General features: G+C 38.1%; 1 protein-coding gene across 15 annotated transcripts; it reads left to right on the top strand.

Annotated features, from left to right (window-relative positions):
- Positions 1–15,086: 15,086 nt before the first annotated feature.
- Positions 15,087–224,510, top strand: ablim2 (actin binding LIM protein family, member 2). Of its 15 annotated transcripts, XR_007934926.1 has the most exons (24): positions 15,090–15,293; positions 28,096–28,239; positions 60,909–61,092; positions 78,005–78,117; positions 83,171–83,297; positions 98,896–98,989; positions 107,527–107,614; positions 111,871–111,929; positions 112,698–112,736; positions 116,491–116,568; positions 119,655–119,801; positions 122,788–122,820; positions 128,644–128,761; positions 129,465–129,575; positions 130,642–130,698; positions 142,164–142,271; positions 146,560–146,613; positions 155,133–155,185; positions 156,217–156,322; positions 157,958–158,016; positions 180,394–180,448; positions 183,027–183,111; positions 183,200–183,280; positions 219,478–224,510. XR_007934926.1 is itself a non-coding variant. In XM_028801896.2 (23 exons), the coding sequence occupies exons 1-23, from the start codon at positions 15,278–15,280 to the stop codon at positions 219,589–219,591; spliced, it is 2,007 nt and encodes a 668-aa protein (XP_028657729.1). In that variant the 5' UTR covers positions 15,091–15,277; the 3' UTR covers positions 219,592–224,510. The 15 variants fall into 15 exon arrangements, 1 of the variants encoding a protein (XP_028657729.1); XR_007934927.1 differs by lacking the exon at positions 122,788–122,820 and having other exon boundaries at positions 15,089–15,293; XR_007934929.1 differs by lacking the exon at positions 130,642–130,698.
- Positions 224,511–243,793: the final 19,283 nt, after the last annotated feature.

The following is a 243,793-nucleotide window of genomic DNA, read 5'->3' as shown; positions in this document are numbered from 1 at the left end:
TCGATACACCTTTGGCAGCAATTACAGCCTCAAGTCTTTTTGAATATGATGCCACAAGCTTGGCACACCTATCCTTGGCCAGTTTCGCCCATTCCTCTTTGCAGTACCTCTCAAGCTCCATCAGGTTGGATGGGAAGCGTCGGTGCACAGCCATTTTAAGATCTCGCCAGAGATGTTCAATCGGATTCAAGTCGGGGCTCTGGCTGGGCCACTCAAGGACATTCACAGAGTTGTCCTGAAGCCACTCCTTTGATATCTTGGCTGTGTGCTTAGGGTCGTTGTCCTGCTGAAAGATGAGCCGTCGCCCCAGTCTGAGGTCAAGTGCACTCTGGAATAGGTTTTCATCCAGGATGTCTCTGTACATTGTTGCAGTCATCTTTCCCTTTATCCTGACTAGTCTCCCAGTCCCTGCCGCTGAAAAACATCCCCACAGCATGATGCTGCCACCACCATGCTTCACTGTAGGGATGGTATTGGCCTGGTGATGAGCGGTGCCTGGTTTCCTCCAAACGTGACGCCTGGCATTCACACCAAAGAGTTCAATCTTTGTGTCATCAGACCAGAGAATTTTCTTTCTCATGGTCTGAGAGTCCTTCAGGTTCCTTTTGGCAAACTCCAGGCGGGCTGCCATGTGCCTTTTACTAAGGAGTGGCTTCTGTCTGGCCACTCTACCATACAGGCCTGATTGGTGGATTGCTGCAGAGATGGTTGTCCTTCTGGAAGGTTCTCCACTCTCCACAGAGGACCTCTGGAGCTCTGACAGAGTGACCATCGGGTTCTTGGTCACCTCCCTGACTAAGGCCCTTTTCCCCCGATTGCTCAGTTTAGATGGCCGGTCAGCTCTAGGAAGAGTCCTAGTGGTTTTGAACTTCTTCCACTTATGGATGATGGAGGCCACTGTGCTCATTGGGACCTTCAAAGCAGCAGAAATGTTTCTGTAATCTTCCCCAGATTTGTGCCTCGAGACAATCCTGTCTCGGAGGTCTACAGACAATTCCTTTGACTTCATGCTTGGTTTGTGCTCTGACATGAACTGTCAACTGTGGGACCTTATATAGACAGGTGTGTGCCTTTCCAAATCATGTCCAATCAACTGAATTTACCACAGGTGGACTCCAATTAAGCTGCAGAAACATCTCAAGGATGATCAGGGGAAACAGGATGCATATGAGCTCATTTTGAGCTTCATGGCAAAGGCTGTGAATACTTATGTACATGTGCTTTCTCAATTTTTTTATTTTTAATAAATTTGCGAAAATCTCAAGTAAACTTTTTTCACATTGTCATTATGGGGTGTTGTGTGTATAATTCTGAGGAAAAAAATGAATTTAATCCATTTTGGAATAAGGCTGTAACATAACAAAATGTGGAAAAAGTGATGCGCTGTGAATACTTTCCGGATGCACTGTAATTGCAAGCATCCACTTTTTATAACAATACTTATTTACTGACCACCAAAACAACACCCTGATTTCATTACGGAAAAGAATGAGCTGCTCTCATCTTTCTGTACAACATCATCAAATGTACTGATTCTTGGAGATCTGAACATTCATGTGGACACTTCCTCTAATTATTCTGCTGCCCAGCTCTTAGAGCTCCTGGACTGCCTAAATCTGAGGCAACTTATCGAGGTCCCCACTCACAACAAGGGCCATACCCTAGATTTAGTCATTACTGACTCAGTCCTCATCTCTGACCTCCAAGTACTTCATCTGGGTGTTTCTGATCACAAAATTGTCTCAATGGATTTACCCACAAATTCACAATACTCTAAATCACAGCGCTGTATCCGCTTCAAGAACCTGAAAAAAGTAAATTTGACTGATTTAAATGCTGACATTAAGAACTTCTCCATTGCTCCCCACCTTTCTTCTGTCAGTGAATTAGTCGATTATTACAACAATGGGCTTTTTTTCTCCTTGAGACCCATGCCCCAGTTAAATCATGAGTGGTCTCTTTTGTAAAATCTGCCCCGTGGTTTACAAGTGAGCTTTGACAGATGAAAACAGCTGGGCGAGCCCTCGAGCAGCGTTTTCTTGCAACCAGTTCAACGGCCCACAAATTAGCTTATCGGGAACACCAAAAAAAACTACTCCAGGGCACTGACCACTGCCAGATCTCAATACTATTGAAATTTAATCAACAACAGTCCTAGAAATTCCAAACAACATTTTTCCATGATAAATCATTTACTCAATCCTCACACCTACGCCTGTAATAATTTCACAGAGGAGCAGTGCCATAATTTTATTGAATATTTCACCTCTAAAGTGGACATCATCCGCTCCTCATTGTCTGCCTCTAGCCCTCCATTGCTGGATGTTTCTACATCAAAACCAATGGGCTGCCTTTCCCAGTTCCTCTGTACCACAGTTAAAGAAGTTGAGGGCATCATACAGAGGATGAGACCTTCAACGTGTTCATTGGACCCTTTTCCTACTCCTCTGGTAAAAGCTAATGTATCCGATTTAAGCCCTCTTATTACTAATATCATTAATCACTCTCTCCAGAGCGGCTTAGTCCCACTGGCCTTGAAAACTGCAAAAATTAGATCTCATTTTAATGTCTGTAGTACTAGGGTGTTGTACCGTATTAGCCATTATGGATTTAGAGAAAAGCCAAGCAAAATGACACCTTTTATTGGCTAACTAAAAAGATTACAATATGCAAGCTTTTGAGGCAACTCATCTTGCCTGAAGAAGGGGCCTGAGTTGCCTCGAAAGCTTGCATATTGTAATCTTTTTAGTTAGCCAATAAAAGGTGTCATTTTGCTTGGCTTTTCTCTACCTCATTTTAAAAAATCCTCTTTGGATCCTGAAGTGATAGCAAACTATCGTCCGATCTCCAACCTTACATTTCTGTCTAAGGTTTTGGAAAAGGTTGTTTTGGTTCAGCTTCAGGATCACCTCAAAAAATTCAATCTGTTTGAAAAATTTCAATATGGTTTCTGAACTACTCACAGTACAGAGACAGCCCTGGTCAGAGTCACCAATGACCTCCTGATGGCTGCTGACCAGGGCTCTCCATCACTCCTTATCCTCCTGGACCTTACAGCTGCATTTGATATGGTAGATCATAATATTCTCCTTCCATCATCTTCACTATACAGTTGGACTTTCTGGCATTGCTTTGGAGTGGTTTGAGTCCTATCTTACAGATAGGGCTGAGTATGTGGCCTTGGGGATGCTAAATCTCATACCCAAACTGTCATCTGTGGGTTCCCACAAGGATCAGTCTTTGGGCCAACCCTCTTTAATACCTATATGCTCCTCCTGGGTCACATCATCACATCATCCGCAAGCATGGAGTCTCATCTTACACTTCCATCAACTTTTTCCTCTTGCTTGGATGAGATTGAGGCCTGGATGTCCACGAACTTCCTCAAGCTGAACAGCACCAAAACTGAAGCTCTTTTAATTGACACCCCCATCAACTTCATTCCTCTGTAAATTGTATTTCCTTTTCTGATCGTACCATTGCCCTCTCCCCTTCTGTTACAAATCTGGGTGTCAAGTTAGACTCCCATCTGTCATTTGATACACATATCCATCACCTTTATAAAATTGCATTCCTTCATCTCCGAAACATAACCAAACTTCAACCCTACCTCTCCCTCTGTGATGCTGAAAAGCTGGTTCATGCCTTTGTCTCATCCTGACTGGACTATTGTAATGCACTCCTCATCAGGATACCCAACAAGAGCCTTCAAAAGCTACAACAAATTCAACATAGTGCTGCTAGAATCCTGATGAGGGTGCGGAAATATGAACACATTTCACAAATCCTTCGATCACTTCATTGGCTCCCTATCCATCTCCATATCGAATACAAACTCTGTTTACTCGCCAGTGTATCCATGGAAATGCTTCACAATATCTTAAAGAACTCCTTATACTAAAATCCACTACATGAAACCTCAGTTTTACAAATACCTACTGCCTTTGCCCCCCTGTGACCAAACTTCATACAATGGGTGACCGAGCCTTTGCAGCCGCTGCTCCATGGCTCTGGAATGCCCTACCAGAGAGCCTGAGAACACAGCAGATTGTGGGCTGTTTTAAAAAACAGCTAAAGACTTTTCTATTGTGATATTTGCCTGGACACCATCAGTCAGAGACCACATCTTTATCCAAATCTTGTCTTTATTTTACTTTTCCCACAACACAACACAGTCCCGCACAACTCACAGTGCCTCTAGCCCCAGTCACCCTTCTCCAGGGCTTTCTCTCTCCTCGTCCCTGGGCCACCTGTCCTCTCTCTCCAGGAGCTTCGTTCTGCTCCTGCTCCCGACTCCAGCTCATTGATAGGAGGGAGGCGGCCCCATTTATCCTCACCCGGATGAGCTCCAGGTGCTCTACCTGACATCACGTCCTGGTGTGGCGGAAGCGTCAGGAGAGCACCCGGAAGCACTCCGGGTGATCCTGGAAGGATCGTCCTCCATGGGTGTGGCGGAAGTAAATAAGTCCTGGGCTCCATGAGGTTCGGGGTGCCCCCTGGCGATGGATACGGGCCTCCATGGACTTGAGCCTCCCTGCTTCCCTTCCGTGGCCCTCTTCTGCTCCAGGGTGTTTGCCCCCTCGTGGCTCGGAGGACAAATATGCCACCTCTCGGTCCCTCCAGGCGTCCTAGCCGGGTCTGACCCCCAGCCATGTACGACACTATTTAGGAACGCATATTAACAAGAATGCCATAATTATTGTTGTTAAATCTGTGTTTTTATCTTGCCTTGACTTTGTTTAATCTTTTTATGTTGCACTTTGAGATTTACTGCTAATGTAAAATGCCCCTATAAATAAAATGCATATTTGGATTCTCTTCTGTTGTTGTTCTAGTTAATTAGATTCTCCTTCCATATTTCAAAAATAAATGCATTAGGTTAAAAAACACGTCTGAATTGTCCAGCTATGGGTGTATAGGAGTGAATGAGCCCAATTATGGACTGACACTCCGTTCAGGGCTGGTTCCTGTCTTGTTGACATTGCTTCTGGAATAGGCTTTGTCACCCTTTGACACGTAATGTGGTTCAAATTGGTTCAGTAAAATGGATAATTACGTCCTGCTGAAATGTGGTTTTGTGTTAGGATATAAAGTGCTTGATGAAAATGTTATTCATTATTTATAAATTTGGCAAGGAGATCGAATGACATCTGTTGGCTCTATTGTGTCAGCTGTCCAAAAATTTACAGAATGACAAGGCATAATGGAACACAAAAATATCAGTGATTATTGTTTTCTCAAGCAAATTATATACATTTTGATAGCCCTTAACAGCCAATTTAAAGGGATCAATACAGAACTGAATTAATCTCACTAGCTGTCAGCATGACTTATTAATGTACTGTTAGACTTGCAATGAAACTGCTTTCATAAATATTCGAAACATGTTTCCATTAAACGCTAGCGTTTATATCTTTAATTTCAAATCAAATCATCCTGGATTAAAAGTTGTATACCAAAAATGTTTTACTTATTTTACTCCAGAATAAAACACAGTAAGGAGCAAAACCTCTTTCAGATGCTTGTGATAGATACACTCTCTAATCCATCAATAAGCTTTGTGTCAAAATGTTGTCATTACCCTGTTACTATCAAGTAACCAATCATCTGTTGCTAGCACTTCTGAAAGTGCCTGTCATCAGTTATCTTGTCTGCTTTTTTATCTTTCTATAGTTAGTTTCATGTTGCATGTCTTTTCACTATTGTAAAGAAGATACTTTTATCATCCAAGGACTGAGATGTTTTTTTGTCACACAGTCTTCAAAACTTCACTGTTGTGCTGTTGTATAGAACAGTTACTGCCAAAATAAATGACAAATGTTTGTTGCTTAAGTTTTTTTTCTTTTTGTTTTGTTATTTCTTTATTTAAAAAAGAACATGACCCCAATGAAAATTGCCTTCTCAATTACCTTCTTGACTTTGATGGTCAAAGCCAAATTTCCCCCAGAAACAAATAAAGTTCTATCTATCTATCTATCTATCTATCTATCTATCTATCTATCTATCTATCTATCTATCTATCTATCTATCTATCTATCTATCTATCTATCTATCTATCTATCTATCTATCTATCTATCTATCTATCTATCTATCTATCTATCTATCTATCTATCTATCTATCTATCTATCTATCTATCTATCTATCTATCTATCTATCTATCTATCTATCTATCTATCTATCTATCTATCTATCTATCTATCTATCTATCAGTCATTTTTTATTCCAAGACAGTTGTTTTTTTGGTTTCTTTGTGTGCTAGACTATTGACCCACCAGAGTGAATATTTGTTAAAAATGGATTTGTTGCCTGAATATCCATAGATAACAAAAATGTCAGTGAAATGTAAACTGTACATAATGTAGCTGTGAGGTTGTTTTAGTGCAGTGTAAAGCATGAAGTGCAGTTTTATTCATTGTACTCATAATAGTGAACAGACTCATGCTCCTTTTCTCTTCCTTTCATTTCTAGATATGTTAAGCACCATTTTCTTTTCTTTGCTTGTATTTTTTTACTTTTATGCTTAAGAAGATTACTTAAGTGAGCTGCAGTTTCAGAGATTTACATAAGCTACTGATATGAAGGCGAGTTCCCTGCCACTCACAACTCTACTGGTGCCTCAGTAACTCGTTTAAGGGAATGATTTTGCCAGAAATGAGTAGTAGAAGTGTATAATATAAAAAATGGAATTCCACTTAACTTTTCTCAAGATAAATATACAATAAGTCAACTACTAATTGAGGTCTAATAGAATATTTCCCTTTTTAGGATAGATAATTCTGAAAATTAACCATGCTTTTAAATGGGACATTTTCAGATGCCAAAAATGTGTACAGCATGCTGTATTTGAGATATCTTAACAAAAATACAACTTTACTGACCACATTTCCCTCAAGAATAAGTGTACCAAGTTTGTTTTGTTTTTTTAATATATATATTTTATTACATTTTTGAAAGCCAGAACATTACAATGGCAGGCTACTCAATCAAACATATAGTCAGTGGCGTACCTAGGGGTGGGCGGAGGGGGCGGTCTTCCCCGGGCGGCACATTTTTGGCGGCGGCATTATTGGCCAAAAGGCTCAAAACACTTCACGTGTAAGCAGCAGGGTTCAGAAAAATATCACTCATGAATGAATTCGCTGATTTTCATCCACAAATGCTTCAAAAATTATTTTCAGACGGTCCTTGAAATTTATGAGGCAATAACAAAAATAAACAGAAACATTAGATAGATAGATAGATAGATAGATACTTTATTAATCCCAAGGGGAAATTCACAAATTCATTACACCGATAATAATTTCTAGGAAGATAAAGAAGTAATTCACAATGTATAATTTCGTTTTGTTAACAATCTGAATGCGTTCTTGCTCATCCCCACCTGTCACTTGTACACCACACCAGTTCTGGTTTTCGCAGCGTACTTATATTAAACTAATAATGATGGACAACCGTGTGAATATTCACTAGTAGATGTTTAGTTCCTGGATACTTTGGTTATATTGACCCTCTGGACTTTGTTACTTATTTGTTATTTAGGTTTGTCTACCTGACCTGTTTATACTTAAAAAATGTTTAAAATGTTGGAAGCCTTTGTGCTCAAATAAATAATGTTAAAAATTTTTATACTTAAGTCAAGAAAACATCTCTGTGATATGGAGGTTGGGTGAACTAATAATATTTGATAAAAAGATTTTTGATAAATGACCTGGCTGTTTCTTATATTGTACCTTTATAAACCTGCAGCTGGTTTGGTATAATCGGATGGTTTTGTGATTTACTGGTCAAAAAATAGGTAAAGGTCTATGCCCAAAAGGTATTTTAGAGCCAAAAAATAAAACCATTATTATTATTATCTGTTATACAGGTATACATTATCTGTTCAAAAATACAGAAGCTATGGTAATTAACTAGCCCAGAGACCTTGCTAGACATGTAAAACGCACCAACATGGAATTGTTTAGAATATTCAAAATCTTGGATGGTGATTACTATTTTCTATTTACTATATTTTTACTATTTATAATCGTGATACGGTGATATCACACACCACACCCACATGGTGTCAAGTGTTTGTGGTAACCATAAACAATATGAACCCCACCATGAAAAAGAAGCACAAAATTGCAGTAATAATAGTAATAATAATAATAACAATAATAAAAACAAGTAAACCCACAAAATGCCACTGAAATCATATTTCTAATAGCCACACAATACTCGTGACAAATCCAGCATGGCTATGAGCTTATTTTGTTTTCTGCAATTTTATTTGATTAAAAGTCTTTATTAGTATTGTATTGAAGAACAAAGTTAATTTTCTCACAAGCCCCTGTCATGTCACGTACACTTATACACTTTCCACCCATAATGTCGCACCAAATGAGAATTGTACTACTATTGTGATATGAAATATCCTTGGTAAAACAAAAGTAAATACAATTTTATACTTGCTAATTTTTGCAATATTGTGGCAATCTATGGTTACGGTATATAGTATGGTTATTCGTTTATTTTGAAATATCTAATACTGAGATTTTTTTTCATTCTTTTGAAAAGAGCATCTCTATACATATCGTATCAAAGAACAAGGTTAACTAAACCCTGCATTTCTACCCTTCTGCCCCACACCTCTCATGTGTGAATTTACTGTATATCTGGCCATACGTCCCATATACAATTTCTCTGTCCAGTCTTTCCACACACAGTTTGACCGTGGCCTCACATCCTACCTTCACTTGCATGGTATTTGCGATTACATAGCCTTTTGGCCTGTCTGGTGAAATTTAAACAGGCTGCTGACATTCAGTTTTGGCTCCTATATTGATTACTCTGGTTCCATGGAGTCTTTGTCATCTCTGGCTTTCAGCTTTGTTTCATTTTGTGTTTATAATTAATTATATCTTTGTGACTGTGATAGTATTTGTGATTGTACTGTCTACTTTGTTTTTGATCTGCTGCCAGCTTCCATTGTCTGCTCCAACTAATTTTCTTTCTGTCCTGTAACCACGGCTATTCAAGTCAAACCCTTCCTGCAATTTCACTGTCCGTTACATCAGTTGTTTAGGTATTGTGTAATCCTCAGCCATATCAGAAGCTGTGCACTTACAGTGATAGAAAACTGGATAGAAGGATTGAAAAGGACAAGAAATTTAGCTTTGGGCACTGCTGTGTTGATAACATTGTATTAGCCACCTTTTGGTGTCCTTCAAAAATGTCAGGAGAGTCTCATAATGAAAAAGAAAAAAAATGTGCACAAAATATTTTTTATTAAGTAATAAACATAATAAAGTAAGGAATCAAAGCTGTTTTTTTCTCAAAGTTAGTCAAACATTTAGCTTGTGGTAGTGTACTTTACCTTCAAGCATTTTCTCATTTGACATTTTGGAAATGTCATATCCAGAAATCAAAGATATAAATATATAATTTCAATAACAAAACAAGCAGTACTGTATACTGCAGACAAGGTGATTTCCCACTGTCTTGTTAGTAGAACGCAGATGGAAATTTTTTAGTAGGAAAAAGCCTGAAGATCTTTAACAGAAGGAGAGCAAAATATTAAGTCTGGGAAGATAGGTCTTTGTTAACTAACAGTTAACTTTCCTTTGAAAAATACGTCTAAAACTTAGGTAACTTAGCTAACTTTTAATCAAAAAGTGTCACCAGATGGTACACTTACAGTACATTTTGTTTTGTCTAGAGCCAGAAATGTTAATGTCAGATTTAAATGGGGACGGGGCACGATCTAGATGACATTAGTAAGTCCTAGGAGAAAGACATTGTGTCTGTATGTTCTAGACAAGTACCAAAAAATTGTACCTGGCTTGTCCTTTGTAGTTAAGAGGCAGCATGGCAGTGGTACTAAAGAGCAAACTGAGCCTAGTGGCTTGATAATTTTACAAATAATCACTTGGCTCTGAAAGTAACTCTTAAGCAAGACAATAAACTCATTTTTTTTGTATGGTTGCCATCACATATGAAACCTTGGTTCACACAACGCTGATAGATTCGCATTCTGTTCTGCCACAGAGAAATGGCAGTCCACAAAAACATCACAACTTGGAAATGAGATTAAATAAAGTCAAAAAAGTGCCAAAGTCAAAACCCAGAATTAGAACTCAAAACACCATAATCAAAAACACAAGCAAGAATTATAAATCCCTAATGTTAAGAGATAAGGTTACCAGAGATTATTGTAAGTGAAACAAAACAACCTGTGAGATAATAATATGAGAAATAATTTGAAGACAAGCCAGGCAGGGTCAAAACTAGAAGATAAAACATATACACGCAAAGAAGCTAAAAACTGAAATCAATGAGGAGATCAACAGAAAACTTGCCCTTGGCCTACTTGATAAGCAGACTAACTAGTGCTAGAGATTTGAATCTTTTATCCAACTAAGGAATAATGCTACATGGATTTGTCACCATATTTATAGTGTAGCTTGGGTCACATGATGTGATTCAGGTTTGCATAAATAAATGTTATGAAAATAAAATAAATCATAAAAGTATATCCTTAAGCCCATAACAACAACATAGTCCATTGAACCTTCTTATCTCATCTGTGTAGATAATTCACACTTATTTTGCATAATACAAAGTGCCTGCGATGGTGTGGTTTTGCTGCTTCTCTGTAATGCTTTAAAGAAAGTCTTTATTTTCACTCCTTCAGTAATCATAGTTTTCAACCTGGCAAAGAAGAGTAGTGTTGTTAAATTATGTTTAAATATTTATATATCATACTAATAAACCTAATTTATTAAATAGATCTGATAAAAACACCATACAAAGACAAGAAATAAATAGCAAGTATATTCTGAAAAATGCACACATTCTTTCCACTTAACAGCAGTACATCAGTCCAGGTAGGCTAATCTGTGACTTTGTTGTAAAGGTTTGTAGGCCTGCAGAAGATTATTTTCTCTATATATTAATAATATTAATGTATTCTCTATATATTAATATTTAAAAGACTGTGGAAGTAGATATTGTAGTCATAAGGTGCTTTAATTATCCAAATATAAACTGTATTAAATTTACAAATAGCTGAGTAACAGCGCAAGAGTTTTTAGATGTAATTAGTCACTGTTCTTCGACAAAATTGTTAAAACATCAATGAGATGGGAAGCCTGCCTTGACTTAGTATTTTGTAGTAAGTAAGATAGAATTCAGGATGTGGCAGTGATTGAACCATTATGGTCAAGTGAGCATAGTACAGGGAAATTCACTCGAAAGAGGCCCTGAATATTCTCTTGTAACTCCCATTAGGATGAAGCAATCTGAACCAAAAAAATAACGCTATATACCTTGACATATGTGTGATTGATTGTATTACATGCGATGCTGGAAGTGGTTTCTGTTTTCTGCCAGACACATTTCTACATGGTGCTCCATGTTCCTTAACGTATTGGTAAGCGTCTCAGGGGGAATAGCACTAATTTCACGTTAGATGTTTTCCTTCATATCTTCCACAGTGCGAGGCTTGTTCTGATAGACTTTTCCTTTGAGCATAACCCAAAGGAAGAAGTCTGGTGGTGTCAGATCCAGCGACCGGGTTGGCCAAAGCCCCTTTGAAATTACCCTGTTGTCGAAGAAGGGCTCAATTTCTGCCGTGCTCCTTGCTGATGTGTGACATGTTGTTCCATCTTGCTGGAAGTTACCTTCAGTTAATTCACAATCATCCAGTTGATTCTGATATGGCTTAAATGAATTGGTGACCCAATAGGTTCACACCATGAAGACGCACTGCTCAATACTGTATACCACAATCCTAATGAAAAGCTGAGTGACTGAGTGAAGGGGGTACGGGCAGTATGGACCCAGAAGTTGCAAACGGAGGTTAAACGTCGCAACGGCTGTCTGGCGCCTACCTCATTACTCCGACGTAGGGGCATCCTGGCTTGTTCGAAGCTCCATATAAAAAAAAATATATGACCTCCCAGCAGTAACAGAAACTATTAGGGAGGTGCTTAGTAATTTGGTAATTGTAGAGGGAGAAGTAATTCCTAAATTAAATATCCTGAAATCTAACAAATCACCAGGATTAGGTAACATTTATTCTAGAGTGCTTAAGGAGGTTTGGGAATTGCATTTATACATTAAATGATTGACTTATATTAGTCGAAAGTCACTGTACACTTGGAAAACTCCAAGTAGATCCGAGGCAGAGGGCAGATGCAAGTAACAATAGGCCAGTAACTATAATATAAATCACATGTAAATTAATGAAAGGAATTAAGATTGAACGTCATACAGTATGTAAAAAACAGAGTGTAAGTGAGCATTCAGCATGGGTTCTAATTGGGGGGGTCATGTTTTAGTAATATACTAAAATTCTATGAGAAGCACATCATCAGAGAGATGCATATGATATTATTTATATTGTTATCTTGAATTTCAGAAGGGATAGATAGATAGATAGATAGATAGATAGATAGATAGATAGATAGATAGATAGATAGTTTTCTTCCCCCAAGGGGAAATTAAAAATAAGATCCCACATGAGACAATGGGTGTCAAGCTAAAAGAAATAGGAATTCAGAGCAGAGTTTGTAGATGGGTGAAAAACTGGCTAAAACACAGGAAACATAGGGTTATTGTTACAATAACCATTATTAGACTCAGGCTTTGTTAAAAGTGGTGTCCTTGGGGATATTTGCATCCCCACTCACAGTGTGGATATGTCTTCTTTCTCTCAAGGGAAAGTGGGCCCCAGTGGTAAAAGTGACGACCTTGGAAAAACCTTTCCACATGAAAAATATTTCCTCATTTAGATGAAAGAACCACACAATCTATAGATTCAATATGACATGCCCATATAGGCATAGAGACGCTTGCAGACAAATGTATATGGGAAATGGACAAATGGCATTAGGTCAGGTTAGGTTAGCCTAGACTTTTTATTCTGTGTTGCAGTTACTTGCAAGTTATTTTGGTGTATGAAAAAATACCACTTTAATTTCATCTAAATAAATTATTGCCTTACAGCTCCATTTGTATCAGTATGGTTTCATTATATGTTCTTTCTGCAGTGAGTGGTGCCTGTTTTTGTTTTCTTTTTCAATTCTGTGTGCTTTCCTGATTTTGCCTTTTATTTTCACTTCTTCATAATAAACTAAGGTTCATCATTTGCAAAGTTTACACTTTAAAGGTCATCGTCTTTTCTTTTGAGAGAATTGGTAAGCAATATATGCATTGTGATTCTATTATTAGAAAGTATAAAATTAGGATCTTCTGTAGTAGACTCTTTGATTTGCACATTTTCATAGTGTGAAAACAAAATGAGCTGTGAATTGATGTGTAAGAAATACATTTATGTGACCCTATACTTTTTGCTTTGCCCCTGTTGCTGAACAATTTGTAAGTATGTTTAGTTACATTTAAGTCTGAACATTTACTTTAGGCTAGTAAGGGGTGGGGGGCATTTCAGGATTATAAAAAATAAAGTGTGAGAGACCACTCAGGCCTGGCTTTAGATGAAAACTAATGTGAAGATCTTGAAAAGTCACTTGAGCAAAAGAAGATTTCTTCTACCTGCATTGACTAAAGGGATTGCTTTTTATTTATCTGTTCAAAGGACAGAATGTCTGGACTTGAGGGGTTGACTTTCAGTGAGTAAACTAACCATAATAAATGAAGTCTGTTGTATTGGTACACTGATCCATATTCAACAGACTGTGGACAACAAGAACTAGTAATGATGAAGTTCAGTGAAGTAAAGAGAGCCTGTTACATGATGAAACCGTATGATCAGAACACTCAGTTAAACAAAAAGATGTTCCTTTAAATTTGACTAGCTCAATTGATTCCTTAAAAATGTGGTATTAATAACACCACTAAAGTTCATATTCCAATTCATTGGGAGGACATAAGCTCTGGATAAACAAATTAGACAACACATATAGTCTTGTAATTTGCATTAAAAAACTGTTAATGTCAGCAGCAAAACCTACTCAGTTGGGCCCCTGAGCAAAGCCCATAACCTGAAAATTACTCCAGAGGTGCTTATATGATGGCTGACCCTGCACTCGGCTTCCCCAAAGGTCATGCGAAAAGACAGTTTCTCCTCAGGGCTTAACAAAGTACTATTTATCTAAAGTATATCCAAAATCATTGAGCAGAAGACTTAATGTGGTTAGTATAGTGGTTATTTGGACAATTATATATTTTTTAATTGAGCTATCGATTCAAATAACACAAAGTAAAAGGGAAATTCATTTATCACTTATCATTTTACTCTACATTTAAATTGTGGACAGACAGGGACCAGATTTTCAGAATCTGAATCTCAGTGTTGCACTAAAAATGAAAGCACCCTGAGTCTTTGGAACAGTAAGCAGGATGGTTTCATAGGCTGTTAAATCTGACACAAGATATGTAAAGGATGACTGGCATGGGCAAGTACATATTTTGACTTTATAAGATTAAGGCCATGTAGTATTACACTTTATATATTAAATGACACTTAATGATTTATTGGATTCAAGTTAGTAGTACAGTTGTTTCTGTATTTCTGTGTCTAGAACTTGGCATATAAAATGACTTTTTCAGGGTCACACACCCAGAAGACTCTGTGGTTTATGGTCCTGCACCAGTCCAGCACCATAGGTGCTAGGCCACTTTGCTGTAGGGATATAAAATGATATACAGTACAAATATTAAGTAAAATAATGCAGTCAAGCCAGATGGACCTATCCTTCAAGATCATTTACTGTATGTAAGAATGATCTTGATATTAGAAGCACAGATTGAAATGAGAATCAAAATACTTGAAATTGTTAATCAGTTGAAATATAAAATAAACTGCATATCTGCGCAGTTCTTGCTTTCCTTTGTTGATTACTACATTAAATTTAAGTAGGGATTTGAAGAGTGTATCCCCTTTCAGTCATTACTGCCTGTTTGTATTCAGGAGCTAGCCTTTTTTTCGCTTTGCTGTGCTGTGCTGGTGTACACACCCTAAGATGTCAGAATTCATTTAGGACTTGAAGGTTCTATTTATAATAGATAGCAGTAATCGCTGAGCTATAGCTCAGGCTGTTTGTGCCCAAGAGCTGCTAGAGTCATATGACCCTGCACTCATTCCTCAACTACCAGGAATAATCTCTAGTGACAAGCAGAGTGCTACAGCAGTTTTGCTCATCTTTCTAAAGCACTCTTACACTCACTGCTTCGTTAACTGAAGGATGTACTTTGCTGCAGAATCACACTTAGATGTTGGATAAAACAAAGAATCATTGCACCAGCAAAGGAAAGCACTTGAACAAGTTGTGATGCCTGAAGAAAACGGTACTTCATTCTGTTTTTTTCCAAACCTGAGAAAGCATGCTATATGCTGTAGAATACCCAGCACCGTCTTATGGTTTTGTTAAAGTCTCAGGGCTGACTATTTTTAAATGCATTTTTAAAGATGTGGAGAATGTAGAAATGTGGTTATTTTATTCTGTGTTTAAGTAATTATTTATATGTATTTAACCCTCCTTTATCTTTCTCTCTGTCTTTCTGTCTCTCTATCTCTAATGTAACTGTGTAGGTATATAGATAATGATATGCATAGTATACATATAATATTTCTATAGTTAGACTACAGTTGTTTAAAATGTATTTGTGTGGATGCCATGTAACATCTTAGAGATGCTAAATGTATTATAAAAAGCAATTTTCATTAAGGCTTATTCTACTAAAAGTCTTTTAGAAAACTATACAAGGTGAAATGCATAGTTGACTAAAATATTTAATAGGCATGACTGTCAAGGCAGTTTACCTGATTATGTAGATGCATAGCCTTTTTGTAATTTATATATGTCATATGTAGCATTTATTTTATACAGTACATTAAAGATAATAAATTCAACTGCTTTAAATGCCATCTAGGATTAAAACTGTTTTCAAAGTTGCACATTATAATGCTTATTAGTAAATTTTCCCAGCAGTAGTAGCAAACAGTTAATAGCTGTAGCAATGTCAATTTAATGGAATTTGATTTAGTAAAGCTCATACAAATAAGACATCAATACACAAGCAGACAGCCTTAAGATAACAGTATTCAACATTACAATTTATAAACAACTAATTGAAAAACACATGTAATACAAATGTAATATTTAGCATTTATCAGCTTATTGCACATGATTCTCAAGATCAATATTTTCAGTTTATACTTCCTATAGCTTGTGGATAAATACTGTTATGAAATCTGATAGTTCGGGTCTTCATTGAGCTACGACGTTTCCCAGACGAAAGAACAATAAGCAGAAGGTTAGCAGGGTGGAACTGGTCAGAAAAGTTGTTGTTGCATCTTTAAACCATATAAATACTGTTACCTTTTTATTCTTTAAAGTGAGAATATGTTTCTTTATGAGGATTTTCATTTCTGATTTGCAATGTCAGTTGGCAATGCTGACCAATAATGTGGAATTATAACGTTGACTCTCAAATGTATGAATTATGTATGCTTTGATGCAGTAAAAGAGGTTTTATAGTGACTATCATGACTGTTATCTTGTATTAAGTAAACGGAAGGTACAGCAGGCATGTGTAGCTGCTTGCTGCATGAGCTAAACAAGGGACCTTTCCAGTGTATGCTAGATTTTTGCTCTCTGACTTCCAGTAACCCACAGATGTTGACTTAAAATAAAAATAGGTCTATATGAACCTTAAATATGTTTTTATTATTATTATTAGTAGTAGTAGTAGTAATAGTAGTAGTAGTAGTAGTACACTTTTTAAAAACAATAGGAATTAAGAATTCCTCACTTCTAAAGAAACATCATAAGACATCACAGCTTGTATATCACATTCTATTCACTGAAACATGAATTGGAGAGCTTGTATAGTTGTAAAATCTGCATGCACTCATTCCGGGTGCAGACTGGCGAGTTAGTCCTATACTACAAATGAATTGCTATAAATTTCCTTCACATCTCTGAGTAAATAATCTTCTAACAGAAAGTGTTTATCTCCCAGTCTCCTCTGCTTTTCTGCTTATTTCTATTAAATAGTATCCACTGCAGAAAGCCTTGTATACCAGCATTCTCTGCAGAGCTGCACTGATCACAATGTAAGTTAATTATGTTATTGTGTGACCAAGAGCTTGACAGCAGTGAAAAACACTAAATAGATTGTAAAACACTGGAGTGCACAGTTTCTGAACTTCTCCTATGCTATATCATATTAGAAGAATACTGAGAAGGGTGGTTCACATGTGCTTAATTAAATATAGCATCATCGAAAAATGCTTCAACAGACTTATAAAAAGAACTTCCTGTCATGATATATTGGGTCTGGCAACAAGGATTTTATTAACTAAGACATGTTTTTTATTAGCAGCTTTAACATTGTGTAAAAGATTATAACCCATGCTTCTTAAGAGGTGTATCATAGTCTTGGAGTTATGGTAATATTTTAAATTTTGCAGCAACATTGTCCAGTGGAAAGCATTTATTAACATTGCTAATTAATTTGAATATGTGGCATTTGTTGCTGCCTTTTGTATTTTTCCCAGTATTTTTGATAGTGTTTCTTCATAGCCCAGGTTATCTTGTGTTTCTTGCTCTGTGTCCTTGCAGCTTTTGTTACCTTCACATGCACACTGTCATGCCAAGTCATTCTTGGTGTTTTTATATCAATCACAAATTTTAATACACAAATCTTTACTTAAGATCACCAAGGTGGCGCAGTGGTTAATGCTGTTGCCTTGTGGATCCTTTGTTCTTTGTTTGAATTCCACGCCCTGTCCCTCCGTGTGTGGACTTTGCATTTTCTATCCAAGTTTGTGTGAGTTTTTGTATGGACACCACAGTGTTTCTTTCAGATCCCCAAAGACATGCGTGTGAGGTTTATCGAGTCATTCTTGTCACGTGTACAGAGCAGAGTAAAATTCTTACTTACTTTTCAGAATATAGTTAATTGGTGATTCAAAATTTGCTGCGTGGGAGTGTGTGCATGTATGACAGAATGGGGCCACATCTAGTGTTGGTTTATGTGTTGTGCTCAGTGCTGACAGGGTCGGCTGTAGCTCCCTCAATGTTGAACTGGATTGTGCAGGTCTGAGAAATGTATTTTATCTTTTGGTCATTTGTTTATATTACTGAATCTTGCAGTGAAGTGGTACATTACACTACTTTTTTGTCTTCTAATTATAAAAGCCTACACATTTGTGAATAGTTTTGCCTTTCAAATTTCACAAGTTTTTAAGTCCGCTTTAAACATCCATCCATCCATCCATCCATCCATTGTCCAACCCGCTGAATCTGACCACAGGGTCACGGGGGTCTGCTGGAGCCAATCCCAGCCAACACAGGGCACAAGGCAGGAACCAATCCCGGGCAGGGTGCCAACCCACCGCAGCACTTTAAACATGGTGAACTTAATGCTCATGACCTTCAGCTACGTTTCATTTTAAAGGTATTTTTTTCTAGGTCACCACTTTTCATTGGATTAAAACATCAATGTATCTTTCCATTATCCATTTAGAAAACTGTGTTTTCCAGTTCATTATCATGGAGGGCAAGAGCCTATCCCAGCAACACTGGGTACAAGGCAGGAACCCAAAGTGGGAGGGCTACTGCCAGTCCATTGCAGAGCACAAGCACAGTCACTCATGCTGGGGCAATTTAGAGTTGCCAATTAAGATGACATACACCCATATTTGAGTTGGAGTTACAAAACAAGGACTCAAACATATCTGTCCCAGTTAGTGACCTAACCATTTGATGCACAAGACTTTTTACCGGACGCTTCTGTTTAACTTGAATGGTCAAAAAAACAAACAAAATTATATCTGAAGTATCATTGCACTTAAGTACAGCTATTGAGCAATTTAAATTGAAGGTAGAAAGAACAGGATCATTTGATTCAACAACTTGCCAATGCCAAGAAACAAAACTTTTTAAATGTTTAAGAAACATGTAGAAAGCAGATAAAGATACCTAAAAATCCATTATTTTTATTATATATCCATCCATCCATCCATTTTCCAACCCGCTGAATCCGAACACAGGGTCACGGGGGTCTGCTGGAGCCAATCCCAGCTAACACAGGGCGCAAGGCAGGGAACCAATCCCGGGCAGGGCGCCAACCCACCGCAGGACACACATTATAGTATTTTATTACCAGAATGCTCTTGTGAGAATAGGAACAAATTTGTCTGTGTACTTATTATAGAAAATATGTTTCCACTTTTTTGCTTTTTACGGTATGAACTGACATAGTAGCACAGTGGCAGTGCTGCTGCCTCTCAATAAGTAGACTGCGGTTCCTGTCCTGGGTACTCCCTATGTAGAGTTTGCATGTTTTTCCCGTGTCCACTGGGGTTTGCGTCAGCTCCTTCCATAGTCCAAAGACATGCAGGTTTGGTGAATTGGCAATGGCTAATTGGCTTGTGTGTGATTTCACCCTGTTATGGACTGCCATAATGTCCAGGTGTTGCTCCTGCCTTGTGCCCAGTGCTTGCTGGGATAGGCTGTGGCAGGCCCATGAGCCTGCCCTGGATAAGCAGTTTAAGAAGATGGATGGATGTTGCGCCATTATGGTAAGAATGTTATGCTTTTTTCCCTCCACAATTAAGATGATATGTGCATGTAAAAATGGTGGGAACAACATTTTTTCTTATCAAGGTCAATACTTCATTAATATAGTGGGTTGAAAAAGTATTCAACCCCCTAGATAATTTTTTAATTTCCTGTAATATTTTTCTTTGAAAATGCATCTTTAGTTTCACACTGTTACATATAAATGAGGGCCTCTTGGACAATAAATTTTCACTAAAAAATCCTGAAAATCAAATTATGCTGCAACGATAAAGAACATATCAGTGAAATCTGCTGTTGAATAAGTATTCAACCCCTAATAGCTTGGAGACTGTATGATTGTTAACAATCCAATAAGGGTAATGAAAACAGGTGTAAACAATCAAGCAATTAATCCTCTAGCTTGTTGACTGGTCTATAAGTGATTATTTAGGCCAGTTCGTAGGAACATACAACAGAGAAACCAGTACAAGCGGCTTATTTGGTGAAACCTCAAAAACTGACAAAAATGAAGACAAGGGAATTTTCTAATGACTTGAGAATCACTGTGATTAAGAAGTTTAAAGATGGCAATGGTGCCAAGAAGATTGCCAAACTCCTTAGCCTCAGTGTGTCCACTGTGAAGGCCATAACTGGAAGCATAGTGTACCGGCCTAGGTCAGACTGCCTTGTTAAAATAACAAAGAAAATGTCAAGAAAACTAGTCAGAGAAGTAAGAGAAAATCCAAAGGTGACTCTCAGTGACCTGCAAAACTCAGTATGCGTAGCTGGAGTGGATGTGCACAAGACTACAATTTTGAAGGTTTTGCACAGAGAGGAGCTGTATGGCAGAGCTGCCAGAAAAAAGCCACTACTAAAAAAATGTCATCTGAAAGCTTGATTAGAATTCGCTAACAGACATCTTGACAAGAGTCCTACATTCTGGAGTCATGTACTTTGGTCAGATGAGACCAATTTTTAACTTTTTGGCTTCACCACAAAGGCGTTTGTTTGGTGGATGAAAGGGACTGCCATTGATCCAACAAACACCATACCTAACCATCAAGCATTGTGGGGGGAGCATCATGCTTTGGGGCTGCTTCTCTAGGCCAGGCACTGGGTCCCTTATCCGTATTGAAGGAAGAATGAATAGTAAGAAATATATCCAGATTTTGGAAGCAAACCTTCAAACATCAGCCATGAAACTGGGACTCTAACGACGCTACCACTTTCAGCAGGACAATGACGTGAAACACTCTACAAATGCAACCAAAGCATGGATTGTCAAAAAGATGATTCATTTGTTTAGTTCACCAAACTCTAAATGTTTCACAATATGTACACAGAGAAATAAAAGTTCAGTACATTTGTGATTTTTATAGGTTGTAATGATGTAAGATGGAAATACGGTGGCTTTCCAGAGGGGGTTGAGTACTTCTTCAACCCACTGTTATTTGCTAACATGCACACAATGTGCAACATGCAACATCATTACCTTTGTTTTGCATAAAACTTTATTGTCAGAACTTTATGTATAAGATTCTACCAGTTTTAAGTAAAAAAACCAAAACTTCACATTCTCAAACTCACTTTCATGAATGTGAATGGACGATTGATAAAATACATTTTTTATACAATTAGATAGTGGTGTAAAATGTGGTAAAATAAATCTTCCTAATATATCATTATTTTTCTAATTCTTTCAGTTAGGAATTTTTGGGATATTTGGCACATTTTTCTATTGTTTTCAAGGGAATCAGTTTGATTGCTGTCTGTTTCTTCAATTTACTTCATGTACTCTTATGAAAAGTATAAGAAACTCTCTTTTGCATTGTGATTTGTGGTGGTAAGTAACTTCAGGAGGTCCTTTGAATCTAGCATGTGTTCAAGCTGCCTTGTGACATTTAGTGGATTTGCTGAGACGTTTGTCTAAGTTTTATGTATGAAAACTTAAAAGCTGCGGTGGTTTGGCACCCTGCCCGGGATTGGTTCCTGCCTTGTGCCCTGTGTTGGCTGGGATTGGCTCCAGCAGACCCCCGTGACCCTGTGTTCGGATTCAGCGGGTTGGATAATGGATGGATGGAAAACTTAAAAGTGAATGAAGTATGTCATCAATGTAGCTATGAATTGATGCTTTGATATTTTGCTTTCATATTTTTACTAAATTATTTGTTTTATTTAATTGCAAACTTTTAAATATTTGAATAAAAATTACAAGTGTTACAGTGAATAAGAAGTCACTTGGGTATAATGGGCTGACAAGTAATGTTTTAAGGCATGGCACTGAAAATCCTGAAGAAATACGGTGCCTACACATAACATGAACAGTGAGAGATTGTACAGGGTAATTACTGTATACACAACAAAGCATAGAAACTGTTTCAAGCCTCTTTATTATTATTATTGTTGTATAGTTGGACGACACTTCTGTTCAAGGCAGCTTGCCTTAGGATACTTTTCAGGCCCACAAGCAGATTAGGTGACTTGCTTCAGGTTCAATGAGACTGAGGCATTAAATGAACTGGCAAGTCTTTGAATTAAAGTCCAGTGAATTAGTGAATACATCATAATGCAAAACGTCAGGGACACACAATAGGTAATACATATAATTACAAATATGTATATAACATTTATTGTTGTAAGAGGAGTGATTTCTTTGTATAGATTAGAGCAGAATTGTTAATAATATAGTGTATGTCTTTTTGTATCATGTTTCGCTAGTACAGTATTCCAACTATCTCAACACATTTCAAATTTAAACTGAATAACTGAGGACACCCCTTAAAATGCATCAATGAAAGTGGTTCACACAACAGATATTTAAAGCAGCCAAAAAATGAAATGCCCAAAGCAAACCAAATTCTATTTTCTGATACCCCCCACACACACCCTTTGTGTTGTGAGTTTGTTTGGTTGCTTTCCAATTTGTTTATTTTTTAATATTTAATTGCTCACAGTGTCACCAGTTCATGAAATTATTAACAGATTGCTATGCCACAAAGCTTGCCACCACATGCACACATGCGCACATCAATATGCATCATCATTTAATAACAGATGGCAAGCAAGGCTTGCTGGTCCAATATTTTTGTGTGCAAAGGGCTGACTCTTTCAGCTCTGTGTAAACAATGTAACATTGTGAAACCCCCTCAATGTAATTCAGGGTTACCTGCACCTGTCCTGTGAGCACTGGTTCCAAGACAGGAAACAGCATGTTGTAGGCCCTGCTCACTCAAACAGGTCCAATATGGAATTGACAATCAACTTAACCAGCAAATTTGTGAGGATGTAGGGGAAATAAACACACAAAGACAGAGAAATGTGCAAATCCTGTGCCACCAAGAATGAGACATGGGATTTAACATCAGGATGCTAAGTCCATGAGGCAGTAGCATTCCCCACTGTCCGACCATATTGAGGAAAAACGTTTACAGTTTAATTGTACTTTTCTTTTTGTCACTTAAATATTTATCATCAAGCAACACGCAAAATATTTCTGTTTCAGAGAAAGTAGTGCTTCTGACAATTTGATCTTCCCTTAAGTCTGTCATTTATTAGTGTTAGCTTTCATTTTTTCGTTAGTTTTGTTTAGTGAATTAAACACAGAAAGACAACTGTTAAATATAAAAAGAACAAAAAAATAAGGTAACCTATACCTCACACCACCCCTCTATTCATACACACATTTTCAATCCAACCCACCCCATCACAACCAAAGCTGGGTGGGTGTAGGGGACATGAGTAATAGATCCCCATAAAAGGTGAGAGGAAATGACAAACTGCTCATAAGGACAAGACAATACAAACCAACAGTGGAAAAAAGTCTCATCCCAGAGCAACATACATCCACGATTTGAACAAACAAGCTGAAGCAGTCCAACATTCAGTGCTGGTGTCCTATTGATCTGCAAAGCAGGTAACTCAAGATGGATTCGATTGTAGAATTAGGATTGTCAGTTTTCTCTTGAAGCAAACTCTAGAACCTTCCAGTGAGACATGAGAAGAAGCTTAGCTTAGCTTATTTTCTTTTTTCCAAATCCCATTATCAAACGTCATAATTTTCAGAGTTGCTTAGAATGGAGTCTGGTTCATGAAATAATAGCAATACCCATTAACAGTTTGGATGAAAAGTCACAGTAATAATATTGTTGAAATGTTATGAGCTGTACTGCTTTGTTGTACAGCTCTCACGGTATACAGTTTTCAAAGATGTAGGGACTGAAGGCTGATGTGAATGGTTGTTCTGTCTCCAGAACACAAATTTGTGAAACAGTGCCTAAATGCGCAGATGTCATGGGTTCCTTAGAGAAGAAGATAAACGGTAATCTGCAATCATAATCTTTCAACAGTTTATTATGTGATATTCAATGCTGTATCTACAGTAGCTATGAATCAATTATTCATTTATAGTGAAGTTCTAAGTTTAGACTTCCTAGCCATTTGCCTGTGGCTTTGTTTCGTATTTATGTTAACCCTTGATCCTCCTCCTCTCTTCTAGGTAGCATTTGTTCTGCCATTTAGGAAATAAAAAACTGAACAAAAATAAGTACATGTCAGACCAGAGTGCTAGCAGTATAGCTGGGCTGTAGCACAGGCAAAGGCCGCCTGTTTTTTTAAACCCAAACCACCCTGCTTCAAGAAGAAGTTGGAAAATAGGGACCAAGAACAGTTCATAACCTTGAATACAGCAAAAGTCAAAACCAGAGGGTCAAGAGAACCAGTACCAAAAAACACTAGGCAAAAGTCATAGTTAAAAAGGCTTGCTATAATTCTTAAACTGAAGGACACTAAAGGAGGAAAGTACACTGGGAACTATTAATAACAAATTCAGGTGTCAGTGAGCATGTGGTGCTGGCTTTTAAAGCATCATCAAAATGATGTCATGTAATGTGCCTTTTGGGGGCTGTGGCCCAGCAACTGGGGCCTTCATCTTAGTAACTGCTACTCAAAGTGGCACCATGGTAAAGCACATACATAATGATAATAATCATTGACATGTATGTCTAGAGACAATAACTTCTAAAAATAACTATACAAGGACATTTCCTGATGTCTCAAACTGTTGAAAATGTCAAAGTGACATAGAAACAAAATATGTGTGGAGCAAGAAAAAATAATTTTGTCTGAATTATAATAGCTTTTCCTTTCTTGTGCAGTGACTGACATGCTCACAACTGTTTATTTAGCAAGTGAGAGTCCTTGGTATTTATTTAAAGGTTGGTTGATATACCTATAAAGGGTATTGGAAGACTTCCGTGACGTTACACAAGCTGTAGAGAACCAAATGTTGGCTGTGAACTGTACAGATTATTTATTTTGTATTAAAGTTGTAGGAAATTATTATTTGAGGGCCATTTTACATTCAATGCCATTTTTAAAGAAAGCAAACATATCTGTTGCTCTTTTCTCTCTTGCAATTCATAGGCGACCATTCTGTGTCTTCTGCAAAAATGCTCGTCCTTTCTTTCTTATACCATCAAACCAAATCACAAAGGTAACAAAACTCATGGACAGGTTGTTCTGTGCAAGCATGTTTCAGCAAGTACAAATGTGTATAGTCATTTTGTCTGGTTTTGGGACCATCTTATCTGTTAGGGGTCACAAGTTGTAGAAGAAACTTAAAACATTGACTGTCATTAATATAAAACATAAACAATAACTGTCCAAGGACAGACCCCTGAGGTACTCCACTGACGACCTCATTCCACATAGAGCATTCTCCTCTTAACTGTACACTTTGTCTCATGCTAGTTAACCAACTTGAGATCCGGTTTTGTAAGTTACCTCTGATGCCTACAGCTTCTAGTTGACATTTGGAGAGCAACCAGTGTCGCACCTCTGCTGTTTGCAGAAGAATTTGTTGTCAGTGTGATGCAGTTGGTGATTAAGGACACAATAAAACCAGGAGATGATTACGCAGCCAAAACAAATGGTCAGGACAAGCAAAGGGTTAAAATGTGGGGGGGCAAACCAAACTGAGTAGACAGAAACCAAAAGGGCATCAGAAAATTGAAGGTTTAAGACAGAATGAGGTAGTCACCAAAACACAGATTCCTAACACTAGGACCTAGGGCCTACTTGGAAATAAAGCTAACTATCACTTCGATGTTTTGGGGGTTATTGTATCCATCTAGGGATACAACAGTGTGCAATCACCGCCATATTAATACTGTCACATTTGATGATATCATCAATGCGATAATTGTGGTCATTTTGGTCATTCAAATACAAACTAATCCATCCATCCATTATCCAACCCGCTATATCCTAACTACATGGTCACAGGGGTCTGCTGGAGCCAATCCCTGCCAACACAGGGCACAAGGCAGGAAACAAACCCCGGGCAGGGTGCCAACCCACCACAGGGCACACACACACACACACACACACACACACACACCAGCACACACTAGGGACAATTTAGAATCGCCAGTGCACCTAACCTGCATGTCTTTGGACTGTGGGAGGAAACCCATGCAGACACGGGGAGAACATGCAAACTCCACGCCACCGTGTTGCCCAATACAAACTAATATTGAAGTGAAATTTACACACATAAAATCCACAAAACAGACAAAAATATTTGTATACAACAGAGATAAAAGCAGTAACCTTGCATCCAGTTCTACTGGGAAAGGCCTAATCTCCCCCTTAACCTTTCTTGGAAGAAGTGGTTTCTGAATATATTTTTAGGTCATATTTTTATTTTTCATTGGTTTGTACTTGTTTTTTCAATTTTGTTTCACTCTTTGTCTTCATAAGCACTTTAAACAGTAAATATTTTTGTATTGTTTTGTAGAATGGCTGTATAAAGTAATGGGCTATTATTAATGTTCAGTCTCTTGTACTTAAAAAGTTTTTTTTATAATTAAAAGAACAAAAAAATTTTGCTGACCTTTATAATCTATATAATGAAATGCTAAGAGGTCTAATTTCAATGCTGAGTTTGCCTACTTACACTCAGAGTTCTAAATGCTATTTTATTTGTAAACCTTATTATCTGAAATTGCGTAGAAACCTATCATAATTTGAACTGTATTAATGTTACTGTTTCTTAATACAATATAATATAATATAATATAATATTCATGGCGTGGATGTATAGGTGGTCCACTCCTACAAGTATTTGGGGGTCCACATTAATGACAGGTTGGACTGGTTTCTGAACACAGCAAAAGTATATAAGAAAGTGCAGAGGAGGCTTTTTCCTCAGGAGACTGCATTCTTTAATGTGACATCCTTCACATGTTCTATAACTCTGTGATGGCCAGTGCTACACTGTAGTATGCTGGGCTTTTAACATTACTTCAGGAGAGGCCCACCAACCATCTAGTTAGTTAAAAGGCCTAGCTTAGTTATAGGCCGCACTCCGGAACCTCTGGAGGCAGTAGCGAAGTAGAGAATTAAATTAAAACTGAGTGCCATTACGAGCAATTCTGAACATTCTCCCTCTGACACACTAACAATGAGGACTTTCAGCAGCAGAAGTGTGTCAAGAAACACTACTGGTGCTCCTTTACACCAACAGCAACACGCCTGCATAATGCCTCCCTCTGACTGTGACAGCTGAGTCAGAAGTTTTCATTCTTTTTAATTTTTGTGCTTTATAGTCATTCTGGTGTGTGTTCAGACCAATTTATATTTATTTATTTATTTAAACCTCTGGGGACAAATAATGTTCTATCTATCTATCTATCTATCTATCTATCTATCTATCTATCTATCTATCTATCTATCTATCTATCTATCTATCTATCTATCTATCTATCTATCTATCTATCTATCTATCTATCTATCTATCTATCTATCTATCTATCTATCTATCTATCTATCTAAAAATATGCTGCAAACAGTACACTTTTGATATTCTTCCTCCATTTAGCTGTGACTGTGCACCAGGACAGATTTAGCAGGGGGATACTGCATTTACATGGGTAGGTCAATGCGTGATTACAGTGTTAAAAAAGCCCCCATTATTTTCGATTCACAACAAACACCTGAGAGTACGTAAGCAGCAGATTACAGCAGACAGAGATTCATCCTGCACAGGGAAGTGGTGCAAACCAAATCCAGGTTATATTGACCAAACACATGTAAGGTGGTAATGGTAGTCATGGTAGTTTTCATTTGCTTTTTCATTATTTGTTGCAAGTTAATTTGTAATTTCATGCCATCATTTGTCTTTATTATGGGCTACTTACTTCGTGAAATCCATAAAACTAATGTAATTGTCAATCCATCTATCCACTCATGCCAATTTTGATTTTAAAAGAGAAAAAAATACCACAAAGACGTCTGGGATCTACTTCAAAACATGAAACATTTTACTTTAAGTGGGCGTGCTGATTTGTACCCTAATTATGATCCAATATTCCCAGAGTGATTGGGCTCTATTTATTAAGAGAAGGCAGACCTGGAATTGTAAATCAGAGGAAACGACTCTCAGCTCTCCGTTTGGTGGTAGGCCAAGAGATGTATCAGAGCTTAAGAAAGTACCACTGGTACTGAAATTGGTAATCTCAATTTAACTACATTCCAGTGTCTAATATACTAACCTATAGATTGTGCTTGTTTTTTTACAGTATTTCAGCAGCAAGCTGTACACAGCCCCCTTGAGAAGCAGCAGGGGACCTCAATATTGTGCCACAACTGTGGGAATGCCTGCAGAGGAGAAGTCCTTCGTGTGCAGAACAAGTACTTCCATATTAAGTGCTTTGTCTGCAAAGGTAATATATTTGTGTCTGTAATATGTGTTCTGTCTTTGCTTTGAGTCTTGAACATTGAGCTCAACAATACATATTTTATGTTGAAAGAAATGAAAGCATTACAGTGAATAGCAAAAATTAGAATATGAACTATGCAGGGAAGGTGTACATAGTATGTTATTCTCAAAAATAGACTAAAATATTGAATTTTTCTTATATAAATGTCTCATGGACACTTCACCTATGTTGTTGACATTGCAGAGTCTGCACATGTTATCCATGTTTCTGTGGCCTTTCATCAAGGGTACTCCAGTTTTCTTTTCACAAACTCAAAAAGGTTAACTGAAATGTCCTAAATTGGCTTCATGTGAATGTGACTGTGTGCACGAGTGGGCCCTGTGAGGGACTGGTGCCCCATACATGACTGGTAACTGTTTTATGGCTGGGATCAGATATGGGTTTCCCACAACCCTGAACTGGCTTCGGTGGGTTTGAGAATGTTATATTCTTATGTTAAATTATGAAGAAAATCAAAAACACATTCACAGCATTGTGCATAAACAGTAATTTAATTGCTGTGTAATTATCAAGGTACTTCATTTTACAAGGTATTGTGCCAAAAATAACATAATAATAAATCAGATTCTTCCAGATTCAATAAAGGTGTTGCTCTTCTCTCCTGTTTCACATTATAACAGCTTGCATAAAACTTGATCTGTGTTAATTTGAAATATTTTTGTTTAAATCTTTTTTATTGATGGCTATCATATGCATTCCTGCCATAGGCATGTATTACATGGAATAACAACAACCTATCATTTTATATTTTTGTTCATTCTTTCCTTCTTAATATAAACAGATAAATTGTTGTTTCCTTTCCAGCACTGCCAAAGTGAACAAACCATATTAATATAAACCTAAAGGCTTCTAGGGCTACCTGCTGGGTTATGAACTTACTGAGAGAGTAAGGATAGCTAAAGTGATTTAATAAATAAAGTTTTGAAGCTGAGGGAAGTGGTTTTGGATTATTCTGTAGTGGAAAATTTCAAATAGCAGCCAAACGTTTGTCTTTATTAAGACATTTTTCCAGGAGTAAACTTTAAATAACATGCTACAAGATTAGGTTGCAATAGAAAAATCATAATTCAGTTTTTAGTCCTCCTATAATTTGGTAAAACTAAAGGTAAAAATGCAATAAAGTCTCAGTAATCCCTATACTCTGCTCAGTTCTGAAGTATTATGATAATGAAGTAGATGCATTTTATTTAACTTTACAGATATTCTATACAACTACTATTTAAAAAAAAAAGATTTATTTGAACATGAATAGCAAGTTAGCTATCGCAACCTGGGGTTGACTATAAAAGTTGTTGCTGTGTTTTCTGCTGCACCCAATGGCTGGTATTTTAATTTAACTGGTGACTCTATATAAACAGTATACAGTATGTGATGAACTGAACTTCTTTCAATTTCAGGCAAAAGTAAACAAGATATAAAATTTAGCAACATATGCCTTTACAGGAGCAAAACTGGAGCTGACGTAGATAGATAAAAATGTGTCTTGTGCAACATTTAATTTGTAGATAAGTGAGCAGCATATCAATAAGATTAAAAGAAACTCTTCACGTGCTATCTCTTATATTAAATGACTTGGTCCTTTTTCTGATCATCACATGAATGTCCTATATTCATTAACTAATGATGCTGCAGAACAGAATTAAACGAAGGCCATCATAATAAAGCAATTTTCAGTGTATTGTCATCAAAAGATAATGGGATAATGTATTCTTCACAACATCAAGTCAGATCATAAGCAGAATTGTTGTCTCCTAGCCTCGACCATTTACTTAATCTTTAGTAATTACTGTTTAATTAAATAATGGGTTGACCTTTTGTGTTAATTAAGTATACAAACATTTTAGAATGGTTCATAGGCTACCTTGTAATATTACGTTTTGTATTTTACTATATGATTACTATTGTATAATTTATTGCTAATCTGTACCAAATAATGTGCTGGCTTCTTCCGTTAAGTTGTTATTTTGGTCCAGTGTTTTGGTTTTCTTCATTATACTGGTTTAAGGAGTTGTTTCCCTTGAGATCTCTGAAGACTGAGGACATACCTACTGACTAGAAATAGAGAAATGTCAATTTTGAAAGGAAAGAACGGACAGATAACAAAGTGCCCCTGTTTATTGCTGAGAAGGAGAGAAATACTGTAGATGTGCTAGCACACTGCCAGCCAGGTTTATGGTGTAAGCACACAAGTCCAGTCCCCATCGGTCAGAAGACAAATAAGTGGTGGGAAAGGATCCTGTTATAGTGGCGACTTGGTGGAACTGACAGAAGGTCTCGGGTGGGTGGTGTTCAGTTGTGATCATTTTTCCTTCTTCATATTGTAATCTAGGAACTAGACTGCTAGTTTCCACTTTGTTACCCTATATTTGGTTGTATTTAGCTTTGATATTATAACATTGTGTTGATGACATTACCACAGTGCAAGTACTGAGAAAAGTGCTATATAAATGTAATGAATTATTATAATTATTATTAGATTTCTAATTACTGTTTTTCATGGGCACTGTTGCTTTATGGTCATTTTTGATGGCTGTAGCCTTGCTGTTCTTGGATATGATGTGCATTGGCAATAACATGATTGGATGGCACTTTGACATGTGATATTGTTATGCATCCTCTATTGAAGTGGCTGGCATGCCAACCATAATATTTGTGTATTGGATTCATTTTAAAAACAAACTTATGACCATATCTAGTGTTCGGATCATTTCACAAATTATTTTGACTTTTAGTTTGGTTTTGTATGTTAAGTTTGATGAACATTCTCTGATGGCTCTTTTTTGTTTCCAATTCTCTCCTTTATTATTAACCCTGATTTTTGCCTGCTTCTTTCTGATCCTTCCACATGATTACCAATTGCAGTCTGTCATGTCTGTTTTCAGGTGTGTTCTTTCAGTCTTTTATTAGGGGAGAGAAAGCTGAAAGGCATTTCCAAGACGTCCTCGGTGATAGGGCTCTCTGTTCTGTTTTGATTTAATTTCCTGGCCACTACATTTGGCTTGATCTCAGAACGATCATAACTTGCCAGGTCAGTGTCTCAGAAACAGATAAACATGTAATTTCTCTGGCCTTGTCTGGTGTCTGCTGTGTTCCCCTTAATTTTGCCCCCCAGATACAGCCAAAAGGATACACTCCAAATAAAAAATATCACATATATTAAATAGAAAATAGCTGCGCCACTCTTGGTAATTATAGACGATATAGCTTTTTGTAATTTATATCACAGATAAATTGATTGGGAGCATCTGTAAAAATAAAAAAGATGGAAGAACAGCTGTCTAGCACTGATGGGTTACCTGCATGTTTAGAGAGGGAAGATCCTGTTTTACTAATATGCTAACCTTTTTGAGGGTCCATAAAATATGTTTATCAGTAAAATTAGTATATATTTTAAATGGCACCACTGTTGCTTTTAAGTTATGAAAAAATATTTGGTTAAAAATATAATAAGTTGATTAGATTTGAAAAATGACACTAAATTACGTAAGTGGATTATGAAATTAGATTGCCTTAGTAAATTCAGATTTTGCTTCATGTTCCAAGGGGGAAATTAACTTTAACCTAAATAATTGTGATGGAAAATTGTTAGATATATTTAAACAATGGCTAGTGTTGGCAGTGTACAAAACAGTTTTAAAAAGCTAATTAATTGGACAGACAAAGGAGATACCTATTCAGAGCAAGGCCCTCTTTGGCCAGTGTTCCAGCTGCTGCCATCTTACATTCACTTTGCAGTCGCTTTTATCCAAAGTGACTTACAAAATGGATCAAACATAATCAAGTAACATCAGCCTGGTGACCGGTTTGAAACAAGGATTACAGAACAATGCTACAGAATGGATCAAGAGTTTTAAACCAGACAAATTACTCTTATCTTAGCTGTTTAGAACCTAGCATTAAAATGATTACCAATTAGAAAGATATTCACAGAAAAAGAGAGACTTCAAACACTTCTTATACGCTGATTGAGTCAGTTGGATGAAGAAGAGCAGCTTGTTCCACTAGCTACATGTAAAAAGAGTCTAGATTACGATTTGATGCCACACAGAGGCGGTATCAAAGTGAATTATTCATTACCAGACCTGAGTGGGTGAGAAAGAGCACAAGAACTTATTAATGCCTTCATATACATGGGAGCTGATCCACTGAGTTCTCTGTAGGCAAGCATCAAGAATAATATGTCATCTTGATATGAAATTGCTTTTCCAAGAAAACTGTAATGCCTTTAACTCTTCTGCAAGGGTAAATGTTATATGTTAGGAAATATGTCTTTATATAGTAAGCTGTAAAGATATGAAAAAGGTTATGCAGTAGATTTTTTAAAAAGCTATCTTGGACACCTTCAGCTCTTGAAGGTGTTTTAAAAATGATGCATAGATAGAAATTGTCAAGCATTGGTACATGATGTTAATCTGAGTTGTTTGTTCTCACCAAAATTTTCATATGTTGTTATGCTAGATATTATCTTTTTCAATACTGCACATCTGTTCTGGGTCCATTCAGTTCCACAACACCAAAGAACTGCACAAAACAGAACAGACGGCTTTACTCTGGTAAATGTTTTATCTTGTCAATGCACACTTTTCCTGAACTGGTAATGTGTAGTGTCGCATCTAATAGCTGTGAGATGCAAGGACATTTCATTATTATTTTTTCAAGTAAATCATAAACACACTAAAAAGAGAACAATGAATCTGGAGATTTTGTTGTATGGCATAAAAACAGTTTATGTATTGTGGAAACCAGGGGCGCTCCAGCTGCCCCAACCCTGACACAGATAGGCAGAGACATGAATTCAGCACAGCACAGCACAGTATTTCCTCACGGGAAGTGTGTCTCCCTCGCACCGCTCAACAGCACAGTACACCAAGTACCAGATATACAGTCCCATCTTCTTGCTTTCTTCTCCCTTTGTCATTCTGCCTCCGCTCCTCCTCTGGCAAGCTCTGTCCTCTTCCACCTGACTCTGGCTCCCTAAATGGAGTGAGGCGGCTCCTTTTAATCAGGCCCTGAGAGTGTTCCAGATGGCTCATTAATCAGACATGGAATCACTCCCAGTTGTGGTGAAAGCCCAAAGTAGGGATGTGCAGCTCCCCCTGGTGGCTCCCACGGAACCCAACAGAGCTGTGCCAAACTCAAACTCCCAGTGTGCCCTGCACTAATCCATGGTGCCGCAGCTGCCCAGGAGGGCTGCCCTCTAGTGTCCTGGAGGAGATAGTGCCTTGGAGATGCTGTCTCTCCCAATCCTTCTATCCAGCTGGCATCCTGGCCGGGTAATGGCTATGGTCACCCATCACAGTATTAATACTAGTGCATTATCCATAAATTTCAAACTGCCATTCAGCTCTGCTACTTAGCATTTTCTTCTGTGTTCATGTTTTAGCGGACAATTTCAAGTTCAAGCACTTTATTGTCATTGTGTAACACAATGAAATTAGTTTTTGTGACAGCCCCGAGGTGCATTTAAAGAAAAGTCAAATAATTCCAAATATGTCATATACAGCGTTAAGTGATCAAGTAACCAGAGCAAATTATTATTATTGCTCAAAGTACAGCAGCATAAATTGTTATTGCACCTATTAATGTACATAGTAACATAGTACATTACATATAGTAGTAATAGAACATTACATATTCTACAGTATACTGTATTACATTAGTATATTGTACATTACCAATATAGTTTATTGCACATGTTCAATTAAAAATGGTCTCAGACTGAGAAGATTCAGAGTTCAGAAAGTTTATGGCAGATGGGAAAAAGCTATTTTTTAGTCTGTTTGTGCGTACACGGACTGACCTAAAGTGTCTTCCTGACAGGAGGAGCTCAAACAAAGAATTTCCAGGGTGAGTTTTGTCCTTGAAAATGTTTTTGGCCCTTCTCACACAGAGAATCTTATACAAGAGTTCGAGTGATGGCAGTTCAGTCCCTATAATGGCCTCTGCTGTTTTTACTACCCGCTGCAGGGCTTCTTTAGTAGCCTTGGTGCAACTGTTGTACCTGCAGGCCATCATGCAGTTAGTTAAAATGCTCTCTATAGTGCATCTATAGAAATTAACCAGCAGCTTCAGGGGGAGGTCAGCTCTCCTTAGCTTCCTGAGAAAACAGAGGCATTGTTGTGCTTTGCCTAGTATACCCAAGTTGTTGTCAGCCCAGGACAGGTCCTCTGAGATGGTGACTCCTAGAAACTTAAAGCTGGAAACTCTCTCCACAGCATCTGCATTGATTGTTATCAGACTGTGATTGGTCTTTTTAGTGGTCCTAAAGTCCAGAATAACTTCTTTGGTCTTTTTGGTATTTAAGACCAGGTTGTTGGTGTTGCACCATGCTGTCAGATTCTGAACCTCTTCCCTATATGCAGCTTCATTGTTGTCTGTTACAAGCCTAATGACAGTTGTATCATCTGCAAATTTAACAATAATGTTTGATTGGTGGATGGGTTGACAGTCATGGGTGAAGAGTGCATAGAGAAGGGGACTTAGTACACATCCTTGCGGCACACCAGTGCTCAGGGTTAGGGTGGAGGATGTGTGTTTGCCCATCCTGACAGACTGGGGGCAGTTGGTGAGAAAATCCAGTAACCAGTTGCATATGGACGGAGCAAGTCCTAGTGCATAGAGTTTTTGGATCAGCTGGTTAGGTATGATATTATTAAATGCAGAGCTGTAGTCAATGAAGAGCATCCTAACATAGGCGTTCGGCTTTTCCAGGTGTGATAGGGCAGCATGTAGAGCCACACAGATGGCATCCTCAGTTGATCTGTTTGACTGATAGGCAAACTGGTGTTGGTCTAGATCAGCTGGGATGGAGGCTTTGATGTGGGTGATTACCAGTCATTCAAAGCACTTTGCGATGACAGGGGTGAGTGCGACTGGTCGATAGTCATTAAGACAGGTTATCCTCGGTTTTTTGGGAACAGGTACAATGGTTGTGGATTTCAGGCACAAGGGGACTACACCTGAGGAGAGAGAGAGGTTGAATATGTCTGTAAATACCTCCGCTAATTGGTCAGAGCAGGCCTGGAGCACACGTCCTTGCACATTATCAGGACCTGTTGCCTTCCTTGTATTGATGTTTTCGAGTGCCCGCCGCACATCATGTATGTGTACGACCAAAGGCTGTGAGTCTCCGTTTAGCTCGAAGCTGACTGGAGGCTGGTTATTGTCCTTGTCAAACTGTGCAAAGAAACTGTTAAGTTCCTCTGCTAGGTTGGCATTGTTATTGGCCAGTGTGTCTTGTATGTCATTTTTTTTTTGTAATCCGTGATTAATCGGATGCTTTGCCACATCCACTGTGAGTCTGAGTTACTGTCAAAGTCCTCCTCAGTCCGTTGTTTGTACATTAGTTTAGCAGACTTGATGCCCTTCTTGAGGTTAGCTGTGGAAGCTCCATAGGCTGAGGTGTCTCCTAATTTAAAGGCTTTGTCCCCTTCCCTGAGCAGCTGTTTGACTTCACTATTCATCCGTTTCTCATTTGGGTAGACCTTAATCCTTTTGTTGACAGTGACATTGTCCACACAGTAATTAATATATGACAGCACAGATGAAGTTTATGTCTCTAAGTCTGTCTGATGAGAAAATATATTCCAGTCTGTTTGTTCAAAGCAGTCCTGGAGTTGACAAATGGCCTTTTCAGGCCAAACTTTAACAGTCTTGCTAATTGGATTAGTACTGCTGATAAGGGCTTTGTGCGCTGGAACAAGAGACAAAGAGATATGATCAGATTTGCTGAGGTGGGGGCGTGGAATGACCTTATAGGTGTCTTTTATGTTTGACAATGCTGTACAGTAGTTTTAAATGTTCCTGAAATCAAAAAAATTGCTAAAATGAACAAAGTCCCAAAATGTCAAGGGGTGTCAGCATAAAATACAGCTTATTCTCATCTACAATTCAACAGTTATCCTAGTAATGCTGCACTGGAAATTGATAGAAGAATAGATGGAAGTGGTATAATTAACTATCAGCTAAATATGTTTGATAGATTCTACTATTTGGGACATTATGACACTATGATCTCTGAGTATTTATTAAAGTGGAAGTGATTTCAAATTCTGTGGTGGGTTGGCACCCTGCTCGGGATTGGTTCCTGCCTTGTGCCCTGTGTTGGCTGGGATTGGCTCCAGCAGACCCCCGTGACCCTGTGTTCGGATTCAGCGGGTTGGAAAATGGATGGATGGATGATTTCAAGTTGTTGAATTTGTAGCAGATGTAGAGTCCATATTCCAGGCACGCTTTTTTGATGTTTGACAGACCTTTGTATCTTCATACTGTAACAGAGTATCCATTTCTCTCAAAAGCAAGTATCTGAGATCACAGTTGATTAAAATAAACGGCTCCACAGAACTGTTGGGTGACAACTAGGGATTTATCTGTGTTTCTTCAGAAAAGATAGGTTTGAGAGACAAAAAGGGGTATCTTTGTCAATGTTATATTTGTGGATATAATCACACACCTGTTCTGGCACAAGAAAGGAATGAAAACGACCTGCAATGTAAAAGTGACACAACACCCCATAATATCCAGTGCCTATAGTATTTACAACCAGATCTCATTAACCATATAATTTTGCTGCTACATCTGTGACCTCAACCACATTGCTGAAGTTTTGCAGACGGCACCACAGAGTCAATAAACTGTATATGTTTGTGCAGCTCACCTGCTGTTTTTAAGGAATGCATACCCTCTGCATATTAGTGAAATGCTTTTACACAAAAGAAAGATTTTGTACTGTTTAGAATCACACTGCGGTAACTGTCTCCTTCACAGGCAACAACTTCAGCTACATCACACATAGTCAGAGTGTTGTGAATTTTCAACAGAGGTTTCTACCAAAAGCTGTCTCCAGAGTGGAAAGAGGTTTTCCTAAATTAAGATGTTTTTGATTTAAGCATCCATTGATTGCTTAATGCAGCTGTTACTTCCTGAATCTCCTACGTGAATGTTTGTGTCTTCTTGGCTAGTGTAGTAATATTCCAGCTCCTGAGATCATTGCCAGATCTAGTCTGTCCAAATTTAATTGTCTCAAAGCCTGTCCCTTACTTTCAACACACTTAATTCTCACTTCTTGGATGACGAATACACTTGAGGTCCTACTTGGCTTAATTCTGACTGGCCTGGCCAAGGTATGTACTGTATATAATGCAACATTTACCTGACTGGAAACATGAACCTAAGAGTTAGCTCCTGGGATTTGAATGATTTGTTTAGTTTTTATTGTTGGTCTGTACTTGGACATTGCTTAGCCACTCCTATTTGACCAGTTTGCCAAGGGTAATCATACCAAAGGCTCTGACAAAAGGAGCCCTGTGATAAGCAACCCCGTGCACTTTTGAAAGGTTGCAAACCTAATATTTGAGTCTCTGTTTAAGGCCTGGTTATTCTCTAAACTTATAGGTATGCTGAGATTAATGTACAGTATAATTGTAATGTGTAATTTTGGTAAATCCTTTTTGTGAAACCTCTGGGGTTTTTTTTGTTCTAAATCTTTGTCCTAAAGATGTAACATGTTTTTTGGTTGTTATTTTATGCTTTCTCCGAGTGAATACCTGTTACATGTTGAGTGAATTCTTTCTATGGCTTTTCATTTAAAAATATTTTTGATGGAGAAATATACAGTGATTAGGTATAGTTTAACATTGTCACTGAGAAATGTGTTATTGCTTTCCTGCTGTATTTATATAGTTAAATATATTTATGAATAGAAGCTCTTAAGATTCTTTCGAACAGGAAGGGATAGATGGCTTTGGATGTAGGCCTTTGCTCGGCTGTGCTAAAACTTCACTTCCTAGTGAGATTGTGTTTTCTCTGAGGGATTCTTGATTCCATTAAATGTTTTGTGTACACAAGCAGTTGCTAAGAGACAGCCATTTTTGAATTCCATTTATATTCCTATCGCTCCAGAAAAGTTTCTATTGTAAAGCAGAGTGAACTCTGCCAATGCCACACTTCTTTGGAAATAATAGACAATGAGTTTTAGATTATAGGTTTTTTTATCTACCGGTACAACAAAGAAAATTGGATTTACAGGGGTACTGTCTTCTCACTCTGGCAACTATTCCTTCACTTGGCAAATGAATTTCTGTTCTTTTGTTGTGTTATCTTAAGAAGGAGCACACATTCTGAAAATGTGTATTGGGTTGATTCTTAGCTTGGTGGTGGATTAACATAGGATAGACAAAGAAAAAGTAGATTATCCCTCCATTTCCAAAACACATTTAATGCAATTCAAGGTCATGCAGAATCAGAATCTATCCTTTCAGAGACCTAATACGCCTATATAATGAAGTTAACCAGCAGCCTTTTTCTATTCATACAGTAGTTGCTCCAAAAAGGGTGCATGTCTGGAACAAAGCTTATAACTCTTTTTTCTTGATAAAATTCTTTTGAATTTTCTTCTAAATAAATTGACTTGTACTGCAGGAAAGAAATTAAGACTTGCTATGTCTGCTTCTTCCATTTTTTGATTTTTAGGGATTCCATTCATTGTTAAATTAATTATAAAAAAATATGCACTAGTATTCAAAGATAATAAGTTAGCATTTATGGGTCCTTTTGGTGGGTACCAGTATATAAATCCAGTTGTCCTTCTTTTTATAAATATGCCTGGCACTACTGTTGGCCACATGGCACTTGCTGTCTGTTTGGCTCCAGTTCCTCATTCACACCCTTGTCAGTGCACAGATCTTTTACAGAGGCTAAGATTACCTGACATATTCAGAGTAGATGCCAAAGATTGCTAAGAATATAAGTGTTCTAAAACATTCTGTGCCTGAATTAAAAGCAATATGAATGAAGCCTCTTTTCAGTCCCAGTGGCCGCTGTGGCTGCCCATACTTCATTTGTGATATTTTGTACTGTAGTTAGTACCTTTCCAACCCATACCTATTCTTATAAACATGCTTAATGGCCCATTCTTATATCCCTTTTGTTCATTTGCTCTTTTGAATGTATTGGGTTGAATCTTATGATCTAATTAGGTTTAGGTTTAGGCTTAGGTTTCTTTATTTAGTCATGTTTACACAAGAAAACATGAAATTTGCCTTCTCAGTTGCATCTAATAACAGGTAACAGACAGAATGAAATAAAACAGACAAATAGAAATAAGAAAGGTTAAGGTAAGGCAGTTAGATAAAACATATTTACACCAAAAAAAAAAGGTTACAGGATATATATCAAAACCTTAAACATTATCTCCGATATTTCTTATTGAAAAGTCGTATGGCACAAGGAAGAAAGGAGTTTCTGGAGCGATTTGTGTGAGTTTTCAAAGCAACTATCCTTCCTGATTTACTGAAGTTTAGTTTTGCATGTAATGGATGTCTGTCATCAGTTGAGATGATTTCCAGTTTCTTTAGCATTGCCCTCTGACACACACTAGTCAAATCATCTACATCAGCCCCAATAACTTTAGCTGCATACTTCGTAATCTACTGGAGCTTTTTTGAGTTTTGGTTTGTCAGACTATTAAACCAGGCAATGAAACTGAAAGTGATCACAGACTGGAACATACTGCGATAGAAGGACCACATGAGGTCCTTGTCTACTTTAAATAGTTTGAGTTTATGGAGGAGAAATAAGCGCTGGTTGCATTTAGAAAATATTTTTTTTGTATTTGTATTCCAGTTAAGATTGTTATCTAGGTAAGTTCCTAAGTATTTATATTCATTCACCATTTAGGTGAGCATACAGATTTCTGTCTCTTAAAATCAAATATCATTTCTTTGGTCTATTGTATATAATTAAAATATTGTTTCTGTAATTCACATAATAAAAAGTGATCTGCTAATTGTTTTCCCTGTGTATCAATGATGCCCTAACTGAGGTGGTTCAAACCCAGCTGATCATAGTATATTCTTTCTATACTGTATTCTACATGTTGCTAAATATGTAACAAGTCCAGCTAAACTGTTCAGCACACACTCACAAATACCTTTGGTTACCAAAGAAAAAAAAAGTGTCATAGCCTTCATATTTTTGTATGTTCTTGCTTACTACATGGGATTTTCTATTAATATTTAATTTTTGACTTTTTAAAGTTTTATTATGTATTTATTGATGTACTTTTACCACCATTTTGTTTGGTATTTTCATAGCAACCATACCCATTTTTGTGATTTTTTTTCATGTTTTTCAGCCAAAAACACATATAAAAATTACTTATATACCATAAGTAAAAAACTAAAGAAAAGTTGTTTATTATGTTTTTAATGACAGAACAAATGAGAAACAAAATGTTCACCTTAATAAACAAATGCTGTGGTCAGATGGCCAGTAGAAGAGCAAAACAAAAACTTTAGCTGGCTGAATGCTGCGGTGTTGCTACCACCTGCCTGAGAGCAGCATTACATGTGATCCTATCATGTTGCCTTTATTTAAGATAGTGGTGCTGTTTCTCAGGTATCCAAACTTAGGGATAAACCATAAAATATATATATTTTTTAACAATGGTGATTATTTTAGCCACGGAAAGGAAATCATCTTGGGACTACTTTTGTTCTTTTTGACTTTTTGTTATAAGACTTCTCATGTGCCGCCATTTATAGTAACATCTTTGATTCCTGGTCCACCTGAATAATAGAATGTTCACTGGCTATTTTTAATCAGCCTTGTATGAGAGTGAGTGTGTGTGGCAGTGGACCATACATTACTCAGGCTCTCGGTAAAGGTTGTTTTCTGGCTTGTGCCCAGTGCCACTGTCTCTGGCTGCCATGGACCTGAGCTGAATTTAGTGGGTTTGAGAATGTTGTATTATGCTTTAAAAATGGATGACTGGAAGCTATCAATTATGCAGAGCATTGTGGAATCTGGAATAACCAAGTCATGCTCTTGATCAGAAATCTTAAAGGCTTTTGAAAAATCAGTAGTTAGCCTCGGCAAGCTTGATGGAGTGAATGTTATCTTCTGAATTGTACACCTTCTTATGTTCTTAATTGTACAGGTAAGATTATGTGGGTTTCTACTATCTTCTGCGGCGTACCTCATCAGCTTTCTGTTTGGCTCTCTGCTTTGAAAAAGGTTCATTAGCTGACAAAAAGTTGACAAGGGTAACAAGGATAGCAGAATGCCATTTAGCAGGGAAACAGCTTCAGATGGTCTGGACAAAGAAAAAAAAATCAATGTATTAATTGGAGCGCAGGTGCACACGCAAGGTATTTTATGGGGGCTTGGGCAATAGGGAGAGTGTGTACACTTTATGAAAGTAGTGCTCAAGAACTAAATGTCCTTAGAATGCCAGAAGCTGAAAGAGGCCAAAGGACATTAATTCAGGTGATGTCCCCCTGCTGACTTGTAAAGAATAATTTTGGTATTTATTTAAGTTGTAGTTATGATTTTACAATTATGGTATTTATTAATTTGCAACATAACATTGTGTTCTAAAGTGAAGCATTTTTTTAATAAATTAAAAAAAAAAAACCTACCCTTCTCTTGTGTTTTGTAATGCAGGCAAAGAATACCAGAATACCAATGTGAAAACAAAAGCATTGCAACTTACCGAATATGTTAATTACTCAAGCCAAGAGCGACACTGAGTATTGATCTCAGTTTTAACAGTGCACACATATTTCAAAACAGTGTTATTTAAGTAAGGGAAACAAAAACAAAAAGCAAAACATTTATGTGAGGTCAGCAGTTTTAAAAGTAGATCAGCCGTGTGCATCACTTTTTCTTCACGGTTCCCTTTAGGAACAGTGGCATGGTTTCACCTTGAAGACATTAATGTGAACTGCTGTCTCTGTTCTGTAAAGAACTAGATAATAATCACTGGAAAAAGTCACACTTAATTTCACCCAGTCTTTCACTACATGGAAATTTATTCCTGCCCCTCAGAAAGAATGTTTATTATTTCACAAACATATTGCCAACTAGGCAGTGGCCTAGGCAGTGTGGTAGGGCACGGCTGTCATTCAACCCTCAATGTGTCCAGAAATGCATGAAGTTTGCATATTCTTACCTTGTGCTTATATATTGATTGGTATCGGTGAGTGTCGTTGAGTTTACTCACCCAAAGACGTTGTCTTCAGTTGTTTTAATATCATTTTTGCAAGAAAAACAACTTAGAACATGTTGTAAAATTCGATAATTAGTTTGTGGCGCTTGAATCTGTTTCATCTTGGACTGACTCTATTGCACACTCTGACCTTTTCATTTTCTCACTTCTTTTTTATCGTGTGTAAACATAATACGTTGTGGAAAGTAATGTTGAGTATTGTTTGGGCCTGTGAGTTTACCCTGAGCTCATATCAATGTGCGGGTAGTCTTGGCTCTTTCAAACTAAGGCTTTTATAAATAATGCAATGCAGTGTAAACACTTTATCCAGATTGATGAATATGTGTACAAAATACAATGAAACTCTTAACTGCCCCACTTGTGACTCTTGCTCTATAGACTTTATAAAATAACAACACGGAATATAATAGGTGAAAAGTAGTCTCCATTTACGAAATATAATAATATAATTTCAGCATGTATTTGTCTATTCTTACAAGCCATGGCAGAACATAATTGTAGAAGAAACCAAACTGCAAATACACAACTAGCTTAATATACAGCGTGAAACTTCAATTTGGCAAATTAGTGGAGGGTGGTGGTAAAAATTTCACCCATAATGCCTACTGTCAGCAGACAAGTGAACAAGAAGTTATCCTTACTTCAAGAAATAATACAAAGAAACCAGTCATAAAATGTATTATTTTCAGTTTACTTTTGTTGTCATAAGCATGCTTCAGAAGGCACGTTGCTTTAATTTAAAACCTTTCCTGGATGTATTCGGTACGTTTTAGGCTTTTGTTTTAATGTTGGACCCTTGTGTTCTTTACCTCTCTTTATAAAGCACAAGATCAGACTAGGTGTTTCTAAAAATTTAATAAAAATGCTTCACTTTAGAGTGGAATTTTACATGGCAAATGTAGACAGTCCTAGAACTTGGCAGTGCTAGAGTTGTGATAAACCTAGCTAGAATTCTGAAGGAAACTGGAGGAGAACATGAAAGTCACACTAGAGATGGATGAGGTCTTCCTGTTTATAAAGATGACAAGCATCTCAAAAGCAATTTTTGTTGCCTGGGCCTTTAGATTTTATGTATCACTTAGAAGTATAGTAGATTCTGGAGTCATCATTTGATCTTGAGGCCTAATGGCCCAATACATATATAGGAAAGTCCATGACCCAGGAGGTGTACCCTGGGTGGCTAGCTCTCTGTGGGTGACAAATTGAGGCTAGCTAGAGTCAGCAGATAAATTGGAGCGATCACTCACTCGTGGGTGTGAAAGAATCACAGAGAGCAAAACAGAGATGGGCGTTAAAAGGAGAATGTTTTTGTGTGGTATACAGAAAAGCCTGCTTTTTCAGGCCCAGAAAAGCAAATAAACTTTTGGGTTGATTATTCTTCTTTTCAAGTGATTCTTTGAGTTGTCTCTTTTTATCCATTACTATGTTTACAATTTAATAAAAGTATTATTTTTGTAAGTCTTGGGTATTATTTTATTCTAGTATTGAGTCCCTCCTATGAGGTGCCCCTTTGACTTCATATAAACTATCTTTCTCCTCCTGTTTCATCCCAATGTTGCGATATTTGCTTGGCTTGGCACTGACCCTGTTTTTACTAACAGTTCTTTGATTGTCTCACTTCTTTTATTTTAACTTCCTTTGAATTATTCTGTTGTCCTCAGTTTTCTGTATTTTGGCATTCTGAAATAGAATATTGGGCAATTTGTTTTTTGTTCTATAACTACATTTTTATTTAAATTTTCACCTTGTTTGCTCAGTTTAGTTCAACTTTTGCTTATAATGTGACAAAATGCCTACTTTAGATAATGAAAGGAAATTTTATAGTTGTAGGGTATTATATTTTGCATAGGTCCTAGTCATATTTATATGTAGAGGTAAATACTCAAGTTCTTTTGAAAACCACCTGTCCTCTAAGAGAGGGTCATTAACACATACTGGTACATCTTTTGTTTTATATTCTTTATTGGAATGACATGTTTGTGTAATGAATTTCCTGCCTTGCTGTACTGATACATTTTTTTAGCTGATTATTGGTGGTGTGCTGGTGGGAGGTGTATTGACACATAAGTTACTTTTGCTACTTTGGTACTTGGTGTTCTCTGTCAAGTTTGTATATTCTCTTCATGGTTATTGGTCTTCTACAGTTTCTTTCATTATTCCAGAGTCATTTGATCTGCTTGAATAATAAGTTTGTGCTTCAGTGTTTTTATGTATGTACAAACATATTTTTCTTACCCAGCACCCAAAAATGTTGATTGTTTGTAAAACTATTAGTATGAGCAGAGGTGGGTACAGTAGCCAAAAATTGTACTCAAATACGAGTAGTGTTACTTCAAAATAATATTACTCAAGTAGAAGTAAAAAGTAGTCATCCAAAAAATTACTCAAGTAAGAGTAAAAACGTATTTGGTGAAAAAACTACTCAAGTACTGAGTAACTGTTTGAACATAATAAATGATTTATTTTTTAGAAATGTTGTAATAAGACAGACAAAAATATAAAATAATGTGCAAATTCTTTTATTTCCAAATAATAAAATAAAAAATGAGTAAAAATAAATAACATCTTTGCAAAATAAAGATGTAAAAATAACACAAAGTTCCAAATCTCAGTTTTTCACAACAAAGCTTTTGAAGCCAATACCTACAGTAGGTAACATGTACAGTATGTTTGAATGGTGCAAACTACTTACAGTGACAAGATATACTGACTGTACACTGACAGTATAATACTGCATATTCACTTGCCCTCCAAATAGCACAGCTGATAGAAAATAACATTAGAACAAGGCAGCTTGTGCACGTACAAGAAGTCTCACTTTACCTTGACTGGCCAGTCGCGGATAGTTGACACAGTTGACACAGTCACTGTATAATAGATGTAGGATGCTCTGTTTAAAAAAATTAAAAATTGAGACAGCAATTAACATAAACAAGTGTCCTTATAACTGTTCTTATTTTTAAGTTCTGTAAGACATACACTGTCAGATAGACCATTGAATAATGCACAGACAGAGAAGTTACTAGATAGATAAACTGGGAAGGCATTGTATAATAGAAGACATAAAACTGTCAGGAGAAAAAAAAAACAGCTAGAGGGATAGATAGATAGATAGATAGATAGATAGATAGATAGATAGATAGATAGATAGATAGATAGATAGATAGATAGATAGATAGATAGATGTGAAAGGCACTATATGACAGGTGCTGCACAAAGGCAAGCAGGCAGCGAGAGTACATTCACATGTGAAAGGCACAGATAAACTGATAGATAGGGAAGGCACTTATATAATAGGCAGACAGAGAAGGCACTAGACAGATGCATAACAGTATTAGCTATATAGTAGTTTTGTTTTATATACAGTAATCCCTCCTCCATTGCGGGGGTTGCGTTCCAGAACCCCCCGTGAAAGGTGAAAATCCACGAAGTAGAAACCATATATTCATATGGTCCTTTTTATATACTTTAAGCCCTTATAAACTCTCCCACACTATTATAAACATTTCCCGCACAATTATACAGCATAAACCCTTTGTATTCTCTTAGATATTAGGTAAGATTCGTTGAAATTATGTATGTAAACACAGTTTATATACAGTAAAACCTAAATATTATTTTAAAGATATCGAGCGTCTCCGATATCACATATGTTACAGCCATTACGACAGACAGGCCACCAGCAATAAATACGTACAATGCAAGAAAAATTGTATACAGTAAAATATGTGTACAGTGACACTAAACTATGTACATGTAATAAGTACTGTACGTAGATAATTAATTATGGTCACTCACCAACAATGACACTTGTCCTATAACGATGAGTTTAATTTTACTGCACAACAAAGGAGAGCGTTACAGCTCTTCTAAAGGAGCCTCTTCAGGCAACTGTGTAGCACCGCCGTTGTTCTCCTTCCAGCACTCTTCAATCCAAATCCCTAAAGCAGATTCCATCCAGACTACTGCCTTATTACGTCCACTTGCAACTCGTTTTGCGCCCTGCTTAAAGGACACTGCGGCCGTAGATCTTACATGCTTTTCCTCCTTTTTAAATAAAAAGAATTGTGGACTCATTGATGCCGCAATGGTGTCCTGCAGTGGTGTAGCTGTTCCCTTCTTTCAACATATCCAAAACTTTTACCTTTTCTGCAATCATTTGCATCTTCTGTTGGCGCTTGGACACGGCCCCTGAAGCAGTAGCACATTAATGCTGAATGAGTGAGATGAGACTTCCTGGTTAATGCAGCACTCCGTCGCTGAGTCAATCAGCACACGGGAACTTAACTGTGTGCTCTGATTAGGTAGCTTCTCAGTCATCCGCCAATAGCGTCCCTTGTATGAAATCAACAGGGCAAACCAACTGAGGAAGCATGTACCAGAAGTAAAAAGACCCATTGTCCGCAGAAACCCGCGAAGCAGCGAAAAATCCGCGTTGTATATTTAGATATGCTTACATATAAAATCCGCGATAGAGTGAAGCCGCGAAAGTCGAAGCACGATATAGCGAGGGATTACTGTATAATGTATATGTATTTTACAACTCGGAGAATTATGTCAAAAAGAAATACATTAAATCATATATCAATCGACACACACTGCACGCAGGCAAGCGGGTAGTAAGAGTGGAGATAGATGTGAAAGACGCCAGATAGATTGTATACAACAGGCAAAAATAGCGACCACTTGATAACAGTATTAGCTATAATCAATGAAAGCATGAATTAATCAACAGAAATGACCATGTGATCTACATTTTAAACTTAAAGATATACTTAAGAAAGAAAAAAGAAAAACGCTCCAGCACGTCAACTAAGGCAGACACTGCAGGCAGGCAGGCAGAGCAGCGAAAAGTGCAAAACAGCGCCCCCCGAAATGGAAGTGGCAGAAAATAGATTGCATCGGTAGTGGTTTAGAACTACCATAGAGAATGAATGGGAAACGGTTTAGGGAGTTTTAGCTAAAGAATACTCGGCGGCCACGCGGGTTCTGCTGTCCATGTTTGGAATACTGCGTATATAATGGAAAAAAAGTAACGATTCGAGTGTTGCCCAATGTAGCGGAGTAAGAGTAGCGTTTCTTCTTCACAAATATACTCAAGTAAAAGTAAAAAAGTATGGTGCAGTAAAACTACTTTTAGAAGTACAATTTTAAAAAAAAGTTACTCAAGTAAATGTAACAGAGTAAATGTAACTCGTTACTACCCACCTCTGAATATGAGTGACTCAAAGGCCATAATAATGGATTTACAAATAAAACTATCTGGACAGTTACAGTTACAGTGGCAATCAATCTACCAAAACAAATACAATACAGTTTACAATACAGTTTATTTTTGTATAGCCCAAAATCACACAGGAAGTGCCGCAATGGGCTTTAACAGGCCCTGCCTCTTGACAGCCCCCCAGCCTTGACTCTCTAAGAAGACAAGGAAAAACTCCCAAAAAAAACCTAGTAGGGAAAAATGGAAGAAACCTTGGGAAAGGCAGTTCAAAGAGAGACCCCTTTCCAGGTAGGTTGGGCGTGCAGTGGGTGTCAAAAGAAGGGGGTCAATACAATACAATGCAGTACACAGGACAGAACAATTTCTCAATATAGTAAGAAATAAAAAATATAAATTTTAGAAGTACAGAGCAGAATTTAACAGTAGATGATATATCCCATAATAAGATTTGGATTTGTATAGAGTCCTGGAGACCTCATCCTTCAAGCTGCCTCCCCCATTTGGCCATTCCACGGCTGAAACAGTGCTGGGCCAGCCAATCCGATGAAAGGACCCCTCTTTCCCACGATCCTCCATCTGGGATGACTTTTCCTTAGGCAGGCAAAACAACTTGGCAGGTGGGCCATGGCACCAAGTGCCACATTTGAGTACAGAGAAGAAAAACAGAATAAGTGAGGGTTAGTATACAATTCTAACTATCATGTTACTTATGTTTAAGTGCTAATGACTAACAACAGAGATGCAGTCTGTACAGTTAATCAGCAGCTCTAGTCAGGATATGCTAAACTGAAGTAGTGAGTCTTCAGCCGGGATTTAAAAGCTGAGACCGAAGGGGCATCTCTTATAGTAGCAGGCAGACCATTCCACAGTTTAGGGGCCCTGTAACTAAAAGCTCGACCTCCCACTGTTATTTTATTAATCCTTGGAATCATAAGCAGACCGGCATCTTGAGATCTTAATGTGCGCTCTGGTTTGTAAGTCATGATAAGTTCAGACAAGTAAGCCGGACCTCGACCATTTAATGCTTTATATGTTAAAAGAAGGATTTTGAAATCTGCCCTAAACTTAACCGGGAGCCAGTGTAAGGATTTAAGAACTGGAGTTATGTGTTCGTATTTTCTTGTTCTTGTAATAATTCTCGCAGCCGCATTTTGGATTAACTGGAGGCTGTATAAAGAACAGTTTGAACATCCAGTGAACACCGCATTGCAGTAGTCAATCCTACTAGAGATAAATGCATGAATTAGTTTCTCAGAATCCTGTTTATTTAAAAAGCGCCTTAATTTCCTAACATTTTTAAGATGGAAGAAACATGTTTTGGACAACTTTATAATATGCGCTTTAAATGACATGCTAGAGTCAAAGATAACTCCTAGATTGCGGGCTGATTCAGTAAAATTGACTGGGATTTCCACTGAGTTAAATGATGACAAAATATTGTTGTGAATAGTGAAATGGCCTTTCTGCCTTTAGTGACCCTGAATTGGATATAAAGAGGTCTGATAATGTTATGTTCTGTGCTCTATTAATTTTTTATTTTATTATCTGATTGCTAAAAAAAACATATTTTTGTTGATAAGATCAACAGAATCACTAGATGCGATTTAAAATTTAGTGGATAAATTCTGATGAGTTCACTCATCTCTTTGTACTGAATAGTAAAGCATGGTAAAGCTTTTAACAAGTAATTGGTGCTTGTTTGTGTCATGCATTGAGGCCAAGCGAATGACAGACTAAACAAAAGGTATATCAGGAAGAATTTGAATTTAAGGAAAAGAAACCCAACAACATCCATCCATCCATCCATTATCCAACCCTCTATATCCTAACTACAGGGTCACGGGGGTCTGCTGGAGCCAAAACCCAACAACAGCATTGTCTAATCTTCAGTTTCAGTAATTACTCATATAATGTCATCACATATATTATAATCTTTTCTAATCACAGACCTGTAACAGAATATATATGCATCGTCCCAAATAACTGTTACCTTACACCCGACAAAGCCCATCAGTTATATATATGCAGTCTATACAGTATACACATGCCTTCCACCAGCGGAAGATGAGGCTGTTGTACACCTAGCCAGTTTTTTTTTATTATATTTATACTATACTGAGTTTGCTTAACTCTTTTCATGGCTTTAATTTTCCTCTATTAAATTACTGTTGAGGGGTGTGGAGTTATTGAATAAACTTAACCCCAGAACGATTTTGTAAGTTCAAGTCTGACTCTGACTCAGGCTCCTATTTTACTATATATTAAATTTCAATTTGTACCTTTGATAGAAGACATTACTATTCTGTAATTGGTAATTATTAATTAATGTTATAAATTATGATACACTTTATCTCACAGAGTATACCATGAATGAGGGTGCTAACGAGTGAAAATGTGTGTTTGGGGTATGCATTGGAACTGGGATCCAGTGAGGCTCATCACAAAAATTCGGAAGTTAGCATTTAGAAATGCCAAATGATTGCTTTCCAACGAAGAAGTAATTAAGTGTGAGTGCCAGTGTTACTACAGACAAAAATCTAATTTTTTAGGCCTATAGTCAGTATAAAAAAGAATGGAAGTCTATAATATAAATTCATATTTAAACTAAGCACTTGTACATAAATTATACATAGACTATATCAAACAGAATGCTATACTAATGTCTCTCCACATAAGGATTAATATGAACAATACAGCTTGCATATTCAACATAAAACACACAAGGAACAGATTAATCCCAATAGCATACAATGTATCAAAGGAAATTACCAAACAAAATACAGAGATTACAATCTAAAGTCACTTTGCGCCCAACTTCAGCATCACTGTGGGGTATCCCTCTTTAGCAACAGACAAGAGTCTGCTATCTTATGTATTAGATTGTGTTTGTATTACTTTCTGAGACCTTTGGCTTTTTCCAACTCAAACTCAACAGCTTATTGTTTATTTTTTGTAAATAAATTCCATCATCTCCAGCCTGGATGTGAGCTTTTGCTTCCATCTGGCACCAATGGTTTCATTTGAAGGCCCTCACTGAGATCCCAGTAACTTGTGTGCTCAATTGTTGAGATATATGTATGACTGAAAAGGAATCAGCCATGTCTGTTCAAAGCAAAACATATTAAGCACAGGTTTCTAGTTTACATTTCTTGTTTATAGTATCAGACATTAGTAGTTTTAGAATCCTTACACATTGATTTATCATTACTAATCACTTAAGTTAATTGCAGGCATTTATGCATCACATTCATACTTAAATGTCAGACAGCTGGAGTATACTGCAAAGGGAAATGAATAAATTAATTTTACATAATCCTCTTAGTCTGTTATTCAGGTGTTATTATTCCTGAGCAGCTACCATCTAAAATACTGCCTTATAAAGACTTGTGCTAGTTTTCTTTAACACTTTAAAATCATTGAGTATATGCTTGAGGTGTCCATTCATCCATCCATTGCCCGTGTCTGCTTATCCAGTTTAAGGTTGGAGCCCATCCCAGCTGCATTAGCAACAACCAGTGAAGCAACCCTGGATGGTGTGAACGTCCATTGCAGAGCACACCTTCACTCACTCCTAATACATGGGATGTGAGAGGACATTGGAGTACAGACAGAAAGGGGAACAGACAGTACAAACTACACTGTCCTAGATGTATGAGGCAGTAGCATAAGCCACTTTCAGAAAATATTTTAGCTTCCTTAGGAACCAGTCTGTTGTTGAAGATAAAAAGACAAATTCTTCATAGCTCAAAGGCTGGGTGTCTAAAGAAAGTGGGTGAATGCTTATGAGACAAGGGGTTTGTTTAGGATGGTGCATGAAAATATAGCATGCTGTCAGTTTTATTAGTAGTGAAAGAATAACAAATGTTACATTTGAAATGTTTTTATATTATTTTATTAGTGTGACGTAATTGTATTAAAGAATGTTATTGACTATTATATAGTATTTTAATATATTTAAAGTACCCCATAACATGCTCATGAAAACATATCTCCACCTGTCTGTTGTGATAAACACTGCATCACTTTGTTAGGACTTCTGTCATATGATCTGCAGTGTTTGCAGCAACCCCTGGGATATACATAGAGGGCTTTCTTGGTTGCAATGCATTGTTCACAAAACCAGAAGTACAACACTTTTATTCACCAACTCATTCACAGTGGGATATTATTCCACAGATGCCTCACTTGTTAACTTGGAAGTAATCTTTTCAAACATACAGTTCCAAATGAAACTCTAGCGATAAGGCCTGCTAGTCTGTCTGAAACCAAGACAAAACCCCCTTTAATGCACAGGGATGCATCACCTTTTATGAAGAAAAGCAGGGTAAAATTGCATATACTGTAAGTGTCCAGATTTATGAAGTGAAAATTACTGAGAGTCAGTAGTTTAGACAAAATCCTTTGGGCCTTTCATCCTAAAATGAAGAGTGCATCTGGACAAGAGCCAAAAGATAACCGAGAATATTGTAAATTTTAATTAATTTTTTGGTGTCCCATACAGTGTGAAATGAAAGAAAGCAGTTATGCCATTTTTTTGTCCAACCTCAATCCTGTGCAAGAATACAGCTGCTTACAGTAAATCATTTTACTTTTACATCTTGATACTGGGAATCAACTGGTTACTCTAACACAGTGCCTTTCTTGTTATTTATAATACTGTACTGTATAGTGAAATAAATTAAGAAAAAGTAAAAAGTGACCAGAACATGCAGATAGTTAACAGATGGTACACAGCATTATCTTTGATCTTTAATTATGTTTTTGTGTAATTTATTGTTATTGGTTATAATATAGAAGTGACCAAAAGAACGAGATCGCGAATACAAGCGGCTGAAATGAGTTTCCTCCGCAGGGTGTCTGGGCTCTCCCTTAAAGATAGGGTGAGAAGCTCAGTCATCCGGGAGGGGCTCAGAGTAGAGCCGCTGCTCCTCCGCATCGAGAGGAGTCAGATGAGGTGGCTCGTGCATCTGATCAGGATGCCTCCTGGACGCCTCCCTAGTGAGGTGTTCCGGGCATGTCTAACCGGGAGGAGGCCCCGGGGAAGACCCAGGACACACTGGAGGGACTATGTCTCCCGGCTGGCCTTGGGATTCTCCCGGAAGAGCTAGAAGAAGTGGCTGGGGAGAGGGAAGTCTGGGCATCTCTGCTCAAGCTGCTGCTCCTGCGACCCGACCTCGGATAAGCAGAAGAGGATGGATGGATGGATGGTTATAATATACAGCATTATCTTTGCACTGCTGATTCAAAGCTTTCTGACACTGGTTTAAAATACTGTCTATGTGGCATTTATGCCTTCTCCTCATGTTTTTTAGACTTTTTCTCCAGGTCCTATCACATCCAAAAGGTATAATATGCCTGATAAGCCTATTGGCCAAGTGTGTTTATATGTGATTGTGGCTTCTAGTGGACTGACAAGCACCCTATCCTAGACTGGTTTGTACATTACATTCAGTGCTGCCAGGATAGCCTCCATGTCCTCATAGCCCAAAACATGGAACAAGTTTCAAAAATGAAAAGATGCATGGCATTGTCCAGTATGTCATAAATGGGTTAGTTTTGAAAGTTCATCATTACAGTAGCAACACAACAGACAGATATTTTATTGGGCAGGTAAATCATTTGACCCAGTGGTAGTTTTTGCATGAATACTAAAAATATTTTTTAGCGTATTAATAAATTTAAAAACTACTGTGTATATAATACAATGTTGACTGACTCATTCGCGTAGTCACTCGGTCACTCACTCCTCAATAAAAGCACCAGTTCCCATTTATTAAAAAGCTGAAATTTGGCATTATGGTACATCTAGGGCAGTAGGTGTCCACTAAGACAATATTTTGGGGTAAAAACCGCAACTAAGTATCCCATAATCTCTAAAACACTTTGAGTGATTTGATTGAAATTAGTTGGTGTTACAGAAAAAAGAGACATGTTTTTTTATTTGTCGACACATTTATTTATCAGTATTTATAAATTTTGTGCTAATGTTCATGCTTTACGCTGCTCTCACAGGAGGCTTTATGTAGAAGTGACTTTAGGGCCACACGAACAGCACTACACATTAACCAATAGGATGGATGGAAGACCGAAGATGGACATGACCAGATCATGTTGTGAAATGGAAAAAGAGAGTATGGTGAAGCTGAAGAAGCATACAAAGCTAAATGTTTAGCAAGCACTGTTTTTTGTGGTCTTGGATTGTGGCACTTAAATTTCTAATTGGAAAGCCATGGAAACTGAGCTGTGATTTTCGAAACTACCGCTCTGCACTCCCCGCTGTTCATGTTAACACATCAGGGTAACACAGGGTACTGGCACTTATGTATATCCACTTCAAGCACTGCTTTTCATATACATTCACATCTGTGGACTTTAAAGGGGGACAACATTCAACTGATGAAAACATCAAAAAGAAATACTGTACTTGAGTGAACAATGTAAACAAATGAAAATCCTAAACATCTATTTAATTATATACTCAAATTTTACATTATTCCTACTGGTCACCTGTTTCAATTCAAAGGAATACACTTTCCTGTAAAATTGTGTTTTGCATTGACCATCAACAAAATCCAAGTCACTTAGAAAAGCAGAAGAAAGCAGGAATTGATCTAATGCAGGAATGTTTTACTTATGGACAATTATGTGTAGCATGTACTAAAGTAAGCAGCTCCATTGGCTACTGTTATTATTTCTTATTATTTGACTGATGCCTTTGTCCCAGGCGACCTACAGCATTTAAGATACAATTGGTTACAGCCTTTATTTTCTCAGTTGGGGCACAGGCAGGTGAAGTGACTTGCTTATGGTCTCATAATGTCATTAGCACAATTTGAACCCATGACCTCTGACTTTGGAGTCTTAGGTCCAGTCTTAACTACTACAACACACTGCTTCCCAATAATATTGGTCCCCGGTAAAAAAAAAAAAAAATACAAATATTGTATACAGAAAAGCACTTACTTACATAGTTACATAGATACACCGATTAACTGATGACACTATAACTGAGGCCCAATGCCTTACAATATTTCTCAGGCGAAGCTGGGTAACACAGCTAGTATGTGTGTATTTGGCTGTTTTTAGTCAATTATTTATGTCCCTCTAGCTGCATTATTTTTTTAAAGAACTGTTTTTGAAATAACCTTTATTTATTACCTTGGTAATATTGTAAAAATGTTTTTTAGAGCTTTCCTAAGACCAATGCGAAGTTTGGTTAACATCATGAGACACTGCAGGTGGTGGGTAGAAGAGTGAATTGTTCCAATAAATAAAAATGTAAAATGCTGCACTTCATTACCACAGTACTACATGAGGTTTGTTGTTCATGGAATGTGAACCAGCTGGTAGACTATAAATATCCTGACTGAAAGCAATCCATGTAATATGATGAAGACCCCCAAATTTAAATATCCAGTGAAATTGTAACCGCTCCTCTTGCTGATTAGAATACTGACTAACATTAACACTCCTATTGAGTGTTTTTTTCCTTTCCATGCAAGAAATTAAATTACATAAAACATTGAATACACATTAAATAAGTACAAGAATATGTGAAACATTTTAAAATTTTTGTTACTTTTTTCTTGTGCCCCCCCCCCCAAGAAAATGCATGAATTTTGCATATTTTTAATATATCATATTTAAAAACTAGAAGACGTTTTAACAAATAACAGTTTTAGTCATAATACAGTCTGCCCTCTATATCTGCAGGTTCCATCAACCACATATCAAAAATACTTGGAAAAAAAATTCCAGAATGATCCAAAAACCAACGCTTGAATTTGCTGTGTGCCTACCATTACATTGTATCCACGTGAATTAAATTTTGTGTAAGGTGAGGGTTTTAAAGTAATCAACAGAAGTTGGGACACCTGTGCAAATTGTTTGCTTCAACTTGCAAGGCTTAATTTACTTTACTTGCTGCAGAACGTCTGTAGATTGTAACCTATTAGTTGTTCCCTGAAGAAGGTCCATTTGTAATATTCTGAAATTTCCTCTTTTTCCAGTTTTTGCTAACCTAAACTTTAAATATAAACCTCTGATGGTTTACTGCTTGCCCTTTCACCATTTTAGGTCTTTCATTGCATTTCAACTGATAAAATTTGAATTAAAACTGGGAAAACTGAGGTGTTGTAAAACTTTTGACCAGATGTGTATAATTTATTTAAGGGCTGCAATGGGATCCTCTTTAGAGTTCCTATCACTGTGAAGTATGACTGGGTGCGAGGTGCCTTATGCAACCATTTACTTCCAGTACTGAAATTAGCATAATGCTGGTATAGTACCATTTTCCAAATCGGGTTTTTCTGTACTTTTTCAGTACCAGCTGTAAGTGTCCAGTAGGATGGACAGGCATCCCAACCTGGATGAAGGAGGATATCTTGCCTGGCTGGGAAGTCCTAATGAAAGGTTGGCCAGATTGCAAACAGTACACAAGTGGGACGTGTTATAATTCTTGTTCTTGCTGGGGTGCTGGAAAAAAGAATGGACTTATGAGAGATTGAAGCTGGGACCAGTTCATCCCCCAATTTAATAGGTTGGGAGTGTTCCTCACAAGCAGTCCTAGTTTGGACACCTACAGGGCTACATGGGAATTGGAGTCCAGAAATGTAGCCCTGTAGGGATCTTTGGGTGACAATAGAGGGTGCTGCTGGGGGGGAGGTTGACCTCCCTAATTTACATATGACCCAGAAGTGCTTCCAACAAGCCACAGCATGCCACTGGAAGTACTCCTATTTCCAGCTTCCAGTTCGAGAGGCAGTGGGTGACACTCACTGGAGGAGAGAAGGAATGAGAGAGCGAGCACTTAAAGTCTGTATATTGGCTGTGTTAATTATTATAATTGAGCTGGGTGGATTAAAAATCCTTTATTTGAACCCAGAGTTGTGTTGGGTCTTGTATGTGTAGGGTTTGGGGACCAAGTCTCGCCCCCTACTGTTCACACAGCATAGCGTACGACACTAGCAGGTACACCATGGTATGTTCAATTGTGGGCCTTACCTGTTGGTTCTCTTTTTATTTTGTTATTTCTACTTTATTTGCAATGTTCTGTGTTTAATGTCTCCTATTAGTATTGTGTTTTTCTGTGTCTGTTAATAATGCACGTAAGTTTTGGGATAATTCACCAACTTAGGTAACTTAGAACACAGCACCTGAGAGCTACAAAATCCTGTATCTACCCCTCATTCGTAGGAGAGCCATTAACTTACAGTTCAGTGTATTTGGTTTAGGTTTTTGAAAAACTTCAACCATTTAGTTATTCCCCGTCTTGGATTTTGACTGGCTGCTGTATTACTGTTTGAATTTAGGATTTTTGGAGTGTCAGAGTTTTTATTTATACCTTCTATATTCTTCTATTTTTTGTTGAATGTCCTCTTTATATGCCTCCACCTTTTAGAAAAAATGTTCTTTTTTAAATTAATATTGGTTTTGCATTTCGATTTTTTGCTTTAAAGTAATGCTTTTTTCCATTTTGATTCTTTAATTAATACATTTCTTCAGTTGAATTTCTTCAAGTACTGGGGTGTTGTGTTGTGTTAGCCATTATGAATACAGCGAGAAGTCAAGCAAAATGACACCTTTTATTGGCTAACTAAAAAGATTACAATATGCAAGTTTTCATGGCAACTCAGGACCCTTCTTCAGGCAAGATGTCTTTGTGCAGCCAGTATATTTAAAATAGTTTCCCCTCTTACTTTAGTGGCAAGTTCTACCTGCCCTATGACATTTGCTACAGGATTTATCTTATCTTTGGCTGTCTTTTAAACTGTCATTAAACAATTGGGTTCAGAAAATGCTTTTTCGGATGGATGGGTAGATGGATAGATGGGTCCATGGGTACATTTTTCATTTTCTTTTTGAACAGAAAGAATAGGAAATGACTAGGCCTGGAATGTACATTTTATTTTCTTAGTGCTGTGTGCTTTGTTATTAAAATAGTACCAAGCTTGCCAAATAAAACACAAAGACAAATTGCATTCATGTCAGTCTAGCAAAGTTTTCAAAACCACAATGTGGTCAGTAATTAAAACTTAAAAAGTGATTTGTTCTCTTCTGTTTGTACAGGAAATGATAGCAGCTTGTCCCGTGATAACATGTGTAGTATCTTTGAGCTTTCTGGCAGCACTTCTTGTTACATGACATTGTATTGTGTGCAGAACACATTTATAAGCAGGCTACTCTGGAAAATATGTCTAACATTTCCTGATAAACATTCCTTTATTATTGTGTGAAAGTAATGCCATATAGTAAACTTTGACATTTTTACAGAGCCCTGTGTGAATTGTAATTTGTTTTAAAGATGATAGGGTGTTGTCTTTTACAGAGCACGCTTTTAAAAGATTACATCACCTCCGATTACAGGGAGCATTGTTATTCATCAAAAGTCCATCTGCTTTCACTTTGGATTCTCTGTGAAATGTAATGCTTGTACTAGCTGTGACCTCCGTATCCCTAAGTGCCCATAAATGGTCCTATTCATCTTGTACTAAGGGGTCAGGCAGATGGGTGTTTTGGGGCAATAGGGCATAGAGAGAGCACAACACATGAAGAGAAGGACTTAGAAGGACCATCAACAAATAATGACAAGATGCTTAGTACAAATAATTATCAGAGCATTACTTATCACAAGTAAATGGAATAGAGTTATCTGCTGTCTTTAACTCCCTTATAAGCACAACAAACATGAAATAGGATACCTTTGAACAGATAAAAGGGTATATAACATAAACGGTGAGGCTCCTTTTATGGGCTTGGAGGTGTGAGTGGTAGTAAAATCTGACTCTTCAGTGGTTACCGATTATTTATGGCCATCTAGGACATTGGGTTACACAGATTTTATTTGTTCTTTTCTATTTCAGTTTTCACCCTTCATCCAAATTATTTGCAAGTTAGGTTAATTGGAGACTCTAAATTGGTTTATTATATGTGGTTGTGAGTGTGGATGTTCTGTATGATGGACTAGTACCATATTGTTTAATATTTTGTGTCTTTATGGATAAGAGTTCAGTAAACTAATTAATTGGTGGCTCTTTACTCCTGTGTTAGTTCTTTTCAGACATACAGTATATTGCTTTTGTTCCCGAAATTTTGCTTATCCATGAACTAAACTTGCCTTACTGAGATTTTATTGTAGCATGGGAGCACATTGTGTGACACATATTATTGTTGCACTTTCATGAGGCTGATCCTCCAATTAGCTGTGAACCACCCAATCAGAAGTGGTGAACCAGCTGAGGGTAGGGAAGGCTGCAGGGATCTGTGTTATCCGGGGTGAACTTCTCCAGTCTGGTGGTAAGGCTGTCCGTCTGGCGTTGCATGCAATCTTTGCTTCCATTTGAGAGACTGGCATCATCCCAACTGACTGGAAAACATGACTTGTTGTCCCTATCTGGAAAGAGAAGAGTGATCGCCTGGATTGCAGCAACTACAGGGGGAATATTGCTCTCTCTGCCGAGTAAGTTCCTTGCTAGGGTCATCCTCACCTACCAGAGACCAGAGGACTCTGGTTTTACACCTAAGAAATCTACCATCAACCGCATCCTGGCACTGAGGGTTCTCATGGAGAGCAAACATGAATATCGGCAGAGTTTCTTTGCAGCCTTTGTCGATTTTCATAAAATGACATCCTGAGACTTTGCGGGATCCCCTCAAAGTTGCTGGATATCATGGCTGGCCTGTACACTGGTACTGTGAGTGCTGTGCAGAGTGGAGGCAGAACCTCTGCATTTTCCCAGTTGATTCTGGGGTTCTGTTCAGGGCTTACATGGACTGGGTAAAGGGCAAGATCATGGGGTCCAGCGGCTGTGGGACATCTGTTGGTAAAGAAAGATTCACTGATCTTGACTTTGCTGATGATGCTGTGATCTTCGCGGAGTCAATGGAGGCTCTGATCGGGGCTCTCAGGAGACTGAGCGAGGAGCCTGAATATCTGGGCTTGTGTGTATCCTGGATAAAAACCAAGATCCAGGCCTTTAATAACTTCTTAGGCACAGCCATCAGCAGTGTGTCTGTCTGCGGAGAGAGTTTCAACCTTGTCAATAGGTTTACTTACCTTGGCAGCGACATTCATTTCCCCGAATGACTCTTCCTATGAAGTCAGTAGAAGGAATGGGAGACAATGGGGAGTCATGAGGTCACTGGAAAGGGGTGCGTGGCGCTCTCGGTATCTATGTAAAAGGATGAAGGTCCAAGGCTTACAATCCTGGTGCTTCCTGTCTTGATATACGGTTGCGAGACATGGACGTTATCCAGTGACCTGAGAGGAAGACTGGACTTCTTTGGTACTGTGTCTCTTCTGAGAATCCTTGGGTACCGTTGGTTTGACTTTGTATCGAATGACCGGTTGCTCACGGAGGTCCAAATGAGGTACATCACCTGCATTGTGAGGGAGTGTCAGTTACGGCATTACGGCCATGTGGTGTGATTCCCTGAGGGTAATCCAGCTTGACCTGTTCAAGAGGACGCCTACATAATTACCTGGCTGCTGCAGGTAGATGTTCATTTCTGGATAGTGGGACTGGACCGCGTGTGTGCCTGAGGGGGTTGCCAACCAGGATCCTGACCTTACCTGAGTGCTTCTTGATCATTTGCCCACATTACTTCATTGCTTACTGCTAAACTGTCCACTGTCACTGGAAAACTACCAGCAATGACAAAAACTATAATAGTTTGAATTTTACCTACATCCATACCCTTTCCTATAAAATAAATCTAATGGCAAAACTCTCTGGTCTTCATCCCAGAACATTCATATGTCCATCATTGCATATACTGAATCTGCTAGGGTCCTGGAGGGCTATGCTTATCTCATACAAATGGGTTTAAAATCCAAAACCCATCTGAGAGTATACTCTCACACACACTGGAATAATTTACAGTCAAATGTCAATCCTGCATGAGTGGCTTCTGAATGTGAAATTGAAACTGGATTACCTAGATAAAAAACAAACTAACAAAGGGAGAGCCTTGTCTCCAGGAGTTGAAAGGTAGCAGCAGTAACCAATGCATCTTGTTCCAAGATGGAGATCTTAAATCATGTTTTATGTGTTATAGGACACACAATTTTGATAGTAGATGTTTTAAATGGACACAAGAAACCATGGTTGTTTGATATAATTGCCTATAGCTCTATTTAAGACCTAATGATGCTTTAACCAATGTCCTGTAGTGAAAGCCTATGGCACCCTCAATGCAACTGTGGAGGAAGTTAACTCTTCAGCATTTCATGGCCAGCAATTACAGTTGGCTTCAGGTTTTTGCAGGCAATCTTTGGCTCAGAGGTTCCAGGAAATGTTTTCCATTTTCTTTCCCTTACCGTTATCTCAGATTTTAAAAGTACATACTAATGCTAATTTTCATTGGTATTTCTCTTTTCAGTTTGTGGATGTGACTTGGGCCAGGGAGGCTTTTTTGTTCGACAAGGAGAATATATTTGTACATTGGACTATCAAAGACTTTACGGAACACGATGTTTCAGCTGTGAAGAATTTATTGAAGGGGAGGTTGTTTCAGCTCTGGGGAAGACTTATCATCCACGATGCTTTGTTTGCGCTGTTTGCCGGTAAGAATAAAAGCTAACAAACTAATGTTCCAGATTTTAAATGTATATACTTACTAATATACTTACTAATTGCAAAAATATATTTGTAGAGCATAGACTCTATGCTTTGCTTTTCTTCTTTCCATTTATGGTCACACTGTTTTGGAGATGTACCAATACATTGGTTAGTACAGTGGTCCAGAAGTGCAAGGGGCAGAAAATAAAAGTGAGGTGACTCAAGCAAAATCCAGTGGCAGCATTAAGAGGTGACATGCACAAAATTGGATGCATGACAGCACTAAGAGTTTGGGTGTATAAAGTCAGAGGGACTGCAGCATTAAGAGGTGACATGCTAATTCCGAGGCGAGGTAACATTAACACTCCTTTATTCATCTTGTCAGACTGCACGTTCTTCTTAACAGAAGATACTTCTGAGATTAAAATACACTTATTGTATGGTAGATCTGATGAACACACAAATCCAGTCTAATCAATTTTGGTTTGTATCAATCAGCCAACAAAGTAAGAGCAATGAAAATAAATTCTGAAACATACTTACAGTATATAACACAATTATTGATTACATATCCATCCAATTAATATGAAAAAAGGGTAAGATTAATTTTTTATCTCTGTATGCCACTACTGTCAGCAGACTTCTACTCAGGAATGACTCACAGTTTTATCACCAACGTCTATCCTTCTTTTGTTTTGAGTTCATACCTTATAGTCTGTACTGATTTGGCCACATTTCACATGTCAACATTGCCAGCACTCCAGTATTGTGCGCGCCACCTTTAATGCTGCCATATTTCTGATTTCACTCATGTTACCTTTAATGCTGACAATCTCTCATTTTGTGTGCCACAATTTAATGCTGCCACCAGTCTAATTTTGTGCATTTAGAACCTCTTAATGCTGCTACCGCTTGCATTTTGCATGTGCTGTTTTCATTTTCTGCTTGTAGCACTTGGGGCCACCATAGTCGAGGAGTGTGGGTAGTTAATGTGCCATCAATCTATCAGCTATAAATGGAAAGTTTTGTTAAAAATGGGAGCCATGTGCATGCATGCTACTTGAAAGTAATCAAGTGAAAATAAATCAAGATGATAATAGCTGTCTTTCATTACTTGACCTTGGTTTTCTAGCTGTCTCTTCTCTTTCTTTTTCCATCTCCCTCTCTCTTGCAGAGAAAAGCCAAGCAAAATGACCACTTTTATTGGCTAACTAAAAAGATTACAATATGCAAGCTTTCGAGGCAACTCAGGCCCCTTCTTCAGGCAAGATGTAACCGCTCTCTTGCTAAATACAAAGCAACATACTGGTTGAACACTCTGTATATGGCTCACCAACTGAAACATTTAAAGTCTGCATCACTAACATAATTGTTAGTGTGAAAGAAAACAAAAGCACAAGCATGATGAAACTCAAAGATTAAATGTCTTTAAACAAAATATAATCAGGACCTGTAAAGATGCAGGATCATTTGAAGCAAAGTAGCAATATAAATTCTATCTTCAGATATTTTGCTTGCAGTTAAATGTTACATATAGAGCACACATTAGTAGCATTTCTGTAAAAACCCATAGATCAATGTATGTAAGAGATGTCGGCAAGTCACATTTGTAATTATGTGTTAAGGTTTTGCTGTAAGAGTTGGGGTAGTTGGGGAGCAAATTACATGCCAAGCTGATTACAGTCTCAGTAGATGGTACTCTGTAGTTCACAGATATTTCTATAGCAAATAACATTAAAATGTAGTGCTGAAGAAAACTGAGGGCTTCATAATTTAGTTAGGTAGATATGCATAAATGATGCATAAAATTCTCTACCAATCAGACTTTCCCTGTAACATGTAGTACTACCCTAAACACCCTACCCTTTCACAGCCTGTTGAATGTGTTTTGTGTTGTTTTATTTATTATCTATTTTTCTACTTATTATTTTATGCTATTTAGTATTTCCTGTTAACTTTCAGGACTGTGGAATGGTTACACCATTGTAAAGTAAATGTGATGATTATGTGTAAATGTGTGTAGTGCAGATTCTTGTGTTTTAGTGCAGACATAGCTACTGTTTGTATGGAGTTTGCACATTCTCTCCATGTTTACAGTACTATACCACTGGCCACTGCCTTAATAACATTACAGCCAGATATCTTGCTAATGTCTAATGCAACATGCTAGAATTAAATTAAATAACAAAATAGAATTAAAAAGCCATCCAGCTATCAATTTTCTGAATCCTCTATATCCAATACAGGTAGAGTATAATGTAATAAGAGAGAATTTAGAGGTGTACCATTAATGTCTTTGACCTCTTAAAAATATAGTATTACATTGCTTATAACTTTAGACATATGAGAACTGGCAATTATTATGGTCAGCTTTTCTGCAATCTTCCCATGGTCATCTCTGTCATTGTTTTATTAAAACGTTTTTATTATAGTCAAATCCACTTTATCTGAATATCTTTGAAACAAAATTTCTGTTTAGCTGTCCTTCACACATAGGTGTGTTTTTCTCACCATAAGTTAGGTTTTTGGCATCTAATTTCAGCTAGTGTCCTTCCTAAGTGGCAGCTGAGGTAGCTTGGTGGCAGTGCAGTGCTGCAATGTGACCTGTCGACAGAGAAAAAGAATGCTTCAGATTGGGATAGGTTAGCACATTTCCCGTTTTTCATTCTGGGAGTTCAGCTTTGGTTAAAGTCCACTATGTTGAGCTTTTTTTTTTTAAATCAAGCCTTTATCTCACTGTTTCTGTCATGGCCTCAAACCACTTTGGATGGGGCCATATCATCTGTGAATTTATTTATTGTAATTAACACCACTGCCATCACAATCTGCCAGCACTTTTACTCTTTCATATTTGAAAGCTGTACTGTGCTAACAAACTCAGGTCATCATAACTACATGGCTAAGTCACATCTCATAATGAATTGGGATCGCCAATCACATTTAGTCTAAATGCAAAATGTTTTTATATATATCAAAATTGAATTGGCTTCTGTGTATGTTTGTTCCAACATTACTTAAAATGACTTTACATAATTTCATTTAAATTGGACAAGAACTTGGATATAAGACGCTTATGCTGTCTTGATGCTCAGCAGGGAGAGCTTGGTAAATCTGATATTGTCGAGTTTCTGTTGTCCAGCATTAAATCCCTTCTTTATTGTACCAGAGACTAACTTTAAAGCTGATTGGCTGTCTGGAGTTGCATGGAAATAGAATGAGTGGAGACAACCTTAATGGGATGTGATAAAGGAGAATCCATAGTTATAATGCAGATTCCTTTCATCCCATCAAATGACCCCTTTTATTTCGAATGCCTGAAATTCCCTGTGAGTTTATGTTTTTCAGTAATTCTTGCTCAGATTAGTGAAAAGTAACATTTATGGAAATGTTTTGAAATAATTCCCAGGCAACAGTAGGAAACACAGTTTTTATACTCAGCAGGTTCCCCAAAACTCCAAGACATCTGCCCTGCTAAAGAGCTTGAGCCTCAAAACAAACTCTAGAGGCAGATTTCACAGCCTACAGAGGCCCTACAAAAAGGGATGAAGACTTTTAAATTAAAAACCCAGAATTTGGAGAGGGGTGTGACGGTGGAGATTGCTCCATGCTCATCATGAAATCTCTTACCGGTTTCCAGGTTCAGAGACAAAAATCCACTTTTTTTTCCTTCCGATTGGAAAAGTCGTTGATGACATCTTCGTAGTCTAATCTGGATGCAGTGTCTTTTTCTATAGATAGGAGAAGCCAACCCAGCGACTAATGGGCTATACCTATTTTAGGAATGGATTATACTGGTGACCCTTTTCGGGCGATGAAGGTGGACTACGGAATGTTTTCAAAGACGTACGTGTGTGGAATTTGAACTTGAAGAGGGATTTTAAAAGGGTTCCTCTTAGAAGCATCTCAAATATATATATACTGGAGAATATAACTTGATAAATCTGCTAGAATGGGACACATGGACCTCAAAAGCAGTGCCCGCTTAGGCGCAGGGCCTGAGGTGGTCGCCCCACTTGCCACTCACAAACACTTCTCTTGAATGCTATTGCCAGATGATTAAACGGATAGCCATAGCTGCTGTAAATCATCCTCTAGAACCACTCCTCCCAGTTTGTAAGTGTCTTAATGTGGCCAACTCTAATAGTATCATTTGTAAAAAAACTCTCTTCTCTAACCTTCGAAAGAATACAGACAATTACAGACATCTGCTCCTCCTGTTGCTGGCGTAGCATCCTAAATACACGGTGTAGATCTTCCCCTGGTGTTTTTTATTGCTTCTATATCCTTTCCAGGGAAAGCCACAGGACTGGCCACTCTCACTGCCTGAATGACTTCCAAAGCTTGCCCTTTAAGACTTTTAATCAACCTTCTCCGCTTCTCTATATCAGAGCAGTCACCCTCTAACACCAAAGCCTTGCTTTGCTTGCCCAGACATTCAAACTTTTTTCATCTGTAGGCAAGGGGCTGACATCAGAGAAAATATACTCACACACAAGCACTCAGGGTTACTTTGACTGGACATGTCACACATGCACAGAACTTGTGCATCCTCTATCCCTTCACCAGTAAGTAGCTACCACCCTCTCTAATATAGTCACCAGTTTCCAAGCATTCTCCCCACCATCATGTAATTAATACTTCAGGTGGAACAGCTGTTGGAGCAATCTCATATTGTCATTCAGAAAGCTCCATTAAACTATTCTGTTGAGGACTGTACATTTTGCTCCTTACCTGGACACATCCTAAAACTTTACTACCTTGCAGTGCTTCCTCAATGTATGCTATCTTTGTGTCTTCCGTCGCAATAGTTAACACTACAACATGGGCACAGTCTATGCCTTCTCTCTTGCACTAGTTGCGCAAGTCAACTGATGAAACATTATTTGCTAGTACATCAACCGTGCTTACACAAAGGAAGTCAAATGTATAAACTTTGAAAAGTATTATACCCCCTCATAAACAATGCAAATTACACAATTTACAGATTTTACAAGCAATCTCACAAAATATATGCATCAAATAGCAAACAATTTCAAATGAATGCAAATGTTACCCCAAAGCTATGCTAGTGGTGGCACCATGTGTAACCCCTGCACCCCTTTTTTGAAGTACAGTTTGTAGGGCCCAGAGTTCTTTTATCATTCACTTTCCCATCCCTATGTAATTTACAGTATTTGACCTCTAGTTAACCAACACATTTGTTCCAATTCCGTCCCTGTTACCATCCTACTCAGACTGGGATAGATCAGTCGGGGAGGCAGTTAAGTGAAGACCCCCTCTTAGTCAGCTTTCGCCTTCTCAAATTGAAAACTTGGCTGTCTGATGATTAAAGATAGAGATTTTCAGAATGATTTTGTGCAGGTTTAAGATAATGTTACCTTTATATTTTTAATAAATATGAAAAATTTAGTTGCTCAGCTGTTACTGGACTTCAGCTGTAATGTTTGACTCCCAGGATAATCTTGCAGGACTTCAGTGAATGCTTTCATTAGTGAAGTGTTTACTTCAATGAAAGAATCCTGTGAAATGAAGACATACATTATATGTAATTAATTATAGACACAACGGTAAAGTTTGTTAAATTATTACAATTATGTACCATTAGCTAAACTTATAAAAGAGGTTGGATCCTATGCTTGAAGACGATGCAGATCCCCTGCAACCTTGAATTGGATTGAGTGGGTTTGATAATGGAAAATGGATGGACCATTAGTTGACATACCAGGCTTGAAGTTACAAATATTTTTCCTGTACTTGTACTTACAAGGTTGGGGCTAAATAAAAGTGTACGATATTAGTAGTAAACTCAATTTAAGGAGTAAACAGTTTTTATAATTAAAGGGTGGAGTTCCCAGATGTTATTTTGGACAGTATCAAGCTACATATGTGGTCCAGACTGTCGTCTTCTTTTGCCTGTATGGAGTTTAACACTTGAATTCCTTGTGCTGTCTTTTGAGAACTGAAGCCTCATGTCCTAATACTTTTTTTTCATTCAGACTGTTATGAACTTTCTTTTGGAAGTGTTTTTTGTAATGTTTATTTTGTTATTGTTATTTATTATGTTGCTGTCCATTCTTATTATAATTTACTGTTATATTAATGCCATTATTGTGATGTTACTTTGTTTATTGTTTTTTGCGGTTTCTTCCATTTGTGGACAATTTTCTCATGGCAGTCGCCATATTGTTTATGGTTGCTATGTCTGTTTCTAAGCACATGGCTTGACTTCATGTAATGTCATCATGAACACCCTATAAAAGATAGTGGCGCACATTATCCAATGTCCACGCTTTTGGATTAACAAAAGAATAATCAAACTCTTCACAAATTTATTTTAAGCAGGGAGAGAAAATTCTAGTTCGGCTTGGGATTTGTCATGATTTGGCTTTTGAAGACCAACAAATCCATTGGTTAACACTATGAAAAAAGTCATAATGCCAGGCCACCTTAAATTCCTTTGCACCTCTTCATCAGCATCATTGTTTTGCAAATGTGTCAATCACCAACTGCAGCAGGCAGCCTGCTCACTCATCCTTCACAGATGCTGCTGAAGTCAATTCAAACGCTGACAAATTGAATGATTTTTTTTCTTTGTTTATATTTCTTGAATAAAAACACGTGTATGTTTAATATTTGGACTAAAGTCTGCATACATTATACAATTTTATTTCTATAACATGTAAAAAGTTTCTGTTTTAGTTATGTGTTCATCATTTCTTGCCTTGCATTTCCTGTCACCCTACATTTACCCAGATCATTGTAGACACAGAACACACATGAAATGCATGTATTCCAAATAACAATATATTATTTACCCTATACAACTCCATACACCTCACACCCAGATAAACAGATTTGAGATGGGAGAGCTTTGGTGGAGGAATGGGATAGCAGGCTGCTTGCTGCTTGAGTTGATCGACACATTTGCAAAACAAAGACGCTGGTGACGAGGTGTAAAGGAATTTAAGGTGGCCTTTTTCGTAGGCTTCAGTGATTCTAGTGTTAAATCTTTTTTTTATTTAAAAATATTTTTAATGATATTGCAAATTAATTATATTCTCCCATGGTGCCGTATTGTTTTCTTATGGGTGCTGCCAGTTTTGTTGACAGGCAGGACAATAGATTTCAGATTCCTCCTAAAGGAAAAAAAACTTTAGTGATCATTCTTATTAATGTCTTTGAGGTTACAAATTCTTCTTCTGTTCTTTTATTTTTTTAACTTCTGCTTGATTTGGCTCCCTTTTTGGTTTTGAAATCCTGCATTGAATCCAGACTTTTATCTTTGATTCACATCCTGAGTTTATTTATTTATTTCAAGCTTTCTTAGTTTTGACCGTTTGAAATGTTAACTTGGCTTTGCAACTTCTCCCAATTCCCTTTTCATGTAATACTGCAGACAAGACAGGATTCTTTTTCATATTACACATTTTTCACATTTGAACTTTGTTTTTTGCATTGTGTACTGGCTTCAAATGTCTTTCTAGTTTCTAGGTCTTATCCTTGTTTTCTGGTGATTCTTTGGCTTACTCCATAATTGCAACACCTTCTTTTTGCTTAATTTTTCTGCCCTTTGTGGCAAGACACTTTCCATCATGCCCATAATTTGGATGCAATGTACGGTATACCAGACCTGTTGACTATCTTTTGACCCACACTTTGAAAGCATATAATGGGCACCATAGTATACTAGTGGCAGAAGACCACATTTTTAAAGTAAACATCATTGATGTAACCTATACTGAAAAAATCAGAGGTTTTTTTTTTAATTATGAGCTCTAAATATTTAATCGATCCATCTTGGTGTCTTCTGTTGGCTATAATCTGTACTAGGTTAAATAATTAACACTTTTGTTATTCAGTACAATACAGATGTATTGTTGGGTAGAGCGGCAGCTCAAATTCATTTGTTTAATGGATAATAGGGAGACAAAATGGATGTGCATGACAGTTTATTATCATGGTTCTCGTCTTGGGTCACTTTAGCACCACTAAGAAGAAATGGTTGAAAATTGTAAACAGATGATTTTGCTGTCTAAGATGTTTAGGCCTCTTTTTCCAGAATAACGTCTATGATTAGAAGAGAGATTGTACAATTAGTACAAATTTCTCCTACAGCAACTATTGAGTAAGATGTGGAAGTAAAAATGCCACAAATCTTTACAACATAACCTGGTAGCTTGGTTTACATTATCTTTGGTGAGTTTCCTTCTACTTAATTTTATTGAACAGGTGGGAGTGACTCCAGTTTCCGTCCACATTCCAAAACATGTCAGTAAGTTGGTATGCAACACTAAATTTACCATGTGCTCATGTGCGAGTATGCCCTGTGATGGACAGTTGCTTTTTGTTGGATTTTGCCTTTTTTTAAAATAAATTCCACCTTAGTGTAAAATTATAGGCAGTTTGGCATACAATTATAATTACAACTTATTTTTGTATAGTGCTCTGTGAACAATTCTTGGGTAAAATACAAGTATACATTATACTAATTGCCCATCACAACCCAGACTATTTTGGGCCCCTAATCCTCCCCTGTCTCTAATTGGCTATCTCTGTAACTCCTATACAACCTATTAGCTAATGAGTGGTGAACATACTGGTGCAGTAATTGCTGCCATTGCAGCATCCAGGTGGATGTTAATCATTGGTGTTGGATGAAGTGGTTCCCCTCTGTCTAAGTACTTTGAGTAGCGAGAAAAGTAATATAAATGTAATTAATTAATTAATTCAATATTTATTATTAATATTACTATTAATATTATTTAATTAACATAAATGGAAACAAGCAATATCTGTCCATTAACTAACTGATAAACTATAACTAGTTGACAACGGAGGAGATTAAAATTGTAAAGGTGAAACTCAAAACCAAAGCCAGACACAGTCACAGTCCTGGGGCCTCATGTATAAACAGTGCGTACGCACAGAAATGTTGCGTAAGAACGTTTCCACATTCAAATCACGATGTATAAAACCTACACTTGGCATAAAGCCACGCACTTTTCTACGGTACCTCATACCCTGTCGTACGCAAGTTCTCCGGTAGGTTTTGCAGACTGGCGGCACCCAGCGTCAAAGCAGTGCTACTGTTCCTGTGTGGTTACACGCTTGGGACGTGGATTTCTCCAGCGTGAGAGCCCTGGTCGTTGGGGAATCCCAAGTCACTGTTTGGCGGGGCCCACCGTAGCCAGGGATCGGTAAGGCGAACCGAACAGTTGGACAGTGGAGAGAAGGCCAGCTGCTGAGAGGGCGACTCTCCTGTTGCAGGGCCTAGAAGGGTGAAGCAGGGGAGCCGCCAGAGGAGAGGAGACACCGGGCTTGTTGTTGTTGTTTTTTAAAAAAGGAATGCTTCCTGCATTATTTTAACCTTGTTGTTTTTAAGAAGAGATTTTTCTAATGGATTTTAACCTCCACCGTTTCACGTTTGTTTTAATGGATTATTTATTTATTTAATGACTCTTTTTGGAAGGCACTTTATTTAATTTGAACACTGTTCTTGTTTTGGATTGATTGATTGTGTTTTAAATAAAAGCACTTGACACTTTTGCACCATCCCCTTGCTATGTTGTTGCCTCACTGCTTAGCTCATTGGTAACATTACTGACGGTGTTGGGTTAAGGGCTTTCGAACAGAAGAAGGGAGCATGCACAAACCCGCATCGTCACAATCCCCCTCTATGTAATCTTGGTACTGGGCTAGGTTAGGAGCACACACTGATACAGCACATTACCACACCCATCACACGACAAACCAACTCAGGATTAGGACCCGAGTGTAGCCATGCAATGGGTGACACCTAAGCACCCCACTAGTTCAGATGGAGTGGACCAATGTGAGTTTTTTTATGGTGGCAGGAATGCCAATTCTGCCACCAACTTTCAAGTTTTTCCCTGCAGGTTGGAGGGCCTACATGCAGGGCTGAATGCACATCATACCCAGAACGGTGTAATTGCAGGTTAAGGGCCTTGCTCAAGGGCACAGCAGAGCAGAGTCCCTTTTGGCATTTACGGGATTCGAACTGGCAACCTTCCAATTGCCAGTTCAGATTCCTAGCCTCAGAGCCACCACTATGCCCAGTACTGGGCTAGACACAATTAAATTTTGACATTTTCTTCTAGCTTTGGTGTCTAAAGATATGAAATTTCTCCTTAATACCTCAGATTGCTGTAAATAAATATTGCTAGTGCCAATGTGCTAGAATAAGGTAGACACTTCATTGTTGGCCATAAAGTCCAATTTAACCTCTATGTCAGATACCTTTACCCTGGGAGGCATTTAACTTTAACTGCTGGATTAATATAGTTTGGAATTCTAATATTCCGCACTATGGAGTTACCAGTTATTAGCACTGTATTGTTCTCAGCATTAACAGATGTGCTGCTGAGCAATAAGTATGTGTTCTGAGCCTGAACTGGTGACCTGGGTGCCATGGGATTAAACTTTGACTTCTTAGATCTCCATTTCACTGTTACCAACTCCTTCCTGTGGCTGAATTAGAGCTGCTGATTTTGGCTACACACCTACTATGGTGAGGCCTGGAGAGACTGAAGCCAAATCAGAAATGGCAGAATTGCCTAAACAAATGGAGTTAGTCCACTATCGGGTTCCTAATGCTGTCCTCTAAAGCACACATTTTCCCAATCAACTCCAAGTTAACTAAGCATTTTTGGCAGGTGAACCTATCTGTATTGTCGGCCAGAAAACCAGAACATACTGAATGACACATGTGAGATATGGCCGGCCATTCATCTCGGCCAATACCCCCAGGCCGCCAGATGGAGCCCTCCTTGCAGCATAGAGGTTCCCCGAATGCCAGCAGGGAATCATGGACAGTGGAGTTATAATGCAGAGCCCTGCTGGATACCATGGGGACCGCCAGGAGTCGCTGCAGGGAGGCCCAGGGATTTATAATTTCCGTATAGCCCGGAAGTATTTCCAAGTCACGGGAACGGAAGAAATGATATACTTCCGGGCTGATGAAGAAAAGAGAGTTTTTGTTTGACCTGGAAGTGATGGGAAATCACATGGACTGAGGGCTTAGAAGCACTTCCGGGTCATGGACTATAAAAGGATTGTGGGAGATTCCAGACGTGGAGCTGAGCTGGGTGGAAGGGTGACAACGCGTCTGGGAGTGTGGAGGATTATTGTAGTGATTAGTATTGTGTATTATATGAGTATTGTGGAGAGGAGGGTGCTTTGTGCACGTATTTGTTCAAATAAATTAAATTATTGGACTTTTACCTGATGTCTGATGTCTGGTCTGAGGGTTCAAGGGAGCGAGAGCGACCTAATCTGTCACAGTTGGCATAGTCGGCAGGATGTCTCAGAGGAAAAGGAAGAACCGGCCTTCCTCCTCCAATTCTTCCTACAAAATGAGACGTGAGCCCGTGAGCTCACGTAGTGTGACAAGCTGCCCTCTGCAGGGGCAGAGGGAAACCTGGAGGTCAGCAAGGACGACAAAAATAAGGGCACGTCCAATAAGTAACCCGATGATGGGGAAAGGAAGAAACTGGAGCGGGTGCCGGAAAAAGGGGGGAGCGTTGGCCCTTTCCTAGAGCGGAAAATGCCAGACAGTGGCATCAGGGCAATGGCTCTGCCCCTGTATCAATTTTCATTTTTATAGGACCGGACCCTGGACACCAGTTTATCTACCCTCACGGGACTGGACGCTTCGACCGACGAGTCTTCGCTGGCGGTGGGGCAGTGTCACAGGCGGCTGGGGTTCTGACCCGGCCAGGACACCTAAAGGGACCGGAAGGTGACCTTTATGTCTTCTGGGTCATGAAGGGGCAACCGCCCTGGACTAGGAAAGGACCACGGGAGAGGATGAAAGACTTTCCAATTCGTTGGGACCCGTGACTTAAGCCTCGTAGGACCCGGAGAACTGTTACTTCCGCCACACCAGGCAAGATAGCGGATGAATCTGCCAGGGACGCCCGGAGTGCTTCTGGTGCAAAGGGCAGCACTTCCGCCACACCAGGAAGTGCTGCCGGGAGGTCGTCACCAGCCACCTGGAGCACATCCGGGCGGGAATAAAAGGCGCCGCCTTCCTACAGTCTGGGAGCTAGAGTCGGGAGTAGGAGCAGGACGAAGCTCCCAGGAGGAGACAGGCGGTCAAGGACTATGATAGAGAAGTCTAATTGTGGTGATTTATTTGCTGAATACTGTGTGTGCTGTTTGGGACTGTGTCCTGCTGTTTATTTGAGCTTAAATAAACGTGTGATTTTATAAAGATGTGGTTTCGGACTGGTGGTGTCTGGGTAAGTCTCACACACAACATATAAACGTTCCCACAATGAGCAGATAGCAAATTGAGTTCATCTTTGTCCTTACTAATTAAGTTTTGGTGAGAAAACACAAGTCAGATTTTGTGCTTATTTACCTTTGATGTTAGGTATTTCTCTTACTCCAAATAATCATTTCCCAAATTCCTCAAAATCACTGAAATTAGCATAGAAGAAAATCTCTAGATTCATTACTCTGGAAGTGAAAAGCAAAGAGCTCCATGATATAGTTTGTTCAATGGATGGTTTTGACTCCCATTTAGTAAACCATATTTTTTCTGAATTTAAATAATACATTTTACCCCTGCGCTGTTGTAAACTAGGGGCTGGTATAGGATTTCCCATTTAGAAAAAAATAGGTTGTAATCTCTAGCAATATAACAGCAAGGCAGGTATTTTAGACTGGTTATCGAAAACCTGGTGTGTTCTATCAAGAACAACTCTAAATAAGTGGATGAGGAATGAAACATCAAATGTGCCTGACAGCCATCCATTCATTGTAGAGCCCATTTATTTCATTCAGGGATTGTTTGTAGAAATTGACGTCCACTAGGGCCTGAGTTCAGGGCAAAGGCACAACTTGTGGCCCAGAAAGTCTTGCACATGGTTACATTGCAAGTCAGGTGTAGCCCTGGGTATGTTGTAAGTTGGAGGTTTTGATATATATAAAGTTTTTTATTGGAATGAAATGAGTCCATGTCAAGTGAACACTGAGGATGATTGTATTCTTTAGGGAGCAGATTTCATTCATTCATTTCAGTTCCTTGATCAAGTTGTTTTATTAGCATTTAAATGATAGAAGTCTGAATGTTAGATAAATGGAGATAAGATTTAAAATTGTAGTATATTTCAGTAAATAAAATATCTAATGTCCATGCAATAAAAACATGTTTTGTAGCAAGTTCTGTTTCTCTGAGAGATGTTCAACAAGTTAAATTTTGATCACTCTTCTATATTTATCACTGATCTTTTCTGCAAACTTTGAAAGTCTTTCTATTATGCTGTTTTTCTTGGAAATATATGAAATCACTTATAATAATATTCTTAAGTTGTAATGTTTTACTTGGTTTCTGTACATCCTCACATAAATACAGCGCCTAATCCGATAGACCTCTGCCTCTCCTAAAGTAAATGAATTCTTTTGTGTGCTCTGATCCTCCCAGGTGACAGAAATATGCAAATGCAACTGTGTCTTTATTAAATTCTTGTAGAAATGTACTCAGTTTGTTTTTAAGATATACAAAAGCATACTAGTCTGTATAGCACTGAGCCTTGGTTTAGTAACAATTGATAACTTACAATTGAAGGTTGGATAGAGCTAGGTCAGGGGGGATTCCCAGGTCATCCGTCTCTCTTTCTCATGCTAAAGGATGAGAAATATGAAGGTTCATCCATCAATTCAAGATCTCCGGTCCTAGCACCTGGTGTTGGGGCCTTAACAAGTTTGAACCTCTTTATGCTTTGTACACCTTTGGGTCTATACATGTATTGTATAAGTAAAGAAAACAGTATTACAATAGTTCAGCAATGACACAGAATCATCTCTTCCTTTCTGTCTTCAAAATGATATACCTCTTTTCATATTTTATTGGGTTTTGATTTACTATTTTCTATCAGAAATGTACAGAACCTCCCACTTCCTTAGTTACTTTGTTCTCTAAAATGCTATTCTATTCCTGGGCTGATGTAATACTTTTCTTTAACTCATACAGCATATCACAAAGATACCAATTTATTTTCATAACATGTTCTTGTTCCTATCTCAATTTACACTTATATTTATCAAATTATTTTAGGCTTGCTATTATTTTAACAAGTATATCAATGTTTAAATAATCAGCTATTACTTCAAAGCATAAAACTTGAACAATAAAACATCCTGGTTCAAAAGTTCATTTTGTACTGCAGAACATACAAAAGGAAATGCTTTTGTGGTTTTAACTGAACTCCTTGTCCTCATGTTCAGCTAGTTATTTTATTTGCAAAGCATCCATCTTAGCAGTCATGTCTTTAAATGACAGTATTATTAATTTACGAGTAATTATCTGAATTCTTCCAGACTATTTCTAACCTGATTCTGTTCTTAAGACAAGCTTTTGCTGGTGGGCCAGGGTGGCCTGTTTTCTTGACATCTTGTTTAAAGATTTATTTTTTGTCATTCAATAGTTGACTGATATTTTTTTCTGCTTTACATTATGCTTTAATTATTCTGAAGATTCAAACCTAGGCCCAGCCTGTTGACAGTATGAAGTTTTCGCATTCTCCCATGTTTTCATGGGTAAACTCATTTTTCCCCCTATATCCTAAAGCAGGGGTGGGCAGATTCAGTCCTGGAGGGCCGCAGTGGTTGCAGGTTTTTTCTCCAACCCAGTTGCTTAATTAAAAACCAATCCTTGTCAATTATTTAATTTCATGGCTTGCTAGCGCTTTAACTCTGCTATGTCAGGCCATTCTCATATCCTAGATTTGTTTTCCTTTCTAAGGATATCATCCAAATGATTTGAAGTCTAAAACAGACGAGTTATTCTCAGTGCTTCACTTTTTTCTCTTCATTTTCCTTCCAAGTATTTAATTAAACCAAATAGTGCATGAGAAATACACACAGGTGTAAATGGTAACAAGCTAAATGGAGAACTACTGGTTTCTTTTGTCATTTGCATGTTATTGCTAATAAGGAGCCATTAAAAACTAAGAAAACAGCTGTTTAAGACTAAACTAAGCAATAAGGGTTCAAAATCTTAATGAGCGAAACAACTAAAGTGAAGCAGAAGTGTTACTTGAGCAATGAGTGCTTCTTATTAAGCAACTAGGTTGGAACAAAAACCTGCAGCCACTGCGGCCCTCCAGGACTGAATCTGCCCACCCCTGTCCTAAAGTCATGCATGTGAGGTTAATCTTGGCTTAGGCCCAGTGAGTTTGATTGATAGCATGAGCATGTCTTCTGATACAACAGCACTTGTCCAAGTCTGGTCATGGGGCTGCTATACCCATGACTCTTAGCTGAATAGACGTACTTCTTTATTACTGTATACCCTGCTGTCTTTATGTTATGTTGATTTGCATTGCTCTCCAGTTAAGCATTTTTTTTTGTGAAAGGTGATTTAAAAAAAAAACTTGGTTGGCTGATATGTCTGCCTCACCATAACCCTAATGAAGTCACTTAAATGATATGTGCTGTAATCTGATATAGTCATGGATTCATGGAGAGTGATTGTGACACTCTTCAATGATTGGGCTTAAGATAAGAGATAAAACTCAGTCATCTGTATTTAAGTTTAAAAGCAAGCAGGCTTACACCATCAATTATAAGCAATCAAATTGTTTTGACTTGCTGTGCCTGGTAAAACAAAGGTTTTGTATATCTAACCACTTTCTAAAAACATTACAGGCTGTTCCCATCGATGCTGCCTATTTTGCTGTTCTCCCCAGATTGCTTCTTCTTGCCAATGTCCATTTCCCAATGCTGCTACCTTGAACCCTGTACATTGGTCCCATACATAAAACTGAAGCGGTAAAGGTTGTACTTTGAAGTACACCTAGGCCGTTGACACCAGGTGGAGTTAAAGTCTAGACCTTTCATAGCTGAAAACCACTGTGGATTTTACAAGATTCTCAAAGAAATTCCTTGCAAATGAAGCTTTCATATTCAGTTCCAATGTGCAGATCTATGTATTGTAAAAGCCTGTAAAACGAATCCTCTTTTTTTTTGGAAAAAATCTCCATATGCCTAGTAATCGTTCAGCATGTTACATGTTGTCAAGGTGTGTTTCATACTAATTTGAATACATTCACTGCCATTTCATTGACAGTATCACTAACGGGCGTCATATCACTAACCTTCCCTAATAGAAGAACAGATGTACAGCTGTAAAATCCTAACTTTTTTGAGTGATCTCACTAGTGTGCTTATAAAGGGATAGACATCCACATCCCAGCACAGGTTGTCCATCAGTGATGTTTCCCTGTTTCTTATATCTCCCTCCTGAGCCCTGCGGTCAACCATGAAGAAGCTAAAAGCAAGCCATTCCTGGATTATGTCTTTTGTGACAAACATCCATCCATCCATCCATCCATTTTCTAACCCGCTGAATCCGAACACAGGGTCACGGGGGTCTGCTGGAGCCAATCCCAGCCAACACAGGGCACAAGGCAGGAAACAATCCCGGGCAGGGTGCCAACCCACACACAAACACCAAGCCCAATTTAGAATCACCAATCCACCTAACCTGCATGTTTTTGGACTGTGGGAGGAAACCCACGCAGACACGGGGAGAACATGCAAACTCCACGCAGGGAGGACCCGGGAAGCGAACCCTGGTCTCCTAACTGCGAGGCAGCAGTGCTACCACTGCGCCACCGTGCAGCTGAATACAAATAAAAATGTTTAGTTTCATGCAGCTTGCATGTTCTCCCCATCTTTTCATAATTTTCTCTTAGGGAATTTATTTTCCTTACACTGTCCAATAAACTTTTTACTTTTGGGGTATGTTCTTTCCATGTATGTGTTAATTCTAGCGTTTCATCCTCCCTTGATGGCAGTAATTGCCATTTTAAAACTTTTTCTAGTTTTATTGACTTGCTTTTAGTTTGAAAAAGATAGCTATTTTAATGTTCAATTCTTCATTCTTTTCAGGCAGCCGTTTCCTCCTGGAGATCGAGTAACCTTTAATGGGAAAGAATGCATTTGCCAAAAATGTACACCGCCTGTACCCCCTGGTGGCCCTGCCCCTCTTCAGGCAGTCCGAAGTAAGTAACCATTGTTTATTCATTTTAATGAAATGGAAGTGTGCATGTTTTGCAAACCTTTCTCTAAAATACAATATGCTTGCACAGCATATTGCTCTAAGCATTATGGGAAAAAAAATCAATGTTTTTCAGATTTCAATCACCAAACTTTAAGCACAGACATTAAAACTGGAATATATCAATATCAGTTACTTTCCTTATAATTTAAAATAATAGAAAATAATGCATCTAAGATAAAGATATCAATAAATATTGTCAAGACCCTGCAAAAACCTTTTGTAGCTAATATTTTTATCTAATGTCAGAATATTTTACAAAGAAAGTATTCAGCTTTACACCTGTTCCTCATTTCACCAACTCATTCTAATATTGTAATATGCCAGGTGTTTTTTTGTATTTGTTTCTGAGTCATTGATTTCTTTACCCAGAGTACTGAAGAAAATAAAACAAAGAACTAGGGCACCTGCTGAAAGACATATTTTAATGGCTGTGTGATAGTATGGTTGAGTAAAAGGACTGCAAGATCCAGGAATATATGTCAGGGCGCCAATATGGTCATCCCTGATTTATCAAACAAAGGAAAATAAAGAAAAAATTGCCACTGAGGCTATAAACATAATAGAAAAGTCCAAAACAAAAAGAAAAGACGTCAGGCTAGGTATTTCATTCTCTTGGGTCACCGGATAGGAGCTCCATTCTGTGGTACATTCTGTTCAAAATGGAGCACCTCATTCCAGTGGCTGCCAGGATTTATAGTCGGGAGGACAAAAGGGATGGAGTCAATTGCCCACACTGGCCATTTTGTCATTGCTGCAAATGAAATAGAAGTGGAGAAGGTTAGTGCCAGCACCCTCTCTTGACCCAAGTAGTACATACCTCAGATGAACCTGGAGAGTGATGTGTGACAACAGGCTATGCTACAAATGTGTAGGCACTTCCAGTTAAACTAGACCAGTGGTTCTCAAACATAGTCCAGCGGACATTCTGTTGCCCCAAGTTTTGGTTCCAGTCATCATCTGCTTTTCATTGGATTCCTAGCCTAATAAAGTAAAATTTTATTTCTCAGTTTCAATGTTTTGTCATCAATGTTGAAATTATAAAACTAAGCTTGGTACATTTTTATTAGAATGTATCAAGCATTTGTGTATGTTACTTGGGGTTAATTTAGTGCCTTTTTTAACTTGGTTTTGAACATTAACATTGTCATAATGATTTACATTCTGCTTTTTCAGGTGTTCTAGCTATTTAATCCATTATTTACTGATAACCACATTAGCAGATCTGATGCTGAAGCAGTTGCAGCCTTTCAGTGTCATTTGCCCGGGTGTTTCATTTTATTATGAATAGAATAGAACTAAAAGCAAATTATTAGGAGAACAATGAAAGAGATTTAAACATTTAAAACTATGAAGAAATATAAATGTCTTATGAATGTAAAGATCCCAGTGCAGTGTTTTTCTGAATGCAGAATATGAGAAGAGAAAAAAAGACCAGCTAATTAAATGAGATCAGTTAGAAGTCAAATGACTGACTGACTGTGAAGTTGGTTGGGACAAAAACCAGCAGCTACATGGGGTCCCCAGAACTGAAATTGAAAATCACTTGGCAAGACTGTAAATTTATATATATATATATATATATATATATATATATATATATATATATATATATATATATATATATATATATATATATATATATAAAAAGTCCCTAAATCAGGTACAAATATTGTGGCCAAAATGTTTATCAAGCTTACATAATGTAGCTGATGCATTTTTAGGGTTAAATTGTAAGTACCACCTGTCATCCCACCTTCTTGTGTCGACAGTGTGTTGTATGCAGTGCTGCCCATGGAACAACGCGGCAAGGTGCCAGGAACTTACACCTGCTGTTGTCTCTTTTCATATGAACAGCTGCCTCTTATGATACAGACTTAACTTGCCATTGTTAGGTATCTGTTGTTGAAAGAAAGGGCTTACTTACATTATGTGATGCTTATATTTAAAATTGTGCAGAGTGAATATACTTATATTTTGCTGGTTTTACAATCAGTGCTAATGAATCTGTAATATGATATGTATGACAGTACTGAAAAACTGTTTACATTTTTGATTTTTTATAAAGATAATATAACACAAATTTGTATGCAATACATTTTTAAATTGATATGCAAATAAGTTAATGAAAATGTAATTTTCTAATTATCATTACAAATACTTGTTTTTTGGTATTTTAAATACATTTGAAGTGTATGATAAACTAATTGACAGTGCAGGAAAATCCACCAATCCATTGATTTTTTTCATCCTGCTTTATCCAATTTTTGTTGTGCCATTTGCAAGTATCCAAAGAAGCTTGGCTGGATTGCAGCGTCAACTTGCTTCATCTGCTTGTTTAGTTCCAGCCTTCCTCTCTGAATAGTTTGCTGGCGATACAGGTTGAGAACAACTGCACAGGCGTGTTAAAATAAGGTGGGAAACTTGTGTGTTTCCAAGAAACTTCAATGAGAGTCGATATCTAAGAGTTCTGAAAAAATTATTATTAAAAAACAGAGGACTAAACCATAAACAAAGTCAGGAGTCGTTAACAAAAGCATGAGATTATTACCAGAGCCAAAACTCCAAAACTGAACTGAGTAGTGGAATGCTGTAAATCCATCCATCCATCCATTTTCTAACCCGCTGAATCCGAACACAGGGTCATGGGGGTCTGCTGGAGCCAATCCCAGCCAACACAGGGCACAAGGCAGGAAACAATCCTGGGCAGGGTGCCAACCCACCGCAGGACACACACAAACACACAGTAGGGCCAATTTAGAATCGCCAATCCACCTAATCTGCATGTCTTTGGACTTTGGGAGGAAACCGGAGCGCCCGGAGGAAACCCACACAGACACGGGGAGAACATGCAAACTCCACGCAGGGAGGGCCCGGGAAGCGAACCCGGGTCTCCTAACTGCGAGGCAGCAGCGCTACCACTGCACCACTGTGCCGCCCATGCTGTAAATCATTAACCAGAAAACCAGACACTTAGAGCACAATGCTAAGGTTTTTCCAGGTTTTTCCAGTTCATATTCTAGGAGAAAGAGCTTGTGTTCTGTGCTGAGTTTTATAGCAGAGCCTTCATGATATGAAGCTTAGTGACTCTTTAGAGGCAGCCCTTAGAAACACTGCAGCACGTCCTAGTAACTTACTAACAAAATGCTGAAAATACAAAATGGTGGCGTGACAAAAATAAAATCAGACAATAAAATGATTGATGTTTTTTAAATGATTTATACCAAACACATACATGGTATATATAACAACAAAAGAGATTATAAAGAGTTTAGGCACTTTGGTGATCCCCATATAATTAATAGCACATAAAAGTGCCTTTTTAGACTGCCTCAAAATGGTGGTGGAGCTGGTGTTCAGGCTGGAGAACAGGGACAGGTTCAAGCAGTCTGGAAACAGAACTGACATCATCGGTGGTGCAGCTGTTAATCATTTGTTCTGCAGAGGGAGGAAGAGAAAAGGCTTTAAGCAACAACGCCAACCCCTGACTCGAAGTGTAACTACCTTTAGATGAGAACAGAAGTGGTCTTCCATGCGCATTTGTGTAACAGTAGTTTATATTCAGTGAAGCTTATGCATTCAAAAAATTCATAACATATGTGCAGCAAAAATATTTCTGAAGCAACAAAAATTTATAGCGAAGTGATCCATTTCTTAACAATTTCAAGGCCATATGAAGCTAGTGCCTCTTTTAGCAGCATTAACAACATGGTAGAAAGCAGTTTTATGTCGAGACACTGTGAGAATCAGTTACATGGTTTACTTTATCATCCTTTGTATTTATACATACTTTCTTTTTATTTTATCTCAGTGTATAACTCACTTTTAATTTTGGGTCAGAATGACGGCTCAGTTTACAACTAGAATGGCAGAAGGAGGTATCTAGGGAATTGCATACCATATGAATAAACACCGTTAGGAAAATAAAGCATTTATCACACGTACGATCAAAACTTCTAGGATGAGCTGTTTATCATTATAGTAGTTAGCCAAACACCCTACCTGGTGTTTTTGGCATCGATGTTGGCAGACAGAACCATGGACCTTAACATCGACGATGACATCGTTGCATCAGCCCGACTTCGGAGACAGATTGCCTAAAAGACAAGCACTCTATCTCTGGTTTCTTTCGCTCTCCCACACAGAGGCCTCCACTGGTGTTAATTCTTCAGCTTCCATATCTTTACAGAAATTATTTTTTAAGCAGACTTTGGAAAAATGATGTGTTTATGGCTTTACATTCAGACTTACCTATAATTCATTATCATTTATTTCATGTGTATTGTTTGCTGTTATTAATCATTTACTGTATACTGGTATGATAACTACTGTTTTACTTTGCCCTGACGTGGGCTGGTGCCCTGCCCAGTGCCCTGTGCTGGCTGGGACTGGCTCCGGCAGACCCCTGTGACCCTGCATTGGGATATAGCGGGTTGGACAATGACTGACTGACTGACTGATTTACTTTAAATTTCAAAATTATATCAGGAATTGTTGGGTGTTTAAGGCAACTACGTGGTGAGGGCAGATTGCCACTTCTTTCACATAGTGGTATCAGCTGAGGACGTATACATCCAATACTGAGCAATACATGAAAGATGGATATAGTTAAGGAAGATCAGCCTCAGGTGTCTAGGGAACACTTGTCTCTGGTCTGTTCAAGCCAAAGCTAATGAGTTCATATGTGGAGCACAGAGCACTGAAATTTGGTGCTTAAGTGGTTACTATACATTGGTCTTTCTGTGTGAGTGTGTGTTAAGCTTAGGGTGTGCAAGAGTAGGCCAACCTAAAACATCCCCATGGTAATACAATAGTAGTCGTCTGCATTGGTACTTTAATGAAAATAAATGTTTATAGTTACTCAAGACTAACAGTTCAGTGACACAATAATAGGAACAAAATATCAGTACTAAATCAATTGAGGAAGGAGTAAACCTCACATGAATATATATATATATATATATATATATATTACAGTTGTCTTTGTTCTCCTTCAGATTGTTGTGGCTGTGGAAAGGAATTTCAAAATGAACAGTCCTTATTAGCTCTGGATAAACACTGGCATCTTGGATGTTTTAAGTGTCGGGTTTGCAACAAGGTCCTGAATGCAGAATATATCAGCAAGTAGGTATATTTCATTTATGCCTTATTTTGGAAGGATTACTTTTGTTATGTTTATTAATTTCCTGAATAAACATAGAACTTGTGTGGAAGATTTTAGATTTGCTTACTGACATTACAGACGAAATTTTAATGTGACTTGATGTATGTAAGGGTATACATCATGTTATTAATCTCAGTATCAGTCATTTCATGTGAAAACTATTATAACTTTCCTAACATTTTTACCCTACATTTGTCTTAATGTTCATTACACATTTGCCTACTGCAAAAGTCAGTTTCACTGATTTTTCATTTATATATGTATATCATAAATGGTCAATATTATATACTTAACGATTATACTATGAAGAAGAGAATTTTGCTGATATTTTGGTAACTTCTTTTAATAATAATAATAATAATGTTTTATTTATGTAGCGCCTTTCATACACTCAAGGACACTTTACAATTCAATACACACATTAATAAGACAGTAGAAATTACATACATGAAAAAGAATAATACTCATTGAAAAGATGTGTTCTTAACAGAGGTTTGAAATTAATAATAGATTTTTCCTCATGAAGGCTGAGAGGGAGAGCATTCCAAATTTTAGGGGCTATCACTCTGAAAGCTCTGCCATCCATAGTTACTAGCCTGTATTTAGGTACAGTGAGTAACTTAGTGTCCGATGATCGTAATGCACAGGCAGGAGTGTAAGGAAGCAGCAGCTCTGACAGATAATGAGGGGCTAACCCATGAAGGGTTTTAAAGGTGAGAAGAATAATTTTATATTTGATTGAATTTTTATATTTTACCTTGTACAAGGTAGCTTAAATGCAGATATTTAAAAAATGGCCTATATACTGAAATAAACATCTCATATGATTCACTGTAATAAATATTAAAAGCAGTATATATATATTGTGAGGTTCAAATGAGGGAGAGGAGGACCAGAGAAAAATTAGGGTACCAACCTGGCCATCCTAAGTCTAAAACATTGAACAAAAATGACCATGCAGTAGTATAACAAAAATAGGGAGCTATAGATGCCTTTTTAGCATCTGCAACTTCTCAAAACTATCAGCTCTCTCAAGAGGGTCTGGATCAGGGAACTCTGTCATGTGGCACCGTGTTCCTCAGACTGAGACACCATTTTCCAGGAGCCTTCGAAATTATGTTATTGATCCTGGAAGAGGCATGGTTTAGTTGAATATGGGCCTGGCTAAGGTGCCCTCATTCTGTGGTACCTTGCATGACAATATATATGTATTTTTGCTTTGAATTTAACAAAGTTATGGGCTTAGGCTTATTTTCTTATGGTTAAAATTGTGTAGTGGAATTTTGTGGAAAAATAGAATTATTAATTGTTTTAAGCTGGTTATTTTAACATTCATTATTTTGTACTCTTTTTAAGAGGTTATAGAATTAAAATGTAAATATTCAACATTACCAGAATAACCATTAGCCCCAGTAGGAAACAGAAAGACAAAGATTTTGGTTTGGGAATAGAATCACTTTTCTTTATTGAAGTAAGAATTTAGAATGTATGAATCCATCCTACCATTTTAGGCATCAGTTTTCCAAGTCCAGTTAATGTGGAGCAAGCAGTGTGGGGGAATTCAGGACCCTAAACTGCAGCAGTATCTACTTTGGGACACAGAGAAACACAGTCATATGTTCACGTTCAGGTGTGTGGGAAGTTTAAGCAATTGGTGGAAGTCCAAACAAAAACCGTGAGCAAAAGCAATTAGTGACTGAATCAGTACTTAGGTACTGTGCCGAATTGGTCACATCAATGAATAGACTGGAATAATTTTTTTTTGATAGATAGATAGATAGATAGATACTTTATTAATCCCAAGGGGAAATTCACATACTCCAGCAGCAGCATACTGATAAAGAAACAATATTAAATTAAAGAGTAATAAAAATGCAGGTAAAAACAGACAATAACTTTGAATAATGTTAACGTTTACCCCCCTGGGTGGAACTGAAGAGTCGCATAGTTTGGGGGAGGAACGATCTTCTCAGTCTGTCAGTGGAGCAGGACAGTGACAACAGTCTGTCGCTGAAGCTGCTCCTCTGTCTGGAGATGATATTGTTTAGTGGATGTAGTTGATTCTCCATAATTGATAGGAGCCTGCTTAGTGCCCGTCGCTCTGCCACAGATGTCAAACTGTCCAGCTCCGTGCCTACAATAGAGCCTGCTTTCGGTTGTAGGTGGTTTGAGTCACACCATTTAACAAAATCCTTGATGAGGTTTCTATACTCCTCCTCCTGCCCACTCCTGATGCAGTCGATGATAGCAGTGTCGTCAGCACGTGGCAGGACTCCCGAGTTTTATTGGAAGTCCGATGTATATAGGCTGAACAGGACCGGAGAAAGTACAGTCCCCTGCGGCGCTCCTGTGTTGCTGACCACAATGTGAGACCTGCAGTTCCCAAGACGCACATACTGAGATCTGTTTGTAAGATAGTCCACGATCCATGCCATCAGGTATGAATTTACTCCCATCTCTGTCAGCTTGTCCCTAAGGAGAAGAGGTTGGATAGTGTTGAAGGCGCTAGTGGGAGAGTGATCGGTGTAGTATATAGATGATGGCATCCTCCGTTCCCACCCTCTCCTGGTATGCGAACTGCAGAGGGTCGAGGGCGTGGCATACCTGTGGCCTCAGGTGGTGAAGCAGCAGCCGCTCCATGGTCTTTATCACGTGACGTCAGAGCGACAGGCCGAAAGTTGTTTATCTCACTAGGACGTGATACCTTTGGGACTGGGGTGATACAAGATGTTTTCCAAAGCCTCGGGACTCTCCCCTGTTCCAGGCTCAGGTTGAAGATGCGCTGTAGAGGACTCCCAAGCTCTGATGCACAGACCTTCAGCAGTCGTGGCGATACTACATCTGGACCCGCTGCTTTGCTGGCACGTATTAACCTTAATACTGGCAAAATACTCATCAGAAATGACTGCAAGGCCTTAATTATACCTGTGTCAGAGTAGCTTCTTTGGGTATTTGCCTCAAACCATTTTTGATGAGCTGCTTCCTGTACATGTGCTGCAGTAACTTCTTTGGGCATTTGGCTGACTTATTGTGACTGGTGGACCTCCCTCGTTCTGTCATCATTTTAAAATGACACTTTTCTGCTCTTTCTAGTGTTTCATTTATTCTTACTAGCTGGTACATTGCTCTCATCATTTAAGCTTTAGACTTTGAATATTGTGGGCTGGAGCTCCTGATAAACACTACATTCAGCATATTAAAATAAATGAATTAATTAAATACTGTCCATATGTAAAGGATCTTAACACAGGGAAAGACAGACATACACTGTTTGTTGTGCACTGCTCTTGTGAAACATAGCTCTCTTTTGTCCCATTATTTCTATATTTTTCAAACCCTCTCAGGTAATGTCTGACACTTAGTTCATGATAAAGTTATATTGAAATTTTTTCCAAATATTTATGAAACTGCTTCTGTGAAAAGGAAAGAAGGAGTAACATATTTTGTGCAATCAGGTGCAATAACATATTCCTTTGACATCAGTAATATGTTTGAAATAATAAATACTAGTAAGGGAAGACTGCACACATACAGACACAACACAGCAAATTATATAATCATACTAATATGATTAGTATTGTGAAAAGTAACAGCATACACCTGTGGATCAAGTGCTCTTTGCACTAGGTGTAGTAGCAATACCAATATTCAGATTATTCCTGTATCAGATTTTTCCTCTGTGATATTTCGTGTCACAGCATAGTGTAAAAATTCTAACACAGCCCTCATTGCAGAACTGCTTAATCTTTGTAGTATTTTATGTTTTCCAGAATGAACTGCTGATTTCAGCAGTATACACAACGTGTCAATGGGATGTACAGTGGGTCTGGACTTTACAGTAACTACACCAATTAAAAAGTACATTTAGTTTTCTTCCACTTACCACCAATCTGATTTAGCTTTGCTGGTGTTTTGGGGTCATTGTCTTGCTGCATTATCCAGCTGCACTTCATCTTCAGATCACAGATTATGCCTTGTCATTCTCTTCAAGCATTCCTTGGTTAATCAGTAGAGTTCATTGTTTCTTTTAACAATGGCTCTGATTCAGCAGTAATTGCCCAAAACCATGATATTGCCACCACCATGGTTGACCACTGATTTAAGTTTTCCTCTTTTTTCAGTACTAGGGTGTTAGCCATTATGAATGTAGAGAAAAGCTACGCAAAATGACACCTTTTATTGGCTACTAAAAAAATTACAATATGCAAGCTTTCGAGGCAACTCAGGCCCCTTCTTCAGGCAAGATTTTCGAGGCAACTTTACAAGATTGCATCTTGCCTGAAGAAGGGGCCTGAGTTGCCTCGAAAGCTTGCATTTGTAATCTATTTAGTTAGCCAATAAAGGTGTCATTTCACCCTATGTTTTCCTGTATCAATCTATGGCTAACATGGTACAACACTCTACTTCTTTAATTCCTTCTTTAAGTTCTTTTGGTTGTTCTACCACTAGTGGTGGACTCATGAGCTGTGATGACAGCCACTGCAATATATACTGTAGGTCTGCAGATCCTAGATTTTGTTCTTGGGATCATTTAGGTTCATTGAAGTATGTATTTCTTGCTCTTGGAAAGATTTTGGCTCACTTGAGTAAAGCCCCAGTCTTAGCTAGGTAAGCAATGCTCTAATTAGAGTGAAACTGTTTTACTCAAAATTGGAGTAAAATACAGAAATTCAATATTGAATCAAAGTCTGTCAATCAGGCAGGGAAGTAAACTCCAAACCAGAAACATACTTTTTTGTAAAAACAAATAATTAAAAAACATCAGTCTCAAATTTTTTATGTAAAGATCTGGCTGGCTAGCTGTACGTACCAACCAGTCAAACAAAATGGCATGTGTTACATAACATGTTGCAATCTAAACAATATCTAACCAAATTTAAATTTAAAATTATGCAGTATAACTGCAAAAGAGATAGCAGAGATTCTACTTCTTGGCACTGCAGCAATAACAAAATATTAAAAAGCCAAGCAGTGTAAAAAATACTGTGAACTGTCTTTACATGGAAGTGCCCTTTGTCACTGTTTCAGTGTAATGTATGACTTCATTTCATTGGATTTTCAATCTGTCTAGAGGAAAAACAAATGAGGTAATTGATCTAATGGGATATTGGCAGACATCCATTTTACCATTTCCTATAATTCAAAAGCTGTTGAGGGGGCGGCACGGTGGCGCAGTGGGTAGCACTGCTGCCTCGCAGTTGGGAGACCTGGGGACCCGGGTTCACTTCCCGGGTCCTCCCTGCGTGGAGTTTGCATGTTCTCCCCGTGTCTGCGTGGGTTTCCTCCGGGCACTCCGGTTTCCTCCCACAAGACATGCAGGTTAGGTGGATTGGCGATTCTAAATTGGCCCTAGTGTGTGCTTGGTGTGTGTTTGTGTGTGTCCTGTGGTGGGTTGGCACCCTGCCCGGGATTGGTTCATGCCTTGTGCCCTGTGTTGGCTGGGATTGGCTCCAGCAGACCCCCGTGACCCTGTGTTTGGATTCAGCGGGTTGGAAAATGGATGGATGGATAATTTTGGAATGCATTACAAAAAAATTTTTTGCCAATTTTAGAAGAATAATAATGTTGACTGTTCAGTTTGTTTTTGATTACATAAGGTTTTGCATGGGGAGAATCCAAACTTCATCTCAATGTGAAATATAAGTCAGTCTTAAAGGGCTCCTGTCAGCTGAAGGGGAGAGTCTTGTTATTGAAAAAGAGGGTGGAACCATAAGGTCAAATTGTTTCCTTTTATGTGTATATAAAGGCTTCTCTTCATCAATGGACAGAAGGCTTCAGTGATAGTATTAGTAAAGAAGCTGCAGTATCTGTCCAACAAGATCTATAGGCTATAATGTATAATGTGTGAAGACAAGATGCAATATCCCAGTATTGTGTATGACATCCAAAATAATGGGATGATGACTGAAGGCATTTGATATTTTCAGTTCATCTTTGCACAATTTAATTGTATTACATATCCAAATATGCACAAAATTTAAATATGAGTATGACAGCCCTTATTTGTAGTGTGTTGGAGTGCTTGATTTTAATGTGGCAATGCTTGTGAATTTCATGTCTCATATCAAGCTGTTTCTACACATTAACATTATAAAAACCAAAATGAACCGACTCTCTAAAAATAAACACAGATGGACCATATGGTCTGGGAATCTCTTTAGCCATTGTAACAAAATGAGAAAAAAGGCAGAGGAGGTGCAGGGCCCAAAGTTGGACCCAGCAGGACATTGCAAAAAAATGGCAAACTTGTATATTTTGTATATTTTCCTCTTTTTCACCCCCGATAGCCCCAACTGATGGCAAACAGATCCCCAGTAGAAGTTAATGATAAACCAGTAGACTGCGTGTGGGGGTAGGAAGTCACTGTCACTGGCTGATTGAGTGCATGTGGGATGGTAATCCTGTCTTGGCAAGTCCAACTCAGCTGACAGCACGTCATACGTCTCTCAACACCCTGATGCTGTAACTCTTAACACCTAAATTACTAACTCTATACTACCACTAACTCTAAAGATATAAGATTCCAGCAAGAAAAACAAAGGGTTATCCACACATGAATGAAGTACAGAGCAAATAAACATTTACTTAGCATTTACCATACCCTAACCCAAGCTCACGGCTGTATCATCTACAGATTATAAAGATTCACTGTTTCACTGTCACTATAATTTACTAGGGTGGCCACACGTCCAGGTGACAGATACAGCCCCTATTTCAGGCTGTGTGACCTGCTAAATAACTAAAGAATATCAAAATGTTTTAACAGGCAGCCCATCTAGTAAAACATTTCTGTGCCAAAACAAACATCCTCACCATATATTTATAACAGCGCATACGAAACAGCAAAAGGGACCCCTTCATACTCCAGATAAAGTTCAGTGTAATATATGCATAATAGCACAGTCAAAACTCATATGGGGGAAGCTTGAATAGGAACTTGTGTTAAATTGAACAGAATCACAAGTACCAAGAAGCAGACCAAAACAGACAGTACTGTCATGTATTTGTTTCCACTTTAGGCACTGTGTAGACATACGTGCTACACAAGTGTCACAGCTTGGGACTTTAAAAATATAGTCATACTATAATTTTCTATCAGAGTGCCACATTCACCTGATATCCATAATGGTCAGTCACTATAATAAAGTTTTTCCTTTTCACTTCTGTTTTTCCGTAATTTTTGTCATAACTGAATAGCTTTGGCAAGTCCCTTTTCATGAAAATTACTATGGCTATATACAGTATGCTCAAGCAATGAAGGAACTAATTATTATGTATGTATATATGTATATACAGTATGTATATATTTATTTATTTATGTTTAGGTTTTGTTAGTTGCCAGCTGCAAATTGTTACAGTGTGAATGTGGAATGTGTGTGTGTGTGTCTGCGTGTATTTGTGTGTGTGAAAGACACCACTTTGGTGCACTACAGTCCTGCTCAGGCCTGTTTTCAGACTTTTGTCCAAACCCGGTAAGACAGACTTTGGCCCCTGCAATGCTGAAATGGATAGAGAAGGTTATAGAACTGACCTACTGAACTCAGTCCATTGAAGGCTAAAGTGACTACACAGCCCTTGAACACACCTGAATGTTACCCCACACTTACACTTTCTTACTTGTTAATCTGTGGCAAAACACTGAAGGACCATGCAGGACTGATTTTTTTAATCACATGCATTCTTTGTTTCTACTTCTCTCTGCTTAATTACAAAATCAATTTGTGTGCTGCTTGCAGCGCTAAAATTACATTCCAGGCCACAGGACTCCCTCTGGAATGCAGGCCTTTTCTGTAAAAAAATTCTTTGCCTATTAATGCTCGTCATGTTCATGAAAACCAGAAAGGACAATCTTATACCTAAAATACTACACTAGACATCAATTAATGCGTTCCCCAGTAAGAAGAAAAAATCTTTTAGAATGTGTATCCTGCAGGCCATTTTCTTTATTGAGCAACAGATTCTATCCAGAGCTCTAGAAATTAGATTAGAGAACATGCTTCACTATATAGCATAACAAGTCTGTCTATAAAAAATAGGACATGATCATAAATTTGTCAATTTCAAACGTAAAAAAAGGGCATTGACAAGAAGAAAAAGCAAAAAAAAAAAAAACCAGCAGTTCTGTAGAGATCTAAGGGATCTTGGGGAGTATGCCTCTGGTATTGGGTGGCTGTCATAAACTGGGTGCTCCAAAAGCACACAAGTCCCATAAATACTTAAAAAAAATTGCCTTCTGGGGGTGATGATTACTGTCCAAACCCATACTAGATACAAAAGGGCTTACAAAAATCTTTATAAAATAAAAGATTAATTTTAACAAAAGCCCCTCCTTGAACTGTCACCTTATCGTGGTGGAGGGGTTTGCGTGTCCCAATGATCCTAGGAGCTCTGTTGTCCGGGGCTTTATGCCCCTGGTAGGGCCACCCAAGGCAAACTGGTCCTAGGTGAGGGATGAGACAAAGAGCGGTTCAACAAACCTTCAATGATGAATCAAACCTTTGGACGTTTTCCCTTGCCCGGACGCGGGTTACCGGGGCCCCCCTCTGGAGCCAAGCCTGGAGGTGAGGCTCGATGGCGAGCGCCTGGTTGCCGGGCCTGCACCCATGGGGCTCGGCCGGGCACAGCCCGAAGAGGTAATGTGGGTCCCCCTTCCCATGGGCTCACCACCTATGGGAGGGGCCAAGGAGGTCGGGTGCAGTGTGAGTTGGGTGGTGGCCGAAGGCGGGGACTTTGGTGGTCTGATCCTCGGCTACAGAAACTGGCTCTTGGGACGTGGAATGTCACCTCTCTGAAGGGGAAGGAGCCTGAACTAGTGCGTGAGGTCGAGAGGTTCCGACTAGATATAGTCGGGCTCACCTTGACGCACAGCTTGGACTCTGGAACCAATCTCCTTGAGAGGGGCTGGACTCTCTACCACTCTGGAGTTGCCCCCAGTGACAGGGTGTGGGCATACTTATTGCCTCCCGACTTGGAGCCTTTTCATTGGGATTTACGTGGACAAGAGGGTAGCCTCCCTCCGCCTTCGGGTGGGGGGACGGGTCCTAAATGTTGTTTGTGCGTATGCGCCGAACAGCAGTTTGGAGTACCCACCCTTTTTGGAGTCCCTGGAGGAGGTGCTAGAGGGCATACCTTCTGGAGACTCCCTCATTCTGCTGGGAGACTTCAATGCTCACGTGGGCAAGGACAGTGAGACCTGGAAGGGTGTGATTGGGAGGAATGGCCCCCCAATCTGAACCCGAGCGGTGTTTTGTTATTGGACTTCTGTGCTCATCACGGATTGTCCATAACGAACACCATATTCAAGCATAGGGATGTTCATATGTGCACTTGGCACCAGGATACCCTAGGCCTCAGTTCGATGATCGACTTTGTGGTCATGTCATCGGACCTGCGGCCACAAGTCTTGGACACTCGGGTGAAGAGAGGGGCGGAGCTGTCAACTGATCACCACCTGGTGGTGAGTGGGCTTCGATGGTGGGGGAGGATGCCAGTCAGGCCTGGTAAGCCCAAACGTGTTGTGAAGGTCTGCTGGGAACATCTGGTAGAGTCCCCTGTCAGAAGTAGCTTCAACTCCCACCTCCGGCAGAACTTCGACCACATCCCGAGGGAGGTGGATGACATTGAGTCAGAACGGGCCATGTTCCGTGCCTCTATTGTTGAGGCGGCTGACTGGAGCTGTGGCCGTAAGGTGGTCTGTGCCTGTCGTGGCGGCAATCCCCGAACCCGTTGGTGGACACCGGCGGTGAGGGATGCCGTCAAGCTGAAGAAGGAGTCCTACAGGACCTTTTTGTCCTGTGGGACTCTGGAGGCAGCTGATAGGTACAGGCAGGCCAAGCAGAATGCGGCTTTGGTGGTTGCTGAGTCAAAAACTCGGGCGTGGGAGGAATTTGGGGAGACCATGGAGAACAACTTTTGGACGGCTTCGAGGAGATTCTGTTCCACCATCCGGCGTCTCAGGAGGGGGAAGCAGTGCAGTGTCAACACTGTATATGGTGTGGATGGTGCGCTGCTGACCTCGACTTGGGACGTTGTGGGTCGGTGGGGAGAGTACTTCGAAGACCTCCTCAATCCCACTAACATGCCTTCCAATGAGGAAGCAGAGCCTGGGGACTCGGAGGTGGGCTCCCCCATCTCTGGGACTGAGGTCACCGAGGTGGTCAAAAAACTCCTTGGTGGAAGGGCCACAGGGGTGGATGAGATACGCCCGGAGTTCCTCAAGGCTCTGGATATTGTAGGACTGGCCTGGCTGACACGCCTCTGCAACATCGCATGGACATCAGGGACAGTGCCTCTGGATTGGCAGACTGGGGTGGTGCTCCCCCTCTTTAAGAAGGGGGACTGGAGGGTGTGTTCCAACTACAGAGGGATCACACTCCTCAGCCTCCCTGGAAAGTCTATTCGGGGGTCCTGGAGAGGAGGGTCCGTCGGATAGTCAAACCTCAGATTCAGGAGGAACAGTGTGGTTTTCGTCCTGGTCGTGGAACAGTGGACCAGCTCTACACCCTTAGCAGGGTCTTGGAGGGTGCATGGGAGTTTGCCCAACCAGTCTACATGTGTTTTGTGGACTTGGAAAAGGCGTTTGACTGTGTCCCTCAGGGAATCCTGTGGGGGGTACTCCAAGAGTATGGGGTACTGGACCCCCTGATAAGGGCTGTTCGGTCCCTGTGCGATCGGTGTCAGAGCTTGGTCCGCATTTCCTGCAGTAAGTCGAACCCATTTCCAGTGAGAGTTGGACTCCGCCAGGGCTGCCCTTTGTCACTGATTCAATGTTCATAACTTTTATGGACAGAATTACTAGGCACAGCCGGGGCGTTGAGGGGGTCCGGTTTGGTGGACTCAGGATTGGGTCACTGTTTTGTCTTGGTAGATTACTCTACTTTCCCCTATTGTATTATTAATATGTGGCCTTTGTCAGAATGCCTAAACTCACAGACTTACCACTGTTTATAAGGTATTATTATATATAACTTATCCCCACCTTCCCTTCTGTGTCTATAACCTCAGGCAATTAGATGTAGTAAAAAGACAAACAGGAGTTAAGTTACACATAAAACAATGTATTATTGGTAATATTCATAAATAATAACAAAATGCAAAGTACATTTGAATATTGGCAACCATACAACCATACAGCTGTGCTCTTCATTGTGTTGTCTTCATCATCACAGGTTAGCAAGAGAGATGCTTCTTTCAGATGTTGGTTAGTAACAGAGAGATTGTGAGGTTAAACACATACATTTATAGATGTTCTGTCCAACCCCTACAGCCAATAGGACATCATGGTACTTAAAGGCCTCTGAGACAAGCCAACTCCAAACAGCCATACCTCAGACCAATGGGGAAATAGAACATCTTAACACCTGCCCCCAAACCATATGTTAAAGTACACCTTAGCCTACTTGCGGGGCGGGTAGAAATAACTTTAGCAAAGAAACACTCGCCAAACTGGTTTAAGACACATCCCCCAAAACCTGTCGTAAGATTCAAACAGACCCATTCCAAAAGGGGGGGGGGGGGGGCTTAAACACTAAATCACATTGCTTTGCCTAAATTACAAATAAAGACATACAAAATATTCATCAAGTTATATGTAAAATCTCACATCACAACAGTCACTGCTTTTTGCAGATGATGTTGCCCTGTTTGCTTCATCAGGCTGTGATCTTCAGCTCTCTGGATCGGTTCGCAGCTGAGTGTGAAGCAGCTGGGATGGGAATCAGCACCTCCAAATCCGAGACAGTGGTCCTCAGCCGAAAAAGGGTGGAATGCCCTCTCAGGGTTGCGAGCGAGATCCTGCCCCAAGTGGAGGAGTTCAAGTATCTCGAGATCTTGTTCACGAGTGAGGGAAGAATAAAGCGGGAGATCGACAGGTGGATCGGTGCGGCATCCGCAGTGATGCGGGCTCTGCATCGGTCTGTCTTGGTGAAAAAGGAGCTGAGCCGCAAGGCAAAGCTCTCAATTTACCAGTCAATCTATGTTCCTACCCTCACCTATGGACATGAGCTATGGGTAGTGACCGAAAGAATGAGATCGCAAATACAAGCGGCTGAAATGAGTTTCCTCCGTAGGGTGTCTGGGCTTTCCCTTAAAGATAGGGTGAGAAGCTCAGTCATCCGGGATGGGCTCAGAGTAGAGCCGCTGCTCCTCCACATTGAGAGGAGTCAGATGAGGTGGCTCGGGCATCTGATCAGGATGCCTCCAGGACGACTCCCTGGTGAGGTGTTCCGGGCACGTCTAACTGGGAGGAGGCCCCGGGGAAGACCCAGGACACGCTGGAGGGACTATGTCTCTCGGCTGGCCTGGGAACGCAAGGCAATTCACAGCAAATACAGAATCCCAAGGAAACGTCGAAAGCAGAGCAGAGGTTCAGAGACCCAGGAAATCACAATAAGCACAAAGCAAAACAGAAGTAAACACTCCACTCCTTAGCGCATTGAAAATGAACCACCAGGAACTATGGGAGACCCTCCAGATATATAGGACGGAGGGCATTTCTTGGCAGTGATTGTGGCAGGTGGCCTCAGCTCTTGGGGGATCACTCCCAAAACACACAGAACATAACCAAGGCATTTTATAGTAACAGACAAAAAGAAACAATAATGCACATACTAAGCAAAAGAAACTTTAACATAAATAAATGGCACAAAAATGGACAAAACAGATAAGAAACACGACTTTGAACACCAGCAAGGGGAGAAGTGAAGGCTGAAACATGATATTGGCAAGTAAAGGTAATTATAAGACTATCTAAGGAATCAGAAAAAAAAATGGCACTGTAGTGAGTAATGACTGTAAATTCATTATCCTTGCAGAAGGAAATCCTGCCCTAATTCCTCTCTAATGCTTTTTTCTGCACACCAGTGGCCGCTGATTACTAGCAACTTAGAAGAATCCTTAGTCCTAAACTCGCTCAGAATTTGGTACCAGTACAGGAGGTATTCATATATTCCCACCACCTTTTAATGACACACATGGAAGGTGATTGATGTGGGAGCTACTGTATATTTCACTGTCTGAACAGCCGATCCTGAAATATATTCATCACACTTTTTTAACACCATGCAAATTATAGACTTTGATAGAACAAGCCTGCTGATGTCCCTAACTTTTTTTCATTGTCTATTGTCAAAACTGTACTGTCTATCAATGATGAAAACATTATTTCTTCAGAAGCATACTCCCATAGAAAAGCAGTGTGTACTGGAGCTTTCAACTGAAATATTAAAAAAAAAATGGACATCTACAGTTAGGTCCATAAATATTTGGACAGAGACAACTTTTTTCTAATTTTGGTTCTGTACATTACCACAATGAATTTTAAATGAAACAACACAGATGCAGTTGAAGTGCAGACTTTCAGCTTCAATTCAGTGGGGTGAACAAAACGATTGCATAAAAATGTGAGGCAACTAAAGCATTTTTTTAACACAATCCCTTCATTTCAGGGGCTCAAAAGTAATTGGACAATTGAAATAACTGGAAATAAAATGTTCATTTCTAATACTTGGTTGAAAACCCTTTGCTGGCAATGACAACCTGAAGTCTTGAACTCATGGACATCACCAGATGCTGGGTTTCCTCCTTTTTAATGCTCTGCCAGGCCTTTACTGCAGCAGCTTTCAGTTGCTGTTTGTTTGTGGGCCTTTCTGTCTGAAGTTTAGTCTTCAACAAGTGAAATGCATGCTCAATTGGGTTAAGATCAGGTGACTGACTTGGCCATTCAAGAATTTTCCACTTCTTTGCTTTAATAAATTCCTGGGTTGCTTTGGCTGTATGTTTTGGGTCATTGTCCATCTGTATCATGAAACGCCGCCCAATCAATTTGACTGCATTTCGCTGGATTTGAGCAGACAGTATGTCTCTGAACACCTCAGAATTCATTCAGCTGCTTCTGTCCTGTGTCACATCATCAATAAACACTAGTGTCCCAGTGCCACTGGCAGCCATGCACGCCCAAGCCATCACACTGCCTCCACCGTGTTTTACAGATGATGTGGTATGCTTTGGATAATGAGCTGTTCCACGCCTTCTCCATACTTTTTTCTTGCCATCATTCTGGTAGAGGTTGATCTCAGTTTCATCTGTCCAAAGAATGTTTTTCCAGAACTGTGCTCGCTTTTTTAGATGTTCTTTAGCAAAGTCCAATCTAGCCTTTCTATTCTTGAGGCTTATGAGTGGCTTGCACCTTGCAGTGCACCCTCTGTATTTACTTTCATGCAGTCTTCTCTTTATGGTAGACTTGGATATCGATACGCCTACCCCCTGGAGAGTGTTGTTCACTTGGTTGGCTGTTGTGAAGGGGTTTCTCTTCACCATGGAAATGATTCTGCGATCATCCACCACTGTTGTCTTCCATAGATGTCCAGGTCTTTTTGCGTTACTGAGTTCACCAGTGCTTGCTTTCTTTCTCAGGATGTACCAAACTGTAGATTTTGCCACTCATAATATTGTAGCAATTTCTCAGATGGGTTTTTTCTGTTTTCGCAGCTTAAGGATGGCTTCTTTCACCTGCATGGAGAGCTCCTTTGACCGCATGTTGTCTGTTCACAGCAAAATCTTCCACATGCAAGCACCACACCTCAGATCAACTCCAGGCCTTTTATCTGCTTAATTGATAATGACAGAACGACGGACTTGCCCACACCTGCCCATGAAATAGCCTTTGAGTCAATTGTCCAATTACTTTTGAGCCCCGGAAATGAAGGGATTGTGTTAAAAAAATGCTTTAGTTGCCTCACATTTTTATGCAATCGTTTTGTTCACCCCACTGAATTAAAGCTGAAAGTCTGCACTTCAACTGCATCTGAGTTGTTTCATTTAAAATTCATTGTGGTAATGTACAGAACCAAAATTAGAAAAAAGTTGTCTCTGTCCAAATATTTATGGACCTAACTGTAAGAATTGATAAAACATACTCCTCATGAATCTGTGCGAGAATCAAAATTGTGCTTTATACACACTTACTCTGACATCCAAAATGTACTAAAGCCAAGTGTGTAATTGTGAGTGCTTGCATCAAGCATCTGTGTCTTGTGGGCCACATGTTTTTCATAATATCCCAGGCCAAGACCTTATTGGAATTGATTTTTTGCTTATCTTTTGGATAGTTTCAGGTTCCCAATAGTCCCTAACTCTCTAACAGTACCGTCAGTGCAATATTGGTGAAACTTTACTATCGAATAACCTATTTGTTGTGGTAACTTTCAATGCATCACTAACTTATCACCTTACTATACCTTGCTTAAAAGGAAGAATTCTGAACCACCTACTGTAGCACTGTGGGGAAAAGGACTTGCTTCAAATTGAGAAAAATCAAATAACCAAGACCTCTTTAGAATATTGCAGACATTTATTAATTTTGTTGCCTTTTTTTTCCATTCTAAATGGGTGGGGAGGGGATGTTGGATCTTTGTTGAATGCACTGCATGGGTGATTTATTTGTAATTAATTCATTGTAATGTCATATATAAAACTACTACAACTTTTTAAATGGAGAGTTTAATTAAAAACAATTATTCATATTTTGTGCCTCTTCCTGTTTCTCCCTACATTTGTAAGGGATGGGATTCCATACTGTGAAACTGACTACCATGCTATCTTTGGCATTCAATGTGAACACTGCAAGAAGTATATTACTGGGAAAGTACTAGAGGTAAGTCTTAGGAGATAAAACACGCAAGAATTAATAGTTGTTTAACATGATGATTTTTTTTTGATTATCACTTTTATTAAGGATAGTACATTTGACACAGTGCATATTAGTTTCATGCTCTGTTTATTTCAGTGCGTGTGAAAGTTTAGTGTTTACTTTTGAAATTTGGTTATGATAATTTTTTATATATCATTACCTATTGAGATTCAAGATTAGTGCATGCTTCATTGATACTCAATTTATGAAAAATGAATTGATATTCATGGACATCAGCTATGGTGAGAATAAACTCTGTTTTAGCTGGTGCTATAAATGGATTAATTCAGTTGAAATTATACAGTAATACAATGAAAGACTGGACCCTGCCTGTGATAAGAGTCTTCAATCATCTGCTTCATTTTTGTCAGATGTTTTGTTCTTATCCTCAGCTCATAACTTACTTACTTAAATGAACCTGCCAGTACCCCTTGGTCATGTCAAGTATGGTCAAATATTCCACCTGTCCAAACCTCTCAAGGAGGTCGTCCACTTGAGGCATAGGATAAACATCAAATTGGGAGACCTGATTAAGTCAATGGAAGTCATTGCAAAACCTCCAACTTCCTTCAGGCTTAGTAACCAAGACTATTGGACTGGACCAGGGACTATAACTCTCCTCTATGATTCCTAAGTCCAGCATGTGCTTGATTTCAAGCTCTACTTCAGCCTTCTTTGCCTCGGGAAGATGATAGGGGCACTCTCGGACTATAACCCCGGGTTCGGTCAGAATGTCGTGGGCGATCAGAGCAGTCCTTCCGGGTTTTTCGTCTACCACCTCCGGAACAGACGAGATAACTGCTTCGAGCTCTCGCCTGTGCTGGGGATTCAAGTTAGAGCCAAAGTTAAGTGTGTTGGTCTGAGCAAAGAATGAGCGGGGCTGTCCGGAGGGGGATTGGGGTCCCTTTCTTTCCACGGTTTCAGCAGATTCACATGATAAATCTGCTTGCTTGGCCGACGATTGGGCTGTTTTACCAAATAGTTGATGAGCCCTTTCCTCTACTTAACTTCGTATGGTCCCTGCCAATGGGTAAATAGTTTAGAATGGGAGGTGGGAACCAACACCATGACCCTATCCCCCAGTTGGAACTCCCAAAGCGTCGTGCCACGGTCATAATAGCAGGCCTGTGCTGTTTGCGCCTCCTCCATGTGACTTTTTAGTATAGGTCGAATTTTCTCAAATCTATCCCGTAACTGCACGATATTCCCCAAAACATTAGTTGAGGGAAGAGCCTCTCCTTCCCAACCTTCTTTCAAAATGTCCAGTATACCCCGGGGTTGTCGTCCATATAATAATTCAAATGGTGAGAACCCCGTTGAGGCTTGAGGGACTTCCGTGTAGGCAAAGAGTACGTGGGGGAGGAGTTGATCCTAATTCCTTCCGTCCCCGCTGACCACCTTGCAATGCATCTGTTTGAGAGTCTGATTAAACCTCTCCACTAGACCGTTGGTTTGAGGATGATATACCGTGGTTCTCAAGTTCTTTATCTTGAGTAACTTGGCCGTTTCCCAGAACGTCTCTGAGGTAAACGCCGTTCCCTGGTCTTCCTAAAGGACTTCTTTAGGGATGCCACCTCGCGCAAAGACGCCTACCAGTTCCCGTGTGATGGCTTTGGAAGTAGCTGAGCACAATGGAACAGCTTCTGGATACTGGGTCGCATAATCCACAAGGACTAATATATACTTATGTCCAAGGGCTCCAGGGGTCCCAGTATATCGACCCCTATTCTTTTGAACGGGACATCAATCAAGGGAAGGGGAACGAGAGGAGCACGGTCCCTCTTAGGAATTTGCCACAGCTGACACTCTGGACAAGAGATACAGAAGCGGTGAACCTCCTCGTTAATTCCCAGCCAGTAAAATCAGAGCTTGATACGCTGTAATGTTTTTTTGGTGCCCAGGTGGTCTCCTAGGAGGTGGGCATGCACTAACTCACAAACCTGCCACCAGAAGGTTCGTGGAATCAGCAGCAACTTCCGTACCTCCCCCCAGTGTTCACTGACCCGATATAATAAATCATTCTCAATAACAACCATTGACTAGTATGACTGCATTCTTTGCAAATTTAAGGGAATCATTATTCCATTGTTCCCTTGTAAACGAGGCATGCGTTTGTCTAAACTGAAAACTTAGTTCTGAGAGAGGGTCTGATCTGACCTGAAGGGGCGGGGAGTCATCCCTCTCCGCCAAGACGCGGAATGATGACGTAACTGTCTGTGACGGTTCCGGGAACTTCCCAATCCTCCTCTTGGCCTTCCATATCTCTCCCCACTGGCTGAGTACACAGTGTGGAGACAAACTGCGACAGATTATTCCCGTCTTTTATTAGGCCTAAATTAGGTTTTGGGGACACCAGTACTTCACCGCTTTTACTATCAGACCAGTCCCGCCCAAAAATCACAGTGAAAGGTGGATTTGGGAGGACCGCTACGATGAGTTTTTTAACTGATCCTCCTTGGCTGATGAAACATCGGGGGGATTTATAGAATCGGACATCTCTGGGTACACAGGTTATACTGGTCTTTACTTTCAACCACTGTCGTGTCAGTACATACTGGCGATCAACAATGGAAATGATTCTGCCGGAATCGAAGAGGGCTTCCACCTTAAATTCATTAACAACGACCACTCCCATATGAGCCATTGACAGGGGGTTTGAAAGTGCACACATTTACCCACCCCCCCATTTGCATTCTGCCTTGCTTCCAGGTTGAGGGTAGCACCCACAGAGTCGGGGACTTCGGTGCAAACTCCAGTTTTTGCCAAGAGGGCAGATTAAGAGGGACGTAATCTCCGTAGCATCTGATAAAGGACCGTTCTGCTCTGCCAAATTGCGAGGCCGTACTAGATGTTTCCACAAGCTTAATGAGCTCGTTCATAGCAGTAAATTCTCCCCAGACTGCTGGGCTGGGTGAAATGGGCGGGAAGGAAACACGACTCCGGTACTCTCCCACCTGGTCATGATTCAGGTCCGGTCCCATTCTCTTCAGGGTTTCTTTAATCCTGCCGGCTATGCCACTGTCACAAGAATGACAAAAAGACATTGCAAAGGTTTGGGGAAGCCACCCGTATAAAATTTCCTGGCTGCAAAAATGATTAGCACGAACAGACATGTTCACACAAGTGAGTCCAAAACAGAACTGATATACTAGAAGCAAGATGGCAGATTTAAAGGCCAGTAAAGGAAGTGATGTCATCAGGTCCAGAACCAAAAGTGACGTCGTTGGCTGCCCCAGAAACAGGCGGGATTTCCTGAGAATGGTCCGCGTGCTCACATGGTGATAGAATGAAATACAATTTAAATATGCTATGAAAGAAGATGCATTGTTTATAGATATTGTCATTTTCAGTAGCTGTATTCACATTGTTTTATTCAACAGCATGCATATAGTTTGGTAGACAAGGGACAATTTTAGAATTTGTATCCCATCTTAAAACCGCCTTTTTGTACGGTGTTATTATACTACAATGCTTAAATACTACATCTGGAGAGCACATACTGTACATGTCAGAAGCCTGATGGCATGCCTGCCACTCCAGCATACTAATGCTGTGACCTTAGGAAAGTTTTTTTATTCATTGCATGCATATTTCATCAAATTACAACCACATTAACCCCAAAAATACAGTAAGGTGCAGTAATTATTGATTTATTTTGGTCTTTGTTGATATTAGTATATTTGTTTGTTGGTGGTTACTAGATTAGATTAGAATAGTTTAGATTATAGTTTCAAATTTTTAATTCAGACAGGGTTTAATTTTCCACAGTCCCTTGAAAAAATATTGGTATAAACCTTGAATTTGGTTATACAGCAATATGTGACGGCTTTCTACTTATTAATGCTTACTGACATTTTTGTAAACCATATGCAGTGTTCTGAATATACTTTGATGTGTTCTGCTCATGGCTGATTTGACAAGAGATTATGCTAGTGTAATGCATAATGTGGAGAGTGAACAGGCTGTTGTCAGTGTAGGACCGACTAAATTTTAAATATCTAAATTTTAAGCTCCTCAACATAAATCCTCATGTTTATTTACTTTTATGTAAAGCAGTGAATGTTTATCTTGCATTTAGATTTTTTTTTTTAATTTCTACTTTCAGCTGTTTCTTTTCTGAAGATAAAATATGTATGCATTAATGATTTGTTTCACTTTTCATTATTTTTGTACTGACCTTGTGAATACAGTAGGTAAAATTCACATCATACTTAATGTGGGTGAAGTTGACAGTTTCTTACTGCTTTCAGAAACAAAAAGTTTACTTAGGTGTTATCTTAATCATAGTTGGCTTTTTTACTGAAATATATTCATTAATAAATATAATATCTGTAGTAGTAGTAGTGGTAGTACTGTAATGTGTATAGAGTACAGTGAAATTCTTAGTTGAATGTCAAACTAATATGCAACACAATACCACTCACCAGCAACATAACTAAAATGAAAGTATTAGAAAATACAATTTGGTGTACCAGATGTACTCCTTAATGTGTATATGCAACAGTGTAATAAACACAGAATTGCAAAACAGAAAGAATTCTACTAAACAAGAGAATTAGAGTCGCAGGATGAAATTAATGATGACGTTACAAAGAGATGAGCCTGAGAAGAGATGAACCTGAATGAAGGCACCAAAGCACACATATGAGTTTGCTTTTAATAGTATTTAGCAGCAGTTAGCAAACATCCGGACCCAGTTTACAGTGGAAATATGGCTTCCAATAAATAACATGCTTCCATTAATGCTGATCACTTTAAACTTATAATCGTTAGCTTGAGCTCCTTCACCATGGGAGCCTACATTAAATAGTTGGTGCATAGAAGTCTGCATTTGAAAACTGCTGTTTGTCCATTGCAGCTTAAGGTCCTTTAATAGTTTCTTGCATTAAAAAAAAAAAAAACGGGTTACAAACGTCCAAATATTAGATGTTAATTCTATGTTGAAACTGATCCGAGCCTGACCCCTAGTGTCAGGACCTGTTCATTTTTGGTTTATTTTCAGGGTTCAATCATGGAAGCCAGAAAAAAACAAAAAACAAAACAAAACAAAACAAAGTACAGGGTAAGCCCAAAAGTGAATATGTATGTATGTAGTATGCATCAGTATGTCAGTAATCCATATACCCCCAGCTACAAAGTAGATACTCTTTACATGTTAATCAGTTCTTAAAGGAAACTACTGGAGAAAAACTCAAAAGAATAAATAGCAGCCACATGTCCCAGAACACACTAATGAGCCAAAATCCTCGGCAAGCCTGTCATTCATAGGGCTGCAGTACCTGAGCCTGGTCATGGGCTCGAGTCCAGAACAAAGATGTTTTTTCTTTTGTCTCAGACATGTCTTGGACTTAAGAGTATTTATACTCGGACTTGACATAGGCTGTTGGTCTCGTGAAATATGTGTTTTGAGACCAGTTGCCTACTTTAAAATTTATAGTTTTAGTTTTTGTCTTTGCTCATGAGTCATGTTAGTGTCAAGTTTCCAATAGTACAGTACTAAGCTCGCTGTGCTTAATTTCAACATGGATTTTCACTCGTTATTTTTGTTCTTACCAGTTAGTGTCATGTTTGAAAATATCCTGATTAGTTCTATTTTCATTTTTTAGTATGACTACTAATTTCCTTTTATTTGTAATAATTTCTTGTTGTTTGTGGGTGCCATTACCAAGGATATCTAGGAGTCTGACTGTTTGAAAACAAGAGGGACTTGGCACAGCTTGGCAAGGGACTTTCATTTGTTTAGTGTCCTGATGTATTTTATCAAACTTTTGAGGATTCAACTGTACTGACTCCTGCTCATTAGAAGGCCGGTCTCTTGCTGTGTCTGTAAAAGCACAACAGCTTGATCTGTTGCTACAACTGAAGCAACCTTTTTTGTTTCAGATAAACATAGCCACTGTAGTCATGGTTTTGTTTGACTGAAAATGCCTTTTCTTCTCAGGATTTGCATATTACAAACAAACAAGGCTAGATGCATTCAAAAACATTTTGGCTAACAAGGTATGAAGTATTGTAGATTTTCCATCTTTGTGCAGATTATTTGTTGTGCTTTTTAAAAGAAAGTAATAATCGATAATTTCTGTCACCTCACCAGACTTTAGTTAGAAGACAACTGCAAAGTCTGCAGCTGGAAGCTTGTATGTGTACAATGCAACAGCTGAAAAATGTATTTTTTAATGTTAACTTTTTGTTTTCACGTTTTCAGATTAAAAGGAAAGAGTCAAGATGTTTGTCCATAATCTAATAGATAAGTGAGGCGTTTTTCTAGTTTTCAATATTGCATTTAAAAATTAAAATGAAAGAAGTAATGTCCTCCTGTTTCTCAAGTGCAACAATGGACTTACGTGCTACTTTAACGGACGCTAGTGAGTAGTATTGGCATTTTATGACAAAGGTGTACACACACCTACTACCTACAAACAGAATAATTCATAAAACAAATTAGATAGATAGATAGATAGATAGATAGATAGATAGATAGATAGAGAGATAGATAGATAGATAGATAGATAGATAGATAGATAGATACTTTATTAATCCCAAGGGGAAATTCACATACTGCAGCAGCAGCATACTGATACAAAAACAATATTAAAGTAAAGAGTAATAAAAATGCAGGTGAAAACAGACAATAACTTTGAATAATGTTACCGTTTACCCCCCCCCCCCCCCAGGTGGAACTGAAGAGTCGCATAATTTGGGGGAGGAACGATCTCCTCAGTCTGTCAGTGGAGCAGGACAGTAACAGCAGTCTGTCGCTGAAGCTGCTCTTCTGTCTGGAGATGACATTGTTTAGTGGATGCAGTGGATTAGATCATAGGAACTGAATTAATGAGAAGAGCTTCGTGGAGAAAGTACCAAACTCTTGGAAAAGCCAAATTCTCGATAAAGTTAGGTTAAACAGTTTCAGCCTTTTAAGCGACTATTGAATTGGTTTATGTGCCAACATGAGCAGCGTACAGATTGTTGTTGCTGGTTCATCATGCTGGAAAGATGAGGTGAATCTATGTGATATTTTAGAATTACACCTGATGTTGAGCAGGTTATGGAAATGGGAAGTTTCAGTTTAGCTTAATGGGACTTCACTTCAGCACAACTCAATTCATGAGGCCAGGGATTACATATTATTACATATTTTTAGATTGTGCTGAGTACAGTGCCAGTTGAAAACCATACTTGAAATGAATATTGTGGCCTAATTTCATCCTATAGTGTTGTTTCACTTTATTTTTGATTGTAATACATAAAATTGCAACATAATCATCTGAAGAAAACCATCTTTTGAGTCTCACACATCATGATATAAAAATACTAGTCTCTAATAATCTCTGAAATTGGAAGCATGATCATTGTTTTTTGTTTGGGATGAGAGCTACATGTTCACTACTATATTTCAGTGTCTCAGTGACTGGTCAGATCCTTTTCCATGCTTTAATTCATTGTCTAAAGTAGATTTGCAGATGTATAGCGTAGCTGAGAATCTTTTACACCATCAGAGAATTGGCATGTTTGAACTAGTTAAATTTTAGTTAAGACTCTGTCTTGGACTTGGTCTCGTTATCATTTGGAATCGGTCTTGACTTGGTCTCAACTCCTGTTTGGATTCGGTTTTGAATTGATTTCAACTAGTTGTAGTCTTGGACTTGTTTTGGACTCAGGAAAGGTGGTCTTACGACAGCACTACTCATTCAACAGTAATCTTCCCTGCTCCTTATTTCAAATGACCATTCACAAGCATACCTAAAGGTGTCAAAGAATTACACTTTTAAGATTGTGTACTATAACAAAATGTTAATGACACAGCATTGATCGGATCAACCTATGCATTTCAGATAAACATAAAAAGATTAGCAAAATGTAGAAAAAGAATTTACTTGAAACATTGAAAGCGTTATCTGTTTGTTGAATTCTGTCCAAATCTCCCAATTTTTGCAGGGATTTTTACCGTAATAACATTTTGCTTTAAATACCGTAAGGCATTTATAAAATCATAAACATTGCAGATAATCATCAAGTGCCCTTGCTGCCTTACGGGACCAACTTTTTTAATACATTATCTTTTTTTTTAATTCTTAAACCTGTTTAATCTAATTCAGAGTTGCAAGTACCAGCAAGGCAAGAATTAGATATTGCGACAAAGCCACAGTAGGTGGAGAAAAGATCTTGCTAAAATGAGGAGAACATGCAAACTCCACACAGGCACTGATTGAACGTAGCATTAGGACTCAGGATAGCAGATGTATGATAGAAGCACTAACAAATGTGATGTCTGTATATCTCTTCACCATTTATGTTAAGGTTTCTACATTTGCCTTTTCTTTACTTCAAACGTGAAACCTTTTAAATGAGGTCTCAAGAAGAAATAGGAGAATCTGAAGTAGACTGGATGAGCTTCATTGTGAATAGCTGCACAATTACTTATACATTTATTTAATGGAAAATGTCTAAATCACAGTTGAAATTATCAATGTATTTTCTTTCTTTCTTTACTTTCTCAACAGGCTGGTGACAAACATTATCACCCCACCTGTGCTAGATGTGCCAAATGTGACCTGATGTTCAAAGAAGGAGAAGAGATGTATCTTCAAGGTAATGGGCAAAACAGACTATTTGCTACAAAAAGAGCTATGATTCATTCTGCAAGTAAGCTGAAGCTATTACCATAAAAACATGGTTCGAAATATGCAGCTTTTCAATGACTGCTACTGTCTTGTAGGCTTGAGATTGTCCAGAGACATGTTAGCTTGATTAGCAACGCAAAACTACTGTTATATGTAAGCAGACGTGTATGCATTTCTGTAGACTGACTTACCATCCACCACAGGTTTTTCCATTGTTTCTGCCATTGCAAAAATAGGAACACATAGCTCTAAGAGACCCAGACAAAGAAAGGTGAGTAAGATGAATGCATGTGGGTCTGGTCACGTTCCAAGAGTTATCATCTCAAAACATTCATTCACTTTCAACCAGTCAGCTTTAAATTTAGCCTGTGATATCATAAACAGGGGATTTATGGTACTTAGAAGACAATTTAACACTTTACATAATGGACTAAAAAATCTGGTTACTTTAGAAAAGTGACCATAACAGAATTTTTCATGTGCTCATTTTTTATTTGAAATGGAAGATTTGTCATGCCTTTTCATGCACATTTTGTTTTATGATGTGAAAAGATGAGTACAAAGCAATTTGAGTAAATGTGTATTACAGTTCCTAAATCAACGATGCCCATTTGTTAAACTCTGCAATGCTGGTTGTTAAACCCAGCAAATCAGATCATCTGTTTGGCTACTACAATAATTCTTTTGCCAGTTATGATGACAATTGTGGGTGATGTTAATCCTATGCATATATTAGAAGAGAATATGCACACAATGTTGATCACATACTGTGTGACTACATAAATTTATTTTCAGTTCTTAGTTAATGAAAGTCAGTTTTGTTCAAGGGGAGGTCTCAGCAGACAGCACACAGCACTGGACTTTCCTCCATGGAATGTGCATGTGCTCAGCCTGATCTGTAGAAAACATGAAGCAACAAAGAGCTCTTGTTAGGGAATGGCAAGGGATGGGCTTCCTGTGCTGTATAGTTTCAGCTGAAAAAGCACAATGTTGTTTTCGTGCATCTATGTTATTATTGATGGACCCCTTGCATGTATGTACAAGTAAAAAATATGTAGCATTTCAATTTTTTTTAAAAGGCACTGTGCTCCAGTGCAGTGATATAAATGGGGGACACAGAGTATACTTGATTTAACTGGTGTTCTGCTGATTCCCTACGTTATAGAGATGCTGATATAGCACAGGGAAATATGGAAGTGTAAACGGGGACAAAACACTTAACATATAATGACAGATTATTTTGCTTCTCAGTTCATTTGTTTCCTTTAACACCAGAATGGAGTGTTGAATGACCAAATTAATTTACAGATAGTGCTCTTATATTTAGCTTCTCTATTGAGTTGGTTGTTGACTAGTGACCTTCTGAGTCCTGTCCACATGTTTTATGAAATATGGACAGAGGTTTTACATTATTCAAAACCTTAAAATGAGTACCGTGTGACATATGTTTCTTTGACCTAACCATAAACACACTTGTAAAATGATAAAGCAGAAAACAGAGTTAATTAAGAGTCAGGGTTCCACGGATAACCCTATTTAATGTCCAAGCAAAAAAAAAAAAAATGTTTTCAAAAATGAGCAGATTGCCATTAGTCATGTTTACATGGCTCTTCAGTCTTATAAGAGAAGGCTTCCTTCCGGTAGGTGGTCCTTGCAGTTACGACCAACTGATGCTGGACTCCCTGTGCCATTCAGATTTGTAGCAAAATAGACAGAAGAGGTGGGGCTGATGAATCGAACATCAGTAATCCTTTGGAAAGTTCTCCTCCGTTTTATGGAAAACTGAAATATTGTTAGTGACTTTTTCACACTCAAATCCTTCCCCATAAGAATTTGAGATGGACCCAAAAATGTGTAATGTACCCAATGCCCACATGCTTGACAGATTTTACCTTTACTATAGATAACTTTAACAAGTGTGCCATGAAGGATAAAAAGGTGTCCCAGTTAATATGTTAACCTTTGAACAAGTAACTGCTGTTCCATTATTGATTTGTCAGGCATCTTTGAATATGACCTTGTACTCTGTTGTTTGCAAGAGGTTAGAAATTCAACAGCAAATAGAGTGGTGGGGTGTGTGTGTGTTGGGGGGAGGGTGCTAATCCTAGCATAGAGATATGAAATCAAAGTGCAGATTATTTCTGTTGGTATCAAAGGTGTGTTATCCATGTGTGCCCCATCTGTTCAGTGCAGATCAAGACATTCTCACATCCCTGTTCCCAGAAAAAAGTATATATTCAAATGTAATTTAGTTTTTAATTAAAAAGATAGTAATAAAAATAATCACTAGTTTTTAATTAAAAAGATAGTAATAAAAATAATCACTGCATAATAAAAATGAAAATAGTTTTTATTTAGATAGAAATTATTAGTGTAGAGTGTTCATGCTATATAGCAAAATGAGAATTTTGAAGAATCTTGTGATTTGGTGATTGTTAACCTAGGAGTAATCATAAACAGGCACTTCTGATTGGAAAGATATTAATTCAGTCATTGACAAAATGTTAATTAGGCTAATGATCAAATTTATCTGTGGAAATATAAATTCATATTCACTTTACTTTGGAATAGTTTAATATACAGCAATGTCTGTAGTTAGTTGAGGTCTGATGGATAGGCTTCCAACATAATGTCTACTGTATGCTTTCTGCTTTGTATGCATGCGGTACAGTATGTATTTGTACTTGATATATGTAGCAGGGTCCATATAAGCCACGACAACACATGCAGAACAGGCTGATTAGCCTCTTACTCTGTGTGCAGTACCGCATATATAACAATGTGCAGTAAAACCTCGAATATCCATCAGGGGTATTGACCGAGGCCGTGACGGATAAGCTACTTTAAAAATGATATACAGTAGATTAGTTTAGCAAATAGACATATTTATTTACAAAACAAAACTATAGTAACAAACTATAATATCGTTTTAACAAAATTAATTAATTCATATAATATTGTAATGAGCATAATAAGAAAATACAACTCAGAGTCTTTGTTCCATAACCAACGGTGCCCTGTCTTATACGCCATTATCCTGGTTACAGAGCAAACCTCCAAAACAATAAAAGAAAGCTTTCCCTACCAATCATTTTATCTCCTGCCACTTACATTCTTTTTTTCTCTATATCACAAACACTCCTGCTTATTATCTCCTGACTCCCTACTCAAAACCTCCTTACACCACACCTTCCTTTTTCTCCTAACTTCTGTCACTCATCTCCTAACAGAAGTGTCCACCTCTTACAGAACAGATGCCCTTCACCAAGTCCCATCACTAACAGCACTCTTTCTGCTCCCATACAGCAAATCACCAGCTGTCTGCAGATCACAATATATTAACAAAACATAATACCTGTATAGCAGAATTTAAAAAGAAAATTACAATATAGAAGAACATTAACATTAATACAGAATGACATTACCATCAGTGGTTTCCATTTTCAGCACATTTTTCAATTTTGTTGGCATCACTGTTCTTCCTACTCCATAAATTGAAGCAATACTTGAAACACTGCCGCCATTTTATAAATGTTTAATAATTTCAATTTTTGTTACAATTCCAACACAGTTATCTGCCATAACAATGTATAGTAGAATAATTATAACAAAAGAGAAAAGTTACGAAACACTATTAAAACTGAAGGTACGTAACTGACACTATGGTACTGGGGAAGACCAATACATGCTAACACAAGGGTAAGTTGTTCCATATAGGCGTCCTACACGGCAGTAGTAGCACAGTAATAGGTAGGCGCTGGCGGTTTATGGAGACTGACGGTTAATCGAGTGATGGATAATTGAGATTTTACTGTATTTAAATATGCAAGGGACGTTCAAAACGTTTCCACACTTTTTTTTAACTCTTTATTAAGAATTTCAAACACAAATTACATCACTTTTCTTTATAGTCACCTTCGTTTGCAATGCAGTTTTCCCAGCGACATACCAGCTTTTTAATGCCCAATTACTATTTCTCCCACCTTCACCATTTCCAATGAAAATATAAAAGTGCAGAAACATTTTGAACATCCCTCGTATTTTTTAGCAAATATGATGTCTACAGTATATAATATTAACAACACTGTAATTATGTTTAAAAGGTTTAACTTTCTTAAAGTTATAAGTTATTCTCATGTTACCTTTAATAAAAACAAACATTCTTTAAAAATTGCAGATCATATTACTCTTTCCTAATTATCTGATGCATATTTTCTAATTTAGGTTCTACTATTTGGCATCCTTTATGTAGACAGTCTGCAAAAAGTGAAGAAAAACATAAGGTGAGATAATTTTTCTACATTTTCATTTGGGGATAAATGTGCAGCAGCATAAAATGCAGTAAATGTCCTTTAGATGTTATCTCTTTTCATTCTTGATTCAGGTAAAATGTATCAGATTTTCTCTTACAGCTTCAGAGTAGATGAATACACACTCACAAACTAGAAAATTGTTTTATTCATTATGGACGAAAAACTGTAGCTCAGCCATTTTTGTGCAGAAAGTAAAGGCCGCTGTATAATTTTACATAAATGTAGTCAGTAAATATGAAACCACACAGCAAATTAAATGTAAATATGAAAATGATTTAATACAATAATTTAGGCAATTTTGTAGTTTAAAGTAGGAGTTTATTATATAACATATACTTTAATGGCAGTTACATCCAGATGTCCAAACAAAACATGAAAATATTTTATGTAGCTTAGAAAAGAGTGCAACCACCTGACACAAACCCTGAAATGGATTAAATGGGTTTCTGACTGTTATGTTATGCTGAATGGAGTGCCACAATCTAATTTAAAACGTGTCTACTGAGTTTAAATAATATTATTGGGTTGTTATGTTATTCTTATTTGTTTGATTTGATTATGTTATTTGATTGTGTTCAGTTGTATTTTTTTTGTTTTCAAATAAAAAGAAAAAAAAGGTTGCTCTATTTAATATATTTCCTCATTGACAGTCAAACTTGTAGTTTTATTAAACTATACATCAGAATGTTAGAGTCAGTACAGAAATTTGTAATGCAATTTTTAACCAACTTCTTCTAGAAGCAGGTGCGGATACACTTCAGTGATGATATCTCACAGGTTTGTAAGTGTGGCTCTCTGCATGGATGCCATTCTGCCTAATAATGCTATGCATATGCTTTAAGGGCTTAGAATACCTGGCAGAATTAAAAAGCTACCTAATCAGCTGTTAACCATGTAGTTTTTTCTTGCTACCCTTAGTCCATTTTAATTCACTCCCTGATCAATTTAGGTAGTATTAATCTTACACCTGGGAAAAATATTTAAGGACAACCACTATAACCCATGAAAGAACACTTCTTAAGTTATTTTTAGGGAGTGAAAATTGTTGCTGTTGCTCTGCCCTGTTTATTGTTGTGATAAGGCAAGAATTAGGAGATGATAACTGACTTGCTAGCTTATCTGTAATGCTGTATTCAATTTGTAAGGGACGCCTGGCAGATCAGCCCGACCGGGACGCCCCAAGGATGGAAGGATGGGAGAAGGCAGCTACATTTGGACACTGCCTCCTCCAAAGCTCTAGATGGCAGCTTCCCTACAGCTTACTGGTGTGCCAGATTCCCACAGGGCATCATGGACTTTAGAGTTTGGTATCGCAGCCCTGCTGGGTACCGTGGGCAGTGACAGGGGATGCTATGAGAAGCCCTTGGGACTCTTATTTCCTACATAGCCTGGAAATACTAAAGTACTATTAAGTCATGAGGACGGGAGTCCAGAAGTACTTCCGGGCTAATGAGAAACTCAAGTTCTCCCTCTGACCCGGAAGTGCTGGCAAGTCATGTGGACGGAAGCACTTCTGGGTTGGACCATATATAAAGGACTGCTGAAAATTCAGCAAGGGAGCCAGAATCGGGTGGTTGATGGACGAAGCTTGCTGGGAGGTGTGGAGGGGAAGAGAATTATAATTATTGTGTTATTTGATTCTGTTATGGTGGCTGTGGTACGTAGGGAGCACTGTGCAAGAATTAAACAAAAATAATTTTTAGTGCTTTCATCTGGTGTCCTGAGTGTCTGTTTGTTGGCTTTAAAGGGGCAACAGCAACCCCTAGCGGTCACATATCGAATTTAATATTAATGTAATGCTTTAACCTTTTCTATTAATCTTAGTTTATGCATAATTAACTAAAGCTAGTTAAACTATCTCTTGCATTTTATTAACATGGGTTAGCAGATATAAAATGTAAGCTGTTAACAGTGAACTTAATGTGGAAAAACATTACTTTTATCTTTTGGTTAAATAACCAGGAGTTCAAAAGTACTTCTTTCCCTTCCAAACTACCATCTGCCCATTTGCTGGACCGACCTTTTCCAAAAGAATAAGAATACAACAAGAATTACAAGAATTTGGAGAGGAAATGCAAACTCTATATATACAGTGTCTAATGAACTGGCCATAATATCTACTATGCCAGCTGAGCCATGGTGATTATGATTTTGGATGTGATGGTTCATAATTGTATCAAAGCTGTTTTCACAGCCACTGAATATCATAAGTAGTCACCTGAGTGTTCTCCAACATGAAAACATTTCATGTGTGACTTAAAGTGATTAAATATTTTTGGGTAAACTGAAGCAAGCTATCTTTATGTCACTAGTGGAAGATGTGCATTAGATTCAGTTGAATCATTTATTTGAAACTTTGTTCTTTTAATTATATTTCCTGATATGATTGACATGGTAGATTTATATCAGTTCAGAGGATTTTTTGCCCTAGGGAGCCCAAGCCTAATAAATTTATAATCACATAGACATGATTAGCTTGTATTGCATGCACACGTTCTACTTATGCCTTTCTTCTCTTGAACACTTATGCATGAGTGATGGACAGTGCTAACAGGATTATTTTCAAAGGGTTTAGAAAGAGCACTGTAATGACTACATTAATTAGAGCAACTCATCAATAACTGGAATCACTGTAGCCTCTGGTGTGTACCCCTGTTATGATTAACTCATGGGAGTGACCCACTTTTTCACCTACTAAGAAAACCATCATGCATTTAATGACAGTATACAGTCATGTGTAAAAGAAAGTACATCCTTTTTCAGTTCTATGGCTAACATATCAAAAATGGCTAATAATCACATACATCTCAGAAAGTCCAAAAATTAGACTGACACAAATGATATTGCATTTTCACATAACTATATGGTATAGTAAATGAAATATCTCGAGTATACATCAAGAGAGGAATTGCAGGTTTGATACAATGGAGTTTGCACATTCTCCCAGTGCCTGTTTGAGTTTTCTCTGGGTCCTCTGCTTTTCTTTCCACACCCCAGACATGTTAGGTTTAAGTACTTAATAGTACCTCATCCATCACCTCATCTGTCTTATTAACAAAGTCTGGTCTTCCAGACTTGAGCACTTCAGAAACTGATAAATTACAGTTTTCTGTCGGAATTGATTAAACTATGCAGTATGTGCCTATGCAGATTACGAGCATGACTGCTTTCTCCATCTCTCTGTCTCTCTCTCTATAATGAAGAGGTATTTGACTGCCAAAGGGATATCAGGGAAAAGTTATGGGGGTGCATGGGCATAAAAGAGGTCTAGTCAGGCCTATTTTGAAACCTACTTGGTGATGAGAAGTCTTCTTCAAGTGTCATTGGGGTATGTGAACACCGGTTCTCCAGCTCCTCAACCCAACACAGACAGACGCAAGGCAAAAGTCTAGCAAAACACACTGGCTTTATTTCAGTGGGAAACGCTTTTTCCCACCTGCACAGCACAGTTACAAAGGCACAATGAAGCACAATAATGAAAGCAGCATATATAAATGCCTTTATTTTCTTGTCTCTGTATCTTACTGTCCTTCCTCCTCCACTACTCCTCTAGCAAGCTTTGTCCGTCTTCCTCTTGACTCTGGCTTGTCCATTTGAAGCAGGCAGGTCCTTTTATCTTCCACCTGGGAGTGCTTCCAGTCTCCCATACACGTGGTCTGAAAGCACTTCCGGATGAGACAGAAACCCCATCAAATAGGGCTCCCCAACCTCTGCAGCAACCCTTGGTGGCACCCATGGAACCCAACAGGTTTAACAAATCCATGTCCCATGCTGCCCTGTGGGAATCCGAGACAATGTTGCAATCCTGGGGGGCTGCCATCTAGCACTTCAGGGGAGATAATGCCCTGTGCTTGATCTTTCTCCTGGTCCTTCGATCTCTTGGGCATCCCATCTGTTCCTTACAGGTGATAAAGCTAACAATGACAGTGAGCATTGTATGCGGGCCTGAAGGGAAGTAAATAGTTTGATTAAAAACATGATAGTTTCATGAAGGAAGTAATCACGATGCATTTGTTCATTCATATTTATGTATTGTTTTTTTTGGTTTCTTCCGTTTGTAAATGAGAACTTATTATATTTGTCTCACTTTTGATAATATACACTGTAATATCCATTATTTTCACTGCTCAAGGAACTATCATTCCAAATGGCAATTTCAGTAGTGTATGAGCACATACATATTTCAAACACCATGATTTTCTTTATACTTAATGAACTCCTTGGCAGTACTGTGGTGTCACTGTAAGCACTGCAATCCCACTCTCAGCTAGATCACATTCTGTATGGAGTTCACAAGTTCATGTCGGACTCTTCTGGGATTTTTATTGTTCTCTCAAAATTCAACCACAGACTTTTATTGTGACTGGTTATTGTGGTCCCCATATGCACTAGCTTGTTTTGTGGGTTCCTTGCATGTTACTGACATCCCATCTATTGCAGGCTCCCTTTAGACGCCATCTTCTAATGACCGCAAATTTGATAGATTAAGACCTCTTATGTATAAATATTACATTTTTATTCGCCTTTGCAGGTAACAAGAACTTCTTCTGAAAGTATCACTTCTGTGCCAGCATCAAACACTTCAGGATCTCCAAGCCGGATCATTTATGTGAGTACAGTGAGAAGCATTTTCCTTAACTGAAGCCATAAAACCATGTGCAAACTGTATGACTATGGCAGTGGAAGGGGTTACACTGGCATCAACAACAACAATAACAACAACAATTCATTTCTTGTATAGCCCAAAATCAGATAAGGAATGCCTCAATGGACTTTAACAAGCCCAATGTTTTGACAGCCCCAAGTATTGACTTCTTAAAAGAAAAGAAAAAACTCTCCCAAAAAAACTTTATAGTAAAAAAATGCGCCAGGTAACCAATCTCTGGTCTTTTTATATAAAGGCAAAAACACAGAACACCTTCTGTGCATCAAATCACTTTTCTTTCAGACTACCAATTGGTATTCCATCATGTAACAAGCTTTTTCATGGTTATTTATGACCCTGCTCTTAAACAATTTACTTTAGTAGAATCTTTTTGTAGATGTTTTTTTCTTTGGTAATCCTGACAAAGGTAAATATTACTTTACAGAGGAGATGGAAAAGTGTAGTTTAATAGATTGTATTATGTCTGATCAGTTATCCAGGATCCTCACAGGTGGCGCAGTGGTAGTGCTGCTGCTTTGCAGTAAGGAGTTTGTGGGTTCCCTTCCCGGTTCTTCCCTGTGTGGATAGCGCTTTGAGTACTGAGAAAAGCGCTATATAAATGTAATGAATTATTATTATTATTGTCTAAGGCACTTTCAATTGTTTAGCTAGCTTTAGCTTATATTAAATAACAATGGCATATATTTAATATTTCATATGAGTGTTCCTCAATAACTTTCATACATTCCGAAACTGAGTTCACTTTCTCTTCCAAGCTCACTAATTCATAAATGGTTACTACCTAAACATTTTTCTGGGGTACATGGTAGTCTAACCTGTAAAGCCTCTGCATCGGAAAATTCACAATCTTTCAATTCAAAATTTCTTGTTATTTCTGCAAAAGGCCTTTTCACTCCCTTTGCACTTTATTCATTCCCACCAAAGATGGATCCTAACTCCGCAAGTCACTGGACCTGACAAGATATTGGGCTCCCTCCTGCAACCCCTGCCACCAGCCAAGACCAAAATTAAAAGCATGTTGAATAAAAAAGGTGTGTTATTCAGCCAAGTGCTGTCGTGGCGAAAAATTGTCACCAAAAGGCTTTTACCTGAAATGAAGGCTATTAGGACTCAGAGGATAGGCAAACAGAGTTTATAGCTTTATTGCAATAAAACAACAATAATAACACGGACTCAACCCAATACAGCCAAATTGGACTGAGTGCTGCACAGGCCAAGAATCACAGTTTATAGTTATTTCTTATCTTCCTGACCTCGCTCAAATTAGCTCATTCTGCACCTGTCCAGCCGGTACCTTGAGTTCTCATGGGAACCATTATTATCTCCTAATTTCCTTCTGCAGCTGGCCACCGGTATTTTTACTGTCCATTGTTCATTTTTATTTTCTGTTTTTGCCAATTTTGGTTGGTCTCGGCCGGGCAGATGTTCTTTCTTCCATTTTTGGGCTTTCTCTTATCACTTCCCCTTCCTTGGCTTTCAAGCTACTGTATACTTGGTGGCTTAAAGCTAAGCTTTAATTAAAAAGAAATATGACATGTGCTTTTATTTAATTATCTGCTTGACAGGCCTGACTTGCATTAATATCTGCACTAAGGTTAATGCTCATATATTTTTCTATATTTATTTATGCTAATACATGAATACACTAATTTTATTTTCCACACATTACATCATCTTGACCGCGTTGTAACAATGCATTTGCTGTTTCTGCTGACTCACTATTCCAGCTGGTTTCTCACGTGCCAACCCTGACCATTTTGTTGTATTCCTTGTTTTCTGGCCTTCCAACAACAGGTGTTCATACCCCCCCTTATTTTGCCCTCGATAGTTTTTGTGCATCATTCTCTTCCTGCTCTATCTTTCTAAGTTTCCCAATATTGGTAATTTTGCTTCAAGCTTAACTAAAAAATGCAATATGACTAATGTCTTTATTTAACTATTTGCTTGACATATCTTATTTGCTTGTCATGTCTAATTTATGCTAAATCTAATGCTGCAGAAGCTGTTAATTACTTTTATGTTTATTTATGCTAATACATAAATTTTACTTTCCATAGTGCCAATATTTATTTGTATTCATTAGACATTAAATACAATATTATAACTTCATTCTACTAGGTGAGCAGGCAGCATATACTACACAATATACACAACAGTAATTTATGTTAAGATCAGTGTGCCTCACGTGAAAAGCTAGTGACAGGGGAAAAACAAAGTAATCTATGCATGCTATGTATTTAATAGTAAAATGCAAATACAGTAAAACCTTGTGAAAACACAATAACACAAATTACAAAATAATGCAATTGAACTCAGACTGCTTCGGTAAAGCTGAGTGGTTCTGAATTTTGCTGACATGCTGAAGCTACTGACATGTTCAAACTGTGCTCAGAATATACAGTACTGCCGCTGACAGTGAGGTATATAACTTAATAGCTGTTATCAGGTCGAAATACAGTAGAAAATGTAAATATAAAAGAAATTTAGAATAATAATTAATAAATCAGTTGTGCTACCATATAGTGGAAAGCCCCATATAGTTTATGGTGCTGCGAGTTTACAAGGTCACAGAAAGACCTCTGGAATGGCAATATCACCTAAAAATTGAACTTTCAGGGGACCCAAGAGCCTTACCACTGCACCTGGGTTCAACTTCCAAGACTCCATTGATTTAATTGTCACTTGGACCCTCCTGACCAGTGAGCCACTGGGAATGGGCATGTGAGGCCAGTGCAGGGATCCATGTATGATTCCTACCCTCACTAGATCAACAGTGTGCCAGTATATCCTTACATTATGCAGACTTTCCTGTGAAAGGAGAATCTCTAAGAAGGGCCTTGTTGTATGAATGCTAGTTTAAAGTCATGAGGGTTGGGAGTCAATCCCAGCAGCCTTTGAGCACAAGACAGAGAACGTCCCTAAATGAAGGTCCAGTCTGTTTCAGGACTGTATTTTCACCACTGTATTATTTGGTTGGAATGAAAAGCTTTCCTGTGTAATTTTGCCTATTCTTTTTCTTCTGTTTCTAGGCTAAACTTGGTGATGAACTTCTTGACTACAGGGATCTGGCTGCCCTTCCTAAAACAAAGGCCATTTATAATATTGATCGTCCAGATTTGCTCACCTACTCTCCATATATCACTTACCCATCTGATGACAGGCAGAGCTTCGGGGAGGTACTAGACTTTAAAAAATTGCATTTGGAAGGCAAATGAAAAAAAAAGATAATCAAAATGTGCTGTAACTTAGTTCAAGATAATGTTTAAAGGTTTGCAGTTATATTTTGTCTAGTAAACTTTTAGCAGACCAGATGTTCTGTTAATGTGTTTTCAAATGACATTTCTTTATTAATGTAATGCTAACTTATCTCACAAAGTGTGTTTCTCTGTGAATAATCATGTTATTTTATGAATACTGACAAATTCAAGCAATAGTTTAGGAAATTAGGATGTATTGTTGTTTTAGGATAGTGGCATAAATGCCTCTGCTTAGTCATAAACATTATATGTAAGTTGTAGTAAGATTCAAAATAAAAGATATTTTCTATCTTGCACAATCAACAATAAACACATAACACATTTACTTGTACCGTAGTACTGTACTTATGTACAGTAGTAGTGTTTTCATGTGAACAGTGAAATTCTTATATGATAAGCAGGAATGTATTAAAATGTGTAACTTTATCTTATTGAGTAGAAAATGCAATGAATCACAACCCGGTGCGTCACAGAACAAAATAAACATGACATTACAGTATTAAATATATAAATTATTACAATAAAAATTAAAAATAACAAATGTAAAATAAATGAGATGATTTGTCTTCTTGGAAATACCTTGAGGATTTCACAGAATATTGTAAGTTAGTTTCTTAGTAAATATCTGTTTATGCTGAAATTAATTTAATGGATTCTTCATTTGCTAACATTAATTGATTACCAGTTGCAAGTGTAAAATTGGGACGTAATGACTTGATTATGAGTACAAATGTGTGACTGCAGGTGGATACAGTTTTGTCTTAGTAATGTAGATAGCTACAGGCATGTACATTTACATTACCATTTATTTATTTAGCAGACACTTTTATCCAAAGGGACTTACAAAAGAGCCAAACTAGGCATACATTTAAAAATGCTGTAAAGAGCTTATAAATACTAATGACTGAATGTACAATTCATTTATGCTTCTATTTGTAGGTGTATGTTGCATTTGAACTGTATGATATTTTCCTCCACATGTCAAACTTGTGAATACGTTAAGTTGAGAGAAGACTGTAAACTGGCCCTGTATGAGTGAATGTGGATGTGAGTGTGAACCAAGTGAAATGGTTGACTTATCCAGGCGTGGTTTTTCACCTATCACTGTTGGGCAGAATTTAGTCTTTCTATATCATTGAATTGGATAACTAAATGCAGTGCATGAACTGTACAGTATGTAAAATGCAAAGATTCAGACTCACTTACTGACACACTAACCAAGAAAAGCACTGTTTCCCATTCAGTTAAAAAGCTGAAATTTGCCCCAAAATTAACCAACATATGTTTTTGTTTATACTTTTTATCAGTATTTATTATTATTAAGCTAACAGACATGTTCTGCAGTGTTCTTTAAGCAAACAAAGAACACAACAGAAGAGATTAACAGGCCACGTGAATAGCACCACCACCCAATAGGGTGAACGTATGACTGAAGAAGGGGGGGCATCCTGGACAGGAAAAAAGAGATGTGTTTACATTGTGAAATGAAAAGAGAAAGTTTGGTTGAGGCTCAAGGAAGTTGCAAGCACTGCTTTTTGCTGTTGACTCTCGACACTCTTATGTGCATGCTGATTCTCATCGTGCTTATCCATTCTGCTCTGATGGCCTCCAACCCTGGGTCCCAGCATTGAAAACTACAAGGAGGACTGACCACCTAGCTTGTCTGTCCCGAAGCTTAAATTGCACAATACCTCAGCATCAGTCTTAGAGCGCAACACTTGAATTTCTAATGGAGAAGTCACAGAAATTGTGTCACAATGTAACAAAGCTACTGCTCTGTGTTCCTTGCGCTTCACATTAATACATAAGTGTAACGCACAGAGTACCAGCATTTATGTATATCCACTTCAAGCACTGTTTTGCATATATATTCACATATGCGGACTTTACAGAGAGATTACATGCATCTGATGAAAACATGAAAAGAAATACTCTACTTGAGTGAACACACAAGCAAATGAAAACCATATATTTCTAAAAATCATAAGAGACACCTTTTATTGGCTAACTAGAAAGATTACAATATGCAAGCTTTCGAGGCAACTCAGGCCCCTTCTTCAGGCAGATCTTGCCTGAAGAAGGGGCCTGAGTTGCCTCGAAAGCTTGCATATTGTAATCTTTCTAGTTAGCCAATAAAAGGTGTCATTTTGCTTGGCTTTTCTCTACATTCATAATGGCTAACACGGTACAACACCCTAGTACTAAAAATCATAATAATAATATACTTAAATTTCTCATTGTTGCTACTGATTAGCTTTTTCAATTCAAAAGCGTAAACTTTGCTGTAAAATTATGTTTTGCAATAACTGTGAGCAAAAGCCAAGTCACCAAGAAAAACCGGAAAAAACAGGAATTGATTCAAATGCAAAATGTTTTACTCATGGGCAATTGTGTATAGCATGTTCAAGAGTAAGCAGCTCCAGTGACCTAATCATATTATTATTACTTGTGTTTTGACTGACACCTTTATCCAGTGCGATGTACAACATTTATTATACAATTGGTTTCATTTCTCTTGTTTTCCAAATTGCAGCACAGGCAGGTGAAGTGACTTGCTCATGGTCAGACATTGTCAGAAGCAAGTCTACAGTAGACTCTGCTCAAGCCTTAGTCCAAAGTTGCTGTGTTAGCTCTCTGAACTTGGATTTTTTTTTGTTTTTGCCTGAGGTGTAGATCATTGACCAATTTATTGATATCTAAGTATCTTCAAATTAAATCAGTTTCTTCTCCAAAATTAAAACAGGTGTAAAAAATGAATTAGTGTAAGTTTGCTTCAATCTAACTAACACTAAAGAAAATTAGACTGACCTCAGCCTCAAACAAGTGATACAGTCTGATTACTAATTTTTGTTTCTTTTCTCTTTGTTTGTTTGTTTTCTACTTGCAATATTTTTATATTTTTCAGTCACCCCAGCTGCTTTCTCCAACACCTACAGAGGTAAACTTTTCTTCTTGTAATTCTTGTAGTTCCAGCTGGTTAATTGCTAGTATGAGAATCAGATTGCTTTTGTTGAAAGCAAGATTTATTTATTAAACAATACTTTTCTTTCACTGCCAGCACCTTGTGTAACAAAGACAGTCCTGTAGGCTGTTTTAATTTTTAACTCCACACAATTCCAGTCTAAACTGAATGCTCATTTTATTATATATTTAACTTCATAAAAAATACACTTTAATACTTCTTGTACTGAAATACTGCATATTTCAGCTTTAATTGTAATTTTAATAAGAGTGACTGTTATTTAACCTGAAAACTTGGGTGAAAAATGAGTTGCACAAAAGCAGCGGACCTCCTTATTTATTCCAGACCAAAAAAATAGTTTAATCCATTCTAATGTCTTCAAATAGGCGCCTAGGATGTTTGCTTCAAATAGGCGCCTAGGATGTTTGCTTGAGCCAGTTCACAGACTTGCCGTTGGGAGGTGCAGGGAAGTAGCAGCAGTGTCTTCACCTCACTGTATTGTTCCACTACACAATACAATAAATCATTTTTTAATGCAAAGTGTGAACCGGATGGCATGGGATGAGACATGGGTTGGCCATTAACCTGAACAACTGCATTCTTGGCAAACTTTAGGGAATCATCATTCCACTGCTTCCCTTTAAAAGAAGCCAGACTTTGCCCAAATTGAAAATATAAATTAGATGGAGGATTAGTGGTGACCTTAATAGATGTGGTGATGAGCTATGATGGCTCGACTTATATCTCTGTAGAGGTGTCAGAACGAGTCAACACCATGCCGCCAATGTCATACTGGTTAGCCATGTCTCCAATGTGTAACTGGTTGGAAACACAGCGTGGAGACAGTTTGAGACGGATGTTCCCCATCTATAATAAGGCCCAGTGGTTTTTTGGAATAGTTTGTGCTTCTCTGCTTTTACTTTGCGACCATTCTCGACCCATTATAACAGGGTAGGATGGATTGTGCATAATAGCCACCTTGATTATACAAGTAACCCACTAATAGATAATTATACAAGAGGTGGTACCAACAATTTTCTTAGTGAATGCAGGTTAGACTTGTTGTACCTATTTCCCACAGTTGTGGGAGCACAACATTGTGAGCAACAAAATGTTACTGGCAGAATCTATCATTGCAGTGACTTTATGCCTGTTAATAACAACCACGAAGTGTAGGGAAGGGTCAAAGGATTGGCGGTAAAACAATACCTCTCTCCTTGCGCCCAGCTACAATCCATTGGCTCACTGAAGCAGGAGCATGATGGTGTGGTGTGACCCATTTCCTCACATTTGTATCAAGCGGAGGAGAGGTGCAGGTTTCTTTTTGGGTCTAACCGATGATTCTGTCTTGCGGCAGGTAAGCTTAGGTATGGCGACACATCTCATCCAGAGCTCGTGGCAATCAGCAAGCTGTTCCAAGCACTTGACTATCAAGGCCACTTGATATGGCACTATGGCTGCAATGAGGCTGTCCATACTTTGAACATCAAGTCATCACACCGGCCAGGGATGGCATTTAGGAGAAAGTCGCAAGCCATGACCCTGACAATTTTCATAGAATCATTTCCCCTCAGCTTTAACCAACACCCAACTCTGCCCCATAAATTGAAAGCCTGGGAGTAGGTTGGCTGCTCTTGGTCAAATTACCACTCCTTACAAGCCTTACCTACCGGTCCAGACTTATCCCATACCTCAGCAGTACCTCGGTTTTAAGTTAGGTATGGTCCACAGCGGCCTGCACCTCGAGGTCGTAATAAGGCTGTTGAGCTGGCTCCCTCAGGAATTCGCCAGTATGTGTGCCCATTCTGCTTGGTCCCAATGATGACATGCAGAGGTGTGCTCAAATGTAAGGGAATAAGTCTCAACATCGTCATCAAGAATGTAAAAGCAACAATACCTGGGACGGTTCCATCTGTTGCTCCCGGTGGATAGCCCTACGTGCTTGAATATGTACCTCCTCCTAGGCAAGTTGAATCAGTTGCTCTCCCACCTGGATTCAGAGTGCCTGCAACTCCGCTGCCATGGCCTGAAAAGTTCTTACAACATCCTGGGACTCGTTCAGCTTACAAATCTTTATTAATCTTGCCGACTATGCCAGTGTGGAAGAGGAGAAGACAAAGATAAAAATTTCGGGTGAGACTGTGACCCTGTATATTGTAAAGGCAAAAATAATAATGCAGTTTTTCAACAAAAAACGTCCCTAAGGACGTGAGTCTCAGATAAAACTATCCAAGATTGTGACACTTTCGGTTAAATGACAGCCAGGAAGGCAGATGCGGGTCCAGGTGGACGTACACCAGAAGTGACGTCAGAGGTGGTGAGGTGGTCAGTCATCCAGTCTGTAGAGGGAGGAAGAGAAGAGGCATTCGAATACAGTGGCACCCTGTGGATTGGCAAGGAATTACCACCACCAGAGCCTTTAAGCTCTCCCCAAGGCACATGTGTGTGATAGTGGATCGATAGGGTATAGGGTGAATGAGGAATACATATAGTCTGAAGACCTGTCTCCTGCTAATAGTAAGTTAATAGTAAACTGTGCAGAGTATTGGTTTTAATGCCACTGTCACAATTGGAAAGTAAATTATCTACAATGATCTTTTTAAAGTCTTCTTCCTAGTGTTTGTCTCGTGTTCACCCGCAAGGTCCACTTTTCGACACAGAGTGATGTTGACTTGTGCATATCATCGCTCAACTGATCAAGCCAGCATTTCTTTATATGCCTGCATGGCTGCTTGTTCTGTGGGTGGAAGTAACCAACCGGTTGTTGCTGCGGATCACGTTGCTATACCATCGCAGGTGCACTTTGTGTGTGTTTACAGCAATTGTGCACTGATCGGTGTCCTTGTCAAAATTGCTTAATTACCTGTAATTATTTCAAAATTGATGTTCAAAATGATTTAATATCAGATCTTAAATTATTACCTTTAATTAGCCAAGTTTGACCAGGGCATGAGTGTTTAAATTCACGTAAAGCTTTAAAAAGTAATTTCTCTGATGATATGGAAATTGACATAATGTTTTAGAAAGAGAATGTAGTTAAGTAAAGATTATGCTTGGGTGTGTTAATAAAAGGTTTTGGTAAATTATAATCAAATAATATTCTAACCCATATCACTACAAATGTAGCACAATTGCAGAGGCTAAGACCCCATTTCCTTGCACAGACTGCATTAAGCAATGCAAACCTCCAGATGAAGTCTGTAGGATTCGTGAACTTACAAGCAAATAAAGAAAAATAGAGGTTTCATGGAAAAGCTATGACATAATCTAATGCAGTCATTATTACTGATTATCCAGCAATTGTTGCCTGTTAGCCTGCATGTTTCATGTGCTTTTTTGTACTGTTATTTTCCTTGATCATACTGTGAAAGAAGCTGAAAGACCAATGACCAAAAGAGGAAATTGAGACCAATGACCTGAGAACTATAAATAAATAAATAAATAAATAAATAAATAAATAAAGCTGACCTAGTGAATTGACAAATGGGGCTGCAACTCAAACATTTGTAAGTGGGATGATGAGACCCTGGAAAGCTCCTGTAATGTCCATGCACCATTGCACTGCACCTTATTAAGAAACCAGCACCATGTCAAAAATTCAAACAAATTGGAAACAAATTGGCATAACATTCAGAGACATTCTGTTACCTAATTAACTCTTTTGAAAATTGGAGCATTTTAAAATTTTGTTTATTTACAAAGACAGAGATATCACAGTTTTGTTTATTAAATATTTTTATCCTTATATCTATTCCAACTGAAGAAAGTACCTGATTGAGAGTTAAAGCTGATATTGAAGTCTGCCTGTATGTCCGCAAACAAATAATGCGACGGTACAACTTGTACTGGGGTTTGAATTTGCCACCAGGTGTGTCTATCAGATGTTTAAAAAAGGAAAACACACAAAAGATATAAGAAAAAAATAACCTCTGTCATGGAAAATTTGAAACAGTAAATTAATCAGTAACTGAGGTCACACAGAGAGTTTCTCTGTTTAAAGACGTTTAAAATCCACCTATGCTTTTTAAATTTGTGTTTTTGTAATTTCAAAAATTCTGCAGGCAGTACACTGTATTCAAGATATCTTAACCATAACTGAACCTTTCCCACAATTTCATGAAGAATACGTGCAACAAATTTCAATGAAAACATTCTACACTAGCTAGGTTGTTTCATGCAAATGGACAATCAGACATTATGACAACTGTAGGCGGAGAAATGCACTTAAAAAGCGGAATTACACACAGCCTAATGAGAAACTGAACAGGCTGACTGACTCGCTTACTGACACACTTAGGCAAAACATAATTATGTGGGTGAATATAGTAGGGAAGATCTTCTGTAACGATGTTCTATGGATTTCACCATTAAAAAACAACTCATCAGGACACAGAGACTTGAAGAAGTGGTTATGTAGGACTAAAAGGTTTTACTAGCTTTTTGTTGTCCCTTCAACATTGTAAGTAACCATTCCTAGAAGGAACACCACAGTCCACTGTAGAGCTTACTCATACACACACATGCACAAAGGGCCAATTTAGAATTACCTGTTAACCAAAAACAGACCTTTTGTGGATGTACTAGGAAAAGTGCAGTACTAGGAGAAAAAAACACATAGACATTGGGAGAATGTGCAAACTGCAACACAGTTAATAACTGGGTGTTGCATTTGAACTCAGAGCTCCTGGTCCATGATGTATCTGCACTAAGCACCACATAACTGTGACAGCCCATCAGTAAACCATGTGCTGTACCTTGAACTTTGAAAAGAATTTATTATTAGATGTTAGGACACACATTAGAGTTGCAACAGCCAGGTGGTTTTATTGATAATAATTGGTAGAAATATAGTGAATTGTGATATTAATTTGTTGCCTAATTTTTATTTACATTTATTACCTACTTGCAAAAAGTAATGTAAATCACATTTTGAGATAATGGTATAGGTGGAGGATGTAAATACTGTGCAGGCTTGAAGACCAAAGAACTCAAATATCTGTAGTTATTTCACTTTCACATCTGGTAAGAAATCTGTGTCTTTGTAAGATCTGTGAAAATGAGCCTGCTTGGAAAATCATGGGAGCACAATTACGGTATGGAAGCACCTAAAAAGAAATCTCATCACAGTAATTGTGATATCTCCCACATTTGGAAATAATTTTCCCAGTTTTACTTTTTTCTGTTTCTTCTGGCAGCTCATGCCTTTACATGAGTGCAGAATCTGAGTCATCAACAATAACCATAACTTCTTCCACACTGGTTTTGTTTTGATGATAATGACAGTAAGCATTTGATACCATACTGCAAGGAAAAAGAAGCTTGATATGCATAAGACTCAGTTCATTTTGCTGTTGTTCCTGTGCTGTAGTGGATAAAATCTAACAATTCATTATAGTCAACTTTTGTCAAAACACTTAACAGTTGTTTTGGCCTTATGGTCATTGATGCCGACTTTTGTCGACAAAAGCCTAGAAAGTGTTAAACTACACCTTATAGTTAGCAATAAGAATTGTATTTTTTGGGAAAACGTAATTTTAGGGTGTACAAGCTAGAACTATTCTTATGAAGGAGAGCATTGTAAATGGAATAATACATTTTCAGTTTTGAATACGATACTTATACTTTCAGTTGAAATATTTATCAACTTACTAATTGATAAGCGTAATAGTCAACAGTTGCAGACCTACAACAGATCATTTCTGTTTTACAGATTCTTTTTTATGTGGGCTATAAATAGGCAGCTATTTTTCATCATCCCACAGAAATCTAATTCATTGTCTGTTTTGACTGTCTTTCTAGGGTGATCAAGGTGACAAATCACCACGGCAGCAACGAGCTTCCAGCCCAAGCTCAACAAGCTCTTTGGGATACGGAAGGTATACACCAACACGTTCACCTCAGAACTATAGCAGACCAGGTACTTTGCAACATATCATTTTACACATTACTCTCAGATGGTAGAGCAAACCAGTCAGGATTTGTTCACAGTTTATTTCACTTTGTAAATACTGTACATAGTGTATTTGATAACAAATTAATAGGTAGGCCATAGCAAAGATAATGTTACTGTCAAAGTACAAACACAGAGACAAGTGATCATTCCTGCAAGGATTTCATGCTTTTCAGTCCAAGTCCTGCTTCTGATTTCTCAGTGTTCAGTGGCTACATATAATAATATGTGCTGTACTCTTTAGACAGTTCCTTTACTGTTAGCTTTATTATATGTCTTTCATTATCTGTGGCTTGTGACAGAATTTGGCTACAGTAAACTTTAGCATTAGGCAAATTTAATTACAGTGGTAGATCAACAATTTTTGCACTTTTTGAAATAAGCTATAAAGTAACTGAAACAGACTGTAGAAATCTTTCTAAATGTTACATTTTTGCAGATGTTTGCTGTGAAGCCTAATGATTTACTTTTTTATGTGAATTTGAGCGGTGGCTTTATTAATGCCCTAATAGTAGTACCACAGTATGCAGGTGTTAGCAATATGACTGAACTTATCAAAATAGCACTTCATGGAGTCACCTGCCTCTAAGAGGTCACCACATAAATGCATTGTGTTTCATATCTCACTGACTCTTTCTTCTTTTCCTCAATCATTCCTTATTTTGCTCAGAACTGCCCTCTACTGGCACCTGTTCAGTAAGCTCTGGCAACTACAGCTCACTTCCTCTCTATACCAGCAACATTTCTACGTTTCGACATAACTATGTCCCATACTTTAAAGGTAAACCTTGGATGTGTCAGTCCCGCTATAACCATCAGGTGACAGAGCTTTAGAATAGAAATTGTGCTGTGGTTAAAGGCTTCATGCAAGCATGCAAATGTTTCCTACGTTAAAGCTGACTGGCCTCAGCCTGCATTTATAGAACAAATGTTTTAGAGAACGCTTTTTAAAACTTGCATTTGTGCTGTAAGGACAATGCTTAAGGATTCTCAATAGATTCGACAAAAACAACAGAGATTTATGAGTGATTTCAGCGGCTAATGCCATTGTATAGATGGAAATAAAGTATATATTTCAGCAGCACAGTGACAGGGAGTATTATGCAGAAATTCACATTCTGAAATTATTGTACACATGAAGAGGAGGAAGCAGCAGGACCTTAATTTAAAGTGTGGTGCCCTTCCAATGTATCTGTCTTTTCAAAGGAAGGGCAAGCATGTTTATTCATACAAACAAGAGCTTCAGTATATTTATTCGTTTGTACAGTATATTTCCCATCTACAGAGCACTTGTTAGACTATAACAAATTGCCCCGTAAGATGAGGCTTGGCCATTGTAATGGACAATGTGCAGACAGATGGCACCATCCTATTATGAGTCAAAAAAATATTGAACTATTAAGTACCAAATAATTATTTTGTTGTGTTTTACTGTAAATGAAGTAGACAGTATTTTCTCCATGAGATTCAGGCTGGTGTGGTATGGCATTTCAGCTTCAAAATGCCTCTGTGGCAGGCTAGAATGCTAGCATACCAAAATAAGAAAAAAACAGCAAGCATCCTATTTAAAATGCAAAATTACAGTAAGTCAAAGATTTTTCTTGGAAATGTGTATGTAATTTAATGTAATTTTATATATTGTTTGGCTTTTTCCTTGTTAAGTACATACTGGGACAAGGGATATGGGATACATTGAGAGTTTGTTCTTAAAAATGTTTTTAAAATGGAAGAATAGCTCAAGTTGTAAATTAGAAGTTAAAGCTAAGCTAACAGGAAATCCCAGACTCTTTTTTATTGTCCTGCTAGTTTGGCATGGCTACTGACCTCAGTGTGGTTCATTCTGGCAGGCGGCAAGCAGGATCCGAATGAAACTAAGATGCAGTTCCTCAGTTTGCCAAATTACGGTAAAGCGTAAGGGAAACATTGGTGGGCTGGTAGTTAACTTAATAGAGCACAGAATTTGGCAGTCTGCAACCAGTTGTATCTAATATGTTTCCTAGATGGTTTATTGCATGTTAATGCTATAATCCTCTGCATGTGGGTGCTTGTAGCCTGTGTGTTTTTATTGAAAAATGAAATACCCAAATGTTTTGGTTGTTTTTTTTCATTTTGGCTTTTTTGTGCTTTGCTGTATTGTTTGTATGGAAACTAGAAACTTTCCACATTGTTCAGATGTGTTTTGTTACATTGAAAAATGCACATTTGGTGGCTTACATTTCCTTGATGTAATTACCTTGATTGTTCTTTGTAGTCATTTTTTTACATAAGATTTTATATGTTTGAAGACAAAAAGAAACTCAGTAATGAGTCAAAGGCATTTGTTAATTGTTATTGGTAATTTATTTGCATTTTGTCATTTTGGAAAAAGTCCATAATGTTGCTAGGCAGTGTATATTTGTGGTGAATTATTAATTAACCTTCACTAGTACTATTGACATTGAGGTATTCATTTTGCTTTAGTAACTCAGTCAAAACTTGCATTTAGGGACAAATTAAGGGTGTTATCATGCAAAATAAATTTGAGTAAGGGGAATAAGTAATTTTTGCTTATACATACGGTATAACTTTCCAGGAATTAGATGCTAAAAAGCGGAATAAGCACTCCATAAGAGCTGCACTAAGGTGGTCACTTTCAGTAACTGGAAGGTGAGTGTGAAATAAATAACTCCGTTTATATGGAATGGATAAAGGATACTGGTAAAATTAGAGGCCATTGTGACTTTTAGTGCCCAAACTCTCAATGACTTGTTAGCCTGTAGCATTCTTAGCTTCTGATACAATCCACCAGTGATGAGGTACCATTGGGGATGTTTATTGACTACAGCAATAAGATGATGCAATGCTTTTTGCCATGTTGCCTATCTTAACCCTAGCCAGTTATAACAGACACATTGGTTGTGGCACCAATAGTTCTTTAGAGAGACTGCAGCTTAAATGGGCACTTTGTATATTGTGTATGCTATTCTGTGTGTTATACTTGCCGTTCTTTCTTTCTTTCTTTCTTTCTTTCTTTCTTTCTTTCTTTCTTTCTTTCTTTCTTTCTTTCTTTCTTTCTTTCTTTCTGTCTGTCTGTCTGTCTGTCTGTCTGTCTGTCTGTCTGTCTGCTCTGAATATTTGATTCTGAAATGGATTTATAGTCATTCATGTCTAGGGTTCACTTTGTCTGTCTGTGACCTTCATAAGTGTAACAAATAATTCATGCAGTTTTAAGTATTTTTAAATTTGCTGGGAATTTTACAAATATAATTGAAATACAGAGTCAGCTGTGCTAGAAAGAGAACTGGGTCTATTTAGATAGCTGTTTGTTTTCTAAAATGATTATTTCTTTCTGTTTAAGTTAGCTTTGCCTGTATTATCTTTACTTTGATTTAGTATTCAGCTGACATTGTTTTGGTTGGAAACAATTCTCTAATTTTTTTTAAAACACCTACTTTAGGCATAATTCAGCAATCTGTAACAGTAATATCTCATGGGTGATTATCTTTTGTTATATATTTATCATTAAAAATGATTTCTGTAGCCAGCATTTATGTGTGTTTATGTCATGTGTGTAAATATCATTCTTCTCTAAATTCCCAACTTCAATTATTACAGCATCCCTAATAGCAAAATTTTTTTTAAATGTTCTGGTGTACTAGGGTTGATTTTTATTCAGCCAGCCCTCTGCATATAAAAAGAGATAAACCCTTGTTTTATTTTTATTTTTTTAAACCCTATTTAAAGCTGAAAGGATTGTTTGGTGCACTAAGACACTGTCGGTTTTGCCAAAGACACTGTTTACAAAGGCAAGCTCAAAGTCAGTTGCAGTCATAAATAAGCCAGTGTGCTCAGCTCAGTGGTGTCCTTTTAAAGCAGTGCAGAGTGGAAGTGGCAGAGGATCGGATTGTACTAGCAGTTACCTGGTGTCACAAATCTACTTCCAGTTCAGTAAGCTCACAACTGTGGAGGAAGCAAACAAACACCTTGCATGGCAACCATTTGTGATTCCTTTTACTTGGTCCCCATGGGCATATATGAATAATCACGCACTTTATGCTCTGCAACACCATTTCAAACACAGCAACATGGAACCAGAAAAGGCTCAACAAACAACTGTAGAAGACATCATTTTCAGATTATGATAATTAGTATTATACTGTATTTTCAGGTTCCTGTATCAGAAGTACATAATCTTCTTTGTGCTATGGGACATTATGGCAGGGTAAAACATAGACACAATTAAATTAATTAATCATTTTTACTTTTGCCTTGTTTCTTGTCTAGTCTTCAGTAAGTGTAGTTACCTTTTTCATTTTTTGGGTGATGCAGTAAGGCTTCATTTTTATTATACCTGTTGATAGATATCTGTTGGGAGAACAGTAGTGGCCATACTGTTCACATTTATTTGACATGTTACTTTTCAAGTATTCACATTACATTATTTTCAAAAGAAAAATGGTCATGTGAGAGGTCTGATAACTCATAACCCTTTAGTACTCAATAGTCTGCGCAACTATTTATTCTACAGATATTTTGCAATCATCGTTTGAGAAAACTGGAATTAACTGACACAGGAAAGCAAAAAATGTATACAGTGTAGATCAGTGATCATTTTGAGTAGTGAGAAAAGCGCTATATGACTGTAAAGAATTATTATTATTATTAGTAGTAGTAGCAGTAGTAGTAGCGTAGCCAGAAATTTGTTGGTTGGTGTGCATATTAGAAATTAGGTGGACAAATAAAGTTTCACCTGGATAAGACGGCTTAGAGAATGTGACCATCAGCAGCCGAATGAGGGGGATCCTCTAATAAAAACCCTGCACACAATGTTGGATGATGCATGCATACAAATTCAAAGACCCAGCCATTAAAAATAAAAATCTGTTCTTCTTGGCTATTATAGGAAGAAAACTAAACATATGGCCTATGTGCAAAAAATAAAACAAACAAAAATAAATAACATTTAACTGGCATGATAGCACCCACAATATAGACAACAATAATAACCTACGGTAAACAACACTATCAGGTGAATGTTTTTCTCTCTCTCGAGCTCTCGCTCAGTTCTACCTTCTTAACCTGTATGACTATAACAAATAGTAGGCCTATAACTAATGCATACTAAGGGAATAAAACACACAATGTATAAAAATAAAAGACAGACATGTTTTTAATTATACAGGATGGTGTTTAGTACTACAGTACCCTATGAATTATGTAAACATGTACAGCTACAACATCATCAGATCAGCTATAAATATAATAATGTCAGTATCATGATATAGTGAAAGTAATTCTCAGGGGATTTCAGAAATTCCATTTATTGTCAACATTATGACAAAAAAACACAATATTGTGGACATGTCTGCCACTGTCATCATTATTTTTCCTTCTTAATATTCGACCAGTTGCTAAGACACACAAGTTGTTCACATTTTCTGATGCTGGAGTAGATCTTTTTGTGTACAATATGAAAAAGAAAAAAGACAGCTGCACAATGCAGCATTGAACAAGAGCATCAAGGACTGATTTTGAAATGCTTTCAAGAATAATAAACCACCTACCTGAATCACAACACCCCAAGTCTATTTTCAGGCTGTATGCAAAAAAAATGCTTGATTGTATTTATTAATATTTAGTTTTGTTTTATTAAATAAATAACATTACTTAGCACAGCATTGAATTGCTTTTGTGATTACTTGTCGTGGGTATTTTAAATGTTAATAGCTGCAGCAGCTGTAGAATGCCTAGTAAAAGAAGGCCCTTTTTTACCGAAGCAGCTGTTGTTACATTATAGGTTTAAGCATCACAGCATTCTCAGCCCTTTTGATGCAAGGTTTGGAGAAGTGATCACTTACAGAAGCTAACCCAAAAAGCAGCATTAAAAACTCAGGAATCTAAAAATCTCAGAAACTGATTTCCTTGCAAATAACACACACACATAGTCCTGCCCTTTCTGTATTCATAGTTAGCTTAATAACGTGACAATTTATTGTCACTTCAATAATTCCAAAAACAATAACACTATAATCCATAAGTGGATGTTTGGAAGCTCAAAACTCACCTGCACGGTTCCAGTAGTTTCTCTAGCCAGGTTTATCGAACTCTGTGGATGTTGGCATGGCCAGCTCATCATTGCAGTGTGTGCATACGACATGTTTTTACACAGAGAGCTGTCTGAAATGCTTGTTTTAAAATTAAGGTTTCCATCAAGAAGTGTCAAAGGTGTCTCTGCCATTGCTTACACCCAGTAATGCTCACTCATCTGTAATTACATAACATTAGCGGCGGGTGTGAACTGTGAACAACTGACATGAACATGACATAGTGCATTGGCAGTTGTTTAATCACACTAGAGTAACATAAACCTAAAATAATACTAATTCGCTACCAATAAATGTGGGAGTGTCTGGGGCACACAGAGTTGTTTCCCCGGGAAAAATCTGAAAGCAACCGATTAAAGGGCAGCCTCAGGACACTTGCTTGCCAAAAGATCAAAGACTTACATACAGTCTCATTTGGCTGGTGTTCTTCACTCCGGAAATATAGGTATTCACACAGAATTTTCTTTTTCACATAGAAATTAAACAAATATAAGTCTGAACCAACTTTTAACTGATATTGACATGCACTGACACCAGGCTCGCTGTGCAAATAAACACGTTTATTTCATGATTATTTCTCATTACCTAATTAATTTAAGTAGACTTTTTAAAATATTTTGGAGTGTGGTGCCCCAGCACCCCACATTACAAACCGCCACTGGAAGTGATATTGTATTGTGACATTGTCCCTCAAAACATTCTGTAACATTCACTTTCTAGCCATATCTCTAACAGTAGTAGTAGAAGTATAAATATTGTCACAGTACACCTACAGTTAGGTCCATAAATATTTGGACAGAGACAGCTTTTTTCTAATGACCCAAAACATACAGCCAAAGCAACCCAGGAGTTTATTAAAGCAAAGAAGTGGAAAATTCTTGAATGGCCAAGTCAGTCACCTGATCTTAACCCAATTGAGCGTGCATTTCACTTGTTGAAGACTAAACTTCAGACAGAAAGGCCCACCAACAAACAGCAACTGAAAGCTGCTGCAGTAAAGGCCTGGCAGAGCATTCAAAAGGAGGAACCCCAGCATCTGGTGATGTTCATGACTTCAAGACTTCAGGCTGTCATTGCCAGCAAAGGGTTTTCAACCAAGTATTAGAAATGAACATTTTATTTCCAGTTATTTCATTTGTCCAATTACTTTTGAGCCCCTGAAATGAAAGGATTGTGTTAATAAATGCTTTAGTTGCCTCACATTTTTATGCAATCGTTTTGTTCACCCCACTGAATTAAAGCTGAAAGTCTGCACTTCAACTGCATCTGAGTTGTTTCATTTAAAATTCATTGTGGTAATGTACAGAACCAAAATTAGAAAAAAGTTTCTGTCCAAATATTTATGGACCTAACTGTATATTCTTAATTGCATGTTTGACCAGTATGCAACACATTCCCACTCTCTCGCACCATAATCATAAGAACGCCTTAAAATGCAATACAACAATTAAATTATTAGAAACCAAAGTTGTTTAAATAGTACATAACAGATAAAAGTGTCTGTGATAGTGTTGGTTGTTCAAATGTTTGGGCAGATTTACGTTATAAACCCATGTGAAAGGTGTGCTCTTTCCTAAAAGTCTTCTTATCAATGATTTTTGATATGCACTCTGCATTCTGAATAGGCTATTTATGAGCCATAATGTCAGCTGTAGTTCTTATATCCTCTTTCTGTTCTGGAGTTGATAGTGAAAGGGCATTTCAGCTTCATAAGTATCATGTATCTGTTTTCTGATCTACCAAATGTATGTGTTTTTCACAATTCCATAGAAACATGGGTGTTATTAATGCCTCCATGACCATGAAATGTGCAGTATTACAAAACTGCTCCTTGTAATGCTGGCTTCCTATTGAGGCAATGCAATTAAAAGCAACCAGGCCACCCTGTTTACCTGCTAATATAAAAACAAAAATGAACAAGTGCTTAGTAGAGCTAAGATTAACAAAAAGGTACAAAATACTGTTAATTCTTAGCCTAAGTTGTTGTGAGCTCTGTTGTGCGGGTTGATCATCTAAACGAGACACCTCCTTCCAAGACCACCCTGCCTTTATAGCTTGTGGACCAGAAGGGGTGGGGTCAGTTGCTCTCACTGGGTGTCTTCTTAGAGCTGTGAGTGGAAAAGGAGAGAAGGTAGTTAGTGATTGTGCCCCTGGTGTCCTGAGGTGGTAGTGCTCACTTTTAACAAGCCTGGAATGCGACCCTCTGAAGCTCATGCATGAAAAGATAAACAGATAACTGAAATCTATGCTGGCAGCATTGGGCTCAAGGTAACAACAAGCACTGGAAAGAGGCACTTGTGCAACACAAGGCACACTCTTACTCATTCAGAGCAGATTAGTTAAGAATCGGGAATGTGGAAAGAAGCCATAGCAACTCATAAAGACACATATGGAGAACTGGCATATTCTAAGCAGACACTGACTGGGTGTGAATTTGTACCAAATATATAGTCTACTTTCCACGTTCATTGTTTTAAGGGGATCACAGTAACTGCATCATCAGGTTTTAGTCTCTAGTTGTAATATATACTGTTTAAATAGTACAATTTTATAAAATTAGGCAGGCAGTGTTGAGTAGGGATTAAGATTTGTTAATTCAGTCACTGATTTCATGGGTTCAAATCCTACTACTGACTCTGACCTTGAGCAAGTCACTTCACCTGCCTGTGCTCCTATTAGAAAAACAAAAAAATGTAATCAAGCATTGTTAATTACCTTGAATAAAGGTGTTATCCATATAAGTCTCTCTATTATATTAAAAAAAAAATTTCTGTCGTGTCTGCATTATTCAGACTTGACCACTTCCCTTCACGGTGCTCGCCCCATCATTACTCCTCCTATGCACATCCTCTCTCAGTACCACCCTGTGACACTCTCAGTGGTAACTCACCCTTCAATGCAGTTGGTTATAATGGCAAGGCAGAAAAGCAAATTATCTTTTCAAGAACATCGAGTTTTACATTGTTATAGAAAAAGAGCGACTGATAATCAATGTCGAAAAAAAGAAAATAAACAATAAAGAGCTGCATATAATAAAAATCAAGAACAAAGAGAATCATCCAGTAAACGCAAAAGAGAAAAATATTCCAAACAATATGCAAACAGAAATGCATAAAAGCAATGTTTATAGAATAGAAGTTAGAGGATAAAGTAATTCATAATATTGTTTTGATGAGGCATTAATTTAATTTTTTATTTACTTTTTATTACATTTTATTATGTTTTACTTCTACTTTTACTTTGTTACTTTTACTTTTTATGTTTTATTAGTCATTGGTATTTAAAATAGACAGTTGTAGTAAAATACTTAAGTAACAGATTTTCCATCTATAACAACTAAGGACCAAACCGTATTCCTCTTGCGCCCCGCATATTCTTCTATATACCATCTCTTTAAATATAATTGCTTTCTTTAACGGAAGAGTGCCCCGACAACCTTTGAGTGGCCCAGCCGTGAGATAGCAGGCGCCTGTCACCCAGGGGGCTGGAGAGCGAAGCAAGCAGGGGGCAGAGCCCCCTAGTAAATGTAAAATTAAAAACATTAAATTTTGAAAATAGGTTTAAGCCTTGAACAAACACAGTGTCTGTCTTTCTTACACAAGTATTCAGTGAAGTATTATAATTTGCAGGTAAAAATAAAAAAGTATTTCTTTCGATCAGAACTTGAAGAATTTCCTGGAAGTGTAGGTATTGTTTAAATACTATGCATTGTATAGAAAAAGGTAATCTGATCTGACTTTTACTAAAGACACTGCAGAGAAATCAACTCCAACTCAATCCTTAATTACTGCTCTGTCCCAGCAGTCTGCTGCATGGCAGGCGTTGTTAAGTCTTCTATCAGTTACTTTCCTGTTTTTCATGCTTACATCATTTTATTCTGAATGCTCCTGAATGTTTCTTATGTACCAAATTATTGAGTGTAGTATGTTGATTATGTCTCTGAAGATGCATGCATGAACAGCTAGTTATGAAAGTATAACAAATAACATGTGGTGCAGTTTGACATTCTTCAATGATGTGCTTAGGTAATGTATATAAACAGAAGTTTATAATAATTGAACATTAACTTGTACTAAGTGGGAAGCTCAGTATGGTAATTCGTATGAATGCTTTTGATTGATAAGTTATTCACATGTAGAACTGGAAGTTTCATTCTGGAGCATGATACAGTAGGTACTTGCAATTTCTAGTCATTTGTAGCCCTGTTAGCTATTAAAGAGTCCAGGAAGAACAACGTATAATCATTGACAGAGCAGAACTGTTATCACAAGAAACTAAACTGGTAAAAAGGTGTACCTTTATATGATAAAAAATATATTGATATAAGTTTCGTAATGATCTGCTAATATGCAGCCTTTTTAGGATGTCATTATTATAATGTTGCTTTGTTCATTCATTTTTTTTACATTTGTTTAATATTCTTCCCCATAACTTTATATTAAAATTATATTGAGCTGGTGAAATGTATCCTGCAAATGGTAGCATGCAATCCAAACTTCAGAAGACTGCTGACCTTGACTAATTGCTTTGAAGGGCTTTAACATGTTTGGAACAAATCAGAGCTTTACTTACTCATGTGAATGTTTTGGTTGCGCTTAACATTTTTTTTCAGCCTAGACTGTTATTGTAACATACATTATAATGGCCTTTTTATTTCAACTTTTGTTAAAAAAATACATAGCAAGATGCAAAAAGCTAGCCATGCAAAAGCAACAACTTGATAATCTAGCCAGACCCCATGTTATAGCCCCATTGTCAATACTTTTTTAGTTGCATTTCTCTGTTCTAATACATTAATTAAAATTCATATACTATATCTGAAGCATATAAGTGACTCCAAGCAAAGCCATTAACACATTATTCAAATGGGGGAAAAGTAAAAACACTCATTGAGAAAGACACCTGTGACCTTGGAATGAAGTTTAGAAAATGGAAGAATGGATACTTACCAGTAATCTTTATGTCTTATTCATGCTTTGACACTAAACCTATTGGCTTGACAACAAATGTTTTTAAATCTCAGAAAGAAACAATAATATGTGCACTGTAGAATTCTAGTTTGTTAAAGAAAAAGTGAGCCAGTATCAGAACATATAGGTTTCACTACATGAAATGACCCCTGTTAGTCAAAGGCACAAAAAGAGTAAGAGTTGTCTCTTTCTGAATTCCTATTGATCAGACTCAACCAGTCCTACCACTTCATACAAAAGTTTTTTTTCCTCTGTGGTCTCAAGATATAGGGAGATAAAAAAAAATGTGCTTGGTTTTCCAACTGTCTTCACAGCATATTCCGGGATTAAGAAAATGTTGACCACAAGGCCTCATATCAGTAACAGTAAATGAAGACAAGGAAATGAGTCAGTTGTACTGAGTGCTATCCTTGCCTGGAGGCATGTTGGCGTGGAATAAACATCTACTACAGTGTTGTATTTGCCACGTGGAATATTAAAGTCAGAGGCGTTAATCATTTTCCTTAAATTTCCTTGATTTATTTTAAGTTGAAATAGAGTGGGAGTGCAACAAATAGATAAAACTTTGTCTAAAATGTTTCAAGCCCAACATCATCCACTCTGTAAAACAGAAATTTAGTGTGCCCTCTGTGAAACACTGGCCCCCTCCCTGACCCTCGATAGATAGATAGATAGATAGATAGATAGATAGATAGATAGATAGATAGATAGATAGATAGATAGATAGATAGATTATTAATCACAAGGGGAAATTCACATATATGCAGTTTAAACCCATTTCTGCCTAGTGGGGTGGCTTGTCTTCTTGCACAAACCTTAAATACTCCCTGTCTCTCTCTCCTGTCCCACTCCTTCCAGATGGGGACTATGTGACCAACTGTCAGTTCTGGCAGACATCTTCTTAAAATGACAACATTTCCAGTTATTCCTAAATTTGCCCCATCTACTGCTCCCTATTGGCCATTAGCTAATCCCCTTCTGTACCAAACTTGCATAGTCTTTTGCTGTCTCGCTCAAAGCAGAGACCCAAGATCCCTGCCATCTGCTGCTTCGCAAACCTTCTGTCTTCCTGGAGAAATTCCACCTCCCAGCTGTCACTCATGATTTCTTTCCCTTACAGTATACAGTATATATAATGCCATGGACAGGTAATTGAATAATTGAAAAATATTTGCTATCTCTTGTCCCTACCTGTACTTTCAGAGCCTTTCCTCTGTGTTCATGTGTGTCTGAAACTCTGTCACTATTTTTGAGGTGGCTTTCTCGCCACCAGTCTGGTTTTATACTTTCCATCTTTGAAGGCAACTATCTCAGTATGTGCCTTTCTTTCTCCGTGTGTGTTACACACTTGAACTTCCTATTTCGTTGTGTCACTAAAGCCAAACTGACCAATCACACTAAAGCCATACTGGCTAATTAGATTGCTCCGGGGCCTGGGCATACAGACCTTGGTGTTTTATTATATAGTAGATATTTATATAAAGTATTCATATAAAGTCCTAGTCCTTACTCCTGGTTTGGTCACTACCTCTGTTAGGCTTCAACATTCTCATAGTGTCTGTGTGGGTTTTTCCTTCAAATACTCTGATTTTACCCCTACATTCCAAAGATGTGTGTGTTAGGTTGGTTACTGACTCTTGGTGAGGGTATGTGCATGACGTCTCCCCATGGTGCCACCTCATAGATTGTTGGTTTCTACCTTGTGCCTAATGCATTTCTCACTTGTGAATGCACCCAGAGAATATTATATTAAGCCAATTCAGAATCATTAATCTAACGTGAAAATATAGGAAGCAACCTGAATACACTTGGGAAAAAATTATGGATTAAAGGAAATTATACAAACTTTACACAGACAGCAAATGGGGGAGAGTTGAATGCAGGCCACAGGAGCCATGAAGCAGCAGGTTAAAAAATGAATGAATGAATAAATTAATTAATTAATTAATGACAATGAACATAATTGTTATTTTCTAATTATTTGTGTATCCAAACAGAGTTGTCATTTTCTTAATACAACAGATTACTGATAGTTTCATAATATTCCTCTCACTATTACTAGTTACCAATATTGAACACATATATGAAGCGTTATTTACACTGACTACACAATTGGGTTTCTGTGCAGTACTTAAACATTTTTGCTAAAGTGGTTACATTGACCAAATTCTCTACCCGTCACTGTTCAATGTGATATCTTTTAAGAAGAAGGCTAGATTAACAAGTCATGCAATAGTTAAGCTTTAGATGCTTGTAACTCTTCTACTTTGCTTTCCATTTTCTTTGTATCTACTTTCTTTGCTTTTCCCTTTGGAGGCAGTGAAAGTGGCCGGAGCACCCCCAGCTTATCAGCATATTCAGACAGCAAATCTCCCTCCTCCTCCTCCTCCTATGTCCAAGCACCCAGGCACTTCCATGTTCCAGGTAGGATTTCATAACATTGGCCTTTTTGCTGTTTTTTTTTTTGTGCTCTGTCATATTCCTCTGCTTCAGCTAATAAAGCTTCCTCATTCGATAGAGACAGCTTGATTTTGTTTCTCAGGCTAAAAACTTGTTGAAAATAAAAGAAATGGTATATTTAGAATTTAAGGTGATAACAGTTTCTTTAACATGGTAAGTTTGCTACATGGCTGTTCCTTTTCTACATAATTACTGTTTGTGTTCATGGTGTCAAGAAACCACACAAAAGACAGTTTTATCAAGAATGTGTCACTTTAGCCTCCTAAGGTTCTTTTTTATTGTTGGACAAGTTAATCCTGTAAATGCCTAATTTATCTTTCTGAGCTTACTAATACTACATGTATACCATGCAATACTCAACCTCTACAATCCTTAATAAGGGCTGGCTACCTTTGGAAAAGTTTCAACACTATACCTCTGATTACCTCAAAACTGGTTGAGATGAATCTTGCTCATAGTTTCCCTCCTGTCCAAGGGCTGAATATTTCCTAACAGGGACTGGGTACTCTCATAAGGTTTTAACACTATTAACCTCTTTAGACCTGGGTTAGGATTCTACAGACCCTCATCTTATGGAACCTCCATCCCTCTAGTGATTGCGAGTGTCAACAAACAGCAAGACAGTTTCAATGAAATAATAACCAACTTTACTTCAATCTATATGTACGTTTATTTTTAGAGAAACCGGACATACAGTATCAAACACTAGAAGTTAAAACAGATCAAAACAAATTACCTGAATGATTCAAATCAAAGTCTATAATGCAAGCTTTGAGTCAGATAGTTTGTTTGGCTATTTAGCTGTTGTACTTTTTGTCTTCTTAATAGTTGAATCAGCCAAAATTGAATGACCAATAATTTCCAATGGACTTCTTACTTGTTGGCAAAATTTATTCTAGGGAAATATGATAACATGTTGACTAAAAAGGTCCGAAGCTCATATCCTCTTACAACCATACAGACACACCGATAAATTTTTTTGAGCTTACAGCTCTTACCGTCTACTAGTTATAATGCTATAGTGATATTTGCTTTTATTATTTGCTAATATCCCAATTTCCTTCAGTCGTATTTGCATGCATGCCAATATCCCATTCCTCTTGAAAAACACTTATTCATTCCTATGAGCCATCATCATGTGCCCTTTGACCCTACTTTCTGTCCAAAAAAGGCACTAGCCTGTTAAAATCCTGCATAAATACACACAAATTGCACAGCTGTATTCACTTAAAAGCTGTATCTTATCTAAATAATCCTAATATTCATACAAATTAAACATTACAAGTCTTATTTAACAAACTGTTAAAAGCACAATTTTTTTCACGCCAATATACAGAATTTAAAAAGGGCTGGAGTACCAGGCTGGTAATCCCATTTACTGCCCTCAGGCAATAAGAAAACGGAAAAAAGGTTAGTGTGAGAGGCAAGTCTGCTATGTCATTTTCACTGAAGCCAATAGTCAACTGACTCCATTTTGATTGAGGCTCAGTTTATAAAGGATGGCGACCTGAAGAGAAGGGGATGAGGTGTGTTCACTGGCTATGGACTAGGTCCAGATCTTCCAGGCTAGAGGCAGAAGAGACAAATTGGTAAGCCACAGTGTAACGTCAAAATCCTTTCCCCGTGTCCCCTTTAAATTGGTCGGCATAAGGTTTGTATTATAGTCACACATTTGACAATGATTAAACAATAACTTGAGGGAGTACTGTTTATTGAAACAAAGCATTTAAACAAGAAAATCAACAAAACTTAAACCTAGTAGGAAAATTCATTTTCATTTTAGAGATTCCTGGCCAAATGTGTCCTTGATTGAAGAAATAAAAATGGATTTGCTTTGCTTTATTTAATTTGAGTTTTGATTTAAAACAAGTGTTTCAGTGTCAACATTTCTTCAAAAAAGAAAATGTTTTTGTTCATAATCAAAGTGTACTACTGTGGTCTTTTTTGTTTTTTTCTATGTAAACAATGGAAATTTAAATTTGTTAACTAAGACAGTAAATGTGACATCAAGTGAGAAATATCTCGATTGTATTACAAAATTAAAAAAACATGAGTCACTATAATTTTTAAATGTTAAATTAATCTTTATTTCAAGTAACACATAATTGTAATTTGCATCATACAAGCATAAACTAAATGTTATTTAAAGGCAGTATGGTTTCGATCACCCATTCCGACTTGCTGTATGAGCAAAGTTTTTAAACGTTGTAAGTTACGTCCCTATATCTAAAGTACTATCATTATACAAATAAAAGTAAAAGCAGAAGCACACTAAAGGGTTTTATTTCTGTCATGCACATAAAGTAAATTTGGTGTTAGCATTCATTGTCCATATTTGTTACAAATAAATGCGATTACCACTCAAGAAATACATCAGAACACTAGTTTATTAAATACTAGCCATCCACCGCAGCTTTGCCCGTGTATTAGTGAAACAGGACAGTGAGGAGGGCCCCGCCCAGCTCTCTACTCCTGACGTCACTCTTCACCCTCCCCTCGGCCCGCAGCCTCTGTCTCAGATTAGGGCGAATATATCGCTCCTGCAAGCGAACTATGATTCTTAGTGCAATGAGAGAAGTTGCAAAGTCAACCGGAATGTTCAAGCAGATTATAGAAAAATAAAAGATCTAAATCCATTAAGTAGTTCTCTCATTCACTAACTAATCGGAGTTAAGGTTATGCCCCAAGGCAAAGGCTTGAGTGAGGAGGGCACTGCCCCCCTCCCCGCAGCCCAATGAGTCTCTTTCAGATTTGCGCTAATAAATTGGAACCGCAAGCGAACTGTGATACTTAGCGCGATCAGAAAGTCGCAAAATCAATGGACTGTTCAAGCAAATTATAGCAAAAAACCCAATCTAAATCCGTTAAGTAGTTCTCTCGTGAAAAACAGACAGACATACAAAAGGGTTTAAAAAACTATAAGAAATTTCATGCTTGGACCATGAAATTTTTACAACCGTTTCTTAGCGAGCACCTATGGGCCAAGGGTAACCTACATTCCAAATTTCAAGTTCCAAGTCCTCATGGTTTGGGGGATTTCGTGATGAGTGAGTCTGTGGTATTTGGCTTTTATATATATAGATTAACAAATACTGTATATTAAAATAACTCAGGAAGTAGATTGGATTCATAACAAGTATTGTTTCAAAGCCATAAGGCAAGATGTATGTGTACAATTTCACGTAAATCATGCAGACCAAGTAAGTTTTACGATCTTAAGAAAGAATCCCATTCATTTGTTTCGTAGTTGCTGAATAAATAGAAAGCCAGCTGCAAACATACACAGCCACTAACTGTTTACGTGAGGTGAGCAATTTCCACTGCTGATTTCCAGAACTTTGCATATAAACAGTGCCTCATTATATCAGACAGAGCCAACCAACTGTGGGTAGTGTAGTCATGTTTAGCGCTGCCATTTTATAGGATACTAGTCATTTAGCCCGTTACAATAACGGGTGCTAGAACAGTAGTGCATAAACAGTAGTGCAGTAATATCGTGCATCGCACCGTGCCCCGCGCATGCGCACTTCACCAGAAGACACCCACACACTGACACCTGGACGCACATTGGGATTTTATATATATAGATGCTATGGCCTTTTTCAGTTGATTGGACATATTTGTGCAGCAGATGTAATTTCTGATTTAAAATAGTTCAGAATCATACTAAATCAAAATGTGTGTTCTGTAACATGCACAAATCGGTTTCGGCGTATTTTTTCATTTTACGTCTTTAAAATAGGTCAAACTCAAGTTGTTTTTAGTTAAAATATGATAATTTGGATACCATCTTTATTAGTTAATGTACATTTTAAATATGCAAGTAATAATGGAAAAGATTTATCACTAATATATTAGTCACTGAGTTCAAATTCTCAATACCAACTACGGAAATGTCAATAATTTTAAGGAGGAATTATTTGTGGTTCCTAAAAATCTCATCAAAAGAATCACCTTGTGTGTGACCCAGTATAAAGTGTATGTTTGTTTTGTTGTCATTACAAAAAGCATAAAGATCCCATGTATACTTTTTACTTTGTAATATATTGTTTATAAAAGTGAAATAACAACTCAAAACTATGTATTTGTAAGAAGATGTTAGAACAATATCATGGTCAGCAACAAGTACTATTGTGCTGCCTTTAATAAAGGTTATCAGATCACCTATTAATATACAGTGTCACAACTTTGTATCAAAGGAAAATAATTCTTAATTTTCTTTATTTCTGTTTCCTTTTCCTTCTATCTTTAGATACTAGGAGTAAAGATAATATATATAGAAAGCCCCCTATCTACAAACAGCATGGTACAGTCTTCTCTTTAACTTGTTTCTGCATGTATTTGCATGTTTCCATTTTTCCATCAACCATCGTTTAACAATCATGTACTCATACTGGTCGGTTATGTATCATTGTGTTTATTCTTTATTTGTTAAAGAAAACATTTTTATTATCTTTTATGTGCTGGTACTTTTTGTTGTGTTATATGTTATGAGAAAAATTGCTGTGAGGAAAATCTGTGGAAATAAATATTTTTTGATTATGTACATGCTTGCTGTTACCTGAAATAGAAATGGAATATTTTAGTTTAATATCCAGTAAAGCACTTTCTTTTTTTTTTTGTAATTACGCTAGAATTTCTAACTTCATCTTAAAACTATTGACTACTTTATCAGTTAACAAGGCAGCAAAGGTAATAATGAATTAAGAAATCGAATAGTTCCTAAAGCATTAGGCAAATGAGAATTCATATGGTGTAGTAAATTACCTCAAGTGGGTACACTGCTGAAATAATCATTTGAGCTGTCCACTAGAGCTGATTTAGTTCATTGCTATTGCACACTCATTCAGGAAGCCTATAAAATATGTTTCAAATGTCAGTGGTTATTTGCCCTAATACTGTGCAAAATATTAACATGTCAAAGATATTCATCTTATACTAAATTATAAATTCAGAAGAATCTTTTGATGTACAGAGGCAACATAATGGACCAAAACATGATGCATGATGTCATTCATACTTGTGCTCAAAGGTTGCTTTGTGGCTATTTACAGAAAAAGCTAATTTGAAACTAAAGGCTAAAATCAAATCTAAATAATTTGTTCTGTTCAAAATTGTCCTCAAAATTCTTGTTTGCCTGTTCTTAATACTTTGTAGACATGAGCATAATACAATATTTTTCACTGTGTTTTGGCAGAGTACATATTCACAATCTATTAACAGTTAGATTTAATTTTAGTAGGGCACATTAGCAGATGTGGCATAGCCTAAGTAGGATAAATTGGGATAAGCATTTGAGTATGGAGGCAGTTGAGAAGATGTGGGGCAGGTTCATTCAACAAGTTCATTCCAAAATTTTGAAGCAGTATGAAATTACAGAAAATTCAAGAGGAATAAAGAAAGAGCTAAAATGAAATTAGAAAGGAAAAGAAAATATTGTTCAAGGGATGTAACTCTTAAAAATTCCAGCATTAACCATAAGACATATGATAGCTGTTGTTAAAAAAGACATTAGGAAGGGTAAAAGACATTTGGAGAGAACTATGGCAGGAATGGCAAAAGATAACTCAAAGATACTCTTTCAATATTTTAATTGTAAAAGAATGGTCAAGGGTAAGGTGAACAGTATTAAGAACAGTAAAGGTGAACTAGAATATACTGTGCAGACAGTGAAATAGAAAATGATTTGAACTAAAATTGTATTAAAGTTTACATGTGTGAAGAAGTTGGTAACCTCCCAAAAGTAAAAATTCTACTAAGGATGTACTTAGTGACATGGAAATTGTAGAGGCAGAAGTACTGCTTAGATTAAATAGGCTAAAATGTAACAATTCAACAAGACCAGATAACATGTATCCACATGTGCTTAGGGAAGTTACTAAATACATCTATAAATCATAAATGCGTATTTTTCAAAAATCTCTGCACATTAAGGAAATTCATCAAGACTGGAGGCTGCCAAATAGTATCCTCTTATAAATAAGGATGATTAAGCTGATCCAAGTAACTGTTGGCCAGGTACGCTTAACATGCATCACAGGTAAATTACTGAAAGTAATTATTAAGGAAATGATTGAGCAACACATGTCTAGGACAGGAGTGTTAGCAAACACTCATCTTGGGTTCAGGTCGTGTTTTTCTAATGTGCATGGAACCCCATGAGGAAGCAACAAAAGCAAATGATAAGAGAAATTCTTATGGTATCATTTATCTTAATTTTCAGAAGGCATTCGATAAGGTACCACATGAAAGGTTAGTAATCAAAAAAAAGAAGTGGAAATTCAGGGTGTGGTGAGCAGTTGGGTACAGAGTTGGCTCAGAAATGGGAAATGGAGTGTGGGATATTTTCAGAATTAGGTGATGTTAAAAGTAATGTCTCTTATTAATCACTTCCGAGGGTACTGCTTTTTTTTAAATAAATATGATGATTTAGACAAGGATATAATCATTGAGCTGGTTAAGTTCGCAGATGATGCCAAACTAGATGGAAGACAGTGTAGAATTAGATGGATTGTTAGAGAGGGACTTGAACAGCATACTGGCTTGGGCAGATTTGTGGCAGATGAAATTTAATGTAAGCAAATGGTAAGGTATTATGCATAGGAATAGAAATTCTGGTGCTTGAAAGTACTTCTTATGAGAAGGACCTATGAGTCATAGTGGACTCATCACTACATCCAGACAATGTACTGAAGTGATCAAGAAAGCTAAAAGAATATTACACTTAGGGGTGTGTGTGATATTGGCAAAAAATTATATCTTGGTATTAAAAACGTGCTTATAAAAGTCTTATTGATCTAGCTTGGGCTTCATAATAGGATATTAATTGTAGCTTACTAATGAGATTAATGGCAACAACAGTTAAGCAAAACAGGTCTTATTGATTTACTTAAAACTAAAGTAAAATAACACAAAGCATTAATTAACAAAGCATTAATTAATTTCAAAATGGCCTACAGGATTTACACAAACAATTAACAAAACTGTTATAATGAGAGCATTTTAATCAGACACTTAACCTTAATGTAAACAAGATATGCATCCAAACATAATAAAATACTAATCATAATTGAACTAAAGGGCATGAACATTACAGTCTGGATAAACATAAACTGCTCTGCTGCAAGGTGAATTGTGCAGCATACAACAAAATCAAAAATTTTACATACTGAACTTTAGTGTAAAAATCCAGATACTGCACAGGAAATAAAACTATAGCATTTGTAAACAGGTTCTGTAATTTTGCACAAAGGTATCAGAAAAAGTAAAACAATTGTAAAATTTTATTGAGGAAACTTCAAGTTGTATGACAGAAACACCAGTCTGTAAACAGCATCTGGCTTCAGAGCAGTACAGTTACATGTTACAACATTTTCTCCTGTGCTGAAAGCCCTCTCAGAAGGGCTACTTGTGGCACGGATGCACAGATACTTTTTTCCAAGTTTACCCAATTTGGGGAAATGTACCCTAGGTTCTTGTCTATAAGCCGGACTCATGTATAAGCCGGAGACCAAAAATCATACGAATTTTTAAAATAAAATCATATCATAGATAAGCCGGACTCATGGATAAGCCGAACGTACTATAATCTATAACTAATAGAAGGGAGGGAGGTCAGTGGTCTCACTCGCACCCATTTAATTTCTTTAAGGGGGGAGAGAGTGTGAGATATTGGCGTCTCTCTCACTCCCCACATGGCGCGGTTGGAGCGGCTGCAGCGCATTCTTTCTGCTCTGGGCGTCGCCGAGTCAACACGCGCGCGTAGCGGTCATTTAAATTGTGATTTTATATGTAAGCATATTTAAATATATATCGCGAATTTTTTGCTGGTTCGCGGATTTCTGCGGACAATGGGTCTTTTAATTTCTGGTACATGCTTCCTCAGTTGGTTTGCCCAGTTGATTTCATACAAGGGACGCTATTGGCAGGTGGCTGAGAAGCTAGATTGCTTACTTTTCTCTCACTCTTGCGCTGCCTATTTGTGATCCTGACATATGGGGATTGAGCAGGGGGGCTGTTCGCACACCTAGACGATACGGACGCTCGTCTAAAAATGCTGAAAGATTATCTTCACGTTGCTATCTTTTGTAAAGCTGATTCCTGAAAAGACATGCTGCACAGTGCTTCGCATACTTAAAAGCTCGAAGGGCACGTATTGATTTTTGACTGAAAAACAAACTCTGTCTCTGTCTCTCTCTCTCTCTCTCTTCCTGCTCCTGACGGAGGGGGTGTGAGCTGCCACCTTCAACAGCTTTGTGCCGCGGTGCTTCGCATACTTAAAAGCCAAACAGCACCACTGATTTGTTTGCTAGAGATTGTTTTCTCTATCTATGTGACATTCTGTGCTCCTGACACACATACCTTTGAAGAGGAAGATATGTTTGCATTCTTTTAATTGTGAGACAGAGCTGTCATCTCTGTCATGTCATGGAGCACAGTTTAAACTTTTGAAAAAGAGACAAATGTTTGTTTGCAGTGTTTGAATAACGTTCCTGTCTCTCTACAACCTCCTGTGTTTCTGCGCAAATCTGTGACCCAAGCATGACAATATAAAAATAACCATATAAACATATGGTTTCTACTTCGCGGATTTTCTTATTTCGTGGGTGGCTCTGGAACGCAACCCCCGCGATGGATGTATAAGCCGGACTTATGTATAAGCCGATATTCTATTTTTTCATTTTCACAACTTTTTTCCTTAGATAAGCCGCGGCTTATAGACAAGAACTTAGGGTACTTGTGTTTTCTACCACTCAAGTGGATTTACATCACTGTCCACGTCATGTATCATCAAGTTGCTCTAGATCTCTTTTTCATTGACAGTGTGCAGAGACTCGCCTTCTCTGAATTCCTATGTTTTTTTAAATAGCTGCTAAAGTATATTTTTTTGCTCCCTCCCTTGTGTCATCACCTGCTCCAACTTATGCAGCCATATGGGTGGATGGAGAGGGTCGAGGAGGCAAATGTTTTAAATAGTGAAAGAAAAAATGTGCTTTGGAGTCAAGGACTCTCAGCCAAGATGGCTTGCAAAATAAACGTACCTGATAGGCATATGCTTCTTATAAAAATAGAAATAATCTGTTCGAACGAATTATGTAATTAGTTTGAATGGATTAATAATTCACCTACACCTTCAGGACTCTGTACTAGATCAATTTTACTTCACAGATGGTGAAACAAGTTGTTGTCGAGCTGTCTTTAACAGCAAATGATTTTCAACATAGTTTGCAAATTGCTGTCTTGTAAGCAACATCAGTCTTTTCAAAGCAAAACCACCTCCACATGAGTGTGGATGATCCACATCTTGCAATTAAATCTAATGACGTAGATTGCATGGCTGTTTATCCCCTGGCACTGTTTGCTCCCTCACTTTTAGGCAGCTGTGCTAGCTTCACTTGTGGACGCTAACTGTACACACACACACAGTAGTCTATCCTTTTAGGTTACATGAGACAGTGAATGTGAAGACTCTCATGGTGTGTTTTTCATTATTTTTTTGCAAACTGAGTGACATACTCGATAATTTTAGCTTGCACATTGTTACAACAACAATTAAGTTATTATCGTAGACAATACATATAACAAACTCCTAATTATGCTATATACTATATATAATGCCCCAGAAAGGCTTCACCTGGAATATTGTGTGCTCAGATTTGGTCTCCATATTACAAAAAGACAGTGCTAGAAAAGGTCCAGAGGGAGAGACTAGGCTGATTTTGGAACTATGAGTTATGAGGTACGAGGAAAGATTAATGGAGGTAAACCATTCTAGTTTGGGCAAATGGAGATTAAAATATGATATGATTTAAGTGTTTAAAATTCTGAAAGGAATTAGTACAGTGGATCACAGTTGTTTCTTTAAAATAAATTCCGCAACAAGAACATATGTACATGGTTGTAAACTTCTTAAGGGCAGATTTTGCACTAATGTTGGACAGTTTTTCTCCATGCAGAGAACCATAGATATATAGAATAAATTACCAAGTAGTGTGGTGGACAGGAATACTTTAGGGGACTTGAGATCTTGACTTGAGGTTATTTTGGACAATCTAGTTGAATAGGATGGACAAGCTTGTTGGGTTGAATAGTCTGTTCATGTTACACATTTTCTAATGTTCTAATGTTAATTTGGTGCCATGTCTTTCTGTGTGTGGTGCATCTTCCTTTGTGTGTGTACTTGTGATTCTGTGGCATGCATAACTTGAAAATGGATCAACTAATTATGATCAAAATGTAGCACGTTTATTACTAAAAGTCATTGATTTTTAACAAAATTGGTTCAGAAGAATGGGAATGTTATATTTTTTCAGCAAATATGAGTGTACAAGTTAACTTTGAAAATGATGTTTAAAAAGATTTTTTTTGAAAATTAAGATATACATTTTCAGGATTTTCTTCCTAACCAGTAAACTGCATTTAATTCTTTCAAATGAGCAATGATGTTGGTTTGCTATTTATAATGGACAAAATGCACAGACATGCTGCCAATGAGTGATCAGACTATGCATAAAGTTATGCAACTCTGTGCATCAGAAGTTTTATCTTGTACTTTTTTTGATATTCTCATCAGTTATTATGACCTCAACTTATTTTCTTCAGATGAAATATTTTTAGAGGAACTATTTACTTTATAAAAAAGGTGTTATTTTTATCATTTAATTGTTTACTACAATATTACCCATAGGGTTCTGAATCACAGGTTGCCAATGTATTTTATTTAGGATGACATAAATTTTAAAGTCAGCACAGAAGTTTTAACAACTCACTTGTAAAACAGTTAGAACCTAAATAAAAAAGATATGAGGAAACTAAAAAGAAAAAATGACTTTAAATATGTCTATCCATTTTCCAACCTGCTGAATCCAAACACAGGGGTCTGCTGGAGCCAATCCCAGCCAACACAGGGCGCAAGGCAGGAACCAATCCCAGGCAGGGCACCAACCCACCACAGGCCACACACCAGGGACAATTTAGAATCGCCAATCCACCTAACATGCATGTCTTTGGACTGTGGGAGGAAACCCACGCAGACACGGGGAGAACATGCAAACTCCATGCAGGGAGGACCCAGGAAGCGAACCCAGGTCTCCTAACTGCGAGGCAGCAGCGCTACCACTGTGCCACCGTGCCGCCCATACTTTAAATATGTCCCTCATCAATATCACTTGAGTTCTGCATTTTGTCATTCTGTTTGATATGTTTGAAACCAGAGCTTTGCCTTTGCAAATGACAAAAGTAAACTAAAGTGTAATCTTATGATTAAGCAAATACATAACTAATGAAAGAAACAGAAGCTATAAGTTATTGGGGCAGATACAGTGGAGACTCTTTTATGCTCTTAGCAGAAATAAGGTTTAATTTTTCCCAATGCTAAATCAGTTCTCTCTTACTTCACAATTTCTAATGCACGTACTGTATTACATTTTAAAGTGCTGTGTGACTTTCAAACCTACTGAAAATGTTTGTACCTAGTCAGTTTTTTCCTTGGTGTACTACATCATGACTTGTGTGCTATTTATTTTTATATAATATTTGCTACACAAGCCACATAGCCTTCCTTTTCACATAAATTCATGATTATTTTAGTCTATAAGTCAGTAATTTCACTACTGGAAATAAAAGAGAATGATTTGCTTATCTAGAAAGATTAATATTATGCCTTATTATGCTTACTTCTATTAGTATACTGTGTGAAGCCTAACCCGACACACCAGACACAGAGGCACAAGTTCCAGCACTATGCAGGTTTTATTTAAAGCTCTCAGGGTAAAACGCCACACGGTTCCTTTCTCTCTTTGTCTCTTCTAACTCCTTCCTCCCTTAATCTTCGTCCTCCACCTCCAAATCTGGCCGAAGAATGGTGGGGACTGGCCCCTTTTTATAGGGCACCCACAAGTGTTCCAGTTGTTCAATGATCTCCTTTTCGGCTGCACTTCCGGGTCCGACTTCAGCCCTGCAGAATAGGGCTAACCCATTCTCCATACGCCCCCTGGTGGTGGCCACAGGCCCCATCAGTGTTGAGCTTCCCTGCTCTGTGGCACTGTCACAAGCCAGGGGGGCTGCCCTGTGTCATCCTGGTATTGCCCTGTGCAAGTTCCTTCCCTTACAGAAGTGTCCCGGCCAGGTAAGAATCCTGCCTGCCCATTACAACTGTAAATCACATTTGGTATAGAAAATAAAAATAAATAAAGAAAACTTTTTTCACATAACAAGACATTACAAATCTAAACAGCAGAATAATTTGTATGATACACTACACACATTGAAGTTTGAATTTGTTCAATACTCCAGCTAGCTTCAGCATTGGCCAAGAAGTCTTCCTCTTTGATAAACATGTTTAGATTGAAGGGCAATTGCTCACTGAAGTGATATACTACCAAAGAGTGCAAATGGTCAGAATGTACTTCCTGCATAGGGTTGATGGCTCACACTCAGTGGCAGTTTGAGGGGCTCAACAATAACAGATGACCTCTGAGAAGGACCACTGCTTCTCCAGATAGGAAGAAGCCCATTAAGGTGGTTTGTACATACATTTGGAATGCCACCTAGTCTTGGAATATGTACAAGACATGGCTCACTAGGACAACAGATGGACGTGCTGGATGGAATATATCTCTGTCCAGACAGCCTCTGTATATTTCTCGGGTATGATTGGCAGCTGGGAATGGGAAGTCAGTTCAGTAAAAATCAAGAGTGTTGCTATCACAGTGATTCATCAGGAAGAGACAAATTCAAAATGAATGAAATGAATGAAGCATGGTTATGTGATTATTAAAGGATCACATGAATTTATTTGCATAATACTGTTGATAATATCTACAGTGACAAGGACATCGTGGCAAGAAGGTGACGATTTGGATCTGGACGGCAGAAAGGTAGGTGTGACTTATAGTGAATATTTAATAATGAGAATACAATACACATATGAGCTTATTGATTTGAAAGTATCTGAAGTCCATGTATGACACGGAGAGACTTCACACTGCATATCCCTAACTCTATTAAAGAAGCGTTAGTAATTCTAATTAAAATAATTGCATGAGCTTAGTTGTATCATGTTCATGAGTATAGAAACACACAAATAGTCTCAGCCATACCAGAGCCATCTTTGAGTCCGGCATCTCTTCAAACAAAGTCATTTTACATATGTAAGCAAGCAATGCTTTTTAAAGTGCTTGTCTATTTTTTGACATTGCTTATTCCATAACAGGCTCATGGGGAGCAGGGTTCGATGAAAGCCACACCTGGCACAATGCAGGAAAACCTGTAAATCATAGCGCTTATTCTTTTACGTATCCATCCTTCAATTTAGTGTTCACAATTATTGTAACACTTAAATTCTTGATATGAAGACTGAAAATGAAGTGCTTTGGGAAAACCTATGCAGACATAGGAAGAAGACGCAAACTTCATACACTTAGTGACCAGGGTGGCAAAAGATTTAACTAAATGATTTTGGGGTTACGTGTAAATCTTTAGCACAATTTACCAACTGCTGTTAAACACATTACGGAAGTCATAGATTGTGGCATATGATGACACTCAGATTATTTAAGAAAACTGTTTAAAGAGTGTTACATATTTGAGCTGTGTTGTGTGTAAAGAACTTAGCAAGAAAAACTGTGAGCATGAAGACAAGAACATAATTGAAATCTCCTACTCTGATGAACAAATACACGTGGACTCAAGTGTTTCATGTTAACTATTGGTGACTGAAATAACCTTCTTTCTGGAATATTATACTTCCACAAGTATATGTAACAAAAATTACAACAGTGGTTATATAATACTTTTTAACATAGTTGTTCAAGTTTCCAAGTCAACATTTGTTGACATATTAAGAAAACATACACTAAAAGCATTGAAAACATTTTACTATATTGTCACATCAATGTTACAATTTTAGATGAAAACAAGCTGGCTTATCCTAAAGAGTGAAATGGATGCTAAAAGTGAGGAATTAGACCCCAGAACATCAACTCATAGTCTGCCTACTGACACAGCAGAGTCACGTAAGTACAACATGCTGCTGTATGCAATAATGTAGAGTATGAGAGTCAATCAAATATGGCTATTAAAGTATAGAGTTGCTGTGCATTATTGGTAAGGAAAGAGCTGACATGTACAAGAAGCTTGTCAGGAGAAACTGATTAGGAACATAGTGTGAAATATAGGGGGCTGGGGGTTCCAGTTCCTCTGAATAAGGTATAAGCTCACCAAAGCTATAGTGATGGGTGGGGCAGGGGCAGTGGGTGTCTCAAGTGTTTTCATTGTAGGTTACATTTCTGTCTCAGTTACACTGTGCATTCATTGACTATCAAGCCAGTCAAACTGGCATGCACGTCTTTTTGAAGATTTTCATAAGTCATCCTTGGTCAAGTGTTTTCGGTCCACAGAAAAATGCTATGTCATTTTTGACATTTATTATTGTCTGTTTATGTTTCCCAAGAAATGACAAAGTCAGAAAGACAATGCAAAGACTTACTTGCTAGGTTTGGTTTTGTAGAAAGGTCTAGACTGAGCACTCTGACTGGCACTGCTAATGTTACATCAGCAATGCCCTACAGACGATGTACAGAGCAACACACTAATGCCATTATGACTACAGTATGCATTGATCTACTATCGTATATCGTGTTATGAGCCAGCATTGGGGAAAGAATGGATGTCATGAAACTCACTGTAAAAAGCCTTCATCTGTATGAAGAAAGCATGTATTTAAATGAAGAGCAGATTATTTGCTGAAGTAACCATGCACATGCAGTGCTACAGAAAAAAAGAATGTATGAATCACAACATATTGAGATCACATTTACAAAGTAAAGAACTTCCCCCAATAAAATAACTTGAAAGTAACACTAATTCATTCCAGAAAGTGTGGTTTCTTTCATAGCTTCTCTACACCACCATAACATACTTTTTGTTATGACACCAACCACTGACCCTCAAAATGGTCTGGTGTAAGTATTTCTAGATGCCAGTTCCCACCATGTCTAGGCAGATATTATTAACCAGCTAGACTGGTGGTTAGCATTCCACCTTATATGTAAAGCAAGATATGATTTTATTGTAGGTCATACAGATGGCATTGATACAAAAAATAAACTATTCAAAATAAATAAATAAATGCAGTTTACACTTTCAGACCCTTTAGTCAGATGTATAAATTATAATATTTGTTCAGTATCCAGGAGCCTCATGTATAACACCTTATGTAGAATTCCCATTAAAACATGGCATATGGACAAAACTAGAAATATGTGTACGCACAAAAAAATTAAGATGCTTAAAACTGCATAAGCAAAGTTATATGCAATTTCCCTTTATAAATCCCAGTCAAAATGAATTTTAATGCACATGCACGAACCTAAAGCCCCACCCCGACTCCTTCAAAGTAGAGTCACTTTTGCCATTTATGGGAATCAAACCAGCAACCTTCCAATTGCCAGTGCAGTTTCCTAGCCTCAGAACCACTACTCTGCCTGAGTTTTACAGACTAAACTAAATATAGACACAAGATATTTATTAAATAAACATTACAAAGTGATTATCTCTCTCTAGTTGCTATTGGTGGTGTTGTGAATTTGTTACAAACCTTATGTAATTGTGTGAAAATATACAATTAATGTTTTTTTTGTTCATCACAGGATTTTCCTACACAAAGTCAGCTTCTCTTCCAGGCTATGGTCGGAATGGCATCAATAAGGTATGTTTTTAAATAAATCCCTTTTCTTAAATGCAAAAAGGAAGACTTTGGAAACATCATATATCTGGATTACAGTTTGCAAACAGAAATGCTTTATTATATCTAAAATGACTGCTTTAAAAATGTTAGACAAGAGTACTTGATTTCAAATATATAAAAATTCCTTAAATATTGTAATTTCCTAGCCTTAGAATGTAGGGAAATGTCATGTTTTTTGTGACTAAAAGAACTACACAAATAAATTAAAATATGTAGAAAATGCTTTATCAAGGTTTTTCATAGAAATATTTTATCTCACAGAACAAGTTTCATTCAAGATCTTATTGGTTTAGGTTTAGGTGTCTGATGAATTCATAACTGTATCAAGATCAGTTCAGGTAGTGTGTTACTCAAGGACAGACATGCTGCTTTTAGTGACAGTGTTGATACTTTCAAGGTAACAGACATTTTACAGCAAAAACACAGAAAAAACTGAGCTTATTCCAAGAAGATTAAATCTTCAGTTTGACATTCAAATCCTGTCCTACCTACCCTGCAGCCATTTTTCACAATTCCTCGTAGTTTGAATCTTACTTTTTAGACAAACTTTATAAAGTGTACCTTGAGGTATACCTAAAATACATCTTTTTTAACATTTTTTTATCTCAAAGGCAAAATTTTTCTTATCTCTTGTCTGGATTGCATTACTGTTTCTATTTAAACTTCATCTTCATACCTGTTATACTGTGGAAGGTAGCAGAAAAACCAGGATGGGGAAAGGAGAAGAAGTCAGAAAAGAACAGTGGGGTCAAAACCATAAGACCAAATATTTCTTTCATTAAAACAATAGTGAAACCCAGAAAAATCTAAGTCAAGAGATAAAAGCCTGAATCAAAAACCAAATACAAAATATTGAATTTTTTAACAAGCATTTTGTTGAGAAAATAGTTTGTTATCTGCAATCTCAGATATAGAGACACATCAGCTTACTGACTTATAAACCCATCGCATCACACCATTATGGCCAAATCCTCTGAGGACATGAGTCTAAGAACTGTGAGAAGTATGCTAAAAATGTGTGGTACAAAAATGGTGGCATTCAAAATTAATAAAATGGAGTTGATAATGACCCAGAATAAATTTACAAAGCTTTTACACATGTTACCTTAAAAAACTCATATTTATTATGGATTCCTTGATCCAAAAATAATAACATGCAGTATATTACTTTACTCTAACTTAAGCAAGAGTCCTAATGCCAAATATTATAAGCTTCGTCACTTCTTTTATTTTGGTACTCGTGAGAATGCAATATTCCTATTTCTCAAGCACTGTTTTCACTCGCATTCATTTGTATTCTAATCCTTTACACTGCAGAGACCATCGTATAAAGAATGTGCTAAAACACAGCAATTCTCTCCTGTACTTTGCCAAGACTATGCTGAGGATGTAGAGGTTTTTTCATTTTGTAAAAAGAAAGAAAAGTGGAAAATAAAGGAACACACCCATGTATAAATGTCTACAGAAGGCAAATGGACAACTTAAATGTCTAATATAAAAAAGGAGGGAATGTGTGATGAGGAAGACTTTAGTATTTGCAGAAAAAAAGGCACAAAGGGAAAGCTTAACTGTTAGGGATTAAGAACTGAGAAGTTACCTGGAGATGTGATATTATTCTGTGGTTGCGTTTTCCGTTTTCTATTTTTGCATTCCTCTTTTTTATTTAATTTTGTTTTATTTAGAAAATTTATTAAATTGGTAATTGTCCTTCAGGTGCCTTCAGTAATATTGCTAATTGTGCAGTCACCTGAAGGATTTCAATTAAAATGGCAGAGCACTGAATTATGTCACTGCTTCAGCACAGAGCTCTATTTTAGCCAAAGATTGCTTCACATATGTCAGGTCTGCATGAGTTCATCCCACTTTAAATTCAATTTGACTTTCAGTTTTTCCTTCTTCATCTTAGCCATGGTTAAAGGAATACAATTTTTTTATATGTTGCTTACTCCAATCATGGGTCATGAGTCTAGCCCAGTATTAGCTTACTCTTTGGCTAACATTGTGTTTCACATAATATCATCAGTGCAAAGTTTACTGAATGATGTATAAAACTAAAAATTAAAAGTTACAGAATAGTGAGTGAAAATATTATCAGGAAGAGAATATGCTTCAGATTTAAGCATATCTGAGATGCTTCACCAGGCAGAAGGTGAGCTAATGTGTGCAGTTTCACTGTCTGTTGCTAAATAATCCCAAGTTACTCCAGTTGTGGATATGAATATAAATGTAATGGGAGACAGGTCTACAATTCAAATGCTCATTCGCTTCTGAGCACATTCTGTTTTAGTTCTTGAGAGTGTTCTCCGGGATTAATTTATTTAACAATATTTTGGTAAAAATACATGAATTTAGGATGTTGATGTTGAGAGCATGCTACTGGATGAGTTCACATGTGGATTTTGCAACAGAAATAATGTGAAATTTGCTCATGGATGTTTTGATATCCTTTGCTGTTGTTCATGGTTGGTCACCATTATAATTCTATTCTGTCAGTGTTATACTAGTGAACTACGAAGAAACCTGGAGACAAGGTGAAGTCAAAGACAGAAAAAGGTCAAAACTGAGTGACCCACCACTAAGTGTCAAAAAACAGAAAAGACAATTTAAAAAGCTTTTTAAATGATGTTTAGAATGCAGGTTTGAATCTGTCAACTTGGATAGGGAAGTGATTCCAAGAACAACAATGTAAAGTGTTGCTCTGTAATTCAAAGGTAATGAAGAAACATCCCTGACATTGCAGACACTGCCCTAACAGGAAAATTAAATGGCACCAATAATATAAATAACTAAAATGTTAACCCCAATAAATGTAAGCTTCAGATTATAAAACTGATGTTAAATTTTAATTCTAGAGGTATGAAAACCCCAAACTGAGTGCTAGAACTCAAAAAAACACATAAAAATAGTTAATCCACTCATAACAGTTGGAAACTTGCTTCGTACATTAAAGTGGGAGATAAAAATTGTTTTTTGGTCATTATGACAAATTACATATAGTAAATAACGCATAAAAATTAATTTTTGGGTGGAATATTCATTTAAGGTCTAGTTGACATTAACTAGTGTATGACTAGAAAGAGAGGTGTTATGGTAGTTGGGGGTAGCAGAAAAGTATGTGAGGGTGCTACAGGATATGCATAAGGTCAGTATGACTACAGTGAGATGTGCAGTTGGAATGACAACCTGGTTCAAAATGAGAGTGGGATTACATCAAATATTGTCTCTGAGCCTTTTGCTGTTTGAAATGGTGATGGACAGGTTGACAGATGAGGTCAGACACGACTGTCAGTGGACTATGATGTTTGTGGATGACATTGTGATCTGTAGTGAGAGTAGACAGCAGGTTAAGGCAAACCTGGAGAGATGGAGGTACACTCTGGTGAGAAGGGAAATGAAAGTCAGTAGGAATAAGATGGAGTACATGTGCATAAATGAGAGGGAAGGTAGTGGAATGGTATGATGGCAAGAAGCTGAGGTAGTGAAGGTAGATTCATTTAAATACTTGGGTTCAACAGTCAAAAGTAACTGAGAGATGAAGAAGAGAGTGAAGGCAGGGTGGACTTGGAGGGGAAGAGTGGCAGGAGTGATTTGTAATAGAAGAGTAACTGCAAGAGTGAAAGGGAAGGTTTATAAAATGGTAGTGAAATCAGCTATGTTGTACGGTTTGGAGACAGTGGCACTGACAAAAAGACAGGAGGCAGAACTGGAAGTGGCAGAAGTGAAGATGCTATGATTTTCACTCTGAGTGACAAGGGTAGACAAGATTAAGAATGAGTTTATTAGAGTGACAACACAGGTACGAAGGTTTGGTGGCCAAGTGAGAGAGGCTTGATTGAGATGGTTTGGACACGTGCAGTGGAGAAATGAGGAGTACATCAGAAAAGAATGTTGAGAATGGAACCGCTAGGCAAAAGGAAAAGAGGAAGACCAAAGAGGAGGTTTATGGATGCCATGTGGGAGGCTATGAAGGCAGTTGGTGTGGCAGAAAATGATGTAAAAAACAGGGATAAATGGAGACAGATGATCTTCTGTGGGTGCACCCAAAAGAAGAAGTAGAAGAAGAAGATTCCTTTAAGGTCTAGTCTAGTTCATAGGTATTTTATGGTATTTTATTCTAACAGTGTAAGTGTTTAGGTTGAAGTTGTTTTTATTCTGTTCTGGTTTCTTTCTTAATTTATTTTTCCATATTTATTTCTAGTTCTGTACTATTTGCGTCTTGTGTTTATTTTTTGTACGTTTTCTGGTATGCTTGTATTTTCCTTTTGTTAATTACATAATGAATCAATTTATTTTCTCCTCTTATTTAAATTAATTTTACTTGTCTTGTTTCTTTTGTTTCAATAGGGGTTTTCAGTTTTTATGTTTTTGTTTTTCTTTCTATTTTTCCCATTTTCCACTCAGTAAACACTGCAACATGCTAGAGCCAAAAGTTTAAGAAGCCCACTCTGGTTCTAGGCCAATTAAGTTATGAACAGCTGAACTGGATTTGTATAATCTGCAGAGTATCCTTCTGGGTTATTTTTTATTGAATTAGTGTATAAAAAAGGAAAAGAAATTAAAACCAGATAACAAAGAACAAAACAGACAGGAGAGAAATTCATTGGGGCTAGGATGTGTGAAGCACAGGGGTGCAGGTGAGCATAACAATAAAGATATATAAAGAGGTTTAAAATATAGATTTTTTGGAAACAAGAGTATTGATGGTTTAGGTCAGCCCTTTTCAAAAAATTATATTTTTTGTGTTTGTCTCTCTGTTAATTTTATCATTGACTAGTCCCTATTAAGTCAGAGTTCACATTATCCAGAAACCTTGGCATGGAAGGATTTGACAGGATTTGACATAAATGTTCACCTGATAAAAAATTATAGCTTTTCCCTTAACCAGTAACATGTGATGGTTCCCTCTTTGAAATTTCAGTAATACTCTCTGCCTCTTAAGTTACCTTATCTCTGCCACACAATGCAAAATAAAAGACCTAGTACGAATAGAAAAAAAAATTATATATATAGAGGTATATATATACTGTATATATATATATATATATATATATATATATATATATATATATATATATATATATATTGTGAAGGATTGCAGGCTTTCTACTCCGGCCCTCACCCCCAGGCCGCCAGGAGGAGCTCTCCCGACAGCATGAACGTGCCCCGAATTCCAGCAGGGCATCATGGACTCTGTAGTTTATATGCACAGCCCTGCTGGATACCATGGGGGCCTCCAGGAGTCGCTGTAGGGAGGTTGTTGGACTCTTATGTGCCCTATAACCCGGAGGTGCGTCATGATCACATGACAGGAAGAAACGACGTGCCTCCGGGGTAAAGAAGAGTTTTTATATGACCCGGAAGTGTTCCTAGTCACGTGGACAGAGAGGGCGAAACACTTCCAGATCAGGACTATAAAAGGACTATGGGAAATCCCAGATGGCGAGCTGAGCTGGGAGGAAGGGTGGCAAAGTGTCTGGGAGTGTGGAGGATTGATTATTGATTGTTTATTATTGAGTATTGTGGAGAGGAGGGTGCTTTGTGCACTGTATTGTCCAAATAAATATAATTATTGGACTTTTACCTGGTGTCTGGAGTCGAGTCTGAGGGTTCAAGGGGTCACGGAGACCTTAATCTGTCACAATATATATATATATACATACTGTATATATATATATACTAGGGGGCTTCACCCCCTGCTCGCTTCGCTCGCCAACCCCCGTGTTTGGTTTTCCAGATACACACTTTTAAGATTTTTTTTTCTTTGAATTGTTGCTATCTCATTAGTTTCACTTTTATTTCAGAACTTCTGTAAAAACAATATTTGTAATCTTGCGAGTCCCAATATGCTGAATCTTTTTAATGAGGTCAGGACAGGTTTCTCTGTTTGGAATTTCAGCACAGACAAAACGATCTACATCATCAGCAGTTAATAATTTTTTTTTACAAAGTAAAAAAGTAAGTAGAGTTCTGCATTGGACTCCTGTCTGTAAAGTCATGCTATTTTCCTCTCACAGTTCCAAAAGTACATGGGGTTACCAAGGTGATACCCCAGCTTTTGTCTAGGTTTTTGTACAAGGGCTAGACAGAACGTTTTTGACTCCTGGGGTAAATGTAGCTTTTTAAATAAGCAGACAGATAAATATATATACACTAACAAAGTAACCAATAAATGCATGTGCGGTAAACTCCATTTTTGAAATTCTCAAGATTCTTTATTTGTCACTTGCATAGTTATACAGGACAACACGCAGTGAAATGCATCCTGATCCGCTTATCAAAAACTGTGCAAAGTTAGAAGAATATCAGTTAGATTAACAAAAAGTCATAGATTGAAAGATAACAGTATAGTAGAACATAATGAATAAGTAAAGTTATGTGAATAAAGTAGAATTAAGTGTTAAGGTGCAATAGTGTAGTAATTATTGTGCAAAACCAAAGTTAGACTGGTACATAGTTAAATGAAGGCAGTTTGTTTGTTTGCGCTACTGCGATCTTTACTTTCTTTTTTTTATATTTTCTAATTTTCCTACTTTCAAATCCTTTAACTTTCTCCACATGTGTATAGCTCGGTTTTTTTTTTTTTTTGAGCCTTTCTAATTTCCCTGGTTTCATAGTCTCTAACCTGCTCTGCATGTGTTTAGCGCCAACGTTTGTAAACGTCTTTATGAAGTTCTACTTTATCATCTTACTCATTGTCTTTTAATTCTGAGCCGTACAGTACAATACATAGAACAGAATAAATCCTCAATACTTTATAAAAATAAAAATTCTAGAAGTACGGAGTAGAATTTCACATTAGATGATATCACATAATATGATTTGGATTTGTTTTAAGTCCTGGAGACCTCATTCATCAAGCTGCCTCCCCCATTTTGCTATTCCACATCTGAAATAGTGCTAATCCGATTAAAGGACCCCTCATTCCCACGTCCCCATTCATCAGGGATGACTTTACCTTAGGCAGGCAATCTACAATTTAAAGAGATTGTTATTTTCTTGTGAATTGTTACATATGCATAATTTTCACTTTTACTTTAAAAACTTTTGTAAAAACAATACTTGTTTCTTTATTTCCTGCCCCACGTGAGGTTACATCTCTTTCTTCCCAGACGTATACAGTAATACTGCTTGTGTTGTGAAGGGTGTTGCGGCTGAACATACGCTAAGGATATGCCTTTGGATCATTTGCTGTCTTTTTGCTGCTTGCTAGCTGCCTCTTCTGCCTGTCGCATGTCGTTGTTTTAAGAGCTGGGAGCACATGATGCTTGCCTGCCAAAAGCAATCCAACAACTTCTAGCTTAGAGGTCTGTTGACTTGTTTTAAATGATGGCTCACTGCCTGGTCTCGCGTGACTTTGTAAAAGCAATACCTGTCTTTTATTACTGGCCCCGGGCGTGGTTGAATTCATTCTTGCAGGATGTAGAGAAAAGCCAAGCAAAATGACACCTTTTATTGGGTAACTAAAAAGATTACAATATGCAAGCTTTCGAGGCAACTCAGGCCCCTTCTTCAGGCAAGATGTAAACTTTTGCTTGGCTTTTCTCTACATTCATAATGGCTAACACGGTACAACACCCTAGTATTGCAGGATGTATAATGCTGCTCACGTTTGGTTGGGGTAGCTGCTGTCGCGCTGCCCTTCGATCTTTTTAAATCCTGTATAGCCGCTGTTCTTTTTGCTACGGCCCTGGGACAATCTCTTGGCACCAAGTCTCATGTTTACGGTTCCCGCGAGACGCACCGTGGCAAGTCTCCTTGGTCTCGCGGGTCTTTAAAATGTCTTTCGAGATTATCACGTATTGTAGCCTTGCAGTTGCTTTCCATTCCAGGATTTTCTTTTATATATAGAGAGATATATCTCACACTACCGGTCAAACGTTTTAGAACACCTCCATTTTTTCAGTTTTTATGGAGATGCATGCAGCTTAATGTCTTAAGGTTACCTGAAATGAAGGATTTTAACAAATAAACAAATGCAAATAAAAAAATAAGTCAAGTAATCATTAAGTGTACAGAGTTTTATTCAAATTTTTGATTCATCAAAGTAGCCACCTTTTGCTGATAAAACAGTCAAACTGTGGTAACCCTTTTGATTCAGAATGCCAGTCAGTTTATTGAAGTCACCAACTTTGCCTCCAGCAGAAGAACCCCAGACAATCACACTTCCATCTTCCATGTTTGACAGTTGTTGTTTCTTACCCAGAGGAACCATCTTTTCACCAACTTGATGGCATACGAACTCCCTGCGTGATGGTATTTCAAGGCCCTATTTTGTCCATTAAGGAATGGCTTTCTTACTGTCACTCACCCTGTCAAGCCTGCAGCACAAGGTCTCCTCTTCATGATAGAAACTGAGACTTACTTTTTTAGACCACTGTTAAGCTGTGCTTGAAATTGTTGCGCTGTCAGGCACCTATCATGCAAGCTGGTGACCTTCAGAAACTTGACTTCTGATTGGGTTGTGACTTTGGGTCTGTCATATCTCTCCCTATTAGAGTTACTTCCAGTTTTCAGTTGCCTTTGAATTATGTATAAAACTGAACTCAATGACACTAGTTTTTTTTTGCAGTTTCTCTAAATGAAATGCCTACACTTTAAGGGTAATAATGCTCTGTCTCATTTAATGTGTTAATTACCATTTTCTTGCCATTATCACTGGAATTTACAACTTTCTACAGTTTAATATTCAGGGGTGCACATAACTTTTTAAGTGAGTTACTCAAGTGAGTACCATGGAGTTTGGTATGCAATTCAATTCAAAGAGCTTTATTGGCATGACCATTAACAGTTTTGCCAAAGATAAAAAATTTCTATAACAGATTTAACAGTAAGGTAAAGAATTAGGGTAAAAAATAAATACAGATACAACAACAATAATAATAAAATACCTGATCACTCTATACAGAGTAAGGTTTTAATAAATGCAACCTTCCTCACTGTCCTCCTTGCTGTCTACCTCACTGTCCTCTACTTCAGCTTCCTGCATGGTTGAATGTGATGCTGCAGATGCATCTCCCTCTCCTTGGTTAAGCCTCCGCTTAGTTGTCTCCATCCACAGGTCAACCGCTGATTTTGGGTCAAATGTCTCTGTGGTCTTCTTTGACTGGTGGATGTGCATTAGGGCCATGAGGCGAGCATGTGACAGACAAGATCTGTGCTTGTTTTTTATTATGTTAAGATTTGAGAATCCCCTCTCACAGGCTGCACTGCTCAAAGGCAGTGTAAGAGACAGTTTAACCAATCTGACAATGTTGGAGTAAAGATCTGGATTGCTTGTATTTATTATTTGGACCAAGTCATACACAGAGGATGCTGCCAAGTGTTTCCCTGTTTGCTTTAAGCGTATCCATTCTGTGATAGTTGTGTCTTTGTCAAGACTCAGTGTGGCTTCATAATTCTGAAGAATGGTACAAACTGTTGTGTTGCCAAAATGATGTAAATCTTGTATTTCCTGAGGCCAAGTTGAAGGATCAAATACTAAGAATGATCACATGACTTCAGTGAGTCATATCTGATTCCAAACTCCTCAATTAACCCCCTGAGTAAGTTTATCTTGTCCATGTCAGTATCAGCATTAGAAACAGTATATGCTCTGTAGTGGCCTTCAGCATCAAGCAAAAGTGTAAACTGTCCTATGGCCACTGTGAGTTCATCCTTACATTCTCCAATGCTCAGCTTTTCCTTCTGAAACACAATGGTTGTGGTGTTCAAAATCTTGCCAATGTCAATCACATTGCCCAGAAAACACTAAAATTGGTCTGTGCAGATATGCTGCAAGTCACTGTTATCACTCGTGGCCAGTTGCATTTTAATAGCTGGCAATAATCTTGATATTTTTAGCAGTGTGTCATGCCTCCATGCAGACCATCTGATATTATGAAATTTACCCAATTTCACAAAGGAGAACCCGTTCTCTTCACACAACTTCTTAAGCACAGCCGTATTTTTTGCTCCACCTTTTTGTAAATAAAACTGCAGCAGCTTGACCACGGAGCGCTTAATGGTCTCACAGTACGGAATGTTGCGATCAGCTGATTTTCCACAGTTTTCTAGTGTGTGTGCGGTGCACAGAATGTGCACAAGGGAGTCTCCTACTGCAGCCAGTTGCCGTAGTTTCGGAACAATGCCCTTGTATATACCGACGTTAACGGCAGCCCTGTCTGTGCACATGGCAACCAACTTTCTCTTCCAGTTGACCAAGCCTGCTTCCTGGAAAAGTTTAACGAGCCCATCTGTTACAGCCTGGGCAGATTGGTCAGCACCCAGTTCAATTAGGCCAAGGAACTCCGTGGTAAACTGCCCGATGTTGGACACAGACACAATGAAAACGATCTCATGCTCGGCTTTAATGATGTCTTCCGATCCATCAAAAATCAGTTCCCCAAAATTCAGCAGACTCCAACTTTGCTTTCAACTCCGCACTGATAGTGTGCGCGATGGTCTGCATTATCTATGTGGCTGCTTCACGTGAATGATATGCAGTTCCGACATATACTCCTAGCCGCTCTAGTAAAGGAATATCTTCAGCATAGGAAGATAGGGGACGAGCGTGTTTAGCTTTATGAAAGGCAAGGAAAAAATATTACACAGTGCTTGCCGTTGTTCTTCATTTACCTTTCTTCACCATCTAGCTAGAGGGTGAGTGGAAATTTCTTCCTGACTAGCTTGTTTATTATAAGTAGCTTGTACTACATTCATGTTCTCCGTGCTCTTTTCATGTTTGTCAAATAACGGATGACTGAAATTCTTTGAGCTTGTGTAAAATGCACTTGTTTTGTCTGCGATATGTGGATGTGAGCGGCACAACTTACACCACATTTCAGTGCGCTCATCATTAGCTTCAAGCCATGGCACATCTTGGAGCCACTTTCTAGAAAAAAAACTCTTTTTTTCTGTTCTGGCTCGGCTTGTTGTTTCTTTGCAGGTGGTGAAACACCAAAGTAGCTGCTTAATGTCTATTGTTTTTTAGACATATTGGCAACACAAGATAATCAAAACCAAAAAGAAAACATCATATATTAGCAACATGAGGTGTCGATGCTCTTTCTGACCGTCAGGTACGCACCGGCGCCGTAGGGACACAGATGACGTTACACATTTACAATTTTTGTCGCGTATGCATACCAGCATACCAGTTATGTGCACCCCTGTTAATATTGTCCAAGCAGTACTTCAAAGGGTGTAGTAACACAGTCTGTTCCAAGTCTGCTTTAAGATAGACAGAGGGTTTTCAAGTAATCAACAGAAGTTGGGACACCAGTGCAAATTGTTTGCTTCAGCTTGTGAGGCTTAATTTACTTTCATTGCTGCAAAACATCTGTAGGTTGTAACCTATTAGTTGTTCCCTGAAGAAGCCACATTTGTAATATTCTGATATTTCCCTTTTTTCAGTTTTGCTAACGTAAACTTAAATTTAAACATCTGGCAGTTTACTGCTTATCTTTTCAGCATTTTAGGTAGGGCTGTGTTTTGGCAAGAATTTGATATGATATGTATCTTAATACAGAGGTTACGATTCAATATATTGAAATATATTGTAATACTGTAAGCAAGTTGATATATTGCAATTTTTTAAACTCTAATTTAAGGAAAACTGTCATAGTATAAAGAACACACCACCATATGAGTACAATCTGAGTAAAACAAGTTTACTTTTTATGCTATCAGAACAGTGGGATCTGTAGCTGTATTTATCATAGTCCCTGTAACTTCAGAAATCCTAGCAATACCTTTTGTGCAATCTGAGCAAGGGAATTAACATGTTCCTATATCACTAAAAAATTAAAAGTGCTTGTACTTTTAGATCCTGCTTCAAGTTTTATAAAAAAAATGCATAACTTCATAGCACAGTAATCTGAACAAAGGAATTGATGTTTGTCTACAGTATATCAGTAAAAAATAAAAGTGCTTGCAGGATTCGTTCGGTAAACAAATTAAGAAAATTTAAAAAATCATAAACAGACAGTGTTACATAATGTATAAACAAAGAGTATATATAGTAAAATTCTACTTTAAAGGTTCACATTCTATTTTAGTGTGTAGGCCAGTTTTTAATGTTTCAATCTCGAGTAGTTAATAAAAGAAAATGCATTGTCCCTGTAACATCCAACATTATATAGCACTATATTTTCTGCAATCTGAAAAAAGGAATTACATCTGCCTGTATCAATGAAAATTAAAAGTGCTTGCAGGATTCCTAAAGAAATTATTAAACAAAGGTAAGCAAACACATATGCATTGATGGTGAACATTCTCAGATCCTTAATTTGCATTGCACATGTTATTATAATTTGTATGTATCTCAGTGCTTATTTTTTGATGTCAAGGTTTTTGTGGAGGAAGATGAGCTGGTCTATATGCCCAGCTTTCAGAACACTTCTCTGTGCAGTAATGATGTCTCCTGCAGTGGAGAAAACTCTTTCCTTGGAGACACTTGCACCACGAATGCAAAGGAAATGCTTTGCTACTCTGGATAACTTAGGGTCTTATGCTCATGTTCCTTCCACCAGTACGTCTCATTAATCTCTGCTTCTGAGAGAAAAAGTAGATCCTTAAACCTAGGATCAAGAGCTGATGCTATGCACAATGTCTCCCTCTCATTGGCATATCTCTTTCCCAGATATTGTGCTACTGCAGCCTTCTGAGTGTCATTCAGACTTTCGTCTGTACTCATGACAAGCTTGGCATAAAGTGGTGCCACAATAGACAGAGTGGGCATGCTCTCCTCTGACATTACATAGATAATTCATTGGCTTGAGTGCCTTGAGCACCTTGTCAGCACATGTGATATCAGCCTCGCTCAGTGTGAAGATATCCTTTTCACTCTGTTGAAAGAAGTGCTGTATATATGACTGGTTGTTGTTTTAAAAAATTTTCTATCATGTCATAAGTGCTGTTCCACCTAACAATGTCTGTGATTAACCTGTGGTAACTGGAGTAGATCTTGTTTGTGTTTCAGCGGGTGGCTGGCTATGGTGCTGCATCTGAAAAAGGTTGTAACACATCTGATCCTGCTGAGCAGACATTCCACTGCTGGCAATTTCACTGCTGAGGTGCTCTAATATATATATATATATATAATATATATATATATATATATATATATATATATATATATATATATATATATATATAAAAGGCAATTACAATGATGTTCGGAATATATAAAGTCATTCCTGAATACATAAAGTCAAAACTTGAATATATAAAGTCATCATCGGAATATATAAAGTCATTCCTGAATATATAAAGTCAGCATTGTAAAAACAATACTTGTCCTTTATTTCCGGCCCTGGGCATGGTTAAATCTCTTTCTCGCAGGACGTATAATGCTGCTCGCATTGTGAAGGGGCTGCGGCTGAACGCTTGCTAAGGAGATGCCATCGGATCATCTGCTGTCTTTCTGCTGTTGTTGTTGCGCTGCCCGTTCGATCATTGTAAAGCCTGTACAGCAGCTGTCCTTTTGCCACTTCGCATCGCTGCCGCTCGCGTTGTGAAGGGGGTTTAGGGTGCCTGAACGCACGCAAGGAGAAGCAGTCAGATCATCTGCTGGCTTTCTGCTGCTGGCGAGCTGCGTGTCTTGCTTGTTGCTTGTCGTTTTTTTTAAAGCTGGGAGCAAGTTAAAGTGTCTCTCGTGGGACTTCAGATTGTCTTCCAAGAAGATCACATCTCATCTCCCTCCCAAAGATTTTTTTTTAAATAGAAAGAAAGATATATACATATATACTGTATAAATACAGTATATGTAGTGATGGAAACCCGGGCATCAGTAAGTCCAAACCCTGACATGAACACAGAGGCACAGTCCCGGGTTCAAATAAAAGTTGTTAATTAACCAACTTTCCTCAAAATATGTCACAATAAGAACAAAATACAGTTTTCTCTCTCTACTATAATTCTCTCGCCACCACACTGCCTTCCACCAATCAAGAGTTGAGTCTCTACCTCCTTGCTCCGACTCCTCTGGATAAGGGAGTGTGGTCCCTTTTATTACTTCCGGTGCCAGGGCGATTGCCTGATGGAAGCACTTCCAGGTCATACAGAAGTCCATTATAACAGGGAGCTTGTCTCCCTGTAGCACCCTCTCGTGGCACCCAGTGACTCTGGCAGGGCTGCCCTGCTGGACTACATTTCCCGGCATGCCCTGCTGACTTCCCACTGGGCACAGATATCTGGGACTGCTGCCATCTAGCGTGCTGGGGGAATAAAAACTCCCCAGTGATATCTTTTCTATTACATGTGCTGTCCGTCCATCTTTTCGTATCTTTCCTTCCGGTTCTGCTTCTTGTTTCCTTCCCGGCCGGGATGCCCGTCCAGCCCATGTGGCATCTACAATATATATATATATATATATATATATATATATATATATATATATATATATATATATACAGTGGTGTGAAAAACTATTTGCCCCCTTCCTGATTTCTTATTCTTTTGCATGTTTGTCACACAAAATGTTTCTGATCATCAAACACATTTAACCATTAGTCAAATATAACACAAGTAAACACAAAATGCAGTTTGTAAATGGTGGTTTTTATTATTTAGGGAGAAAAAAAAATCCAAACCTACATGGCCCTGTGTGAAAAAGTAATTGCCCCCTGAACCTAACTGGTTGGGCCACCCTTAGCAGCAATAACTGCAATCAAGCGTTTGCGATAACTTGCAATGAGTCTTTTACAGCGCTCTGGAGGAATTTTGGCCCATTCATCTTTGCAAAATTGTTGTAATTCAGCTTTATTTGAGGGTTTTCTAGCATGAACCGCCTTTTTAAGGTCATGCCATAGCATCTCAATTGGATTCAGGTCAGGACTTTGACTAGGCCACTCCAAAGTCTTCATTTTGTTTTTCTTCAGCCATTCAGAGGTGGATTTGCTGGTGTGTTTTGGGTCATTGTCCTGTCGCAGCACCCAAGATCGCTTCAGCTTGAGTTGACGAACAGATGGCCGGACATTCTCCTTCAGGATTTTTTTTGGTAGACAGTAGAATTCATGGTTCCATCTATCACAGCAAGCCTTCCAGGTCCTGAAGCAGCAAAACAACCCCAGACCATCACACTACCACCACCATATTTTACTGTTGGTATGATGTTCTTTTTCTGAAATGCTGTGTTCCTTTTACGCCAGATGTAACGGGACATTTGCCTTCCAAAAAGTTCAACTTTTGACTCATCAGTCCACAAGGTATTTTCCCAAAAGTCTTGGCAATCATTGAGATGTTTCTTAGCAAAATTGAGACGAGCCCTAATGTTCTTTTTGCTTAACAGTGGTTTGCGTCTTGGAAATCTGCCATGCAGGCCATTTTTGCCCACTCTCTTTCTTATGGTGGAGTCGTGAACACTGACCTTAATTGAGGCAAGTGAGGCCTGCAGTTCTTTAGACGTTGTCTTGGGGTCTTTTGTGACCTCTCGGATGAGTCGTCTCTGCGCTCTTGGGGTAATTTTGGTCGGCCGGCCACTCCTGGGAAGGTTCACCACTGTTCCATGTTTTTGCCATTTGTGGATAATGGCTCTCACTGTGGTTTGCTGGAGTCCCAAAGCTTTAGAAATGGCTTTATAACCTTTACCAGACTGATAGATCTCAATTGCTTCTGTTCTCATTTGTTCCTGAATTTCTTTGGATCTTGGCATGATGTCTAGCTTTTGAGGTGCTTTTGGTCTACTTCTCTGTGTCAGGCAGCTCCTATTTAAGTGATTTCTTGATTGAAACAGGTGTGGCAGTAATCAGGCCTGGGGGTGGCTACGGAAATTGAACTCAGGTGTGATACACCACAGTTAGGTTATTTTTTAACAAGGGGGCAATTACTTTTTCACACAGGGCCATGTAGGTTTGGATTTTTTTTCTCCCTAAATAATAAAAGCCATCATTTAAAAACTGCATTTTGTGTTTACTTGTGTTATATTTGACTAATGGTTAAATGTGTTTGATGATCAGAAACATTTTGTGTGACAAACATGCAAAAGAATAAGAAATCAGGAAGGGGGCAAATAGTTTTTCACACCACTGTATATATATATATTTTTTTTTTTTTTTTAAGAAAAAGGCGCTATACAGTGCTCGACCCGACACAGATTCACACGTTAGGCATGGGTAAAATAAATAAACTTTTTATTATTCTTCAGCTGGAGGGCACATCTTCCCCGTAATCCCTCCAGCCACAACACAGTCCCAAGCACAGTACAGTTAAACACCACAAAAACACACTTTGTCTTCCTCCACCACTCCTCCTCAGCAACCTTGTCCTCTTCCTCCTGATTCTGACCGCTGAGTGGTGGTTGCTGGTTCCCTTTTATTGGGAACCCAGAAGTGCTCCAGGTGGTTGATTGCCGACATCCGGCTGCACTTCCGGGTAAGGCGAAACCAGTGCCCAAAAGGGGCCAGCAGCTCCTGTTGCAGCACCCCCTGGCGGTGCCTGTGGAACCCCACAGAGCTGCACAGAAGTCCAACCCCCATGAAGCCCTGGAGGAGTCTGAGGCACCTCTGCAACCCAGGGAGGCTGCCATCTAGCGTCCAGGGGGAGATACTGGGCTTCCCACCCTTGTCCCCCTGGCAGATGTGGTGAAGGGGCATCCCGGCCAGGCATGGGCCCCGACCATCCATCACAATATATTGTAACAAAAGGCGCTATATGGGTGCCGACCCGACACAGACAGACACGGGAGGCACACTTATAAAAGAAATAAACTTTTATTTTCTTCATCAGAGGGCTATGTCTTCCCTGTACCCACAGACACAACACAGTCCCACACTAAGCTCAAACTCAAATAACACCAATCAAATCTCTTATCTCCTCCACTCCTCTCCGGCAAGCTTAGTCCCTCTCCTCCCGACTCTGGCTCTTGGAGTAGTGTCTGCTGGTTCCTTATATAGGTCACCCGGAAGTGCTCCAGGTGCTCGTTGACCAACTTCAAGGTGTGGTCGGAAGAACCGTCCACACAGGCTCAGGGACAATTGCAGTACATTCTGGCGGCACCCCCGGATCCCAACAGGGCTATAATGAGCTGCAATTCCCATGAAGCCCTGCGGGAGTCCAAGGTATCGATGCCATCCAGGGGGTTTGCCATCAAGCGTTGAAGGGGAGGTGATGCTCTGTCTGCACTTGCTCCCTTGGTCCTTCCAAGGCAGAGGCGTCGTGACCCTGTGTTCGGATTCAGCGGGTTGGAAAATGGATGGATGGATGGATGGATGGATGGATATATATATATATATATACACACACATACATATTGTCAGTGCTGCATGGGTTGGACGGGCATCCCGGGCAGAGGAGGAAATGGTTCCTTACCCGGACGGGAGGCTTCAAGCAGGCACATAGGTGTCCTGGCCAGGAAAGAGGAAGGAACTCATGAGGCACCCATTGGCACAAATTTGGGAACAAGCAGGGAACGCTGAAAGATGTAGTCTGGAAACACAGCCCTGCTGGGGTCCATGGGTGCTGCAAGGGGGCGCAGTAGGGAGATGCTCTCTGCAATTTATGGGACTTCCATGTGACCCGGAAGTACTTCCATCAGGCAGTTGGCCCTGGCAGTGGAAGTACTCCTGGGTCCATAATAAAACAGGCTGCACTCACTTATCCAGGTGCATCGGAGCTGGGAGGACGTGGAGCAACACTCGACTGGAGGAGGGCTGTGCGGTGATGAGAGGAATTGTGATTTGTAGAGAGAGAGTGAGAGATATTACTTGCGTTTTGCTTGTGCTTACAACTGTGTGGAATAAATCATCCAGTATTTGAACCCGGGACCGTGCTGGTGTGATTTTGTTGGGGTTTGGGGCTCCCTGATGGCCTGGTTTCACTATATTTATTTATTTATTTTGGTAAACCAAACCATGACATATTCTCTGTTAGTCTATTTGGGGTCTTTCAGCACACCTCTGTAAAAGTGGTGATCACAAAGAAGCCAGTAAAATCTACTGGCCAATATCCAAATCTCAGTCTTATAAAAATCATTTAGCATCCATCCATCCATCCATTTTCCAGCCCGCTGAATCCGAACACAGGGTCATGGGGGTCTGCTGGAGCCAATCCCAGCCAACACAGGGCACAAGGCAGGAACCAATCCCGGGCAGGGTGCCAACCCACCGCAGGACACACACACACACACACACCCACACACCAAGCACATACTAGGGCCAATTTAGAATCGCCAATCCACCTAACCTGCATGTCTTTGGACTGTGGGAGGAAACCCACGCAGACACGGGGAGAACATGCAAACTCCACACAGGGAGGACCTGGGAAGCGAACCCAGGTCTCCCAACTGCGAGGCAGCAGCGCTACCCACTGTGCCACTGTGCCACCCATCATTTAGCATTCATTGTTTAATAGTATTCATTCTCTAATGCTGTCTCAAGTTATCTATCCTTGAAACTTCTTTGTCCACATACAAATCCAAATTTATGACTTAACCTGTTGTTCTAAGTTTGTCCCAAAACACCTATTTTTATCATTCACTTTATCCTTGCACCCACCATCAGACTAGCTTATTCAGAGTTACGGCTGGCCAGAGTTTATCCCAGCTGTGTTGTGTAAAAGGTGTGAAGTCAGATTCATTCTAATAAATAATGGAACTAATTTGGAGATGTATAACACAGAGAAGGAATCTTACTCTTAACGGCAGATCCAGAGGTGTCTACACAGACAACGGTTGGTACACTAAGATCCTAATGACATGGAAAAACAAAAACTTGTGGTCAGTAAACAAACACTGGCTGAAGCTTTCTTTCTCTTTTGCTTTTTTTAAAATATTGGTAACAAAGCTAAATATACAATCTTGCATATGTTACTGGGCTGCATGCAGTTATGTTTTGGTAATTCTTGTTTCACTGCATTGAAACATATAACTAGTTCACTCTATAGTGAAGGAATATTTTTAAAGTTTCTTTTAACATATCCCCTTGATGTGTGCAATTTTCAAGCAAAACATTTAACTCAATTCAAAATACTTACGAATGTGGTCAGAGTGACTTATGCAGGCCATGGTGCTGTTCTGTATCTTGTTCCACAGTTTCTGTATTTTTGTTTGCAACACCATGCAAGTGTTTTAGAGCAAATACAGATCTAAAAGTTCAAATAGATAGATCATAGTGATTGATTGTGACTTTGTAGAAATTACAACAAAAACAAAAGGTTGTATTTCCATAACTGCGTAATCAATTTATAAATTGTTGCATGGAAAATTCCATAACACCCCATAATAAAGGAGAGTGAGCACGGCACACTTCTTACATATGGGCCTTTGTTGCTTGTGTACACCCAATGTAAATCTTTATTCTTTTGTAATGTGTAGTGAACATCATGTACTCTTTGAACTGGGATATAATGATAATGAGTTTTTCAGAGGGCTCCAGTCAGGGTTGCTTGTCCATTTCATGTTTTTGTTTGTTTTTACATTACATACTCCATTTATTCCTTTCTGTCTTAATGGGTAATTTTTTTCTTCCTTTTGAACATTCTTTATTTTTGAAGAAAACACCAAATACTTGGAATTAAAGTTTTAGGCTTGTCTGACTGCATTTTATGTTAGTTTTTGACAAATTAGGTTGTTTGATAAACAGAATAAGGCTCTTCTTTTTCACTCCCTGGTATGGAGCATGGCCTGTTCCTTCCTTAAGCATTTTATCTGAGGGGATTTTATCTCACCTGTAATTGCATTTATAAGCATCATTAATGTATCCTGTATTGTGCCACACAGTCTTCTGTTCTGTGAGTTATATTTATTAGCTGTTTGGTCAAATTATAGAGCTGCAAGCATATATGCCATAGAAGCAGAGTCAACATAACTTTCCATCGTCCTAGAAGCAAATTCCTGAGGCAGCTGTGAGTGATACTCCCACATAGATTAAAGAATATATGACTGTTTGTACGTGTCTGCCAGTGCTTTTATTAACAGAATACTTAAAAATGATTAGGGGGGACAGACTTGGAAACTGATTCAGGAAATTCAGCATACATAGTTATTTCTTTTTTCTATAGCATTTATCCTGCATTTGCTTTATGAAGTAGTGCACAGAATTAAAGTTCATAGCCTTCAGCAAGGTTTTAATGAAGAAGTCAGACTCGTGCAAACCAGTCTGATTTTTTCCATGTGCAGGTTTCCTAGAATTCTTTAGATTTAATAATCTCTAAAGAAATAAGCAGCAGGAAGAATGGCCAATTTAGTGAAAGGGATTTATGTGTGGAAAGCATATTAATACGTTACCTGTGATTAAACGTGGCATTTTCTTTTGGGGCTTTTGCCTATTACAGAGTAGTGTGTAGCTAAGTCCATCAGGTGGCGATGTTTCCTAAATGTTTGCTGTCATTGTTCCAATCTTTTAAATATTGTGCAGTGAGAGCCTCATTTTATATAGGTCCTGTAATTTGGCCTTTATTTATTTACATATATCTTCTCATCTTATTCATGAGATCCAAAGAAAGATTAATAACTTGACATCTGGAATAATCCTTGTGACTTAAATCTAAGACATAGTCATAGCTGCGTTCAAATGAGACCTGCTGATTTAAACATTAGGGACAGTCATATTCAGAAAGGCAAGTCAGGTCTAGATAGGATTAACGACAGTGCAGGATGTCATCATGGCAAAATATTTTCCTTTTCAATTTTTATGATGTTATTGTGCAGAAATCCATCAATCATTTTAAAGCTTTGTCAGGATTATTAAATTGCAGTGTAATTTTAAGCCTTTGAGTGTTGGATCACTCTGTTCAAATCTTACTTGGCACAGAGTATGGAATACAGTTGACCACCAAGTACAAATTAAAATAAAAAAGTGACAGTAAAAATCCTTAAAGAGCTCAAAGCTTCCCTGCTTAGCATGCAATAGTAAATCAAATATATGATAAGACGCCATCTTTAGCTTTGTCGAGGCGTTACTTTAAATGATCCACAGTATTGTATGACACTGTTTACTCAACTGTAGTTCACTAGCTTACAGAATGAACATTTTTAAGGTGCTTATTTAGAGAAAGGATGTCTCTGACTAAATTCTTCAGTTAAAATGCTTTGCAAAAACAACTGCTATTATCAAAACACTTTCTTATAATTTATATAATGATCATATAAAATGTATGTAATGATTACATCTGTTCCTCATTAGCATGGGGATGTGAGTACCTCCCTGAATAGGCTACTGAAGAGTAAACATACACGCAACCTAACTAGGTGAGTTAAGGAAAAAATCAAGATGGGAGCAGCGCCATTATTATGTCACTACTGGCTCTCAGGTCAAATGCTCTCAAAACAATTCATGCTTGTTTTTGTTGGCAGTGTCAAAAATGCCTTCTTTAATCATATGTAAAGGACAGCACACCTGGGCAGAAGTCCCAGCCGGGATGGGGCAAGGTTCTTTACCTGGACGGGAGGCCAGCTCATCGGAAGTCCAAGCCTTGTCTTAGCCAGGAAGATGGCATAAGATGCCAGTTTGGAACAGGGTACACTGGTGTCCTGGAAGGGTTAGATCGAGGAACAATACCTGGACAGGAGACGAGTGTGACTAGGGGAGACAATAGGTCAGGGCTGTATGCTCCTCCGATAATCCCTGAATCCCTTGGTGGCATTACCTGTGTGGACACCCACAAGACATCCTGGGAACTGTAGTCCCATGGGCAGCCTTGTTGGGTTCCAGAGGTGCTGCCAGAGGGTGATGTGAAGATTTGTGATCCCTACTCTTGGGGACTTCTGCTCGACCCAGGCTATGCCCAAGCACTGGAAGTACTCCATGGTCTAAGATTAAAGAAACCGCTCAACCTCATCCAGGCTAGTCAGAGTCGAGAGAGGAGCTGTGCAGAACACACCTGGGAGGAGTGGACAAATAAGAGATAGGGGAGCGAGAGAGGAGAAGAGAATATTTGTGGATACACAACGTGTAAGAACCTTGGTGTGAGGTACTTGAGTTAATAAACCTGTTTTATTTGAACCTGGGACTTTTGTAGTTGTGGTTGTGTTTGGTGTTTGGAGTGCTGCACACCCCCCTACAGGTCACACATATTTTAACTGACATTCTTAAATCTGTATTTAGGGAAGAACAATCAAAAAATGAATAAATCTGTGTCAGTTAGTAACAGGAGTCAATAAGCAGCAAAAGTATAAGTTTTTATTTACATGCTTTTGTAACCCAGTTAGATATGATCGCCCGCATTGACTTTCTGGTGTTAGATGTGGTTCAAGCCACATTTTTCAGCTTTGCAATAAAAATCAGTCATTCTTGGCATAATAATGGTCAGTGTTTTATAAAATTGGGGAAAAGATACATGTAATGAAATGGTTTAATTAAGTGGAAAGTATGTCTGCTTGGGTAGTTAACTTAAAAATAAAATTGTATTCATTTTTTATTATAGACAACCAATTTAGCCCAGTATGAAACAGACCACGATTCAACATGGGGCACACGAGGTACAAATTTTCATTTGTCATATAGAAGCAAAAGTGTAATGAAATATTAAGGTGTTTATTATCTGGTTTAAAAACCAAGCTTTAATATTGTCTAGAGTATTAATTTTTTGTATACTTATTAATTTATAATTCAAAACAGAATATATGCTCAGAATTTCCATATAAATGTGTTATTAACTTACGCATTAGTACAGGTCAGTTGCAAACAGAGCAGCACAGCAAAAAAAAAAAAAGTCTAAAATAATCTGTTCCTGTTTATTTTTATTGTTGATATAATGCCAGTATATGAGCTCCTGCAATACATGACCTGTACCCAAAGAGCACACCTAACATAATCGACTGTAATCTGCTTAATCCAAATCTGCGTCGCAGGGAACCAAACAACTGGTATCTTAAATTATGACAATCAATGGATAAAATACATTTCAAGTGATAAGCAACCACTTACTAGTTATACTGTATATACAAACCACCCTGGTAGTGATTTTATTGCCTTTCTTTAGAGCAGCAACTCTGTTCAATATTCTGGTTTGTTAGATAATTTCATTTTACAAATGCAACATGAACAAAAGTTTCTTTGCTGCCCATGGTTTCGTTTTACCCACCATCCTCAAATAATTTGTATCCATTGTGGCCCCAGAGCCAGGACCCAGCAAAAGATTATAAACCTGCTGTCTGGGAACTACAAACCAGGCAGATTTCCGGAATTAAAGGTGCCTACAGCCTTGAGACACTCTTATCACTATTTTGTTAACCTTTGTTAGCAAACTACACCACTAGGGAAGTGCTTCCTGTGATAACAATTGATGTATCATGGTTTAGTAAGTAAGCTAAAACAGATATTAAGAAAGCTTCTCAAGCCATGACTCAATAGGTAAATACTACCAGAAGTGAATTATACTTGCTGTATAGATAGATAGATAGATAGATAGATAGATAGATACTTTATTAATCCCCAAGGGGAAATTCACATACTCCAGCAGCTGCATACTGATAAAAACAATATTAATTAAAGAGTGATAAAAAATGCAGTGCAAGTTAAAAAAAATGCAGTGGAGGTGGAGAGTGCAAGGCAGGTATAACAGACAATAACTTTGAATAATGTTAACGTTTACCCCCCCGTGGAATTGAAGAGTCACATAGTGTGAGGGAGGAACGATCCCCTCAGTCTGTCAGTGGAGCAGGACAGTGACAGCAGTCTGTCGCTGAAGCTGCTCCTCTGTCTGGAGATGACACTGTTTAGTGGATGCAGTGGATTCTCCATGATTGACAGGAGCCTGCTCAGCGCCCGTCGCTCTGCCACGGATGTCAAACTGTCCAGCTCCATGCCTACAATAGAGCCTGCCTTCCTCACCAGTATGTCCAGGCATGAGGCGTCCCTCTTCTTTATGCTTCCTCCCCAGCACACCACTGCATAGAAGAGGGTACTCGCCACAACCGTCTGATAGAACATCTGCAGCATCTTATTGCAGATGTTGAAGGACGCCAGCCTTCTAAGTAATATAGTCGGCTCTGTCCTCTCATGCACAGAGCATTGGTATTGGCAGTCCAGTCCAATTTATCATCCAGTAGCACTCCCAGGTATTTAGGTCTACACCTTCTGCACACAGTCACCTCTGACGATCATGGAGTCCATGAGGGGCCTGGGCCTCCTAAAATCCACCACCAGCTCTTTGGTTTTGCTGGTGTTCAGGTGTAGATGGTTTGAGTCACACCATTTAACAAAGTCCTTGATTAGGTTCCTATACTCCTCCTCCTGCCCACTCCTGATGCAGCCCACGATAGCAGTGCCATCAGCAAACTTTTGCATGTGGCAGGACTCTGAGTTGTATTGGAAGTCCGATGTATATAAGCTGAACAGGACCGGAGAAAGCACAGTCTCCACAATGTCAGACCTGCAGTTCCCGAGACGCACATACTGAGGTCTGTCTGTAAGATAGTTCACGATCCATGCCACCAGGTATGAATCTACTCCCATCTCTGTCAGCTTGTCACTAAGGAGCAGAGGTTGGATGGTGTTGAAGGCACTAGAGAAGTCCAGAAACATAATTCTTACTGCACCACTGCCTCTGTCCAAGTGGGACAGGAATCAGTGTAGCATGTAGATGATGGCATCCTCCGCTCCCACCTTCTCCTGGTATGCACCACAAAAACAGCAAATGCATAAAAAGAATAAGGACAAGTAAAATGTTAATTATAAAAAAAGTTATCTCTTTCTTTTTTCTGTAGTTATTTCACCCAGAGAATTGTAACTCCTGAGCTATAAAATTTAGAAGGTATTGTGTCACTACCGGGCAGTAGAGGAAATGATCATGGACTATTTAAAAACTTTAGCCATAATGTATCTTCATTGTGTTAAGCAATCTAGAACTAGAAAGGGGAAATGTATAAATGCAAAGGACACAAGCACTGAATCATTTGTTATTGTATTTAGACATTTAAGGATAAGCCTTAAAACTTTATAAACACCTGTTTGTTTATAATAACTTAACAATGTCTAACTGTTATTAGTTTGATATGTGTACATCTTCTTACTGTCACTATTAATCACTACAACTCATAATGTGCTTTTTTGCAGAATATAAGGTAAGCAAAAGTATTTCAAGAAAAGAAGATCTGGTATTGGCCATCTGAAAATCGAGATAAGTTATCTGGAACTTTATGTACTATATTTTCTATATTTATATTAAATGTATAACATTTACTATGTGGCAAAATGTAAGTCCAGTAAGTGTTTGTTTCTGATTTCAGGTTTATCCCTATGAAATGTTATCTGTGACAAACAGAGTCCGTGTTAAGTTGCCTAAGGATGTGGACCGAACCAGGTTGGAGGTGAGTCTTTGTGCTGCCTTTTTTGATAACTCAAATTAATCTAGCATTTTCTTTCACTTTCTCCTTCTCTGTCCCACATTTTGTAGCATATTATGCATGTTCATTTCCCAAAAAGGAAGTTTTTCTGACAGGGATAATCATAAATTTCCAGTCAAATACCTGAAGTGGTGCTATGTAACTGAGGTCACAACTAGCAATGATATGATTCCAGGCATACAAGAAGGCCCAATTTTTTATTGCCATTGAAGCATTATTTTATATATTTTTTTTTTTATAATGAAGGTCAGAAATAATTACATGAAGAACACCAATGTGCCTACTTCCAAGTATGCCTGTGGTGGTGTGGTGCGATGTAGGCAGTGGCTGCCATTCATACAGGAGTTATTCAATTGTAGCAGAACCTCATAGCTGGGAGGCTGGTTTAGTACCACACACCACAGTAACCAATCGTTGTTTTGAACTGTTGTATATTGTTTCGTCATAAAGGTTGAATATCCCTAATCTGAAATTTAAAAATCTGAAGCTTTTTGAGTGGTGACATGACACTCCAAGTATAAAATTACATACCTGACCTCACTTGCCCAATTGGGGCTCTGACCAGTGTTCCCTCTAATTTTTTTTCCTTACTGATGTGAATAACACAGGAGCTGGTATTCAACATTTACAACTGAATTCTTCAATTCAGAAGGGGCTTTGAATTTCATGTGGGGCACCAACGCATGACTAATGAGTTGGGAGTGTGGGTAGAGCATGTCGTGGACTGTTTTGGGAGCCTCAGGTGCATTATCAAAGGGTGAAAGGCACAATAAAAGTTGCATGGTACATCCAAACTGCTGCATGGGAGGGAGTATGAGCAATACTATTCAGAAGAGCTGGCAGTGCAGCTTAGATGGAGCATAGGCTCTGTCGCTCCTGTGTTCCTACTTTGTTATCAATCATCATCACCGCCAGACCTACATGCATTACTCTTTGTGTTTTTGCTTATTCTCTCTGTTCAATAACTATTTAATCAAAATACAGCATCATAGGTGGAGACTGAAATGCCTGCAACTGTTTCTTTTTGATCTTGTTTAACAGCTAATTCAGGTACTCTGCTCTTGCAAAAAAAATTATTAAAATATCTCATAAAAATTTTTCAGAATATGTGGGTAAGGAGTATATGACACATAAAAATGTTTTTGGTTTAGACTTGGGTCCCATCCCAAAGATATCTCATTATGTATATGCAATATTCCAAAGTCTAAAAATATCTGAAAAACTTATTGTCTCAGGCATTTCAGTTAGGGATCCTCAACCTGTATATTGTTATGGCATTGTTAATGGTATTTAATAAATATGATTTTGTGTTTGATGTTTTTTGGTTTTTCATTATTGCAATATAACTACTTACTATTATTTATTTACTGGTGTTTCAGCCTTCTTATTTAGAGTCTGTTTGTTTTGTTACAAAAAAGAAAACAAGAATGGCTCTAAGACTTGATGCTAAAGCTCTCTTTTGAACATTAAAATGTATTTTATTCCCATAGTTGCTCAGTGGGCGTTTGTATATCAGTTGCAGCTTAATTAACAGGAGGTTTGCTGTCGGTTAACTAATGTAATTTTTGCTCTACTGTATTCAGGGCCATACTTCAGCTATGAACAGGTTAAGAAATGACCTATACAATAGAGTATTTAGTGTTAGTTTTTATTTATGCAGTAATCCCTCAACTATATCGCGCTTCGACTTTCACGGCTTCACTCTATCGCAGATTTTATATGTAAGCATATTTAAATATATATCGCGGATTTTTCGCTGGTTCGTGGGTTTCAGTGGACAAAGGGTCTTTTAATTTCTGGTACATGCTTCCTCAGTTGGTTTGCCCAGTTGATTTCATACAAGGGACGCTATTGGCAGGTGGCTGAGAAGCTACCCAATCAGAGTACGTATTACGTATTAAATAAAACTCCTCAAATATATTGTGAGAACGGGGGCTGTTCGCACCCCTAGAGGATACGGCCGCTCCTCAAAAAACTCTGAAAGACTACCTTCACATTGCTCCCTTCCTTGCTGGGCTTACTTGTGGTTGCTTTGTTGCGCGATATGCTTCCCGCACGGTGCTTCACATACTTAAAAGCTCAAACTGCACCTCTTGATTTTTGATTGTTTGCTTTTCTCTCTCTCTCGCTCTGACATTCTTTGCTCCTGACGGAGGGGGTGTGAGCAGGGAGGCTGTTTGCACCCCTAGTGGATACGGACGCTCGTCTAAAAAATGCTGAAAGACTACCTTCACATTGCTCCCTTCCTTGTAGCTGCTTTGTCAAGCGACAGGCTTCCCGCACCATGCTTTGCATACTTAAAAGCTTGAACAGCACCTATTGATTTTTGATTGTTTGCTTTTCTTTCTCTCTCTCTCTAACATTCTCTGCTCCTGACGCGCACTCCTTTGAAGAGGAAGATATGTTTGCATTCTTTTAATTGTGAGACGGAACTGTCATCTCTGTCTTGTCCTGGAGCATGTTTAATCTTTTGAAAAAGAGACAAATGTTTGTTTGCAGTGTTTGAATAAAGTTCCTGTCTCTCTACAACCTCTCTTGTTTCTGTGCAAATCTGTGACCCAAGCATGACAATATAAAAATAACCATATAAACATATGGTTTCTACTTCGCGGATTTTCACCTTTCGCGGGGGGTTCTGGAACACAACCCCCGCGATCGAGGAGGGATCACTGTATATAGAATAGTACCTTACAGTGCCTATAAAAGTATTCACCCCTTGGAAGTTTTCCCATTTTATTGTTATGCAACTTTGAATCACAATGGATTTAAATTGGTTTTCTGTTGCTAATCAACAGAGAAAGACTCTTTAATGTGAAAACAGATCTATACAAAATGGTCTAAATCTCTCTCTATATATAAAATCCAATGTCTGTCTGTATGTCTGTCCGCTTTTCATGAGAAAACTACTTAACAGATTTAGATTGTTTTTTTTCTATAATTTCCTTGAATATTCTGGTTGATTTTACAACCTCTGTCATCGCACTAAGTGTCATAGTTCACTTGCGGTACCGATTTATTTGCGTAAATCCTAGAGACACAGTGGACCGAGGGGAAGGGGGTTGGGGCCCTCCTCACTCACGAGCCAGCCTTGGGGTGTAGCTTACATCTGCTTAGTTAGCGAACGAGAGAACTACTTAACGGATTTAGATCGGGCTTTTTTTCTAGAATTTGCTTGAACATTCCGGTTAATTTTGCGACTTCTCTCATCGCGCTAATCATAGTTCGCTTGCAGGAGTGATATATTTGCGCTAATCCGAGACAGAGGCTGTGGAGGTGGAGGGGGAAGCATGACATAAGGAGTATGGAATCAGGCAGGACCCTCCTCGCTGTCCTGTTTCACTTCTACGCAGGCGGAGCCACAGGGCATGGATAGTAAAGTAGAAATATAAAACACAAAATAATTTACCCCATAGGTATTCACCCCCTTTAATGTGACATGTCTAAATCATGTCTGGTGCAGCCAATAGGTTTTAAAAAAGTCACATAATGTAGTCAGTTCAATGGAGATCACCTTTCTGAGGTTGAGGGCTTTCAGTCGAGTGTAGTGAAAATGCACCTTATCTGGAAGGTCCAACTTGTGGTCAGTTAATATCATAGCCTAACCTGCACAATAAAGACAGAAGAACACTCCAGGCAACACTGCATAAAAGCCAATGAAAAGCACAAGTTAGGGGAAAGAGACAAAATAATTCAAGTCACTGAATATCCCTTGGAGTCCAGTTAAATGAATCACTAAGTAATGGAAAGAGTATAGCATAGCTTGAAATCTCCCTAGAGCAGTCTGTCTACAAAAACTGATTGACCATGCAAGAAGGAGAGTAGTGAGGGAGGCCACCAAGAGACCTATGATAACTCTTACAAGCTACAGTTAATGAGACTGGAGAGACTGTGCAGACAGCAAGTATTGCTCAGGTGCTTAACCAGTTACAGCTTTATGGGAGAATGGCAAAGAGAAAGTAATGACATAATGTCTTGGCTAAAGTATGCCAGAAGACACACGGGAGAGTCTGAAGTCAACTGCAAGAAGGTTCTATGGTCTGATGGGACCAAAACTAAGCTTTGGGCTGTCAGACTAAATGCCATGTTTTGTGGAAAAACATTGCACATTATCCAAAATACACCATCCTCACAGTTGAGTGCTGTTTTGGCAGCATGCTATGGGAATGCTTCTCTGCAGCAGACCACAGAAGCCTTGTCAGGGCATAGGGTGAAAGGAATGCAGCAAAATACTGGAAAATCCTGGAGGAAAACCTGCTGTAGCCTGCAAGAAACCTGCACCTTGAGAGAAAATGTGTTCTCCAGCAAGATAATGACTCCAAGCATAAAGCCAAAGCTGTATCATCTACTTTGGGCTTGATATTTGTAATTAATGTATATCACTTTGCAGAGATCTATTTTCACCTGGATTATAAAGCATCTTTTTCTATTGATCAGTCTCAAAAAATAACAAATTAATTCTACTGTGATTCAATGTTAGATAAAACTTCCAAGTAGGTAAATATTTTTATAGACACAGTATATGATAGCATTGTAATTGATGAAAGTGACATTAAATGGCATTGCAAAGTAATGAGAATCAAAGGACAGCAAGACATTATTGTATTCATTTGGGAGTGACAGAGATCACAAAATATGAGATGCATTTTCTTCAATCTTTCAATGTACTATTTTGCTAGTTTATGTTAAAATACATGAAAACACCAAATTGTTTAAATAGGGGTTTGTGTCAGCATGAGCTACATAGGCAAGCAACATCATTCTTCCATGCAAAGATTATAATTATTTGGTGCTTAGATGTTGTTGGTGAAGAATACTATGTTAAGCACAGTTCTGAACTCTCCTATATGCATTCACATAATTTGGCAGTGAATTCTTCTCTAACAAGGCTATTCAGCAGTACATGACTTACATTTAATTTTTATTTAATTTATACACTTCAAACCATTCATGACCACCAGACAAGGCAGTGTCATCCTAGTGTCAGGTTCTCAGCCATTTCTTTATCCATTCTTTTAATTTATACTTTCATATATATTGTTGTTTTATTTTAACATAGATGATTGACTATGACATTTCACTTTAACTCTTAAAATTGATGGTTTAGCCCTTTACCTTTGAATCACTGTGTGTGTCTGAACAAATCATTTATTTGACGTGGCTCCTGTAATAAAAGAAGTGCAAGCAAACGTACCATAGGTCTGAATTTAGAAAACTGCCCTGAGATTACATTCATCACTCAAGCTGCTAAACATAAAATAAGGGTAGAGTATGCCCTGTTGAACGACATGTGTCTTGGTTTTTTAATGGTGCCTTGTATTTCACTACATGCATTTGTAACCAACAGCAACTATTTAATGTCCCAAAGCTTTCTTGGAAAGAAAGATTAAAGCTTTTTCTATACACTCAAGGGTGTGCTTTATGTTATAGTAACTGTGCTTTTACTTGGTTATAAGCATGACAGCTTGCTTTTCTACAAGTTGTCCCCGCCATCTCACAAGACAAAAAGCAATGAACTCATCTACAAACTAACCAAACAAGCTAGATGGAGCGAATATTCTCCTTTCATTTTTATATTCTTACATTTTTATTCTTAAGAGTAAAACCACTGTCTGTTCTGGAAGTGATGCAATATGACTTTGGAAAGGGCACACTCGTCAAAAAGAAACAGATGAAATGGTTTGAAGTTCATTTCTTTTTAAAGTTTTATGTTCAATCTGTGCAAGTTTTACAACTGATGAGTAATGACAAAATGTCTCTGCAGCTAAATCAGGATCAGTGGTGTTCAAGAATTTTGTAAATGTCTAAATTTCCCTCTAAGCCTGTGGTTTTCCACAGATTCTTTTAAATAGTTCTATGATAGACCTTAAGTTCAGTGCAGAATAAATCTCTTTCCTATAATGAAAAACTGTTTTAAGTACAGAAATGGTAAAGCTAGTAGTTCAAGGCTGCAAGGCTAGAGTGTTATTTTGTCTTGCTATTTCATCAAATGGTTTCTTAAGGACCACAGTCTGTCCATTTCAGTAAGATAATCAGGCAGATTCTTCCAGACTAACACTAAATGGAAATTCCTGAGATGTGTCATAATCCTTAGGATCCTTAGGATGGCGAAGGACCGGCAACCCAGCATACACTGAGGTGCTTGATCCTCTAACTGTGAAATGTCAGGTTGTTAGTTCAGCTCTTCAAAATTATGGGGTGGTAGTTGAGTGATCTCATTTAAGATACAGAAGTAGTTGTCCTGACATCCAAAACAAAGCTCATACAAACAAAAATCTGCTGTGCTGATCTGACATTTTTAATGGAAGCTCTGTATGTACCAGCTGTATGCATTGCACTGAAAGTGACTCTAGAGTTTGGTCATGGTAACAATGGGAGTTTAAATTCTGAGGCCTTTCCAGCAACCCGAAGTTATTGTCATGTGTACGTAGATAAAATTATTGCTTACATACCTCCCACAGACTAGTGACATTAGTGAAATACTAACCACGGACAGTGAATACAAAATAGCCAATGCAACATTATACTGTACATAAGAAGCAACATCAAATTATTTAAAAAAAATTTTTATTCATTATGAAAGGTTGTTGAGTGGCCTTATGACCTAAGGATAAAAACTAGCCCTGAATCTAGTTTTGCACATGACACAAGGGAGCTGAGTGCCAGTTATGTTCTAAGCTGACTTCCCCACCCACTGTTGTGTTTTGCAGTCCCAAGATGAGCAGGCACCAGTAAGTATGGACTCCACTGAGCACCTGTAGAATTGGTGAGCATAAGTGGAGACACAGAAATTTAACTCTGACATCTAAAAATGTAAAGACATTGTTGAGCTTTCTTGCCTACAGCCAAGATGTGCTTCAGGTCATTAGGAATAGTGACTTCTAAGATATTTAGGCTGTTGTATTAACTCCCAAATCTAGGTCCTTGGTGGTCTTTGATGGTACAACAGTGTTAAATGATGAGTTGTAGATAGCCTATAAGCAGCACTTTAGCATACCGGTATTTTAATCTTCACTGTGCAAAGATGACATAAAGTGCAAAGTATAGCATCTTTTGAGGTCTTCTGTTTAATGTGCTTCACTAACAGCCTCTAAAAGCACTTCATCATAACAGGAGTGGACGCAACTATATGTAGCCATTTAAAGAGTGCACCTCCCTTTTCTTTGACATAGCAATAACTGTGGCCTTTTTCAAACGGGAGGGCACCACAGTCGGTCTCAGTGAGTCAATGAAGTTGCCTTTGAAAATGACAGCCTAACAGAAAAAAGAGGTGATTTTGGAGAGATAAAGAAAACAGGTTGAAAGGAAGAGAATTAGAAAGGAGGCAAGGTAAACAATATACATAGAAAATTCAGGTTCAGGTTCCTTCACAGGAAACTGTGTATGTTGTAATCTGAAAGGTAAAACTCTATTAGAAGATGATAAATCAATTCTGGGTTTCAAGATGTAATTGCTGACTGATGCTCCAGTCAATACATTAACTTCAATAACACTGAGCATTAGATTTGTAACTGCTAATCTTGTAGCAGTTGTGAACTTACACAAACCCCACTTAGTGTTGGGGTTCTGCAGTAACATTATAATAGCACCCATTTATCAACCTTAATTGATAAGTAGGCATGTCAGATGGCATTGTGCTGTAAATTCTAGTGGAACTATATCCCTTTTACTGTCATCTTCAGTGTCCCCTGAATTGTCACTTAAATATGTACAGTATTCTCCATCCAGTATATTAATAGTCTTGTCATTCTGTCGATCGACATCTTCGTTCTTTGGGTAGATGATTGTAGGACATGCTATTACATTGACCAAATACATTTTCAACAAATACATTTTTGTACAAAAGGTGTTCTGGAATTTCAATAATATCATCCAAATTGAAGTCATTTTCTTATATGGCATCACCCAGTGTAAGTAACCTTACACTGTAAGCTGGGTGTTCAGAATTCATTAATTTTCAATGATATATGCCTAAGAGCTCTACAAGAATCGCTGAATTTAAAGCAAGCTTGTAGAATAGCAGACTGCACTGCAAGTGGCCCAATTGTATGACATTGCCTGAAGTGACTTCCCAGAAATAAAACCTTGCCACCAAAAGTGATTGCCCATTGTTTCCGTGAAAAGTATATCTGTTGCATATATAATATGACTGAATGTCAAGGTACGTTGAACTGTTATTAAAAGCTTTGTTTTGTATAGTTCTTGCATCCTCAGTATTCATCTTGAAACAAAGGCTTCATTTAATACAAACAATACAATAATTTTATGCAAGCAATGAAATGTATGACCACCATTCAAACAATTTTAAGCAATATGTGAAGGTGCTGTTGCTGAAACTAAATCCTGTTGTCTTCTAATAAAATCCATTAATACACTATACAAGTATATTTTACCAAGACCTCCAGGACTATCTAAGAAGAAACACTGAGGCTGAACAACGTGATCATGAAGAGCTGCAATAATTTCATGAAATGCAAGTGTCTACTCTCTGTTTAGAGTAGCAAATACTTGTTCAGCATATACTTGCTCAGCTGATACATCGAAATTGCTTTGTGGAAATTCTATTAAGCATGTTGGTGGATCAGTTAATTTAAAATGTGATAATTTAAGTCCATATTGAATTAAAGTTTCATGAAAATCTTGTAATGTACTGTATATTGTTCACAATCTGAACATTCGCTGCATTTCTTTTTGAACTTCCAGCAAAAAAATCACCTGTAAAATAAGATTTAAAATCATTCTATAGTTTTATGTTGTTTAGTTGGAGAACCAAAAACACAAATACAGTATGCAAAAAAAGCAGATGTAACTGCCTCAACATGTTGTGTATAACAGTAACTTTTAAAGTGTCCTTCCAAACATTATCATCAATTATTACCACATATCTTTGGGAAGGATCTTGAAGGATTTCACATAAAATGCAATTTATTGTTCTTAAATCAACAAAACTCTGTAACAGTATCAATCCTAGAAAATATTGTTCTGTTTACTTAAATTTCATAGTATACACGTAACTAATTATTTGATTTCCCCTTTCTTCTTTTTTAGCCATATTTCAGTCAAGCACATAGTACCCTAAGTTCTTGTCAATAAGCCGCGGCTTATCTAAGGAAAAAAGTTGTGAAAATGAAAAAATAGAATATCGGCTTATACATAAGTCCGGCTTATACATCCATCGCGGGGGTGGCGTTCCAGAGCCACCCGCGAAATAAGAATATCCGCGAAGTAGAAACCATATGTTTATATGGTTATTTTTATATTGTCATGCTTGGGTCACAGATTTGCGCAGAAACACAGGAGGTTGTAGAGAGACAGGAACGTTATTCAAACACTGCAAACAAACATTTGTCTCTTTTTCAAAAGTTTAAACTGTGCTCCATGACAAGACAGAGATGACAGTTCTGTCTCACAATTAAAAGAATGCAAACATATCTTCCTTTTCAAAGGAGTGCAAAGCAAGCAGTCAAAAAAAAAATCAATAGGGTTTTTTGGCTTTTAAGTATGCGAAGCACCGCCGGTACAAAGCTGTTGAAGGCGGCAGCTCACACCCCCTCTGTCAGGAGCAGGAAGAGAGAGGAAGAGAGAGAGAGAGAGAGATAGAGAGAGAGATAGCGAGAGACAGATAAAAAAAATCAATACGTGCCCTTTGAGCTTTTAAGTATGCGAAGCTCCGTGCAGCATTTCTTTCAGGAAGCAGCTGCACACAGCCCCCCTGCTCACACCCCCCTACGTCAGCGCAAGAGAGAGAGAGAGAGAGAGAGAGAAAGTAAGCTGGATAGCTTCTCAGCCATCTGCCAATAGCGTCCCTTGTATGAAATCAACTGGGCAAACCAACTGAGGAAGCATGTACCAGAAATTAAAAGACCTATTGTCCGCAGAAATCCGCGATATATATTTAAATATGCTTACATATAAAATCACAATTTAAATGACCGCTACGCGCTCGTGTTGACTCGGCGACGCCCAGAGCAGAAAGAACGCGCTCCGGCCGCTCCAACCGCGCCATGCGGGGAGTGAGAGAGACGGCAATATCTCACACTCTCTCCCCCCTTAAAGAAATTAAATGGGCGCGAGTGAGACCACTGACCTCCCTCCCTTCTATTAGTTATAGGTTATAGTACGTTCGGCTTATCCATGAGTCCGGCTTATCTATGATACGATTTTATTTTAAAAATTCGTATGATTTTTGGTCTCCGGCTAATACATGAGTCCGGCTTATAGACAAGAACTTAGGGTACTGTATCTTAGGGTTTCCTGTTAATGATGCTTTCATGCACCTACATTATCTTTATTAAAAGTCAAAACGATGCAGTGCAACAATGGGAAACTCTGCCAACAACACAATCCATGTCTTCAGGGTCAAAATAAATCTTTAGTTTGTGTGATGGTGCACAGCCAGTCTTATCTTATTCGAAATAGTCTCCAGTCTACCTCTGGAGCCATAATATAACTTGAATCTACATGCTTCTGCAGTTCATCACAATTTGTTCTTGCTACGTGTTTCTCTTATTAGAATATCTGCATACTCATGACCTTTGTAAACATATTTAAATAAATATTTTTCAATCTTTTTATTAAAGCAAACATTTCAACATTAATGTGCTGATTGTATTTCAGTCTTAAGAAGGGTTTGTACAAAACCATCCTTATTGTTCTACTGGGATGTTGTCTACATGTGGTGTGCCTGTCAACATTTCCTTGTATGAACTGTTGAAAACCAAGCCCTACCAAGAGTGCCCAAGACCGGAAATATTGCAACAGTCACTTTATTTTCATCTAACAAGAAAGAGACAGCCTGTTGCAGGGTTCCCAAGACTTGGCGAAAGCATAGGAATGGCATTAGGTATATTTTGCTTCTCATTAATATCTTTGGAGGCCATTTTTGGTCACTTTGTTATACAGTAAAACCTTGGATTGTGAGTAACTTGGTCTGCGAGTGTTTTGCAAGACGAGCTAAAATTTCTAATAAATTTTAACTTGATAAACAAGCGAGGTCTTGCAATATGAGTAGTATGTCTACGCTTTGTCTGCTGAGCGTCACGTGATGACAACTGAGCTTATGGTTCTTCTCTCTCTCTCGCTGCGGGATTGTGGGTAATCGTCTCCCATTCTCTGTCTCAGTTTGCGCGCCTCACTCATATAGTTAACATCCGTACGAGCATATACTGTTTACTATAGCATTGTGACCATGTGTGTGTGTTGTAACGTGTGAGTTTCTGTCTTGCACCCCAAAACATGAAGCTGAGTCTCAGTACTTTAGCAACACCAGCTTTATTCAGCTTGAAACAGGAACAGCACGGTTATTTATTGTAGTGGGATCTGCCTCTCTCCTATACACCGACACAGCAATCAGGCAGGGTCGGGGCCAACTTAATGGCCAAGTAATTCCGTGCCCTTGCATTTATAATGTTCCTCGCATCACCCATCGATGGCAGGCGCTTATAGCATGACCACGATCTTTTCGGATTCACTTTTACAGCGAACTGCTACAGTGCTGGGAGCCTGCGGTTGCTTCGGGACATTTTTCCGCGTGTCGTCCCATTGGGTGGAATCCCAAAAGAGTTTAGAAACCTTACAGTGCGTAAAGCATTTTTTTATTTTGTGTCCAGGTGTAGTGACTCTTCAGGCTAAAGCAACTGTCATTGGATAGGTTCCTTGTTAAAGTCGCAAAAAAAGAAGAAGATTCCAGTGAGCCAACAGATAGCAGGGAGTTAGTTAGAGTGAAAGTCGTCCTACACAATAACCTCTCTCTCATCTCCCTCACACCAGCCATGATTCTTTTCAAAAGTAAAGTAAGGGTTAATTTGTTTTATGTATTTTTACTTTATATTTTGTATTAATCATCTTTATATGAATAGTTTTGGGTTGTGGAACGAATCATCTGTGTTTCCATTATTTCTTATGGGGTAATATCGCTTTGATATACAAGTGCTTTGGATTACAAGCACGTTTCCAAAACAAATTATGCTCGCAATCCAAGGTTCCACTGTACTTAAATTTACATTTTGTTAAAATTAACTCCATTAAACACGATGTTGTATGAACGTTTGTCTGGGCTACCAAAATGTATTTGTTATCCTGAAAATTTCATTACTTCGGTATTCGCTATAATGGGATTTGACGTGCATCATCAGGTAGACTCTTTAGTTTAATATTGAAAAACCTTGAATCTAAATCAGCATTAAACATTTTTATAGTGTTGTAAGTGTTCTGACTGCATTAAATGACAGCAGTCTGAAATAAAAATAGAATCTGGAGACAGGAGTTGGTAATACGAGGAGGAGTCAAGCTAAAGTTAGAAAATGGGATTTATTAGAAAATGGAATGAACCTTAACAGAACTGATGATGTCATTTCTCAATGAAGTCTCCACTCTACTTAATGCATTTGCACCACCTGCCTGGAAGTGCCTTGATTCCAGCAGAATAAAAGATTTTGTTTTGTCCTTGCAACCACTCATACACCGCTTTCTTCACATCGTCATCTGTCTTGAATCGTTGACCACCCAGATGTTTTTTTAGTGGTCCAAAAAGGTGGAAGTCGCACGGTGCCAGATCTGGTGAATAAGGAGGATGTGGCAATACCTCAAACTTCAGTTTTTCCAGACAAGCCTTGATGTTCTTAGCAGTGTGAGGGCGGGAAGGCATTGTCTTACAGCAAAAGGACTCCTTAAGACAGCAGTCCCTGCCGCTTGGATCAAATAGCAGACTTCACATTGGTCTCTAGCAAGTCACAGTAACTTGCACTAGTGACTGCAGTACCCCTTAGCATGTAGTGTTCCACAATTTTATTCTGCTGGAATCCAGGCACTTCCAGGCAGGTGGCACAAGTGCATCGTGGAGACTACATTGAGAAATGACATTATCAGTTTTGTTAAGGTTCACTCCATTTTCTAATAAATCCCATTTTCTAACTTTAGCTCGACCTTCCCTTGTATAAATTAGCTAAGATCAAAACCACAATATCAAGGGTCGAGAAAACAAGTTCAGAACAAGAAACCAAAATTATACTTAATGGGTGTAGCAAAACAGTTAAAAACCAGTAAGGTAGTTTATGAACAGAGCCAAAATATAAACTGAAGAACATAGTCAAAATACAAAAATGTTTTTGACCAGCAATCAATATAAAACTAAAAGAAAATTATGAAAAGTTTGTTAGTTATACCCACAAAAAAACCAACCTTGTTTTCCAGAAAGAGCAAAAGATAAGTGATTGCATCAAAGTTTTTGTCTAACACAATAATCCTCTTTGGTTTTGATAAGTTGAATTTCCTACATCAGGGGCCTCATGTATAACGCCGTGCGTAGAACTCACACTATAACATGGCGTAAGCACAAAAGCGGGATTGTGCGTACGCACAGAAAAATCCAGATGCAGGAATCTGTGCGCACGCATACTTTCACGTTCTTCTACTACATAAATCCTGATTTGCGTGAAAAGTAACGCACGTGCACGCGCCTTCTGTCCCGCCCCAACTCCTCCCAGAATTACGCCTCTTTGAATATGCAAATCAATATAAATAGCCTTCTGTGAAGACAATGGGAAAAGCACGGGAGAAAATATAAGAATTTCAGCGAATACCAAGTGGAGGCAAAGGAAAAACGTACTATTTGTTGGTTTAAACAGTGGTATAATCAACAAAAGGAAGCTGATCAAGTGACAGAGTGTCGGAGAAACTCGAAGGCTCAACTTCACAAAGTCGCACAGTGCCCGAAATAAAAAAGAAATCACATATCAAAGTCGCCGTGAAAAAGCGAGTCGTAGCCCACCGTCTGAGTGTCATATGAAAGCTTATTAGGGTACAGACAAAAAAACGGCACACAGTGGGGAAAAAAGCACGAAATGTCAACTTTAATCTCGAAATTTCCACTTTAATCACGTAGTTTATTTTGCCATTAAAGTAGAACATCATAAACTTCATCTTAAAATCGTTTAATTTACTAGTTTCTCAAATCCCATTGTAACTAAAGTGGCATGTTAAATGCTTTGTTCTGTATTTGATCTTCTATGTGCTCTATGTGTATGAATCACTACCTGCTTTTTAAACGGGCTTTCTCTTTCTCCGACAGGACACATAATCCATTACATTCGTGATATTACAGCTCTCTGAATAATTAAAATACTGAGATGTATACGTGATATCTTTTTCATGATGATAGGAATGAAAGCATGTTATTAAACATGGGAACACGGTGGCGCAGTGCTTGTTCATGTCTCACGCAAGAGGCTTGCTGCGCCATGCGCAACCTTCAATTAAATAATTTATCACAGCAGTACTGTCCCTTTCAAACGTACTAACCTCCAATTCCTGTCCTTACTTTTCTTTCTCCAAAAACTCAATCGCCACACAATAAGCTATGTAATAGACGTGAAGCCATCTGTAAGCTTAGAACTTCGATTCTTCAAAACTTTTAAGGAACATTGAAATATCTTAGTAGTACGTGTTTAATTATTATATCCGTCTATCTTTCCAGTGTCGCGTCAGCACCAGCAAGAATACAGCGCAAGGCAGGAACAATTACTGAACTAGCTAGCGCTGCGGTACCGTGTCCTCACATGTTTAATTATAAACAATACAGATTATTTAAATGAAGTTAAAGTTTTATCTGTATAATATAATCAACATGTTTTGCTGCATTTCGTCTTAGAAATGAATACCGTCATCACATGTAAATACGCGCTTTATAAAGTGGCGCAGGTTGTGCAATATTATAACTGTAGTGCAAGTTTACAGTGGGGTAATTGTACTTATAAGTCCAAATATTTCTACAAGGAGCACTTGATGGACTGATTTAGTGTGTTTAGAGTTCTTGGGATGTAACTGTTTCTAAACCGCGAAGTCCGTACAGGGACTAAAGCGTTTGCTGTGGCTCAGGCAGCATCTACTTCATGCTGTGTACCGATAATTCTCTTTCCAATCAGCTGCTGCTGTGATTTCCCACTCAGATACAGTGATATAAATACTCCAAGTGGTGCAGTGAGAGTAATGTGGAAAAAGATGATCTGCTGTGGCAACCCTTAACGGGATCAGCTGAAAGAACATGCAGTGAGAGTTACAACACTAAAGCAGTTATGGTATTTGGAATACTATGGCTATTCCCTGGACCATTATATTGCTACAGGTTAATTACAATCAGATGCATTACACTAATAAACAATATGCAGTTAATTTCAGTGTATTTATAAAGCCGCGCCAGGAATGTGGATTTAAGAATGAAAGGGTGATCACACAGGAACAGTAGCACTGCTTTGACACTGGGTGCCGCCAGTCTGCAAAACCGGGCGGATAAATTGCGTACGCCAAGGAATGAGTTACCGTGGAAATGTGCGTGGCTTTACGGCAAGTTTAGGTTTTATACATCGCGAATTGAGCGTGGAAACGTTCGTACGCAACATTTCTGTGCGTACGCACCGTTTATACATGAGGCCCCAGGTCTCAAATGAATAAGCGAGTCAAATTAAAATGGAGGTTCACCATCCTGATTCTCCAGCAGTACGGTAGCTTAACGTGTTCTTGGATTTTCATACCTGTATACATATATGTGTATACCAATCGAGTCTTGTTATGTATTATAGGCAGGTAATGTACAGTTACAGAGACAGCAGAAACTTGTAGGTGGAACTCTAAGATGGTGTCTCTGGTATAAAATTAGGTTACTTCCTTGCCCAAAAGTGGTCCTCAGGAGGTTAGAAGTGACCCAAGAGGTGGTTCCATCCTGGGGCTTAAAAAGCCTACACTGCTGTTAAATTTGGAGTAGAGAGGAGAGTAGGACAAGGATTCAACTGACGAGGTGAACAGAGGTAGTGGTAAAAAGGTAAGGGAGGTGAGAAGGGAAGGTTGATATATGTAATGAGGTAGGAAATTGTTTTAGGCACTCTGTCAGGAAGAGAATATGAAAATGTATAGGCCAAGTGTTTACGTGTTACTTTTAACAGTGTTAGTATTTTTACCTTCCAGAACCCCTTTAGATTTATTTTGCATTGGGGTATGGTGAGTGTGCCTCTACGTAGCTCAATGCATATTTATATGGTTTTACTGTCATGTGTACAGAGTACTGTGAAACTCTTATTTGCATTAGCTAATAAACATGCAACATGTCTCCACTCTATTTATATACAGTTTAAGGAATGCATTTTTTGCATTAATATCCATCCATCCATTTTCCAACCCGCGGAATCCGAACACAGGGTCATGGGGTTCTGCTGGAGCCAATCCCAGCCAACACAGGGCACAAGGCAGGGAACCAATCCCGGGCAGGGTGCCAACCCACCGCAGTGCATTAATATTTTTTCCAAAAATACCACAGTTCTAGTCCATTTATGCACTACACTTACTTTGCATTGGCCTAATTTCCTAACTGACAGCACACAAATTAAATAAAATGACATGTTATTATGTGACTTTCCTAATATAAGGCTGTGAATGTAAAATTTTACTCCTTTTATAACACCTCTCCTACAGAATATACTGTACACACCTGTAACATATATTAACATTATTATATCCAGAATCTCATAGTATGACACATGCAAACATAACTCTGGTAAGCTAAAACATGTAAATCTGCTGAAAAGCAAATTATAATTTTTGACTCCATTACTGTACATTCCCTTTATGTGTAGCTAAAGTATATGTAGAGAATGTAAAAACACAATTCAGAAGCAAAATATTAAACCTATCAAAAATTGAGTATTTTACCTTTAAACAGGCAAAGTTTGAAAATGAAGAATGCACTTCAATGTTTATCTAAGAGTATTTTTTCGAACCCGGGAACAGCTTTTTTTTGACAGTCCATTGGCATATTAATGCCTGTCACTCAGGATATTTTTGGTTTCTTTGACTCATTTCTAAACCTGTTTTTTTCCCCAGTATAGTTGAGTAAGGGCAACCTCATAAAAATGCATATATTCACTGACATGGCAGCAAAGTTTAGCTGCCTGTCAGCCTAACAGCATGTCTCTAGACTACTGCATGACATTTTTCTACTTTAGAAACCATTCTAATATCTTATTTAATATAGTAGATGTCATGAAATAAGCTACAGCCAGCCTGGTCCTAATGACACTGAAAACCTCAGAGTAATGCACTTCAATTTCTCCACTTACGACTTAACATGCTAGTGTTTATAAATTATAGCCTGTCATCTAAACGTACTGTATAAGTAAATAATTATAAGATATTTTCAGAGATATTTTGTTAACTGAGATGAAGGGGCCCCATGTGGGTTGAAAGAAATTATACTCTGGGAACATAGGCACCTATGTTTTTCCTATGTTATACCGTATATTAGGACTATAGTGTAACAAAATGCAATAGAGGTGACCCTTGAGGGATATACAATACACTCCAGTAATGCACACTACATAGTTAAAATGAAAGGTTACTATACTTATTGGAAACACACAAGTGTGCTAAATAAAGGTCTTTTATTTTGTATACTTACTGTAGTTCCACCCATGAACACTTTCATTTTATGTACGATTCTTCTAATTTTACTGCTTGCATAATGGAAAAAAACTATTTTTCGAGGAACAGAACATCAATGATGCATTTTCCATTTTGGCTTTGATAGCGTGACACTTTTTCTTTTCAAGTAGTACTACTTACTTTACAGTTAAATGCCACACACTATGACTATACAAACAGAGCTACTTGAAGGATGTGAACGAAATGTAAAATTAATGAAAAATGAAGTGAAGACAGTTAAAGCAGTATAATGTGATGGGAATTTTTAAACTATTTGTACGTGAAAGATGTGACAGCAAACCCCACTGTAGTTTTGTAGAGTCTTCCAAATTAAGACATTTTATTTATAACTTGACATTAGCTTTAAATGAGAAGAGCTGTTAAGTGAATTGAGCTCTCTAAAGAAGCACATTTTGTAAGCTACTATTCCTTCAGCTCAGCTGTGCTTTTCTCAATCATAGTTCTGACTCCTGTCTTCTCATATTCATCCACTTTTCTAGTAAATGTAATAGTAACAGTTTTTTTCTGGCCATTAACTATTAAAAATGTCTTTATCTTTACAGATATATTAGTATAAGAGCAAGAAAGGCCTATGTGGTAAATTTTAGTCTATTTCAGTTTATACATTCAGTACAATAGAGTAGTGTGATCAAAATAAAAACTGTGTAAGGTTCCCACTAAGGGCAATCTTTTTGAGCTCTTTCTTAACAGTGGGCAATTTACCTGTTACCAGTATAGTTCCTAATATTCTCAAAATTGTTATTTTTCTGTTTATTTATTTTGACCAACTTGAACTGGAAATGAAAACTTGTGTATAATGAAAAAACGCACAATGTCAACTTTTTATTTTGGGAACTTATTTTAGGAATTTACTTTGTACTATTATTTGTGTTCCTCCCCCTCACTTCAGAGTAGCATTAAGTTTTGGGACAAATTAACTGAAAGTAAAATAGAGCAATATAAAACATATAATTTGGAGTGATATTTTTAAGATATTTTGTCAAGCTTCTGCCATGTTCATTTTCTGTTTTTATTTGTTATAAAAGTATGCCTGAATTTGGTGTCTTAACAGATGAATAGCAAACCTGAGTAGATTTAAAATTACAAGGTTTGTGTGATCAGCGTAAGGCGTTTCATTTTTTTTTCCTTATCTACACTGGTTGAGTGTTTCGAGACCTTGTTTGGTGCATCATAAAATTCCTGTACTTGCTTTCACATAAACAGATACAGTAAAGCGATTCTGAACACTGTTGAAGTACTCTACTGTAACAGTAATTAGTTAAATCATCAATAAAAACAGTTTAGTGTCCATTTCAAAAGGCAGCCCTTTGTTTATGTGGATTTTTTGCACTATCTGTGTCAATGGAATAACTGGCACTTGTATAACACAATATAGAGTGTCGGGTATGTGTTACAGCGTCACTTGCAATACTAATGTGACAGGAGCTTTGTTGCTCTTTTGGTGTCTATATCATGGAAATTTCACTTTTTGTTAGTTTAGTTCACCTACTAACTGTGGTGTCTTCTTTGTAGTGCCACATGTGTACTGCTTTATCTGCACATTTTCAGCTGCCTTAGGCAAAATGAGACTTCTGTATAGCTGCTTTATAGTGCCCCACATGTATGGCTTTATCTGGACTTGGCCAGTTGCCTTAAGCAAACTGAGTCTTCTGCTTTATAGCGCCCTATGTGTATGGCATACCCACCTGAGGACAGCTGTCTCAAACAAAGAGGCTTACTGTCTTGACCTGAACAGAACAAAGAGTTGTCTCCAGTCCTGGGCATCACTCAACACTGCTGTGCCACTTACCAAAACAGGTGCCTGCTCACCATTATGAGTATATATAAAATTACAGTGTGATGTATCTGCCTCGCAGTAAGGAGACCCGGGTTCGCTTCCTGGGTCCTCCCTGCGTGGAGTTTGCATGTTCTCCCCGTGTCTGCGTGGGTTTTCTCCGGGTATTCCGGTTTCCTCCCACAGTCCAATGATGTGAAGGTTAGGTGCATTGGCGATCCTAAATTGTCCCTAGTGTGTGCTTGGTGTGTGTGTGGGTGGGTGTGTGTGTGTGTGTGCCCTGAGGTGGGCTGGCGCCCTGCCCGGGGTTTGTTTCCTGCCTTGCACCCTGTGTTGGCTGGGATTGGCTCCAGCAGACCTCCGTGACCCTGTAGTCAGGATATAGCGGGTTGGATAATGGATGGATGGATGTATCTGCTTAGCAATAGTGTATAATAAAATGTCCTTTGGCAAATGTCAGGAAGAATGACTATCAATCCATTGCATATCAATCCATTGCAGAGAAGTCTCCTTATTTATACAGCACATTCATTTAGGCTGTTCTGAGATGTCTGATTGGAGAATGCCACCTATCACTTTTCTATGAAAACATGTGGTTGAATCGGTGAAAAGTTAACGCTGACTTGCACCCAATCACTGTACATCACAAATGGATCATTTTACATGAATCTGAAAGCTTAACTAAACATTTGTTTATTGGTTAAAAGCCTGCCTGTTACAATCTACTGTACATCTCCCCCTTCTGGCCCAAAGTCGGCTGTGGAGTGGCTGTTTTGTCAAGCTGTCAAGACAATGTTTAACCGAAGAAAAACTTGGCAGCTTTAAACAAGAAAATCTTGTACGTCAATTATAACATTTAGTTGCATACATTATTTACATCTAGTTTTTCTTAATAGAAGACTTGATTAATCTTCAGAACAATCTGTAGGTTACTCGATTACGAATATATATGATAGCGACAGACAACACTAATTGGGATTAGTGAGTTGTATTTTACTCACAGTAAATTGTTAATAAATCAATTAAATTGAAAACTTGTCTTTTTTTTACTTTCTGCCTTATACCCAAATTGATAACACAAACTCTATAATAAAAGGATTACTCAGCTTTGTGGTTAGATGGGCCTAGAGTAAATCTGTGCTGTGTTCATGGGATTTGCCTGATGGTAACTTTGATGACAATATGGAAGGGCTGCCGAACAACATTTGTTTATTAGATACTGCGTTCTTTAGGTGGAGTGCTTTTAGTGAAAAGTAGAAGGTATTATAAATATTGTAAGTTTACTTGCTTTACTGAGAATTGTATTCTTTCTGTGTCATACAGTAGTAAAACCAGTAAACTTAAACCACTTGGCTGTTTAGTGTTTGGACTGCTACAGGTTTTTGTGCTGCTCGTGACCACAGGTGTAGCTGTGAGACAGTTCAGTGAACACCAAGTAAGTCTTTCTTTTACTTGTGAAAAAAATTATTAATGTTTTAATAATTAAAATAAAATACTAGGTTACGTTTTTACATGCCAATAATAAATTTCCATCACTATGAGACTTTTTAGTCCTATCTAAAAATATTAATTCAAAATATTTTTTAAAAATTAGGTATGGGGGCCTCAATTTCAACTATGCATTAAGTTTTGTACAGACTGTTTGAAGTTTTGATGTGTTTTTGGTTGTGTATGGGCACAGTTTTGGTCTCTACTATGAAGTACTGCAGTAGGCCAAAGGGATATAGTACAGGCTGTACTACATATGAATTATCTTTATTGGTATACTGATGAATAAAAACTAAAAAATATTGGTCATGGAAAATGCAGATCTCTTCACATAACGAAGCTATTGTTGCCTTTTTTATTTTTTTTGCTGCTGCTGGTTTGGAAAACCCACAGTTTTTCAAAGTCTGCTCTGAGAGTTGTATGAATTATGCCAATAAAAAACAATAAAAAGGGGGGTGGGAGGAGTAAGCATGAGGTAGTCTCCTAGGCGAGTGCTCTGAATTAATATCTTATTGTCCTCACATTTTCATTGTATCTTCAAATCTTTATTACTACTTGGCACATTTGATACTGCAGGTCTGGTCTCTATTATCAAATCATCTTTTAATCTTTGTGTGTAGAAGCTAAATAAGCAGTATTTGATAATCTTTGTCTTATGGCTCCAGTGTCTGCATTATATTTGCATTCATTCAGGAACATGTAGGGCATCTGTTACTGGCTTTATAGATGCTGGTTTAATAACTGAGCTATCTGTTTTTTATCCCTGCTGAGGTCTGGGCTTTCTATTAAAATTGTTAAGAGTATTTATTTTAATTAATTTGCTGTACAGTGATGGCATGAAATGAAGTGCATTATGCTGTTTTATTTGTAACAGAGAAAATAAAAAAGTTATATAGCATGTGCTTTTTTCATATTTATGTAGTAAAAAAAATAATTGGAACCATAATCTAATATGAATCTGTAGAAAAGTCTGGCATTTCTAACATGTGATGTTTGTGCAACAGATGCATGTGCCACAGACTGATTAATGTTAAGGACACTGATATCCACCATAGTAGGTATTGTAGCTTAAGATTAAAAAGAGCCAAGTGGTCGGTTAAATCAACATGAATGTATGCACATCTAATTATGCGATCACTCAAGGTTTTGAAAACAGTTTACCGCTGTGGCAGAGCTCTATATTGTAATTGGTATAAACTGTGAATGATTTTTTCCACAGTTATTTGCAGGCGCTGTTGGGAGAAATTACAAAGTCCAAACTGAATTTGCCAACTTGAATTTCATAGCTATATTCAGTATCATGTAACCAAAATTGATGTCAAAAACATTTGAGCTGCATTTTAAACTAATTTGGCAATAAAAATTTGATTTGCATTACGTGGGTTGCTAGTGTGACTCTTTCAGTTGAAGTAGTGGTGGGTGCCTCCTGTCAGCAGTTGTTGTTATACAGTACATTCAAAAGAAGCAGCACTTTATTTATGAAGTTGTCTTTAAAATAAACATATTGATGTACTTATTACTTTCCAAGGGAAAAAATAACATTTTCATGTGTGTCAGTCAGTTGCCAATAGTTTGGATAACTGCAGCTGCTGTTTAAAACAAAAGATGCGAGTACTTAAAGAACTTACAGTATATGATGGAAATACTCTTTCAGTTTGGTAAAAGCCTGACTATTAGTACAAGACTATTTCATCACAAATGCTTGCTATGAAGACCATAGACACCTACTATGTCTTTTAATATGCTGGATACCTGTGACATACTCTGTTTTGCCTGCCTTTTTGGATGTTCCATCTGCGGTTACAGAAGGAAAAGTGACTGGACTGTTTTGTATTGCAGGGAATTCCCATGTTGCTAGTATGGCTTCTGCTTTAACACAGCTGCTCCATTGTTTTTCCAACCCTTTGCTTTCTTGATATCATTGATCAGCTGACATCTTCAGCACAGACAAGATCTGGCTGATATCACTGGACCTAGCAGTCTAACGTGTCTAATACTTATGTATTTATTCATTTTCTCAAACATGCAGTGGTTGGGCAGTACCAAAAGTTACATTTCAGAAAGCTGACTTGTGGTGAAAAGTACATGTGTGATAAATTTCAGTTTTTTAGATTTGAGTATTCCTTTCAGCCCAAGAAACTTCCATCATATTCACCTAGATTTTCCAAATAACATCAAGTCAAGATTTGAAGGTTCGTAACAAAGAAAACCTTTCCAACATTTGTGTAAAAACCTTAACAAGTTTAATGTTGCAGAATTTACTATAAAGTTACATCATGGATCCTCTATACTATCTCCTTTCGTAACTTTAAACACTTCTATCATAACCTCTTAACCTCCATTTGTGTAAACTGAAATGGTTCAATTCTTTCAATCTCTCCTCATAGCTCATACCTCTTAGATAGACAGATAGATCCCAGGGGGAAATTTGGGTTTTTACAGAAGCCCTTTAAATAAATAAATACATAAATAGGTAGATAAGTAAATAAACAAATAAATATACTCTCCCATTTTGGTCTGTACACATACTGGAATAACTATAAAGCATGAAAATTCAAAAGAAAGAAAGGTTTTGACTTGGCTGTCACAGTGAGGCATTATGTAGACGTATTGTTGTTGTATAAAGGACCCCCAACAGTGTTTCCTGACAAACTTCTGCTGAATAATTCATTGGTTAGTGTATCAGAGAGAGAATGTGCAGATTTGTTCATAATGGCACTCAGTTTTCTTTTAATTCTGTCATTCGCTACTACCACCAGGGAGTCCAGAGTGTGTCCCATAACTAAGCCTGCCCTTTTTAATTAGCTTGTTAATTCAATGGGCCTCTCTTGTAATGATGTTACCAGCCCAGCACACCACAGTGTAGAAAATTGTACTGGTCATCACAGAGTTGTAGAAGATGTGAAGGATGGATGTAAAGAAATACGTCTGCCCTTTCTTATCTAGTTCTTCTGTGTTCTAAAACCAGTCCATTTTGTCATTAATGTGTACCCCCAAGTACTTGTAGGAGAGCACCACCTCTACATCCACTTCTTGAATATTGACTGGACATAGATTCTCTTTGGTGTAGCGAAAGCCAATAACCTGTTCATTGGTTTAGCTGATGTTAAGATTCAGACAGTTCTCTTTGCGCCAAGAAGTTCTCCACATTGACCCCTTATTAATACACCCAGAAATACAGACTCATCTCAGAATTTCTGCAAGTGACATGACCTGAGGTATACAAAATGAAGAGAAAAGGAGACAGGACTGTTCTTGTAATGCTCCAGTGTTGCTGACATCTGTATTAGAAACACACTCCTTAAGTCTCACAAACTAAGGTCTGCCTGACAGATAGTCCATTAGCCAGGACACCACAGGCTCATCCACCTGCATATCTCTGAGTTTACTCCTTAACATGGATGGCTGGGTGATATTGAAGGCACTGGAAAAATCAATAAATATAAGCCTCACAGTGCTTTTTCCAGGTAAGTCTTGTGCAGCAGATAGATAATTGCATCCCACACTCCATTCGTTGTCTGATAGGCAAACTGCAGTGGATCCAGGTGCACTACCACAAAAGGACTCATATAGTCCAGGACCAGACTCTCGAAGATCTTCATGATGTGAGACGCAAGTGCCACTGAAAAGGCGCCTGAATTCTTTTGAACAGGTACAATGCAGGATGTTTTCCAGAGCAGTGGCACTTTCTGGGACCTCAGGAACAGGCTGAACAGGTGACAGAAGACTCCACAAAACTGGTCAACACAGGCCTTAAGCCTATCTGACCACACAGAGTTTCCTGTGTATAGCTTCATTAGTTATCTCCTTACTTGGTCTTCAGTTTGGAAAGCCCATACTGATAGTCAGAAGTGGACTTGTCCAGCTGACATGATAGAGGCTGTTGATATAGTGTAGATGGTATGGGGGAGACATTGTAAGAATGAGGTAGTAATTATGCCCAGTCCATTCCATAAATCCTTCATGTTATTCTGAGTGAGTTTGTTATCTATTTTAGCTTTGTAAGCTTCCTTTCCTTCAGTCAGCTTTTTCTTTAGCACTTACTGTGCATCCCTTAGAGCCCCTTTGCCACTGGACTTGAATGCTCTCTTTTTGTCATTCAGGAGAACTTTTAGCTCCTTAGTAATCCAGGGCTTCTTGTTTAGTCCTTAGTCCAAAGGACACTCTTAGTCCCTGAATCAGCCTAGTCACTTTTCTCTGAACGTTTCTGCCATGTGCTCTATGTTTTTTTGTAATATTGAGACCAAAACTGCTTGTACTCCAGGTGAGACCTCATCAATGAGTTATACAGCATAAACATATCCTCCCTTGACTTGTACTCCGCATATCATAATATATAACCTAACATCCTATTAGCATTCTTGATCACTTCTGTATCTAGTCTAGATGTATATAGTGATGAGTCCACTACAACTCCCTGGTTCTCCTCATCAGGGGTACTTTAAAATTTCAATCCTCATCTTATGAGAGATTTGTAAAACATTGCATCCATTCTTCATTCTCCATATTCATTTATAACAACAAAGGCCAATGGGAGACTGCAGTCGCATCAGGTGAAAGGCAACAACAAGACCAGGCCGTTGTTGGGCACACTCACTGACAAACCCCTGCACGTCTGTGCTGGACCTATTTAGACTTACAGACAATATACAATAACATGTACAGTTTGTCTTTGGAAGTGGGAGTAAACCAACATACTTGACAAAAACCCATGAAGCAGTAAGTAGGACAGAAGTATGAACTGCATGGCATTGTGCTACTTAATATTTTTTTATTTTATTTTTTGAGTAGCACTCATATGCTAAACTGAAAGGGGTTTCTAAACACACATTTTGTTCAAGTATAACTAATATGTTTTATTCCGAATTTTGAGTATAATTTTGCACATATTATCAGATAATTAAATCTAAAATTTTCAGGAAATTACAATGTTTGTTGTCTTTCTTATATGTGGTGGTACACGTTCAAAAAGGGTTTTTTGTTTATATTTTTTTGAAATTTTGGAACACCCCGCTGGTGCAGTATTTCATTCTTTTATATTTCTTGGGGGCGGCACGGTGGCGCAGTGGTAGTGCTGCTGCCTCGCAGCACTTCCCGGGTCCTCCCTGCGTGGAGTTTGCATGTTCTCCACGTGTCTGCGTGGGTTTCCTCCAGGCGCTCCAGTTTCCTCCGACAGTCCAAAGACATGCCAGTTAGGTGGATTGGCGATTCTAAATTGGAACTACTGTGTGGTGGGTGTGTCCTGCGGTGGGTTGGCACCCTGCCCGGGATTGGTTCCTGCCTTGTGCCCTGTGTTGGCTGGGATTGGCTCCAGCAGACCTCCGTGACCCTGTGTTTGGATTTAGTGGGTTGGACAATGGATGGATGGATATATTTCTTGGCAACTTATGAGTCTAGTAGATCTTTCGCGTTTCAGTCAACAAAAGGATATTAAAATGTTGGTGTAGTGTAAGACTGTTTTAATATGAAAGGTTATAAAACAAATGAAACATTCCTATGAAAGAGTCCCTTTTGTACAAAATAAACCCACTAACTCCCAAATGAAACAGAAATTACCTTCTAGTGCTTTCTAACAGTACTTTGTAACCATTGGCATGTTCTGTAAGTGACTTCATACTGAACATGCATTATCTTTTCACTTTCTGTGGTATTCAGGAAATTATAAATGGTGTGCACAGGTACATCTAGTGTTGTGGGATTCAATATAAACCATTCTCTTTGCCAGCATTGCTCTCCCTGGCCACATGTAAAAGGAATAATAAAGTCAAAGATTTTGCCCTCAGTCATTGATTCGATTGAAACAATAAGGTGTGGAGGATTGCTGGCTTTTTACTCCGGCCCTCACCCCCAGGCCGCCAGGAGGAGCTCTCCCAGCAGCGTGGACGTGCCCCGAGTTCCAGCAGGGCCTCATGGACTATGTAGTTTTTATACACAGCCCTGCTGGATACCTTGGGGGCCACTGGGAGTCGCTGTAGGGGGGCTCGTGGACTCTTATGTGCCCTATAACCCGGGAGTACGTCACGGTCACGTGACAGGAAGAAACGACGTGCTCCCGGGTTGAAGAAAAGGACTGTTTACCCTGACCCGGAACGGAAAAGGAACTGTGGACTGATTGGGCAGGAACACCTCCGGGTCAGGGTGTATAAAAGGATTGTGGGAAAGCCCAGACATTGAGCTGAGCTGGGAGGTAGGAGGGCGAAGTGTCTGGGTGAGGAGGATTGGTTTGTGAGAGAGAATTATTGTTTATATGAGTGTGGAGTGGAGGGTGCTTTGTGCACAGTATTATAACAAAATAAAAAAGTCTTGTACTTTTATCCAGTGTCTGGAGTGGTACCTGAGGGTGTTAGAGGTGGCTCCACGCCTCTACTGCTACAAAGGTGATACAGTAATCCCTCGCTACTTCGCGGTTCACTTTTCGCGGATTCACGACTTCGCGGATTTTTAAATACAAGTGATTGCCCGCCTATCGCGGAAGTTATGTTCCAGACCCATCAGCAACAGGAGAAAATCCGTGATATAGAAAGACCATATAAATAAACATTTTTTTAGTTTAAGCCTTAAAATACCCATCCCACATGCTTTAAACACATGTAAACTTATAAAACACACTTTGTTAACACATATGATATGTGGATGTCGGGCTAAGGATATGAGTAACATCTCACTATTATAAAACATTTTAACTTCACGCAAGACAAGACAGTGAGACAGGAAAATTGGTGATGTACACCTAAAAGCCTGATTGTACAGGCTTTTAAATTATTGACACGCAGAGCGACAAGCAGCACAAAGCCAGCACAAAGTCCACTTCTCCTTAGCGTTCATTCAGCTCCCCACCCCCTTGACAATGCGAAGTGGCAGGAGCCTATTGCGCTTCCGGGGAGGGGGGGGGTTTGAGCGAAGGTGCGTTCAGCTCTCACACACCCACACACACACACTCCTCGAGCAGAGCGACAAGCAGGCATTTTGGCAGAAGCAGCACAAAGTCCATTTCTGCTCAGCGTGAGTTCAGCTGCCCCCTTCACAAAGCGAGTGCAGACACATTGACGTCTGATCGCTGCGTGCAGGCAGTGTGCAGTGTTGGTCTGAGGTGTTTAAGAATGTAGAAAGTGTTTAAGATCATAGGAAGTGTTTATAAGAGCGTGGAAAAGGTTAACAAGAGAGTGAGAAAGGTTTATAAGAGTGTGGGAAGGGTTTATAAAGCCTTAAAATATGTATAAATAATAAAATAAATATAGGTCGCTACTTCGCGGATTTCACCTATCGCGGGGGGGCTCTGGAATGTAACCCCCGCGATAGGTGAGGGATTACTGTAAATACTTTTAAGTGTTGTGAGATGTTCAGCCCGGACACAACCAAACGGACACCAACTGTTCATAAAACACACGCTTTTTATTCGAATTGGCCCCACAAGTCCAAATCCCGCACACTCACAGTGCTTCCTGTACCAAATACCCTTACTCGGGCCTTCTACTGTCCGTGGGCTGCCTTTCCTCTCCTCACGGGAGCTTTGTCCTGCTCCCGCTCCCGACTCTAGCTCTCTGACTGTAGGAAGGCGGCCCCTTTTATATTCACCCGGATGTGCTCCAGGTGCTTGCTGATGACCTTCCGGCGGCACTTCCTGGTGTGGTGGAAGTGCCGCACTAGCACCCGGAAGCACTCCGGGCATCCCTGGAAGTGCAGGTTTCCCAGGCTCCACGATGCTCGGGGCGCCCCCTGGCGGCGGCCACAGGTCCCTATAGGTCTGAGCCTCCTGGCTCGGTCCCCTCCTTATCCTGGGCGGTTGCCCCCTCGTGGCCTGGGGCACGTATAAGCTGCCTCCTGGTCCTTTCAGGCATGCCGGCTGGGCCTGACCCCCAGCCTCCTGTGACAGTGTCTGTGATTGTATTTCATGTAGAAAAAACCCAGTAGACATTGCAAGCTACAAAACTGAAGTAGGAAAAGAAAACTAGAAAGTAGGGATATTAATTCAATTGTTATATTAACCAGGTATATTGTACAAAGTCATGTAAAGAATTATATGCACTCTTTAAATTTTTTTAAATCACAACATAACAACCATCATCTATTACTCAAAGACCTAAATTTAGAAAAAAAAACAACTTATATTTTACTTTATCTTTTATTAAAAAAAAATTAAGAACCTGTGTGTGACACAGATTGATAGGGTGAGGCACAAATCAAGAAATGTAGTTCTTGGCATTTTTATAAAACAAAGGCAAGTCATTTTCAGTTCTTAGGTATTCCACTGGAAATTTCAGCAGATTATTTAACAAAATGGCATTTTGTGACAAACAATTCAGAGTGTAGCCATATGCTTCAGTTTACTTAAAACGAACGAGGGCCAGACACAGAAAGATTCCTCTGTATGCAGAATTTTAATTTAATCTGAAAATGCCATGATGGTGTAAGAAGTCTTTAATGTGTTTTAGAAAAGTACTGGGTATAACCCTAGAATGGAAAATGTGTTAGGTGTTCCTTGGCAAAAGTAAATACATTTCCATTTCTTACTCTTCCTGTTACATGATTTAAAAAGCAGGTGAATGATAGGGGGTAAGGTCTTCATGAATGAACACCATACAAAAGCCATTAAGGTTTTTACTTGTGTTAACTGGTGTCCATTAAACAGGAGACAGTTGAACCTGCCAACTGATGATTGTCTGGTAGAATGTGCAGTTAGAGGCTTTGGATTTGCGTAGTATTAAGTACAAAAAATCAAAACTGTTCTCTTGATTTCACAGCAGGTTATGTCTACAAGTACTCTTTACGTCTTAATATTGACCAGCTCCATTAAAGAATGTGTCTGTGCCTGACTAAGACAGAAATAAAATAGTCAGGTTAAAGCCTAGGTGTGGTGCAATCAAAGAATTAATCAACATTTGGATTACATGAATTTCAAGGCTTTATGCAGACATTGTGTTTTGTAACAGCTGAGAAAATATGTGTCACAGCAAATGAAGCAAAGCTAAGTTTAAACTTGTATCTAATTTGCAAAAGTGCATTGTGGGACTTCATGGTTACATACAGTAAAGCTTAGCTAATTTAACACACTCACTTTGCACTAGGCAAGGAGACTTTTCGTTCCTGTTAGTTCTACCTTGCAAGCATAGGTCTCTCGAGCAGAAACCTCTTGTTTTGTAGCAGTGGTAGGAGAATAGATTTGAGTCTCTGATTTCTGTTTAAAAGTTGAACCTATCTAGTGCATGCCTGGATAGAAACTACTGTGATCTTTTGTGTTAAGAGGTCTCTCTCTCTCTCTTTCAATACAATATTTACATATACAGTATATGTGTGTGTGTGTGTGAAATTTTCACCTTTGTTTACTTTTTGTAGAAATCTATGTAGAATTGGAAATGCTGGGGTTTTATGGATTCCTTGATCAATAATCTATGCATGTGCCCCAGCTGGCAATGTTCCCTTGCTGTATTAAACCCAGATTTGCAAATTGTCTGCCAGGTGCTTGTCTAGTCTGTGAAAGCCCAAAGGACCAATTGTCAGCTCGCACAAAAGGGGAACTAACAGGACACATGTGCAAGCACAATGGCTGTTTGCACAACTGGGCACACTGTTTCTAAACTCTCCATTGTATTGTCAGATCAGTAATGACCAGCTAAGGCATAAGCATGGCAGTAACTTCCTCAACACTCGATTTAATTTCTGATTTGTTATTAAAAGCTTCAATTGGTAATCCCTTTTCTTAATGCCAGGAATGATTCTCATCATTATTTCATCCACAGTGTGTTATCCCATTTTAAGGATTTTAGGAAAAAGTGGGAGAATTACCTTTTGGATTTCATCATCTGTAAAGTTGTGCCTGTCCAATATCTATGCCAAATAAGTGCATGAAAGGCTCTGGGAAGCAAAAACAATATGTTTGGCTAAAGTCCAGGTATTATTTTATATAATCCATCCACTAAATAACAAGTCCCGACACTCCAGATATGCCCTGAGCTGTCATAGTCTTCTCTATACTGATATTTACTTTGTGGCTCAGCAACTAGTAATGGCTCATTTGCAAGACATAATAATGCCCTAGGGGGCCTGGTTTTGTGGTCCTTCTCCCAGAAGACCTTGAGGCTCCATGTTTTCATTCCAGTCATTTTTTTTTAATTTAAGGCTAATTGCTGTATTTAACTGCATTCCTTGCATCCTTAATTTATTCCCTGAAAAGTACAAAGATGTAGAACTACCTACAGTATGCATACTACAAATTTAGCGACTATGAATTTTAACTGCGCTGGAGCATTTTCTTTAGAATTTAAATTTTAGTGAAAATTTATTTTGCTGATTCGTATATGCCAATGTCTAAGGAGTTGGACTTAAGGCTGCAAACTCACATACTGTACAGTGATCATTATACTCTGTGCTCTTAAGCAAATCGCTACCACATCCTTTTCTCTGAGAGTAACACTTGAAATATATTGGAACCAAGTGCAAAACCAAAAAACTGTCACTTCTAATCACAGTGTAAGGAGATATGTATTTTTTTTATTTACCTCCAGTTAAGAAAGACACTAGCACAAAAGACAGAGAGAATAACTGCTCTGGCTCTGGATGTGTTGTTCAGCAAGCTTACATCCAGGTTTTACTAAAGTTTAACTTTTAATTGCTTTTTTTCTTTATCCTTCAATGTTTTTATGCACTAGACTTGTCCATGTCAATTGGCATCTGGGTTCTCGGAGGCCTCCTCACTAGGCATTGCCACCTAACACCCAAGCCTTCGGAGCCAGACAATGCCATTAAATCAGTTGGCCCGAGGTGCATCAATAAAGTGTGTACACCCTTGCAGGACTTTGCCCCACTTCCCATGGTCCTCCTTTCCTTTTTCTCTCACCGTTTGTTCGGTTTTTTGCCCTTCAAAGCTAGACATCACCCTCATCTTTTCTTGTGTGAGTTGCCCCAAAATGGCATATAATGTGCAAAGTGTGATGATGCTGGTAATTCACAACTAAGATTAGAAACAGCCAACAAAACTTTTTAGAATTTATTATTAACAGCAGATATACAATTTGTACTGTACATATTCTCCAAATCAGTTAATACAATTATATGTCTATGTGGTTTGAAAATATTCTATATAAGTTATGAAGCCATTTGTTCACTTCCTGCTTCACCTTACCCCATGACCCTGAATTGGAGTAGGAAAGTTTCCGAAAAAGAAACAGATGATTGTTATACCTCCTCCTTGTTTTATACGCCATGTTTGATCCTCCAAAAACTTGATTTTGTGCTGGAAAAATTTGATAATGTTTGGGTGCTAACGTGGGATATGGGAAAAGCAGAATGACAAAAATTCAAAGAGGAATTTCTTCAACATCATATGCATGTGTAGAGAGTAAAGTGTAATAAACTGAAGAATGTCTTCCACACCATAAAATAATGCCAAGAACTACAGTTACTTTCAAAGTGGGTGTGTTTTCTAAGCAACAATAAACCACATAAGTTAGAGCTAAATAGTAAGAAATCAAAGGAAATGAAAACAACAACAAAACTGTATCTGTTTCAATGGTCTTATCTGTCAGACAACTGGAGAGGCTTGCTTACTTGCAAGTACCCCCAAAGCATTCTCCTTACTCTGAGGGGACATGCACGTAACATCCATCCAGCCTTCCATCATCCTAACCTGCTTCTCCAGAGCAGGGTCATAGGGCAGCTGGAGCCTATCCCTGTTTTAGTAGTAGTAGGCAGAAACAAACCCCGGACAGAGCAATGCATGTAGCAGTTTCATTGTATTATGCACAAATGTCAATAAACTTTAAATTGAACTCAGTCACTATTCATCCCTCATGTCTTACACAATGCATGTCTGCTGTGAGTCCTCACCCCAGACTCTCTTCCTATCTTCAAACTAACCATTTCTCTGGCCTGTGGCCTCTGTCAGGCTCCTCTTGGGGTCACTTTTAATCCAAGAACCCCTTGGGTTGCAACACTGAGGCCTTTGTAGCCCTATTTCCTAAGCAAACCCTCAGCTTTTTTCACTTTACTGTTGACAGTAATTAACAAAACTATCTAGAAGAAGCAAGCATGTGGTGTACAGCCAATAATAACTCTTATGTTTATCTCTGTGAATTTCTGTAGGCTTTGATGTCCTTGACTTCAGCAGACTGAAATTAAGTCCTATACATCCTTTATTTGTGGCACTAGAAATTAACTTCAGTAGTACAAACTATGTATCCAAAATAAAATAACTCGAATACAAATGAAGAAAATGCAATAAGATTGTGATCATTTTTTAATTATGTCAAAAAGATTTCATGTCCAAAGTAGATTGTTTTCCAATATCTGCACAACGTCCTAGTGGCTGTGGGTTTTTCTCTCCATTCTGTTTCTCACATCTCAAAGACAGTTAGGTTAGGTTAACTGGTGATTCTATACTGGGGCAGTATGAGTGAGTGTGGGGATGAGTGACATTGGCTGTCCATGACTGGGTCCTATTTCATGCTTGATGCTAGGCCGAAGCTCGGTACAGTCGACCAATCAGATTAACAGGTTTCATCAAATGGATAATTAGATGGTGTAATTAATGTTAGTCCTGCTTTGTAATGCATATACATATTTGGTGTGTTAGCTTATTTGGAACCTTAAATATCCCCTGTATAAGGGTGTCACTATGCGCATAAGTGTGCCCTGCAATGGGTTAGCATCCTTTCTAGAGTTGGCTAAAGCCATGAATGGATGAGTAGAGCCTGGGGAAAAAGATACTAAATAACAGTCATCTGAAGACTGGAAATCAGAGATAAGTTTAAAAAATAATTAGTGGATATTTGCCATTTTAAATATATGTAAAGGACACATCACAATATATCCATGCACATGGGTGCTCTGGAAAGTTTTATAAAGGAGTTCTAGTAATATTTTCTGACACACTTCTGCTGAATAATTAATTGGCTAAAAGAGAAGATATGTGGCACGGTTCACAATGGCCATCAGCTTTCTCAATCATTGGTGAGAATCGGTAATTATAGTAAGTGGGATAAGACTGCTGCTTTATTGTCAGTGGACTTGCATTTCTATTTATGCATTTGACTTTCAATGGTGATATAGAAACATTTTTAAAAAAATGGTAATAGATGGATTGTCTTTTTCCACACAGCATCTCTGTAGCTTGGGAGAAGTTTTATAATCTAGCTTTGCCTCAGTTAGGATTTACACTATTAAAAAAATCATTAAAACCGGTGGATTCAGTCATTCCTAATGATGAACAGATAATATGTATGGCTTTGCTGTCTAACAATGGCAGAAACACAGAGTTTAACTATTCACAGATGTCAGAATTAATCCAAATGAGTCATTCCCCATGAACAATTCTATAGGTTCTTGCTTTTATAAAACAAACCTGTACTTATCGAATTAGAAAAGTTTAAATGAGCCATGGGGATAATTTTGGGACTTTTGTCCATGAATATGGACTCTTCTTGGCTTAGCAGTGTCACTCCATTAACAGAACGAAATGTGGAATAGTTTAGCTTAAAACAGTTGCACACTGTCCTGCCAATAGGAAAATGTCAAGTGATCTTTATCACAAGCATATACTGGTGAAGTCATTGTTGGCAAAAGTCGGTCAGCCTCTAAAATATTTCCTTTCTCACAGCCTGGTAGACTTTATGATACTAAATTAAAGTAAAAGATGTAAGTACTAATATGCAATAATAGATTTCTGAAGAAAATCTTAACATGAAGAAAAAAGAAATACAGTTTACAACTTTTATAAAAGTTATTTCCTATTATGTGATTATATTATACAGTATGATAGCATATGTTAAAAATTACAGCCATCAATACAAACGAGTATAAAAAAAATAAAGAACACATTATTCTAACAGATATGGTTTCAAGGTGATTTAAATATATCTTCCTTAATTAAGAACATCCATTTTCATTTAGTGATACTCACTCTGTCTAGCCAGAACATGCAATGGCTGACGATATGGTGGCTCTCAATATTCTGAGACCAAGTAATGAACTGATGCTTTGTGAATGAACTCCAGTCCACAGTGTACATCTGATCTGTGTATGCTTTCCAGGGTAGCTTCCATCTCATTCTAGCTCTGCTTTGACCATTTTAATGTAAATTAGAAAAGAAATCCTATTTAAAATTTAATGTACTGTATTAATGATTTTTGTGTCAGAAACATACAACCAGATTTGCTTATATTATCTGTGAGGCCATCTTGATGTGTTTCTGGCATCTATAATTGGGAAACTAGTAAAGGCATGAATTATTACTTTTTGACTGTGTTTAGGAAGAGTTTGGACAGTCCAGTGGAAAGCTTTGGCAAGCACAATTGCCTTATTCAAAAGTTGCCAACATTTCATGAATAGTAAACCATAATAGAGAGAAGTAACACTAGATGGGGCTATACCAGTGCTTAACCTGGCACACAGACACTGACGACACGTTTTTAAAACACCAAGAAGTATTTTAATTTCTTTTGCCTTCTTGTATTGTGCCTTCAAAGCACCACAGTCACAATAAACACAATTAAATCAAAACAAAAACACAATTCTTCTCTCCACTACACCTCCCAGCAAGCTCTGTCACACTCCTCCCAACTCCGGCTCCCTTGCTGGGGCTCCATCAGTCCTTTATATAGTCCTCGACCCAGAAGTGCTTCTCTCCTTCCGTCCACGTGACTTGTCGGCACTTCCGGGTCAGATGGAGAATTATATTTTTCTTCAGCCTGGAAGTACTTCGGGATTCCTGTCCTCGTGACTTGAGAGTACTTCCGGACTATAAATCTGGTATGAGTCCATCTGTCCTTTTGCAGCTGTCCCTGGTGGCACCCACGGCACCCAACAGGGTTGTGCAACCAAAATCCAAGATCCAGAATGCCCTGCGGGAATCCTGGGCACTGCCAGATCCCAGAGAAGCTGCCATCTAGCGTTTTGGGGTAGGCAGTGATCAAGAAAAGCTGCCTTCCCCCATCATTCCATCACTGGGGAATCCCGGCCAGGATGAGCTGCTAGCTGTCCGCCACAGAGAGTTACAGTATTGCTCATCATTGTCTGCTAGGACATGCTGGGCACATTTACAGTTGTCTTTCTTGCTTCAAGGTGAGTCCCAGCCTGATCTGTGTGGAGTTTGCACACTCTCCCAGTATCAGTGTTGGTTTTTCTTCAGGTACTCTGATCTCCTTCCATATCCCAAAACATGAACTGGCCAGGTGGTCTGGCGTAAAAGTGTATGCGATGTGCAGGTGAGTGTACTGTGCAGTAGACATGTGCATCCAGTGTTGGAGCCAAAACAACCATAACTATCTCTGACTACTTGTCACACTCTACTGGACAAATGGGTAAAAAAATTACTATGTGAATAATAATTTTTCACAAATCATACAGTAGTTGCATGCCCATTGTTTCTGAAGAAATTTGTGATAATAATAACCATTCTTATTCTGTGTAATTTTCTTTGCAGAGGCACTTGTCTCCAGAGGAGTTCTTTCAAGTTTTTGGAATGACACTTGAAGAGTTTGAGCGCTTAGCTCTCTGGAAAAGGAATGACCTGAAGAAAAACGCCCGACTGTTTTGAATAACATAATTAAATCTCCATTTTCAACTTGCATTTTGAAACTTATAAGCCACTAATCTTTCTAATGGACCATCCGCTTACAATTTCATTATGACTGCAATGTGGAAAAAGTTTATCAGAATTTAGTCAGGATAAATGACATACCTGTTTTAGAATTGCTTGCTGTTCTCTTTTTAAATTTGATTTAGGTCCTGGTTTTCAATTAGTATGCATTTTAATTAATAATATCTCATTAACTAATTCACAAATAAAGGCTATTTTAATGCTTTCTGAAGTAGGAGAGAGCATTATGTGTATCTAATGGCATCTTACTTTGTTTCTTAAAATAGATGAGAAAGAAACTTAAATCAGTATAAAAGTAAAACACCCACATATATCTGTATAATTGTTATTTTGTAAGGCCAAAGAATGACTAGAGTGCTAATTAGTTTCTTAATTAATTTGTGTCTTGTGCAGTTACAACATCTATGAGGCATCCATTTCAGTTAAATGTTTTGCATGTAGTTGTGGGGATTAACAAATACATTAAATTATATATTTTATTTTGTAGCAAAATAATGAACACTGGCATATCTGTTACCTTCAAATGAAAGTCATGTAAATATATTTGACAAGAAATTGTGTAAATATATTTTAACATATACAATACGATACATTATATTTAGGTTTTATGCAAGGATGATGTATTTTTGTGCTTATATTGTTCATTGGGATGCAATTAAAAAAAGGAAACGTTATTTACAGGAAACGTATTATGTTGCTTACTATGTACATCAGTGAGCAATTATGCACAAAAATGTGAGGAATATAATAGTTTCTTATTCAATATTTATGTCTTTACAAGTAAATTTCACCCCTTCTATCATGATTGTTTATATATTACTGCATATTTTACTTTTAATATGTAATTTTATGATAAGTAGAACTTTCACTTACAGTCCTTTCATAAAAATTAGTAACTTTCATCATCACATTCATAGCTAATTTTATAATCAAAAGGTCAGAGGAAGAAAAGAATAGCATTCTTAAATCACAGTGAGTTCACCAGTGCAGAAGTCGATGCTCCCAAGTACTAAAGCACTTATTTCATAAAAATCTTTATTTTGTGTTTGAGGTATTAGGAAGCTCAGCAATAACATGTTTAAGGTGTAATCTTTTTATCTAGTAAGAACAACACTTTCCAATGAAACACAGGCTATATGCCAAAGGTACTTTGTGGTAGAATTATTGATATTCATGCCCAATTTGGGGATTGTCATACAATGGTTATTTAAACTGGATATCTGTTGTTTCATACCAGTTTTTTCTGAATGCTTCTTGACATCCTGTAGCTTGACTAATCAGAAGTGACCTGTTCATAAGATAATTGACCTGTTTCTGTAGGGAGTGCCTGCATTCTGCTTAGGAGTCCTACAGAAACCCTGTGGAATTGCATGGGTGTTAGCAGCATCAGTTATTGCATGCACTGTATGATATTATAGATACAAAAAGACAAATGCATTGTTTTTGAAATAAATGTAGAGATCGTTTCACCCAATACTGTTACTTCTTAACCCCAATGACCCTAATTAACCCTAATGACCCTTGCTCTTGGTGCATATAACACAGTCCACATAGCTTTTCAGCCTTCCATACGTGAGCTGTTTTGTGCATTTTCAGCAATACACAAAGCAAATCACTTGCTTTTATACTCTTTTTGTCTTTTTGAAACCTTGGCGAACAACTGCTGCTCTTGTTGCTGTTATTAACATTAAAGTAAAGACTCTACTAAGCCTTTGGGAATGCTAGGAATTCTAAAATCCATTTTGTTATTTTTAGAAGGCGTTCTTGTATTTTTCTTGCGACTGTGATGTCATTAATAATAACACAAAGTCAAATGGCCTTTGATTTCAGTAACCTTATACACATATTTTTCTTTGTCTGTGGCTTATTGATTTTATGTTTTTTCTTTAGTTCATAATGTAACAAAACTAGCTTCCTTTGTTTCCAATAGCTTGTTCTGTTAATATAGGTTCTGATATGTTACTTAGGGTGCTCAGAATGACAATAGCACTAAATATGGTTTAACCTTATATCATATAAGTGATGTCACAAAAAGTATTTAATACAATCGATCACACTTTCCATAACATGGAAACAGGAATTTAAAGAGTTTTTATTCCCTTGTATGTGTGGCCCAAGCAAATAAAAGGGTAAAATAATGCATTCACTTTGTTACACTGTGAACCAACTTCCTTTTTAAGTACGGTATGGACTGTTTTAAAAAAATGAGCAGCATTCATATATCCTTGATCCTTTTTGTAATTATAACATTATTTCAGGGTGTGCTTTTGCTGTTTTTAATAATGCATTGCTTCAAAAAAGTGGCTTTCACATTTCCACATCATTAAGAGTTTGACCAGACTGTAGCATATTAGATTAAGGAGACTGTGGAAGATTGTGGGTTCGCTTCCCGGTTCCTCCCTGTGTGGATAGCGCTTTGAGTACTGAGAAAAGCGCTATATAAATGTAATGAATTATTATTATTATTATTATTATTAGATTAGATTTGATGCTCTTGGCTGGAATAAAAACATTTTATTTTGCAATGGATAGCCTATAGAGTATTATAAAAAGAACCTCCTTATAATTTTGTTGTGTTACCAAATTGAATTTAAAATTCAGATTGTTGCCATAGATCCATGCAAAAAACAAAGGTTTAACATTAAAATGAAAATTAAACACTAAGTAGAAAATACATTTTAAAAGCCTTAAACTGCGCTTCAGTCAATAGTTTGACAGAAGCCCCTTAATCTGAAATTAAAGCCGTGAGTCTTAACAGTTTTTTCCTTTGTTTTTTGTGAAATCACCTTTTCCTTTTCAACTTGAATGGAGACCATGGAGAACAGTACTCTTCATCTCCTGCTGTGCTGTACTTCTTTTGAATAAGTCAACCTGAGGCTCTGAATGTTTTTGTTTGTAAACTACTCCATTGTGGCGTTAGATTTATGGTGTGAGGTGTTCTCTGTTGGAACATAAATCATCACACAAGGTTTCAGGTCTTCCTTAAACTACAGCAGGTTTTCTTCCTGAATTTCCCTACTCCATCCATTTTGACTTCTGTCTTCACATGTCTTCCAGGCCTTAATACAAAGAAGCTTCTTAATAAGGTTAGTTTTGGTCTTGTCAGATCACATACTCATCTTCCAGTCACATTTGTGACAGATTTTCTTCCTTTCCGTTCCTTTTAAAGCCTTGACAATGCTTTGGTGCCTTGCAGATTTTCTTGTGTCCCTCCCATCACTGGTGATTTTCAATAACCTTATCCTGTATGCACTTTGAATGTTAATTTGTCTTGTCTAATAATAGTTGCGTACAAATCTGAGCTCACTGCATACTTGTCAACAACAACAACAATTTCTACAGCACATTTTCATTTAAAGGATGTAGCTCAAAAGTGCTTTACAACATGTCAAAGAAGTAGTTACATGCAATGAAAAACAAATTAAAATTGGATAAGAAAAATAATAAATACATACAGTAGCATACAAAATAAATAATGCATACTTAATTAAGAGAAATAGAATACATAATTGTCTTTTTTTAAAGTCTCTAAATGATAAGGACGGTTGGCCGGGATGGAGAGAGAAATAAAAATAACTCCAGATAAATTTGAGAAAAAAACAAAATCTGCAGGGGCTCCAGGCCAAAAGACCATCCAGCCCGTGCCTGGCGTTATGCCTAACATAAATGTTCTTAAGTAGTTTGTAAGGCTTTGTCTTAAAGGATTTGACACAGTGGGTCTCTTGGCAGGTTGGGGAATCCGCTTTCATTTAAACATCGCTGACCCCGTGCAACTATTTTTGTGATTTCTAAAGTCAGCTGGTTGCACTAGAGTTTATTTAGATGGATTGTACCAAATCAAGCAAATACTTACGGAGTCAGGGGTGTTCTGTTTTAATTTATAATTAATTCCAAGCATCATTTAAATCTATTACAGTGTACTATGTGCATGTTATGGAAGTAGTCAAATGATTTACAGTGTTCTGTGTTATACAAACTTTTCAGAAAGCAAATTCCGTCAAAACCAACTGCACTACAAGATTAAACAAAGATCCAGTTAAACAAAAATCAGTGTGCAATTTTGGTTTTCATACAAGTTCACCACAGTACTCCACTGTCACCTCATAGGTGTGATAGCTGCCTTATTACATGTATAATTTGGCTACAATTTTTAACAGTGTCACAAAATAACAACAGTTTTTAAGCAGTGCATAGTCTTAGGTATTATCAAAAATTCCTTTGACAGTAAAAATAAGATAAATGTGATGTCTACAATCTGGTGGTCATTGTAGATAATAGAGGTACACTACAATAGATTCTGTGTTGGTGCTTGGTTAGTCTTCTCCAAAGGTATCTAATCGTATGGATTAGTGGTACTGAGGTTTGGATTTTCTGTGTTTCAAGGCCCTGACATATGTCTCTAGAGGTGTATTTGATGAGGCAACTCTGCTCGAGTATTCCAGTACCAGCAGAAGGTAGTCACTGGCATTTCTTCAGATGTCCACATTCTTTCACTAATTGTATAAGTTTATGTCCCTAACTTGTTTAAACCAAAACAATCTGACAATTTTAAATCACCTTTTTATTGTTTTAACCATTTACTGTATATCAATACCTCTTACGAGCATCCCCTTCAGCACCATTAGCACCACTTACCACCCGTGTGGTGTCACCCTGTGCAAGTCACTTGATTTTGCTGCAGTTATAAATAAAAAACAAATGACTGCATATAATGTATATATAATCATTTGTTTTACAGCTCTAGGATCGTGTTCACTATAGGAAATAATTTGCTTGTTTTAGTTTCCTGTAATTGTGACAAGAATAAGTATAACATGTAATATGTGTACAGTCTTAAAAGATCTGTGAAGTTAGAATTAGGCCTTCCAACCTGCTGTAGTTGCACTATAACATGCAAAGCCATGGGTGGTTTTCCTTGATCTCTTTTATTTCTGCTCCATCAGGATATTCCAGGTGTCCATATTTTCATTTGTAGAAGCCGGTGTACCTGGAGAATATTATAGAAAATGACAATTGAAACGCCAATGATTAGTAAAAAATGACCAAATGTACTGCAATATTTTCCTGTCTGTACTGAGTGGTATTACAGTCAGGCCCACAAAGAGTATGCAAACAATTTTATGGCTACAATATTAATGTGTTTTATTACTAGTCAAAATCTAGTATCTTACAGGAGTTAACCAGTAACCTAATGATTTAGTTATATACAGTATCTCCTCTCTGCACTTTTCTTTAGTCTACCACTCTAAGTTAAACAAAGCTAAAGGTCAGTTTAATTAAGAACTGAACAAGACAGAGTTTATATGGTTTAAAAAGGCCACGCGGAATGTTGTAATTATTTTCAGCAGTTTGGGGTCCTATTGTTTACTGGCATGTGTTATTCAATATGCCCTTCTGATGGCACAATCTGCTTCATCCTGGCTGGCAATGCTCTCATAGGTTAATGTTACCGACTATTTATTGGAATTTCCTCTCGGATGTGATTGCAGTTGGTGTTGAGACTTATGATTATAGTGTACAAACAACAATCCATCAGGAAGACTCACATAAAAGTCCCATTATGTTTTTGATAGAAGGTTGCGTGTAAACAAAAAATAACATTAGCTGTCTCACTGGCAATCATGGATGAATACTAACAAACATGCACATGACAAAAATGAAAATGAAATATTTGATATGCAACTTAAGAATCACAGGTAGAGTAAAAAGCTATTACAGTATTCATTTTTGGTACTGAGATGTTATTTACTTTCCAACTCATTTGTGTGTTTTGCACCAAATGTGTCTTGTCTTTGTGATAAAATTGTCTCTGAAATAAGAAAAAAAATATCTCTACAATCATAATATCTTGCATTAAATTGTGCTAATTTGTAACATTGCTTTTGCTCTAGATATTGAAGTATGGTTTGAATAGCATTTAGCCACCAGACTGTTATTATTTACATTATATCTATGATTGTATGTACTTGTGGCCAAGCAAATGAAGGTAAAAGCTTTAAATGAGATTCATCTAAGCCTTTATATTCTTATTATTTTGCAAGAAATTAATGTTCATCTAACAATAAATGTTTTCATTCAGTAAAATGTCCTTTTGTATGTAATTTTGTGTTTCTGTCTTCACCGCAGGAAAAAAATAATAATTACCCAAAACACTACTCTTTTTAAATTCAGTCCCATCTGTCTTTTTAAGTGGGACCACAGCAAGGTGGCATGGAGTAAAGCAGAAGGCTGCTTGTTCAGTCCTCATCTCCAACTAACTGTTTGACCCTGAGGAGGTTGTGTAATTTTATGTACTCCTACAGCAAAAAATATTTGTTTAAATATCTATATCAAATGTGTCCACATGTTGCAAGCTGCTATGTACATTGATGTTGGCTGAACATACTATAATAATAATCAGAGGAAGCCATTTATCCATGTACTGGATGTGCTTATACCGAGTGAACCGTTCCATATGTTTGGTTAAATTGGCCCAGGGTAACATGCCAAGAGTTCCAAATATATGTGTGATATTGAGAAAAAACATGACATGAGACCAAACATGGTCATTATGCAGTAGACAAAAGAAACTCATTATTCACAACTTTACAGCAGCATTGCGTCTGACACATGCAGTCAGGATGTAGATTTCTCCCACTCGTCCACTGTCAAAGTACCACGACAAACCTGCGCCTTCTCACTTTATGCTTCTTTTTTCTTTTCCACTAGTTAGGTTCAGTTTCTTGGCAGAGAGTGGCTTTTAAGGCCCAATCAGACTTTTATTTCTGGCATTGGGAACATCCTACGAACTTCCGTTTGTAGAAACAATGTCTTCCTGACCTTTTTTTATTTCAGTTATAGGTATTTACATTGATTACACCATCCCCTGATGTCTATAGAAATCCTCTCTAGCAACCAGTTAGTTGTAGTAGTTCCTCCCAGCCTGTCAGGAACCTCTTCCTGCTTAAGTGCCCTCTTGGCAATGGTAGGGCTCCCTCAACAGAGTTTCCACTGATGGTGCAGTTTATTCCTGTGTGCAGGTCTACCTCACATTGATGGTAGGGAGCAAAAGGGTGCCTGTAAGTCATGGGACACTCCCACTGTGCCCATCCGTTGCTACCTGCCAGGATGAAGAACCATTGCTTCCTGCAAGTGCCAATAAAATTAACAGCCTCTAGAGAACACTTTGCACAAACGCAATACTGGCTACTAGTGGCCCCCAATTGTCCGTACTTTATACCAAATATTTTTCTGCTAACAGGTGGGCAGTGGCAGTTTGAGGGATTAAAGGATCAAGAGATGAAACATAATCTAGAACAACATGACAAACTTCACTGCCGAGATATTTATAAATCACTTTGTCAAAACCAAAATTCACTAAAGCATAGTCGGAAATTCTTAAGCAAAAGATCAAAGGTCAGGAACACTATAACACAAATAATCACACTAGATATTTTGTTTGAATACATAATCTTTGACAATCAGGAAGTACACAATGGAAACTTTTGGTGATGTCATGCACCACGCACTTCTGTTCACCTACGTGTCGCAACATGGCAACAAGCTCAAATAAACCATATGCACAATGGTGGCACCCATAAAAAGCAGAAACTAAAATTACATGAAAAAAATGGGGTTTCCATCACAAAAAAACAGAATGAATATAAAGCACCCCTTTAACAGCAAAGGAAAACAGAAGAAATTCCAAAATAATTCACAACAAAAGTGTTTTTAGTGTCACTCTGGCAGCATCTTTGCCCCAACATCCTTTAACAGCTTGGCAGTCACTTACATTAGCTAATGATTAACACAAACTGAAATGATGTCTGGGCATCTAAATGAAGTGTGACAGTAATCTATTATACTGCACATACTCCTGAACATATTACACTATACTGACGGCATCCTGGTGTCCTCTAAAAGTGTGAACATCAAAATTAGCTTACACAAGTTCAAAACAGCTTTTCTCTTTTGAAGTATGCTCCATTTTTCACTGTGTTTTGGTACTGTATATACAGTAGAAAGACATTCCTTAAATACCACACAGTTATAAAGGGTAACACTAGACCTCCATTAGGCCTTTGGTTGGTAAGCCACAGCTCACTTGCACCCAAGTTCCATGCTATCTATGTGATAATACAGTATAAGAGGATATACAAAAGCAGGTACAGTACATGGTTTTAAGATGAGCTTTTGCTTGTATTTTCTTGAGAATGATTTATAATTTAATGAACATTTGGAGCTTTTCTCAATTTTATTTTTGTTGGCTCTTAAACGCTTGCCCTTGTCCTCCAAGAGTATTAAATCCTGCTAGTTTGACTCAAAATCTGTCCTTTGGTGTTCAGTCACAGTTTAAAAGGAAGTGTGAGGGCAAAGGCAATGTGATGACTTGAACTTTGGTTTGCTAAACCACATTTTAAGGCTTTTTCCTTGACACTCATTTCCTTTATAGCCACTTCCTATTAGAGAATTCCAAGAATACAATTAATTTCAAAGCTTTGCACAACATGCCTTAGTGGATACAATAAGCAGGGCTCAAAGCAGATATGATGATGGCCTTGTCTTCTGTTACAATCTTAATGAAGCTGAAAGTCACAGGATTTGAAGTGTATTAAGTAATGTTACTAATGTTGCACATGGCTAATGAAACCTGCGTACTTGGCATGCCATTACCAAAATGTCATCAGGGGTTACTGAAAATGTGGTGTGTGCACAAATGAGTACTTGATGAAAGTTAATTTGTGCAAAATAAGATTGAATGCATAAAATGAAACCAAAATGTCATCAGAAATCATTTGATTAAATTTCTTGGTTGCCCTCCAGGTATTGCTGACTGTACTGGGGGCAGTAGGCATTGCACATCATAAACTTACTAATAAGGAGCTCTCTTAGATCTACAGTAGCACGAGAACAAAGAGCAGCACTTGCTTTATTTACAACTGAAATAAAAATATGTTTTTCTGATGTAACTACATTGTGCCAGTTTCTATTATCAGGCATCTACTAATCCATCATCCATTTTTTCCCACTTCAGCATGTTGTGTTGCCCACCTCCAGCAGTCCAGTGTAGGCTGGATGTTTAACCAGACGTGCACATCTTTGGGGTATCGACAGAAAATAAAGTACTGAGAGAAGGGGAAAATGCACACAGTGACCATGCCAGGATTCAGTGAAGGTCTCCGCAGATGTGATGCAGCAGTTGTAACTGCCATGTCACTGTGCTGCACAGTTTGGAATCTAGCTGTGATGTAAGTCATATTATTTTGAAGGTAGCATGGCGATGCAGTGGTTACCCATGCTGCTCCACAATCTTGGGAGACTGGGTTCAAGTCTTGGCCTGGTCAATGATGGTGTGGAGTCTGTGCATTCTTTGTGTGTGCATGTATGGGGGTTTCTTTCATGTTTTGTGCAAGTTATACTCTTGACAGGCAAATCTAAATTGGAACACTGGGATTGTTCCCTATGTTAGACTGGCAACCTCTCAGGTGTTGATGTCTGTCTTTTTCTCAGTGTTGCCAGGCTTTCCAATATTCAATATTTTCGGCAAGATGAATATTTTGTTACTTATGTACCATAGCAACATTGTCAGATTCAAGTAACAAATTATACAGTGAAATGTTTTGTACAGTGACAACGAGGGATAAGGCATGATAAAATGCCCTTTACCTTGTACTTGCACCCATAAAGCATAAGCGCTAATGCAGAACACTGACTTATCATGTACTCACAAATTACAGGTCCCAACCAGTAATAATTTCCCAGCATAAAGTCATGTACATTTCAAAATGTAAATGGACTAGACTGTAATTCCAGAGACACTGTGCTGCTCTTTTGTAGCTACAGTATGTGTGTATTAGGTGTTGTTTTTGATGGTGAGTGCATCTGTGACAAATAAGCAGAAAGTTTTCATATGCACAAGTGATTCTCTGGAGATAAAGCAAATTCTGGAAGTCTCTGTGAACTCCTTGGAGAACTGTGGACAATAAAAAGTCATTAGGCAGCAACTCGGGTGATGAGAGAGCAAGCAACATCTTCCCTTCATTATTCACTGCAACATGTGTACCCTGAAGAACAAGATAGATGGGCTTTGAGTACAATATATATGATGATTTTTACAGTGTCCTAGTTTAATCAGCATCCCTCCAATGCAGCCTTAGACAGAAAAGGGAGAGCAGAGAAAAGTGACATTTGGGAATGTATGTAGGCAATGTATAGTGTGGGGGTCCACTTGTAAATTAAATGTTTTAAATCTTCAAAGGACATTTGGACATGATCCACAGTTCAATACATTTCATTCACAATGACAATGCAACAAGTGCAGCAGTCCACAGGAGACTATTGTCCTCGGCAGCTTTTACAAGCCCCTCTACGAGATGTCAAATGTTAATGTGAGTAGGGCTAACATGCTGCTCCACTGTTTCAATGCTTCAGATGAGACTTTTTAAAGACAGGCTGCTTTAAAAAAAGCAAAATAGGTCATACTGTAACTTTTTATATTTTAGAGTAGTCTGGTTTAATTACATGTTTAGTAAACAAATATTTTTGCTCATATTTTCAGACTGCAAATGACTTGCTAGCAATATAGATACAATAAGTGGCTCTATTATTAGGCACACTGGGCCTCCATTTGAACAGAAGGGACTGTTCATTATAAAAGTTAAATTTTAAAAACACACCTCGTATCAGTGCCCCTTTTGGTAATGACTTCACAAGTGGAGAGATGAGCCAGCAAATAGTTTAGACAGTGACTTGACGGTGGCAGAATGAGAATGATGAAGAAGAGCTGAGACAAATGCAAGGTGAAGAACATGAGAACAGGTGGAGGTATGTATTTCTAGGTTTCTTCTTTTGTGTACTTCTATGAGGATGACAGAAGGTTCAAGGTAAGGTTGTTCTACTCACTACTCATAGTTTCATACATGTTACGAGTATGTTGATTTGCACATCCAAGTAAGAATTTCACTGTACTCTGTGCACGTATCAACAAATACCTCATCATGCCCTGCAGACGACACAAGCTAAGGCAGGGGTGCAAACCTGCATGATCAAAATGCAACTTCACAACAATAAGCAAGATGGGTACAAAAGTATGTATTTATTAAAGTGAGTAGTGTAAGCAACAGGTTCAAAAACAGGTCAGAAAATTCAAAACAGAAAAGCATGGCACAGACAGAGCTCTCTGAAAAAACAAAAGAAAGCAGGAAGATGGAATGTCAAAAATCCAAACATGAAGCAATAAACCCAAGAGAGTGAGCCCAGCTTTCACACATCAGTCCGGCTTTCTCTTTTATTCCTCTCTCCCATTGTATGTCTACAGCATGATCAATGCTACCTCCTTTTTACAGTTGTGCAGTCAGTTAGACCATCATTTGTTAGTTTAAAAACTTTTAGAGTACAGCACATCCAATCCAGACAAGGACATATTTGATAATTTTTGCAACTGATCCAAAAAAAAAGCTATAAATTCCGGGGTGATCTGGGTTGTTCAGCAAACTATGAGAATGTTAAAATGCGGCCACTTTTAAAATGTCTCTCGAATCCTAGGTTGTTTACACACATAATGAAATGTAAGTTTGGAGTTCTTCAACTTTTTATTATTAATATGATGATAAGGAAATTAATACAATATTGGGACCCAAGAAGAGGATTATTGCTATAAAGACAGCAGAGCCATACAGTACTTAGGCAAATAACAGTGGGCACATAAAAACAAAACAGTAAAACAGTGTTTTCATTTGAACATATTTCTCAGATAAATATATCACTAAAAGAGAAAGGTCTAAAGAAAACATATTGTTAAGTAAACAACAATCATTCAAAACATGGCACAGATTTCTGAGGTACATCATTGCCAGTATAAATTCTTAGGTTTAGTTAGGCTGAGAGAAGTCAATACTTCTTTTTAAGGAGTGCAGTGTGAGGATTTGATGATCACTGAAAGGAAAGTACGAATTATCACCGAATCACATGACTCCTGATGGCACCCATAAAGTAGTCAAAAACAATTAACACCATTTATTTATCTTCTTTTAAGTAACATTATTATTTTTTCATAATGTTTTTCAAAAGAGCCCTACCATTAACTACATTCTTCTGAATAAGTTTGCAAATGGTTCAGCACATCCCAGTTTTCATATAACAATTCAATAAACTGCATATCCATCCATCCATTTTCCAACCCGCTGAATCCGAACACAGGGTCACGGGGGTCTGCTGGAGCCAATCCCAGCCAACACAGGGCACAAGGCAGGAACCAATCCCGGGCAGGGTGCCAACCCACCGCAGGACACACACAAACACACCCACACACCAAGCATACACTAGGGCCAATTTAGAACCGCCAGTCCACCTTTGGACTGTGGGAGGAAACCGGAGTGCCCGGAGGAAACCCACGCAGACACGGGGAGAACATGCAAACTCCACACAGGGAGTGGCCGGGAAGTGAACCCGGGTCCCCAGGTCTCCCAACTGCGAGGCAGCAGCGCTACCCACTGTGCCACCCTAAACTGAATATGCGTAGCTAAAGTATTCCTAAAAATGTGTGTACTATGTTAGACAGGCAATGAGATAAATCTTGATGAAGTATTTCGAAAACACTCCGGGTTGAAATGTTTAATGCTTTTAAACTGGCGTCATGCTGAATGCTGTAATTTGCTCTCCAGCCTGTCCCTCCCTTTTGAGATATTCTGGTGTTCTTATGGTTTTCAGTGGTCCAATAAACACGTTCTTCACATTGTCAGTGGACTAAAATTTATCAAACAGTATTTAAATAGTGTTAAGAGGAGAAATTTGTCCTTACTGAAGCATGTTAGAAATTTAACACAAAATCTTCTTTACACCTTTGTTCTGGATATGCTGTAGACTTAAGTAGGCTGTAACAGTGAACACGTGATGAGGCACCGACTAGTCTTACAGGACAACTGAAAATTCATTTAGAATAAAACACAGCCATGGCACTGTCTGTAAGTCCAGGATACTGTCCATATTCTGCACAACATTCCGAGAATCGTCACATCATTATGCCTGACCAGTTCTTTTTGTTTCGTTCATCTCACAAGCTTGTCCATTATTTCTTCCTTACTTTACCTTTGCTGTTAGTCATCTCTGTTTGTCTGTTTTACAGGCATCAACAGTGTTCTTTATAGGCTACATCTCAGAACACACACTGCTGCGATAAAAAATACCACAAATATGGGGCGGTACACAATTTGCACTTGGATACGGTCTGTTAGTACTACATGCTCTTGTGGAGACAACACGGTCAGGACCCATAGTTTAAGAAACACTTATTTATGATGTACTCAATAAAGAGACTAATTGGTTTATTATTGCACTGATAAGTGGTGATGACTGAGAATTTACCAGTATTTTATAGGCCAAATATTGCTTGAAGATTTGCTGCAACATTTCCAGCCTGTCTAACCTTCTCACATTGTCATGATACCCTAAACCTGAGTCCCGCCACTCCACTTTCCAAGTTGAGTCTTCCAGAAAAAGTAAAACACAGGTTTCTCCCTAAATGCTTTAGTGGGCGAAGTATATTTAGTGCTTCTGCCACCCTTTCCTATTTGGAAGGAAACTGGGCGTTATGGAATTATTGTGCAAGGCGTTAGAGCTGGCAGCATTTGTGTTATGATTAAATCACACACTCCATGGTTTCAGCCTACTAAATATTTTTATTTCACTATTTTTTATAAATGATAGCTTTATATTTGAAGTGCTACTTAAACTTGAAATAAGTGACTACATTGTAAAGCACTGTTTAGGGTTTCAAAATTTTTTTGGTTTCAACAAAAAAAAAATAAAAAAGTCTTTACAGGGAGTCCTCGGGTTACAACATCTCAACATACAACGTTTCGAGTTTACTTCGCTCACTCAAATAAAAACTTAAAAAATTGAGACATGAGTGTTTCTGCTTACGCCGCTAGTGTTTTACTTACAGACTATGTGGGCAAACTAGTTTGCTTGTGCGCAGCGGAAAAATACGCAGTAACGCAGCATATGAGTGAGGGAGTTGGCGAACTAGCTTTGTTTTCCGCGCGGAGGATGTATTCCATTTGTGCGGCTTTGTTTGGCGACTTTGTGGCCCGTATCCTAAATGAAAGTCAGAGTCTTCAGATGGTAGTGCTTCGAAGAAGAGGAAAGCCATCACGATGGAAGTGAAATTAGACATTGTAAAGAGATCAGAAGGAATAAAGGTAAGGAATTTTTTTACACTCATTTTTTGTCATTTTTTTCTGTTACTACAGTATAGTGTACAGTACGGTATATTTATGTCCTTTTCCTTTTTCTGTGGCTTAGTTGTGTTTTTATGTTCTAGATTATGATTTTGCAAATGTGTTAGGATAGGTAAGTGGCTTAGGCTAGGGTTTGTTTCGACTTCGGAAAATTTGGGTTACATCACTGTTGTAGGAACGGAACTGTGTCGTAACCCGAGGACCCCCTGTATATGCAAACCACTGTTCTTCTTTAATTTTACTTTTCTTAATAGATTGGCCATCTATACGACAGAATGGTAAAAACTATTTCTCTTGCAGGGTTTGATTTAAGATTTTTGACTTGAATAGAATGTACAAAATAATTCACACCATAATTTGCGTAAGATACAGAGCTGTGTACTTTTTTATAACTCATTTTGTCAGCACCTACTAAATACTGTATTAGAGCCAACACGTCTCCAGCTCATCCAAACAGTCATATAGAGTTGAGTACAGACACATTCTTTAGGTCCTAGCGTCAATGTTCTACTCAGTGACCCACATGTCATACAAGTTGAGTCAGATTTGTAATTTGCAACTTTGAAACAGTGTTCAATGCAGGCAGTCCTTCAGTGCCATCAGGTATTACAGCAACAGCAGCACATGCAGGCCCTAGTGGCTGTGATATGATACACTTGACAGAAATCTATCACAGTGCACAATAAAACACCGTAAATCCCAAAGTTCCTGGAAGAAAGATGCACAAATACTCAAAAAACATTCAAACCCCACACAGAAAATATCCCATTCTTGGGTGCACTTACTCCTGCTCATGTATTTGTTATTTGTTTGTAGATGGATTCAAATAAGTGGAATGAAGAGAAATCAGTACACAATCATTCAAAATTAGGGTACCAAAGAAGCAGGCATAGATGGTCGGAATGCACAAAGCATTCAAAAAGCTTAGGCAAAAGTGAAAAGAAAAACTGTTGAGAAGAAGATAGAGGTCAAGACATATGTACTCTAGAATAAACTGAACTAAGTGTAGAATAAGTGATTGACTAACCAGTCTTACTGTCATTTTAAGCATTATTACATGCACTTAGAGAGAAACTTAAAAGTTTGTGAAGGAGCAGGCAGGAGGCATAACTGCCAGTGAATAACAAGCAGGAGATGGTTACGGGTGACAGGAATGTCAAGGCAACAAGGCCTGCTTGAAATACGCTTGCATGTTCAATGCTGTTGTAACAGTAGGGGCACTCTTATAGGGGCCCTTAACAACTAGAATAACACCAACAAGGCCAAAAGCAGCAAAGTACAAATAAAATTAAAACAATAATATCTTAACTTCATGGGAGTTAACTAAAGTCAAAAGCATGAACACCTACCCACCGTTTCAGTATACTTTGCCCCTATGCCAACATTGCCTAATGCCCTTCTTAGGCATCCAGTACTTGCACTGTGTTTTTATCACTCTTTAATTAATATTGTTTTTATCAGTATGCTGCTGCTGTAGTATGTGAATTTCCCCTTGAGGATTAATAAAGTATCTATCTATCTATCTATCTATCTATCTATCTATCTATCTATCTATCTATCTATCTATCTATCTATCTATCTATCTATCTATCTATCTACTCATGTCTGGCATAACAGATAACCATTTTCTGTAGAACAGCTCTCATTAGCTGATTTGGCTTTACAATACTTAAGTTAGGACTATTTTTTCTGCTATAGTTAACGCTGTTGCCTACTATGTATTGACAGAACCCAGGACTTAATTCCCAGCCTGGACACCATCTCTGTGAAGTTTGCACATTGCATGGATTTTCTCCAGGTATTTTAATTTCCTGTAACATTCCAAAAGATGTACATTAAGTTAGCTGGAATAGATGATTTTATGTGTGTATTTCAGTGAATATATCCCACAAATGGATTGCTGTTTAATCCTGGTTATATGTCCATCCTATGACTAATATATCTGTATATCTAAAGAATTCAAAATATCTGCTATATTAAACAATTTTGATATACAGTAAATTCTCTGCAAAGACCCCCCTCAGCAGCAGTTGGGTCCTCTATAACTTGGTTACATTGAAAATTATATTTTTACTTGAAATTTTGTATGTACATAACTCTGCTTAAAGTTTAAACTGAGAGAAGGATCACAATAATGCTGACTCAAATGGTCACATTCCACATGTATCTAGCAGGCAAAAATGGAAAGCCAAATGGAGCTCATTCAGTAACAGATATTTTATGATTCAAATTTGCTGTTGTGTGACGTTAAACGCAGTTCACCAAGTAATAATATATTCTGTTATTAATTTGGAACTTCAAAATCTTTCAAAGATGATTTAATCATACACAGCTAATCCATGGGATAAAACTATAGTATAGTAATATATTACAATATGAGCATCAGATGTGATTACTTATAGTGAGGGTTTAGAGAACAGCGTGTTCTGGTAAAAATAACTTGTTCTTTCATAAATCCACTGCACACAATTGAAAGGCCTGGTAAAAAATCTAAGTGATTTATGCCTCAAAGTATTTTAATAGTGAAATAAAAGTTAACAAAAGATAAAAACAGTGAATAGCTTAAGCATTTTAAATCCAAAAAAAGGATGCTGGATCAATCTGCTCATCTCTAATAATAAAGACGTTTTATGGTGGAAGGGTACAAGAAAACTGGACTACAGGAAAACAGGTATCACACTAACTTTGTCTTCCTTTATCCCTGACATCACCCATTTGGAGTTGGTCCTACTTCAGAGTACCTTTAGTTTTCAGTGTTTTACATGGGATAGGCAGTGTTGTTAGTTTGAACAGAGTGTACAATTTCATGTCATTGAAACTTTGTGATACATTCTGGTTTGTGATTAAAAAAAACAAGTCTGAACAGTATATTTGAGTTTATAAAATTTAATTTACATTCTAACCAACAGGGTCTCTTAAGGGGAAAAATGTGGCAGTTCTTTATGGAAATTAAATGTCATACATTAATTTTCAAACTACCTTAATCCAATTCAGGGTCACGGATGGAGCCTATCTCAGTCTTTGTTTATTTTGCATTTTATAAAGTTATCCAGACCAACTTAAAAATAAAAATGCATGGCCCCATTACTTCATACTTCCACAGCTGGATGCCTGGCAGCTGAAGTGACAGAAGGTGAGTCTGTATGGAGACTATGCTGATTTACAGATACATACCTTAGCCATTAAACCCGCTGCTGCTGTATAAATGCTCTTGACTTAATTATCCAAATTTTTCTAATCTTTAAGAACCCATGCTCAGTGCACTATCTTGTATTTATTCACTAAGAGACATCTGGAAGAAGGCTAATCCACACTTTTTATTTGTGTCTATTTGTCCTATAAGAAGTATGCAGGTTTTGTGATAATTATGTGGCCCTGAGCAACATGTACATAGTGTGAATATGAAGTCACTGAAATCTACATACAGATGGCACTGTCCCTAGAACAATAGAGCCGACAGGCCCACCCTTGACACCCTGCCGTTCACAGTTGGCATAAGAGTACATCTGTTTAGATTTGTAAGACTGTTATTTTTGTGTTAGTTTAAGTTGGCAATGTATTTCTATTTACAAAACTGTCCATCCAATGTATTGTAGCTACTGAATATTCAGTGGTTAATATAAAAAGACTGATAGCTGAAGAAGCAGTTTTCAAAATAATGCTAGGAGATGTGTAGATTGTCCTTTTTCAGTTGGATCATTTCAGTTGACACATTCCCCTATTCAGCTTAATAATCTAGTCATTTAATTTCCCTCACTGTAATAAGAAGTATACAGTATCAAGACAAACGGTGTATAGCATGTGATTTGCTGAACGTATCTAATAATGAACACATCTAATTATAAACACAGGTTCATTCAATTTCCTATTACATTGGGCACTTCCTTTTACAAGCGTCACAGTGCGTGCTGCTGCTACATAGCTCCAGAGTCCTGGGTTCAGATCCCAGCCTGGTCATTGTGCTCTTTGCATGTTCTTCTCAGTTAGGCATGGGTTGTTCCTCAGAAAACTCTGTGTTTCCTCAAACACTCAAAACTTGTGATCGTTAGGCTGATTGGTGACTCTAAACAGAGAGGGTGTTGGGATATGCATGGATATGCCCTTTAATGTACAGATGGCGATTTCACCGCTGGAGCCTACCTTATAGTGCCTAATCCTTCTGCAACAGACTTGGACTCCTTGGACCCTTAAGTGGATTTAAAAATGGATGGATGAACTTACAAGCCTGTAGCAAAGTACATATTTACAAATACTGATTAGTTAAAATAAACAACATAATAACATGCAACAACAAAAAAAAATGATGTGATTAAGAGAATAGTGTACAGAGGAAATATAGAAATAGTTGAAAAAATAAAATGAATTAAACTGACTTAAAGAGAACTGAGTGGGTGACAAATCGGCCTCACAGTTAAAGAGAGTATTGGATTCCCAACCTGGACACTCTCTGTGCGTGCAATTTGCACATTTTCCCCATGTCTGTGTGATTTTTCTCTTGGTACTGTAGTTTCCTCCCATATCCTAAAGATGTACATACCAAGTGCATTGGTGTCTCTAAATTGGTCTGGTATGGAGGTATGCCTGAGTGTGAGCTGTGATGTGATGGACTGGTATCCCATCTCCAGGACAGTTACACACTTAAAGTCAATGCTAAGAAGAAAAAGGGGTCTTAAATTAGAATAGGTAGGATAATAATCATTTACTAAAAGTATTGACATTCAAGTTTTCATAACAATGCTTAATTGATTAAATAAATACTGCGATTATTTTGAACATTCTGCCCACCTCTGCATCTATTAATTTCAAGGCACTCCCATTTTCTTTTCACATATCCAAAGATTTTAATTGTTTCTACATGAGTGGACACTATGATGGATTGGTGCTCCATCCAGGGCTGCTGGGATAGGGTTGGGTCAAACTGTGACTGAATTATACTAAAGGAATACTCCACCCAAAAATAATGGTTTTAATGTTACTTACCTGCGGTGGGTTGGCACCCTGCCCGGGATTGGTTCCTGCCTTGTGCCCTGTGTTGGCTGGGATTGGCTCCAGCAGACCCCTGTGACCCTGTGTTCGGATTCAGCGGGTTGGAAAATGGATGGATGGATGGATGTTACTTACCCCATGTAGTTTTTATTGGTGACTTAGAAATAAAAAATTCTCATGTTTGCTTGCAAAATGGAGAGAAAAACGTTTAAGATATAATAGAAGTCAAAGGTGACCACTACTGTACAGCGGAAAACAATGTGAAAAACACCCACGGAAAAAAGAAAAAAAATCACGTTACTCGTATCACATAATCCACATGTCAGCTATTCAATCATATGGTCAACACATATAAAACACATGATTTTTTGCTAAAATTTGATTAAATGGTTACTTCTGGAAAAATCAGCACACATCATAAACAGGAAAACTAAAGGCTGATGGAAATGACTTTTTGAATTGAAGACACAACTTATCATTCATTGTTGGAGAGGGCGGTCTTCAATTCAAAAAGTAATTCCCATCAGCCTTTAGTTTTCCTGTTTATGATGTGTGCTGATTTTTCCAGAAGTAACCATTTTAACATTATTTTAGCAAAAAAAAAAAGGCGTGCATTTTGCACATTTTGACCATATGGCTGGAGGCCTCATATGAGTACCATGAATATTTTTTTCTTTTTCTCTTGGACATTTTTCACATCATTGTACAGCATTGGTCACTATTAACTTCTATCATATCATTGACTTTTTTCCCCTTTTAGCATTAAAACAAGCGTTTTTTTTTTCTTTTACAAATTACGTGGAGTAAGTATAACATATAAAAATAATATCATTTGTGGGTGGATTATTCCTTTAAGTGTTATGTGTACAGTTCTGGATTTTGCACATCTTTTTTTATTTTTACTGTTTTGTTTAACTTTGGTGTGCCAGTCTTTGCTGCGGCTAAAATCTTAAGTGAATTTCCGTTCTGGTATCAATAGTGCTCAATCTTTCAATGTAATTATCTGTCCAAGTATCTCTCTATCTACACTACATTTAATTGCATCGCTGCACTATTATCATAGCTGGCATTGTGTGTTGTGCTGCTCTGCTAACTTGAATTGCAAAAATTGATAGATGAATGGAGTGATCGTCGCCTGTTGCTCTGCACATGGCCAAGATCCATTTTGAACTCCCAAAAATAACATAACGTTGCAAACAATCATCGTTTGTCTTTTTACATAATTGTCATATATGGTTCTTTACGGAATTCAGAATGTTGTCACATTTAGAACTATAAAACAAACAAACAGGCACACAACGCATATCAGTAAAATATATTAAAATAAATCCATATCTGTTTTAGTGAAAAGTAATTTGGAAAAACATAACCAATGTCTTAAGTGTCCCCAATATTGGAATTGTATGTAAAATATACAGTAATTATAAAACTATGATAGACGATTCTGCCACATGGTAGCGACTCTAGTAAATAACGCAATTTAAAAAAAATGAAATTTTAAGGTGTCCAACGTCCCTTTGAATAAAAAAGTCAAAGTTTACCATAATTGAATTTTTTTGTCCGATGTTGAACACGTGCTCCTTTCGTTGTGGAGTTTGTTTCTTCCATTGTCTTTACTCAAAACAAGCTAATACTGTTATATGCGTGATTCATACTTTGTCAGACGTGAAGCCGGCATCACCATTCTCAATTTTTTGCCAATTATTTGAAATAAAAGTTTTCTGGCCGTCTTCACTCAGCTCAGCATCCTGATTGGGTAGCCCACGTTTAGTAACTGTATAAGTGGTATGTAAAGCTGTCAATCATGAGGGTCACGCCTCTGTTGGCTTGATTATTCCCCGCCTCCTTCCTTGTCTTAGTGGGAGAAAGCACCAACGCCATTTGCGGTAGGCTAAGGCGGCTGTCAATCTTTCGTGTATTTGACAGTTCGGGCAATTCTAGAATCTGAGTGAGGAGAGGAGCGCATCATTGAGGAGCGGTGTGTTTGCTGGTTTGGGATAATTGAGAGCTGAGGAAGCGAGACACGCGCCCGCGCGCACACATGGAGAAGCACAGTAAAGGTACCGTTTTGTTCAAGTTTTATACTTGCTGTTTGGGGAGGGCGAAATGAGTCGAAGCCCAGTTGTACTTAAAAGACCACCCCCTCAATTCTTTTTCTGTTTAAAACATTTTGTGCGAGAGCGCGTGTCGGTCCGGTGACTTGTGTTTTTGTGTTTGTGTGCGTGTGTTTTAACAGTCTGAGTCAGCGTAGAGGAACAATGAAACGAGAATCCTGCGAGCGAAGAAAGGTTTTTTTTTTTTCTTTGTGGATGTGAGCGATAGAGGAGGTGGGGATGAGTTCATGTGTGACTGTATTTGAACGAAGGGAGGCTGTTCTGTTTAGTTAATATCCCTGTCGCTCAATATACAAATGTATAATTTATAAACACACACGCCGTTCATTTTTTATTAGTATCAGATGATTTCTCTTTCCTCTAAGTGTTTTGTTTTGCTGGCATTTTGTAACATAACGGAAATAACGGAATTGGAAACCAGTGAGTACAGAGCATATGCGGGGTTCAGAAAAGCACAAAGACACTTATCTCTGGATGTCATACTTGGCACAGTTTGACTACCTTCGTGTTTATTAACTCGTTATTTAACTATATATTTGTATAACTAAAAAAATATCTTCACAATATTTGGATTTGATAGGAGATTACGTTCCAGGAACAAGATCCGATAGCCTTGTTGGTTTAAGGTTGACCATTTCCTGCCCCTTAAAAGTATTTAAACGATGTGAACAAAGGATACAGCTAAATGCCATATAGTGACTTCGGCTAGAATGTACTCTGGGTTTCTTTGTGTAGGTGCGTATGAGCGCTCCTTTTTTTGGGGGGTGAGTTGTTGGGGGCTGGGGTGGATTTAGGGATTTGTTAGATGTCTAATTAACAAGAAACATTTTTATATGGGTGACCTTGAACATGATCTGCAAAAAGGGTGTATAAAAAGGATATCAATTAGTAATGAAATGGACACAAAAAACAATCGAATAATTGAGAAGATACGATCAAATAACCTGTAATTCTATATGGCTGACCCCTCGCATCTATTGCAGAAAAGTTGTTTCTTGACAATAATTACCACAGAGCCTCTTCAAGTTTATTTAGTAATTAATTACATATATAAGGAAGTTGTTGCAACAACCTGACTTTTGTTCTGTAGTTACAGTTTTTATATTATGGTTTCTTGTTCTTTTGTGTCAGTCTTGGTTTTCCATCATAACTATGGACATGCCTTTTGTTCTTCTTTGATTAATTGCTATACTGACCTTTATGTCTGGTGTCATTGCCATTTTCTCCTATAGCCTGTCACTTTAAAGTTGATTCACAAGAAATTGATGTTCATCTTATTCATCCTTAGAATATTACACATGTTGAAAATATAAAGAAGGCATGCTGTGATGGACTGGTATTACCCCTGTTTTGCACCCAATGATTGCTGGGATAGCTGCCATAAAACCCTGCCTTGTATGAGTGGGCTAAGAAAATGGATGGATGGATGGATGATGTGTATGCTTAATGTGTCACCTAACAGATTGCCTTTGTTCTGTATAGCTCCTTTCTTTAGCAAAGACAATACTTATTTATTTTCATTAACTTTTTTCTACAGTTTAATTCAGGGTAACAGAGCAAGTCAGATGTAACTTTGTTATGCCTTTTCCACACATCTGCAATTCTTCTTCTAACCACAGAGCAGAGCATCTAATACAGCTACCCAGCAGAATCCTCTCAGATAACAAGTGAATGACCATGTTTTGTTGTATACCAGGCAGTACTTACTGGTTTTGTGCAGTATATTTAAGACATTAACAATTATTTTCCAAAGTTCACTGGGGTATCTAGTTTGATGGTAAGTACTGCAAATTCATGGTTCCTCTCCCATGTCATTGATTTTAAAGTGGTGCAAGCGTGGAGATTTCCTTTCCAATAATTCACTTCTCAGTAGTTCACTGAAAAATAGTTTGAAGGATATGCCATCAGTAACCTGTTTATCACAAAGCTCAGATGTCCTGAAAATTACCAGTTGCAGATCAAAAATGACAAACTTCACCGGTCAACATTCCATTCAGCAACTGCTCAGCTCTTGTGTCATGGTTTTGTCATTTAACAACAAATGTAAATTAAATTTATGTCATCTTCAGTATGCACTCTTGTGCTGAGGAAATTGTTCAGAGCAATTTGATGTTACCCTGTCATTCTTTAGAAACGTTATCTTTTTCACAGTTTTGCCCAACATTCTGAAATGCATTACCCTGTGAATGTCTTAGGCCGAGTCTGTCTCTTTTGTTCTGGTCATTTTTTGATTGCTGGACCTCTTCCATAGATAGTGGAAACCCTTGTGTTTATTTTGCACATACAAATACCATTTGTGCTTTAATAGTTGCAGAACCCATTTTCCTTGCATATAGACGTATTTGATACTAGAGTCTTAACCCTAGCAGTATTTTTGGCTTTTTAATGGCTACTGTGCATTTATGAACGCACTGCATTACATGTGAACGTGTTGTATCAAAACAGCATGTCAACAGGAAGTAAAATGTTGTAATTGAAAGCAGCAGGTTGTTAATTAGTCCACTTTGTTGTTCATCATTTATTGAAATTTATCAACAATTGCTGCGTAGACATCAATGAATTCTGTAAGTACTTCTGTCCAAATTTGCTAAAACAGTCTTCTTTTAGCATGCTGTATGGGAATTGTTTAATACAGCTTCAGAGTGAGGATGCATTGCTCTTTCATGTTTTAATACTGTAACACTGCAACAAATATCTGCCAGATTTAAGAATAAAGATATGAAAATGACAAGGTAAATGCCAGTAATATTCACTCACAAAACTGTGTTAAGTGATAGACTGCCCCATCCCCATGTAAGCCACACTGTCATAATGGTTTATTCC

The sequence above is a fragment of the Erpetoichthys calabaricus genome, chromosome 5, assembly GCF_900747795.2.
Source record: "Erpetoichthys calabaricus chromosome 5, fErpCal1.3, whole genome shotgun sequence".
Lineage (NCBI taxonomy): Eukaryota > Metazoa > Chordata > Cladistia > Polypteriformes > Polypteridae > Erpetoichthys > Erpetoichthys calabaricus.
The sequence above is the reverse complement of the archived record's forward strand: the minus strand, read 5'-3'. Positions and strand labels throughout refer to the sequence as shown.

Coding starts and splice junctions, on each gene's coding strand:
- ablim2 (XM_028801896.2), top strand. Junction 146,614..155,132: donor CCCTATCTACAAACAGCATG/GTACAGTCTTCT, acceptor TAATATCTACAG/TGACAAGGACATCGTGGCAA. Junction 158,017..180,393: donor GTCGGAATGGCATCAATAAG/GTATGTTTTTAA, acceptor TTTTTATTATAG/ACAACCAATTTAGCCCAGTA.